General features: G+C 38.8%; 13 protein-coding genes across 21 annotated transcripts in view; 7 read left to right on the top strand and 6 right to left on the bottom strand.

Moving 5' to 3' along the window:
* Positions 1–7,153: 7,153 nt before the first annotated feature.
* On the top strand, positions 7,154–13,014 carry gpr45 (G protein-coupled receptor 45). Of its 3 annotated transcripts, XM_053627485.1 has the most exons (4): positions 7,154–7,963; positions 8,760–8,810; positions 9,967–10,103; positions 11,151–13,014. In XM_053627485.1, the coding sequence occupies exon 4, from the start codon at positions 11,255–11,257 to the stop codon at positions 12,371–12,373; it is 1,119 nt and encodes a 372-aa protein (XP_053483460.1). In that variant the 5' UTR covers positions 7,154–7,963; positions 8,760–8,810; positions 9,967–10,103; positions 11,151–11,254; the 3' UTR covers positions 12,374–13,014. The 3 variants fall into 3 exon arrangements, with proteins under 3 accessions (XP_053483460.1, XP_053483461.1, XP_053483459.1); XM_053627486.1 differs by lacking the exon at positions 8,760–8,810; XM_053627484.1 differs by having other exon boundaries at positions 7,154–8,810.
* A 1,501-nt stretch (positions 13,015–14,515) lies between these two features.
* c6h2orf49 (chromosome 6 C2orf49 homolog) lies at positions 14,516–18,825 on the top strand. The gene is made up of 4 exons (XM_053627490.1): positions 14,516–14,679; positions 16,198–16,355; positions 16,475–16,808; positions 18,426–18,825. The coding sequence occupies exons 1-4, from the start codon at positions 14,554–14,556 to the stop codon at positions 18,477–18,479; spliced, it is 672 nt and encodes a 223-aa protein (XP_053483465.1). The 5' UTR covers positions 14,516–14,553; the 3' UTR covers positions 18,480–18,825.
* A 1,201-nt stretch (positions 18,826–20,026) lies between these two features.
* Positions 20,027–24,201, bottom strand: fhl2a (four and a half LIM domains 2a). The gene is made up of 6 exons (XM_053627489.1): positions 23,989–24,201; positions 23,256–23,419; positions 22,763–22,937; positions 21,645–21,814; positions 20,804–20,990; positions 20,027–20,638 (listed from the first exon to the last, which is right to left on the bottom strand). The coding sequence occupies exons 2-6, from the start codon at positions 23,409–23,411 to the stop codon at positions 20,487–20,489; spliced, it is 840 nt and encodes a 279-aa protein (XP_053483464.1). The 5' UTR covers positions 23,412–23,419; positions 23,989–24,201; the 3' UTR covers positions 20,027–20,486.
* Positions 24,202–45,531: 21,330 nt separating this feature from the next.
* nck2a (NCK adaptor protein 2a) lies at positions 45,532–97,569 on the top strand. Its single transcript, XM_053627483.1, has 4 exons — positions 45,532–45,813; positions 87,988–88,229; positions 94,989–95,761; positions 96,058–97,569. The coding sequence occupies exons 2-4, from the start codon at positions 88,004–88,006 to the stop codon at positions 96,250–96,252; spliced, it is 1,194 nt and encodes a 397-aa protein (XP_053483458.1). The 5' UTR covers positions 45,532–45,813; positions 87,988–88,003; the 3' UTR covers positions 96,253–97,569.
* An 11,730-nt stretch (positions 97,570–109,299) lies between these two features.
* On the top strand, positions 109,300–113,197 carry ecrg4a (ECRG4 augurin precursor a). The gene is made up of 4 exons (XM_053627492.1): positions 109,300–109,504; positions 111,368–111,415; positions 111,623–111,786; positions 112,341–113,197. Exons 1-4 carry the CDS (start codon positions 109,432–109,434, stop codon positions 112,488–112,490), a joined length of 435 nt encoding a protein of 144 aa, XP_053483467.1. The 5' UTR covers positions 109,300–109,431; the 3' UTR covers positions 112,491–113,197.
* Positions 113,198–134,898: 21,701 nt separating this feature from the next.
* On the bottom strand, positions 134,899–151,088 carry pdxka (pyridoxal (pyridoxine, vitamin B6) kinase a). The gene is made up of 11 exons (XM_053627488.1): positions 150,490–151,088; positions 150,290–150,344; positions 147,525–147,629; positions 146,876–146,959; positions 145,795–145,829; positions 144,602–144,687; positions 142,203–142,248; positions 140,723–140,834; positions 137,924–138,060; positions 136,899–136,965; positions 134,899–136,748 (listed from the first exon to the last, which is right to left on the bottom strand). The coding sequence occupies exons 1-11, from the start codon at positions 150,568–150,570 to the stop codon at positions 136,636–136,638; spliced, it is 921 nt and encodes a 306-aa protein (XP_053483463.1). The 5' UTR covers positions 150,571–151,088; the 3' UTR covers positions 134,899–136,635.
* A 3,840-nt stretch (positions 151,089–154,928) lies between these two features.
* fgf9 (fibroblast growth factor 9) lies at positions 154,929–157,649 on the top strand. The gene is made up of 5 exons (XM_053626059.1): positions 154,929–155,148; positions 156,043–156,046; positions 156,621–156,743; positions 156,941–157,044; positions 157,322–157,649. The coding sequence occupies exons 1-5, from the start codon at positions 154,981–154,983 to the stop codon at positions 157,508–157,510; spliced, it is 588 nt and encodes a 195-aa protein (XP_053482034.1). The 5' UTR covers positions 154,929–154,980; the 3' UTR covers positions 157,511–157,649.
* Positions 157,650–160,906: 3,257 nt separating this feature from the next.
* Positions 160,907–175,272, top strand: tmprss3a (transmembrane serine protease 3a). Its single transcript, XM_053627482.1, has 12 exons — positions 160,907–160,940; positions 162,242–162,346; positions 162,874–162,987; positions 163,102–163,225; positions 164,410–164,538; positions 166,320–166,366; positions 167,380–167,545; positions 167,795–167,964; positions 168,132–168,227; positions 170,469–170,611; positions 171,069–171,221; positions 174,007–175,272. The coding sequence occupies exons 1-12, from the start codon at positions 160,907–160,909 to the stop codon at positions 174,049–174,051; spliced, it is 1,326 nt and encodes a 441-aa protein (XP_053483457.1). The 3' UTR covers positions 174,052–175,272.
* Positions 175,273–176,067: 795 nt separating this feature from the next.
* On the bottom strand, positions 176,068–189,804 carry pknox1.1 (pbx/knotted 1 homeobox 1.1). 4 transcript variants are annotated; one of them, XM_053627476.1, is made up of 11 exons: positions 189,743–189,804; positions 186,080–186,177; positions 184,805–184,926; positions 183,783–183,954; positions 182,038–182,208; positions 180,697–180,778; positions 179,982–180,079; positions 179,740–179,871; positions 179,580–179,656; positions 179,202–179,365; positions 176,068–177,848 (listed from the first exon to the last, which is right to left on the bottom strand). In XM_053627476.1, the coding sequence occupies exons 2-11, from the start codon at positions 186,131–186,133 to the stop codon at positions 177,658–177,660; spliced, it is 1,263 nt and encodes a 420-aa protein (XP_053483451.1). In that variant the 5' UTR covers positions 186,134–186,177; positions 189,743–189,804; the 3' UTR covers positions 176,068–177,657. The 4 variants fall into 4 exon arrangements, with proteins under 4 accessions (XP_053483451.1, XP_053483450.1, XP_053483452.1 ...); XM_053627475.1 differs by lacking the exon at positions 189,743–189,804 and adding an exon at positions 186,346–189,666; XM_053627477.1 differs by lacking the exon at positions 189,743–189,804 and adding an exon at positions 186,758–189,666.
* Positions 189,805–191,215: 1,411 nt separating this feature from the next.
* Positions 191,216–203,112, bottom strand: ndufv3 (NADH:ubiquinone oxidoreductase subunit V3). Of its 2 annotated transcripts, none has more exons than XM_053627473.1 (4): positions 203,016–203,112; positions 200,660–200,765; positions 198,416–199,585; positions 191,216–191,565 (listed from the first exon to the last, which is right to left on the bottom strand). In XM_053627473.1, exons 1-4 carry the CDS (start codon positions 203,058–203,060, stop codon positions 191,393–191,395), a joined length of 1,494 nt encoding a protein of 497 aa, XP_053483448.1. In that variant the 5' UTR covers positions 203,061–203,112; the 3' UTR covers positions 191,216–191,392. The 2 variants fall into 2 exon arrangements, with proteins under 2 accessions (XP_053483448.1, XP_053483449.1); XM_053627474.1 differs by having other exon boundaries at positions 200,666–200,765.
* Positions 203,113–203,377: 265 nt separating this feature from the next.
* On the bottom strand, positions 203,378–219,545 carry si:ch211-140m22.7 (uncharacterized protein LOC570370 homolog). The gene is made up of 7 exons (XM_053626058.1): positions 219,460–219,545; positions 219,060–219,128; positions 216,591–216,699; positions 211,978–213,777; positions 208,622–208,685; positions 208,165–208,289; positions 203,378–206,332 (listed from the first exon to the last, which is right to left on the bottom strand). Exons 2-7 carry the CDS (start codon positions 219,102–219,104, stop codon positions 206,301–206,303), a joined length of 2,175 nt encoding a protein of 724 aa, XP_053482033.1. The 5' UTR covers positions 219,105–219,128; positions 219,460–219,545; the 3' UTR covers positions 203,378–206,300.
* An 804-nt stretch (positions 219,546–220,349) lies between these two features.
* On the top strand, positions 220,350–228,205 carry wdr4 (WD repeat domain 4). Of its 2 annotated transcripts, none has more exons than XM_053627481.1 (11): positions 220,350–220,492; positions 221,077–221,142; positions 221,534–221,680; positions 221,776–221,932; positions 222,201–222,313; positions 222,622–222,682; positions 223,897–224,001; positions 224,370–224,440; positions 225,030–225,216; positions 225,522–225,591; positions 227,806–228,205. In XM_053627481.1, exons 1-11 carry the CDS (start codon positions 220,455–220,457, stop codon positions 228,018–228,020), a joined length of 1,230 nt encoding a protein of 409 aa, XP_053483456.1. In that variant the 5' UTR covers positions 220,350–220,454; the 3' UTR covers positions 228,021–228,205. The 2 variants fall into 2 exon arrangements, with proteins under 2 accessions (XP_053483456.1, XP_053483455.1); XM_053627480.1 differs by having other exon boundaries at positions 220,481–220,591.
* Positions 228,206–230,788: 2,583 nt separating this feature from the next.
* The window catches only part of pde9aa (phosphodiesterase 9aa), a 41,694-nt gene continuing 2,482 nt past the window's right edge, over positions 230,789–270,000 (bottom strand). The window contains exons 2-19 of one of the 2 annotated variants that reach the window (XM_053627471.1): positions 261,524–261,594; positions 261,323–261,400; positions 258,815–258,858; positions 256,601–256,655; positions 256,166–256,236; positions 246,260–246,344; positions 244,596–244,656; positions 242,763–242,837; positions 240,991–241,077; positions 239,339–239,443; positions 236,908–236,990; positions 236,548–236,704; positions 235,354–235,467; positions 234,994–235,098; positions 234,680–234,808; positions 234,458–234,553; positions 234,312–234,363; positions 230,789–232,975 (exon numbers count right to left, since the gene is read on the bottom strand). In XM_053627471.1, the coding sequence (XP_053483446.1) occupies positions 234,313–234,363; positions 234,458–234,553; positions 234,680–234,808; positions 234,994–235,098; positions 235,354–235,467; positions 236,548–236,704; positions 236,908–236,990; positions 239,339–239,443; positions 240,991–241,077; positions 242,763–242,837; positions 244,596–244,656; positions 246,260–246,344; positions 256,166–256,236; positions 256,601–256,655; positions 258,815–258,858; positions 261,323–261,400; positions 261,524–261,594 (1,467 nt within the window). In that variant the 3' untranslated portion in view covers positions 230,789–232,975; position 234,312. Of the gene's footprint in view, positions 232,976–234,311; positions 234,364–234,457; positions 234,554–234,679; positions 234,809–234,993; positions 235,099–235,353; positions 235,468–236,547; positions 236,705–236,907; positions 236,991–239,338; positions 239,444–240,990; positions 241,078–242,547; positions 242,623–242,762; positions 242,838–244,595; positions 244,657–246,259; positions 246,345–256,165; positions 256,237–256,600; positions 256,656–258,814; positions 258,859–261,322; positions 261,401–261,523; positions 261,595–270,000 lie in introns of both variants that reach the window. The other variant, XM_053627472.1, reaches the window with a different exon arrangement.

Genomic DNA, 270,000 nt, shown 5'->3' with positions numbered 1-270,000 from the left:
ACAAAAACAAAACGGCCAAGTTAAAACAAATCAACAAAATCCTTTTCCCAGACAAGAGGACACTTTTCAGTTTCTAGGCTATCATATCCCCTCATTTAAAAGGGACAAGTGCAAGAATTTCTGTTGTTTAAGCTGTTTGAAACGAGCCACACATTGCAAATCAGAGCAGCTTGGCGGTTGGAATAAAAGTAGTTAATTGGTGCAATACACCAAGGACATAATTATCTCTTTATATAACTGGCAGTCGTTTAATTGCTGGTAATTGTTCTCCAAACCTTGTGCAGAAGTGATGAAGACTAGATGGTTATTGTGCATCATGTGCTAATCCTGCTATTTAGGCTCTGCCATTAAAGTGATGGGATTAAAAAAAAAACTCCCAGTGGAAAAAAACAAAATGTATACGTGTATAGTACCCCCCCCCCCCCCATACACACACGAACACACACACACACACACACACACACACACACTGATATAAATGCTCAGTCATTTGGCATATTCATAGCAGTGCAGGGTTGCTGCTATCCTGTGTTCACTGTTAATTATTGCCACATTGTAAACCCAGACTTGGCGCTCCACAGGAAACAAACACTGATTAACCTGATTGTAGTTGCTGTGTCCAGTTGAAGTGTGTTGACAGCTAAACTGTTCCCACCTTCTAACCCCAATGCCCTCTGTGCCTTGTAAGGCAGATCAGTGTTAAATATGTAAATGCTAGATACCCACACTTCAGGATCATTCAGCTCTTTAGAGGCTTCAATATGGCATTAAATACGGCAGTACAGTACATATGATATCGCATATTACATAACAGATATTTAATGACCTTGTTAATTTCACTTAATTGAATTGCAACAGTGTGGATAATTGGAAGCAGATCCAGAACTCTGGTGTATGATTACATTTGGCGGTTTATGCGAAAGGAACACAGAGAGCACCGAGTAGTGAGTTTTGTTTCCTTATTAGTCAAGTATTGCACCTTGTTGAACTATTTGAAGCCAGAATGAGAGGAAAGGTCAAATCCACACCCTCTCATTGCAGGAATCTATGTTTATATTTGAATTAATTCTATCAAAAATATCTGTGCGTGTATGTATTTCAGCATTTAAAAAAAAGTTTTTTTTGCTTTAGCAAAAATTAAAAAGGGAGAGTAGTGGAAAGGAAAATTTATCGTGCATCTTCCCAACCTTTCATACTCATGTATTCTGAATTCCTCAAGATTAGGGAGAGAGATAAAATGGGTTATTCCCTCTTATTTATGTTGACTTTGTAACCAATATCAGGACCTGTTTTTGTTTTGGCATTTGTGGCAATTCAAGCTATTTTCAACTGTTCATTTCAAATGCCTGGCTAAATCATAAGCATTTTTTAAGCCCTTTTTCACAATGTTCTGTCTGTGTCTGGAGTTTATAGTTGAGTCCATAAGGGATAAATCACATTTAGGCATGAAGGTGGTGTTCAGTGCAATCTTATTATCCATGCCACTGACTGCTAAAGCTATTAGAAAATAAGAGTGTAGTGCTCAGTGAAGGGGATAACTAATCTTACTACCTCAGTGGTTCACAGCAGAAGCCTTTTAGTACTAGCAAAAAAAAGTGTTAGGCTTATATCTAAGTTGTAAACACATGGGTATCCAGTGTATGAATCCTGCAATTCTGTTACAGAGAGTATACTTTCATGGTTTTCTCATGATACTGATACAGTGTATGAGATACATGATTTATGAGATACATACTTACATGATATATCTTTACAGAGGGTTGAAGTTCTTTTAATTTCTTGACTTTTTCAATCAAACAACAAATTCAAATTCAGTGGGTATACAGTTACACTCTCAACATTTTAGGTTAGCAACTGTCCACTGTGTCCCCAGTCAAAACCCATTCAGAATTACATATATATAAGACAAGCTATCTGAGAAGGCAGAATGAGGTGTATTTCTTATCAGCAATATACGGTAGACCAGACAATATTAACACTTTCTCATATGTTGAAGTCAAGGTTTTCTTTCAAGCATCTACTCAAGGAGTATGTTAACCAGGTAACCATCCAGAGGCAACATTAAAGAAAAAAATAGAGCTTTTAAACAAATGAATCAGTGAACTAAATTTGTATTGAGAAGCAAGCTTTCAAGACAAGCAACGCACAGGACACACTTACCCGCTCTGCTTCTTTTTCACGCTAATCACATGGTTATAAGTCCTCCACCACTATACAACAGACATCTCAACTAAAAATTCATAATCAACCATCATAATCAATACAAGCATGTTTCTGACTAACAGAGTCGGTACTAGCAGGTCACTGGAATGGCACTGTTAGTGGGTTGGACTGTTGATGAGAACAGAAGGATCTTCCAAAACACTGGTGCTTTTAATCTTTATTTACATGGTGAAAGGCTGTACATGGCAGAGGTTTTACACAAGCACAAGCGATCCATTCCTTTATGCACATTTTTCTAGCAATGAAACTATAATTGTTTGATTGTTTGATTGCACGGCCCTCTGTCCTGAGGACCGTGGCGGAAAACCTGACCATAAAAAAGCACCGGTACCTGATAAAACCTCCATACAGTAAATGTTAAATAAACGTCTCCTTATTTACATTTTAATTTGTCAAATAGCAACACACACCTAAGATTATTCTGTTTTTTCCAGCATAATCTGGAACAAACTATAGAAATGATAACATATTTTAATTAGCATTAATGTCAGTGCCGGGCTGTTCGAGAAAATTAATGAAGACCTTTCGACCAATCAGATTCGAGAATTCAACAGCGTTGTGGAATAAAATAACGTTCTGTGACATTCAATAGCACACTTATTTCAGAGATCATGAACAAAAAGTACATTTATCCCAGTATTACATTTACATTTACTCATTTAGCAGACATTTTTATCCAAAGTGACTTACACATGAGGAAACACAAGCAAAGAATTACATATATCCAAAGTCTTATAATTTGCTTTGACACTTTATTCACTAATTAGATTAACTACTTAGACACACTAACTGCCAGACAATACTTTAGTGGCAGTTAAAGTATGCTTTCCTAGATAAAGAATTTTTATGGTACATTCCTATAGGAATATAGCCTTAACCTTCAGTAATTCATTAAAGTACAATAACATTTTCAGTGAAAAAGTAAACCCAGTTTTAAAAACAGATTTTTAAAGGTTTTTCAAGGTAGTGTAACAGAAAGGAATTTTTTTTTTTTTTTTTTTTGTGGCGTCAACATAAATACCAGTATATTTACTCTAGAAGAAATGTCCAACCTGGGCTCGCACTGCCAGTATCTGTTGAAGGGTGAATCAGAGTTCACAGGAATCAGCATGGATTCTGTTATCAGCCATTAATCATCCATTCATTTACAGATCAGAAATATCACTGCTAATTGATCTGGCCTGCTGATTTGTTTCAATTTCTTGTTACCGCCATACGTTTATTCCCTCCAAATACTGGCTGTTAATGAACAGATTCGTTAGGAGAAGGCGTGCCTAAATGAAAGTGACTCTAAGCATGGTGTTGCCAGATACATGATGGCAGGGAGAAAGATGAATGTTAGGCTATAATCAGCAGGTGGTATAATGGGCAGCTCAGTGTTGGACAAGCGGGTAGGAGAGTGAGAACCTGTCCATTCTACCAGTTCTCATGGCCAAGTTGTCAAATACTGGAGCAGGGTTAAGGTCAGAGGTATTCAGCATCACTCAGAACACATCGTAGCCTCTGGCAGACCAGTTACTGCAGGATTTTTTTTGTAGTCCATCCTTCCCACAGTTGTTCTTATTGTCCTTGTTCAGCATAATGGCAGAAACAAAATAAACATTTTGTCAGTGAACACAGGCAATGTTCCTGATCTTTTTTAAATGATAATTTGTCATTACAAACTGGAACATAAATGTTTTTTGTTTGTTTGTTTTTTACACAACATTAAATATTTGACCTTGAATAGTTACTATAAAGTTGAGTTTAATTGTAATATCATATTGCACATTTTGCATAGGAAAAATCTAAGAAGAAAAGGCTTAACAATTTGATTTCGGAGTGCGTGAGAACATTCTTTTACATACCAGCCAAATGTCTACAAAAAAAAAAGGCATCAATGTCCTGTAACAGTTGATACTAGACTCCAGAACATCTAAAGTTTTTTTTTGTTTGTTTGTTTGTTTTTAACATCTATATTCGAATTCGAATCTTCTTTCAAGATTCTTTATTGCCACACTACAGTGTTGGTGGTATTTGAGTCTGGTATTAATAAACATCATGCACAATTACACTGTAAATGATGCCACTGACAGACTGGAGGGGCATAACATTGATTGTAAGCTATAATTGTGTAAATCAAGGTGTGCAAATATAATAAATTGAGTGTGGAACATATTGCAAACATGCAGCAGTATGTTCTCTGGTGTCTAATGGATCGAATCCAGTCCAGAAGAAGCTCATTTTACTAAATTAAAATGTCTTTATCATTAGTACCAGAGGGAAAGGATTGAAATAGGAGGTGTGCTGGGTGAAAGGGGTCAGAGATTATCTTTGTGGGCCTTTTCCTCATGCACTGATTGAAGTAGTCATCTGATCATGTCAGAGGCCTTGCTCACACTCAGTTCAAGCTTCCTCTGTGGCTGTCTGTATTATTAAACAGTGATAGTGAAGGGAAGCTTTTTATGATTGTAGAACAGAACTGTATGAACAGCATTTCACTGGATTAACTGTATACAATTCTGAACAGAAGTTTATTAAGATTTGGTGTCAGGAAGCTCCAGATGTTGAAGAATTAGATAGAGTGATTTTATCCATATCCTCAACAGATCTGTCATCTCAGTAGGACAACTGCTGTGGTGGTATGCATAATTCTAGATGAGCACGAATGAGAGGGCCTCAGATGTGTGGGCAACAGGTCTGAATTCATTGTCACTTGATGTATGATACTTTTAGCTATTTTGAAAGCAGAATGATGATGGACTCGATGGGTCATAAAACACTGTGGAACTGATCACTGACTCAGTGAAGTTTAGATGTCTGGGAGGAATACCGACAGCACACCGGCAAGTGCAATTAAGTGCAATTATCTATGTCCTGTGTTGTAATGTATTCTGTAGTAACTACAGTGCTGCTTTCAAGGCCAGGGCTTGCTTGTGAAAGAGATTTTTATCTTAATGTAACTACCCTGGTTAAACAAGAAGGAGGAGGAGAAGAAGAAGAAGAAGAAGAAGAAGAAGAAGAAGAAGAAGTTTTCTAATCCTGCCACTCCCTCTGAAATGGTTGATTTGATATTGGACAAGGCAGAGTGGTGCATTATTTGAATGAATGAATGAATACTTATAATTCTTTACTAGTAAGTAACATTAGCCAAGTAGTTGAAAGGAACTCTTAGAATATGCAGATATTAATTAACATTAACCAAATAAATTTCAGTTTCAGTAGTTGTTATGATCATAGACTAAATATTAACTAGCTAATTCGATTCATCGATACATTTCAGCAAAAAAAAAAAAAAAACACACCAGCTAAATAACTAACATGTTTCCTTGTTTTTGTGTTGAGACTGTCTTGCTGATGAACTAATGGATTATGAGATATATGTATACCTACAGTTTATAAGCTGAGATAACTGAAATAGCCTATTATTCTCTTGGTAGTTCCCGAACTGTATGAGGTATAATTTATTGATGTTACATTGAATTGTTGTTACTGACAGCCAGAATTAAGAATTGGTCCACTTTTTCCCCACAAACCTCTTCAGACTCATATGTACCTGTAATTGTACCTTTTAACTGGTTATATCCACATTTTAACAATGTATGTGTTAACATAGGCTATACTGTATGTATTTGCTGTGTTGATTGAATCCAGTAGGACTCTTTATAAAAGTCATATATGAATTGGAGTAGGGCAGTCTGAAAACATATTCGGACTGATTCACAACTGCAGTTGTTCATATGATATAAAATGTTTATTTCAAATAGAACGGGTTGGTAATCTGACTAATCCTAGTCATTAGTTTAACTGTGCTGTTGATATTATAGTTATATTCCACTTTTCCAACTGTTTATATTCCCTATTAACCTATAAGCTTATCCAGGAACGGTATATTCACATTTCTACTTTTGGTCTTCACAAATGTATTAATTATTCCTAGTCATATTCACCCATAATGGAATAATAAAATCTAAAGTTAATTTGACAAAGTTTTATTCTGTTTGTTGGGAGTAATTGTACTACAGCAGAGGTGCCCAAACTTTTTCCTATGAAGGGCCAAAAATCAAACTTGATTGAGGGCCGTGGGCCAAAAGTAAACGTTGCATTATACCAAACTGTATTATATTAAAATTAAAGTTGCCATGTTGTGTCGTGATTAAGTATATCTCCTCTCTCTCTTTAACATTCTTCTGTATAGTCATTTCACAGGCTACAAAACAAGTTAAAAGGCTCTCATTCCTGGAAATTCCAGGATTACTTTTTTTGTCACTTCAAATACCTTCCGTATAAGTCATGTGTGCCAGCTTTTGTTTTACTGAATAAACAAATAAAAACTACTTGTTGGAACATTGTAATACTGTGTATTGCTCTGAGCTCACTACATAACCCATTTGGTGAAATGATGGTGGATGGTGGTTTCGTAAATTTCACATTATATATACTGAGAATGTACAGTATTGTATTGAAGCGTGCAAGAATTTTACTTTGACAACAGGGCCATCTTCTGGTCAGGAAGATAATGACAGCGTTTTATAGCATTAGTATATCCTAGTCAGACAGGGAGTAATAAACTGATAAGGCAGTCTCTGATTATATATATATATATATATATATATATATATATATATATATATATATATATATATATATATATATACAATTTATTTTATTTTATTTTTTATAATAAAATAAATAAAAAATAAAAACGAAACTAAAAAATAAATACATAAATCAATTGTGTCAAGTAGATAATCAATTAATGCACAGCACTGTATTTAAAGTTTTGCATCTTAAGCTTTTTGCCTCCATATAGCCCTTATTTACAAGCTTTTCACCACAAAACAGATAAAAAGCACATTTAAGCATTACTATCAGATTTTACTACAGCACAGGTAAGTTCAGGACATTTCAGCAACACCAAAGAAAGAACTTACAGTAATAGCATTGAAAGTAAACTGTAAGGTAATGAAAGTCCTGTAACATGATGTAGGATGTTCTTTAGTTTAGTTTGGGAGTTCAGACAGCACGGCACACTCTCTCAATAACATTTACAGCATTCATATTTAAGCTGTTAACCTGCACCCCATAATTAAAACATAAGCTCACTGTAAATCATTTGAGAGCGTGAGCATGGGGCTTGTGGGTGGGAGCTGTGTGTGTGTGTGTGTGTGTGTGTGAATCATACTGTGTGGGTCTTAGTGTGTCAGTGTGACGTCAGAGGGTACAAAGTGTACTGCTGACAGTTTCATGGACTGGATAGAGACTGAATGGTTTCCCTAGTGACAGTCATCAGGTGTGATGGCCAATGGTTCACGTTCCCCACTGCCATAACACGTGACATGCACTTGTTTATTCACATGTTAAGTGAACACTGGTGAGTAAACGCCCCACATTTGCCCTATGATGGGCCTGGGTTAAGCAGACTGACGGAAGATTTCTTTGGAAGTGCATCTTGATTTTGTCGAATCCAGAAAGCAGTTATAATAAAGCAAATGGTGCCAGGGTGTTAGACATTGCCTGCTACATAGGCGGTTCTTGACACCCCCCCCCTCAGAGCCTGCACTTTTATGGCTTGGGAGACTGGACAGGTGTAGACTGATGGAGCTCTGATTATGAGCAAATCATAAGAGAGAGAGAGCGCGCGCGCGCGAGAGAGAGAGAGAGAGAGGGAGAGAGATTTAGCTTTCTATAGTATAGCTTAACAGACAGGTGAGAATTAAAAGACGACGATCTACGTTCTTTTATATCGTTGGCAAAAGAGGTATTGTGTGTTTTATTTCTTTGCATAAGTGTCGTGTAATGTTAAACGCATATGCGCGTGCACGAGGCTAGTAAACCATGGCGATGTTTTCTATGGCGTTTCATATACTGGCTGTTTAGAGTAGAGCAGGATCCGTGCAGAATAATGCGTTGCATGGGTTCATTTTGAAACAAGATCTTTATCTCGTTTTTTGTTTGTTTGTTTTTTTGGGGTTTTTTTTTTTTTTTTGCATCATTTTGCCTTTCACGCAATTGAGAAACCATGTTTGTGTTTAACGCGCAGTCACGAGCCACTCCGATTAAAAGCGAGCGCGTGCACTTTAGACGTCGGGCTGAAATTAAATAATGCGCAATATAATCACAACATAATCTTGAATATGAAACGATAGAGAATGCATAGAGAATTTTAAGCTATGCTTTTACATGCCTTTATTTTTATTTTATTATTATTTTTTTTATTTTAGATGTTGTTTAGATGTTTAGTCCTGGTCAGTGAAATAAATAAATAGCGCAACAGGTGAGACATACAGCATGCTGGAGCTTAAATGTGCCAGAATTCAGTGAATGCATGCACATAGAAACGTGTTTAGCCCTGATGCAGTTATGCTGTGGGTCTTTACAGCCACACAGCCACACGTTATCTCTGGTATCTAAGCAATAAGTTGATAACGTGATGCAGCAACGATTTAAGTGGCTTTTCTGAATGGTGTTCAAGTGGACCCTATGTCTGTGTGTGCACACAAATGTTGCTGGAAATAATGTCCATCCATCCATTTTCTATACCACTTATCCTACAGGGTCACGTGGAACCTGGAGCCTATCCCAGGGAGCATCGTGCACAAGGAGGGGTACAGTCCATCCACAGGGTGCCAGTCCATCACAATGGACTGTCCATCACATACACATTCACACACCCATTCATACACTTTGGACACGCCAATCAGCCTACCATGCATGTCTTTGGACTGGGGGAGGAAACCGGAGTACCCGGAGGAAACATGCACTTCACACACTTCGCACACACAGGAATCCTGCCACGGCAGGAATCGAACCCCCTGGGAGTGTGAGGCGAACACGCTAACCACTAAGCCACCGTGCACCTGGAAATAATGTCATTGTATGATTAAGGTTATAATTACTGGATTGTTGTGAATGTCCAGGATCTCTGACTCTATGCTCATAGGTTAAACAAGAGTTGGCACCTTTATCTAGGTGGTAGAATAATTAACAGTGCATCTTAATACTGTGATGGATTTGGTCGGGTCAGGTGTTCTGTAGATCACTAAATATAACAAGGATGTACTGTCAGTATATCAATTTAAGATTGGGGCAAATGTATATCTAATCTAATGCAAAGCAGGTGTAGTAAAGAGATCAAAGTTGTTAAAGGGGAAATTGCAGGAGACTAACTAGAAATGTTTTTGCAAAAGTTTTTTTTTTTTTGCGTATTTGGACTATAAAGATCTACGTTCTAGACTATCACAAGTACAGGGATGTGATGGAGTGATAAACTGGAGCTTAAGTGTAATAAAATATAAAATACTTGTGTTAATCTGTAACCGATCTCTCAGGACAGCAAGGTGCTGCAGTCTCTGTGTTCAATATTATAACACCTTGACCTACTTTCAACTATTCTTGGAAAAATTAATTTCTAAATAGCCCTTGCATGCTACATTCGGTCCCGTCCAAGCTTCTGAAAGTGTATCCATTACCTTTCCGCTCCTTCCGTGAAGTGAAGTTACCTACACATCAGTAGAACTAATTGATAAAGAAGTGTTGGCAATGATCATGCATGTTACTGACCACATTGATCAGTTGTTGCAGCCCTCAAAACACTCTCATGATGGTTCTGTGCATTTGATGGGGGGGGTTTGTTTGTTTGCTGTAAAGATGGTTTAAGAGTTTCTGAATTCACTACAAGTAAACATGGAAATCTGAAGACACCAGACCTCACAGCCAAAAGGAAAATATTACATTAACTTCTGCTTATTTCTGTGTCCACAGGTCCCTGGATGCTTTAACTTGGAAGTGTTTGACTCTGTGTACACGACAGGAGGGTGTTGAATTCTGTTCAGTTTTTCCATAGCACTAAATGCCCTTCCTGTCCTCATAGTAACCATGACAACTGGACTATCAATTGGGTGAGTGTGCATAGAATTTATTTATTTTTTTATCTAATCTATGTCACAGTACTGTCTGTCTGTGTGTTTAGGCATGCACTACACCCTGGGATTCATACTAATCACTCAAGAGTAGTTGTAAGAATAGGATTTCTGGGTCGAATGTAAAAAATGTCGAATTTTGTTATGTTAAATATAGATCTGAATAATGTTTCAGCTCTATTTGGTAAGAACGGGGCTAACAGAACATTAGAAAGAGTCTTAAGTGATGGGTCTTGAGTGATGAGTTAACATTTTTTTTTACATTTTCCTTTTCTAATCAGTTAACTGAGTGCTTTAATTAAGCATCTACTTGTGCTATCTTGTTATTTTCTCCTAGATAAACATCAATCCTAATCTGCATGGTCTCTATTCTTGGGAATACTCATTTAGACCAGAAAAGATAAACTGTATTTAAAATTTCAGTGAGATATTATATTGTTCTCATTACAATAATTCAATGAACTGTTTCAGCAAGAACAGGTTTTACAATGAAATGATTCTAGCAGAAATAAATTAAGTAGAAGAAAAAAAATGAAAGGAAAGAGGCTACACATCTTCAAAAAGAGCCGCTCTGTTACAGCAACCTTCAGGGTTTGCAATTCAGTGCAGCTACGTTGTAAAGAGGTCATTTTTTCATACACTTTCTTAACCCTTGGCCACTGGGTGCGTATCAAATGCCAACCAATCAATGATCACAATGGACATTTTGTAATAACCATATTTATAATCTGCTGATAACAAAAACAAAACCCCAAAAACAACAACAACTCAGTCTAGTGTCAAAGAAACGCTATGAAAAGTCATCATGTCCATAGAAATTTTGTAGAAACTCTCTTTAGACCCATATCTAAACATAGAAAATCAGTATAAGCATAATAATAATAATAATAATAATAATCACACATAATAACGCATATAAATAACACTAATATCACAAAACAGAGAAAGATAGGACCTTATAATTGATATAAATGCAGAATTGTATTAATATACTGTACATATGCCTCATAATCTCTTTTGTTTTAGGTTATTTTAATTGTACATTGCCAAAAGGACTGATCAGTGGACCATGGCAAAGGATTAGAGCCAACTCTTCAAACATGGACTGATATATCTTGGTAGCATATGCTATGTCTGTATGTAATGCCAGCTCTCTGGAACAATGTGGACTGCTTGGACCAGCAGAGCCTGAGCTGCAGAAGGTTGAAATTAGTTTAATTCCTGTCGTGATTAGGGTGGCTTTGGCTGCCATCATGATCTTCATGATCACCATTGGTTTCTTGGGCAATTCAGTAGTGTGTTTGATCGTCTATCAGAAGCCAGCAATGCGATCAGCTATCAACCTGCTTCTAGCCACGCTAGCCTTCTCAGACATCATGCTCTCTCTGCTGTGTATGCCTTTCACCGCTGTGACTGTGGCCTCCACGGACTGGAGTTTCGGAGTAGGATTCTGCCGAGCCTCTGTCATGCTTTACTGGTTCTTTGTCCTGGAGGGTGTCTCCATCCTGCTCATCATCAGCGTGGATCGCTTTCTCATCATCGTGCAGAGGCAGGACAAGTTAACACCACATCGTGCCAAAGTTCTGATCGCAGCCTCATGGGCTTTGTCCTTCTGTGTGGCACTTCCATCAGTTGTAAGCTGGAGGGCTGGGATCATCGTGGAGCGGGTGCCCCAGTGTATCCTGGGATATAGTGACTCACTGGCAGAACGGGGTTACATGGTGCTGTTAGCAGTGGCAGTTTTCTTTGTTCCATTTAGTGTCATGCTGTACTCCTACATGTGCATTCTGAACACAGTGCGGAGAAATGCACTGCGCATTCACACCCATGTTGCTGAAGACTGCGCAGGGCTCAAGCTGGGTCTTACGGGTCTGCAGCGCCCCCCACAGGTCAACGTGGACATGAGCTTCAAAACCAGGGCCTTCACCACCATCCTGATCCTCTTTATTGGCTTCTCTGTGTGCTGGCTGCCTCATACAGTGGTGAGCCTATTGGCTGTTTTCAGTCGCCGCTTCTACTTCAGTCCAGCATTTTATCCAGTCAGCATAGGGGCTCTGTGGCTCAGTTACCTAAAGGCCGTATTTAACCCCGTCATCTACTGCTGGAGGATCCGCAAATTTCGTGAAGCCTGTTTAGATTTCATGCCCAAGACTTGCAGGCTCTACCCCAAGGTCCCGGGTCGAAGTCACAGGCGCATAAGACCCAGCAATATTTATATCTGTAGCACTGAGACCCAGTCTGCAGTTTAGCATTTGAATTTGGAAATTGAAATGCGGTTACACTTTAATTTATTCACAGTCCATCTGAAACATAAAACTTGCATTCCCTGACCAACACCTGCAAGCGATACAATGAGAATTTCAACACATTTTTTCAACAACACAGATACCAGTTATTGCATCCTTTACAGTTACTGGTGAGGATTATTTAATGTGTACATTTCAGCTGGAGGAAAAAGCACCCATACTATTTAGCAAATAAAACCCCATGTTGTAATTTGACCTAACACAGAAACACATCATGGACAAGCAAATTTTGTTAAATTATTTGTCACAGTTCATCAGTGCAATACAAGCAAAGGGAAGCCACCATTTTTTTGGGGTTTTTTCTGCTACATGCTACATGTTTAGAAAGAATCACAGCAATTTAAAACCATGGATATTGGCAAAGAAAGCAGCTGTTGTGAATTTTCTGAATTGAAATACTGCAATAAAATAATGCAATAATGCAAAAATGCCTCATGATTAAGCCTATATTGCAAAGGTTATACATGATGTCATGGTTCTCAAAGTGCAAGGGAATTACATGCAATTTCGATTTTTATAGAAAGCATGCTGGAACAGAAATAGGCAATGAGTACATAAAGATTCTTTCTTTCTTGGTGTCATCCCACCTCCCAAAAACACACTGGTAGGTGGATTGGCTACACTAAATTGCCCCGTGTGTGTGTGTGTGTGTGTGTGTGTTCGCATGTGTGCGTGCATAGCGCCCTGTATTGGACTGGCATCCCTTCTGGTAGATATTCCCACCTTTTGCCCAGTGTTCCTGGCTCTGATTCGACCTGAACACTGACCATGACAAAGAGGTTACTGAAGATGTATGAACTCTGCTAAAAGGTCAGTAAGTACTGAAATTACTGACAATCTTCAAGGTACTGAATGCCATCTGATTTCTATCTTAATTATTTTGATTTCCCCCTCTAATTAATGGCTGTCTGCATTAGAAAGGATACTGTTACTACCTATTCAGTGGTGCTTAAAAGTTTGTGAACCATTTAGAATGTTCTATATATCTGCATAAATATGGCCTAAACCATCATCAGATTTTCACACAGGTTCTAAAAGTAGACAAAGATAACCCAATTAAATAAATGAGACAAAAACATTCAAGCACCACTGTAATGTTATGTAAAATTGTCTAAAGTTCTGCTGTGTAATATTTATAAGTCTAAACATATGGTCAGATTCATAGGCTTGTGTTCTACTTTTGGTCTTATTGTCGCAGTTTAATCAGTAGGTGTTTAGGAACAAATTTAATTTAATATGCATCTGAATATAGCCTCCGACTGCAGTGTGTGTGTGTGTGTGTGTGTGTGTGTGTGTGTGTGTATATATATATATATATATATATATATATATATATATAAGCTGTGCCTGAAAGTTTGAATACCCCTGTAGAATCTGATAAATCTTAATACTGTTAACAAAATAAGATGGATCATAAAAATCCCATGTTGTTTTTTATTTAGTTCTGTCCTGAATAAGCTATTTCACATAACAGGTGTTTACATATAGTCCACAAGACACAATAATAGCTGAATTTATAAAAATGACCATGTTCAAAATTTTACATGCCCTTGATTATTAATACTGTGTTGTTACCTGGATGATCCACGACTGTGTTTATGTTTTGTGATAGTTGTAAATGAGTCCCTTGTTTGTCCTGAGCAGTTAAACTGCCCACTGTTCTTCAGAAAAATCCTCCAGGTCCTGCAGATTCTTTGCTTTTCCAGCATCTTCTGCATATTTGAGCCCTTTCTAACAGCAGCTATATGATGTTGAGATCCATCTTTTCACAGTGAGGACAACTGAGGGACTCGTACACGACTATTACATAAGGTGCAAACATTCACTGATGCTCAAGAAGGTAACACGATACATTAAGAGCCAGGGGGGTGTAAACTTTTGAACAGGATGATCAGTGTAAGTTGTTATTATTTTGTTTAAAGATCTTTTTTTTTTTCATTTAGTACTGCCCTTCGATAACATAGTTACATGTCTCCCAGAAGACAAAATACAAAGGGTTTTCCACCAGACCAGTCGGAGGCGCTCAGGTAATAGTTATTTAAAAAAAAAAAAAAAAAAAAAAAAAAAAAAAAAAAAAAAAGGAGGGGGAGGGGGGACACTTCCGTGTTTCTCCGGAAGTAGAAATGGCATCCTGCAGGAATAGACGGGACGAAAAAATGAGAAATTCTGATGGAGACGTCTCAGAAACAGACTTGTTGCTGCACCCCGAACTTCTGTCTCGGGATTTTCTCAAACTCGTCTTACACGAGGTTAGATAAAAGTGTACATGTCTCCTGTAGATCACTAACCAAGCTGTCGATTAGCCAAAGCTAAGCTCAGTTTGTTTATTTATTAAAAGCGATACTAGTAACCGACTTGGTTTAATAGTATTGCTCTTATGAAACGGTGCCAAAACAATGATTGTAAAAACCTAATGTTCTATAAATATTTTAGTTTATTGTTTATAAAAATTCGCACTAAATAACAATGATTCTTCTTCCGCCACGTAGTGTAGTAAATGAACAGTAAGATCTGGTTGCTAAGCAACTTAACGGGCAAGCATTAGGGCATAGCGTGGACACTACAGGCTTTAGAGGAACCGTTGTAATGGTTTAAAACGGGGCGCATTAATACATCATTCATTTATGGTGATGCGGTCACAGGTGTGAGCATAGCAAGGGTTTTACAACGACTTCGAACGCGGCTCAGCCAATCAGAGTTTAGAAGCCATTTTACATTAAAATGCTTGCGCTCCAATGCTGCCTTCAAGTTCTCCTCGGAAATTCATGCGTAACTAGTTCGGAAATGGTAATTACGACGTGTGTTCGGGTGGTTTTGGTTGAAAATAATAATAATAACGGAGGGCTTGCGAAAACGTCTATTGTTTTCTTTTTTTGTGCCAAAAGAACATAAAGAACTGAACTGTTAAGGTGGATAAATTAGCTTTTCACTGTGTTTTGTGTAATTGAGCTGCTGTACCGAGGGAATTTCTCCAGTGTGGGATAAATAAAGTTTATCTTATCGTCTACTGTAGATGTTACTTTCATTTTGGAGGCCACTGTTGCTTTATTGACACGGCCCCAATTAGGACAGTCGAGGCTCATGGAAAAATATTAGTTCCAGAGTTGTAATTATGAGTATTGGTGGTGGACTTGAAGGCAGCATAAATACGTTATTGTTTGTATAGGAGCACTTTATACTGGGATTCCTAATCTGGCTCTCTACATCAGTGCTTCTCAAACCTGTCCTGGAGGACCTCCAGCACTGCATATTTTCAATGTCTCCCTAATCTAACATCTGATTCAACTCATCAGCACGTTAGTACAGACTGCAAGACCTGAATAGGGTGTGTCAAATAAGACAGACATACAAAATGTGTCCTCCAGGACAGGTTTGAGAACCCTTGCTCAACATAAATTGATTTAAAACACTCAATGTGTTTGACATAGACATATACATTTGTGCAGTTGAAGTTTTTCCTGAGGAGATGTTTATTTAGCTTTTTTTTTTTGTTGGAAGGAGTCTCCAGTGTCAGCACTTTGTAACAGTCAGATGTAAGGGTGTAACGGTTGTTTTCTGACATGGGGAAGGTCTTCAGGACGGTATTGATTGATCTTGATATTCAGCACAAGATTGGTACATCATCACCGTTATATACGTTCCAGTGATTGTGATTGCAGGTTGCTAATGTTGGTTTGATTTTTATTTTAAAAAACATTTAAATACAATGTTTATTATACAAGACATTCAGTTAAGTGAATTACCACCTTCTGAAATTCCTTTTCCAGAAAAAGATAAAGACAGAAGACAGTGAAGACCCTGACCACCTCACAGAGTTGTATATCCAGCATGTTATCCCACTACCACAGCGAGAACTCCCCAATAACAGGTGGGGGAAAAGAGTGGAGAAAACAAATCCACGCAAGAGCCCGACCACTGCACACAGGTGACCAAATCCAGGAAGTTTGTCATGTTATTAATACTCATGTGAAACAGTGTATAAACCTTCCCTGTATTTCCTCTTAACACATGGCCTTTTTGTTTTGATCTTTTGTTTACAACCAGCTCGAGCGGAGATAGTGGCAGGAAGCGGCCCTTGATCGTGTTCGATGGCAGCTCCACCAAAACTGGCAGCATTAAGCTAAAGAGAGTGGATGATTTACCTCCTACAGATCGCTTAAAGTCCCCACCTTCCAGCATCAATATTAGTAACCCTATACGTAAACTTTCAGGGTCCTCCACAAACTCATCTTCCTCCTGGGCCTCAGCAGGAAGTGCCAGGAGTCCTACAGGAAACGGCAGCATGAATAGCTCCTCGGCTCCATCTTCATTACGGTCCGACTGCATGAGCACAAAGCTAAAGCGAGGAGCAACAAGCTCAGGAGTTCCTGAAAGCCCTGTGAGTACAGTCAGAACATCTCCACTAATGTGCTTTAGTTACAGTGCTCATTATAGCACTTTATAAACCGGTTCAACTAATCAGAACCTGGATACTTGCCTCACTGGCCATTTTATTAGGAACACTCTTCAATTATCCAATCAGCTAAACGTGGCAGCATGTTCTGTTAATGTTCACATACATTATTTATTTTTTGTATCACAATCTGAGGCTACAGTGAGCACAGACTGACTGGAAATGGACAGCTGAAGATTGGGAACACGTTGGTGGTCTGATTAATCTCAATTTGGAGATGGCTGGGTTGGAATTTTGCATCAACAGCATGAATCCCAATCTGCCTCGTCAACAGTCCAGGCTGGTGGTGTTGGTATAATCGAAGACAGCCCAACCCAGTATTAGTACAATGTTCCTAATAAAGTGGCCACTGTGTGTGTGTATATACATAACATATTACAGAGCCTTAATGAACAAACTCCGGGAAATAGACTGCTACTACAACGCTTGCAGTGCAGAGATTAAAGCTATAGTGTGTAGGATTTTTTCCCCCCCGGTATACTATGATGTTTCTGAGCTGCTGTGAGTCGTCCTATTCACCGTCAGCGCTGTCGTAAATTTGTACGCATGCATGATACACCAGCTCATTTACGTACGTCAAACGCCTGGCAGGAGCCACAACCAATCAGAAAATGGTTCATGAGAGTGTAAACGAAGTAAACAGGAATGAGAGCATGAAAGATATTATACTGAAAATGAAAAAAAAAAAAATCCAACGTTTTAGCCCTTTTCACGCTGAGCAGGTCAGGCATTTATTTGTTGTCTAATTTGGTAGAGAGATAGTAAACGAAAGCTGATTTCTCCCCGTTGTGGAATTTGCATCTTTACCCAGTTATAAAGTTGTTGAACTAGAGAACTCATGATGGAATCTTGGGGGGTTTCTCTTTTTATTTTAAACTCTGATGTATGAGGCCAGAGTGAGTCATACAGGATGTCTACTCATCCTCTCAGCCAGTGTGGAATTATATTTATTATTATTATGCGGTTTGTCTAGCATGCTAACCCTAACCTAATGTGGCTCATGTGTTCGAATAAAATACACATACTATATAATAGAATACGCAGAAAACGCAGCTAGTTAATGAAACAGTTAAAGCTCTGGGTTACTGATCAGAAGCTTGGGAGTTTATGCCGCAGTACTGCTTTTGTTGGGCCCTTGAGCAAGGCCTTTAACACTCTCTGCTCCAGGGGCACCGTATCATGGCTGACCGTCCGCTCTGGCATTAACTTCCTAACAAAAGAGAAGAATTTCACTCTGCCGTGATGTATATGTACCGAATAAAGGCTTCCCCTTCTTAAAATACACTCATCAGAAATGATCAGAGGTGACCGATTTCATCCTCTGCTCTGTATTTTAGATCGATAGACTTTGTTGACTAGCTTTTAACTGTTGACAGAGATGTGTGGAGACATAAGATGCTGATGGATAAATACAGTACAATTGTTTTTCCCCCATTCTTATCATGCTTCTGTAATATTCTCTTTGAATGTATACAGCCATGGCTGTGGGATGAATTTGTGTTTTTACTGTGTTATGATGAACGACTGTTTGCTTTCACATAGGAGCTCAAGTCACCTGAGGTGAAAAAGAAGATTCAGCATGTCACATGGCCATGATTTCTGTCAGCCTATCAGAAGTGCTAACAGGAAGAAGTGCCTTTCAGCGATATCTGACGGGTGTGTCTCGCTCTGCCATGTGTCCTGTGGCAGAAGAGGCCATAAAAGGGATCACGAGCTCGTGCATCTGAATTTGGATGTCCGCTGTTCCGCTGTCCCACACGCTTCCCGAGGTCCTCCTAGACGTGCCAAAAGAGTGTTAAAAGACTTTCCTCATGAGCATCTTTTGCCCGGTGTTTTATGTGCGGTTCTAAAAGACAACGAGAACGGCTTTCTCTTTGAAACACTGTAAAAAAAAAAAAAAAAATTGTCCTTTTGACTTGAATAAATAATGATCTGTTCTTTACATCGTTCTAATTATACTGTACAGCCCATCAAATTCATATCCATAACAACTCTCAAGCAAGTCTGCTTTCCCATTTCATTAAATTTTCTACACATTTTATGCTGGAATGTCAGTTTGGGCAGGAGATCTATGCTGCTCTGTTCAGAGATAGCGGTCATCAGTTCAGAAATAGACACCGTTGTGAATTCAGAGACAACACAAAGGTTGTGAATTCTCAGTTGAATGTGTGCACAAGGATTGAAATTAAATTTACCTTGACATGTGAATGCATTTGACATGCGTAAAAAAAAAAAAAATATTCCACCAAGTAGATTTTATTTGGTTTAGCTGGGAGATAAAAACGGCACATGGATTCTTTTCCTTATTTGTCAGTCCAGTGCTTCCCACATGGAACTCTAGAGGGCGCTTTCTCTTTAACTCGCTGAGGCAAGGAGTTGACTTTCTTTTTCTGCAATAAGTCACTATCACTAAGATGTTGGTGAGTCATGTGTTTTGGAAACTGTTTGTTTGTTTTTTTCAGAATGGGACACCAGAAAAATACTTAAAGGTTTTAATAAGTTTTATATTTTGATGTATACAGTACTGTGCAAAAGTTTTAGGCACCTTCTTCTTATTATTATTATTTTTTTTTTTTTTTAGTACAAACATTATTATAGATTTTTTTTTTATTTGATGACTTCTACATTATCGAGTCAGATCAAAAACATTTTAGCTTCCCAGACATTAGATTTCTAGCACAAAATCAAATGTTACAGAAAAGTGTTTGTATGTCAGTAAAGAAAGCAGCAGATTAAGTGATGAGACACTTTTCAGACAAAAAAAAAAAAAAACACAATGAAGGCTGCTGGGTTTTGCTGATAAAATAAGAAGCGAGTGCGACAGTCAAAGTCTCCAGAAGAACCGTGTCTGGTTCTGCGAGATGCTCAATAAAACTTCCAGCTCATTTCCTTATAAAACTGCAAAAATTGTACCGGAGACTACTTTTTTAAAAAAAATTCTCACCAAATATTGACTTTGTTTCATTTACTTCTGTTTACTGCACTTTACGGTATTATTTTAAAAATGTAAAAACATTAAATTTCATGATTTTTGAAGGCATCTTTGCTCTACAGCATTTCTTTGCATGAGCCTAAAACCTTCGCGCAGTACTGTACAATCTTTGATAAGGACAAGCATTATTGAGAAATCTTCACAGATATAATTCCAGGCAGAATCTTATTGCTCTTTATTTTATTTATTGCAATGTATTAGATGATCGTGGAAAACTAGGAACTCATAAAGGCGCACTATCAAGAGTTCATTTTAAATTGGTTAGTGTGTTAATATGCAACATAATCATAATCTTTATTTTTTAAAGTTCAAAAGCTAATATTTTTCTGGATTGTTATTACTCTTTATTCTGTAGCTCTTCTTTCTCATGCCGTAAAGGAAATAAACATGTAGGTAAAAATATATCTGGTGAAATTTTATCGTATTCACAACTCGAGTGCTGAAGCTGTTGTTGAGGATAAAGGATAAAGTTCATTTGCCTGTTCTAACATAATACACCTTTATAATCAGTGGTGCTAAAATCCATGGCTATGACTAGAGTTTATATAAGTGTATCAGGATTTCCCATGCTGCTATGCTTTAGTTTTTTGTTTCTCTACTTATATGAGTTCTTAGATGTCTTTGCCACACTCGGGGCACAGGATGTCATCTCTCTCAGTCAGGAAGCCTCGGCCCACGAGAGATACCGAGCACTTCTTGCAGTTGAAACAGTCGTTGTGCCACTGGCGCTCCTCAAACGAGATATACTTGCTCCCTCCAAGCCCTAAAACAAAGGCATTTGTGAACATCTGAACATTTTCACACCTGATCTTTTTTTTTTTTTTTTTTTTTTTTAACGTTGGTCAGTATTTATTCTAACAGATATGAAATTTCACATCTAATCTATTTGTCATTCCCTTGTGGTTGCAGAAAGCCGCTGCATGCGTACCACTGATTGGAGAAGTGCAGGAGGCACACTTCTTGGCGTACAGGTTACAGAAGCAGTTGAGGCAGTAGGCAAAGTCATCACGAGACGTGAAGCGCTGCCCAGAGAGCTGCTGCTTGCAGCCGGTGCACAGGAAGCAGTCCTTGTGCCACGGCTGGTCATGATAGGTCACGCCTCCAGTGGTGATGGGCTAGAGAGAAAAAAATTCCATTTGCATTCATGAGAATCTCAGTAAGCGTCCAACCTATTCTCTGCTTGTGCAAGATTGTAAATCAAAATGCTTATTTCAGACACACACTGTCATCACTGTTGCTTGGAGGTATTCCCAGAATTCACAGCTTTCGAGGTGTATTATCACCCGTACAGACAAGTGACAAATTTAAATGAAAAACCACCTTGAATCATGCTAATAAATGGTTGGGCCATTGTCAGAACTGCTCCTACAAGTCTCTGGAATGCCAATCTTCCAAAAGATATTTCCTCAATTACTGTTTTGATGATGATGATGATGATGGTGGTGGTGGTGGTGGAGAGAGCTAGCATCTCAGTTAAAAAAAAAAATCCCCCATAGATGTTCAATTGGGTTGAGATCTGGTGAGTGTGAAGCCCATATCATGTGATTTACATCACTTTATACTCATCAAACCATTCAGTCAACCTTCTTTCATTGTGGATGAGGACACTCCCATCAGGATAGAAATGTTTCATCATTGGATATACTGTAGATGATCATTGATTTGCATTGGATTCAAACCATAGCAGCAAAATTCCCCACGCCGTAAAGAACCCACCGTTTTTCTGGAGTAGATGTTTTACCAAATAACCATGTTTAAAAACAGACTACCTTCTTGCAGTGCACACACTGCATAGCAAACTGCTTCTCATAGCAGGGCACGCAATAGTTGTTGTTGTCCTTGGGGATGAAGCTCTTGGTACCAATGGGCTGCTGGCAGCGCTTGCAGGTGAAGCAGGTCTCATGCCAGCTGTTGCCCTTATGCTCCATCTTCCTGGAACCTGCGAAAGAGATACAGGTTCAGGAATGGATATGTGCTCATGTGTGTGCTTTTATACACGTTTATATATTCCAATGCATTCCCCGCTTGATGTGTGTTCATGTGATTCATGGTCAGCAGATTTTAAATGCAATATGGCAATATGTTTTTTTAATTATTGGAGAAGACTGTGAAGGCACTAGAGCACATTAAGCAATTTATCTTTTAAAGCATGAATAGTTTAGAAAGAAACCCTAACAATCCCCAGTGCCAAGTGCAATTGGTCATACACAGGGAGGACAAAGCTTCATTGCTGGATAGATTTTTAGGCCATGGATTTGAGATCCTTCTCCGAGTGAGTGGATTACTTTTAAGTACTAAAAAGAACTTCATGAAGCACCATCTTAATTAATACCAGCTTTATGGTATTCATGATCATTCTGAAGCTGTTTTGTTAACAGTGTCTACACTATTAGCGGAGAAGGTTTCCTTAAGAGCTCTTTTGACAGTTAAAGGTTCCAGAAGGTTTCCTAAATTAAATCTTCATCGAACCCTCTGTTTTATACACGATTCCACAAGCCAAGCCTTTTAAGTACTAACAGTGTACTAATAAGTCACGTTATCAACTGTTACTCTCATTACCCACTGTGGCAGGAGTTAAAGATCAGGATGTGATCTGTTGTGTATATTATCCAGCCAAATTTTTTTTTTTTCTCCCAGTGGCGAGAGGAGAGTGTAACGTGTTGTTTTAAAGTGATCTATTTATTTCTACAGAAGAACGGTTTTATACTCCCAAAGAGCTAGGCTGTTTGCCCAGTCTGGAAAACAGTCATTTATCAGACTGCAATAGAGAACATATTGTGAGGGTGTTCTTTTGGGGTGTCTGTATTTTCTGAAAGAGAAAAGTATTTGCTAAGTCAAAGTAAAGCCAGACCGTAGGCTGTGTTATTCCCACATCGAGTTCTCTCACCAGGCATGATGGTCTTCTTGCAGTCGTGACACTTGGAGGAATACTCATTGGAGTAGCACTCGGTACAGAGCAGCTGCTCGTCCTTGGTGGAGAACGGTTTGTCCACCAGCGAGCGCTTACACTGGAAGCAATGGAAACAGTCCTCATGCCAGTGGCGGTCCTTATATGACAAGTCCTGTAGATATTCAGTTACAGAAGAGTTTGTAGCGTTGGGAATTTCCCCCACAAGACACTGATGCAGTCAGTAATAGGCTAATTGAATGCATTGTGTTTGTCATTTATACAAAGAGATAGCATCATTAAACTTAAAAGGTTCTGTGTAGACTTAGCGTTACAAAATAGTGTTTCATTATCGAAGAAGGTTCTATGTAGAGCGATTTTGTTTTTTAGCAAGTGAAGAACCCTTAAGAGTGCAGTCTACAGCAATGTGCAGCTGTATGTACTGTACAGTACATTAGATCTCTAATTAAAGTGGATTTAGGCATTGAATTACCCTGCTGTTGCAACCTATAGGCTTCTTGCACTCCTCACAGGTGTTGGAGTACAGGCTCTCATAGCACTTTACACAGTAAGGGTTCTCCTCCCGCAGGACATACTTTTTCCCAAACAGGGACTCCTTACAGTAGTGACAGTCGTAGCGCTCCGTCATCGTTCGTCCTTCAGACAAATGAGAGAGAGAGAAGTCATGTGATCAACATATTCTGCCCCCTTTCCACCTCAATATCACACTATCACGGTCATGAGATTAGATAGTCACATAAGCATGGAGGTTTATTGGTCTGGCCATCAGTCCTATCTTAGATAGATTAGCCTGTGAGAAACCTCAATTCTTGTTTCCCACAAAAAAAATACAAATAAAACGTGGTGCTAAAACAGAACCATGCATACGTATGCGTACGCCATAATCCCAGCTACAGCTGTAAATGATCAGAATACACGATGTGCGTGTAGTCAAGTGGGCTGTTAATACCTAATCTGATCAAGGGTTCTGTTATTTTTGTATATCAGCTATCACTCTGTACGTGGATCATATGAAAAGGAAAACTTGCTAAACAGTTACAGTAAAATTTGCATTTCAAAATGGTCTGAAAGCACTAAAAATAGATCTTAAGTTCTGTTGAAAAACCTTTCCAATATAAGCTAATGCCACTGTTCACGTCGCAGGCAATGGCAGTGATAAAGTGAGTGATGGAGAATGTTGGCACACTGGAATAGCGGGTACTCACATCTGCAACTCTCTCGTTCCTGGCTGTGTTAAGCTCCTCTGCTTATCCCTGCCATGAGCCCTGTGACGCCATAACGCATCTCACACACTGCCAGCTGTCCTCACTGTCCTGCTGTGTGTGTGTGTGTGTGTGTGTGTGTGTGTGTGTCCAGTCTGTGACTCTCACACACATCCACCCTGCTCCTCTGTCCTCTGCTCTTTTACAGCATGAGGCTGACTGAAACCGTGTGCTGCCCGAGCTGCATTTCTCTACCAAATCCCCTTCCACAGTTTGACCATATAAGGCAGCAAATTGAGGAAAATGGGAGAAGTATGCCCTCTTACTTAAACGCCCTCTTTCAGTTTTCTTTTCTCATCGACAGTTTCTCTCGCTGCTCCTCCTCTCACTTTTTTTTTTTTTTTTTTTTTTTTTTTTAATTCTTTTCAATTTCTCACTTGGTATTTGTACTTTTTTCCCCCTGCTCTCCAAGCTTTTGGTCTTCTTCCAAGACATGATATCATTGTTTTTCTATTGGTCTGTTGCCTTTGTTTAATTAGAGTAGCATGCATGTCATTTTATCACATTTCCTTTCTCTCTAGCTACCTTCCTACACATTGAAATCTTTGGCTTAGAATTAATAAAGCCTGGGAAAAGTACTGAGCCAGGGATTATTCAAGACGCTCGTGTCTTTAAGTTTTGATGGAAACACATCAACTGAGATTCCAGTGTGATCTTTGTTTTCCTCTAGCCTGCTTTTTCCTTTGTATTTTTTCCTGTGTGTGTGTGTGATTTCATTTGCTCGATAAAATAAAAATTCCTCTAGTTCCATAAATAAAACATTACCCAGACCACGAATGCTGCTGTGCACTGTTTTGTAATGTTATACCGCTGTTAAAGTAGAGTTATGTCTTTGATCCTAGCTGTAACGTGATGCTGGTTTTAAACCTGATTTGGCAGAACTACATTAGAAGTTGAATTATTATACCATAAATGCCCAAACAATGTAATAATGTCTATTAATTGCTGTCATCCAGCAAGTTATCAAACCATAGGAGTCACTGCAGGCCAAAACAAAAAGTCCTTATATTTGTTACAACTGACGTATTACGAATGAGCACAATGTTGTTGTTGTTTTTTTTTTAATATTAAGGAGCAATTACAGTCCAGCATATCTTTTTTATCTCTGTCCTTTCATCATGATCCATCTATTCCCTGTAATCTCGAGGGATATCACGTTACCTAATTCCTCTTCAGTCTATTAAAAGGCACGTCTACTGGTCCTGACTGCTCTCCTCTCTTTTTCTGATTCTCTTTCATGAATCTCCATGTGACTCCTTTCTCCTTCTATCTGTGTGTTTTCACTTTGATTTGTCTAATGATTAACGGTCAATTTTTTTTTTTTTTAACAAAAATAAATCCGACGAAAACCAATCCAATAAGTAACCTCCTCAAAATGGCATCCTGAGAACGATACAATATCCCAAACATCTGCTTTTGAGTTATATCATGAGTGATGTAAATATTTCTATTAATATACAACATTTGGTCACCTAGTGATTGGCACTAGCATACTGACCCCAAGACCTTTTTGTCAGTTCATCTTTGGCACCATGTGTTCCCTTAATCTCCCAGCCTTTCACTATCTCTGGCTATGTTTAGTAACTTTGTGGCCATGGTCACAGAACCCTATCGCACAAAGGCAGAGCCCTGTGGTGGATGCTAAAAGCTTTCTGAGACGTTTAACGAGACAGGTGGGCAGCTCTCCCATGAGAATCAGACATGATCACAGCCCACTTATCCACTCCTCATATCTAGCCATATATTTAGCAAAGTGAGCCTTGTTTCTATAGCGTAGAGTGTCGCATACAATCCCAGTGACAGCCTGTTAACATTATAGCAGCCCACTGTCCAACTATGCACCTCATAATTACATGATATTATACATAGAACCAATTTTGATAGGGAAACCCTCTGCTGTAGAATCCTCAAAGAACTTTTAAGGGTTCCCCACAAGCTAGACGAGTCGGAAAATCTGTTTAGGGTTATAAATTTAAACTCCGTACATCCCACCCTGCCTAGGCCACACGCATAATAATTCAATGCGAGTTATTTCCATGACCAAATACCCTATAAAATCGTAGTTCCTTTTCGTTACAGATGTTATTGTACCATAGTCGAGAACACCCATTCTGTCCTGGACCTTCGCAAATAAATAAACGGGTATGTTTAGTGCATTCCAAATGCAATTCGATCTCAAGAAAGAATGAAGATGAGAGAAAGAAAAAAAAACACTGTTTGACTTAAAAAGGATAAGCAATTACATTGAGTAAATCATCTGGCTTTTAATGGCTTTACTTTTTATTAAATCTTACATCATTCCAAAATAGGGCAGAAAAAAAGCTGCTTCATTCAACCAGATGCTTCTCTGTGTAAGATTTACATGACACATGACGCATGTCAGTGGGATTTGTGTGTGTGTGTGTGTGTGTGTGTGTGTGTGTGTGTGTGTGTGTGCTAATATCTGCTGTGTTTTCCTTAAATACGTTTTTACTACACAGATGGAAAGGAGAGTAGTGGAGGTAATATGAGACTAATGACAGGAAGATGAATTTTCCAGAATGTTCTGATTCATATACCATGCTGGTCTATCTGATGATCATTCAACCTATTGCTCCTTTTGGCTTCTGGTTTCTATTTCATGTTAACGAGTTTCTTTTTTTTTTTTTTTTTTTTTTTTCTGTTTTGGAAAGTGGACTGTAATAAAGATCCTCTACTGGCAGAGTTAGTACTGGGTTAGGGAAAGAGAAAGTGAGAAGGAATATTATTCTTTTCACAGCTATCTTTGGTATTTGAGTAATCTTTCCAGTTAACCATAGTGTGTTAATCTTAGGGTTAGCAGAATACCTGTGTGAGGTGTAGTCCTTACCTTAGAGAATGAGCAGCCTTTCTGTGTGCTGAGTCTGGCTGGACTGAGCAGCGTGTCTGTGGTACCGTGCTCTAGGCGATCCTGATTGAATTACCCCACCTATGGGGCGGCTAATTGAGGTGGTGGAGTACGAACAGGCACTCTTTATCTAGACGAGCTATAAATATACCGTTCAGTATTACCACAGATAAAGCCCACTTGCACACCCTCGCACACACACACACACCCTCTTCAATCCTGTGTCCTTTTAAGGCCTATCATTGTAGTCTGGTTTGGGCATCCATGCCAGTAGTTGTTCCTTAATATATAATGTAATCATTCTACATTATATTCTGAACTTAGGAACAGTTGCTGATTATGTTCCTGTTTGTACTCACTTAAGTGTAATAACTCGTTTTAGCACATGAGTAGTGCTTTTTAGCAGCAAAGTACTGCAAATTCAATAAGGCAATGGCTGAAGCATGTAAATTGACTGCAGCACTTTTACTGTAAGCATTTTATGTAATACGAGTCCTGAAGAATGCAATAATAAATAACTACTGGCAAGTGAGGGTGATGGGCTGAAGAACAAGGACAGAAAGTTCGTCTTTTTTATGGAACATATTTATACAAATCAAGGGGAATGGCCTCTAGAATGTCTTGGGTCTGTCTTTACAGTCATTAGCGCTTTGATTTTAAGCAAATGTATACTCATGAAGATGCTGGAGAACAAACATCTGGCAAATGTTTATGGAATTCAACTCGAGAGAATTCATGTTCTCCACTGCTAATTATATTGTAATAAAATGTTCTCTCTTGTTATTTACTTGCATTTTTACCCAGTCTGGTGTATATTATTGCTTTACGAACTACTTAGTAGTGTGTTACCTCCTTGTCATTTGGAGATCATTTCTGGCATGTCTGATAAGAGATGGGTTCAGTGCTGACTGTTTTAGATCACTGTGTTAGACACACATGTATAATGTAGTATAGCGAGGCCTAGTGTTGGGTTTCTCTAGTGTAGGGAGTATAAAAGTTATTTAATGGAGGTGAAATGTCAAAAGGGCCTCACACATTTCATATAACTCCTTTTTTAACATTTAACCCTTTCAACTCTTATCCACATATCGTTAACTCTCACTGTCACCTCCTGTACATCACCAAAACTGTTTATCTCTGCCATTCTATCTCTCTCCACCTGACCCTCTGTCTCACCCTGTCCTTTTTTGAGAACTGTGTGAGGGATTCACTCCAGGCCAACTGCTGATAGGGTTTCTGGGACTACACCTTTCCATCTTTCATGACTCTCCTCATTTGCTGTATTCTATTCTCACCATCCCAATTACCTTCCTTCTCGTTTTTCCCCAACGAAGCAAGTGTACTACCCTGTGAATCCCTAATTCCCATACCATTTAAGAAACCGTGTTATTTCTGGCAGTGAAAGGCCTTTCTCCTTGGACATGAGCTGCAGACAAGCACATCTATTGGATTTCTATTGAAGCAGTGCTTGCTGATGCAAGAATAAGCAGTTCAGATCTGTCTCTTGGGAACAGTCCTAGCGTGTCTATGTGGAACCAGCAAATGGTACAAGGTTTCCTGGTGGAAGAAGAAGAAGAAGATGAAGTGATGAAAGATGGCATTTAGGATTATATGAGTCTGGGAAGTCTTTTCATCATCAAAGCAACAGATGGGCAAATGAAAGCGTGCAGTCGGTATGCCACTCACTTGTCAACTGAGGGCTTAATTTATTACCAGCCACCCAGTTTCATGTGGACAAGATGGATATATTCCATGCCTCCTCTCACTGAGGCCATACAGCTTGGCAACAATCAATTAACACTTATCCATGATCAGTAAGTTATGTTTTGGAGATGAAATTGGAATCTCCTCTCAAAATCCTCGTGAAACACCAGCGCAAGCTGCTTTTACAGATGTCCTTGTCCACTGGAAGGGTGTATTCAAGATGAAGAATGAAGGATCAAACACATGTACATATTGTTTCTATACTTATGCCTTGCATATATATTTACCCCTTGAACTTTTATACATTTTGTAGTTACAGCATGGAACTGAAATGGACTTATTTTGGATTACATGTCATGAATCTATACAAAATAGCCCATAACAAAACGAGGAAGCAAAAATAATTATACTGCTCATAATTATTCATAAATAAAATAAACAAACAAAAAAAAATGACTGCATAAATATTCACCCTTGCTCCTAATATTAGTTCTGTTCAACCAGTTGCCATCAGAAGTCACATAAGTAGTTGTATGGAGTTGAACTATGTGTAATTAAACCTGTATTACACCTGTTCCTGGAAGGAGCCAGAGAAAAAATGGAATTGGGACTACATCCAGTGACCAGGTTAAGAGATCATAATTCAGAGAAGGAATCTATTGGCTAAGGGTAACTCTGAAGGAGCTGGGGAGATCAACAGCTTAGATAGGAGAAGTCGATCACAAGAAAACCATAGCTCAGACACTCCAAAATGCTGGGCTGATTCAAACTATTTGGCCTTTGCACAAATCACCATGTTTGGCAGAAATTCAACACTGCTCATCGCACAGAGAAAACCATCCCCACAGTGAAGCATGGTGGTGGTAGCATCATTTTGAGTTACCATTGGCCTCTTCTCTGACTAATCTCCTCATTAATCAGTCACTGAGTTTTGATAGCTAGCTTAGTCTAGCCACAGCCACAGTCACAGTTGTGCCATATTATTTCCAAGATTTAATGGTACTCTGGAGGTTGTTCAAAGTTTGGACCATTTTTTAAATAAGGGAACCTCAATTGATACTTTTCCAGAACCTTGTTCTAAATTTGCATCGAAACCTCCTTCGTCTTCATGATGCAGTGCGTTTAGGTTTGTTCTCTAACAAACTCCGGGGCATTCCAGGAACCGGTGTATTTATATTGAGATCACATGATGCATTAATTACACTCTGGTGGACTCCACTGAACTAATTGTGTGACTTCTGATGGCAACTAGTCAAGTTTCACAGCAACAAGAGTAAATACGTATGCAATCACAACGTTTACTGATTTTATTTCTCAGTAATTTGGCAATCGATACCGATTTTCTCCCCACTTCATTCTTATGGGCTATTTTCTATAGATTCATATGGTCTAAATGAAGTCCATTTAAGGTTCAGGTTGTAACGCTACAAAATGTGGACAAGTTCAAGGGTCTTGAATTATGTAATTCACTATAATTTGCATGGATGTGTTTGCAGAACTTATCCTCTGTGTCCTACAGGAAGTGGCTTAATCCAGAGTTTATAATGTTTTCCAAATAATCAGAATAGAAACCTGAGGACTGAGGACTTCAGTTCTACAACTCAAAGATACACTCTACCCAAATATCTCACTCTTTCATGGACTGCTGTTTTGTGTTTACTGAGGTAACCATAGTCTGAGATAAGAAGTCATTTAAGGAGAGGGTAGTTTCAGCCTGACTGATCCCATGTGCAGTCATGAGGCAGGAAATTGAAGTCAGATGATATTTACTGTTTTCTTCTCCTTGTACTTCAGGCTAAGTTGTGTCATGTGCCCAGTGGGGGTGTAGGTCCTGTGGATGGTTGAGCTAATTTAATTCCCCCCAGCTTTCTCTTTTCCTCCTCCTCCTATGCCGGCTGATGTAGTTTTTGTTCATGCTCTCTCAAATCATCTGCCCACATATAAGGTTTCCCAGCCTCCCCACCCATACACCAAATGATTTGGTGCTCAATCTATCATATAGTACCCAAACTGCTCCCCATCAGTTCTCTTCACCGTGTCCCCTCTCGTCTCCTGAAACTCCCCTCAGCACAGATGAAACTATTTATAGAATCTCATTCCACAGTAAGGTTAAGGGAAGAGGAGGGCTTTCCTAACCAAGAGGTAGGGTTTCAAAAGAGTGTTCCAACATACACACACGCACACAAGCAAATCCTGCTGGGCTACAGCATAATGTGTACTGAACAATTGGAGCCTGAAAATAAACTTCTTGGAAAAAGAATCATAAGCTGTTGCTCGAAGGGTGCATCAAAAAGAAAAGAAAAATGCAAGTAACTATAAATGAGTCTGATTGAGTCCATATGTGAGAATTTTCATCATTGGCTCAGTTGTAAGCTACTATACTAAATTTCTGTTTCTTGTCAAATTAATAGAATTAATGCTACAATAGAGAATTAATTTGTGTATATTCTTGTTAATTGATATACACTTAAAATACAATACATGCTTGTATGGCATTATCCAGTCTGCCCTTTACTTCAATTCAATTCAGTTGTATAGCGATTTTAACAATAGATAGTGTCACAAAGCAGCCTTAGAGATACCCAGACACAGATTTAGATTAGCAAGCCAGAGGCAACACTGGAAGGGAAAATGTAGACCTGAGGAAGAAACCTTCAGAGGAACCAGACTCGAAATGGATCACATGGGACTACAAGTCATTACTCTCCTACCACTGTATACTATAAAGTCAAACACTACTAAGTATGTTGAAAGAATGCTCAGTATGTGGTATGAGGTATGAATAGGAGTCTTGGAATAAGCACAGAAAAGTCTATACTATTACATCAGCAATCCTTTCATAAGTTCTTCCTGTTCATTTTATATCCATATGATGCTTATGAGATAGAATATTGAATGCGTTGTTGTCTATTACCTATTACAATTCACTCTGTGTTTCCATAATGTGTTCTTCTGTTTGTATGAGAGTCACAGCAGCAAAGTCCTGAGTTATTTGAGCCTGTATGGCACACTAGGCCCTCTAAGCACAGTGGATATGGATTGCATGGTTGTTCTGGTTATTTTAAGGTGTTGTGGGGCGCACGTCTCTTTTTCCAGCCTCCGCTCTAGGCTTGTAGTGCTCTATACATGTCAGATGTTCCAGGTTGTCTCCTCTGACTGAATGACCGATCTTCCATGTCATCTCAATGGACAAAGAATCTCCCACCTGCCCTTATATCATATAATACTGATGTGATTCCCTGCACCAGTAGGGATTTTTTTTAAAAAAATAAATAAATAAAAGAAAAAGAAAGAATCCTAGCATTAGTTGTATGTATAGTGTATGTCTTTAGTGTGCAGCACATGGTACTTTACATGTAGTTTGTCTCACAGGAAAGTAAATACTCTGCCCTATTTTTTGGGAAATGATCTGACCTTCCATATTAATAGAGACAGTGAGATACCATTTCCCTGTCAGTGTTTATCCCACTAAATCAAGCAGTGTTGAGTTCAGGACAGCTGGGGATCAGCATTCAGAGACAGGGGGCAGGAATCAGGGACATACGTCTCTCCAGATTCTCAACTATGATTAGGGAATAGAGAATGAGATGGGGTGAGGGCCAATAGCTCCGAGTATCAGTATACTTCGTACCATTCCTGTACGATCCCTGTACCATTCCTACCATCCTCACAGATCAGTTTGGGTTGTATCTGAAGGTTGCTAATCCTAGGGTTTGGCAGCATTTAACTCTCATTATTCCATTGCAGGGCTTCAGGACTCATACTTCCCCAACGTTTCTACCAACGTGAAGACCGTTGCTAATATTGTCTCATTTTGAGATGCATGTGGGCTGTGGGAGTGTGATGCCAAAAATTCCTTTCAATAATGAACAATGTCTGCCAAACCACATGTGCCAATCCAGATTCATGTACAGAAGACTACATTTTTAGCTCTTCTTTTTCCGAGCAGACACACTACTGATCACTTACTGATGTAGCATCATTGTAATGGTATGAATAGTTCATGTGAGAGCCATGACATTACCTAGAAAATTATGAAGTCCACAAAATATTTTTTCACTTATACTGTTTTATTGCAGGGATTCAGTGTAATATTAAAACGTTTTCACACTTTTTTGTAGCTAGTTAACAATAACAAGAAAATATAAATCTGTACATGAAGCAGATTCCCACTCAGCCTAAAAACACAGCAGACATAGTCTAATAATTGTATAGTGCATAATTCTCTCGAACATATATTCCATTCTATTCTATTCTGACAGGGTTTTTGTAATTCTCTATACACAAAGCTTCTAGGAAAACAAAACAAAAATAAGACCTTACAATAGGCTACATACAATAGAATAGAATAGAATATGCATATATTACATATTCTATTCTATTGTATTTTATGTAGCTAAACATTCTTGTACAGCTGATGGTGAATATATTACGTCATAAGTGTCTTGTTTATAGAATAGAATAGAATAGAATACCCTAACACAAAGGACTTATGCCATAAATATCTTTTTAATAGAATAGAATAGAATAGTATACCCTAACACAAGGACTTATGTCATAAATGTCTTGTTTATAGAATAGAATAGAATAGAATAGAATAGAATAGTATACCCTAACACAAGGACTTATGTCATAAATGTCTTGTTTATAGAATAGAATAGGATAGGATAGAATAGAATAGAATAGAACAGAATACCCTAACACAAGGACTTATGTCATAAATGACTTTGTTTATAGAATAGAATAGAATAGAATAGAATAGAATAGTACACCCTAACACAAGGACTTATGTCATAAATGTCTTGTTTATAGAATAGAATAGAATAAAATAGAATAGAATAGTATACCCTAACACAAGAACTTATGTCATAAATGTCTTTGTTTATAGAATAGAATAGAATAGAATACCCTAACACAAGGACTTATGTCATAAATGTCTTTGTTTATATAATAGAATAGAATAGTATACCCTAACACAAGAACTTATGTCATAAATGTCTTTGTTTATAGAATAGAATAGAATAGAATACCCTAACACAAGGACTTATGTCATAAATGTCTTTGTTTATAGAATAGAATAGAATAGTATACCCTAACACAAGAACTTGTGTCATAAATGTCTTTGTTTATAGAATAGAATAGAATAGAATACTATACCCTAACACAAGGACTTATGTCATAAATGTCTTTGTTTATAGAATTGAATAGAATAGAACAGTATACCCTAACACAAGGACTTATGTCATAAATGTCTTTGTTTATAGAATAGAATAGAATAGAATAGAATAGAATACCCTAACACAAGAACTTATGTCATAAATGTCTTTGTTTATAGAATAGAATAGAATAGAATAGTATACCCTAACGCAAGAACTTATGTCATAAATGACTTTGTTTATAGAATAGAATAGAATAGAATAGAATAGAATAGAATAGTATACCCTAACAAAAGAATTTATGTCATAAATGTCTTTGTTTATAGAATAGAATAGAATAGAATAGAATAGTATACCCTAACAAAAGAATTTATGTCATAAATGTCTTTGTTTATAGAATAGAATAGAATAGAATACCCTAACACAAGGACTTATGTCATAAATGTCTTTGTTTATAGAATAGAATAGAATAGAATAGTATACCCTAACACAAGAACTTGTGTCATAAATGTCTTTGTTTATAGAATAGAATAGAATAGAATACTATACCCTAACACAAGGACTTATGTCATAAATGTCTTTGTTTATAGAATTGAATAGAATAGAACAGTATACCCTAACACAAGGACTTATGTCATAAATGTCTTTGTTTATAGAATAGAATAGAATAGAATAGAATAGAATACCCTAACACAAGAACTTATGTCATAAATGTCTTTGTTTATAGAATAGAATAGAATAGAATAGTATACCCTAACGCAAGAACTTATGTCATAAATGACTTTGTTTATAGAATAGAATAGAATAGAATAGAATAGAATAGAATAGTATACCCTAACAAAAGAATTTATGTCATAAATGTCTTTGTTTATAGAATAGAATAGAATAGAATAGAATAGTATACCCTAACACAAGGACTTATGTCATAAATGTCTTTGTTTATAGAATAGAATAGAATAGAATAGTATACCCTAACACAAGGACTTATGTCATAAATGTCTTTGTTTATAGAATAGAATAGAATAGAATAGAATAGTATACCCTAACACAAAGACTTATGTCATAAATGTCTTTGTTTATAGAATAGAATAGAATAGAATAGAATAGAATAGAATAGTATACCCTAACACAAGGACTTATGTCATAAATGTCTTGTTTATTGAATAGAATAGAATAGTATGCCCTAACACAAAGACTTGTCATAAATGCCTTGTTTATAGAATGGAACAGAATAATATACCCTAACACAAGGACTTATGTCATAAATGTCTTGTTTATTGAATAGAATAGAATAGTATGCCCTAACACAAAGACTTGTCATAAATGCCTTGTTTATAGAATGGAACAGAATAATATACCCTAACACAAGGACTTATGTCATAAATGTATTGTTAATAGAATAGAATAGAATAGAATAGTTTAGAATAGCCTAACACTTATGTAATAAATGTCTTGTTTTTTCCCTGCAAGCTTTGTTTCCAGAGAAGAATTATAGGTTATAATCAGAGACACATTGTATGGCCAATGGTTTGTGGACACCTGACCATCACATCCATGTGTGGCTTATCCCCAAACTCCTCAGCCACAAAGTTGGAAGCACACAATTGTCTAGACTGTATACTGTAGTATTACAATTTCTCTTCTCACTGGTACTAAACGGCCCAATCATGTTCCATCATGACAATACCCCTGTGCACAAAGCAAGCTCCATGAAGACATGCTTTGCCAAGTTTGGAGTGGAAGACCTCAAGTGACCTGCACCTCACAGAGCCCTGACCTCAACCCCACTGAACACAACTGGGATGAATTGGGACGGCGACTGTGTACCAGGCCTCCTCACCCAGCATCAGTGCTTGACCTCACTAATGCTCTTGTGGATCAATGGCCAAATCCCCACAGTCACATTCCACAGTCTAGTGTAAAGCCTCCCTAAAAAGTGGAAGTAAATCTATAATGGGGTGTTCAACAAGCACATATGGGTGTGATGGTCAGGTGTCCACATACTTTTAGCCACAGGTCTATGTATTGTTGGGATAAACCTGAAAAAAAGTTTATATTTTTTCTAAGAGTTCTCAGACTTGTACCATATACATAAAATTAGGCACAGTAAACTTAGTGTAATCAGTAAGTATGCTCATTAAGGTTAGCTGGCATGATGGCTGTTTGTGTGTGTGTGTTCAAAACCAAGTGAGATGTCAGACTTGAAGTTAGTGAATGCTTTCAATTTCACACAATGTATATTTGAGTTCTTATAGGTCTCTCTCTCTCTCTTTCTTCTCTCTCTCTCATTCTGACTGAAAACGGTTCAGTCAGAAAGGAAAGGATGATACCAGCGATGGCAGGAAGGAACAGATGTTGTCAAGTGGAATGACCTTGATAGTAAAATGACCCTGCTTGGTGAGCTGGTAATAAGTGTGGTGATGGGTCATTAGGAGAAAGCATTTCACACCTTCCTAGCATCCATGATATTTCTTTCCAGGCATAAGATTGTCTTACAGATAATTAATGGATGTAGACAGTCATGTGATGAGATGATAAAGGGCAGAATATTTTAATCATCCATTCCGCATTTGTAAGTCGCTTTGGATAAAAGCGTCTGCTAAATGAAAAATGTATTTATCAAACCGCTAATAATTGTGACTAATAATAAATGACTGTGTAATTACATCAAATCCTGATTAGTCTGGTAAATATAAAAAAAGGTATATCTATATGTTTGATCTCTTTCTCCTGAAGACAGTATTGCTAATGATGTCTGAATTGGAAGAGTTGGAAAAGAACTTTGGGAACAATTACACCTTCTTTTTTTATATATACAAAGACACTCAGTCATGCTTCTCATGTGACCCAAACTTGTTCAAATTCATATGATAGAATTCCACCATAAACCTAATACCCTTAAGGGCTGTTCAGGAACATCCCTCTGGGTAAAGGTTCTACCCAGATCCCTACAACAAAGAGTTTCTCTAGGAACTTTGGTTCCAAGTACAACCTTTTATGAAGCTAAGGACCTTTAATTATCAAATGAACCATAAAGAAACCTTTTGGCTAATAATGTATGCACATATGTGTCATATAGAGACTGATACCTACAAGTCATTTCTTCATTTAATATAAAATTGTTTGTGTGCAAGAACTGGAGTTAACTGACATTAAGTCAGATTTAGTTTCTTATTTAGATAAATATGCTAAATAAACCAGGATCATGGGGCTGGAAAAATGACTTTATGTAAAAAGAGGTGGACCACATATGAATGTTTATACTGTACATTGAAATGATAAAGAAACATTTACTGGGAAACATCTCACTTTGACAGTCATTGTTATCTGTTCTCCAGCTGACTGTGTTATGATTTGATTTAGTCTTTCTTTGCTTTCTACAATTGCTTTCAGTTGCTTTTGAACCCAGAGGTGTTGCTGAGGTCAATAGTAAAGCACCCCCTGTTGGTAAAAAAATCATCTTTGGAATGTAACTGCCATCCTTTGTTATAACTGTCACATGTATTTTCTATATCTTGAAAAGACTTATTTTCGTAGTGTTCTGTGTGTTTTGTCTAAATCTGTCGGCACCCGCACAAGCAGAAACCTGCCTACTATGCAATACTGTTATCAATTTGTATAAATACTCCTGTTCTAGACGAAATAAACGGGATGTCTCTGTGAACAGCAGTGTGTCAGTGTGTTCATTTTAGACCCCCCAGGCCTGAACGCTCTGTGGTAAACCACACTTTCTCGCTCATAGCACAGAACTAAGAGTTAAGTGAAATATCAAGCTGAAAGGGCTGACGGAGATCTGAAGACATAATCTGAGATTTGAAGATCTCTAACATACTACTACTACTACTATTATTATTATTATTATTATTATTATTATTAACAATAATAATAATAATAATAATAATAATAATAATAATAATAATTATTATTATTATTATTATTATATAGTACAGTAAGCTTTGAATTATATTATTTGTTAATATTTACTGTAATTATTCACTGTAAAAGTCAAATTGTAGGTTCATTAAACAAAACACCATCATAACCTTGTCGAGAACTGTGTGGATAAACATGTCATGAAACAGCAGAGGGAGCTAAAACTACAAGAATTCAGCTTGTAGTGCAGACATGCAAGGTATTGGCTGTATGACTCCTACATTATGGGGCTTTACTAAGGATACATGGGAATAAAAATGACACTTTTTTAAGATCAAATTTCTTCAAGGTATCCAGTGTGAAACAATGCTCCTCTATCTCTTTTGTTTTACTGGACTACTATATATTTCTGGTCTATCTTAATGCCTCAGGTTTGGGCATTGAATAATAGTGCTCAGCTGTGCACGGTCAAGGATGACTGACTCTGGTTTAACATAATGTTCTCTTTGTCTCCCATAGTCCTCTCCTTCCCAGCCATTTTATGTGCAGAATGGCCCTTAAGAGTGCTTTGAACCTTATCCCAAGACTAGTAAGCACAAAAGAATATATATATATATATATATATATATATAGTGATGCTTTTGTGAACCCTTTAGAATGTTCTATATATCTGCATACATGTGACCTAAACCATCAGATTTTCACACTAGTCCTAAACGTAGATAAAGAGAACCCAATTAAACATGAGACAAAAATATTATACTTGGTCATTTATTTATTGGGGAAAATTATCCCAGTATTACATATCTATGAGTGGCACACATTTGCTTTCATTGTCTGGTGTGACCCCCTTGTGCAGTAATAACTGTAACTAAACATTTCTGGTAACTGTTGATCAGTCCTGTACATCGGCTTGGAGGAATTTTATCCCGTTCCTCAGTACAGAACAGCTTAAACTCTGGGATGTTGGTGGGTTTCCTCACATGAACTGCTTGCTTCGGGTCTTTCCACAACATTTCTTTAACTGTTCTTAGTTAGAACGACTTGTGTGCTTAGCGTCGTTGTCTTCCTGCATGCCCCACTTTCTCTTGAGATTCAGTTCACAGACAGATGTCCTGATGTTTTCCTTTAGAATTCGCTGGTATAATTAGGAATTCAATTGTTCCATCAATGATGGCAAGTTGCTTAGAAGTTTGTGACCTCGGGGACTATTACACGTCTTGCTCTTGGCGTGATCTTTGTCGGCCCATCACTCCTGGGGAGGGTAACAGTGGTCTTAAATTTCCTCCATTTGTACACAATCTGTCTGACTGTGGATTGGTGGAGTCCAAACTCTTTAGAGATGGTTTTGTGATGGTTTTTCCAGCCTGATCCTGTTTCCAGGTCCTCAGAAATCGCCTTGCCATGATACACTTCCACAAACATGTTGTGAAGATGAGACTTTTATAGATCCCTATTCTTTAAATAAAACAGAGTGCTCACTCACACCCCACTGCTGGAAAACACCTGACTCTAAACACCTGACGCATCTTCTTCACCTAACTGCTAATACTACAGGTTCACATCCTTTTGCCACTCACAGATTTGTAATACTAGATCATTTTCCTCTATAAATAAATGGCCAGGTATAATATTTTTGTCTATATTTGTTGAATTGGCTTCTATTCGTCTACTTTTAGAAATTGTGTGAAAATCTGATGATGTTTTAGGCCATATTTATGCAGATATATACAAAATTCTAAAGGGTTCACAAACTTTTACGCACGACTGAACATATATTTGTAAGACAATGTTGCATCCTTTTCTGAGTTGCATTTAAATGGTTCTGAAGGAACCATTAAAATATTATCTGAACCGAAGTAGCCGGTTTGTACCAGTTTGCAAATAAACAAACCGGTGTATTTTAGGGAGCAGTTCATTTCGAGCTATTACCCACAACCCCATTTAATGAGCTCTAATTAAGAGGGATTTGCTTTTTCCAAATTCACAAAGGAGCTCATTAATCAGTTAACTCTGTGTCTGCCTTGGACTTCTATAATTACATTTATCTCACAGAGAAAACAAAAAAACTAATTAACCTCAATTATTCTATTTTCTTCCCACTAGAGAGATGGCATTCAAACCACTTCCTTTACTACAAATGTTCTACTATATCTTGGATATGGTCATCATCCTCTTTTGCAGTGGAGGAAGTATCTGTAATGTATAATGAAAGGGGAGAATTCATTGGACTTGAAGTAAATGTAATTGTAGTAATAGATGTTAGTGCATGGGGTGCCGTGGTGGCGCAGTAAGTAGTGTTGCTGCCTCATACTGGTAATGTGTTTCATTTAATTTAAAAGTTTGTCTTTCTTTTGTCTTTATTACAGCTGAAGGATTGCTCGGAACATATTAACTATCCGCATAGTAAAATCATCATGTGAATCAACAATGTTGGTCAAATGTGTGGGGTTTTTTTTTCGTCTTCAGGGTTGGAATGTCTGACTGGATATTGATACCATCTCCACATTCTCAAAAACACTCTCCACAATATCTTTACTTGTGGAATCCAGAATGCAGGTCAACTCCCCAGAGCTTTCAGTTGTCTTCCAGACTGCTCAGAACAGCCTGGCTCACAGCTGTGGAAGACTTTGTTTGGAGCACTTCACGAGTCACTGGAGATTTGTGGTCACAAGTTGTCTCTGGGAGACTTCCCACTGAACATGAGACCACGAGTCTGCAGATATCATCAGATCAACATTGCATATGAAATCAGATGGGTCTTCTGGTGAGCTTGATAAACATACAGTGACGAGAAAGCATTGATATGTTGATATTCAACATGAATTTAAGCCAGTGATCACTTTTAAATAATGATGCAACTTGCATAAAAATTAAAGTCACTGTTAAAACCATTTTAATTTTCCAGTTAACAGTTGGCAACGTGTCCACAAGGAGAGGTGAGGCAGAGCTCGAGCACATATAGCCATTAATGTTCATCTTCATAACTTTTGCCTAAGTCCTCATTCACATCTACATACATTTAAAATTCCATTGAGAAACCAACTTTTTGAGTTTATAAAATTTAAAAAGTTTAAATAAATTTTTTTTTAAAAGTTAAAAAATAAATAAATAGAAATGTTGCTATTAGACAGATATAAGCCAGTGTTCCATTGATTTGCTCACCTTTCCAGATGTTGCACGAGGATTTTGTTTTACAAAAAATTGAATTAAAGCAAATACATTTTCTCACACTAATGCAAAGTGTAAGTGCAGCTAGTGCATCTATGACATGCAGCACCATTTCCATGGTAAGATACAGTGGGGGGAAATAAGTAATGGACGTGTCAACATTTTTTTCAATATGTTCCAAAGGTCTTGGGAGAGCTCTTTGTTTTTACCCATCATGAGATGTTTCTTGTGTGACACCTTGGTAACGAAAAGCCTTTTTCTAGACCATCAATTTACTAACCCAGCTGATATTCATTTGCACAGATAGGGGGTATAATTACTTATGGATTTCAGCTGGTTCCTTGCCTTACCTTTTCTTGGAGAACTGCTTTTTCTTAGCGTGTTCAATACTTTTTTCCTGTGTCATTCCACTTTATTATACATAACTTTAATTATGGACTTTAATGTTGTGAATTCTTTATATTTCCGGATTTCTTGAGTTAATACTGATGTCCGGTGAAAATTTCATGTGAATAACCTCATTGGAAATATATTTACTGAAAAAAATGTTGACGCATCCAATACTTATTTCCCCCGCTGTATATTGCAAAGGAAGGGTGACAATGAACATTATAATATCTGGACATCAGAAATGCATGTGCACCACACTGACTTCGTTTCCCATGCAAAAGGTGAGAAAATGAATATGATGTCATTTCCCTTACCTGAAATTTTTTTGAGCTAGTTTCAGGTCTTTTGTGTGATTTTGAGATGTCGTTGGGCTGGAAATGTTGCCCGTTCCTGGCAACCCTGGTTAATGAGATTAGCTCTTCTGTGCACGCTTCCATGGCATAGAATGACAGCTACACTAAAAACTGACTAGATAGAAGCCTATAACATGAGTCAGGTTTGATAGCCTCTAGGCTTAATTTGTTTTTAAGGCGATGTCGAACGCTATCAGGATTCTATGAGAGTAGAGGAATAAGGACCATGAGGAGGAGATACTTCTCATAGAGCGGCATGTCATAGTAGGAGCTGGGTGTCCTCTGCTTATATCAAGGAGCACCAAGCATAGCACTGAACAGCTGCTCTAAGCATTAGATGGATGCTATATGGTCCATATAATAGCAAGAGACATGTATCAGACACAGCAAGGAACAATTTGCAGGCTCAGCATCGTTAAAGCCTACAACACTGATTCGCAAAATTGGGTGATATGATCTTGGGAAGAAAACCTTTATTAACTCTTTTAGCTCAAGTGACACCTAATGTTTTCAAAGACACATACTATAAGTCAACTTCACGTATAGGGAGGATCTTTCAGACACAAGAGAGAGATCCACACATGACTCCTGTATCATGGTGGATGGAGGCGCCTAGTCTGGGTCCAGCCTATGGGATCCTAGAGCTTGGACTCTAAGCATATGGGGCCTCGTTATCGTTTATAGTGCTGTGGAGCACTATGAAAAGGATAAGCGGTATAGAAAATGGATGGATGGATTTCTTTTATGACTTGATATTCATTCATGAAACACTCTGTCATCCTTAACAACCATCTCTAATTTTAAGAATTCTGTAAAACTTTCTCTCAGCGGTTTCATGAAGAAAAAAAAAAAAAAAGTTATACGTGCTAAGATAAGATTCTTTGTGAATACGGCCCGTGATCTCAACAGCCAGCTGAATGACAAATAAAACATCAAAGGCATCACTGTTCTCATCCTACCAATCATTAGACAGCCAGCTGGCATAATAATCTGTCCACATGAAAAAAAAAAAAGAAAAAAAAAAAAACAGAAGCTGTGATATCAACAAACAGAAACTTCTCACAATTAACAGCTCATCCCTCTGTACAGAGGGAATTGGAATGATAAATGATTGACGTATATATATTATTAAGATTTATGAACATCCCCACATCTTACAAGCATGCACTGAGTTTATAATGTAATGAACCACTATTCGAAATTTAAACGTAACTTTGATATTAAAATTCCCTCGTTATAGTTCTAGCCCACTAGCAGAAAACGTGGTTCTTGTTGACATTATTGAGGTGCCTTGAGCAGCCTTTAAATGTGTTACTTGTCATTGGGCTCTTATTTATTCTACAGCGTAGTCAGAGCAGTACAGCGTATGTCCTTCAGGTGATATTGAGTGACTGTAACCTAGCTACCATGCTGATTTCAGTCAATACCTCATATATTGCCTCCCTGTGCCTATCAACTCCTGTGCAGTTAAATCTATTTTCTTCACAGTATAAATGAGAGAAGAAATATCCTGCACTCTTTCCATTACGTTATAAATGAGGAGCTTCAGATAATTAAATGAGAGATTAACAAATATATCGGTTATTTCTAGACAACAGTATTATGAAAATATATGCAATATGGAATTGGACCATGAAGCCATAAAAGTATTAAAAGTAAAGTAATAAACAAATCTTTAATAACTGTGTGTAGTAGATAAACTACAGGGAAAAGCATAAAAACACACTGCAAGCAAGCAGGTGCTTCATTCAACGTACTCTCACCTGGGTTCATAGTAGAAGAACAGAGGAACGCACCCTTAAACACATACCATTAGCTACTAGCTGGCTAGCATGGTCTAAAACATCTTCACAACTTGGCAACATTAGCTATAAATATAAAATATACTGTAAATTGGGTGGCTATCAGTTGCTGGCCAGTTTATTAGAGAACAAAACTGTTACTTGTTCACAGCCATTTGCAATGACGTACCTGCAACTACATTTTTTTGTAATGAGGTATTTGCCATGACATATCTCCAATAACATATCTGTGGTGAAGCATCTGCAGTGATCGATTTGCTACAACGGATCTGTGATGATGCATCAGCGATGACGTATCTGGTCTCTGAGCTTGGTGTCCAGTCTTTAGGGCACTATGGTGTTGAACGCTGAGAATGCTGTTAGTACAACCCCAATTCCGAAAAAGTTGGGACGGTATGGAAAATGCTAATAAAAACAAAGAGGAGTGATTTGTAAATGTACTTTGACTTGTACTTAATTTAAAAAAAAAATAAATAAATGACTATAAAGACAAGGTATTTGATGTTTTACCTAATTACCTTGAAGGTAAACGGTTATTTTGGAATTGATATATGCAACAAGTTCCAAAAAAGTTGGGACAGGGGCAATTTAGGACTAATAGCGATGTGAAAACTGAAATAAGAAGGTGATGTGAAACAGGTGAGGAAATCGTTTAATCATAGTATATAAGGAGCCTCCAAAAAAAGGCCTAGTCCTTCAAGAGCAAGGATGGGTCGAGTATCACCGATCTGCCAACAGATGTGTCAGCGAATAATCCAACACTTTGAGAACAACATTCCCCAAAGACAAATCTGTAGGATTTTGGGCATTTCACCTTCTACAGTGCACAATATGATTAAAAGATTCAAGGAATCCGGTCAAATCTCGGTGCATAAAGGACAAGGCTGAAAACCCCTTCTGAATGCACGTGATCTCCGATCCCTCACACGTCACTGTCTTAAAAACCGTCATGAGTCTGTAATAGATATCCTGACATGGGCTCGGGAATACTTTGGTAAACCTTTGTCAGTCAGCACCATTCGCCGCTGCATCCACAGATGCAAGTTAAAGGTTTACAATGCAAAGCAGAAGCCATACATCAACACTGTCCAGAAGCACCGCCCACTTCTCTGGGCTCGGTCTCATCTGAGCTGGACAAGAGCACAGTGGAATCGTGTTTTGAGGTCCGACAAGTCAACATTTGAAGTAGTTTTTGGACAAAAAAGCTGTCGTGTTCTCCAGGCCAAAATGGAAAAGGACCATCCAAGCTGTTATCAGCGTCAGGTCCAAAAGCCAGCGTCCGTCATGGTATGGGGGGGCGTGTCAGTACCAGAGCATGGAGCTGTTGTGAAGGAAGTACATTAATGTCTTTGCAACCTAAGGTGCCTTAAGAGGTCCTCTCTGAGCCCCAGAATCCTCAGAAGTGGAAGTGAGGTCCCCTCCCTCCAGGACATTTACTCAACACAGTGCCTCAGATCATAAAAGACCCCAGCCACCCAAACCACAACCTGCTCACACTGCAGCCTTCTGGCAGATGATTGCGCATTGCGCAGCAATGACACATCTCACTCACACTCACATTCATCAACCATTTCATCCGGATCTGGGTTGTGGTAGATCCAGAGCCTATTCTGGGAACACTCGGGGTACTGTGGGACGACACCCTGGATAGGACAGCACAGCACAGCACAAAACAGTACAACAATAACCATACAGGACAATAAGATATAAGGTGTACGGTGGCTTAGTGTTAGTATGTTAGCATGGTAGGCATGTTTGCCTCACACTTCCAGGGTTATGGGTTTGATTCCCACCACTGCTCTGTGTGTGTTTTCCTGGTACTGCAGAGGTTTCCTCCACCAGGCTGATTAGAATGGGTGTGTGAATAGGGTGTGTGAATGTGTATGTGATTGTACCCTGCTATGGATTTGCACCCTGTCCAGGGTGTACCCCACCTTGTGCCCCATGCTCCCTGGGATAGGCTCCAGGTTCCCCGCGACCCTGTCGGATAAGCGGTATAGAAGATGGATGGATGGACAGTGCAGTGGAATAATAAGGTGCAAAGAGATATTATGTGACATTAAAGATAAGTTTCTAGATTGGGTTCTGATGAAAAACAATGAGAAACCCAGAAGGCACAGCTGTAATGGTTCATCTGAACTTGTTTGTATCAGTAGCAGCAGTAGCAGTGAATGCTGGAAGTATGTGGATGGATGGTTGTCCCAGCCGGCCCACACTGGGCGCGCGCCGCCCTCTTTGTAGCACAGCCCTGGTGACGTCACCGACGGAGAGTGTCGCGCGGAGGGAGCGAGCTCCTGCTTGGGCCCGCACACACACACACATACACAAACGCACGCGCGTTCACTGAGAACCTGTAAGAAACTGATACAAATCGGATAGACGCTACATTTCCCGGGCTGTTTTGAGTGTCTTCCCCTCGCCTCTGGACCCGAGCTGTCAGGAGTTGCTCCACGGTAAGCGCCGGCGGAACCGGACTGTAGTTTCAGGGCTGGTTATTAAAGTTGCTGCGCTGCTTTTAGAGGCGAGCCGTGGTGAATATGCTGCTCGGTGGCATTCGCTTTCTGTGTGTTTGGGCAAGTGAGAGGAAGACACGCGAGATTTCGGACACAGATCTAACGACATGTAGCCGCCGAAGTGTTTCTTTAGAGCGGATCACTTTCAGTCCTTTTTGTGGGTTTGTGCCGAATGAGCGCTGCACAATAGGACGCGTTTCATACAGCGCGGAGAAATGTGGCGTTTCCAAAGGATTGTCTGGTGTAAATAAAGTGACTTGAATGTTGTAGTGGGCTTTCTTGTGTGTAGCTTCAATAAGTCCTTACTGTTAACACACACACACACACACACACACACACACACACACACATTAGATCAGAAATCAACATGATTGTTGGCTGAGCGACAAGTAGCCTTTTGTCAGACACTGATTTGCTCTTCGCCAGTTTCCCTGTGTGAGAGAGTGTGAGCGAGTGAGTGAGCAAGTGTGTGTGTGTGTGTGTGTGTGTGAGCGAGTGAGTGAGCAAGTGTGTGTGTGTGTGTGTGCGCGAGCGAGTGAGCAAGTGTGTGTGTGTGTGTGCGCGAGCGAGTGAGCAAGTGTGTGTGTGCGCGAGCGAGTGAGTGAGCAAGTGTGTGTGAGTGAGCAAGTGTGTGTGAGCAAGTGTGTGTGTGTGTGCGCGCGCGAGTGAGTGAGTGAGTGAGCGTGTGTGAGTGAGCAAGTGTGTGTGTGTGAGTGAGTGAGCAAGTGTGTGTGTGTCTGTGTGTGTGTGAGTGAGCGAGCAAGTGTGTGTGTGTGTGAGAGAGTGAGCAAGTGTGTGACTGAGAGTGTGTGTGTGTGTCTGTGTGTGTGTGAACACGACGGACTAAAACGCTTTCCAGCTGCACTCTGCTCTCTGTTCAGGGAATAATGAACTGAACTAACCCATATCACTGTCTCTACCACATTTATCTGTTTGTTTGTTTTTGTTTTTGTTTGTTTTTGACAGCAGGTTCCTGCATATGGCAGTGTGAAGAGATTTCACTCGATATAACTCTGTCTATTAACCAGCTGTTAAGGACCTGAAACTTCAGCAGTGTGTTGTAGTTTACACATATAAACGAGTTTAAATAATCCTCTATAGAAAAACGAGCCATTTCCCCGGCTGAATCTTTACGTCTGATATATATATATATATACGGATCTTGTATGGTAGCACTACTTTTATTGTTCTCTGCTTGATATATCGCTTTGCTTGTATTTTTCTCATTTGTAAGTCGCTGTGGATAAAAGCGTCTGCTGAGTGAATAAATGTAAATGTGATATGCTGTGTAACTGTATGTGAGGTGATTTATTTTCTCTCTCCACCTGTTTGCATTAAGGCACACTGACTGACACGCTGTTGCTTCTGAAACTCTAGTGTCATTTAAAGACTTCTATGGATCAATGTTGATGATACGGAACTCACTATTTATCTATCTGCTTTTTTTTTTTTTCCCCTTTTCAAAGTCTGTCATTGAAATGATTTGGTATATTTACCTCCCAGAACTGTCTCACGCGATTCCGTCCCCAAACATCAGGCGTCCGTCTCCCGTCGCGAGACCACCTGAGGTTTGTGACAGCGTTTCGTCTGCGTGCTCGGAAACGAAGAGCCCCAGAGGCTTCCCTGGTTGCGACAACTTCCATTTGTATCGATACTTTACGCAGATTCCCAGAAAGTGACGATTTTGTTCTCTTGGATGGAAGCGTTGCTTTATTCGCGAAAGTTTTATGCGATATTTCAGTTTTCCGCACAAGATAAATTCGCAACTTGGTTGGAAACTTGGCTAGTGTGAACAGCAAAAACAAAAACAAAAAACAACCACACTGGATCTGGGAATTTCTGTCTGATTTTGGCTTGCTTTATTTGTAGTATTGAAATCTCATAGAGATCTGATATGTCCGGATTTACATTTACGGCATTTGGCAGACGCCCTTATCCCTAGTGACTTACGTTTATCTCATTTATACATCTAAGCAGTTGAGGGTTAAGCGCCTGCTCAAGGGCCCAACAGTTGTAGCTTGGCAGTGCTGGGGCTTGACCTCCTGACCTTCTGATCAGTAATCCAGAGCCTTTAACCTCTGAGCCACCACTGCCCCCACTGGGATACAGTTCACATCAGAATTCATGTGCCTTTAAAATAAATAATAAAATAAAATAAACGACATCATCGTGATTTCGCACTGGCGAGACTTAATCTTGGCCGAAGCTTCATTTTTGGACCTCGTAACTCCCATAAGACTGGCCTTGCACATGAAATTTTCACGTAACTGGTCGCATTAAAACCGCTAAAGACCCAGCACTTCCGTGAGCACGTAGTTAACTCCAAAAAAAAAAAAAAAAAAACCCACCTTACTGTGGATCTTACCTTTATTCTGCGCACTTTGCTTCTTCTAGAACTCAATTAAAGATCTTGTATAGTAGCATTACTTGTATTGTTCTATCTCTTTGCTTGTATTTCCTCATTTGTAAGTCGCTTTGGATAAAAGCATCCGCTAAATGAATAAATCTTAAATGTAAACGCATTAAAACGAGTTTCATGCAACTTGCACAGAGCGTTCCAACATTAACTGATTCGCAGAAAGAAAGCAACTTGTACGTGTCGCTTTATTGTGTAGGTTTACGTGGTTAGGGTCTTAATAATCCATGCTAGCTAGTTAATAAATGACCCGAGGCATTATTGTGCACCGAGTTGCTTCCCTGTTACTTTCGAAGCCTTCCTTTTCTCTCTCTTCCTCCCTTCACTAAACACACTCTCAGACTTCCTTGCATTATAGTAATTAAATTGTAAACCAGTTAGGATATCACCTGTCCGACTTCTGTGCTGTTAGCTGAGCTGAGCGAATCGAATCGCGCTCCACTTTGAAGGCGGTAATCCTGTATTCATAGGTTTATCCGGAAACTTCATTGGAGAGTTGATCGAGCTAACCTGCTTATCTCTTATCTATTTCAATGCTCTGTTCTTGTGGTAAGGGAGTTGCCTGGGATGTGTTTGGTTCACGTTTACCGTATCGTGATGTAGTATAGACTGGGCTTTTATGTAGCACAGTTTTACGCATGTTTTTTTTTGTTTTTTTTTGTCTGCAGTTGTCCGTTACGTTAGATTTTCTTGTACAGTCACTTTTGGTACAAACTCAGGACTGAGTTACAGCAGCAGTACAAAAATACACTGACTAATGCACGTGAGGTTTCCAGTACTCCCCTTAAAAGGGAACAGATTTCTATGATGCCGCTACGGGCCCGTTGCACAATGCTGCTATCCAAACATTGCTGAACAGGAATCATTTGTCTTTCTAAACTTATAGTAAGGAGTGTTTGAGCCATGTACAGTATAAAGATGCGTAGGCCCTGTTCACGAGTGCGTTTTCGTTTTAAAACGCATAACTGTTGCTACGGTTATGCCTGTCGTCTACACTACTCCGGCGTTTTTGACCCCCGAAAATGGAGACTTCTGGAAACGCCGAAGACCCCGTTTTAGTTTGAAAACTCCGGGCTCGCGTTTCAGTGTAAACGGACCAACACGAAGACTTTTGAAAAGAAGGTGTGGCTCCGCCCACATTCGCTCCCTGATTGGGTCTTCTGGATCATCGCGTGTCCTTGCCTGATTCGTCAAGCCCCTACCATATGACCATTGCGCTAACTTGATCGTATACACAACAACACGGAGACTGAACTGCAAGCTTTGCAGGCTTTGTCGTCATCCTTAGCAAACATTGTGCAGTTAAATTCTGTATTTTATAATACTGCAGCTGCATACATGCACGAGAGGCGAGCTATGATTAGAGAAATCGGAAACAAATCTCATTTTGAGCGGGGTAAGCCCTACATGGAACGCCGGTTTGTTGTGCCTGTCGGTGACTAGCAACCAACTTCCTGTTTACACTTGTATGCGCATGCCCAGTATGCATGAGCGGTCATGTGACCTGCGTATTCGGTCGTGTAGTGTGGGCAGAGATCGTTTCTGAAACACAGCGGAAACGCCAGCGTGGACGAGGATCGCATTAGTGTAAACAGGGCCTGGGAGTAAAAGCATATAGAGCGCTGCAGGGATGACGTATTTTTTTTTTTTTTTAGGCCAACCCGGAAGTTAGCATCACCCCGGTTCCCTCGATAATAATGCATAGGATTTTTCCATTGCCTTTTGGATTATTGCAGAAAATAAACTCCGTGACCAGCAAACGTTTATGATTCTTACACGTTTTGTCCTTCATGCTAATCTTCACGAATGAACACAATGAAACGTAGGAGTATTGAAGCCTAAATGCACTCGGCAGACTACGCCACGTCACCACAACTAAGCTGTACAGCACTGCGATTTGATCAAACACTCCAATTGGAAAATACTATAAATTGACAAATCTACACGTTGGGAAGTTTGAGTTTGCGCGTGTATAAACACAACGAGGCTGTAGTGGATGAGTTCTCCTGCTCGGTCTGATGACGTTTAACGTCCCCGACAACCTCTGTAGTCCCTTTTAGCCACTTGTTAGCAACCACCTTTTTCAAGACACGTAAAAGCTTTTAAAAGTATCGCAAGTGGTGTATTACTGATGTATTTTCTGTCGTGGAATAAAATGTGAAAATATCTTGAGCTTGTGGTAATCACAGACCTTATTTCAGGCATTTAACCAAAAACCCACCGACTTCGGCACGACGGAACCGGAAGTGCTAAAATCCTTTTCCGGGTTTTAGGACTGGTTTTTACAGCACTCTTAAGTGCCCAAGATTCCTGTGCGTTGGCCTATGAACCGGAACGGTGTACAAAAAGTTCTTTCACTTTAAGATTAGGTGCTATTCTTCTTCTTTTTTTTTTTTTTAAATCACAAAATTACCTGGTGAAAAAATATCAGGCCGTACTATTATTAACAACGCAATAACTGCTGATTGATTGCACATCAGTCATGTGCACATCTGACTGCTCTGTTCATCGGCTCTGAAAATATATATATAACTATAATATAATATGTGGGTAGTAAATATAAACAGACACGCATTTTGATTATAAAGTGCTTCTGTTCTTACTCAGCATTTACTCAGAACGCCAACCTCATAACATAAAGTATTATTGGCCTTATCTGTTCTAGCCGTAACAGCTCAGCCGGAGTGACGGATCGGATCAGATCAGATCAGATTCAGCTCACGAGTCCATCTCTGGCTATGGCAAAAACCAACATCGATATCTACTTAGTGTGTGGGGTTTAACGCAGTCAGGTGTTACATGTGGAAATAATAGACTTTTTCCACTTGTTTGTAGCTTCTTGTGATTGACTGACTTATTTATTTTTAATATCCTGCGCTCTGTATCAGACGTTTTGATAGCACTTGTCGTCCTCATCATTATTATTGTCGTGCATTTCTTTTTTGCTTGTTCAGGACTAGCTGGTGCTATGGAAATGGGTGCAACTGTTGTACGTCACGCTTAAGATACAAGTTACTTAACTCCTACACCTTGCGCTTAAGAAAATTAACGAGGACCGCTCTCGAGGTTAACGAGAGATTAACGAGGACCGCTCTCCCCGTTTTCTCTCTATCTGTTGAACAGGGTTTGATTAAATCGGCATTCTTTAAACAACACCAGCGACTGACGATATGCGGTCTGTTTGCTGTGAAATATCAGAGAAGTTTCTCTTTAAAACCTCTTCACAGAGCTGACGAGAGGAAGTTTTACTGAGGAGTTATTAAGGGAGTTAAGGGTTAAGTTGTGCTGGACTCCATTGCTGTGGATGAAGGAGTGTTTCGTGAATGAATGAATAGAGAGAGCGGGTGGCTGATACGGGTAACTCTTAAAGGAAATTCCAGAGCACAATGGCGTAAAAAATAAAACGAAAACGAAAGTGTTGCTGGTATCGTAAATGTTTCAGAGTAGGCGAGGTGACCGGACTTACAACTTCGCAATCGTTGACATATGACGCAATCGTTGACGCATTACACCAAAACTCAATCGTGCTGTAAATCACCGAAAGCAGCCTTTTAGGATTATTTGTAATTCAGTTTTAAGTAATACTTAATAATAATGTATAATGCCTATAATAATAATAATAATAATAATAATAATAATAATAATAATAATAATAAATAATAATAAATAATAATAATGCCTATACTAATAATAATAACAATAATGCCTATATTAATAATAATGCTAATAATAATAAGAATGCATATAATAATAATAATAATAATAATAATAATAATAATAACAATAATAATGCCTATAATAATAAGAATAATGCCTATACCAATAATAATAATGCCTATATTAATAATAATAATAGTAATAAGAGGAAGAAGAAGAAGAAGAATGCTAATAATAATAATGATAATATGCATATAATAAAAATAATAGTAAAAATTATAATACATACTATAAGAATACTACTACTACTAATAATAATGTGTATAAATAATAATAATAATAATAATAATAATAATAATGCATGATATAAGAATACTACTACTAATAATGTGTATAAATAATAATAATGTGTATAATAATAATAACACCTATAATAATAATAATAATAATAATAATAATAATAATAATAATAATAACAATAATAATGCCTATAATAATAAGAATAATGCCTATACCAATAATAATAATGCCTATATTAATAATAATAATAAGAAGAAGAAGAAGAAGAAGAATGCTAATAATAATAATGATAATATGCATATAATAAAAATAATAGTAAAAATAATAATACATACTATAAGAATACTACTACTACTAATAATAATGTGTATAAATATAATAATAATAATAATAATGCATGATAAGAATACTACTACTAATAATGTGTATAAATAATAATAATGTGTATAATAATAATAAAACCTATAATAATAATAATAATAATAATAATAATAATAATAATAATAATGGCTGTATACATCACAGAGATGAGTGTCTTCATGTTCAACATAGAACCAAGTTTTATGTTGAAAACATTTACATCATATTAATTCAAATTCTGTACTGATTATGGCAAACGAAGTTCGAATGCTTAAGTGACATAATAATAAGAAATTTAGCCGACAGCACTGACTGAACAAATCAGCGATTATTTCCTCGTCAGTGTTGGTGCAGACGGAGTGACGAGGCCACGCTGAGGTGATGAGACAGAGACTGATGTGGGTGATGCTGATAATCAAAGTGAAAACTTGCATCCATCCATCCATCCATTTTCACGACCGTTTATCTTACACAGGGTCACGGGGAAGCCTGGAGCCCATCCCAGGGAACTCGGGGCACAAGCCAGGGGGACACCCTGGACGTGGTGCCAACCCATCGTGGTGCACGATCACACACCCATTCACACGCTACGGATAATTTGGAAATGGCAGTCGGTCTACAAGTAATATCTTTGGACTGAGGGAGGAAACCCGAGTACCCGGAGGAAACCGTACTCGCACTAGGCCCAGTTGCTTTGTACCATGCCCAAGCACGATTGTCCCCCCCTTCCCCACATTGCACTCACATTGCACTTAACGTTCAAGCCTGAGCACGCTTAAGTTATCTTAAGACATACTTCTTTTAGGTTAGCTTTTACCTGACTATTGGTACGTATAATGCTTATTTTTTATGATTCGTGTCTATACGTGTTTTTTTTTTTTTTTAACGTAAAGCACCTTGAGAAACTTTTAAAGGCGCTATATAAAAAAAAGAAGATTTTTATTATTATGATGGCTTATTTGGAGTCGTTTAAGGCACGGTGACACACGGCTCTCTCACATGCCTTATAGATTTATCACGTACGCAGCTCAGCGATTTTCACTTTAATCATGATGCGCCTATCAGAAGATTTTTACGGGGGGAGGAGGAGGAGGGGGGGAGTCAAACGTGCTCAGGCACCGTATAGATCACCTCGTGGGAGTACACCCTGAGATATATGCAAATAAGGCACCGATTTAAGTTTTCCGAGTTCTATAGAAAATGTCAAAATTGACATGACACGTGGAGGGTTTTTCCCAGCCTGAGATATCCGGGGTTATTTCTGCAGATCCTCTGGCAGCAGGGAAAAGATTGCGTAATCTTTCCATGCACAGGAATGCTCAGTGTGTAAAAATGACTGGCATGGCAGAATCAAACCGGAGACCGCCAGCTCCCGACGTAAAGCGAATCCAGTGTGAATAGGGCTTTAGCGATTTAGGAAGTTTCTCATTCTTAGGACCTGCTTTTAGCGCTCAAATGCATGAATGTGAATTATTCTTACGCGGAAAAACAGGACATTTTAATTTTAGGATCAACACACGAACTATTTTAAAAGATCTTTCTCCTAAATAGCCCAGTTTGGACCCAGTGTGCTACTGACACTCCAGGGCTATAAATCGTGAGGTTCTCTCGTTTCCAGTACCAATGTTTATCTTTGTCATTACTGGTATTTCTTTCGTAACGTGATCAGAATAAGTGTCCGCGGTAAGGTCTTTAAGAATATCTCTGTTTAAAGACCACTGAAGAAGAAGAACGAGCACTGTGTTGTCCTTCTCTGTACAGCGTTAAACTTCCTCAGCTTGGCTAACATGCATTAGGAAGATTTCCCTTTTATAGTGAGTAGGACAGACCGACGTGATAAATCTGTCAAGGAAGATGTATCAAATGTGTGTGTCTTGAAATGGATATCATGGGCGGTATCCAGTTCCGATCGAAAAATCCGTTTAGCGGTAGCGCAAGCTCCTCTGCGGTGAGATGTGCAGGCTGGTATTAGCTTGCGTGTTCATTTCTGTTATTTTCTTACCTCCGTAGTCGTGTATTTACGATGCCGTATGCTGTTTGAAGCCTTTCTCCACCTCGCTAGAAAAGGCTTTGCAGCTTTTATTACATTTAAGAATATGAGTGATGATGTTCAGTGCATAATCAGTGAACCTCAGTGATTATGCAGTCAGTGAAACGCAGGAAGCGTGGAGAACGTTACCCGGAAGTGTTTGTGAAAGTAGCCCATGCTGCCTAATGTATTATTATTCTGTCTAATATCAATAAAATGAGAATCACGGTTTTGTTCCATATTGAAAACGGGGCGTCTGTGGATCAGGTGATAGCGCGGGGTGTCCACTAATCGTAGGGTTGGAGGTTCGATTCCCGGCCCACATGACTTCACATACTGAAGTGTCCTTGGGCAAGACACTGAACCCCAAGTTGCTCCCGATGGCAAGTTAGCGCCTTGCATGGAAGCTCTGCTACCATTGGTGTGTGTGTGTGAATGGGTGAATGAGACACAGTGTAAAGCGCTTTGGATAAAAGCGCTATATAAGTGCAGACCATTTACCAAATGCATTATTATTATTATTAGCTGTGTCACAATTATTCAGCTTATTATTTAGGAATATTATAACATTAATATTTGGAATCCTTTTTAAATAAACATCAGCGATATTTCGCTGAACGTTATGATCCTACATTCTTTCATTTGTATGAATCTGTGAATCAGAATATGACCGATCTGTACTCACATTAGTTAAATGAATCTTTTGAATACAGATAGATACCAGATGGAGGAATAGATAGATAGATAGTTAGATAATTTACATTCGATTGTGTTTACTTTCCAAATAAACCAGATCTCGCTGTTGGTCCATTTGGCTTTGCACACATACGTCCAGAACCTTTGAGTACCAGTCACCGCGTTTCAGACAAAGAGCTGCTCAGTGTTTTGACTTGCTTTGTGTGGGGTTCACCACTCCCCCGGCCGATCTCCTGAACTGTCTGCATTGTTTGGACTGGTTCAGCCCCATCCATGATCTACACGGTTAATCATTCTGAGGACAGGCACATTAACCGTGATCCTGAATAAATACAGCCTGGCGGAAACGGTTGCCTGAGATTCTGTCTGCTTTCACACCACTTATGTTTAGCGAGTGGTTCGGATTTGAGGATGGACCGTCAAAACCAAGAAATACCCAACTCGGGTAAAAATAAATAAATAAAAAGTTGAATTACCATGCCGCTTGAGACGTAATTCGTATGAAATTATAGAGTGTGTCTGCTGATAAGCGTATCCAACTGTGAATTTTGCAAGCCTAGTGTTTTGCGTGTCTCGCAGCTAGCTTACTCAAATCTCTCCATGACGAGATCCCTCAGCACCGTGACCTAAATATAATTTAACGTCTCTATAAATGGGCTTAATTACAGCGTTCGTAGACTTGGCCATGTCTTACACGGATACAGCCAAACCCCAGGTAGTTTGTGGTTCGGATTTTTTTTTTTTTTTTTGTAAATATATCGATGTATCACATGTTAGCAGTTAAATGTGCTTTTACATTGCCGCACGGGAGGACTGCTGAACAAATGCAATTGGTACATGCACATGAGCAGATCCTGAGCATTTCTGGTTTGTTTTGTTTTTAATAGATAAAATATATATGTAAAATAAAATGTAGATTACAGACTTTGGACTGTACTTGACCAGGCGAGATCGTATGGAACTGAAGGTCATCACGACTCCTTTAAAGTGACGTACACAGGATGTTTTAGAGGAGCGTATTGTATTTGAAATATGTCGGATATTTCTGGTTTGGAGTGGAAGATTACCTAATCTTACTCCCTGACCTGCCTGCGTGAAGTAAATTGTGATCGTTCTAAAATAGGCTTCATTAGTGAAAGAAAGCCCAGATTCATAATGCCTAGCTGAATGATAAACCGTCCCATTTAATAGAGCACACAAACGATGAAAGGTCATGGTGTGATCATTTTTTTCCTCAGTCCTTGAGCAGACATGCCGCTGACTCAAGCGAGGACCGAGGTTCAAGTTGAAGGAAATGTTTGAAAGAAATCATTTTCCACTTCAGCATGCTCTCGGTGCTATAGTAGCGTAGGGAAAGTACAGCGTCAGTGTTTTCTACATGGCTGCATATTTTCCAGGTAGCACTCAGCGACTCATTGCCTGATTTATGAGCCAGATTTACCGGTGATGTTACTAGTATTGTTCTTGTATTGTGAGTAATTGTGCAAATAATTGTCCCTCTATTCCTGATCTTGTGAGTGTATGCCTGGAAATGGTTGACTGTTAAAGGGATCTTTATTCCCAGTGCTTTGTTGTTCATCCACATCAGCAGAAACTAGGTTGCTTGGGAATTCTTGCTGGGGTCAGCCATGATACAGCGCCCCCTGGAGCAGAGAGGGTTAAGGGTCTTGCTCAAGGGCCAAACAGTAGTAGCTTGGCAGTACTGGGACTTGAACCCCCGACCTTCTGATCAGTAACCCAGAGCTTTAATGACCAAGCCACCACTGCCGCCTATATATAAATAATAATAATAATATTTTTTTTTTATCTGAAACGATTTTCAGTCTTTTTAAACGAACTTTACTCAGTCCTGTTCAAGTGGAAGTGAAAGGAAAACGATTACCCATGTTAATGACCTCACTGCTTTTGGTATTCACAATACAAATGGATTCTCAGCCTCTCTTTCTAGACATTTTACCCTTGATAAGCTCTCAGACTACTTGTTGCTCCCACCGCAACTTCTGAACAAATTACGGATCCCTGAATTATGGATCATGTCATGCCATGTTGCCGAAAAATACAGAGCGCCAAAAACAGAACTGAAGTGAAATACCAGAAATGTCTGGAAAAAGAAAGAAATTAGTAGAAGACATGTCAAACCCCACTCCTTCTTCATGTCATAGGCCTACTTGTGACACTCATTCAAGTGCTTAACGTAGGCAGAATACAGTTAATACACGACATATAGTACAATAGTAATACACACTCACTGTCTGCTTTATTAGGAGCACCTGTACACCTGCACGTTCATGGCAGCAGCACAGTGCAAAAATATCATGCAGATCCAGGCCAAGAGTTTCACTTAATGTTCGCGTTAAAACATCAGAATGGGGCAGATGCCATCTCTGTGACTTTACCCATGGCATGGATGTTGGTATCAGAAGTATTTTGAGTTGGAGTATTTCAGAAATTGCTCATCTCTTGGGAATTTCTCACACAACAGTCTCTAGAGTTTACACAGAATGGTGCGAGGAAAAAGAAAAAAAAAAAACATTGCATGAGCGACAGTTCTGTGGGTGGAAACGCCTTGTTGATAGGAGAGGTCAGAGAAAAATGGCCAGATTGGTTTGAGCTGCTAGGAAGGATATAATAACTCAAATAATCATCAAATAATTATCTTTCTTTACAACTGTGGTGAGCAGAAAAGCATCTCAGCATGCACAAAACATCAAACCAAGAGCATGGGCACAGACTCGCCCCAAACTGGATAGATCACCGGATCCTTTTCCAGTCTTCAACTGTCCCGTTTGGTGTGAAAACTCAAACGAGCCTTTCTGGCCCGTCCCAACAACCATGCCACGGTCAAAGTCACTGAGATCACATTTTCCCCCAATCTGATGTTTGATGTGAACATAAACTGGAAGCTCTTGACCTGTATCTGGATGATTTTATGCACTGTGCTGCTGCCACTTGATTTGCTGATCAGATAACTGCATAAACGAGCAGGTGTACAGGGGTTCCTAATAAAGTGGTCGTGAGTAAATAGTAATTATTCCTGTTCCTGCCTGCTAGTTATCTACTTCAGGTCTATAGCAGTCTACTGCTAGTTCAGTGCTTCTGTTAGACTTTCTGATACGTTGCCATGTCAGTATTTTTCCCCACATGGTTTTTTTTTTGTGCATTGACAGAAAACTGCAGATAGATATGGAGAGCAAGTCTCAAGTTCTTTTCCCTGCAAAGCGGATTTTGTTTTCTCTAGGTTTAGGGTTGAGTTAGGGTTAGGGTTGGGTTAGGGTTGGGCTTAAGGTTAGAGTTGGGTTTAGGGTTGGGTTGGATTTAGGGTTAGATCATCGATCTGAGGCCACTTCAAACCCCTTATACAGAGGTAGTAAGGGAGCTGTGTTGCAGGTTATTCGTTAAATATCATTTATTCATTGATTTGCATAAATATTATTAGTAATTAACTTCCTGATCCAGACATGCATTTGAATTGATAGATTTTAATGTTCAGTGCTTTACTTTAGACCGTGTTTATTCGTGCGATTGTATGGTGCTTGATTTCCTATTTGTCACTGAGGTGTGAATCACTAGGGAAATTACAAGTCATTTGGATTTCGATGTAGTGTGCCACAATTCTTTATGTATCCATCCATAATCTATATTCTCTATTGGCTTGGCTGTGTTATAATTGTAGTAGGCTGATGTTTTTCATCAGGACTGGCAGAATGAATGGCACTGTTTGGAGAGCTAAAAATCCACATTTCAGTTTTTCAGCTGTTTTTAGTCCATGGAGGCATGCCTCATAACCTTTTTTTTTTTTTTTTTTGATGGGAAGAAATTTAAATTTTAATGTCATACTTTATTTTCACGTATTACAGTTTGTATGACATTTCTAAATGATTTGGAAGCAATCATGAACAAAGCAGCGCTTTGAGTAAACCAGTTCACCGTGCTAATATAGGAGTACACAATACACTTCCTAGTGATGAGTTAACACCCGGAGTCCAGTTGGACTATATAAACACAGTTCAACACAGTGGGCGTTAAATAAGTAGATTTTGCTGTGTATTAATAGTAGTAGTACAGTGAGTATGTGTATTATAAACGGCCATTTGGGACCCTAATAGTGTGTAGTAGTAGTGGTAGTAGTGTAGTAGTAGTAGTAGTAGTAATAGTATTATTAGTAGTAGTAGTAATAGTATTATTAGTAGTAGTAATAATAGTAGTAGTAATAGTATTAGTAGTAGTAGTAGTAGTGATGGTATTATTAGTAGTAGTAGTGTAGTAGTAGTTGTAATAGTAGTAGTAGTAATAGTATTATTAGTAGTAGTAGTTGTAATAGTAGTAGTAGTAATAGTATTATTATTATTAGTAGTAGTGTAGTAGTAATGGTATTATTAGTAGTAGTAGTAGTGTTGTAGTTGTAGTAATAGTAGCTGTAGTAGTAATAGTAGTGTAGTAGTAGTAGTAGTAGTAATAGTCTTATTAGTAGTAGTAGTAGTGTTGTAGTAATAGTAGTAATAGTAGTGTAGTAGTAGTAGTAATAGTATTATTAGTAGTAGTAGTAGTAATAGTAGTAATATTATTATTGTTAGTAGTAGTAATAGTATTATTATTAGTAGTAGTAGTGTTGTAGTAGTAGTAATAGTAGTAGTGTAGTAGTAGTAGTAATAGTCTTATTAGTAGTAGTAGTAGTAGTGTTGTAGTAGTAGTAATAGTAGTAGTAGTAATAGTAGTAGTAGTAATAGTATTATTGTTAGTAGTAGTAGTAATAGTATTATTATTAGTAGTAACAGTAGCAGTAGTAGTGTAGTAGTAGTAGTAATAGTCTTATTAGTAGTAGTAGTAGTGTTGTAGTAGTAGTAATAGTAGCAGTAGTAGTGTAGTAGTAGTAGTAGTAGTAGTAGTAGTAATAGTAGTGTAGTAGTAGTAGTAATAGTCTTATTAGTAGTAGTGTTGTAGTAGTAGTAATAGTAGTAGTAGTAATAGTATTATTGTTAGTGGTAGTAGTAATAGTATTATTATTAGTAGTAGTAGTAATAGTATTAGTAGTAGTAATAGTATTATTATTATTATTAGTAGTAGTAATAGTATTAGTAGTAGTAATAGTATCATTATTGGTAGTAGTAATAGTAGTAGTAATAGTAATAGTAGTAATAGTATTAGTACTAGTAGTAATAGTATATAAGAAGCCACTTGGGATTCAGCCTACGTTGTCTGAATTATTTCAATTAGATGGCGGATTATTCCATCTTCAATTGTTAAATGTAGTTGCATTTCTGCAGCATTTGACTAGATGAACATTACTGTGGCTAAATAAATAAAATACTATTGCAATCATTAAAGAATTTTCTTTTCTTTTCATATTGACCTGCATCAGTGCACATCCTTATTAGTGACTTTTATATGTTGCTTAATGAAGTTTTATTCCCCCTCTTTCTTTAACTCCTACTTCAACTGTTCTACAGCTACACACCCTCATACACATACACTGCCATGTGGTTTTAAGTGAACAGTGTTTTCGTAAGCTGTGTTTTAACAGTATGTGGTAAGTGGAGCTCTCATACTACAGAAAACACCAGACAGTTACTTTTCCTTTACTACATAAAGTGACTTGGTCGTTAATTCATTCAGCTGTCATAAACACCTTAAAAGGGCTTATTATAGGGCAATTAAGGGTCTTTCACAGACTCGCACCCTCTCCAAACTGCATGGCTGGTTTTGAATTTCCTCTCTGAAATGCTTGGTAGATTTGGACTGTGTGGCATGAGTCAGGGGGATGAAATTCAACACCAGCCCACTGAGATGCAGAGCTGGCCAGACGGTAGGAGCTCTGTCTTTCTGCTTCATCTCCCCTGCTGATTCTACACCACCAAAAAACAAATAAATGCTAGATTCATACAAATATGGTGCGCTTAATCCCTACCTAAATCTGTAGATATGTGTATGTGTACACAGGCATGAGAGATTTTGTGAGTAAGCATGTGTTTAGCTCTTTATTGGGACCATGTAATTTGGAATAATAATAATTGTGAGAATTACATCACGTGCAAAGTAGAACAGGAAACGATAGGTAAATTAGGTGTTTGTGTATGTTAACTGTTCTATTTTGATACGTGATGGACACATTCTTCTGTAGACACTGGGCCAAATTTATCAAGGCTGATATGAGTAGACGTCGTAAAATTATTTATTTATTTTATTGATCCTTTATTTAAAGAGGAAGATCCCATTGAGATATCACAATCTCTTCTTCCAGGGAGACTCGGTCAAGACGGCAGCACATATCGCTTCACAGGAGCATTTGTATAAGAAATTGGCTTTTCGTGAACATCCCATAATTTCGTTCGTATCCTACTCATTAGATTTAAATTTACACATAAGACAGTCTGTACAGGATTTCATGGATTTTTTTTTCTGATTGTTGCGGCCAAAATGTAATTTAAACAGAGTTTTTAGTGTTGTGTTTTTTTTTTTTTTTTTTTGTCTGTGGAAATCTACTTGAATTGGCAAAATCATAATCACATGAAATTGTTTTAAATGGCCTTTCGCAGTGATGTTTGCTGGTAAATCAGACCTTTTAGCTGTACTCATGTTCGACGCACGTGAATCGTGATGCGTCTTGGCCCAAATGCGCCAAAAATCGTAAGCTTCTCGGAATATTCCGCCGAAAATCGTAAGCTTCTCGGAATATTCCGCGGAAAATCGTAAGCTTCTCGGAATATTCCGCCGAAAATCGTGAGCTTCTCGGAATATTCCGCCGAAAATCGTGAGCTTCTCGGAATATTCCGCCGAAAATCGTAAGCTTCTCGGAATATTCCGCCGAAAATCGTAAGCTTCTTGGAATATTCCGCCGAAAATCGTAAGCTTCTCGGAATATTCCGCCGAAAATTGTAAGCTTCTCGGAATATTGCGGAGTTTGCTCGATTTTTGCATTCATTTCTGCGATCGCAAACTCCTGGAGGGACTGATGAGAGGACTAACTAATGTAAACCTCGACTTAATCAACTTCGGATCATATAATTTGCCTTGATTTAATGCACTCTTATATACGGATTGTACTGCCAAGATTAAATCGCCAATTTATTTACAGTTACATCATTGAGCAAGCACCCTTATCCAGAGTGACTTATAGAAGTGCTTCGGCGTCCCTATTAAAAACACAATACTCACTCTAGTTCTGTAAGTCAGAGATTAAGAGTACCATTGAAGATTTTTTTGTGAAACCCAGCCGATTTATGTTATTAGAATTAATAATAATAAAAAAATTCAATAAAAAGGCAAGCAACGTATCATTTATTTAGGACCAAAGAAATGCCTACTGTTTTACAGGCAGTTTGTTAAACTATTGCTAAACTATATACCGTGATATGTATTGCATATCGTAGAAATGTCTTCACATATCGTGATATGATATTTTTGTCATATCGCCCAGCGCTAGGCACAGGTCACACTTACGATGGAAAGGATGTTTAAAAACTGTATGATAATTTCGAACGATGAAAGCCGGTTTGTAATTCGGTTCCGTTTGCTACTGTATGTTCTGTGACTGTACCATGGCTGTGCCGTACTTCAGACCCAGCACGTCGGCTGGGACACTTAATTTGGGCAATTTAAAAATAGCCGTTTCCCTGTGTAAGGTTCTTGGTGCTCATGATCACCTGGGTACAGGGCAGATCTTCCATTTTCATGTTCATTTTCATTTTGACCTCACTTAGTTCACACCTAATTCACCATTAGTTGTTATTTGTCTTTAGATTTTGACCTTTTCAGGTGCTCAGTATATTTGATTGGCATCGAAGTGAGTCAAAATAACGTCCACGTCTACCTTTCTGCCTTTTCTTTCACCGTTCAGTACGTTTTCTTGTTTCCAGCCCTCTGTGCGCTTGACCTCATACTATCGCTTGGGAACAAGCTTTCCTCTTTACCATGTGATCAACACACACATGCGAGTGTAAAGAAAATCAGCATGTCCTAAACTTCTGTAAAATTTTAGTTCAGTTTGGGTTAGGCGACTTTACTAAAAGATCGTTAAATGAGGCCCTCTGTTAGAAGTTTTCATGTTTGTATATACACAAATTTTTAGTGCCCGAGAAGAGGGGAAAAGGAAACGTAAGATGAGGTTGAAACTTTGAGCATTCCCTGCTACTAGCGTCAGTCAGCTCTGTTGGAAGGCCAAATCCTTTTCGTTTGATCGGACGGTTCATTCGCTGTAGTGTTTGTGTGCCAATCTTGTTACGAGACCTGATGTTCTGCTTTCTAGAGCCGAGTTATTACTAAGCAGACTGGAATAGTCTGCTGAACGTCTGACATGAGTAAAACGCACCGTAATTGTACTACTTGCAGTTTCTCTTCAGGTTTCTTGCTCAGGTAGGGAGTCATACAGGAGGAAGTGGAGGTACCGATTAGGTGTGTTTGCACAGTGAGACTGAAACATAATCTAATCTACCTGACTACCTTCCCTTTTAAAATAACCTTTGAACACGGGCGAGGTTATGATTACAAGATTACCGTCGCCGCACAACAGTTTCTAAGGAAACCACTCTATTACACCCTTGCAGTGGTTCTTCAGTGACACGATGCCACCGAAACTCACCTTTTTCTGACCCTGAGGACATGTGACCACCTTGTTTCGTACATTCTCCTTCTTAGTTATCATGTCCTCTACATATTTCGACCTCCTCTATTGTCTTCATACCGCTACCAAGGATTTTATTATGGCCTATCAGGTGTGTTATAATCTAGTGAATGTTATGATCTCATCTCAGTGATTCAAAGGTCTTGAGCTGCAATGTGCTGAATCAGTATTGCTGGCTCAGACCTAGACATGCTTAAGTCCTACCAATTATATGAAAAGAGCTAACTGTCAGCAACCAGCTAATGAGCATGTGCTTACTATTCCTTGCCTCTTATGACTGCTCATAGGGAGCTGTTGGAAACAGTGTGTGTGTGTTCTCCATATGGTGGAGTGTGTTGCGTAATAACTCCCTGTATTTTCTGCATGTTGTGGCCTTCCATGTCGCCTCCAGCCCACTCTCACTGTGTGTGTATGGTTGTGGGTGTATACATGCTGCACCTTGCACGTCTGCTGTTGCTTTCCAAATGGAAGATACGTAGAAGTGAGTAACAGGATCCTTCACTTACTCTTAGACTCGCAGTCCAAGACCCAACTGAGATATGAGTGGACTAATTAAGTCTGGTTAATATGAAGGTTGCAGACCAGTACCGACGTATCGGTGTGAGTGGAGGCCACACTGATAGTTAGTAGTGGGATTCGATGTTATTTTGATTTAAGATGACACAACCATTTGTCCTCCAGCTCAGGATGGAAATGGCGATGTGACTTGTTGTATTTCTGCAATGTTTTATCCTAGTATGACCGATCTTGCACACGGCTGGCCTCTTCTTCAGTACCTTTTATTCTGCTAAGTAAAACGAATCTGCAAATGTGTCCACACAATCACTTCATAAGCAGAGTTTGTCATCTTCAGATCTGCTAGCAATCTATAAATAATCTATAAATAATCTGCTTAGATTATTTATATCGTGCACAAGCTACAGTGCTGTGAAAAAGTGTTTGCCTCATCCTGATTTCTTCTGTTTTTGTGTACATCTCATACTAAATAGATTTAGATCTTCGAACGCAATACTACATGAAGCAACGGCAACCTGAGTAAACATACAGTACCGTTTTAATTTTTTTAATTGAAGCAAAAAAAATTATCCTATACCTATCCGCCATGTGAAAAACTAATTGCCCCCTTAAAATTAAAATCTGGTTGTGCCACCTGTAATAGCAATCACAGTAAAATTCCTAGTGATGAATTAACACCCAGAGTGTTTATACAGGCCAATTGGGCTAGACAAACACTGAAGGGTGTAAATTCAACACTCTGGGTGTTAAATCATCCATCCATCTATCTTCTATAGCGCTTAATCCTTTTCAGGGTCACGGGGAAACCTGGAGCCTATCCCAGGGAGCATCGGGCACAAGGCGGGGTACACCCTGGACAGGGTGCCAATCCATTGCAGGGCAGGTGTTAAATCAATACTGAGGATTTAGCAGCAATAACTGCAACCAAGCACCAAACTGGAAATCAGTCTTTCACTTACTTCTAGGACTAGGATTTACTCCTATGCTTTGGATCATTGTTTTGCTGCATAATCCAGTTGCACTTGACTTTCAATTTTACGGACTGAAGACCAAACATTCTCCTTTAGGATTTTCTGGTAGGGAACTCAATTCATGTTTTCCTCAATTATTGCAAGTTGCCCAGGCCCTGAAGTAGTAAAGCATCCCCACACCATCACACTTCCACCACCATGCTTGACCATAGGTATGATGTTCGTTTTGTGGAATTCTGTGATTGGTTTACGCCAGATGTAACGGGACCCCTCGTCCAAACTGTTCCACTTTCAACTCATCAGTCCACAGAACATTCTCCCAAAAGGTTTGAGGATCATCAAGGTGTGTTTTTGCAAAATTCAGATGAGCTTTAATGTTCTTCTGTGTTATCAGTGGTTTTCAACTCGCCACTTCCATGGAAGGCATTTTTACCCAGTGTCTTTCTGATAGTGGAGTCATGAACAGTGACCTTTATTGATGCAAGAGAGGCCTGTAGGTCCTTTGATGTTGCTTTTTTGTAACTTCCTGGATGACTGGTTGCTGTTCTCTTGGAGGAACTTTGAAAGGTCAGCCACTTCTGGGAAGGTTCACTACTGTGCCAAGGTTTTTTCCATTTGGAGATAACGGCTCTCACTGTGGTTCTTCAGAGTCCCAGAGCCTTTGAAATAGCTTTGTAACCCTTCCCAGACTGCTGTATTTCAATCACCTTCTTCCTCATTATTTCTGGATTTTCTTTCAACTTTGGCAGTGTGTTACTGGGTAAGACCTTTTAGCCAACTTCACGCTGTTGAAAAAATTCTGTTTAAGTGTAGATTTGATTGAACAGGGTTTGCAGTAATCAGGCCTGGTCATGTCTAGTCCAGCTGAACCCCATTATGAATGCAATTTCATATATTTGGGGAATTAGTAACTACGGGGGCGAGTACATTTTCACACAGGCCCAGTTGGTATTGGAGTACTGTTTTTCTGAGAGTTCACTGAATGTATTGTGACGTTTCATTGAAAATATGCCGTTAAAAATCTGATTATGGAGATCTGTTCAGCAGTGCAGAGAGGAAGAAAGAAGAGTGACTCGAGATTCAACTACAAATTATTTTAATATGTTACATTGGGGGAAAAAAAAACTCATTGTGTGATGCTTTTTTGAACAACCATTAAACACACTCTTTGGTGCAGAGGAGCAATAACAGCTCAGAGAAAGTGAATATTTTCTGTGTGTGAGCACAGTTCATTAATAAAGGAACGTTATTAGCTAAAAAAAACTAAAGTACGGCTTTTGTTTGAGAAGTCGCATTATATACTTATTTTAAAGCTGTGCATACGTATCTTCACAAGTGGCTTGTCTTTTTGCATTTTTGTACCAGAGATATTTATATCCGCTGTCATATGAATAGCCAACCTGGCATCCCGATATCAGAAAACAGCCGAAGGCACTGAGGCAGAGAGAGAGAGGTAAATAATATACATTTAGATCAATTCTGCAGATATCAATAGGTGGCCATTACAGCCATGTCTCAGATGGCAGCATGTTCTCGTCACTTTGAATTAAAACATGTAAATCCATGTCGTTCAATGATTTTATGTTCATCTATAGTAAGCGGTGTGGTACGGTCGTGTCAAAAGTGTCCTTATGTAAGAAAATTATACACACCTGGCTGCCAGGTTAACAGAAACAGCTCCTGAAAAGCATTACGTGACAAGGTTTTCATATCAGATGTTATTACAGACCCACACACCAGTGTACACACTTTCTTTCCCCATTAGCATGTAAAGGACAACATATGCTGATGAAGCTGCCAGTGTGCATTGGACAGGTGCCATGGCAGTCTTGCACTCAGGGTGTTTTAGCAGGTCTGCCTTGTGTTTATTAAGACATCCTTCACAGCTTTCATTCTCTCCTTGCTTACTTCCTTAAAGGGGACCTGTTATGCAAAATTCGCTTTTACACGGCATTTGAAAACACTCTATAATGGTAAAACAATCCACCCACTCCTTTTGTTTTTATCTATTCCCAATAAATTATAAACTGGGTCTCAAAATGAGTCGTTTTCATTTTCGCCCTAACGTGACGTCACGTTGGAACAAGCCCCGCCCAGGGACTTTGCCCTATTAGAATAGCTCCTCCCCTGAGTGAGCTGCACACAGTCCGTCATGTTCTCTGCACCGGAGCAGCTACAGTGGTGAGAAGAATGTCTCAGCTTTGTAAGTGTTTTAAGTGTTCTGTTGTTCGCCGTAAGAGCCACTGAAGACACAGTGGAGAAGTTTTATTTTTGAAGGAAACGTGCCCCAAAATATAGCTATGGATCTTTTTACACCAGACTGCTTCGTGAACGCCGGTCAATGCAAAGCAGGATTTGCTATAAACTTGATTCTCAAGCGTAGATCAGTACCAATGGTTCGTGATCCAGCTTCGTATCCAGAAGACGCAAGTATCGCACTTTATATTTTGTGAATGTTTGCAGATCGCTTTTCCGAATGAGCTTGTTAGCAGATTGCCATCTCTCTGATTGTATTCACGTGCTCGTGCTGTTTGTAAAGAATATGTCTCTTGTGTGGAATTACGACAAAACTGCAGTTTGTAATCTCTGCACCACGAAAGTTTTACACCGGACGCTGCAGCAGTGAAGTGGGAGTTTCGGCGTCGAGTCTAATTTAAATTTTTTGCCGTGCTGCTCGCGCTAAATTAAAGGGCCGGTACACTGTTGAAAGATTTAAATGAAAATGAGTTGACAAAAAACTATATATATTGCACAGAAAAATATATTTGTAGAGTAGTATATTTCATATCCAGTTAACGTTAATATATAAAAAAATGGATATTATATATTACCAGTTTGAGGTGAGTGAATGTGAGACTATCAGGAGGTTTTTTAGAATTCACTCACGTAATTCTGTTAATATGAATTAATAAGATTCCATAAGTAAAAAAAATCTTACTTTAATCTTCAGAATGTAGTTCATGTATTAATGTTAATTAGAGTAATGTGTTTTCTGTTGATGAGACCAGTTACTGTGAAACAACTTGTTGAAATGGAGAGAATAAAGTATTTATTTGCATTTCTTTCAGAATTATGGAATTAATTATTATTAATTTATAAGAAGGCATAAAAGGCAGAACTATCGGTATCAGTTATCGGTATCGGCCTATATCAATCTGAATAATCGGTTATCGGTATCGGCTGAGAAATTTTGTATCGGTGTGTGTGTGTATATATATATATATATATATATATATATATATATATATATATATATATATATATATATATATATATAAATTTTATGTTGTTTTACATATTTTTTTCAGTTGAATTATATTCAAGGAAATCCACTGTTAAAAAATACAATAAAACTTTTTTTTTTTAAAGTTCAATAAATGCATGATGCTTCCATAGTCGATGAGTAATCGTGTTTAATAATCGCGATCTCAATATTGACCAAAATAACCGTGATTATGATTTCTGCCATAATCGAGCAGCCCTACTTGAACAGAAGTACAGCGCTGCAGCACGTTTCAGTGAGCAAATAAATACCATTGTGTTTGCCAAAGCTGGGAAAGAAAACATCACCTCAGATGGTAATTATAGAATAGAGGCTCTCTCTGGATCTCTGTCTGTTGGGAATGGTTAAATGCTGACAACCCGAGGGCTGATGGAGTGGCGAGAACTCTTGCGTTACGTCTGTGTGAGTGACCTGACCCGAACCTGCTGTGCTGAGATCTTGGGCTGTTGCCAGCTCTGTCTGCTTGTTCTAAGTGAACCAGTGCCTCACAGCCACATGTATAAATCCATACACTACTACTACTCTGTGCTACCTTTTCGCCCTAATGTATACCTTCAGTAACAGTGAGACTTGGCCGGAGTTGAAAGCAGTTACTGGCTGCGGGGGACAATGATTAGTGCTTTGCCCTGAGCCTCCACCTTTTTGCTAAGCCTCATTCTCGCCTCTACCACACTGAAGCACAGACTTCTGTCATGACTGCTGTAATACAGACATTATTTGCACAGGAAATGGTATGGTCTTTGACCTCTCTATTTCCTGCACAAGCATGTGTTTGTCCATTTGGTCAAATGTCACATTCCATGGGGATTTGGCAACTAATGCGCATATTGTTCCAGTGCGAGTCCTCTGCTTTCACTCCCTTTGCCTTTCCTGTTCATCTTTCCATCTGATCTTTTAGAACTGATTTGGCTACATAACCACATACTCTTTATCATTGTAGAATTTGAATCCTGGGTGATTTTATACCAGAATATACACCATATGTCCAAAAGTTTGTGGACGACTGACCATCAGAAGGGCAAAAGCTCGCTTGATCTTGATTTTCAGGATGAATACAGACCGTGAAAGCGGGGCCTCACGATCCTTCTGGCTTTTTGGGTTTTAATTTAATTTAACCATATGTGGGGTTTTTTCCACAAATTGTTGCCAAAAACTCGGAAGCAAACAATTGTCTAGAATGTCTTTTGTATGCTGTAGCATTACAATTTCCCTTTAGTGGAATTAAGGGGCACAAATGACAATACCCCTGTGCACAAAGTCAGGTCTGTGAAGACATGGTTTGCCAAGGTTGGAGCGGAAGACCTCGAGAGTCCTGACCTCAAGCACACTGAACACCTTTGGGATGAACTGGAACACCAAATGGTACACCAGGCCTCCACGCCCGACATCTGTGCCCGATCTCACTAACGCTCTTGCGGCTGAACGGGCAAATCCTCACAGCCACGTTCCAAAATCTAGTGGAAAGCCTTTCCAGAAGAGCGGAGTTTATTATAACAGCAAAGCGGGACTAAATCTGGAATGGGATTCAGGAGTCCACATACGTTGGGCTATATAGTGTAGCTTAACCAATTTCACTTTGCTGCTGATTGAAATGATCGTTAAAGTCTACAGCAGATACTTGTGGCATCTTGGAGGCCACATTGACTCTGTAAGGACTCTGAGCTGGGGGTCTGAGTAACATACTTACATCCTTCCGCATATTGGTCAGTGCAGTCTTGTGAGCAGTCACATATTGGGGCAATGGTTAAATGCTCTGGATTACTGATCAGAAGGTCAAGAGGTCAAGCCCCAAGCACTGCCAAGCTACCACTGTTGGGTCCTTGAGCAAGGCGCTTAACCCTCAATTGCTCAGTTGTATAAATGAGATAAACGTAACTCGCTCTAGATAAGGGCGTCTGCCAAAATGCCGTAAATGTAAATATCGAGTTTTCTTGCATTGCGGGTTTATTAGGCAGTGGGGACGAGGGACGGACAGCTGCTTAACATAGCTGATACTCTGAGACTCTGAGGTGAGGTTGAAAGGAAAAAAAAAACACATACCAGTCTCTGAGTTTGGGAAAAGTACAAACCAGTCTCTACGTTTGGGGGGGAAAAGTTCATAATGCTGCCTCATTTCACGTGTGTGTCATTTTTCAAGTCAAATCAGTTCCATTTAAGAAGGAAGTAAAGGAGAATAGAGCAAATCAAGCATGGAAAGAAGGTTTCCAAGGGGAAACGAAAGCGACTCAAAGGTGTCACTTTCCAATTCTCATAAATCCCGCATATCCTCCCTTCCAGCTTCGACTGTGCTGCCATTGCTTAATAATGACATCATGTGCAGGAAGATAGAGATGGAAAACAAGATGGTGAATGCTGAATACATGCTGATCGGTGTGCGTGTGTGTGTGTGTGTGTGTGTGTGTTGGCAGGTGGGGTGGGAGGGGAGGGAGAATAAGAGAATGAGTGAGACCCTGTGGGATATAAAACTAGATAATATCTTGATGAAGTATATAGATGTGACGAGATGAGCTGAGAGGAGTGTTTTTCTGCTGCCTCAGCAGAAATGCAGCGCATTAACTCACATGTACAATCTGTGTGTTTGGACACGCTGCCAGACTGAACCCTGTAGGAGGCAAGAACACGATCTGCTTTGGATGCCTGGCTTCTGCAGCCTAATCCCCAGTTCAAAGCAGGGCGGTAACTAATTATGGTTACGTAGTTAAATAATATATGATCTGCCTTCTAAACGAAATATTATCTCGCATATATTCAGAATGTAAGCAAGCATTGATCAACACTCCTTGTACTTAATAAATCAAGCAAATGAATGTGCAGCTATTTCCTTTCTGCTTTAAGAGACAGATAAAACGGCTAATAAATAAATAAATGACCTATGGGATAACTGGTTAATTAATTGGGTACAGTGGTGCCTCGGTGGTTCTGCGCTACTGAGGTAACGTATTCAAATCCAGGCATCTAGCAAGCTCCTACTTCTGGGCCCTTTGAGTAAGAATGTTAACCTTCATCCCCTAAGCGCGATTGTACGTATCTGGGAGGTAGACAGACACACAACGCTGCTCTCACACACTGAAATGGCAGTATTTGACTGATTTCAATATCGCTATTAAATTACACGATATGATCAAAAGTATGTGGACACCTGACCAATTTCACCCACATGGGCCTGTTAAACATCCCTTTCCAGATTTAGCCCCTCTTTGCTGTTATAATAACCTCGATTCTACCGGGAAGGCTTTCCACTAGGTTTTTCAGAGCGTAGCTGTGGGGATTCGTTTATCCAGCCACAAGAACGTCAGTGAGGTCAGGCAGTGATGTCTGGCGAGAAGATCTGGTGTGCAGTCTGTGTTCCAGTTCATCCCAGAAGTGTTCAGTAGGGTTGAGGTTAGGGCTCTGTGCAGGCCACTCGAGTTCTTTCACACCAACATCAGCAAACCATGTCTTCATGGAGCTCGCTTTGTGCACAGGGGAATTGTCAAGCAAGAACCCAGTTTGGGCCGCTTAATTCTAGTGAAGGGAAATTGTAACGCTACAGCATACATTCTAGACCAGCGTTTCACTCACGGCACCTGTTGAAAATTAAAAAAAAATTAAAATTTGGCACCCTACACAAACACTAATGCTAGACAGCGTTCGCTACTTTCAATTCAATTTTATTTGTATAGCGCTTTTAACAATGGACACTGTCTCAAAGCAGCTTTACAGAAACATATAAACACAGGAGACAGATTTTAAGTGTGTGAATTTATCCCTATTGAGTGAGCCGGTGGCGATGGTGGTGAGGAAAAACTCCCTGAGATGATATGAGGAAGAAACCTTGAGAGGAACCAGCCTCAGAAGGGAAAAGTGAAAGTAAAAGAAAGTTCATTATGGTTTTTATATGAAGTCTGTTTGTTGAATTAGTCCACTGTTCACTAAAGGAGACCTGAGTGCAAAACTGCATGTGGTAATTGCAGTCCCAAGGCCATCGCAGCAACCGTAGTCCCAGCAACCACAGCGAGAATGTCCATGTGGAATTGAGGTCCAAAACCATTTCCATGGTACTACTTGAGGATGAAGTTGATGGTCCAGAAGCATCGGGAGCTTTTCTTTTAAGAAATCCGTCCATATTCTTTTGCACCACACATGCATCGTCACACGCTAATTATTAGGATAAAACACACGCACACATACGTTACGCATCCTGATGTTGACGTGCTGCTGACAGGTCAGCAAGGGGGGTCGAGGGGAGGGACTAATTTTTTAAATATATAATTTTATATCATTATTATTATTATTAATGTGTGTATGTGTCTGTCTTATTATTTCTGTATCTGTGTTATTATTTCAGATATCAGATATTTATCATATATATTAAATGTTTTATACACATTTTAGCACTTTAGAAATGTTTGAAGGATTTTTACACGGCACCCCTGCTCTCATCAGACGGCACCCCCTGTTGGGAAACACTGATCTAGACAATTCATGTGCTTACTTTGTGGTAACAGTTTGGGGATAACTCACATATGGGTGTGAAGGTAAAGTGTCCATATACATTTGGCCATAGTTTAATAAATTGGCAAATTCTTCATTACATTCAGTTTGAATCTAAAACTGAAATTCCAGGGGTCCTGTTGTGCCCTGAGCGTTGTTCCTATTAGTGCTATAGGTGTGTGTGTGTGTGTTGGCTGAGAATGCTCAAAGGGAATTATTCAGCACGCTGAGCAGAATGAGCTCGATGGAACAAACACAAGGTGAAGGGCACACTCAGTGTGAGACTGCCAATGTAGTGTGGGGTTTTTTGTCACTGTTCAACTTGCCTCTCGCAGACAGGGTATAATACATCCTGCATCCTGTCACTCTGACCACAGATATAGACTCAGTGGTTTATGTTGACATGCAGCGGTTTCTGTGTACGTAAATAAATAGCTTTTGTCATGTTTCCCTGCAGATCCGCAGTGGCCCGGTCAGTTTATTAAAGAAATGATGCACCTGTCTGTTTACTGCATTGGGTTACGCCTGGCACGCTCCAACGGGGATTTACTGTCTAAATCATAAACAAGAGAAACATGCAGGCATCCATATGGACCAAGTGGAAAATTTCCTCTCCTCAAAACTAGAGTCAAGACAGACTTGAGCAGATCTACATTTCTCCCCATGTTGTCTGACATGAGAAAGGGATATTATAAAGGAGAGAAAAGAACTAGGTACATACATCTCTCGCTTCAGGGGATTATCGTGGATGTCACGTGCCAGAATTTATTTGGGCCGCAGACTGTGTAGAGCGGTGTGCATCGTTTCGGCGTATAATGCATGCACGTTATCTTAAGGGAAATGTTGCTTTGTGATTGAATACAATTTGTGAAAACCCAGTTGAAATGCTTTCATACCTTATTTGGTGCACAAATAAAATAGAGATGTATCTTTTCAGATAAAATGACTCCCCCGGCCTCTCTCTTTGCAGTTGTTATTTTGTGTAAAATGCATAATCGATGTTGGTGTGGTAGTATTGGATGGAGAATGACATTTACTAAAGCAGGGCTGGGAGGCACTAATGTTGCGTGTGCTTCTCGTATCCCACAAGTGATCATGATCTGAGAGTGTTCTGTGCTGAAGATAGATGTCTTTAATCTTTCTAACTAGCTATGTGCAGAATTTTCCATTTTATTCTGATTGTCGATTCTAAATGAACTGTTTATCCGAGTTATGCAACCTCGACTTGGCAATCTGTTTACATTTACATGGACTTTAGATGGTATTCAGATCCATAAAATTATACTCTGGTGTTGAAGATCGGGTGCCAGTGATTAGAACCTGCTGAGGGAGTGCAGGTGGAACCGGTCTTATTTATACCCCTCTCATATCTAGTGTCTGGTGTTCCCTTTGTTATTGAGGTGTGTGGTGTCATCATGCCAAGATCTAAAGAGTTCTGTAAGGCCTTCTGAAAAAAGGTTATGGATGCCTATGAGTTTGGCAAAGGATTTAAAAAGATCTCAGAATTATTTGAAATGCATCATACCACTGTAAGGAAAATCATCTACAAGTGGCACAGATTTCAAACGACTGACGATTTGTCCCGGACTGCCTGTCCCAGCAATTTCAGCCCAATTCATCACAGGATCTGCTAGTACATCTCGCAGCTGTTGGTGTCAAAGTGCATGCTTCTACAATCGGAAAGAAATTGCAAAATTTGACCTGCATGGGAGGCGTGCCAGGAAAAAGCCTTTGCAAGTCTACAGTTTGCCAGTGAGCATATAGGCAAAGACCAGGCCTTTTGGAATAATGTTTTCTGGACAGACGAATCAAATATAGACATGTTTGGCCACAGTAACAGCAGACATGTTTAGCGCAGACTAAAGACAGCTTTTAGAAGAAGCACCTCATACCAACTGTGAAGTATGGTGGTGGTGGTGGTGGAAATGTTATGGTTTGGGGTTGCTTGGCTGCCTCAGGAACTGGACAGCTCTGCATCATATCAAAGAGTGCTTGAAGATAATGTAAGGCCATCTGTCCAAAAGTTGAAGTTGAATCTTTCAACATTATAATGATTAAGTTATGGAATGGCCTAGACCAAGCCTGGATTTGAATCCTATTGAAATGTTGTGGGGGATTTGAAACAGGCAGTACATGCAAGAAAACCCTCAAACGTCTTGCACCTGAAAGAATATTGCATGGAAGTGTGGTCAAAAATTCCAGCAAGCCGATGTCAGAGACTGGTGGACGGTTATGCAAAACACCTACAAGAAGTCATTTCTGCTAAAGAGGGCAATACTACCTTCTGAGGCCACGGGTGTACTTACTTTTTCCGCAGAATAATATCACACCTATTGATATTTCTGTTGAACAAATGATTTGAAAAAGCTAGCATAATTGCCCTTCTGGTTTTGCTCAAGTATATCAACTTCATTAACAGGCGCTGTTTCAAAGATGATCAAATGTTTGCTTGTCCAAATGTGTCAAAAAAGCCAACAATTTCCATGGGGTGTACTTATTTATTTCTTCCATATGACTGTATAAAAGAATTCAGGAAGTAACGGCAGTGTAGTTTAAGAATGATAGCGGATGTTTAAAAATTAAGCATTGCACATAGTTTCCTGAGGAGCAAGATGTTTCAGTCAGAAGTCCTTCATCAGCTTCTGAGGTGTAATTAAGCGCTTCTGAGGCTGTAGGAAGGGAAACCTTTTCTCCTCTGCTGTGGGTTCACTGCGTATGTATGTGTGTGTGTGTGTGTGTGTGTGTGTGTGTGTGTGGAGTCTATTGGACTGAACGTAGCCAGTGAAGATGCTTCTCTTCCTGTCTGTTCACCAGGCATTTTTACTTCTGTTTGAATTGTAGCACCATGCTGTTTGGATAACATCTCCCATGTATGAACACGTAGGAATGAAACAGAACCTGTTGCGTCATGTCCTATTCAGTTACCCTTTCATGTGAAAACCTGTTTACTCTCTGCCAGAACGTGTTTATTCACAGACACACACGCATTTATCTACGTTGTGAATGATGTGTGTCGACCCGGCCTTATGAAATGAATGCATGTCCTGCACGCGTTCTATGGAGGGAGTCCGAAGAACTCAAGTCATGTTGGGCAACCATTTGAGCCTTCAGGTGTTTCTATTCTTTTCTGATTGTGAGCCAGTTAGTTCTGATGTCTGCTTGCCTCATATCATCCGGCATAACATCCTGGGACTGAGGTCTATTCTGGGTCTGCCTGGGTTCCTGGGTGCTGACGTTCTGCTGTGCTAGAACAGTACATTTAGCCTCTCTGCTGTACGGCCTTGGGTTGGGTTCGTTAATGCTTTGTGAGGACATGCTTCAGATTTCACTGGATCACATGCAAGAGAGAGAATTTATTTCTCAGAGCTTAAAATGAAAAAAGAAGCAACAACTTGATGATGGAGATAGGTGCGGGACAAAGCAGGGGTCTCAGCAAGGAGGTGTAGAGTAAAGGGGGCCACAGAGGAAGTACAGGTTATAGGAAGATGAGTTAGAAAGCAAGGACAAGGGAGTGAAGATTTAATTAGAAGGTCAGTGGAGGTCAAAAGCTAGCTAGGTGAGCATGAGTAAGCTTCACGGGAGTTTGTCTTTTAGCATGCTCAGTGGTGTGATCCATCCATATTCTGTACCACTTATCCTAAACAGGGTCACGGGGACCTGGATCGTTAGGTATGGATGATGTTAATTATAATTCATTCTTTTTTTATGCCATCATTTATTTCATAATGAAGCTTTGAGTCATTCACATCTGTCAGAATGATCAGTCAAATTCAGTGGGTGGAATCTCAGTCATGACCCCCCTACTCCCTCCAGACCACTCTTCTTCCGTTTGTTGTGCTCTTTGTTCACATGAAATCATATTTTGCGGCAGTGAGCATCACGGTCTCAGTTTTTCCATTAGGGTGGATTTTGGATGGATGCCAGAGAGTAGGAGCAGCAGTGATGATGCGAATTTGTTACGTAACCACTTAAGGTGTGATGGACCGTCGACTTATCTTGCCATATTAATACTTTAGAAAAGTTCCACTGCAAATGGTTCAAATAAGATGCCAGTACTATGGAAATGAAGTTTTCAAATGTTTTCAGTATATTTATTTATTTTAATCATTAGGAAGAAAATTCTAGTCGATTACTGCACATTAATGAAGCATTTTCACCCTCTCTCAGTGATTAACTGAATATCCTTCTTTAACCCTAATGGGTATTTGTATATTAATGTTAGACAGAAGGCATATCCCTAGTCTTGAGTAATAAATAGTCAGCTACTCGAGGTCAGTAATAAGCATCAGATTAAGGCATTAAAGCCTGATCTAAGCTTAGGTTCTGCTTCCATCCGAACAGAACATTCTGATGCCTTCAGAGCAACTTCATATAGGGCGAAGCGTGCTGGCCATAAAACATCACCCTCCAGAACCGGAGCATCCGAACTGCCTGCTCCACTTTGCTGGTTATATGAATTGTAACAGTTTAATAGTGACGTGGAAGGCTAAACATCTCCTGCTTCCTTCACCGCTTCCTCGCTGTTCGAGGCGTGCATCTGTCTACAGTGCAGGATGTGAATGAACCTGAATTGTAGATTAAAAAGAAATCATCTTCTTTTACAAATAGGCTACTCTTGTAAATCTCTGAAAAAGGGATTCTTGAGTTCATTTTCTTTGAATTTTTATGACGTATGATAGACTTATGAAGTTATCTTGGCTGAGTACAGCGACACACATCCCCATTCAAATATGCTATTAAGAAAAAAAACAGTACTCGACTATAAATGCAGAGATGAAACACTAAAAATCAGCTGCAGCATGCATTAGAGAACGAAGACGTGTGGCAGTTTTTGTCCACGTTGTACAGGCGGAACTATATGTAGGGAGTATGATACAAACGGACACAGTTGCATACTGACAATGGAAAGATCTCGGAGCCTATCCCGGGGGAACTCTCAGGACCGAGTGCCGACCCATCACCGGGCACAACCTCACACGTTCACACACAACGGACAGGTTGGAAATGCTAGACAGTCTACAGCGCATGTCTTTGGACTGAGGGAGGAATCCAGAGTGCCCGGAGGAAACCCCCGAAGCACGGGGAGCGCACGCACACTCAATGCACGCAGGGCAGAGGCACAAATCAAACCCCTCAGTTTATTAATAATGGTATGAGAATGCTCTCACTTGCACAGGACTAATCACAAAATTGCCAGAAATATTAAATTTAGTGTACCCTGAATAAGCTTTTGTGTGCTTCTATAGGTGTTTTTTTTTTTTTTTTTTGTACCATGCATTTAAAACCTCAGTTCCATTAAAATCACACCAGATATTATCTTAATTAGGAATACATATATGTATCCAACAGTATTGTATTATTATTTTTTTTGTGTGTTTTATACAAGTTATTCATAGTACTTTGACTTGGTCTGTGTCTTTGTGGTTTGCTAGTGAGGTGTGTGTGTGTGTGTGTGTTGACGATGTCAGATTGAATGTCCTGACCCTAACTGCCGCTTGCCCCATACACTGCCATAGCAACACTGCAAACAATAGGCTGAGTGCTAGAAGGTGGATGAAGAAATGTTAAGGGTGAATATGCTAAGTAACATGAGAGAGTGGAGGTGGTGGACGTAATCAGACAACAATCCTGCCTTGTCCTGGCATGTGACTGACTGTGTACGTCAGAACTAATGATGGATGGTTGACTAAGTTCTTTTTCATTTACTGGACACGAATGTGCATGTAGGTGTGGGTGTGTGTATATACATACATATATATATATATATATATATATATATATATATATATATATATATATATATATATATATTATGTATGTATATATATATATATATATATATATATATATATATATATATATATATATATGTATGTCTGATGTTTTATAACTTTAAGAAATAAAATAGTAGCCCTGAAACTCATGTTCCTTTTGAGTAGATACTGGTAGATGGCCTATTTTATTGTTAATTAGACATGGCACAGATCTAATACCAGCAGAAAATGGCAGATCAGATATCGGAGAAAACAGATCAGATTGGAATTGGATTCGGAAAAGAAATGTATTTTTCAAACTTGAAATTTTTACATGTAAATAGACTTGACTGTTCTGTGTGAAAGTATTAGCTGATACTCGAGGTATAAATCAGTAAAAAAATCTTTTAAGCATAAAATAGAGAAAAGTTTTGCTTGTTTTTTTTTTTTTATGATGCCTTATGAAAATGGTCAACTGATTATATACTTAACTGATACATTGTGAACATTGTATTGTTTTCCACTACATAACAAAGAATAAAAGGCAGCTGAGCTCTACCCTAACCAACTGAGAAGGTTTTCCTCCAGAAACCGAAAGAATGTCAGTAAGTTTGGGCAGCGTGTTGGAAGCTTAAAATTTTAGAGGCCGAGATCCCGAGCTGATCTAGATTGTCCGTCACGGCTTTAAGACCCGTGTCGACAATAGAGATTTTGTTTGGCACAACAATAATGCATTCATTAGCCGAGTGGCTAGGATGAAAAAAAATCATGAAAGAATATCGCAAAGAGTATCGATGTTTGTTTAAAAAGAATGAGATGTAGTTAAAAGTCACTAAAAGGCATTAGGGGTGGTTAATCTTGAATGAATGTCATGTTGCGTGTGGACTGCAGAGGTGAATGCAGTGCTGTAATGCACAATGTAGCTCAACTGGTTGGCTAGTTTCACCACTTTTTTGTTTTTTTTTTTTTTTTTTTGTCTTGTGGTCTGCCTAAGATCAGATAGTTACGGGAATGGTTCTTTTGTACTAAATTATGAATCAACGACCTGCAGATCGTTTTACTGAATTCAGCATTCACACAGCCTCATAATGAACTGGGAAAGCTTTTGTGAATTAAGGACGTACCAGTATTACACATTTTTACTCTGAGTTTGACTGAAAAGTTTTTTCTCTTTCCTTTTTTTTTTTTTTAAATAAATACAACACCATATCATTAAACAAATGTCGTCTATCCATCCATCCATTTTCTATACCGCTTATCCTACAGGGTCATGGGGAAACCTGGAGACTATCCCAGGGAGCATGGGGCACAAGGCGGGGTACACCCTGGACAGGGTGCCAATCCATCGCAGGGCACACAATCACATACACATTCACACACCCATTCATACACTACGGACACTTTGGACACGCCAGTCAGCCTACCATGCATGTTTTTGGACTGGGGGAGGAAACCGGAGTACCCGGAGGAAAACCCGACAACACCTGGAGAACATGCACACTCTGCACACACAGGGCTGCAACGGGAATCGAACCCACAATCCTGGAGGTGTGACACGAACGTGCTAACTACTAAACCTCTGCTCGCTTGTACTGCGTTCAAACAGCATGCACAACTTGTTAGTCATTGCGTTTAAGAAATAATAAGTCAGACCATGCAGTCATACGAAAATATTCAATACCGGAGTGGTATCACACAATCTTTTTTTACACACACTCTATTTTCACATCACATGACCGTACTGGTCTTAACCCTGTGAGAAACCTTTTTTATTCAGTCAACACTCTGGAAGAACTTTTTTAACAAAGTCAAACCTAATGCAATTTTTTTAAAGGAGTTTTTTTTTTTAGTAAAAATAGATTTTAAAAACCTTATATAGAGTTCCCTTAGACATTTCTCACCATAGAAATAGCCATAGAAGCTGGCGTGGCGTTAACACACAAACAAACATTTTCACATCACAGCCAAATATTGCAATTAATAAACGACACGTCACACATTTTGAAGGTTTATAGTTAGATTTAATGTCCAGGACTGTCCGAGAGACAACTTAGTTCTTGCTATCTCATATGTCATAGCAATGATGAACAGTTTTCTCTCTGGGAAATTTTACAAAGCACTTACACATGAAACTGCTGCCAAAAATGTTACACAAACAGCTACCAACAAAAAAAAATGTATAAAACCTATAGCAAATTATTATGAGCACATTCATATTAACCTGTCCTTCATCTCACAGTCAGAACTACTGTCCGAGCCATGCTGTCAGACCAAAATAATGGACACCTTCTGACCAATCAGATTCGAGAATTCAACTGCACTGTGGTATAAACATTTTTATTGAACCTGAATGCGTTATAATGTGCACGCGTATGACTGACGATGAAACTTTCATATTATCATCCAAAATAATTCCATGATATTTATAGCATCTATACTGGATCTCAAATGCCATGATGTAAGGTCCTCAAACTTTTTGCAGACCCTGTTGTGATTGTGATTTATACCACTGTAACGGTAAAAAAAAAAAAAAACAAGGACCCATGGTGGTCCCTAGAACCCAGTTTGGGAACCACTAGTGTAAGGAATAAGTGTAAAATTCCCAGTAGTTGGTCTGTCCTATTACAATCATCCATTAACTTATTAATTAATGCTCCCATCAACTTATTAATAAACTGATGTGACAAATAATGTTACATTGCGTTTGTTTTCCAGGTGTGATTTAGCAATTAGCATCCTGATATCATTACCACTAGTCCAGTGTAAAGTATTGTCCAGGCCGATTCTAAAGGATGTTTCTTAGTAATCGAATGTCCGTGTGTGTCGGTTGTCACACCTCTTTAATACGGTAAGTTGCACTAGTTGTGTCACGCCAACCCTCGCTTCTTTGTGTGACTAAATCCGCCTCTTTATTAAACACTGTCGTAATTTATGAGGTAATCCGAGACATTCTGTGGGTGTGTTAGGCTCATTAGCTGGTAGAACAGCAATAGCAACAGGAAGTGCGAGATGCTGATTGAGACTGGTCATGAGGACCGTGTGCAGTGTCTCCGCTTTGTGAGAGTACAGACCTTAGTCCACTAACCTACTCACACTGAGCCAAATGGTGCTTTTCTTCTCTTCTCTATTAGCCTACTTCAGGAATGTTGTAGAATGAACAGTTGTCTTTAGTGTGGTGATGAATGGAGAAGAATGTGCTGGTTTTTCTAAGCACGGTGGAATTGAAGAGTGAATGGAATAACGAAAATAAAAGGAGAGGTCAGGGTCCTTTCCCAGTTTGGGTTCTTTTTCAGTTTGACCCAGATGGCAAACCCAAGGGATCTGCCAGTTTGTTCCTTTTCATTTCGTCTCTCGTGTCCTCGCTTTTTAATGGGCTTTGTGCATGAAGCTTGATAACTTGAGTGGGTGGAAAATGGTGATGCAGCCAAATGGGGACCCATTTTAATCCTCTTGAAGGGTTCATGCCAGGCAGTTTAGAGCAGTTTCTTTCCCTTGACCTTTTTATTGGCTTCGATAGCACTTTCATTGGTTCCGAAAAGGAGCGATGTTCACATGAAGACACAAAGCTTGGTTTTCATGACGTTCATAATGTTAATCCACTGTATTATTACCATATTTGTTAGACGTGATTGACGTCTGAGTTTAAAGCATCAGAAACTTTAACAAGCGCAGTCAGCACTAAGGATGTTGCACAGAGAGCTTGGTTAAATGTGCGTGTTGGGATTGCTGAACTCCAGCCTAGCGGAAGTATTATCTGTATTAAATGCTTTAATCCCTAGAGTGCAAGACAAAATATGGGACTGTTAAGTGCTGTCAGGTCATGGGAAACTGTCTGTGCCTGAGAGACCGAATCTCATCAAGTTCAAATTATGGCTTTTTCCATTTCCTTGACAAAAGACAGTTAATACAGATCTTTGGTCCGTGGCTTTGAAACGGCACTCTCGCATCTTACGTGTGAGTTTTCTAGTGAAAGCAGCTGCAAATTTGGATCTATTTCAAGTTCTCGTATTGACTTTTTAGCATCACAATTAGCATTGTTGTTAAAATCTAAAATATGTTTACAATCCAGCTCTACCTTCTAACCCATCTTGCATGTTTCTCGATGCTTTTAAGCTGACGTTAAGCCGAGGGAGATGGATCACTACCAAGTGGTTTTGAATGAATTTTCAGCTGTCAGGATTGATGTCCTTCTCTGTGGCCTAGGCATCACTTTTCTTAATGATCCTCATTATTAAGCAGGCGTACATATTTGAATGGGCATCCCCCCCCCACAATTAGTGGCATGAAGGCCATCTATCATTCAGCCATTTCCATGGAGACTTAAGTAGTGCTGTGAAGGAAAGGAGTGAGAAGGCCACAGAAATGATCCTTCTTTTCCACACATAGGGATGACACCGGAATCTAACAAGGCTAAAGGCTAGGGATAACAACTAGTACTACACATGCACAGCAGACATGTTACATTCATCCTTAATACACATGTCGTAGATAAATTCTCTCCCAATCACAACCCCACTCTTCTATCATTTTTACCTTCTTTTGTCATCTTTCCATAATTTTCTTTTTTGCACAGTCAGTGTTTACAGGTATAGGGTATATGGGTGAGATAACCCAAGCACAACCTACTTGCTTCCAACGTTGTTTACTGTTAGGTAGGGTCTAATATCTCTTGCATATTCCCATCCCAGTTGGAGCAGTGATTTCTTTAGCCTGGACTGAATCAGGCAGGAAATACTTTGGGGAGATTTTGCTCTGTGTTATTTTGTGTTTTTGTCTAGATCATTTTTTCAGTCCACCGCTGGTTTGCGCTCAGGGTCATAGCATCCAGGGAAGCTGAAGTTCTCCCACGCAGTAGATTTGAAACATGTTGAGAGTTGTATTCTCGGTTGTTGTACTCTGTCCCCGTGCCAAATCCAGTACAATCGCCCCAATCCACTCGCCACATATTGTAGCAGCTAGCTAAGAAGGAACAAGAGGCTTCTCTCTATTGCGTCTGCCTTTCTACTGTAGTAAAGGCAAAGTAGCTTTTTCTTTCTTTTTTTTTTTTCCAGAAGGACGGAGTAGGAGCAGGAGCGGAATTGTAGATTTGCGAGTTTTGAACTCGCAAGTACAGCGCCCTCCACTAATATTGGCGCCGTTCGTAAATATGAGCAAAGAAGGCTGTGAGAAATTGTCTATTGTTTAACTTTTTGATATTTTGTTAAAAAAAATCACATAAATTCTCTGTTCTCATGGATATCAAACAAAACATAGGTTTATCAAAAAAGAAAATCTTTGTTAAATATAGGTGTGCAACAATTATTGGCACCCTTTTAGTCAATACTTTGTGCTACCTCCCGCTCTGAGTCTTCTCTTATAATGCCTGATGAGGTTGGAGAATACATGGCAAGGGATCTGAGACCGTTCCTCCATACAGAATCTCTCCAGATCCTTCATTTATTTGAATCCCAATGATGCCACAGAAATAGGCATGGCCTACTTTCTCTCCACTGTCAATCATAGCAACATTAGCCAAACATGGGCATCTGTGACCTCGTGTGTGCCGAAGAGGGAAATTTCCTTTTAATGTATTACGCTGCCCTGTGACTCAGCATGAGCAGTTTGAAAAGATAAGTTTGGTCACATGTCATGTGTCAGCCTTCACCCTCCCCTGTATTTGGTAGCTGTTGTATGATAGAGAAGAGCTGGGTAGGAATTGGTGCGTGCCCAAATTAGGAAGAAATGGGAAAGAATCAGCAGTTTTAATTTTTTTTTTTTTTTTTTTTTTTTTTTTTTAAACATCTAATAATCCAACTTGTTACAGAGTCAAGTCAGATAGGTGTTGTTCTCTGATATCCAATCCAGGATTTTATGCTGATATAGATACTACATATCAGGTTAGTGCCATCTCTAGATACAGTGAAGTATAAATGTTTTGTTCAGCTCCATTTATCACAGATGTAGTTACCAGGCATTAATGTCATTCTGACTCCGCCCCCCGCCCCCCTTCTTCTGTGTAGTCTTGTCCATAGCTCTGTCACTCATTCAGGTCTGCTTTAAAGCTCAATTCAAGCACACAGTTAGTCACTGTCAAGTAATGTAATTATAATAAGAAAAAGAGATAATATACCAGCGCTTTCATAATTGAAATGTGGGTTAGCGATGCCCATTTTAATGAAAATGGGTACTAGGGGTAGTATTTGTAATTATGAACTGCACTCCCACTTGGAATGGCTCATAAGGGTTTCAGAATCTTTCCTTTTTTAATTTTTCGTGTGGGTGAGTGTGTGCATGAGGAAGCATGCGTGGCTGTGCAGGGGTGTAGGTGTGGGTGGTGGGCGTGTGTATGGCATGTAGATAGATTTCATTCTGAATTGCCATCATGTTTAATAAATAAAAAGCGAGAGAATTGGATGTGCATGAATTGGCCTGAATTTGCTCTCTGCCCTTCTGCATCTGAATTTCCTCATGTGTCATCTGGTAAGAGGCCACACGTTATGACTTGCGTTACTCTTTTGTAAAAGCCGGCACTGCGTGTATCCCAGCATTTATAAATAGATGCGTAGCCAAGCTTTCAGTATGATAGCCCTTGTCTTTGAACACACACACACTTAAACATGCTCACTGCCTCTCTAATGGCTGTTTTGACTGAGTAGCCATGCCTGAGGGTCTCTCGCAACAGGAGTGCAGGGTTTTAAGTGTGCTTGCCTGCAATACCATGAATCCTTAATCACTCAATTACTATGCAGTGCATATTCTGCCATGCAACAGTGCCATCTTATAACCCATGCAATACATTGGAGAAATGTCAGATTCATTAACCATTTTATTAATTTATAAACGCCTGCTGCAGCTTTACGTGGTTGCCTTCAGTAATGTTTTTAAACCCTCTGCTCATAATTTGACAGGCTCTGTAATTTTTTTAAAAAATAATATCGCTGTGTTAAGACATATGTACAGTATATTTAACGTCATGAACAGAATGGATTGTTACAAAGTTTTTCTAAATGGTACATTATCTTTTTCTTCTCTCTCTCTCACTCTCTCTCTCCCCCCGCCCAGAAATTTACTTGCATTTATCTTTTGGCTTTATTATGTACAAGTAACAGAAATTGCTGCTGCTGCTGTTTGTTTTTTTTTTGTCATTTCTGCCTTTGTCTATAGATAATCGTTATTATAATATTTGTGTACTCATTTGAGAGGGAGGAGAGGAGCTCATGTCATCCAAGGCTATATATAGGCTTTATTTCATACAGGAAATACAGTTGCAATCAAATTTATTCAACCCCCCCATTGCAAATCAGGTTTATTGTCAAAATTTGCCGACTTTCAGCTGTTTACAACGAACAAATCAAACAAAAGCAATTGAAATAGTTCAGCACGATGAATGCTTCAAGTGGTTTCCTCAAATTCAACTCAAAATGCAACTTATAATGACTTCTCCGTTCTCAAAATTATTCAACCCCTTCATGGAACGCATCTTTAGTACTTAGTAGAGCAGCGTGCTACATCCGCATTCTTTAAATCCCACCAGAGATTTTCGATGCGGTTGAAGTCAGGTGACTGTGATGGCCCTGGAGAATCTTCCAGGGCTTCCTCTGCAAGCAAGCCTTGGTGGAATTTGAGGTATGCTTGGGATCATTGTCCTGTTGGAAGGTCCGATGACGCACAAGCTTCAGCTTCCTCACAGACGGCATGACATTTTCTCCTAAGCTTTCCTGATACTTCAATGAATCCATCTTCCACATGCTGCAAAGCAGCTCCAGAGCACCACCGAGCCACCACCATGCTTGACTGTGGACAGAGTGTTCTTTCTTTATTCTTCTTCCTCCAGACATACCGCTGATCCATCGTTCCGAAAATGTCCAGTTTTACTCCAACGCTCCACAGAACAGAATCCCAAAACTTCTGTGGCTTATTTATATGATTTTGATCCGATTTTTCTTGTTCTTTTTGGTCAGTGGTGGTGTTCGTCTTGGAGTTCTGGCATGGAAACCTTCTGCGTTCAGTACACGCCTTAATGTGCTCACTGAAGTCTTGCTGCAGGTCTTTTGCAGTCACTCGGGTTTTTCACAACCTGCCTTCTCAGAAATCTGGTTGCAGCCGTTGATAGCTTCCTTTTTCTGCCCCGTCCAGGTGTTTCATGTATTTTCTGCTCCTAGCCAGTTCAGGTATTTCATGTGTTCCAGCTCAAGCACACCTGGTGCAACTAATAAAGCGCTTAATTGCATCAGGTGTGCTTGAGACTACACCTGTTTTGCATATTTGTGCTGTTGTGATGGATTCTATTCAGGGGGTTGAATCATTTTGAAACGGATCATTTTGAAGTCATTATAAGTTGCATTTTCAGTTGAATTTGGGGAGACCCCTTGAAGCATCCGTTGTGTTGAGCTATTTCAATTGCTTTTGTTTGATTTGTTCAAACGGCATACAGCTGAAGGTCTGTAAATTTTGAGAATAAACCTGATTTGCAGTGAGGGTCGAATCATTTTGATTGCAACTGTAACCATACAACAATATACGTGAAGAAAATGAAGGTAAGATTGAATGGTAACTGCAGTATAATAATGGATTGGCCAAGTACTATTGGAGAAAATGCACAAAGGAGGGCGATAATAAGTGTAGCATAAAATGGACATAGAAAGCCATGAGCTCTGAAACTGCATAGTAGACTTTAATCAACCTTAATCATTACTATGATTCAGACAAAAGACAGGCTTGATTATGTATGCTCTATTTAACACAGCTGTATCATCAGGTAGGCTAGAGACACAGATGGGCGGAGGGAGTGAGATCTGAGAGATGTTTTGGAAAAGCATGATGCTGTTTTTTTTTTCTTTCTTTTAATTATGTCTCTTTGAAGGAACTACGCATTATCTTTACCTGTCAAATCTGAAAATATTCCGAGCCAGTTTCTCTGTATGCACATGCACGGACATCCCAGGACATCACGACTGTGAGAAATATCACACTTATCACTGTTTGGGTTGTCGTATTGTTTCTCACGCAGTCCTTTTCTCTCCACCAACCTGCCCCCCCCCCCCCCCCCCCCCCCCGGCTTTAGTGGGACTCGATGAAAGATGACAGAGGAGGTGATTGTTATAGCCAAGTGGGACTACACGGCTCAGCAGGACCAGGAACTTGACATCCGGAAAAACGAGCGCTTGTGGCTCCTGGATGACTCGAAAACCTGGTGGAGAGTCCGCAATGCCTCCAACCGTACAGGCTACGTCCCGTCCAACTACGTCGAGCGTAAGAATAGCCTCAAGAAAGCCTCGCTTGTGAAGAACCTGAAAGATACTCTCGGTAAGTGACGGGGTGTAGTAACAGGATTTTTTTAAACAAACCTGCACAGTCTATAGCTGCAATCATTGTAACACTAGTTGCTTTTATTCTTTATATGAGAGAATTATGCCCATTTTACCAAAGTATATATTTGAACCTTTTAACACTGTCTAGCTCTTGTGTTAGACTTTCACAAGTTTTATTTTGAGGTGATGGGGTTTATTATTCCTGCATTTAATTTGACACATGCTCAGACTTGCGCTGTCACCAAGATTACAGATTTATTTATTTATTTATTTTCCGACCATGGAAAGGAGTGCTGGGCGCACGGGGGCTTAGTGGTTAGCACGTTCGCCTCACACCTCCAGGGTCGGGGGTTCGATTCCCACCGTGGCCCTGTGTGTGCGGAGTTTGCATGTTCTCCCCGTTCTGCGGGGGTTTCCTCCGGGTACTCCGGTTTCCTCCCCCATCCAAAGACATGCATGGTAGGCTGATTGGCGTGTCTAAAGTGTCCGTAGTGTATGAATGGGTGTGTGAGTGTGTATGTGATTGTGCCCTGTGATGGATTGGCACCCTGTCCAGGGTGTACCCCGCCTTGTGCCCGATGCTCCCTGGGATAGGCTCCAGGTTCCCCCGTGACCCTGAAAAGGATAAAGCAGTATAGAAGATGGATGGCTGGATGGAAAGGAGTGCTTTCTCAAAATGTATGCGCCATCATATAAGGCATTTAGAACGGAACTTATTGAATATGCATTATTCTTGATTCATCATTTTTTCAAAACTGGCTATAGTTCCTGGTGTATAAATAGATATGTAACTTCAGTGCACATTCAGTTCTCCTCTGCTAATGCAGTATTAACATTTTATCAAACAGCATTCTCATTTACATGTCCCTTGACGGATATCAAATACAAGGCAAAGAAATGTACAGATTTCTGAAAGAAACTTAGCTTCAAGGCACCCAGTTATGCAGCGCTTTCGATTGTATTATGAGCTTGTCCCATATATCGTCTGTGCGGTTTTATTCTTCCTGTCAACGGGCATTAATCGTCTTTGTTAATGAGACGTGAAGTATACAACCCCGAAAATGGCCGATAATCAGGCTTAATCGTTTCTAATGGGTGCAAATGAGAGTACATGCGAAAGAAAGCCCAGCTAAAGCAGTGGTATAGAATACATTCATAAGGTTAGCCGTACTTAGAATTATCCAGCATTCTACTGCGTGTTCACTAAAATTTTTGGGGGTATATGTCTACTCACGGTTAACAGTACAGCAGACTTTAGTTTCATACAGTTTCATTTTTATTTCACATTTAATTCAATTCAATTCTATTTGTATAGCGCTTTTAACAACGGTCACTGTCTCAAAGCAGCTTTACAGAAACATATAAACACAGGATACAGATTTTAAGTGTGTGAATTAATCCCTATTGAGCGGAAAAACTCCCTAAGATGATATGAGGAAGAAACCTTGAGAGGAACCAGGCTCAGAAGGGAACCCGTCGTCATCTGGGTAACAACGGATAGTGTGAAAGTAAAAGAAAGTTCATTATGGTTTTTATATGAAGCGTAAGACCACAGAATTTCACTGCACACTTTGCGTGATGTAATATTTGCTAGACTTTTCCTCCTGTGCTCCCACGATACCGATAGATAAAGCACCGTACAAACCAGCTTGACGTAATGATTTTTATCTTTTTGCTCTCTGACTGTCTGAAATGCAAGTGTGCTGCATATTGAACATAGACCCAGCATCCAGTGTGACCGGGTTTTTTTTTAAATTATTATTCATTTCTGTGTTTTTGTTTTACCTCTTCGTAGACTTTCTTGTATACCCCTGGTTTATTTTGAAGCGGTTGTTCATGCACGCTGTATATCTGTAGGTTTGCAAGCATGATTAACCCTGTTCTCTAATGAATGGAGGTTTTGTGTCGTGTTTCCCTCCTTGTGTAGGTGGAAAGCAAGCAGCACAGTGCCACTCTTTTTAGCTAGTTTTTGAAGCGGCCTCCTCACTCATACTCTCCACACCCTTGTTGTAAGCAGTCCTGTGTGCTGAAGCTGAGTGGTCAGTATGGGAACAGCCTCTCACAGCATTTTGGTTTAGGTGGAGGATGAATGTTAGAAGAGGGTGGGTCCAGTCTTTCTTAGGTAGTGCTATTCACTCTGAAATTGCTCATGAACTTCATGAGTCTCAACAAGCAGCATATGAGTCAAACTGTCAATAAAACATTTTCCTAATTGCAGAACTGGCCAGCGTGTAGAGGTCTAACCACCAGAAGCTGAGGTGACGGTGTTTGTTGGGCAGATTTCGCACCATGTTGTATGTGCTGTTTTGTAGTTTATAACACCTTAGGCATATTGGTTATGTTTTGTCTGTTTATCAACTGTCCTCATCAGTAAAATTCAATTAAAATATTCAAATGCATTCATTTTTTTTATTAAAGCATTTGCCAAGCTCTCTGTCTCTCTCTCTCTCTCTCTCTCTCTCCCTCTCTCTCTCTCTCTCTCTATAAGAATGTACTCGGTGATTTTGAGTTTTTCTGTAAGTGCTGATCGCCTACGATTTTCACGCACAACAGTCTCTAGAGTTTACTCAGAATGGTCCAGAAAAGAAAAACATCCAGTGAGCGGCAGTTCTGCGGATCGAAACACCTTGTTAAAGGAATAAGTCAACGGAGAATTGCCAGACTGGTTCGAGCTGACAGATAGGCTTCACTAATTGTGGTGAGCAGAAAAAACATCTCAGAATGCACAACATGTTGAACCTTGAAGGCGGATTGGCTACAACAGCAGAAGACCACGTCGGGTTCCGCTTCAGTCAACTAAGAACAGAAAGCTGAGGATGTAGTGGGCACGGGCTCACCAAAACTAGACAGATATAGACTGGAAAAATGCAGCCTGGTCTGACGAATCTCTATTTCTCCTGAGGCGCACAGATGGTGGGGTCAGAATTTGGCACCAAGAGCATGAATCCATGGACCCAACCTGCCTTGTGTAAACAGTCCAGGCTGGTGGAGGTGGTGTAATGCTGTGAGGAATGTTTTCTTGGCACACTTTGGTCTGTTAATACCAATCAATTATCACTTGAATGCCGCAGACTATTTGAATATTGTTCCTGACCATGTGCATCTCTTAATGCCCACAGTTTACCCATCTTCTAATGGCTACTTCCAGCATGATAATGCACCACGTCACAAAGCAAATATTGCTTCAATCATCTTGAACTGGTTTCATGAACATGAGGGTGAGTTCAGTGTTCATCAGTCACCGGATCTGAATCCAGTAGAACAGCTCTGGTATGTGATAAAACAGGAGATTCACAGCTTGAAAGAATCGCGTGATGCGATCACGTCAACATGGACCTGAATCTCAAAGGAATGTTTCCAACATCTTATGGAATCCATGCCACGAAGATTCGAGGCTGTTTTGAGAGCGAAGTGAGGTCCTACACAGTATTAGTATAGTGTTCCTAATAAAGTGCTCAATGAGTGTTCGTATTTTTGCTTTATTAATCATTTTATTTTCCCTCCAAACAACTCAAAATACCGTTGTGGTAAAATATGGGTGAAATGCTGACCCTCACTGAGAATGATTATGATCATTAAAAGAAATGTTTTTGTCAATTGGGTAATTGATTGGCTTTATATGATGGATTTCGTTACGCTAGTATGTGACAGTCATGATCAGTGTTCTGTATGGAGCGTAGGTATGCATTAGTATTGTGCATGTTAAAAAGTTTTGTTCACTTGCGGACTTATTTCTGTTGTCCTGCGCTCTTCCTCTGTTCTAGTCGCCAGTTACCTCCCTCTGCAGCTTTCAAAAGAAACTTTGCAGAACAGTTTCACATTATGTCACATCCAACTAGACAACCAACGCATATTCTTGCTTTCAAGGTCTTTTTTTTTTTTCTTTCCTCCCTCTTCTCTCCTACTCCTTTTCAGAAGTTCAGCTCACGTATTGAATGCACTTGGTGGGACGTGCTTCTATTTTCTGATTTCCCAAAAGCTTTTTGTTCTGTTTGTGTTGCTGCCTTCATTCCCTGTCAGCTGAAGCCTCAGAAGTGCACGCCGCTCCCCAGGAAACATATTCTCAGATCACTAAAAGAGGAAAAGTTTTGACTGGTACTTTGTTTGAACTGTATGCTGTTCTTTGTATACACAGGGCCATGTCCTCCCTCTGCAGGCTTCCGTCTGCCGTATGTCATGAGTGAGCTGGATCAATAAATGTCTGTTTTTAGACTTGAACAGTAACTGTACCACTCACAGCTTAATCCAAACCTACTAGACCTGTAGTTTTAGACTTTCTTTTGCCCGTGTCTCTTTTTGATATTCCCATGTTAGGAGGATGTTGGTTTTTTTTACACTTTAGTGCTAATACTAGATGATAATAATAATAATAATAATAATAATAATAATAATAATAAACTTTATTTTATAAAGCGCCTTTAAAGCAGCTTCTCAAAGCGCTGTACACAAAATAAGCAGTACACAGAAAAATAAAACATATAAAAGTTAATAAGAACAACAACGTTAATAATAATAATTATAAAATAATAATTAAAAAAAAGACATCAGCAGTCAAATGCAAGTTTAAAAAAAGTGTGTCTTAAGTAGAGCTTTAAAAAGCCCTGTCACCCATAGATTTTAGGCGGGTTTGTGGAACAGTTAACAAATTGCGCTGTGAGGAGCGTAGCCTGCGATTTGGGGTGTAAGGGATTAATAAACCAGATAAGTAATGCGGAGCCAAGCCATGTAGTGCCTTGTATGTCAACATCATGATCTTAAAATGGACACGGAACCTGACCGGGAGCCAGTGTAAGGACTCCAGAACAGGAGTAATATGTTCACATTTCCTGGTTCCCGTCAGGATCCTGGAGGCAGAGTTTTGAACATATTGCAGTTTGTTAATTGTGGATTTAGAAACTCCGGCTAAAACGGCGTTACAGTAATCCACCCGAGTGACAACAAATGAGTTTATCAGCTTTTCAGCCACAGAGAAGTTTAGCATTGGGTGCAGTCTTGCTATATTTCTGAGGTGAAAAAAGGATGCCTTCACAGTGCTCTGAACAAAAAAAATCAAATGTAAGGCTGGTATCGAAAATTACTCCAAGGTTCCTCATTTTACTTTGAATCTCTAGAACAGAGCCATCAACAAACAGAGACAGTGGAGTAGCTTTGAGAATTTGATGATGGGAGCCTATAAGCATAGCTTCGGTTTTCCCGCTGTTCAGGCACAGAAAGTTATTGTTCATCCATGTTTTTACCTCAGAAATGCAATCAGAAAGAAAACAAACATCAAGGTTTTCACCAGATTTTGAGTGAATGTAGATTTGGGTATTCGTCAGCATAAAAGTGATAGTGGAGTCCGAGCGATCGCAGCAGATGCCCAAGTGGAGATAGATAAATATTGAAGAGTAGAGGGCCTAAAAGTGAACCCTGAGGAACACCAGTGAGCACAGAGCTAGTGTCAGACCTGTAGCCACCCAGAGAAATAAACTGGGAACGGTCAGTAAAATAGGATTTAAACCAGTTTAAAACTGTCCCAGACACACCAAAAACACTTTCAAGGCAGGTAAGTAAAAGACCATGATAGATTTACTCTTCACATCATGTCTTGTCCTGAACTGTATGTTCAATCATTAACTTCATTCCAAATGTTCATGCTTCACATAATGATGCTGCCAGACTTTCTCTTCAGAAAGTTTACAGGTTATTGCTTACAGCTGATGTATACAGTAGGAATTAATTGGCATGTACACTGGGGGTGGGTGCACCGAAAGGGCAGATGTAGAAAGCCTCTCGGTTTGTGTGATGGTCTCCTGGAGAGTTGTTCCCTTGCGTCTACACCTCCGTTATTGTACGAGTCACCGCCTGTCAGATAGACTTTTCTTCCTGCTGCGAGGGCTTGACAAAATGAAGCCCTGACACACTCACTTCTACCCCGTCCACCCCGTGCTCTATTGGCTGGTGTGTGTAAACCAGTTCTGTCCCTTTTACTTTGGACGCTGGTTGATTGTGAGCGTCAGCAGGTCTCAGCTCACTCACTGTGCCTCACTACATTTACCATACAACAATGGCAGACTTAAGCATTTCTCCTAGACCCTCTATTACCAGAACAACACAAGCAGGAGAAATGGTATGTTTCCTGAGTATAGGAGATGTCTAATATGCCACTGTCTGACAACAGAATGTGTCCTACTTAGCACAGGTAATGTATCTGTCCTATTTGCAGGGATTTAAATAGACACAAGTATCTCTTCCGTAACTAATGATTCGCGTGCTCTTTCCCGTATCAGCCAGAGAACATGTGGACACTGTGGCCAACTTTGTTTCTTTATGCCCTTGTTAAGATTTTGATAAAGCTGCTAGTTTAAAGAGACCCAGCTTTGAACGTGGCACTTTCCTGCTCCCAACATCACCTAATCAACTAATCACTCCACTGTAAGGATGTTTACTAAAGATGCTGTAGCTGTGATTCAGCCTGCAGTCCTCGATTAGATCTATTAGATATGTGTTTGGCTAAATGACTATCAGCTCCCTGCTGCCCTTGGAGCCAGAGGAGGAATAAATATTTAATGTGTTAAAATATAACAAGATCCTCAGGGTTGTCTAATAGTTTATGTTGCATAATCCATCAGATGGACGATGCACAAAACAACTCGACAACAAATCATTGTAAGAAACTGAATGCTGATGGCACAGCAAGCTTACGCCATCCTACTAAATTATTTCTGTCCCCTTCATGTATGCCCACCCAACCCACACGTCTTGTGTCTTTCAGGTCTCGGCAAAACAAAAAGGAAGACAAGCGCACGTGATTCCTCTCCCACACCCAGCACAGATGCAGAGTACCCAACCAACGGGAGCGCAGAAGGCAGTGGAGTGGGTGGGGCAGAGCGGATCTACGATCTGAACATTCCGGCAGTGGTGAAGTTCTCCTACACAGCAGAGCGCGATGATGAGCTGAGTTTAGTTAAAGGAGACCGGGTGGTGGTGATGGAGAAGTGCAGTGACGGCTGGTGGAGGGGGAGCCACGACGGGCGTGTGGGCTGGTTTCCCTCCAATTATGTCCGCGAGGAGCCGGCCTATGCGGATACAAATGCAGGGGACACGTTGGGGGGCTTTCGCTCCCTAAGATCTGGGCAAGGGTTGGGACTTGTCAATGGCCGGCTGGCAGGTGCAGGGAGCAAAGTACTCCATGTGGTCCAGACTCTGTACCCTTTCAGCTCGGTTACTGACGAGGAGCTGAACTTTGAGAAGGGCGAGACCATGGAGGTGATGGAGAAGCCTGAGAATGACCCTGAGTGGTGGAGGTGTAGGAACAGCAAGGGTGTGATCGGCCTTGTGCCCAAGAACTATGTGGTGGTGCTGAATGAAGGGCCTGCTGGACGAGGCCCCGCCTCCCCGCCCATCAGCCACATGGGCCCTTCCCGTACAGGCAGGTTTGCAGGCAAGGAGTGGTACTACGGTAACGTGACACGGCACCAGGCAGAGTGCGTGCTCAACGAGCGAGGAGTTGAGGGAGACTTCCTTATAAGAGACAGCGAGTCCTCGGTGAGGATCAACGTTCCCTCTGTAACGAAACAGGAAGCACATAGAAAATCATTATACATACCATTGCTGATCTGATCTTTTCTTTTTCTAAAGTGTTTCGTCTCCAAGTAGAAGCACTAAAAAAAAAAAAAGATATATACTGTTTAGTGGTTTTCTTTAGCTGGCAGTAGAGTTTACTGCTGCCATCTTGTGGAGAAGTGTTTAAAATGCAGTTCAACCCTTTTATCTTAATACGGTTTGTTAAAACGCATCTCTCATCCTCTTTCTCTCTCTTTGTCCTGTTACCCCATTTACAGCCCAGTGATTTCTCCGTGTCTTTGAAGGCAGTGGGGAAGAATAAACACTTCAAGGTGCAGCTGCAGGATGGAGTGTACTTCATTGGCCAGCGGCGCTTCAGCGGTATGGACGAGCTGGTGGAGCACTACAAAAAAGCTCCCATCTTCACCAGTGAACAGGGAGACAAACTCTACCTGGTGAAACCTCTTGCCTGAACTTGGCTCTATCCTACTAGACTCGTTTTGCCTTTCGTTCACTATTTCTTTTGCCTTCTTCTTCTCTCTGCCTGCCTCCTCGCAGGACTTTAATCAAGCCTTGAGGCTGGATGGCAGGATCTTTTCATGAGCAAAAACAGAATATTTTGCTTCAGAGCCCTGTACTTTCTCGCCAGGCTCTGTCGAGGGGAAACTGGGTGTTCTTTTAAGAAGCATGTTAAACATTTTTTTTTTGTTTTTTTGTTTAAAGTTTGAATTCCAGCCTCTGAGGAAGGCCTAGAAATAAATATGGTCTGATTCACTGTGTGACCGTTGTTAGCACACCTTCTATATTTTTGGCGTACAGCTCTTCTGCTCTTACTGGCTTTGGTACAATAACATCTGCGTGTACATCCTATCTCACTCCAGCTTAGACCGTTTCAGATATTTCACTTTGTGCATTAATAAGAAGCAAATCAGGCTGCAGTAGGAAGGATTAGGTTTTTGGTCATAGCATGTGATGAGCAGCTAAGCACTGCTTTATGTATATGGTGTTTAGGGGGTAAAAAAAAAAAAAGCATGCAGTGCACAATGGGATGCAGCCCAGATTGTGTGTCCACCTAAAGAGCCAATATGCAGAGCGCATCAGCTTCTTTGCATGTCCGCCACTGCAACTGTATTCAGTTTAAATGTACTTCAGCACTGGACTGGGAGCTAAATACGACCTACTGCTAATCCGAACGGTGCGCTGTCTTATCCTCCTGAGACTGTTTCAGCCTTGAAGCCGATTTCAAATGCTGACTTCCATTCCTGCCAGCTCTCGATCTCACTGACTCAGTGCCCACAGTGTGAAACTTGGCTTCTCGGGTTCTTCCTGTACTCAGCTCAAATGTTTACCATGAATACAAGTCGCTCTTCAGGGTTTCTTTAGGTTCAGGGTGCTTAATAAAGGGGCTACATCTATCAGCCCTGATGAATCGAGGAAGAGGAGGGGCTAAGTATCTTTGAAGCCCAGCCAGGGGTTTGAATGTGTCTCCTTCTACAGCCAAATGTGCCACATATCTCTAGTATGGCTATGCTTAGTGCTCTTATCAACTCAGAGTTCCCTGACATGCACACATCATCTCTTCTCCCAATAATACTCACACTCGCCTAGTGGATTGTGAACACTAAGAGTAATAATACATGAAAGCGTTTTTGTTTTTTTTAAATTAAAGTCTTCACTTTTGCCACATCTGTCTGTTTACCAAGAAGAGTGTTGATTGAGGTTTTTTTAAAGATATGTCTGAATGTTATTGAGCAATGTTATTTAATTCTTCTTTCCACTATATGTACATATATAAATATACATATAAATCTAATATATATATATATATATATATATATATATATATATATATATATATGTGTGTGTGTGTGTGTGTGTGTGTGTGTGTATATATATATATATATATATATATATATATATATATATATATATATATATATATATAAATAAATATATAATGATAAGTTGCATATATGAATTTAGATCCAGCATTATGGTACTGTACTGAGGACAGTGTGGTGAGAATTAAAATATTTTTGTTCAATAAAAGTTTTGCAGAATAACAGAAGATGATTTCAGTGTGCTTTGACTTTCTGCCTTCTGTTTTAACTCCCATTTCTGACACAGTGGTACGCAGACAAGCGTGGTCCAGGTTAGGAAAATAGAGGAAGAAAATGAACTAAAATGCAGCAATTTTAACTTTTGTAAGATAAAATATCTTACAAAAGTTTGATGCTGGTGTCTGAGATTTTAGTGAGAATTACTTGAGAATTTCTTGTTGTAAACATTGCTGCACTTTAACCTCTTGTGTTCCTTTACATTGCCAAACCCCAAGACTTATTATATAGTGACGGCTTGAAAAAAATGCAAAATGATTAAACTCATATTACATTATAAGATTGCAGAATGGGAATGCATAGTCTTTAAACATACAGGGGCTGAATATAAAGACAGGACATTAAGGGGGCCTAATACAGAACCTTGTGGGGCAGCGTTTTGTGTGTTTTTAAGCCTCTGAGGGACCTCTCGACACTTTTCAAAAGTAAGATCTAAAACAGGTTCAGAAAATACTACCTGTCTGATAATTTGGTCTATTGCTTAATGTCGTTGAATTTAATGAGCTTAACCTGTTTACAGTTCTGTAAAATTTGACTAGGTTTCGTCTTCCCGGTTTTATTGACACCCAGATACTAACTTATCCACTAGAGATCATGTTTTGGCATTTTCCAGGCTTAGTACTGCATACAGATTAATGTAAATACACTCACTGAGCACTTTATTAGGAACACTATATTAATACTGGGTTGGACCTCCCTTTGCTCTCAAAAGCCTTGATTCTTCATGACATGGATTCCACAAGATGTTGGAAACATTCCTTTGGGATTCTGGTCCATGTTGACATGATCGCATCACACAATTCCTGCAGATTTTTCAGGTGCACGGTTATGCTGCAAATCTCCCGTTCTATCACGTCCCAAAGCTGTTCTGTTGGATTCAGATCCGGTGACTGGGAAGGCCACTGAAGCACACTGAACTCACTGTCATGTTCATGAAACCATTTTGAGACTTTTGCTTTGTGACATGGTGCATTATCATGCTGGAAGTAGCCATTAGAAGATGGATAAATTGTGGCCATGAAGGGATGCACATGGTCAGAAACAATACTCAAATAGTCTGTGGCATTCAAGCGATAATTGATTGGTATTAACAGACCAAAGTGTGCCAAGAAAACATTCCTCACAGCATTACACCACCTCCACCAGCCTGGACTGTTGACACAAGGAAGGATGAGTCCATGGATTCATGCTATTGGTGCCAAATTCTGACCCTATCATCTGACTCAGCAGAAATAGAGATTCACCAGACCAGAATGCGTTTTTCCAGTCTTCAACTTTGTGGTATTGGTGAGCCCGTGCCCACTACATCCTCAGCTTTCTGTTCTTAGCTGACTGAAGTGGAACCCGACGTGGTCTTCTGCTGGTGTAGCCCATCTGCCTCAAGGCTGTATGTGAGTTACTGTAGTCTTTCTGTCAGCTTGATCTAATCTGGCCATTCTGTGCTGTCTTCTTTCATCAACAAGCTGTTTCCGTCTATAGAACTGTAGCTCACTGGATGTTTTTTCCTTTATTGCACCATTCTGAGTAAACTGTAGAGACTGTTGTGCCTGAAAATCCCAGGAGATCAGCAGTTATAGAAATACCCAAACCAGCTCACCTGGGCCCAAATATCACGCCATGGTCAAAATCACTCCTGACCTTCTGATCAGTAACCCAGAGCCTTTAACCTCCGAGTAAAAGAAAGTACACCCTCCTTCAATTCTATGTTTTTGCAGGGCATAAATAATTGTGTGGTCCTCATCAACTTCTATAAACAAACAACCTCAGGTGACAACAACAAAAAAAATCACGACAGATTTCAATATGTAGTAATTTTTCCAAAAAAGTAAACCAACCAGGTGGGGGGGGGGGGGGGAAATAAGTACACCCTATAATTCAGTTTCCACCATGTAGAACCACCATTAGCAGCAATACCTTAAAGTAAATGTTTTCTGTAGGAGTGGATCATTCTCTCACATCATTTTCTTCTTTACAACATTGCTTCAGTTCATTGAGGAGTGAGGGCATTCGTTTATGCACAGCTCTCGTAAGATCCTACCAACGTATCTCAAAGGGGTTGAGGTCTGGACTTGACTTGGCCGTTCCAACACCTTGATTTTTTTTCTTCTTCTTTAGCTGTTCAGATGATGATGATGATGATGATGATGATATTCTTGACCTAATTTCAGCCCAGCTTCAGTTGCTGGACAGATGGCCTCACATTTGTCTGAAGAATACTCTGCTATGAAGTAGAGTTTCATTGTTTTCTCAGTGACTGCAAGTTTCCCAGGTCCTGTGGATGCAAAACACACGCAAATAATCACCGTCGGTGTACTTTTCTTTTTCCCATGACTGCATCCACAGAGTTCATTCTACCCAGTGGGACTCATTTTACTGGGTAGTAATGTTCTTGGATTATAACTGCATCTTCCACGTCATCATCAAAATATATAATAACCTTGCATATTTAGCTCTTGTGTTCTCTATTTTATTATTGGAGAAGTTATTGTCGGCAAATCCCTGCTACCGAGATCTGGAAAATTTGAGGATTATATTCATAGGAAGTTAATTCAGATACCATGTTTAATAAGGCCATAGTATGTTCTTGTTCTTTTCTATTTGGAAAATAAGATGTTCTTGCTGAAGTAAGCACCTGATGGTAGTTAATGAGAAATCGGAAGACGTTCATTTAATCATTAAGCTTAATATTCATTTCAGCACCTGCTCACAATGTTGAGAGATTAGTTTGAGGGAATACTGTAGAAGTGTTCACTGTTCCATGGGATGGATTTGGATAACGCATGTTACGTGTCTATGATGAAACACAAAAACGCTTAATAATTATTAATTATTTCTAGTATGTATAGTAATTTCGGTTATATTATTTTGGCCATAAATGTGCGATTCTGTGTTTCTTGGGGGTAGGTTAAGCATGCTTCATGTTCATTTTGCCAGTGTGTGTGTGTGTGTCACTATTACACACTGTGTCACTGCCTCTAGAAGAGAACCAACCAAACAAAAAACCTTTTTTTAAAAAAAAAAAAAAAGTATGAATCAGCCTAATGGTCCAATTTGAATATTTTCCGAAAGCACCATTATGAGCGGTGTTCACTAAACATTAGTCATGTCAGGAGAATCTGAATGCTTTCGATGGACGCACGGTCTACCTCATTGAAATGTGACTGAGGATGGCGCTGTACTGATGTCTTAATGGCTGTGTCCTTTTTACACCTCTGCTTGGAATGCTGTCTATAATGCTGTACATACACAGACAGCTTCTATTCACCTTTTCATCTCAATATTACCCTGAAATATGACAAGGATGTTGCAGGTTTTTTTTAAAAAAACTGATATTTCATTCCCTTCCTCTCAGCCTATCTAGGTTGGATCTCTTCCTTTATAAACAGAATATTTCATTGTAGGTCACATACTCATTCATGTATGGAACAAATAAAGCTTCATGTAGTGTACGTAACACATATTTAAAAAATATCTTTGTCAAAGAAATGTAGAGTGTCATCTAATATAATCAATATATTGCGGTAAGCGAGAATATATATGAAGCGTATTTAGACTGCTGCTGTAGTTCATGCTATTACCTAAATCAGCAAAATCAGTCCTGATGGAAGATGTCTATTAGTGGGGCTTTTGCAGTGCAAATCATTGTCACTGTACTTTTAGAGGACTGTAATTGTAGACAAATATCGTTAATACAAATAACATGCACTGAACATACAAACTTGTACATAAATGCAAATATGAGAAGAACTAAATTATGTGTCATGAATATACAGAAAATATTACATAATATTGAAGACGGGAGAAAATCAACATAGTTATTTATAGTCACATAATTAGTCACATAATTAGTTGAATGGAGTTGACCTGGATGCAAGTAAAGTGTCAATTAAACCTCTTCTGGGACGCCCCAGTGTTACAGAACATACCTGGAAGTTCTGTAAAAGTATCAATCAGGGTTTGGTTATATAAAATATATATATATGTGTGTGTGTGTGTGTGTGTGTGTGTGTGTGTAAGGTGGGCATTAATCCGAGAAGCAACCAAGAGGCCAAAGGTAAATCTGGAGATTTATTGGAAAGAGTTTGAGAGATCCAGCGCTCAGATTTTGCAAACTGTTTCCCTCCCCTTTCTTATTATGGACTATTTTGTATAGATTCATGGCATACAATCCCAGTAACGTCCATTTCAGGTTGCAACATTACAAAATGTGCCAATTCAAAAGGGGTGAATACTTATGCAAAGCACTGTGGTCATGTTGTATGTTAGTAGTAAGCTGCACAGTAATATTTGAATTATTATCAAGGATCACGACTTCTCATAGGCAGAGGTTTGGGTAAATTGTGAAGCTGTTTATCTGGGAAGATGTGCTTATTTGGGTTCCTCTCTATGTCTGTACTGTCAAAGTCTGTCTTTCAGTGCAGGACTCGCATGGGCATGTGGAGTCTGCTACTGGATTGGCACACAGTCCTGGGAAAAGCAAACAGGGCACTTTGACTGTGAGGTGCCATGCAGTGGCCTGTGGAGTAGAATGATACAACTAGCTTCTGTCTTTACCATCTGGGTTACTGTTAGAGGATCTCTCCAGTGTAGAGCTTGCTTAAGACCTGCACTGCTAGCATCTCCAGGTACGTCTGTTGCTCTATTCACTCTCATGTATAAGTGAGCCCCATTTTCTGGTTTCTGCTTGTTTTTCGTTTTTAAAAACGCGTTTTTGTGGATGTTATTGTTTATAGCCTATATTTTTTTATTTTTATAGACTGCATTTCCTGTTTGTTTCTGAATGACCTAAACGTGTGGCAGCTTGGGAAAACCCATCAATTCAGACATTTTACATGCATCATAATCACACCTAAAGCTGTAGCATTTTTAAAAATCTGGTTACTCTCAATTACATTTATAAAAAGATTACATTTATAACTGAATCTACTTATGGAAGGACATTACTGAAATATTGTAAAGAATTATCCATCCATCCATCCATTTCCATACTGCTTATCCTGCACAGGGTCACGGGGAAGCCTGGAGCCTGTCCCAGGGGACTTGGGGCAGAAGGGACACCCTGGACAGGGCTGTAAATAATTGTTTTTTTAGAATTAAAAGTCACTCGCGGAAATTAAACATGAGCCTCGTTGGTGTCTCTTCACGCCTCTGATCTAAGTGTAAGTGTAAGTGCTAAAATCAATGGGGAAATAATCACTGATTCATTTAGTCAGTTCTTTCCTGTTTACTTAGTTGCAAGGTTTTGGACATATTTAGGCAGGCGGACTTTTACTGCTGCATTTGTTAAACTGGCTTCCTACCCAGCATGATCTTTACAAACATGTACCCAAGGTATGGTTAGAAAGTAGCTTAAATAAAACATTTCCCTGTTTTGTTTATTTATTTCTTTTTATACACATATACCTAAAATGTGTTTTCTTAAAGTAGAGATGAAAACCTTGTTTTTTTGTCATGTTCGGCTCTTTGCCAGAATTCTGCCAAAGTGACATGCAGTGGTTATTTTCAGATCACCACAGAAATGTCTGCTCTTATTTTAAAACTTACATGGTCTTAGTTTTGGTGTTATGTGTGAAACACAGCCCTTCTCTTGCAGACAGGATTACAGCATGTCTCGTCTGTACGTCTCAGTGTTACTCTGCACCGTGATTCTGCTTCCTCTCTCCATAGCAGGTATCCTACCTGTAGATGTGGTCAAAAGTTTGTGGACACCTGACCATCACAGCCCTATTTTGTTCTTCCCCAAACCGTTGCCGCAAAGTCCGAAGCACACGATTGTATAGGATGTCTTTGTTTGCTGTAGCGTTACAATTTCCCTTCACTAGAACTCAGCAGCCCAAATATATTCCAGCATGACAATACACAAAACGAGGTCTGTTTAGAAGTTGGAGTGGAAGAACTCGAGTGGACCATGCCCTGACCTCAACGCAACTGATATCTTTGGGATGAATTGGAACACCGACTTCACGCCAGGCCTCAGTTCCTCACCCAACATCAGTGCCTGATCTCACCAATGCTCTTGTTTCTGAATGGACAAATCCCCACAGCTACGCTCCGAAATCTAGTAGAAAGTTTTCCCAGAAGAGTGGAGGTTATTATAACAGTAAAGAGGGACTACATCTGAAACGAGATGTTCAACAAACACATATCGGTGGGACTAGTCAGGTGTCCACAAACTTCTGGCAATATAGTAGATTTCATACTTTTAAAAAAAATCAAATTAAATGCATGTTCTGTTCCAGATATTGACGCATTTGCCATCTCAATGAAACCACACATGACATAGAGCTAATTCTTGTTAGATTCTGTGGAGCTGAAACTGGGATCTCTTTATCCAGACTATTGTTTAAAATCAGTCTGAGTTGGAGCCAGTGCTTCTCCATGCATCATGTGTTTGTGTTTGTGTATCAGTCTCTCACTCCGGATCTGAAAGTGGAGAGGGCTCTCTTGGTTCATCGGAAGGTAGGTACTATTTGAATGTGCTTATTTATTTATTTCGTTATTGAATGGTTGCATGCATATTATCCTCACAGCGCTCCACGCTGTAGATGTAGCTCTACACTCTGAGGTAAAACAAGCTTTTATGGTTCTCCTAACACAGATATTGTGGGTACAATGGAGCGTGAGGAGATGTACATCATGCCCTACTGGAACATGTGGTCTTCAGACTTCTACGGCTGGATGGAGGAGTTAAGAGCTCAGGGAGCTTATGATACATTGCTGGACTTGGCAAGAACCTACTGGGCTCACTTTCCTCTCACCAGCTATTTAGGTTATGACTCTATCACTTATCCAGGACTCTCAGAGGATGCTGACAACTGACAGTGTCTGGCTACGTGTTCTTCCAATTATTTTCCATGTGCTCCCCGGTACTGTAAACGCCTGAGTATAGTTTCTGTGAGTTTCACTTTATATAGTCTCTCTTGCTTTTCTTAACGATGCCAAACTCACAGACACCAATAAATCTCTTTCTTAGTTTGTTCACAGCTAATTGAGTCACATGAATATTTTGTGAAATATTGTGTTTTTGATTCTTGAACTCCAAGACACCCATTGGCACCCATCATAAAAATGAACAAAATGAAATGAGCATGCAATTAAATAAACTCTGCAGGTTTATTCTACTACAGTCGTATTTCTACAGCACAACATTTCAGACTCCATTGCTTTCCTTTATACGAAGCAGGGTTCAAATACGGAGAGTAAGCGATTGGTTGTATCTGAGGTTGTGTTTAGTCTTTAAGCTCTTTTGGGGTTGGAGATGTTGAGTCAGTGATCTTTGATGAACTCGCGGAGATTGAGTGACTCCTGCTTCTCTCCATCTCTCTTCCCTTAGCAAGTTGATGGAAGATGACAAGACATCTTACTACAATCTCCACCACCAAGTCACATTAAACAGAAACAAGACTCCAGTACCATAACTGAAAAACAAAACAGCTCGTAATTACAACCTATAAAATCAAATACACCACAATTAAGGCAGGGATAAATAATAAAGTAAAAAGCTCTTACCCATGGGGTCATGGTGGCTTAGTGTTTAGCACGTTTGCCTTGCATCCTCCACGGATGGGGCTTTGAAACCCGTCTCCACCCTGTGTGTGTGGAGTTTGCATGTTCTCCCTGTGCTTCAGGGGTTTCCTAAAAGTACTCCGGTTTCCTCCCCCAGTCCAAAGACATGTTTTGTCGGCTGATTGACATTTCCAAACTGGCCGAAGTTGTACCCTGTGAAAGGTTGGCATCCCGTCCAGTTCGCCTTGCACCCCACGTTCCCTGGGATAGCCTCCAGGCTCCCCCACGACCCCGTGCAGGATAAGTGGGATGGATGGATGGGCTCTTACCCAATTTTTCATGTTTAACCTATTCAAATATAATGTGGCAAAGGACAACAAAACAATTCAGGTTTTACAAACACCTAGCCAGTGAAACTCATGACTTTCTGTGGTAGAGAACTTTGTTTCATTCGGTATTGAGTTGGAGATTTTATAGCCACCATTTTCTGAAAGTCAAGTCAAGTCAAGTATAGTCATTCCTCTATACAGCTTGTACATACATTGGAATGAAAAGTTGTTACATGACTACATAAAGTGCAAATGTACAGCAGTGTGAGACGGCAGTAGGACGATAAATGCACAGGACATGGACCGTAAACTATTATGTAGTGTAGCAGAAAATAGGTATAGCAGCAGTATTGGCAGCAGAATGTCTCATGAGTTAAACCGTGCGTGATGCAGCTTTGTAAAGTGCTCTGTGTGCTGGTTTTGAGTAATACTAGGTTAGCTGAGCATTGGCAGGAAGCAAAGTGTTGAGTAATCTGACTCCCTCAGGGAAGAGACTGTTGCAGAGCCTGGTGGTGGCGGCTCAGATGCTTCTGTACCTTCTGCCAGATGGCAAGAGGGTGAGAAATCCACAGGATGGGAGAGAGGGGTCATCTGCAAGGCTGGTGGCTTCGCAAATGCAACCAAAGATTCTGCTGTACTTGCCCTTATCTCTCTAATTATGGTAGCTGACTGAAAAGAATACTATCTTTACTCAAGCTCATTGAATTACACAATTAATAACCAGTAAACAATTATTTAAGGATTGCACAAAGAAATCAATAAAAGGACATCTTTATATGAGGTTGACTCACTGGAGCATCCCCATACGTTCCCATCCAGTATCTCCTCAGGTGGTGTTTTGGTTATAATATAGAAAACTACTTCAATTATCTTCTTAAGCAGTGTAATTAAATGTTCAAGAGAACAAAAGCTCCTGTTTCACAGTGTGCTGTAGGAAGTCTGGCATTAAGGTAAATAACAGATCTTCAGTGTTTACGTCCTCCATGAATTGAAGCATTTGGTTAAATTCTATAGCGAATAATGACTAGTCTTTGTTAATGTCCTGAGGGCATAACATTAAATTAGGAAGTGCCTCAAAGCTTTAGTAGCATAGCATATCATCTTCAACCCAAGCGTTACCCTGTGATTCATCCATCCATTCATCCATCCATCTGCTACCGCTTACTCCTTTTCAGGGTCACGGGGAACCTGGGGCCTATCCCAGGAAGCATCGGGCACAAGGCAGGGTACACCCTGGACAGGGTGCCAATCCATCGCAGTACCCTGTGATTGTCATGTTTTATTTTATATTTCAGCTGATTTTGTTTCCTCTCAGCTGCTGGTTTGTCAGTAGTGTTAAACAGAGAGACTTGGTGATAACCTAAAATGCATGTTTTTTTGGTTTTTTGTTTTTCTGATCATGACTGTATTTAAATGCTCCCATGAAGAAAGAAAGACCCCCATCTATATGATTCATCAACACTATTAAAAATAAAAGCAAAAAAACTTCCTTCTTTATCCGAGAAAGTAAATAGCGTACAGCTGTATTATTGACACCTGTATGACCTGAGAATATGAGCTTTGATAATGTTTTGATGACGTGGATTTTTTTTTTTCCACAGAAGAAAAAAAAAAAGATTAGCTTATTTCCCCAAGCCAGTTCAGTTGTTAATGTACCGTCGCCTGTGCCCTTGACTGACCTGTGAGAGCACAGAGAACCAGTGAAGAACCCGTGCCCCTTCACAGGTAAACGCTACAGAGACTGCACGCCAAAAAATCGCTTCTCTAGAACTTCTCTTCAACTTGTGACAAACTAAATATCTGCTAAGATTAAAAAAATATATATATATACATAATACTCAGACATACGATGCTAATCTGATTATGAAAAGCAATATACAGTAAGTTCCAGTAGGTTCAATTAGTATTCTGATCAATTTCCAGAATCTTCTCAGATTCTTAGCTTTAAAATGTGATATTAAAAACAACATTATGTGTTATATGTTATGTTGCATGTTATATGTTAATTAAGAATAAGTGATGAGTTGCGTCCACTGTGCTGGGAGTATTCCAACACTGTACTCACTCATGCCATCGGGGGTGTCCAGACGTTTCTCACTGTCGGCTCGATGGAATACAAATTTGTAGTCATAGATCACAAATAAAATAAATAAATAAATAAACAAATAAATAAATAAAATAATACACCTGCTCAATTGCCTGATTAGGTGAGTTATAAATGAATAATGTAAATAAATATGTACAGATTTCATTTAAATCCTGAACTGAATAACGGCAAATAAATAAATAAATACAAATAATAATAATAATATTAAATAAAATAATTTTTGAGACACAGCCAAATTCTTGCACAAATAGACCTAGTATTTGGGACGGACCCCGTTTAAACATATACTCTAGTAAGATAAAAAATTAGACCTAATCTCAGTTAAAACTATGCTAAGAAATGATATTTGTTTATAATGTCACTGCAAAGCATTGCACTACAAATATTTCCCCTGTAGATAGAAATAAAGCACAAATACCACAGCACAGTAACATAATGCAGGGATGCTTACTGTAGCTACTTGTCAAAGCACATTTCTATTGCCTCGCTGATTTTACAATTATTTTAATATTGCAAAGCAATGTTGCTGTTGTTGTTGGTTTTTTTTTTTTTTTTTTTTTTTTTTTTTTTTTTTTTAAAGAAGTTAGAGTAAGAATTCCTGAAACAAGCTTAGTCATGGATAGGCAAATAAGATCAATCATTGGTCAAAAGTTCTCAAACTCTGACTGATTTAGAAAAAAAATGGCAATGAGCCATCTGAGAACTGAGATTTACTTCTTATTGATGACCTGAGCAAAATTATACAGTGTGACTACCTGAACAGAGCGAGAATTCCCATTCTCTATCACATGTACCCTTTCACTTGTTTGTTTATTTATTTATTTATTTTGGGTGCACACGTACACAAACATTGTAGCGCTAAGGTGTATCACCCGTAGTTACTATCTTTATCTGTATTTGGATTCAAACCCAAAGTGGGCATGTCTTAAGCAAAAAAAAAATAAATAAAAATTACACTGGTTTAAAATAAGAAAAGGATCAAACAAAAACACTCAAGTTCATTATTGGTCTCAACTAGAGATGTACACAGGACCGTTTAATTTTTTTAATTTTGCTAGAACAATAATGATATTTGTTGTTTGTACCTCCCCTGTGATATTTTCTGATGAATGTAGTTAGCTCTATTTTAGTAAACTAGTAGAAAATTTGCTGAGAAAAGGAAAGAGTCCTCGCAAATCGAATCCAGTGCCAAGAGAAATGTTAAAACAGTTTATGGGGCTCAAGTTTTTTCCTCCTCTTCCAGTTCAGATGTTGCAGCTGGAACAGCTGGAAATTTGCTTTGGTGAGAGAAAAACAACCGCTTCATTGTTTACCTGTTTGTGTGTCACATAGTGCTCATACACATAGTATCAAAGGATCAGTATCAGGTATCAGAAGATACCTCAACTTAGTCAAATATGGAAAACACACACACACACACACACACATCTTTCTTTTCTTTTGGTTTTGCAGTATTTCCCCCCCCCTCAGGCAGCTGAGCAAGTTTCCACTGGGAGTGTTTGCATAGTCGTTCCTCTCCCCCTCTCTTTTCCCTCCACTGCATCCGGACCCTCAGCAGTAAACGAGTGCAGACAGAGAAAAAGAAAGGCATCCATGATGATGTACCCAAAACTTTACCTACGGCTCTTTACTTTCCTGGCATTAATAGCTCTACTGGCTGTCTCAGGTAAATGCTTCCTCCAAATGCTTCCTTTCACAGACATCTGTTAAAACGTTCCTCTCTATCCATTAGCTATTACAAACATTACAAAAATGCATTTATCTGTATTCTGAGACAAGCTCAAACTGACTCACAGATATTCTGCTCTTTGTAAGACATGCATGAACAACGAAATGCAATGAAATGCATATTTGGTCCAAACTTACACTATTAGGAAGAATGCTTTCTCGAGGGTTCTTTGTTTAAGAAAAGCTTCTTGTTTAAGAAAAACTTCAAAGGCTGTGAAGTTTATCCATTAATGCATACTGAAGCTAATTACCAAAGGCTACAGCCCTTGCCAACCCTTGCAGCTTGCTAAGTGCTTATTGTCATATCTGTATCTTTCCCAGCCTGCTGTTGACTACAGCACAATTGTAATGCAACGTAACCGAAACGGTGTTTCTGACAAGAGTTAAAGTCCTCTTCCATTTCTCACTGCTCAGGAAAATGCCTTGGTGCCTGGAGGTGTGTTAACCTGTAGGTTTATTCTGCTGTGCTTGGTGCTGAATTATTAATATACTTTGTGCTTTTCCAACTGCCCTTTGAAGTCACCTGCATATCTTTTGTAAAGAGCAGGCAGTCAATCATGCAGGAAACTGCCTTATCGAAAGTCTTGGAGACAAATATTTGTATACACCTGGGTAACCGTGTATCCAGGAAGGATACAATGTAGTCGTATATTCCATGCATTATTTCACTGTTAACATACAATACAAGGCTATGCCTCAATGCTTTGACATAATTTTAGGTGAGATGGAGCTGATTAGGATCTCTGAATATTAAGTAACTTAATACTTCGAACATTTTATGGTCTTCAAAACAATTTTGGGAGGAAAGGATTTTCGATTGTTTTACTCTCTTGTAAATGTGTTGTTTTTTGCTGATGCTGATGCCAAGATCTTGTTTTATAGCAAATCATCAGAAATAAAGCTAACAGATTTCTGCAAAAAGGCAAAGTATAAGTGTAGACTGTGTTTCTATGATACACAGAACCTTTTTTTTTTTTTTTTTTTGGCAAGCTATAGTTCGAAGATTGAGAAAGGGTAAGGGAGATTATAGAGTGGATAATGTCTCTATATCAGAAATATGTGTTAAATACTTATTTCCCATTCAAAGGCTTTAAAAAAGAAGAAAAATTTCTCCTTTTTCCAATGCCCACATTGTCCGGGCTCATTTCAGGTCTTTTGTGTGTTTTTGGAAATGTTGCTGAAATCTGTCAGCCCTGGTTAACGATATTACCTTGAACACAGTTGAATAAAGATATGTCTCAAACCCACTCAAAATGAGCTGTTAGTCTATATATTAGACGACTCTGTGTTGGTGATTCTCCAACTGAATATTACAGGGTTACCCTCAAATTTAATGTCGTCTTGCTCCACCAAAATCTATGGTCACGAGCCACTGCTGGTGGAAGTTCAGTAATAATATATAGGGAGAAGGAAATCTGGGTAGACTTTTTGAAGAAGGGAAAGGAAAGAAGAGACTTTATAGGTTTCTGACAGCTCTGTGTATTTTAGAAAATGGCCATCACAAGCATAAAAAAATAATCTGAGACCAAGACGATTTTGAGATTACTTTACTCGAGTATTACACTACTATATAACTGTCGTTCAGGCTTTTTTGGGGGGCACCTGTAAACAATCTCTGCTAAATACCTCCATATGCCAGTAACTGTGTGTTTCACTGCGCAGGAATGTGCAGCGTGCGCATTTTATGGAAATGCAGTGCTCGTGAATAACGGAATAATTCAGTTGAGACTGTAAAGTAACCTTCTCACAACTTGTGTGAAGATGTAAAACCTATTCATATTTCATTCGTAAATGTTTCCAGATGTATCCAGCCAGAGCACTCTGCACAAAATTCTGAAGAAGAGAGAAGGTGCGTGAATATCCAATGTCATTCAATTTGTCTGCTGTTCATGAGCTCAACTTTTGCTCACTAACTGCTCTCAGCTCTCCCAGTTTTGATCTTTCAAACCTTTTCCTTAATACTTATATCAATTAAATTCCTTTTCATGGCTGTAATCTGACAATTTAGTCCATTTCCACGATTGTCCTGAACACTCTGCTCTCTGTTTCTCTCTAGTGGAGGGTGAGGTGAAGGTAGCAGCGGCTGTCGCAGTTCCTCCGTCTAAGGCCAAGCAGTTTTTGGCTTCTCTCCGAAGGCCTAAGAGGAACCTCTGGGACCGTAGCCGTCCTGATGTGCAACAGTGGATCCAGCAGTTCATGTATATGGGTTATGACGAGGCGGTGAGTTAAAAGTCTTAGTAACATTATGACTCCAAGAAGAATGTTCATGATGTCTATGAACATTGAGTGTTTATTTAAGTAATAATCATGAATTAATTTATGGAGGTCATAAAAATACACTCAGATGGCCTGATCGGCTGCATTCTGTGTGTATTTATGTGCAGTGAACAATAACTATTTGGAAATGTCAGTAAATGTTTTAGAGGAGGCTTGAACCTTAAATAAATGTCTCGGCTACACTACACTTTGAGGGTCTTGAGAAGGTTTTTGGTTGTCAAATGTGGGTTGGAATGATGGTTGCATTTACAGCACACATCCTACATCTTGAGCGGTTCGAGTGATTGGATTTGTTTTTCTTTCATTCCCATAAATTTGTCATTGCCTGTACCCACACACATCTCCCTTTTCAGCTACCATTAAGGGTGGGTGACTTCATACACGCGTCCGCTGAGACACATGCAGCTCAGTCACAGCATCTTTTCAAACTCGGTGACGTTCGTGTAACCCCAGAGAGAAGCTGAATGCCCTTGAGAAACGTTTTATTTTCCTTTCAGAGACTAGAGACTGACCTGGCTTACTGGATGGACCATGCGCGCTCCACAGATCAGGGACGGCAGCATCACTATGATGAGAACTCTCCCATGGGTCCTCGCTACTCCACCCATTACAGACATGGAGCGAACGTCAACTATGACTACTATTAGCTTTTCTTTCTCCTCAGGAATGACCTCATCAAGGCCAATAATGCAAGTAAATGCAATTCTGTGGATGAGCAGAGCCCCTTATGATACAGAAATTTCTCCACGCTACAGAATCCATGAGCTACAATAATATCTTTTTTTTTTTTTTCCACAGCAGAAAAATCAACTTATGCCGTATACCACAACATTACCTAATAAATAAATCCTTACAGGCAGATATGTCAAGAAATGAATCTTATGTTGTAACCAATATGATTTGAATAATGACATTTCTCATGGATGTCACCTTGTTGCAATTGTACCTAATGTGCAACATTCTGATTATCTTGGTCACCTGTAAAATAGAAATATAAAGTCAATACTAATAGCTATAATAGAGCTCATCTTCCCCTCAATAATCAAAAGCATGCTAGGATGCAAAACATTTAGTGTAACTTGTACATCATTTTTTATAAAACATTTCTTTTTTTCATGCTTAGCGTAACCTAAATGATACCACATAACGAAAAAGTAAATAAATCTAGCTTCTGCTCAGATGCCTGAACTTTAAAGTCCAAAGAACTGCATTTACTTCGCAGTGCAATGCTTTTATGTGTTTTCCGCTGTTGTTGTGTGTGCATGCTTTTCTGCCCAATGACCATTCAGTAGTCAGGTGATATTATGTGCAAAAAAAAACAACAAATAAACCTGGTTATCAGCCTTATGATCACTGAATCAAATTCATCATCATCATTTTTTCCATACTTCTTACCAAACACAAATGAAAGAATGTGAGCGTTAAAAATCAGAATACCGAACAATGTAAATATTTGATTAAAATAGCCCTTTTCACCTGAAATCTGAAACAGCACAAGAGTTCTCTTTGAAGTGTGACAATAGTGGCAGCAGTAGACTTGGCTCAAAATCACATTTAAAAAAAAAAAAGCTGAAACACGTTTCGAATAGTTTTCTCTTTTCTTCAGAATAGCGCCGGACGTACCACTGCAGCGCGTTTCACTGCGCTCCATAATAAATCTCAACACTGAAACAAAGATTTAAATAATAATCAATGATAAATAATTAACTAATTAAATAATAGGCAGTTGATAAATTCCAAAGACGTGGTATTTTATCGTGTGGTTTTTCTCTCTCTTTTTTTTTTTTCTTCACATGTTTGAAAAGCAAGCACAAAAGAGGCAGTTCTCACTAGAGTTGCTTTTCCGAAAACTGAGGGGAAAAAAGAATACCACGTTACCCGGTTTATTGGGGAAAACTACCTCAGTGTAAAATGGCTGCTAGAGGCCACATGGGCCCTGTCCCAGCCTCCCTTAGAGAAAGCGTGTTCTCTAGTCGTGTCTTGGTCTGCCTTTCTTCATACAGCCAGCCTTGGGTTTGGGAATATAGCTGGAAAATAGCTGGTGTGTGGTGGGAGTTCTGGTGCACGATGGCTGCCGTCTCATCATCCAGGTGGATGCTACACACTAGTGGTGGTTGAGGAGATTCCCCCTCCCCCCACCAATACTATGTAAAGCGCTTTGTGTGTCTAGAAAAGTGCTATATAAATGTAACGGTAACTAACTAACTATGTTGAAGTTCCAGCTCTGAATGGTTTTGTTCAGTCCCTCCTCCAATGGTACTTACAATAAAAAGCAGGGGGGGGGGGGGGGGTACGTGTCAGGTTGGAGAAACAGTATTGAGTATTGGGATTTAAATGCCAGAAAAGGTTTCTGCAGCTTCATAGGCTTTACAGTAGGCACAACAAACAGCAAATCTCTTTCTGCTCCCCTGACTCTCTGTATAAAAAAAAAAAAGAAGAAGTGAAAATTGCTTGTGTTGCAGATGTAGTTACCATAGTAACAGCAATGGTGAACATAGTGCATGACCAACAAGGACTACACACTACATAAAACTTTTGAATATAAATACCAAAAAAAAAAAAGTCTGACCAACTTTTCATGCATCATTTCAGCAAAAATATAAAAATAGAAATCTATCTATGGGGTGAAGAAGCTGAAGACCTTTTCATCTTGTGAAAATGATGTGTGTGTGCTCACCTCAAGCACACACACTGCTGTTTGTGCTGCAGCATTTGGTTGAAAACTTAATTTCTACAGGATGTACATGTTCACCCTTACGCTCTATGCACTTCCTCAGCTGCTCATGTTTTCGTGGATTTTGTTCGACATATTTCCTCAACATATTCCTATTGGATCCTGAATTTTCAGACAGCTTGTACTATCAAATAGTAGGACAGACCTACCATGCAGTGCTCCAATTGAGGGGTGTAAGACTAGTATTTGGCACAGTGTGGAAAGACTCAGAAGATGGAAGCAGTAAACCCCATACATCAATCATGCAATTGCTAGAACGTTTCACACAAGTCTATCATAGTCCTACATCCTTAAGTCTAAATTCAAGTCCAAAAAATGTTTTGGCAGTTAAGAGTGTGGTGTTTTGCTCACCACAGGCTCCCAGCCGAGCAGCATTTTTGCCTTGCGGATGTCTGGCCGCCATCTTCTGAGGGTCATCCTGTGCTTCTGGAAGAAACTGAATATGACTGCGGCTCACTGAAAGAGACAGAGTGAGGATTACAGAATCAGAGTTAGAACGATGATGGCATTTATGCAGTCACTCACAATAGCCGTCAGCAGGCATGAGTACGTGATCCTAGCTGTCTTTAATATAACTAGGTTTACTCACCAACCAGGCTTTTAATCATCTGAGCAAATTCCAATATGGTATGTTCCTCAGGGAAGAAAGCAGAGCAAACTTATAAAGAAATGACACGTGAGAGTGACAGCTCTGTAAATTATCGTCTGGTTCATGTGCTTAGTGTCGAGTGCTGACAAATTACACGGACAAATATAGAATGCTTTGAAATGGAAACTGCTGTCTGACATCGTCAGTGAAGTATTACATCATTAATGAGTGAATGAATTATTGAATTACAAATTGTCAGGAGGGGTTTTTTCTTTTTTTTCTTTTTTTTTTTTAAACAAACGCAATAAAGTCAAACAAAAAAAATATTCAATATACATTTATATTTATTCATTTAGCAGATGCTTTTATCCAAAGCGACTTACAGATGAGGAAATACAAACAATATAGCATACTTGATTACTTTTTTTGTCCAGTGTTCATCAATGCCAATGAGGATTGTGCATTAAATCTACACATGCTACATATCAAATACAAAAAAAAAAAAAAAAAAACATTTACGAAAAACTTTGACCATAAATACAACCAAAAAACGTCATTATTAGTAAAGCATTACATCATTAATTAAACAACTAATTAATTACTTGATTAACTAAGTAGACAATTAATTAAGTAGGTAAGTATTTGGAAAATTATTTCATACTTGAATTTTGAATATTCAAAAGCTGAAAATACTGAAAAATACTGAAAGTGATATTCAATATGCTTATGTGAACCACTGGTGGTTAGCACGTTTGCCTCACACCTCCAGGGTCGGGGGTTTGATTCCCACCGTGGCCCTGTGAGTGTGGAGTTTGCATGTTCTCCGTGTGCTGTGGGGTTTTCCTCCCCCAGTCCAAAGACATGCATGGTAGGCTGCTTGGCATGTCCAAACTGTGTGTATTTTCACTTAGGGGTGTACTCACTTTTGTTGCCAGCGGTTTAGACATTAATGGCTGTGTGTTGAGTTATTTTGAGGGGACAGTAAATTTACACTGTTATACAAGCTGTACACTCACTACTTTACATTGTAGCAAAGTGTCATTTCTTCAGTGTTGTCACGTGAAAAGATATAATCAAATATTTACAAAAATGTGAGGGGTGTACTCACTTTTGTGAGATACTGTACATTCATGTAATTACCCAATCAGCCAATCATGTGGCAGCAGTGCAATGCATAAAATCATGCACATACAGGCCAAGAGCTTCCGTTGTAGGACTACTACTACTATACTAGCTAGCAAACCAGTATTAGCCTTTCTTCATAGCTTATATACTCATACGGTATGTGTTTGAGATAGCCAGTGACATTAATGAGTCAGAACAAACAGCACATCAGAGTGCTAGTAACGCCACAGTGAACAAGTGAGCAAACATTGATCTTAAACTTTCTGATGGCTTACCTGACATACTGAAATGCTCTGGTCTGAGATCCTGAACCATACACCTAAAAAAAACAACAAAATGAGCAACCTACATTAAAATGACATTAACATGAATGAATGAATGAATGCCTTATATTGTCACTATACACATGTACAATGAAATTAAGAGCCACTCCTACATTAAGTAATTGCTATTACGGTATGTTCAATTGTGGTGAAACATAAAAAAATATATTTTTTGGCCACCAGTACAGTGTGTGTAGAAGCTCACTGTCAGGGGCTCCACCTGTAGAGCCTGCAGGATGAAGTTACTAACTGTCATATATCAAGAAGGTAACTCTGGACTTCAGTTCCCATCAGCCACTGCACTGTACTACAATATGTCACATGACCACCTGCACCTGAATCACGTTTCTGTTAACGAGCACGCTTATATACAGCCATTGTTTGCACTGCTGCCCTGTCTTACGTTTGTCTTAGACTTCCGTTGTCCATGTTACTGTGTTACCGTGTTACCTGTTAGTTTATGTGTAGTCTGTGCCACAGTGTTTTGCATCAGTCTTAGTATCTTTAGTCACTGTGGTATTGGTATACAGTGCCGGGAGGAGGGCAGTCAGGTAAATCATATTCGATATTGAAGAAGATCAGTGTACTGTTACCATTAAGTACTGCAAAGTACCCATGGATGTGGAAAAATTCATATTAACATAAGGTCAGGATATGTGGTGTATGTTTTGGTATATATGCATATCAGTGTTCACACTTGTGCGAGTTAAGAGGTAAAGTGGTATAAATGCATCTGAGATGTACTCTGATTATGACCTGATTAGATAAGGAGGTGGCAGGAGAACTTGAAATATGTGATGACAGTTTGCTTTTAAGAGACTAACCTGAGGTGACAAAGGGGGTTCACAGGTGACAAATCAACATGTTGTTTTATTGTTGCGGCTCCAGTACATGCCCTAGTTTAACAGAGGATTCAAAAGAAGGCAAGAAGGAATGAAAGAAGAGAGAAAGGCACAGTAATAGCAATACATAATACACTGTAATACTACTACTGGCATTATGCTTTTAGATCTCATTTAAAAAAAAAAAAAAAAGAAAAAAAAAAACATGGCCAAAAACAGTTAAGAATCCAAAAAAGGAGGGAAATGGTGATTTAAATGGACGAGTTGTGGATCTTTAAATAGCTGGGGATTTGATTAATTTCAGGAAATCATTAGGAAAATATTTAGACGAAAAATGACCATTCAGCTCTGTTCCTCACTCACAAACAGTGTAGACTGTCTCTGAACTCAGTTCTAAAAGTCAGCCAATAGAACTTTCCATCAAAGTTTCCTGCTTCCTGTTTCAACAAAGGTGTTCTAGCCACACGAATATGAAATGAATATAACAATGACTACAGATAAACTCTGGGTCTATTCTGTTATCTGTCGGTCTGAAAACGTTTCCATGACAGTCATGCAATTCTATGCATTTATGAAAGGCTGAGGGAAAGAATGTGATGGCATTACACGCCCAGCATGGCTCTGGCTGGGTAAAGTGACAAGATTCCAGATCCAAAGTCTGCGGCCAATCACCTTGAATATTCACATGCAAGGCTTTGAGCAAGACCAAGGTTGCCAAGAAAAAAAAATGATCTGGTGTATATATTTAATGTGATTTTGTCTTTCCTGTCTTTTTGTAGCCAAATCATAGTACAATATGTTTTTCTCTCAAGGCAAGACTGCACTGCAACTCTAAGGCTCCAACGCATATGAAACACTCAACTGAATTCTTCTTACAGCTCTGGCCAGATTGAAAAGCACCAGATAAACACTGTTATTAAATCAAGCAAAAAGAACCAATATAGTAAAGCAAAGCTACATGTATAGCAAAAAAAAAAACCTAACATAGAATTTGTAACCCTCCAGAGGAATAATGAATAGTCCGGGGGGCAGGAAGGGGGTTGTTTGGGAGCATTAGTATTTAGATATAGTCTTTCACAAATCACTTATCTAAGGTAGAAACTGTAGAACATGTATATGCAGGATTATAAGGTAACCAGCAGGCTCATTGTTTTTAGTTATGATGTAGACACTAGGAGAGTTCACATGCAGAAATGTAGCATTGTTTAGTTTACTTACTTTCTTCTATTCTAGGAAAAATGTGTTAGATACATCACAAGTTCGAATCCCGACGATGACGCAGCCCATTTGATTTGAGCTTACCACGACCGGCTCAAGCTGTTAGGCAGAGTTCTCTGATAAAGCCCGTAACTTTGCATGGGAATGACCACCGCATCTCCTTATTTGCAGACCCTGTGCTACCTATCCCATGTTTACTCCCCTATTCAATACATTCTTCAACTATGTGATGAATTAAGACCCCTGTCTGGTTATGACATCAACTGGACTAACTCAAACCTTATACCTATAAATACTCTGGCCAGATCATTACAAATACCTTCTTCAGTCATTGTCTGGATGAGCATCATTTCTAGAGTTCCTTGGCATTCAGTTGAGAAATCCCACAGACTCCAGGATTTACCCTGTACTGGTTTTAACCGAACAAATCTTTCGCTTAGATTTGGTCCTATTATTACTAGTACTCAGACGGAATAGTGGGTAGCTGATAAAATAATGTGAGAGTCTTATAAATTCCATTCATCCATGCCATTATGGAACTCATAGGAGTGTTCTAAAGCTCAGTTTTCTCAAAAGCTTCACTGAAATGAAGCAATAACAGAGTCTGAATAACACACATGGAAGTCATGAAGAAGAAGAAAAGCATGATGATAAAATTTTGTTTAAGATGTCAGAAGTACTTGGGCATTGTTATGCACTTTATTTGATTTTGATTGTCTTTACATGTGCAATGCTTAGAAGAATACTTTCATTCTTTAAGGGTACTCCCATACCCCCATAAAGCTCTGATGTTGATGCAAGAAGTAGTCGAGCACCCACGCGCTTCGCCAGACCTGAGGATAAAGAGAGACAAGAAAATCCAATCCTCTATTGTCAGCTGGATCAGTTGTGAGCTTATTGAAACTAAATTTAGCGATTCATGAGCCGCAAGAGCACCTAGCCCTGAATCAGTATAAATGTCAAGCAAGGCGCAGAAATAAAGCAGACATATGCACACACCTCTTCACTAAGCCCACTGGCAAAAGAAAATAGGAAGACTGATAAATACGAGATGTGTGGGGAAAAAAACACATGCAAGTTGCAAGTCGAATGCTAATAAGGAGGAGGCACCATGCCACCATGATCAAAATCAGATATGGATTAATAACTGATAATTCAGGTCTGTAGTGGACAGACTGGTTGTAAAGCACTCGCATAAGTTGCATCAATGGCATGATACACAAATTCTAACGTGCACCTATGATGATTTTTCAAATATGACCTTTCATGTAGTGTGTTATAGAGCTGTTTGTGAATGTAAAAAGTCTGCAACGTTTCAAAAATCAAAGCGCACGACAAACAGAGTTATTGACTCCCAAAAGAAGGAATCGATTCTGAACAGCTGAAATGATTCGTTAGTGATTCCAGACTTACTTCCTGTACTAACCTACGTAGGTTTGTAACAAAAAACCTCGCCTCTGCTCTTCATCGGCTGCTAGCGTACAGACGGAGTTGAAAGTCGTTACGGTAGTAGGCGTTTCCTTTTCCGACACGCGCTGACAACGGTAGACCAATCACAGCAGACTGGGACATCTGACCAATCAGAGCAGAGTATGCTCTCTGAAAGGAGAGAATCCTTTAGAGCGGATCGTAAACGAGATGTTTGTGACACAAGATCAGTGTTTTTTGATCTTGAATGCATGTAAATCTATTGTATGAGACCTTTAAAAAAAAATTAGGCACGTTTCAATACCATAATAGTTGCGCTTTAAAACAAATCAATGTTTTTGGTGATGTGACAATGGTATACCAATTTCTGGATTTACTAATATAAAAACAAGCATCAAGGCTGAGATTTGTTACAAATGAAAGAAAGCATCAGGCACATCCACTGGACAAACAAGATGGATAGCTGTTCACAACTGATATTTCCATGTGTCCTGAATGCATCATGAGCGCTATGATTGCATTATATATGTAATATTAAAACATGTAATTTTCTTAATGTCATTTCCATATGTCATTATTTCACCAAGATGCTAAAATTCTCTGGTATAATTACTCATATTGTTAGAAATAAAGAATAGCTTTGCGAATTAGTAGACCAATCCACATAAATAGTCAATATACAGTAGTACCATGCAGAGATCATGCTAAGAAATAAGAAATATATATAGAGACCAGTCCGTACAGGATTTTAGAAATGCTTCGTTTTGCTGCGGGTTTTTTCAATATTTGCGATGCAATTTGCGGAGTTATTTTGTGCTTTTTTTTTTCCCAGAAAGCTATTTGAATTGGCGAAATTGCAATTGTACAAAATTGTTTTGCGCGGTCTTTTGCAGTGATGTTTGTTGGTAAATGAGAACTTTTAGCTGTACTCATGTTTACCACTCGTGAATCGAAGAGGGCTTTGGCTGAACGCGTGTTGTGATGACGTCATATGACGCGTCTTGGCCCAAATCTGCAGAAAATCTGCAGAAATTTTCAAACATTGCAAGCTCCTCCGAATATTGCGGAGTTTTTTGGATTTTGTGTTCATTTCTGCGATCGCAAAATCCTGGTGGGGATTGGGAGACATGTTGTGGCAAGTATGTACCTTTTAATATAGAAAATTTTATTCATATATTGTATGCAATATGATCAGTTCGTGGACAAAAAAAAAAAATCAACCTGTCACATGCAAATGCGGTCTGAGTGATCCGATCACAAAATGATTTTGTACCCCTTCACATCTGTTCAGATGGATACGTAGTATAGGTACCCATGCCTAGAAACTCAGGGAAACAAACAAACAAAAATTCTGACATCATGAATACAAATACTATAAAACACATTGAGAAGAAAGAATTGAGCTGAAAGCAACAATGTCAGTTTTACTGATAGTACGCCACATAAACTTATGTCAAAGAACAACCACTGTCCAATTTTTTTGACTCTGCAGGTAAAATCCTTTGTTCAAAAATGAAAGTACAGTTTCATCAACATTTGTTATTTGAGTACAGTATGTAACGTTACTTTTACAAGACATTCGTTTCAAATGACATACTAATGTAGTATTATAGAGTTATTGACACCTGATTTTCACAAGAAAATTTGAGAGAAAACTATTTTCTTGTCAGGTTCCATGTGGAAATCTTTTGTATAATCTTTAACCCTTGTGTGTCCTTATGGACATTAAAATTAATGTCGTTGTTAATCCTTGACATATCAAAGACTGTAATAATCAAAGAAAAAAAATTCTGCTTAGCATTTACTATATGGAAAATAATTACTATTTTTCTTTTTTTCATTTAAAAAAAAAAAAACAAAACATCTGTGGCATTATGTAAACAAACCAGCATTTAAGGGTTACAATTCTGAAAATGAATGATGCTGATTTAAAAAATAAATAAATAAATAAAAATCGATGTCAGTGAAAGTGGGAAAAAATATTAACATATAATATTTTTATGACAGTTTTTGGACATGGACATTTTTGTGCTCTATGGACCTATGTGTAACTTTTTTTAATTGACGTACAAGAGTTCATCACTGTATATGATCTACAATGCAGGATCATGTTGTTTTCACAGACTTACAACTACTCATTAGTAATGTTATCTACATAGGCACGTCCATAAATCCCTCTGTGCAAAGAGTTTAAGCTCTCGTTAAAAAACCGAGATGATTTTCCTTTGAATTATTTCAGAAAGTGTAGGAGCACAGGAATACTCATCTTCAGTATAGAGTTGTTCCACTACATCATGGTCGATGAGCTCAAAGTTCTCATGACCAATCCAGCGCTCTATATTGCGCTTGCTTCCGATAAAAAGGTTATCGTCTACAGTCACCTCATGAACGTCCATCATCAGTTTATCAGTCAGGTGAGAGCCCACAAAGCCTGCTCCACTATTGATCTACAGCCAGAGAAAGTCTATTAAATGATTAATTCAAAACAGATGTTGCTTCTAAAGGCTGGCTTCCATCAGTAATCCTAGCATGTGACACTAATTATGTCTGAATGTCTTCCACCCATCCTTACATTTTATTAAGCGGCTCTACAGGTCGTTCAGACGTGTACTACTCACATGCTAAATTATCCACGTCGAATCAAATTATACTAATTTCCTCGCATCCCTGCCACTTCTCTTTGCCATGTCTATAGACTACAATTCAGCATCTGTTCACTTGACTCATTCATTTAGTGCACTACATTGCTGCAGAAGCAACAGAAATTTGACAACACTTCAATTACAACAGAGTACAAGCCCTCAGTATTGACCTGTTCTAATTCGATTTGTAGGAGAAAATGGCAAGCATACTTGCACTAAAGCCAAACATCACATTAACCTTTTCGTTTGGAGACTTCTTTCTACTGCATTTTTTTCCATTTCTGAGTGGCACATATGGCACATCATACAGACTGCCTTAATATTTGCATGACACTCCTGGGCTTCCAGTTTGGACTATAGTGAAAATAGCAAAAGAAAATTGTACAAGAATGTGTTGTATTCTTACCAAAATCCTCTTCTGAGCCTTCTCAGAGAGAAACTTCACCGGTGGATACTTTTGTGTTAAAACAACAAGCAAGATTTGAGAAACAACTGCTCCAATCTGAAAGCCTAATATGTAATACGAAAATGCCAACTGGTGAGCATCAGCAATGGTATTGAGCTATAAATCAGCATCTGCATGGACTCATCCATCATAGCTAGCTAACTAATGAATCCCACCTCATCCAGATTTCAACATGTCTGGAGATTAGTCAAGCCTTGTTTGCCAGTCTGCCATCACACGTCATTTATCATGCACGTGTCGAGAATCTCTGATGGGATGTTAAAGTTAAATTGGACTTCTGTACTTTACTGTTCAGAAACATGCCCTGATCCCTTGAAGCCTGTTAATCTGCAGGTTAGTCTGATGTGCTCTGTGATGAATTCTGAAACACTTTGTGCTTTTTCAAGTCCCTGTTGAAGCCACTTGCATATCTTCCTGTTGGTCATTTTAAACAGTGGGCTGTCAATCGTGTAAGTACCAGAAACCACACCATCCTTATTGAAAGTGAAGTATTATTATACACCTGAGCAACTGTGTCCAACAAGGTGCTATAAAACATGTCACCCTTTAGATATTCCATGCATCATTTCACTGGTAAGCACATACAAAACTTGCACTTGAAAGGATTTTGCCAGTAACAGGCAAGCATGTTAATCCTATTAATCCATTAGAAGCAGCAGAATATTTCCCAGGCTTGGCATATATCCCACACGTTGTGTTTACTCATTCAGTGTAAATGCAAGAAAACAACAAAATAACTGGGCAGGGGTAGCTCAACAATTAAGACATTGGGCTAATGTTCAGAAGGTCATGAGTTCAAACCCCAGCGCCACCAAACTGCCACTGTTGGGCCCTTGAGCAAGGCCCATAACTCTCAACTGCTCAGATGTATAAATGAGATAAATGTAAGTTGCTCTGGATAAGGGCATTTGTCAAAAGCCATAAAATGTAAAAAAATAATAATTGTTTTTATTGTCATTTCAACCATACACAGCTGGTACACAGTGTAACGAAACAACGTTCGTCCAGGACCACGGTGCTTCATAAAACAACGCACTAACCACACAGAACTAAATAAGATCTACACAAAGTGCACGTGCAGACGTGTGCTAACACCACAGGACAGTACAATACTGCTAAAACAAGATAGGCACAGTAAGTGACAGTGAAGTGCCAAAAGTATACAGTTTTAGTGTGGAAGTGTCTGACATAACAGGTAGTGCAGAAGATAGGTGCCAAGGAGCAACAATATAATTTAAAAATGGTATAAATGTGAACATAACATGCTATGACATAGTCTTCAGCAGATTAGCTCATACCAAATATGGACATGTTGACCTTACAATGTAAATGTAAGGACAACTGAACAGCAGAGCTTCCTACACTATGAAAAGGTTTCTAGGCACCACAGACTTGTGCCTAGGTCACCCTGGGTATGACGTCATGCTTAATTAAAAATACAGAAACCCTTAGTAAAGAACAAGTGTGTCTATTTGTGCCTCAGACCAGTTATTTCTTTATTTCTGCTGCACTGTGACCATACTCTAAGTTGTCCAAGCTGAAAAGCAGATAGAAAGCTCTGGATAGTGAAACGCACCGCATGTCAGTGTAGGCACTTAAACAATCAGCAGTGTTAGGAAGGTTACTTTGGAAATGTAATAGGTTACAGATTACAAGTTACCCTATTTAAAATGTAATAAGTAGTGTGAGTATTTCAATGACTTTCACACTTTCAAACGTTTAAACCAGGCAGGGTTAACGTTACAGTAGTACTCAACACTGATTACTGTCAGACTTCCAAAATCCTTCATTACTTGAATTAAGATGATGATAATTTAATTTAAAAGCACAGCCACCACAAAATCAGACTTTATACAGATTTAAAATGATAACAAGAAATCATACAATACATAGACAAATAAAGCATATACATTAACCCAAACAGGAAATAAAACAGTTATCATTAAGCATGTGTCCTAAACTCCTGAAACATCTGTGTGTCGTATTTCAGAGCAGTCAATGCAATTTGGGAAAGAAATCAATTGTGTGTGTGTGTGTGTGTGTGTGTGTGTGTGTGTGCATGTGTGTGTGCTCTTTATCTTCCAAAAATCAAACTGGACAGATAAAGTCACTAAGTGTCCACACCATACATCAGTCATCATGGGTTAGGTCACTGGGACAGTACTGTTTGTTGTATCGGAGCAGTAAGACCTGTTCCATGTGGTCATCACTCACTCTGTTTCGAGGTGAGGTCAGAAGATTGCCGCCATGACTAAGAAGACGCTCCACTGGAGCACTGGAGGGCAATGTGGTGTTGTACTTGATATGGGAACTATGGGAAATGCCTTAAGAGATGGCAGGTTGTTATCTGAATCTTCTTAGTACTTTCTGACTTCATCATGAATTGTGCTGTCAGATGATGATTTGGCATTAATAAACACACAAAAAAAGTTTTCCTCTGACTCGTCAGATTTAACAGAGTTGTCGTCATCTCTCACTGCAGCTGGACTCATGTCATCGCTCTTCTCAGGGCTAATCTAGCATAAGCAGAACTTTGCCAGGGTTGTGGTCACCATCTTTGCTTCATGGCTGGCTAACACTGAACCAAAGCACTCTTCTATGGCCTCACTGGTAGTAGTGACAATGTGTGCATTACTGTATAATACAACTGAGGCACCTTTTCAGACAGCTTTGTCTTCAGGCTAAGCAAAGTAGGGATTAGAAATCCAAGTAACATTTGCGTTCACCCTAGAGAATGTCAATGGCAACAGCTAGAAGCTTCAGACCCTCAAGGTACTCTATTAGGAATGCAGAGAACGTCAAGCTTATCGCAGATCTCCATCAGCTTTTCTTCTGGGAGCCCTGCAAGTTTTGTGATAGCCCTGAACTCTGAGTTCCATCTTAAGACTGATGGGACAGTCAAATGCATATTGGCAATCTCCCGAATCACTTCTGTGGTCAATGAAGACCTATGTGCTATGAGTATTTAGTCATGGCACTTCTGTATAGTTTACGTGATGGCCCATTTGATGCTGCTTTGTGAATCTCATTGGTGGCAATTAGATTTCATGTATGAGAAGCATAGCACTCATGCTGTGGAAGAAAAAAACTACTCTCCCTCTTCCTGTAGAAGACCACCGACGTCCAAAAATCTCACTCCATCACTGTAATCATCCGACTCATCTTCAGTTACACCAAACTCACAGAATGCCTTTACAAAATTACTTCCATTGTCAGTCACAGTGGATTTGACTTTGTTTTGAATCTGGTATTCTGCACGGATTTCATGTAGTTTTGCTGCAACTGCATCATAAGTGTGTCGACCTTTGAGACGTGTGCATGCCAATGCTGCAGAATGTCTCTACAGCTTGTCTTTGTCAAGCCAATGACACGGTTTTGTGCTGACCAAATGTCTGCTGTTGTGCAGACAGTGTCCACATTAATAAAATTGCAGATTATAGATTCCTTCATTGCAGCAAACTCTGTCAATGCGCTTCATAAGAGCTTTTCGACACATCACTTCCTTCCCGTCAAGAAAGTGAACTTTTAAGCCACTTGCGTAGAGGAGCTTGCCGATTCATCTTCCATCATATCAGATTGACTCGATGTTCTGTCTTGCATCAAAAGTTCTTGGATGTTTTCTCAATTGTGCCCTGTGATGGATTGGCATCCCGTCCAGGGTGTACCCCACCTTGTGCCCAATGTGCCCTGGGATAGGCTCCAGGTTCCCCACGACCCTGTAGGATAAGCGGTATACACGATGTATGGATGTTTCCTCTAATAAAGAGATAGTTATATTTAGTTATTTTTAAGAGAAAACACACAATTCTAGATAAATATACTGTAGTAAAAAAAAAAAAAAAAAAAAAATTCTCTTCTTACTGATATAAAAAATTTTTTTTTAAATCTGCATACTATTCTTTTTACCAGTGTGTGTGTGTGTGTGTGTGTGTGTGTGTGTGTGTGTGTGTGTGTGTGTGAAGAGAAAACATTATACCATATAAGGCCTAATGTGGATTTCTCACTAACAGAAGCAAGAATAGATTCTAATTTCATACCCACTGGCAACCCAAACTGACTCCCCCAGTGTAGTCATCACAACATGCATGGTACTGGGTTTGTTTGTTTTTTGTTTATTTGTGGGTTTTTTTTGTATGTTTAATTATTTATTTTTAGTTTTTTGGGTGGGTGTGTGTGTGGGGAGGGGTTATATTTCACCTAAAATATGGTTTAGACCAGGGGTTCCCAAACTTTTCCAGGGCAAGGCCCCCCAAATGGCATTAACATTTGACTGAGACCCCCCTTTTGTAAGATGTCTTTAAAACACATTAAAAATACAGACTTCTGAATAAATACTCCCATTTTTTTTATTAATAATTACATCTTATATCTTTACCTTACATTATATTAGGAATTGATTTTGTATGTGTGTGTGTGTGTGTGGTTGTCTGAGTGTGAGAATTTATTTTTCACACCAAATTGTTGAGGCCCCCGGGCGCCCCCTGGCGGCCCTCACTTCGAAAACCACTGGTTTAGACTCACTGACCAATCGTTGAGATTTGTCCACTAGGTGGCGCTTCAGGTTAACATTCATCATAGGACAAAAGTTTCCAACCCTTGAGAAAATACGTTTATATTTTTCGAAACAATATGAACCTGCAGCAGATTGTCTCATCATTCAATCATAAGTCACTTCTCAGTTGAAAATCACGCAGTAGTCTAAACACTGATTTTACAAAATACACTCAAAATTAAAATGGGTTAGTGGTAAAGTTGCTTTGGCCAGGGGAGTCTGTTGGTGCCCTGAATTTCACAACTCAATGGCCTCATGAGTTATTAATGTAGGTTATGCTACAATGCTGAAATAACTGTAATATTAGATCTGACATGGTTACCAACCTTATTCAAGGAGGAAAAACGTTAGCTATATATTTTCTGTCAAAGGGTTCATAAATAGAAGTGTGGCTGGTAAAGATGTCTGTAGCTAGCTAGCAGATTAGTTAATTTGTTATGAATGGAGATTAACATTGTTAAATAAACTACTGGACATACACCAAGCAATACAGAGCTAAAATACATCTTGAATACGCATTAGTAGCATGGTGTATAGCATTTTAATAGTTGGCAAACATATTTGGTGGCAACTCTCAGACAGGTTGTAGCCTAAAGCTTTCAGTGGCATGATGTAATTGGCAGATTTGGTGTGCTGAAAATTCAAACAAGAGAACCAATCAAAAGCATCAGAAAATCCTTACTAAACAGCCTTTAAATTGCAGGAGGCAAAGACAACAAATTAATATTTGTCATATCACACCAAACCAGTGACTACATTTCCCATCCTGCACTGCGGCCTACAAACATGGCTGCCATGGACCGCAATTCCCAGAACACTCACCTTCATTCTGATCACACACTCCTGCATCCAATTCACATCTGTTACGTAATGGAGGCATGGACGGATGCAAATGCAGACAAGAGGTTTATTAAAGAGAGGCAGGCAGACAAATCCAAAACATGAGACAATAGCATGGTCAAAAACAGGCAAAGGTCAGGCGATGGGCAAACGGGCATAAACCAGGAAAAACAGAACCGAAGAACGAGGACGAGAACAAGTTTTTAAAAAAGGAATAAAAAAACAAACACATGAACTCACGTAATACTTCGCGAACATTGAATGCTTTGAAAGTGGTGTGATTGAGCTGTAAATTGGATGCAGGAGTGCGTGATCAGAATGAAGGTGAGTGTTCTGGGAATTGTGGTCCATGGTGGCCATGTTTGTAGGCCGCAGTGCAGGATGGGAAATGTAGTCACTGGTTTGTTGTGATACGAAAATATTATTCAACATATCATTTTTATCAGTGCTCAGTTCAAAAGCCTGCATCTCTGATGGTATGGGGGTGCATTAGTGCCCATGGAATGGGCAGCTTACACATCTGACACCATCCACACTTGACACCATCAATGCTGAATGGTATGTACAGGTTTTAGAGCAACATATCTTTCCATCCAGATTCCATCGCATCTATATTTCTGAGAGACTCTACCTCCCTAAGATACTCTTTTTATACCCACTGTTACTCATGTTTCTGACTTGTTGCCAATTAACGTAATTAGTTGCAAAATGCTCCTCCAGCTGGTTCTTTTTAGTAACAATTACTTTTCCAGCCTTTTGTTGCCCCTTCCCAACTTTTTTGAGATGTGTTCTGGCCATGAAATTCAAAATTACCTTCTTTTTTCCCTTAAAATGGTACATTTCCTCAGTTTAAACATTTGATATGTTTTCTGTGTTCTATTGTGGATAACATATGGGTCGATGAGATTTGTAAACCATTGCATTCTGTTTTTATTTACATTTGACACAGCGTCCCAACTTTTTTGGAATTGGGGTTGTAAAACATGGCACCTTTTGTGGCAGACCATCCAATTTTTTGGTGAACAAAAGTACTGAAACAGATAGTCATGAAGTAAATAACCCTTACTATTTGGTTGCATACCCCTTGCTTCCAATGACTGCATCAAGCCTGTGATGCAGTGACATCACCAAACTGTTGCATTCTTCTTACGTGATGCTTTTCCAGGTTTGGACTGCAGCTTCTTTCAGCTGTTGTTTGTTTTGGGAGGTTTCTACCTTCAGTCTCCTCCTGAAATGCTGCTCAACGGGGTTTAAGGTCTAGTGATTGACTTGGCCAGTGTAAAACCTTCCACTTTTTCCCATAATGATGTTGTTATGCTGGCAGTTTTGTTGTTGGCAGTATGTTATGGATCACTGTCTTGCTGCAAGACGAAGTTCCTCACAATTAGAGTAGATGCATTTCTCTTTAAATTGGCGGACAAAATGTTTCTGTAGACCTCTGAATTAACTCTGCTGCTACCATCATGAGTTACATCATCAATAAAGATTAGTGAGCCTGTTCTAGAAGCAGCCATGCAAGCATAAGCCATGACACTACCTCCACCTTGCTTGACTGATGAGCTTGTATGTTTTGGATCCTGAGCAGATATTTTCCTTCTCCACACTTTGGCCTTTCCATCACTTTGGTAGAGGTTAATCTTGGTTCCAGAACTTTTGTGGCTCATCTCTGTATTTCTTTGCGAATTCCAATCTGGCTTTCTGATTCTTACTGCTCATGATTGGTTTGTATCTTGTGGTGTATTTCAACTCCGGAAGTCTTCAAATGGTGGATTGTGATACCTTCACCCCTGCCCAGTGGAGGTTGTCGGTGATGTCACTGACTGTTGTTTTTAGGTTTTTCTTCATCACACTCGCAGTGTTTGTCATCATGTTGCTGTTGTTTTTCTTTGGCTGACCTGTTCAGTGTCTTCTTTTTAATACACTAGTGTTTTCCTTCTATTTCGAGACATTCCAAATTGTTGTCTTGGCTGTGCCCAATGCTTGTGCTGATGGATTTTCCTTCTTTTCTCAGATTCAAAATGGCTTGCTTTTCTCCCATAGACAGCTCTCTGGTCTTTGTGTTGTTTTATCCTTTTTAACAACGAATGCAGTCTTCACACAGAGCTCAAACCAAGAATAGACATTCAGAGCTATTAACTGTTTCAGCGCTATTAATCGATCTAACAGGGCACACTTGGGCAATAAGAAACACCTGTCAGCCACATGCTGCAATATTTTTCATAATTTGAAAAATGGGTGTTTTCAAATAAAAGCCATGTCTTTAGTGTATAGCATAAACAAAAGAATTGCACTTGTCCTTCCAGTACTTTCAGAGGGGACTGTAGGTTTTTAAGGGATAAACTGATTTAAGATTCTCTATATGTGCTGTTTTGGGTTCAGCATATGTTGGTGTGGGATTTACGTGAACCTTTGGACAATGCAGATTAACGTCAAACTGGACCATTTTTGAGTTTTTCACACGGCTTTAACGTTTTATTTCAAACAGCATTTATCAGCTGGCAAAGATGTTCTAACAGCTTGACCAGCTCAGCCTTTGTTTTGGCGGTTAGTAACTGGTAAGCCCAAGCTGGATTTTTCAGCAGCATTGTTCATAGGGGAGACATGGATAAGTGATATAATGCTTTTATTTTATTTTCCTTACAGGACAAGGTGCCAGATAATAAAACAACTAATGTTTATAGTGGATCATTGCATGTAGATGGTGTTTTCTTATGTTCCTATATACAGGAGCAACTTGTGACCGTAGATTTTGGTGAGGGAGGATAACATTAATAATAGCTAAATTAAGTTGAGAAGCGATCACACTTGACTTATACTATAGGCTACTGTCTATTTTTTTTTTTTTTGAGTAACCTCATAATACGCTGTTGAGATTAAACAACATAGTCATTCAGCACGGTTGCATAGATATACCTTTGTTCAACTGTAATCGATAGAGCAGGTGTGCTTCACAGTGGCACATTGTGCAAGGCACACCCAGATATCATTAACCAAACTACAGCTCATATACCACACAAAAGACCTGATACTGCTACACATTTTTCTTCTTTTTTCTCAGCTGCTGTGTGGATTATAAGGTTACCAAGTTGTATATATATATATTTCTGGTGTACAGAGATTATCTACGTCCTATACATATCCCTTTCCCTCTCCCAGTCTTTGCAATATATCTTAAAATAGTAATACTTCTGTACATCATAGAATACTGCACTTACTTTTTGCCTTGTTTACATTTGTGATATTTAATTCAGACCATTTACTATAAAACAAGTTCTTGGCAGCGATGCTCCTCTCCACTGAAAATGTTTATAGTGTGAGAATGGAGCAGTGTGATTCCTGCCCCAGCGGGCTGCTATTGGTGCTTAACTCTATGGGAAATTGTGCAAAAGCTGATCGAATCAATGGAAATTTCAAAAAAAAAATTTCAAAGGGTCCGTAGTGTATGAATGAGTGTGTGAGTGTGTATGTGATTGTGCCCTGTGATGGATTGGCACCCTGTCCAGGGTGTACCCCGCCTTGTGCCCGATGCCCCCTGGGATTAGCTCCAGGTTCCCCGTGACCCTGAAAAGGATAAGCGATATAGAAGATGGATGGGATTATAATGTGCCAAAAGTTCACTCAGGTACTGTGGAGCAGGACCATTCAGTTTAATATTGATCATAATCAATATGAAGTTTGATTGTAAGCCAGTGCAGTGTGGATTAGATAAGGATGATGTGGTCATATTTTCTGGTTCTAGTAAGGACTCTTGCAGCTGCATTCTGGACTAACCGGCGCTTGTTTATGCTCCTACTGGAACATCCAGACAGTACGGCATTACAATAATCCAACCTAGAGGTAACAAAAGCATGAACTAATTTTTCTGCATCGTGTAGTGGCATTATATTTCTTATCTTAGCAATATTTCTGAGATGAAAAATACTATAGCAACTCTATCTACATGAGCATCAAATGAAAGACTGGAGTCAATAATCACACCAAGGTCTTTTACTGCTGCACATGATGAAACAGAAAGTCCATCCAGACTTACTATGCAATCAGAAAGCTTACTTCTAACTGCACGTGGACATTATGATACTATATGTATTTGTTTTCTAAATATTTTGTATACTACACCTGTATTTTATATGGAGATTATACAAACACTTAAACAAACTTAACCTTTAGCCTAAACAGCTTAATAGAATTACTTGGTTATTTCAGTGAAGGTCTTGCAACATTGATTCAGCTGGTTTGTTGCACATTATTTTGCAAACTGCATGTGTGTGCAGTGTGTGTGTGTGTGTGTGTGTGTGTGTGTGTGTGTGTGTGCGCGCAAGTGAGAAAAGCTAAGGTCCTCTCAAAACTAACATATTAATGACTTATTCTTTTGTGAAAAACATCTTTCATTTGTCGCAGCGTTTGTTAACTTACCATATTGCCACCGTATTATATACTGTATTGTTGATATATTGTGATTGATGTTATTCGAGTTTATTTTCTATATTAGAACTCAAATTTATTTCGTGTCTCCGCAGCGATATCGCAGTTGATCCGCAGAAAGCCTTTGCCAAAAGTATGCAAAACAAATGCAAATTTTGCAATGTGTTATTGATGCCATATCATGTGCTTTGTTTAGCAATCAAATTATATGAAAATTTTATCACCTGGCAGCTACAGGTGGGTGGCTATTCAGCCCTCTGTTGGATTCTATTGGTTCTCTGGTATTTGGTGTGTACTATATCAGACTGATCGAAACAGACTGGCAGTTGTGATGTGATAAGGCAAGGCGTGTTCGTCTGTATCCTCAGACACCTGCAGAGACCTGCTGTGGAGACTAGATTGAAAAATAATGTTCAGCAGTTCTGGATATATAAAAGGGGGAATAATTAGATATACTATGTTTAAATACACTACAGTGTAGTGTATTTAAACATTTTAGTGTAGTGACTACACTAAAAGTGTGGACACCTGTCCATCACACCTATATGTGCTTGTTAAACATTCCATTCCAGATTTAGCCCCCCTTTGCTGTGGCATTGTCATGCTGGAACAGGGTCGGGCCTCTTAGTTCCAGTAAAGGGAAATTGTAACGCTACAACATCCGGAGACATTCTAATCAAGTGTGTGCTTCCAACTTTCTGGCAACAGTTTGGTTAAGACCCACATATGGGTGTGATGGCCAGGTGTCCACAAACATTTGGCCATATATTGTATGAAAGGGGAATAATTACATAGGCTGTGTTTAAATATTTTACATCCTATAAGGCATAAAAGTATCTCAAGGCTAATAATCAATAATCAGTGTTCAGACTTGTAGTATATGGTAAGTTGTTATTGGTTAACTGTTTAAGGTGTATGTATAAACTTTTTTTTTTAGCATACATGTGCATTGAACAGTATGTAAAAAATAAATAAATACACCCTCTACGCACAGATTCCCAAACTTGGTCATGGAGTACCCTCTGTCCTGTGCATTTTAGTGTTTTACATGCTCCCAACGTATCTGATTAAATAACTAATTAGCTAATTACCCTTGCTGAGTTGAAGTGGGTGTGTTAGAGCAGGGAGAACATTAAAATGTGCAGGGCAGTGTTACGTAAAGGAGACGAAGACAGATGTATTCGATGTATGGAGCTGTGTAGCTATAGACTAGTCAGAGTGTCCATGCTGACCCCGTGCTCCTCCGAAAGCGTCTACAGTGAGCACGTGAGCATCAGAACTGGACCATGAAGAAATAGAAAATGGTGGTCTGGTTTGAGGAATCATGTGATGATTCTTTTACACATGATGTAAAAGAAAACATCTTGTGACCTTAAAGGATCTGCTGCTAACGTCTTGGTGCCAGATACCACAGCACACAAAGGTCTTTAGAGGTCTTGTGGAGTCCATGCCTCTATGGGTCAGAGCTGTGGGGACCTACCCAGTATTACACAAGTGGTTTTAATGTTATGGCTGTTCGGTGTATATTACCAATATATAGCTGCTGATGTGAGTAAGGTATATGAAAGGAAAAAAATACAACCTTCTGCTCAGTGTGTAGTTTCCACTTAAGACTAAAATAAGTGGCCCATCAGCTATCTAACGTTAGTGCTACAGTGCCCTCCAGAATTATTGGCACCCTTCATGAAAATATGCAAAAATTTATATATATAAAATGAATTTTACAAATTTCAGCAGGTAGATTTTCTGCGTGTTTTATCTATAAATAAATAAACTATAATGTCATGTAATGCCTGAGACAGAATGGCATAAAAAAAGTATATGTTCACACTAATCGTTATTCTTAACCACAGAGCTGGAGTAGAGCCTGCAGGAACCAGTTAAAATGATGAACCAATATTCAGGGTTCCTCGTGATACGCTGGACATTATAGTACAAGCATTAGTCTATCATAAATTATTTTATGCCTATTTCAAATCAGCATTGTACAGTTGAGTTATTTTTCTACTTTACATTTCTTCACCCGTATAAGTAAAAGGATCTTCATCTGAACCGCTGACCTCACAGGAATAACACTGTTCTTGACAAATACAACAGAATTATCTTATCGTGTAATCATCTTTATTTGCTGTACACAAGTCATCTGGTGGATCGACACAAACACAAACGAGGGGTAGACGGTTATAGACATGACAAAAAGTGGGTTTTTATTGCTCATTTTTACTGCTAGATTGTAAAGTGGACAGTTATTACTTGTACAAAGGTTCCTGTGATCATTTTATTTCATTATTTTAATACACTGCATTATATTTAGGTCCCAAAGTCCATGTGACGGAGTGAAGGGAGAAGCCAGGTTGTGCAGAGAGAGCGAGATCAAGGAGCGGCTGGAAGCACCAGTGGGAGAGCGAGACACACGCATGCGCATTTTGTGTTTGGATTAAGCTTGTGTTTTACATGGCTGACCCTGTGCTCTGACCCCAGCTTCCTGACAGGCTGGGGTATGCGAAGAAAACAGTTTCACTGTGCTCTACTGTAGATGTGACCAATAAAGACTCATTATCATTATTATGTTTGAGTTCTGTTGATGATTAAACTTTACGTTTAAGTCCAGCCAGTTCCTGCCTCCTCCTTGCCCAGCTTTGAAGTGTGTGACACTGGCGCTTCCAGCCGCTCCTTTATCTCTTTCTCTCTCCCCCACTGAGCCAAATCAGTGCCAGGTGTGCATTCTCACAACCTGGCTTCTCCCTCCTCTTCATCACCGACTACTTCACAAATCCCCATATGTGAACGTCAAATGCTCCATTAACAGTATTAAAAATAGGATAAATAAATGGTAAAGCGGATTATGTGACTACTAGATTGTGGACTAACCGCCACATTTTCGAGGCCAAGAACAGTGGAAACCAGATTCTGTAACGGTAATACTCTCCCAAACTATATTTTCTAAGTCATGCAGTATGCGGTAATGAAGCTTGCACACATTCCACAAGACCAATGACATTTCCCTAACTATTAAGCTAATATTATGTGAGAAACATTACATTATTCATGTTGAATGGGAAAATGCATCACTTGTGTGGAATACAGAAGTTATATGGATATCATTAGTCATTCTTGCACAATGAGATGACTGTAAATGTGTTCAGGTGCACTACTGATATAAGCAAATCATGTCCTATTCCAATCAGGAAGTGGTGTCTAACTACCATCTAGTTTATAATGAGGAAGTATTGCGAATATATTGTCGTCCTGTGCTAGTAATGTGGTGTTATTGAAATTAAAACCGTCCTTTTTAGCAGCATACATCTGCTCAGATGATTACAGTAAATCCTGATCAGGACGTCCTTCATTCACATTATTCTATTAGAATATTAAAAAACTGCTCCATCTTTATACAGTACTATATAAGTCGAACAAAAATGCCAGCCTGGTTTAGTTATTATTTGGTTAGTATGTGGATGACCTGTGATTTTACCTGTGCGTTTTAATCACAGTCATTCATTCACAGGTCTTTCCTGCTCTACACAATAATGTGGTTGTGTCCTCTGATGCGAGATTGCTTTCGCACGCGAGGGCTCCGGGGCAGTCTGGAAGAGGAAGGAAGTGAAGCCCTAGAGCACCACAGCATTGACCGTTACGGCAGGATCTTCAATGTCTGCTTTACTCTGCACCATTCTCAGCTCCAGCTGTGCAGGACTCGGTCTCCGGTCAGGACCAGCCACCTCTGAAGGAGAAAATGAGAGTTGTTTTAGTCGAGAGCTTGGCAAAAATACACTCGTATAATCCTCTGTTCCTGTCACACCAACCGTCTAAAGCCCAGTGCCTTTCTACTGCCGTATTATGCGAATATGTTGTTATGGGATTTTGTTCTTACCCGTGGCGTAGGTGATGGTCCTCTTAATGACATGCTGCATCACAGAAACCGTCTTCTCACAGGCTTTCTGTTAAAACACCACAAAAGATAATAATAATAATAATAACGTCTGTAGCTAAAACACAGCTATAGAGATCCAAATGAAGCGTTTCTGAAGCTCTTTGTCTACAGAGTGGCTTCTGTCTTCATCTTTTGCAGATCCGTAAGTGAAGTACTGGCGTCATGGAGACGTTACTGTAAATCTAGACTGGTCTTACAGATGATATTAGACATAGTGTCAACTGTAACACAAATATACACTCGCCCTCCACTTTAATAGGAACACCTGCTCATTCATGCAGTTATCCAAAATCAGCCAATCATGTGGCAGCAGTGCAATGTAAAAAATAATTCAGATACAGGTCAAGAGCTTCCATTAAATGTTCATGTCAAGCATCAGAATAGGGGAAAATATAGCTATAAAACACAGCTATAGCAGTGTTTAGCTTTAGCATGCTTGGAGGTGATCGGGAATGAGCATAGAATCACATTACACACTTGAAACTCTGGACTTAAAGCTAAAAAAAAGAAGCATGAATGCAGCTGCCTCTCTGACTTTCAGTGTGTGTGTGTGTGTGTGTGTGTGTAATTACTTCCTCAACATTATTCAAGCGCTATGTGCTATAAGACTCCCCAAGAGTTTACATGGCGTAACTGCAATCTATTGACACATAATAAATCATTTTAACCCCCACCATTCTTTACCATACCATGTATTATAAAAAGCATGTCAGTGAGCTAAAAATTGTAGCAGTGTAGAAACACTGTATTGGGTTTTAGTTTGGGCAAACTCTACTGTTAATTATCATTTTCCCCTCAGTTTCCCCAGGAAGCATAATTAAAGACATGAGAAGCACTCTCACTCATCACATCATCACGGACTATTATTATTTTTGAAGGCAGTGCATCAGGAAGAGCCAGCCATGACTATTTCTAATCAGCTAAAAATAATAATCAGAACATGTTGCGTTCAAGTTCAATCGTACTTTGAGGTCATTAGGGTGTCGGTGCGTCCACGCCAGCAGCATAGCAGCGAACAGATCCCCAGTGCCTACAAACACGGCATCTACTTTGGGAATGTCCAACCTGATACGCTGCTTCTCTTCACTGCCATCTGCTGTCACTGAAACATACATGAACACAAACACACATCAGAGTTTTCCATTGGCACCCTGGAAATATATACAAGGCCTTAGTGATCATGACGACTTAACGTTTTAACTGTTCCATGGCACCATTTACATCAGCAAAAGCCCCATCTGTGATTCATGCTTTCCAGACAGCATTTAAAACAGTCATTAGGAGTCATTTTTCAGAAACTGTAGCCTCTTGGAAATAAATACAGATTAAAGCAAATTCACTGCAGTGCATGGAGCTCTGTCAGTTTCTACATGGCTGACAGTTATCCTGCAGGTGTCCTTGGCTGAGAATTTCACATGTAACTGAAAGTTAAACTATCCATAACCGTATGCACCGAATGCTGCATGTGCACACATTAACCATACAGTACTTTACTAAAATACTCAATGCCACCTACTGCAATGGTGTCCACACACATACACAAATTATATAATTAGTCCACTATATAATTAGGCTTCTATTTAATGTTGCTTGAGTGTAAATAATGTTGCCTGACTGACAAACCGTTATAAATGAACATGAGTAAAAGCCGATATTTAACTGCTAACCACCTACATACACACCTGCATAAATAAATACAAATGCTCAAACAACCTACCCGGAATATTAAATGCCTTTCTCCAGAAACAAAGTATGAACAATACTGGTTAACCATAGTTTTTGGGATCCTGAGTGGAATACTCCTACAAAACACATTTTAAGGTTGGATCGGCGTAATTTTCCACTCTCTTTAAAGCATATCAAGTTAAGTACAAGTTTCACCACAACCGCATTTAATACAATTTACAAAACTTCCCAAACAGCCAGCGACTTGCCGTAAAAATCGGTACAAATCAAACTAAATTAAATCATGTCACAACCTTTTTCACCTTTATTGTGAAATTGCAACATAAAGAAAAAATCTAAAGTGACAATTTTAAATAAAATTAAAATTTTTTTTAAAAAAAGTGACAAACAACCAGAAATGTTTTAAGGGGAAAAAAGAGAAACAAAAAACTTCCAGTACCCAGCTTACACAAGTGTGCATGACCTTTTATAATTGGAAATGTGTGTTCAGAATCATCCAATCACATTCAAACTCATGTTAAATACTAATTAGCATACACCTGCCATCAGTTAAAGTGACTGATTACCCCAAATAAAGTACAGCTGTTCCTATAGGATTTTCTCGACATCTTTTTGGTAACATCCATTGTAACATTCCCACACCAGTGGCAGCAGAGCTGCCATGCAAGGTGCTGCCATCAGGAGCAACTTGGGGTTCAGTGTCCTGTACAAAGACACTTCAGCATGTGGAGACATGTGGGCTGGGAATCAAACCACCGACCCTACGATTAGTGGACAACTCACTCTACCAACTGAGCCACAGCCACATGTGACAATCTCCTGAAGTCTTCATATGTCTGGGCTATGAGGTAGGGTGGCAAGATGGAAGTGTTTTTAAACCCCCCCCCCCCCCAAAAAAAAAACAAATCTCCCAAAACCAATCACCAAAAGTTCACCTTCCCCACGGGGAAGCATGGTGGTGGCAGCATCATGTTTTAGGACTGCTTTTCTTCAGCTGGAACCGGGACTTTAATCAGGATGGAGGGAATAATGAATAGCTCCAAATACCAGTCAATTTTATTACAAACTCTTAAGGCTTCTGCTAAAAACACTCAAGATGAAGACAAATTTCACCTTTCAACAGGACAACCAGATTGAAATCCAATTGAAAATCTGTGGGGTGACCTGAAGAGAGCTGTACACAGGAAGTGCCCAGCCAATCGGACACAGTTAGAATGCTTTTACAAGGAAGAATGGCAAAAGGTCAAGATGTGCCAAAAAGACTGAATGCTGTGATGAAATCTAGAGGTGCTCCAACTTCGTATTAGCTTAGGGGTGTGTACAATTATGCAACCCATTTATTGTATATTTTTTATTTTTCCCCCTAAAATGATTCTTATTGTTTTTCACTTTAATTTATAGGTTGACATGATTTGTCTTAGTTACATTTTTCTTTTTTTTTTTTTACATCACAGAAACCTGCCATTTTAACAAGGGTGTGTAGACTTTATATCCACTGTAGTAGCAGAGAGGGAGACAAAGCGAGAACGAGAGTTGTTAGACATTGCTAGGGGATTTGGTTTGGGAAATACAGCTATACAACAAGCCATCAGTACAGGACAGTTCTTTAAAAGTGATGCTTCTTTTGGCAAACTCAACCGTTAATGATTTTTACCCTCGGCTTGCCAGACGGAGCTTCAAATCAAGGAAATGAAAGAAACGAGAAGCACCATCTCACTCAGCCTCATGGTCATGTGAAAGCTGCACCACAAATCGGGGTTGTCAACTGGCAGAGTGCAGTCCAGATGCAGAGCCAGAAAAGTATGTAACAGGACCAAACAAACCAAATACTGTAGCAGAGCGAATAAATTTATAAAACCAAAATTGACATAGTTCAGCAAAACTTTAGTTTTCTAAACATGAACCTGCTTGCTTCTGTAGATCCTCTCTTGTGGCTTGTTGAAGACAGTCTGTAAATTATTTAGCTAAAGGCAGCTCATCGGACAAGAGACTAAACACTGGGCTAGAGCCATTTTATCAGAAAGGGACGACAAATACCTAGACTATAAAAAGTTTATAAGAGGAACAGTAAGGTTCACCTGTGTTCTGGCTACCCAAGACCACTAGATACTGATCTCCCAGAGAAGAGAGCAGGTCTGAGCTGGTGATGACCACAGTGTCGGGACCCATAGCATGCAGCAGATCCATTGCCTAAATGAGAATGACAACAATACAACAAACCTCTTTCAGTCATCACTGCTTTAAAAAGATTATAGTCTGACTGATTATAGTCTAGTACTAACTCAGGGTTTCACAATCCCATTCTCGGGATCCACCTTCCTGCTTGTGTTACTCCCAGTACACTTGATCCAACTCCTTAAGGGCTTAATTATGAACAGATGAGCTGATGAGATGTGCCAGGAATTAGGAAACCTTGCATCTGTGCATGATTACGGTTCATTCTGAAGTGACACTGGGGACATTAAAAGGTGAAACGGCTGCTGTAATCAAAAAGATTGTCCTATGCTTATGAGAGGACTCTTATTTACAATATGCTCATACTGAATAACATTAACACATTTAATACCGTTTGCCCTTAATAGAATATAGTTCTGGAAGAGTAATGATTTATAATCCCATCACTGGGCGTCACCCAGAAGAGGATGGGTTCCCTTTTGAGTCGGGTTCCTCTCGAGGTTTCTTCCTCTTGCCATCTGAGGGAGATTTTCTTTCCCATAGTCACCTCTGGCTTGCTCGTTAGGAATGTAAATCTCCATCCAGGTTTCTGCAAAGCTGCTTTGTGAGAATGTCTATTGCTATACATGCTACATGAATTGAAGTGAAAATGACTTGAATTGAAATGCTCACAGCAGCCATCTAGTTAGTATCATTCCAAACTAGATAAGTAAGTAAGTAAATTGTATTTATAGAGCACATTTAAAACAATTCCCATTGAGCAAAATGCTGTACAAAAGTGCTATATAAATTTTTTTTTTAATGATTTTATTAAAAACAAAATGATGGACGTTTTGCTCCCAAGATGATGATCGCCATGGTAACTGGTGAATACACCCGTAACATGTTAATGTAACATTAATCTAGTAATGTCTTACGGACGTCTTTGCTGCCACGTACGTCTGTTCATTACTAAATACGGGTTTATATGCACATAGGATTGCTTCGGCTTTGAAAAGTGATAATGAAGTGCGTTTCAGATGGTTCACAAAAAAGTTGAATTCATCTGTATGGAACTTTCAATAAACTCCCTGAAACAACATGAAGAAACCTCGAGAAGAACCAAGCTCGAAAGGGAACCCGTTCTCTTCTGAGTGACACCAGAAAATGCGATTATACAAATTATTCCTCTACACCTGTGTAAATGTAACGAAGTCATGTTTGCCTAAGTGTTTTGAAATGATGTTCAGAAAGTCTGGTTTTCAGAGGAAGTAGGATGTAGTCATGATCCAAATCACAGTATGGAAGTATGCTTCTATGGTATTAATTGCATAACGAATTCTTGTAAGATTTAAATGTCGAGTTGCTTTGAAATGCTGCACATCAAAGAGTGTGGAGACCCACCTCAACTGCATCTTTTTCCGTACTGATCTTTCTTCCCGTCAGGAGCCTTTCAGGGGAGGGAAAAAAAATAAACAAACATTTATCTTCTTAAGAACATGCAACTGTAACCATGTTACATTTTCATGGCGGTGTCAAATTCACACTGGAATAATTACACTACAAAAAAATAAATAAAATATTACATATTTATTTTTTAAAATGTAATGTCACTAAATTAAATTTAAGTACCAATATTACACCAGAGGTACCATCTCTATCATTATCAACTGACATTTTTTTATTATTTATTTTTTTTAAATAAATGTAAAAAAAAACTGGCAAAAATGATCTGTATTGAATGGAGAGTCCAGGGGGCGTCATTTATAAAATGGTGCTTATGCACAAAAAAAACCTGCCACTCAGGAAACTGGGCACATACCGTATTTACTGAAGCTTTGACCCATGTGCAACATTTTCGAAATGTGGGAATATGTTGAGAATTACAGATAAATGCACAAATCACCGCTCTCACACATTTCACTACATATATGAAATTCCACAGCTCCATAATAACTGCATACTGGCTACTTGAATATGAGAAGCATTAACGCACAACAGGATTATTTTTATGAGTTTATTTATTTATTTAGACTGTTTAATTGGCCTGTTTCTATGTATTGGTTATTAAAAACTATTTAAACTATTTGCAGGCTACAATTTGTTTAATCATCTCTCCGAATGAAATAGTAACTCCTTATGGGTTGGTATTAACTGTGGGTGATTACATGCTCCAAACAGTGTTTTACAACTTTTACATATTCACAAAATGATCTAAACAGGCTAAAGAATGATGTATTGGCTGTGATACAGTGGCATTTTTGGGGCTGGTTAGAAGACCACGCAGTCGAGGAAGTGTTTTTAGAGATCACGAAGACTTCCTTGCCAACGATGATGACGGCCTAATAAAGCAATTTAAAATTTCAAAAGAGCTATTCTCTTGGAACTGTGTGTTGAGTTAGCTTCAGGTTTGGAGAGACTAACTTGCAGTACCTGTCCACTTACAGATCTTAACACTACCTGAATTCCTGGAAAACAGCTGCTTCCAGGGAAGAATTAGCTGATGGGTCAGGGAAATCATAAACATCATCATCATCATCATCATCATCATCATGCCAGCCGTATTGGTTGGTATAATTAAATTGACAAGTCAGTGCATCAGATTTCTACACATACGGCGTGAACAGGCGAATATCAAAGCACAATATGCAGAAGTAGCCAATCTGGTTTCCTAAATGCAATGGGAACAAATGACTGCACTCATACTGCACTGCACTGCTATAGTGGCGCCTAGTCAGAATCTGCACGCGTCAATCAAAAGGAATTTAAATCTATAGCCTAAATTAACAAGTCGTTGTAATTCCCTAACCCAGTACACCATTTTACAGCTCTACAAGTTGTACAGTGCACCACTGGCCTGCTTAAATGGTGATGGCGTTGTCTATACCAATCAGAAGAATTGTGCCGGATTGTGAGGGCTCTCCCTTCTCATCTCCTCTAACCAACAACCCAGTTAACCAATTCACATCTCTACCCACCAGATGAACGTAATCTTTACATGGTGAGACTTCAACACATCTTGCCTTGATTGGGAATACCTGAGACAAGTGTAAATGGTACACTTTTAACGATCACATTAGTATTTTGGACATGAACCCTTTATTTCTTTTAATTCATTAGTCAAGTTTTCAATAGCGATAATCCTCTGTGCTTCGCTTCGCATTCCCACAATGCTTTCTTTTTTTGTTTTGCTTTTTTCTCTGCCATCGCCAACACTCCCTCACTCAACAATGAACAGGACACCGTACATTTACATATGCATGTGGTCCATTTGCATTGACCATTTATGGATATTTGTGGGCGGTGTCCACACCTTTCAAAGCATTTTCACACATGCTGGGTAGTTAGACTTTTGCTGTGTCGTTTTGAAAGGCATTATTAAAAAAAAACAAAAAAAACAAAAAAACGATCAACAGACAGGATTGATCACAATTCACACAGAGCAGGGTTCTTCAATCTTATCCACAAAGGATCCATGCAGCTGCATTTAGTTCATGTAGGCCTTCATTCCACCCACCCCGTCACAACAGAGTCTACTTGAATTAATTTGTCGTCTTTAAATATATATAAATGACTGGATGAAAATCTGTTGCCAAACTGGCTCTTTGCAGAGAAGATTGAAAACCCCTGAAGTAAAATGTAAGCACTCACCATGACAGACGCCTTATTTATGTGTAAACATATCAAACGTCTATTGTGACCATAAACAACTTGGTGAGTCGTCGACAACTCTAAATTACACATTGTAGGCCCGGCATAAAAAAAAAAGCTCCGGAGTCAGAAACCCAGATAATTGCACTCACTCGGCCTCAAACTGGTTGGGCGTAATGATGTCGCATACTGGCACCACTTTATCCCTGTACACAGGCAGCAGGGCTTCTGGAACGTACTACAAACAGGACAGGAAACAAGATGTACGAATGCGCAGCAGGATGATAACTCCAGACTTGCACTAGTAAGTGTTTTTTTTTCCCCTCCTTTATTCCTACTAAAAATCGTTCATAAATCAATCAACTCATTATGTTCTCATATGTTTTTAATGCGTTTGATTCCTTTGTTCACATCTTAGCTCCTTTCTCTGAGGATATGAGAAACAGATGCACGAAAAAGAAAGAAAGGACAGAGGAATTTGCCATGCGAGATGTTTTCGCTCACAGAAGTGTCACTTTAAAGTGAGGTCACCTTTTAGTTACTCGCTGACCGGCTGGATCACGTGGCATAACAGATTTATCTGTGTATATACCCAACATGGTGCAGTTACACAGTAATGAACACAAATCAGAACATTACTGCACGCTTACATAGTGATGTTTTAGTCGGTGCTAGAGTCTATATGATGTCCTATTCAGGATGGATTCCTGCGTCATGGATTTCCGGGATAGATTCCAGATCCTCCACGATTTTGACCAGGATAAAGTGCTTACTGAAGATAAATGAATGAATGAAATATTCTGTATGGGGTTTTTTTTTTTTTTTTTCGAAAACGATACGAAAACAATCTTTTTACTGATTTTTCTTAATTACTTTATTAGTAACTAGTGCTTTTTATGATCATATTATTTACAAGAATTTGTTTTGGGAGAGGTGGAGCTTGCATTACACACTACAGTAAAAAGATGCTCAGTTAGGAAGCACCAGTGTTTACTTAATCTAGAAGCCTCCTTTCTTCACACATTTAGAGCAAATGAAAGATATTGTAAATTGTGAACAATTTTTCTCCAAAACTATTCCAGGTCAACTGGAATAGGAGGCTAAAATAATGCTGATCTGTGCAGCACTGTAGACCTCCTGGAGTGGAAGTGTGCGCTCCTGCTATAAACCAAGAGCATGTCTATAAACTTAAAAGACAGGATGTTTTGCAAAAATGAAAATACTATAAGTGAAAAACTGTGAATAACAAAATACAAACTATATCTATGTTTTTTTTTAAAAAAATTTTTTTTTAAAAAAAAGCTGATGGAGTCAAATTAATGAAAGGGCTCCTTAGGCTACTCACCATTGATCCATTATCTCCCATGACTGGATCACATACTGAAAAACAATAGAAACAGGTTTAAACAGGAACTCGCTCATCTCTCTGTAGCTTGGTCAGGTGCAGTGCACAAATACGAGTGAGCTCATCCTCGATACTACATCTCCAAGGTGTGTATACCAATAAAAATAAATAAATAAATAAATAAATAAATAAATAAATAAATAAAAGTATCTTTACTCCTATCAGTACTTGCATCAGAGTTTCAGTGTATGATTAATTCTGCCATAAACACATAACCAAGGATGTCAGAAACCTCGTTTCGGCACACGACCACGTGACCGATTTGGACCCTGTTGCGTTTAGAGAGTTGAACGAATCAGCAGTTTGTGTGAATAAGTAATAAAAGATTTTTTTTTTTTTTTTTTTTTAATTTATGGAACCAGCAAAGAAACTAGAGAGTGCTGAAGATTGGGGGAAAGCTCATATCAACAAATAATGTTTTCCATGTACAGGAATGTATTCATCTCACTGGCAAAATCAACAAGCACAATAAAACGCTCACGTTTTGCCGTTCAGATCAGCCCACATGAGCCTTGCCTAAAGAAATAATAGTAATGGACTAGGACTGGGGTAAATGTAAATGACCAAGTTTGTGCGCGTGTCAATTTACTATAAGTAAGTGTTACCTATTCTAGAGGTATACTATAAGAGAATTGTTTCTTTATAAGGCATTATTTCGTGTTACCATTTGCATTGCACTGTTTAAAAATTGACATCCTAATGCTTTTCAAAAGTACTGGAATGTACAATAGTTTATTATCTTGATTTCTGGTTTGACCACCAGATGCCACTAGAGTGCACCGGGTTGAAAAGCTCCTGGTCTCCAGTTGGGATGGAAGTGGCGCTGTTTCAGAAAGTTTAATTTTGCCCTCAATAATAATACAAATAAAATACACGAACACATGTGATACACGACCAAGCACAACAGTCTAAGTGGTTTCTTATGCGAGACACCAAAGGAAGAAAATAGTAAGAACTACGATGAGCCTCGTCTCATTTTGGGAAATGTTTTAAATCTGGGAAATTTTGTTTGGCCCCCTACCATAGACAAGCCTGGGGTTGACACTCTTCAGCTCCTGCACAATGTCCACCACCATCTCCAGGAAAGACACATCCCTGGAGTAACCTAATCATAAGAAGAGATTGTTAAAGAGACAAGAACTATTCTAACTAAACGATGTGATAAATCCGACAGTATTTACAGTCACCTTGACGTTTCTAGACAAAGTGTTCAAGCTTTATGGAAAAGTCTGAATGACCAAAAAAAAAAAAATCTATGATCTGCAACATCACGATCTCGTTCTCTGTGCTTTGCGTCACAGTTCCCATAGCAACAAGTCCCATGTGTTTTTGTTCTCCGCCCCCCCTTCCATTTTATTTACTAGATCCTTCTCTGATTGTGTTCACCTGTTCTATATTTCACTCATTAGTTTGTGCACTTAAACCCTGTGCGTTTTCCTGTACGCTTCTAAAGATCTGTTTATTCCGAGTCTTGTGGTTTGTTTATTCCATTATGTCTGGTTCTTGACTAATTTTCCAACAATATTCCCACGATTGCCCTCAATAAAGAAACTAAACTGTAGCGTTCTTTCCAGAAGTGGGTGTTTCAGTTTTTTTCCTCTACACAGTGTTTGAGTTACATATTCAAACAGCTGAGTGATGGTGTGTGTGCCAGTGAACCAATCATGTACCTGTAAGCACGTAGTCATAATGGTTGACTTTGTTGAGTTTAATCCCTTCGTAAAGGACGTGTAGCTCATCTGCAGTTAGCACTTGTCCTTTCCAGTGCTCGTAACCTAGCAAAACAAAGAGACAGAAGACAGTCAGCACAGCAGAGTTCTTCATGCCCAATGGCAGTGTGTACTCGCCAGCATCTAAATCCGACTCCGTATTTTGTTTTCATAAGCTAATCAAATCCAAAAGGAGAAAAGTCCCAGCTTACATAATTCCCAACCACATGTGTATGCCCCCTGGATATATCACCTCATGGGAGAAAAATGTGTTTTTAAAAAAATAATAAAGTAGACTGGTAGCCTATAAAAATGCATTTTCTACTATTTCTTAAATCAGTGAAAAAAACTTCTACACTAGTCCGGTAGAGCGACTTGTTCAGCATGCGTCGTTCTTAGGCACGCGTCATTTGCACACACGTACGAGAAGACTCAAGTGAATTTGTTAAACAAAAATGGACTTTTTATTCCCGAATTTACTTGCTCACAGAACATCCACAGAAAGAACTGGTGTCTATACCTCTTGCTTTACTCTGCTTAGATAATGAGCAATCTACTGCGTGACTCAAATAGAAAGCCAAAGAAGTCCAGTGATTGCGTGAACACAACTGGCATGAGCTTAGCTCTACATCAAACATTCCCAAGGATTAATCCTCTGCATGCAGTGAAAGCTCAGTCCATTCTTAACGGAATGAGAAATTAGATTCATGCAAAAAGCTTTTTAAACGTGACATATTTCCACAGCCCTCCTAATGCGTCTTTCAACAAAGTCTGTGCACTATATTAGCACAATGTATTTTACACTGTAAGGGAGCTACGTGTGTTTTAATAAGATCTGACACACTTTGAACTAGAATATGAACAAAGAAATATGCTATATTTTATTTATTTTAATATTTACTCAAAATAGTTCACATGTATTAATATTTATTTCGTTTTTTAAAAGTACAGTACACAGTTATTACTTTACTGACTTATTTTACGTTAACACTATGGTTATCGGCAGGTTCGATATATTCGATGATATTGGTCGACCTCTAATGAATACTTCAGGCATTTTGGGTATCCAGTCCCTATTTCCATGTAAAACAGATAAAAGTGCAGGAAGTGATGCATGAATGGGATTAAAACAATGGGATGCTAAGAGACGGCATTAAGAGCATAGAAACATCCTAGATACTCTGTGTCCCTGGCACATGGCCCAAAACTCCAAAAGACAGCAACAGAGAAATAAGCTGAAAGAAAATAGGAGGAGAGAAATACAGGGACGAGGAGGAGGAGAGAGGGTAAATGCGAACACAGTGTGGATATGAACAACACAAGAGATGTGAAAACAGACCCCTGCTGTGTTCCTGGGGGCCACAGAGCAGGGAGTTGGCACAGGCTATTCGACCACTAGCAGAACATTAGAGCTCAAACATCCCTTTTAAATCCTTGTGAGACACTGTAGAATGTAGAGACATTTCCTGCAGACTCACAATATCATTCAAGGACAATAAATAAATAGATAAATAAATAAATAAATAAATAAATAAATAAACAAACAAAAAAAAATACAGATTGTTAATATTCAGCTTTCATTACTTGCTTTCAGCTTAAAGGAACACAAAACAGATTGACCTCTGACTCATAAGCATGCAAAACTGACTTCAGATACATTTTGTAAGTCAGTTTTTTGTACATAAATGCTCATCTCTTATGTTAAACAGTAACATATCACTAGCCCGCATTTGGGCCACTGTTGTGGTTTGGCTAAAGTCCAAATGAAAACTGCATGTCTTTCAGAAAAATCACAGCGTCAGAGCCCTACTCAGAATTTCAGCCGAAACCCTCAGGTGTTTTCAGTTCATATCTAATAGACAATCAAATACTGTCGTCAAATACATGTTTTTGTACTTTTCATTATTACTGTGCATATGTCATAAAGTAGGTCAGGGCAGAATAGATTAAAATATTTCTTCATCGTAATCAATTTATTGTGTGCAATAAAAAATATTTTAAAAAGTTACTTATCTTGAGGGAAACAGTCTTATAATAAAATCTCAGTCTAATCTGACATCAATGAATCTATACACAAACACTTATTGATCAGTCCATAAACACTGTAAAACATTACCCAAATTGTGTATGTGTGTGGGAGTGTGTGAGAGAGAGTGAGTGTGTGAGACTGTGAGAGACTGTGAGAGAGTGTGTGAAAGAGAGCACACGAGTGTGTGAGAGTGTGTGAGAGAGTGAGTGTGTGAAAGAGAGAGTGTGAGACAGAGCGAGTGTGTGAAAGAGAGGGGGTGAGTGTGTAAAAGAGAGCGTGAGTGTGTAAAAGAGAGAGCGTGAGTGTGTGAAAGAGAGAGCGTGAGTGTGTGAAAGAGAGAGCGTGAGTGTGTGAAAGAGAGAGCGTGAGTGTGTGTGAGAGTGAGTGTGTGTGAGAGTGAGTGAGAGTGAGTGTGTGTGAGAGTGAGAGCGCAAGTGTGTGAGAGAGAGAACACGAGTGTGTGTGTGAGAGAGAGAGCGCGAGTGTGTGTGAGAGAGAGAGTGCGAGTGTGTGTGAGAGTGTGTGAGAGAGCACGTGTGTGAGAGTGAGAGCGTGTGAGAGAGAGCGCGAGTGTGTGAGTGTGAGAGAGAGAGCGCACGAGTATGTGAAAGAGAGAGCCTGAGTGTGTGAGAGAGAGAGTTAGTGTGTTATCTGAATTTGACTTTTGAATACACTGATTTAGAGCTGTGTTATTTACCTGTGTGATTGGAGAATTGTACTGAGTTTATAGAGTCCACTTCAAAGCCAAGCACCTGTAAAGAGGAACACACATGATTGCCTCTGCTCCACACACAAACACACATCCACGTGGACGTTCATAAACAAACAAGTTAGTATCTCTAGAGTCGCAAAACACTGCATTATCTTTCAACAGCGCTGCTACACAGACTTCTTTACCTGTAAAGGAAAGGTGGCTGACTTGTTTCCAACGTATCCCCTAACCACGTGACTCTGAATTGACAGCACTCGACAGTCCATGTTGAAGGAGGCTCAGCACTGATCAGTCCCGTTGGGCTCGCTGTAAAATAACTAGTCGCTGCTCGATACTCATTAAAAAGGAAGCAAGAAAGGAGTTGAAAAACTGTAGTGAAACTCTGAAACGTCTCTACTGCAAAATGCAAGTCCCTAAACTCTTTAAGGTGAGGTCTTCGCCTGCTTTTACCCAGGACTTCCACACACTTCGGTCAATATTTTACCGGATTTGCTGCTATGCCGGCGTCTTCAGCCAATCGCGACGAAGGGGCGGGACACCAACGCAACCTCTCAGCCAATCAGAGCACTCGAAATAAAAGGAATCCGTACATTCCGTGGTTTAGCAACCATGTATGACCGTTTCACTCCTCCGCTGGGAGTCGATTCCAAAATAAAAGAGTCGTTTTATTCAGAACACTAAAATGATTCGGATCTTTTACTCGTTGGCTCGATGAGGGAACATTTTTAGTGTGGAAACTTATTCATGGGCCTCCTTAATTTATTAATCCACCAATCTATAAATGAAATATAAAGGACTCGTTTGATTAATCACCATATTCTACTTTAAAGATAGTTTCCTGTCTAATTTGAGTTTATCAACAGTAACTAGGCATGGACTCATCTCAGACAAGTTTAAGACTGGAATACAGTTGGTTTGAAGTTAGAAAGTTACATACGACATTGTTAAACACGATTCTAACTTCAATAGCATTTGAAGCGAATGACTTACAGTCATTTAACCAACTGTACAGTGTTCATCTAGGTGTCAGCTATAATGCACAACTCTTATATTTTTGATATTTAATAAAATAAACTATTAAATCATATATAAAAATCGCCATGTATTTTATTACTGCATGGGCTCATACACAAAATATACCATAATTTAAAGCTCAATAGCATTTGAAGGGAATGATGTACGGTCACAAAACCAACTGTAAAGTGTTTGACTAGGTGTCAGGTATGACACACACCGTTTAGATTTCTGATATTTAACCCTACAATGCATGAACCAAAAAAACCTTCACGAATGCATAAAGGGAGTCAAAATGACCCATACTGGATTGTATGGTTTTCTTCAAAAAATAGATGTCCTATTAATGAAATAATTTATATATATATATGTGTGTGTGTGTGTGTGTGTGTGTGTGTGTGTATATATATATATATATATATATATATATATATATATATATATATATATATATATGAGGTGCCATGTTGAACTTCCAGTAACCAGTATGAGGGAGTGTGAGAGTGATGACACCAAATTTAACACACCTGCTCCCCATTCACACCTGAGACCTTGTAACAATAACAAGTCACATGACACCGGGGAGGGAAAATGGCTAATTGGGCCCAATTTGGACATTTTCACTTAGGGGTGTATTCACTTTTGTTGCCAGCGGTTTAGACATTAATGGCTGCGTGTTGAGTTATTTTGAGGGGACAGCAAATTTACACTGTTACACAAGCTGTACACTCACTACTTTACATTGTAGCAAAGTGTCATTTCTTCAGTGTTGTCACATGAAAAGATATAATCAAATATTTACAAAAATGTGAGGGGTGTACTCACTTCTGCGAGATGCTGTGTGTGTGTGTGTGTGTGTATGTATATATATATATATATATATATATATATATATATATATATATATATATATATATATATGTATATTATATATTCATACATATTTATATATATATATGAATACATGGAGGCACCTGAGCTCAATTTTGAGTGTCATGGCAAAGGCTGTGAATACTTATGTACATGTGCTTTTTTTTGTTTTTTATTTTTAATAAATTTGCAAAGATTTCAAACAAACTTCTTTCATGTTGTCATTATGGGGTATTGTTTGTAGAATTTTTAGGAAAATAATGAATTTAATCCAGTTTAGAATAAGGCTGTAACATGAAAAAAATGTGGAAAAAGTGAAGCGCTGTGAATACTTTCCGGATGCACTGTACGTCCCTGTGTAAATTGTAAAGTCCCTGTGTAAATTGTAAAAAGTGCACAAATAAGACATTAAAACAAGCACATTAATATACAGTATGAATTTACAGTCAGCACTATTGTCAGAGCCATAAAAAATTAATCAACACCTTCTGACCAGTCAGATCACAGATTACAAGAGCATTTTTTTGTTGTATAAAACTTTCTGTTAAAGTGTAGACAATATTCAATCTGTAGTGTACTGTGTTGCCTCGATTTGCACAACAATCACTAGCCTTAGATGTCATTTATAAAATTCAATAATAAAAAAAAAAACACTGCATGGCAATCTTAGAAGAGTTCAAACATCTGGCATAAGATCAAGTCCAGCAACCTAAAAGCAAGTCCACTCCTTGCAGCATGTAGGGAGTCTTTCCACTGTAATAACAACCACTCGAACCCTGCTACCTCTAACCCTGTTACATGAGTCATATCACTTTCCCTCATCATACTCCAAACATGATGTGCCTTCAAGAGGACAGGCAGCAAAATATTTTTGTTCTGTATTGTCATATACCTATGTTCATAAAAACAAAGAAAATGTCTGTACTTATCCATATTCACTGTAATCAGGCAACGTGGGATTCTGCAGTTAAATGCATCTTAGTCACACACACACACACAGACTCACACACTCGCACACACACACACACACACACACGCACACACAATTACTATCACTAATTTGTAACCTTTTGGTCTTTTTCCCAAAAAATATCCAAAATTGCAACCTGACCCTGGGTATGAGAAAAATGCGATAAATTGCATTTTATTTATATAGTTCCATCCATCCATCCATCTTCTATACCGCTTATCCTTTTCTTCAGGGGCGCGGGTTCGATTCCCACTGTGGCCCTGTGTGTGTAGAGTTTGCATGTTCTCCCTGTGCTGCGGGGGTTTCCTCCGGGTACTCCAGGTTCCTCCCCCAATCCAAAGACATGCATGGTAGGCTGATTGGCATGTCCAGTGTTTCCGTAGTGTATGAATGGGTGTGTGAATGTGTATGTGATTGTGCCCTGTGATGGATTGGCACCCTGTCCAGGGTGTACCCCGCATTGTGCCCCATGCTCCCTGGGATAGGCTCCAGGTTCCCCGTAACCCTGAAGGATAAGCGGTATAGAAATGACTGGATGTCAGCACATCAGGTAGCATTGCTGATTCTCATTTCCAGGTTCCCCAGTTCGATCCAAAGTTTGGGTTATTCTCTGTATGGAGTTTCTCCACTTTATTCCCACTCTCCAAAAACCTAAAGGTAGTTAGATTATCTATGCTAAACTGCCCCTAGGGGTGAATGTGTGTGTGTGCTTGGTGCCTTGTGATGGACTAGCATCCCATTCAAGGTGAATTATTAATAAGTAATAAGTAATGATTCGAAATAATAATAATAATAATAATAATAATAATAATAATAATAATAATAATAAAAATAATGTGGAGGGCACTGTAGTTTAGTGGTTAGCACCTTTGCCTCACACCTCCAGGTCCTCCGGTTTCCTCCCCCAGTCCAAAGACATGTGTTGTAGGCTGACTGGCATTTCCAAATTGTCCGTAGTGTGTGAATGTGTGTGTGATTGTGCCCTGCGTTGGGTTGGTACCCCGTCCAGGCTGTCCCCTGCCTCGTGCCCCGAGCTCCCTGGGAGAGGCTCCAGGCTCCTTGTGACCCTGTGTAGTACAAGCGGTACAGAAAGTGGATGGATAATAATAGTGTTATTTTTCAAAAAAAATTTAAGTGAAGATACATGTAACATACAATGCATAACACATCATTCCTTTTCCCATGGAAAGATATGGTATAGCATCTATGTTTTTCTGAGAACTGTGACAAAAGTCTGTATAACAATATTTGTGTAAATATGATAAGCATTTTCCGAGCAATAATTTCCTTAGCCACACATCTACAAGCCAGCCATTGTACATATGCAAACTAAATGCATTAGTTTTACAATGCAATATTAAAGTCTACTGCTGTTTACGTCAGTCCTACCTGTGAGTCAGTGTAGCTCTGGTCAGATATCACATCATGGTTTGTCTGTAAGAAAAGCTACTGGTACAGAGATACAGAGGTAGAGATAACAAAAGGGTTAGATGACAAAGGGTTTAGGATTGTCAGAGACGTAGAACGTCTATCTCTTGGCACACTTGTACAGTGCATCTGCTCTGAATGTACTCACGAGCACGAGTGTCATGGAGGAATCAGAGATCACAGTGAAGGGATATAAGGGAAGATAAAGTCTGAGAGAGTGAGACAGAGACGACGGCACGTTGACCCTGTTTATAGTGAGCAGAGGACATGTTATTCGCTATGGTTCAGTAGTGTGTCAAGCAAGTTCAAGAACTTTCTGGGCATTTGTAAAGAAGCATGGCATCCTGGCTCACCTGGACACTCTGTGAGTTTATATGGAATTGATCCTACTGTCATGGATTTACACTGGGCACTCGTGTGTGTGGCAGTGCTACTCAGTGTTTATGTGAGGTCTGAGAGGTCAGAGATGGACGCAAACCGGGATCAGGCAAGCCGACTCAGACACATGTGGCTGCTGTCAATCAAAGAATCAAACATGAGGCAGGACGGTAGGATTGGTTTGGTCTAAAATGAGAACTTTCGCATTGATCTGCATTGAAAATGCTTGTTGTCTTTTTTAGTACAGATGATGGACATTAGTAAAGTCAAATCTGGGAGACAGTACACAAGGTCCATCTGCATTACAGTGAGGGGGTCTAAGAAAGTGTAATTTGATCAGAATTACACGTCTAGTTATGTAACCGTGGTCTCAAGACAGATATTTTCCTTTGCACATTGGAAGACAGGAACAGAACTGTTCACAGTACAAATATCTGGTAAATATTTATACTGTGATACAATAATAGATTTTTTTTTTTAATTTGCTTTTCATTTAGGTATAATATCAAACCAATGAATGTTATTAAGAATGTGAAGAAAAGTATTAAGTTAACCATAGCTAACACTATATCAGTCCTTCTGTATTATTTTCAGATCATATCATATATTGTATTCTATTATAATATGTTTGATATTAATATATATATTACAGACATTGCAGCTGGTGTCGTTATACAGTTCTACAGAGAGACACTACATCTATTGTACACCTTTAATGAACTACTCAACATTTAAAATTAAGTAGCCGTGTCTCTTGCAAGGGAAAGAAGAGATTAGCCCGAAGCTTTGGTTGTGTGCTCTGAGATTACAAACACTGTGAGTCTAAAGCTGTAGGCAATCTTTTAATGTTCCTTTGCACCAGGCAAAACAGATGCTAGAAATGTGTGACGAAGATAGAGCGCTGATCTGTGCTACTGTAGCACAGAAACAAAGCTTCGCCATATGATATTTATTTGTCTTGTTCGGTCACATAATCATCAGAGACACAAGGACATGGGCATGACGTATTCCCCAAACCATACACTGATAGCAGGAGTGTGTCACGGATGAAACGAGTGTGTGGTGTGTCTTTGTATAGCTTTGTATTTGCCTACGGTGATAAGCAAATAAAGTCTTCAAAGAACCAAAAAATGATAATGCAGCTAATAATTAATGGAACCAGTATGCATGAACTCCTCTATTAGGTTTCATTGTTGTTAAGTCCTCACTTTAACATCAATTGTTTTTTTCCATTCATTTAGTTGCAGTCAAGTGGAGAAACCCTTTCAGAGACAACAAAGTAATACTGAGACTATAGATTGAGATTAAATAGATCAAAATGATCAGCTAAAATGAAAACAAATATAACCTGTAGCCAGTCATAGTTACTAAACGACCTCCTCATAAATAACAAGAAGGAACTTGTAATGAAATATGAGAAACTTACAACAGAATTATCATTAAAAACACACACACACACACACACACACACACACACACACACACACACACACACACATACCTTCACACTAAAACGGTCTATATATGACTAATAGCCGAGGGGGGGTTTGGGGGTTAATAATAACACTCTCTTTATCATGTCCAAAGTCATTTTACAGTTACAAAACACACTATCTACAAAGTTATTAACATATTAATCTTTAGCATTTTCAACAGATGTTTATTCCGTTGGAAAGGTCAAAACGTATCAGCTCCTGTATTGCCGTATTGGGATTGGTTATCATCTACAGATCCAGCCCAATGGGACTGTAAGGGGTGTGCATGAGCCGACTGAGCACAGTAAGTTTTATACATCTTATGTATGTAAGTGTGGAATTAAGTGGGTAAAAAAAAAAAAAAAAAAAGTTAGAATCCTTGGTGATAACTCGACAGTTCAAGGACATACATAGATACCAAAAATAATGGTGGAGATTGTGTTTTGGAGACTAGTGCTGTTGTCTTTCTTTCTTTACTCTCTGACATTTTTTTTCTGTCAGGTTGGTTGAAGGTGTTTGCAGTGAAGCCTGGAGTAGTGGGCATTCATGGCGTGAAGAGCAAACTGTATTTATGTATGAATAATGACGGAATTGCACAAGGAAAGGTGAGCTATATTTACATGATATTACACCACCACACTTCCTGTATAATGAAGGCAATTAAAAATGTTTTCTGTTAGGTTCCACTAGGGGTGGGTGATGTAGCAAAAAATATCATATTGAAATGGTCATTATCTTAATGAAACACAATAATGATTAATGAAATCACATTGTCATAACAATCCTACGTTTTAATTGATGATATTAATTCTACCGGCCTGTGCACGGATCCCTAATATAACAGTGTAACAACTCAACAATTGAAAACGTTCTCATTCACAGACAAAGTTCTCAGCAGACTGTCTATTTAAGGAGCACCTAGAGGAGAACCACTACACAACATATTCATCTGCGGCTCATCCAGGCCTATACCTGGCCCTGTCCCACCGAGGACATCTCAGGAGAGGTCACTCGGTGGGTCCGCACCATGCCAGCAGCCACTTCCTGCCACGCAAAGTCACAGTGAGCTAAACAACATCAGCAAATTAAGCATCAGCTATACCACTCCACATACACCACAGCTTTGGTTATGAAATTTCATGGACTGTTTGAACAGAAGAAATACTTCCTCCGCAGTAGCAAACAGATGTTCCTGTGAAATCCAACAGGCTGAATAAACCACTGTTTAAGCTGGATACAGTACATGCACTGTTGCAGGGTTCTTTGCAAAATTTCCTATTTAGGTTTATTGATGGATTGCTGGTATATGCTTGAAGTGTATACACCACCTAGTGTATCAATGTCCTAAGCGATTTAGGATATTCTGACAATGAAATTATTGAGAGAAATGAGACTTCTGGACAAGCCCATTCAGAAAAACTGCTACAATGGACAGAGAAATGACTATAATGGAAAGAAAACTGGCTGCAGTGGACAAAAGACTGTACATCTGCACAGAGCTTATAGATTAAGGGACTTTTAGATTTCACTGGGGTGGCACAGGGTTCAAGACAAGTAAGTGAAATGCAACCTTACTTTTATTTATAGCCTTATCTTATATATTAATACATTACATATATATATATATATATATATATATATATATATATATATATATATATATATATATACACCAAAATATGGTACATACAAACAAAGAAAAAAATAGTCCTCTTACTTGACATGGAGTTTTAAGAGGAAATAATAAGCAGCTTGGGACTTTGTATTAGACTCCAAATTCCCCCTTCACCTAAGATCAGGAACTCGGCAAGTCCAGGACATATACACACACACACGCACACAAACATACACAGATGTTTGGTGCCAAGAGACGGACTGGTGTCCCATCCAGGGTACATTCTCACCACATACCCAGTGTTTCAAGGATAGGCTCTAGGTCCACTACGACCCTGAGCAGGATAAAGCACTTAGTTACGATGAATGAATGTTAACTGTGAATGTAAATATAAACTTGGGACACTATTTATTTGTAGAGATTGTGCATGACTGCTGGTATTTAATGTGAATATTATGCATGTATTTATATATGCATACTTTTATAGCATGTAAATAAATGTGAATATAAATGGTTTATATGTAATGGTCCATGCTCCTTTTGAGGGATTACTCCAGCTTAATAACCATAAATACACGTGTATGAAAGAAGGATGAATAGAAGCTGACCTGAATAAGCCATGAAAGGCAATCAGGGTGCAGATAGAGACATTAACCACCCACCGCCTCTCCTGTAACAGGAGCTCAGACAACACAGCTGATCATTTATCCTCATACGGATCTGTGCGTTGCACAATTATTTCACAAACTTGTGCTCAATATCCCCAGATTCTCCAAGATCTTGTTTCTCTACTATTCTTCAGATGATAATAATGCCATTTTAGCAACTTTTTGGCTTTTGTCTATAGAGCCAGATTTCCAAGTCTGTTATGTGTATAAGGGTGATGCAATCAAATGGCTTCTAATAGTGGACTACACTCTTACAGCTGTTACAGCTGTCAGTGGTTCATCGGGTAGTCCAGAGTTCTTCATAAGGGAAACTGAAAAAAAGGACAGAATAACCCTTATGGATGTTAGATGGATCCGTACAGGTGATCCTGTGACTTTGCATCAAGATCAAAAATCATCTGCTACTCTTCTTTCCTTTATACAGTGCAGTATATGCTTCCATTGCTCTTGCACATTTCCCTCTCAGAAAAAAGAAATTGTACTAAACTGCATCTTTCCTTGTCACTGGGGTGGTACCCTTATCTTTTGTATTCTTAATATGCATCTTTCACATGGTACACACTATGGTACTTACTGAACATTTTTAAAAGTATACTAGGTAAAGGATGCATACTAAAAGTACAATAGGTGTACACTTGAGAATGCCATTTCAGAGACAATGTATGGTACAGTGTAGTATCCTTTTCTTTTTTTTTTTCAGAAAGTGTACCCATATTTCTTCTAATGTCTTCCCATCGCACAACCATCCCAGTACACTGGTCCTGTCTCGCTTATTTTCTCTACCGAAACATCCCAATGTCTTTTCGAAGGTACGCAGGTCCCTCTGTAACCTGATCATGTATCCAGAGAGATGATGAAGTCATCTGATCTCCTCTCAGAGCGACACAACTTTCCAGTACTCACCTGCTCAGGTATCCCACTATGCCTCAGAGCCAGAGAGAGAGAGAGAGAGAGAGAGAGAGAGAGAGAGAGAGAGAGAGAGAATATGCATTTATTTGGAAAGACAGAGTAGTGTATAGTGGTCAGGCGTGTGGATGAACAAAGCATGAGGATACTATAACATTTTTGGGTAAGTAAGACATATCTGTTATCTGAAAATAACAACAAATAGACTTTTACTCTTAGAAAAAAGGTTCCTTGAGCGTTTTTGGACAAGTAAGGTTTCATAGCTCTTGTTTGTGTGAAGAGCTATTATAAATTGTATTATAAATTCTTTATTGTAATATTTTGAGATACTGGGTTTTCCCATAATCGTCAAGATTAAAACAAAAAAAAGGCTTGGAATATTTCACTTTTTGTGTAATGAATCTAGAATATATGAAAGTTCCACTTTCTGAATTAAATGACGGGAAAAAATGAACTTTTCCACGATATTTAAAATTTTTGAGGTGCACCTGTGTATATGTTTTATATTAATCTCATAATAAGAAATATTATATACATCTGCCTATATTCAAGATATTTTTATTTGCTAAGATATAATGTTTGCACTATGATATCCCCCCCCCCCAACCCCCCCCAAATGTGTACTGTTTCATGACATCTTTTATCCTGGTGTATGTGATACAACAAACCATTAAAAATATTCCTCAGACTGTGCACAGATAAAAAGCTGAATAGTAATAAATACAGTAATACGTGTCCGTTCATTTGTCTGGCAGGTTTTTGTCTTTGTGTGGAATTGTTTCATCTAACCCAAAACATTCCTGTACTATCTTCAATCGCATTTAGTCCTAATGCCTTTGTGAAGGCCATGTGAAGGCACTCATGGCTGACCCAGAGGCGGAGTCCAGAGCCAAGCTTGAGGATGGAGTTGTAGAGGCTCCACTAACAGGTGGAGGAGAGAGTGGAGTCACACACGAACAGGTGAGAGCGTGGTCAAGCGTGACCATTCTTATCCAGTCTAGCTGAACTCCATCCAATCCATAGCCATGTCATCCTTTCCCTTTAAAATACAGATTATTTTAACAGGTTGCAGAGACGAAGCAAATGGAAAATGCTCAATTAGAGGTGGTGTCTGTTGGAGATCAGGATCTTCCAGCTTCCACTAATTCCCTTGAGATTCACAATGTCAGCATTTCAGCAGAAAACAGCGCCAATAACCCAGGCTCTGAGAATGCAGAGCAGCCAGACTGTCAGACAGAAACTACCAACAATGTCCAAGCACAATGTCCAAGTCCAGGAATGCCTGTAACTAAAGTCCAACCGTTTCTGTCAGGTAAGAAAAAAGCACAAGAAATCAAATGTTTTCAATTAGTCCATGGGGAAACTTGAATATCATGGAACAAAAGTAAGACAGTCCAAAATCATTTAATGTTCATGTTCGTTACCCGTCCTTTTGTATTCATACTCACATTAGAATGGACACTAAAACAAAGAAATGCTATTTTTCACACCTTAAGCTTGCTAAAAATGTTCCACTCTGACCCCAGTCTGAAAGGGAAATCTCTGTTTTCTACATAGACTGTTAAAGGTTCCCCCATAGGGCAAGATGAACACACACACACACACACACACACACGTTTGTCTTACTGTCCTTGTAAGGGCCTTCCGTTGATATTTATTCCAGTCTATTGACATAATTATTGTAGCTAATTAATACTCAGCCTACCCCTAACCCTAACCTTAACATCAGTAATGTTTAAAAATGTTTTAATAAACAGGAGTGTAAACCTCTGGCTTCCACATGATGCAGTACAATTTTGATTTATAAGGTAACAATGCGATATTCGACAGTACCACTGACTCTGTTTGAAACTACTGTATACAATTGCAATTCACAGGGTAACAATGTGATATTTGACAATCCCACTGAATCTGCTGTGATACTATCCAATTCAATTGAGTAGCCTCTGATTAATATGTGAGCAGCTTTGTTCAGAATCTGGGGTAGGCCTACTGTTAATTTGCAAAGGATGATGACATACAGAAGAACTATATTAAGTGTCAATGTTCCAGGCAAATCACATTGCTAACCTATGGACACGCCAGCTTAAATATCGTTCATCATTTTTACGTACCAATTGTCCGTCAATTACAGATACAGATCGTTTTATAATCAGTTCTAATCTCTAATAAAACATCAAATTTAAGTTGTAAATTGAAATTGAAAATGGCGTTATCATGACACTACTAATTCCTATCACTGTGGGGTCATGTGGTACTCACTAAGATTTAAAAACATCCTTCAAACCTCTGAAAATCTCAGTCATATAGTAAAACTAACAGTAAAATCATGTCTTGTGGTTACCAGTGTCCAATTCCTCGTTCAGATTTCTTTCAGTTAGTCTTGTATTTCTACCCTCAATGCTCTTTAAAAATGTTTTTGAGAGGTAGTTAAGGGTTCTGTGCTCTCTAAAGAGATTAGTCTTGGAACATTCTCTGATAGGAAAAACACACAGGTTTTAGATTGAACCTTTTTTTCTAGGAGTGCAGGAGAAGTGCATTGTACAATGTGTATTTTCATAGTAATGTATCTTTACCCTTTCTAATCTCCACCACTTTAAGGTGATGAAGCAGATGACAAAACGCTCAGAGGTCGTTTATTTGCACGAAGAATGGAGCTTTTAATTGGTGTCTGCGTGTTGCTCACTGTCACCTTTGTCCTTGGCATCGGTCTGGGAGGTTAGTGTGTGACTCCTCGGCCTGTCCAGCGGCACCTACTGGCCACTGCCGATGTGAATAATTAACAGCCATGATTATATTGCACAACCTGACGGCCACAGATCTAAAACTTCGAGATGACTGGAATCGTGGTTGAACAGTCTGATTAAACTCTGTGGTCTCAGATATCTGTTCTTCATTTGTAAGTCGCTTTTGATAAAAGCGTGTGCTAAATGAATAAAAGTAAACCTACCGTCTGACTAGTGATGTATGGATGGCAGTAAATAATGCGATAACTTTATCCTACATGATATCATTAGGCATTCATTGTGTCTTGTAATAGTCAGGCCTCGTTGTAGCTGCTCATTATTAAGACCATTCATCTATTGAAATGCTCATGTATGAATATATTATAAATGCGAGTCCTGGGATGATGTCTTTATGATTGCAGCAGCAGTTCTTAGAAGGTGTAAAGTTACAGTGTTCAGGTGAAACGATCTATCTATCATTTTACCTGAACATCGTCTCTACATTTTCTCCTATCGCAGTGGGCCTGAGCTGTAGAGGAAAGTTCCGGTGCAGCTCATCGCTCTGTGTCAGCATCTCTGCGCAGTGTGATGGACACGTGGACTGTGAACATGGCGAGGACGAGCTCAGCTGTGGTGCGTATAATGCTGCTCTCACGTGACTAATCAATATGCATTTCCGCAGCAAGACAGGTATACAAAAAGTTGGATGCTACACCTAAAACAACTCATTCCTACTCTGTTGTGTAGTGCGTGTGAGTGGGAAGAGTTCAGTGCTGCAGGTGTTAAGTGGAGGAGTCTGGAGCACTGTGTGTTCAGAAACGTGGGACTCTAATCTGGGTTTATCTGCCTGCAAACAGCTGGGATACTCCAGGTAAAAACGATAAGAAAAGCTCTACGTGAAGTTTTAGAGGTGCTATCTTTGGGGTACTATGTTGTGGTAGGGGTGCTCAATAAGAGAGCTTCCTCTGAATTCGCTAATTATCATGGTCCCACAAGCTAGTTCTTCTCTATTACACGACAACTAATCAAAAGCCAGTGTGAGCTTCCTTCAAGACAAAGGAAGTCACTGCATCTTTCCAAACTGCTGTTAATACTTTACAGGGCAGCTAAACACTCTGAGGAAAGCATTAACTATCCTCTGTCTCATTTACAGTACATGAGCTGACAAAAGCCCACAGTTGGTTAGTGTCACTTTGATTAACAGGGGAGAGAGTAACACCATCCCTCCAACCCAGAGAATGCTGCCAATGTACTCTCTTAGGCTCTGAGACACTATTGGAAGTTTGATGAATTACTTTATGAATGAAAGACTGACCAAAAGTAGAAAAGGATAAAGGCAATACGGTCATAATGACCTGGTTGTTGTATTTGGATTGAATCTTGATCAGATTTTACATTACATTTATACACTTGTAGTTAAATTGCAACGTTCATGACAATATTGCTATTACGTTCCAGTGGTGTTTTGCAGAAGATGGCTGCTGCAGAGCTTCCTAGAAAATCCTGATTTTTAATGCCGTTTCCAATCTCCAGAAAGAGACCAATAAGCAATTTTGTAATTCACCAACTAGATGTGTTTTCTTTCATTATTGTTTGTTGGGGATGGAGGACATGGACCATGTGCATTAGGATGTAATGTGTTAGGAGGGGTTCTGTTGTCCCATGTGGCTTGGAGAGAAACATATCTATTTCAATACACGTGAATAATATCAGAATTCTCAAAATAGTTGGCGTGATCTGCATTAATTGTGTGTTCAGTGAATTTACACCTGCAATTTTCCATGGATAATCCTTATCTGGATATCATCCTGGGTCAAGCCGGATACACAACTGGGTGTAAACAGGATCCTATGCTTTCCTTTTATAATGAAGCTGTCACGTTTCCCAAGCCTGATGAATTCTGAATTCTGTTCATGTTTTTACAGCACTGAGTTTCCACCAAAGAAATGTGACTCGGATTTTGTTGTGTTTGTCTTCAGTATCTTTTCGCTTAGAAACAATATTTCCACAAGAAGGCTAAACTGCTGTGTTACCTACCTTTCCTGCCTCTTTAAGTTATGTGGAGTCTGGTTCCCTCCCTCTCACCTCGATTGAACAAGACTTTCAGGATAATCTGGTGTCTATCAACGTGAGCCAGCTGAGTCACCTGCATCCAATCAAGATCCACAACACAACCAACCTGAGGTGTGAAACAGTACTGATTACACTCTGCACTGCTGTGTTGATGATGATGATGATGATGATGATGATGATGATCAGTTATTATTGATGGTATAATGCGATGAACAACCTTAAGTATGCACCTCCCTTGATCATTTCCGCATTTTGCCGTGTTACAACCTGGAACTGACTTAACTGGACTTAATTGGGAATCATTTTACAAACTATAGTGATTCCCCCTACTTCAATATTATGGAATGTTTTATGTAGTTTCACAATCTATAATTCCAATTAAGGCCATTTCAGTTCCAGTTCCAACACTACAAAATATGTACAAGTTCAAGGGGGAAGGGGGAATACTTACACAACAGTCTGTATAACAATAAAAAGAGAACAAAAGAGCTAGAATTAACATTACACTGTTATTAGACTGTAAAGAGTACCTCAGCACCATTTGGAGAGCTTCCTACCTCCTCCGCTTTGAAGAGTTCAGTGCTCTTTGCTTTCTCTGGGCTCACATTGCTTCAAGATGTAATTTAAAACGCAGCACTTTCTCTCTATATTAAAAATGCATTTTGGCAGCTTTCCATCACCACACACAAACACACACACACACACACACACGTCAAACCAAACGTTGGCACGAAACATTGCATTTTTATGTGTTTTTTTGTGTGATTAAGGCCAATTCTACTGATCCTTTGCTATTTATGATTTCAATGTACGAGGATTTTTTTCACAACGAACGATAGCATTAGTTCTACAATGCAAATCATGTGAGCATCAAAAGGTCGTTTGGCCATCATTTCTTATGTAGTTTTTGAGCCATTACTTCTTTTTATATCACAGCGCTGTCGAATTCTTGACTCTGATTGGTCAGAAAGTGTTGATTCATTTTCCCTAACGGCAGCTCTGGCTGCAAGACAAATCACAGGTTTAGATTAATGTGCTCATTCCAATCCAATATCGATTCTACAGCACGTTAGCAGCGAACTGATAAAGACTTGTATGAACGTGAACGTGCTGCAAAATCTTAGACTAATCAGTTTTTTTTTAAAAATAGGAAAACTTAGTTATTTAGCTAAGAAAAATATATAGTCATTAATATGATATAAAAGCGTTAAAGCTGTCTGTAAGGAGATGTTTAACGTTTATGGAAGGCGTCGTTAGTTATCCGGTTCATAAGTTCTCAGTCATGGGAAAGTCTTCAGGATGGAGGACTTTGCACTTTTCGGTTTCTCTGTAACATGACAAGCTACTTCAAACCTCAAAATGAAAACAATTAGTTTTATGAGCGAACAACTGTTTATGGCTGGTATAATGCAAGTCATAACAGGAACGTACTTGTTTCATGGATGTTCCACATCATTAAATGGAACTATAAACAGAAAAAAAGTATGACAAATGTTGACAATATGCTGTGATATAAGAGGATTTAACCTGCTGTTTTTGGAAATGAATCAGCTTTGGGGTGGTTATAGTAAATCTGCTTAACATCACAGCATCACCTCATCACACCAACCAGGCTATGATTATTTTCCTATAACATCACACCCCATCATGTTTTATTCTATGCTTAATAGGCTTATGTATGAATTAATAGTAGGATATATGCACTCTATATATATAGAGAGAGAGAGTATATGCTGATAATGACTGGACCTCTCGGCAGTCCTCATTCCACACCTTTCAATTAGTTTCACTGTAGTAACTGAATAATTTATAGTAGTTAATGGATGATATTCTAGAAAGTGAATAAGCTAAGGGTGTAAATCAACTCTCTAATTTTCTCTCTTTTTTTTTAGTAAAACTGAATGCAGATCAGGGAAGATCATAACTTTAAGGTGCTTGGGTAAGTTTATTTAAAATAAATAAATAAATAAAAACTATCTACCATTCAGGAGTGTTCTAATAAATAACACAAATTCATGGGAACCATGGGGAAACCAGAAAGTTCCTGAAGATGATATTACTATATTACTATAAGATGATATTACGCAATATAGTGTTTGCTATCATTTTAATTTTAAAGTCATGGAAAACCTGAGCCAACAGACCTCTGTGATGAATCTTGAATCAGAGTTGGCTGTAATAGCAGAGTTTAATAAAAATCAGAGTAAATCAGTTTACTGCTAAGGTATGTTCACTGTAGAATATTTAAGCAAATGTCCAATAATAAAGGGCAAAAAAAAAAAAAACCCAGGAAAAAAGGGGGCGCACAGGTACAAAAACCGCTCACACACAGAGAAAGCAAGTTAAAGATTCGAGGCTCGGAAATGCACAACCAGTAAACAGTGGCAAGACTTCGCAATGAATCCGAGATAAGTTAGTTTAAAAAGAGAAGCTTCAATAGTCATCGATAGCAGACAGCTGTGCAGGCAGTTCAGATCTGTGGTTGAGGTGGTCTCTTGTGGTTTGCAGGGGAACAAATGCAAGACATTAGCAGGTGTCTGCCATGATGTCATCGCAAGGAGTCATTGCTAGTGCTTTTCCAGTTGCAGTTAATAGGAGATAAAAGTTCAACAATCTAAAAAATACGCGATAATGCTCAGGCTTGTTTCACAGTTAGATCCTAAATACAAGAGCGTCTTTTCTCACGCACCATTTCCCAGTGAAGTATAATGACATATTAATGGGAAATCCAACGTAGACGTAGTGGAGACAGCAAACATTGGACTCAAACGTCCAGAATGCAACGTTGCATTATAACATCACTTTGCTGTGTAGTTGTTGTGGAACTCTGGATAAATATTTCTTCATTTTTGCAGTTAAAGTTTATTATTATTTAACTAGAGCATTGTCTCAGCCTGTGAGTGTGTGTGCGTGTGTGTGTGTGTGTGTGTGTGTGTGTGTGTGTGTGTATAGAGTGTGGCTCTCGGCCCCAGTACAGAGCACGTATAGTGGGGGGTAACCTGTCTCGAGAAGGCCAGTTTCCTTGGCAGGTGAGTCTTCAATTCCAGAATGAGCACCTGTGTGGAGGATCTATTATAGCAACACAGTGGATATTAACAGCTGCACACTGTGTGTATGGGTAAATGTGCACACACACACACACACACACACACACACACACGTCTTTCTATTCTTGTGAGGACCTTTAATTGAAATAATGATTACTGTAGCAATTAAATGTTATGCCTACACCTAAATCTAACCCTAATCTTAACTCCAGTAATTAAAAAGGAAATATTTTGGCTCTTTTACTATAGCTTTTTAAATATATAAAAAATAAAAAACGTCTTCCTGAGACTGTTTGTGTGTCCTGTTTTTTCTTTCTCAGCTTTGCATACCCCCCTGTGTGGACGGTGCTCGCTGGACTCACAGAACAACCAGCCACTAGGTCCAAGTATCTCACCGTGGAGAAAATTATTTATCATAGCCGCTACAGACCCAAAGGCCTGGACTATGATATCGCCCTGCTGAAACTGTCTCAGCCGCTTACCTTTACTGGTAATCTTTATTCAAACTGATCACTCTGGAGAAATGTCAAGACAGTTCTAACTGAATGATGTGTGCAGGATTTTTTCCTCATGGCTTCACTGTGGATGTGTATTCTGTTATTTGATGCTTATCGAAGGCTTGCCAATGTTTTCATAACTCCTTCTTTTCCTCTTCAGGCTACATTGAGCCTATCTGCCTGCCAAACTTTGGAGAGGAGTTTGAAGATGGGAAGATATGCTGGATCTCAGGATGGGGAGCCACAGAGGATGGAGGTGAGTCTGGGGACCCAGGATAATAAGTAAGTGTCTTAAGTGTCTTAAGTGTCTTAATTACTTTGTAACAGACAAATAATAAATTCTAAACAAAAACATGTTCGTCTAAAATACAGAAACTTGCACAAACAAAAAAGTCTATATATGTGGCTCTGCAAAAAAAAATGTGTTGTTATTAAAATCAAAACCAGTTGAAGACATAATGTTCAGATCTTTTTTTTTTCCTTTTTTTATTTCAGCTCAAACAAACAATCTCCAGTTTCATTTCTACTGAACATTTCTACTGAACATTTCTGCTGAACATTTCTACTGAACATTTCTGCTGAACATTTCTGCTGAACATTTCTACTGAACATTTCTGCTGAATATTTCTGCTGAACAATTCACATTCATAATGTTCAAATCTATCTTTTTTGTGGTTATCATATCACAGCAAACCAGTGACTACATTTCCCATCCTGCACTGCGGCCTACAAACATGGCCACCATGGAATGCAATTCCCAGTACACTCGCATTCATTCTAATCACGCCCACCTGCATCCAATTCACAGCACTCACAACCACAGTATAAAGAGACTGCTTGAACACAATGACTTTGCAAAGTATTGAGTGTTATCACCATACTAAGCGTTTATACCCTGTTCCTCATTTTGTTTCATGTTCATTTATCTTGCTTCTTGTTTCTCATTCTCGATTCTTGCCTTGCCCAGTTTATGCCTGTTTGCCAATCCCCTGGCCCATTGCCTGTTTCTTGACCTCGCCATTGTCTCATGTAAATAAACTCTAAATAAACTCTTACCTGCATTTGCATCCGTCCTAACCTCGATTACTTGGGATACGTGGCAGTGGTGTGATATTTTGAGCAGCAATTCAAATTGCTGTGCTGATATACAAAAGTACTGTGTGTCTAGAACCAGAGATGGGGTCATCTTTTTTCATATAGCTACCAGTCGCACTCTTGGTGTTCACGAGTATGTTTGGGGTTGTTTTTTTGCGCTCCCAAATGCACGTCTTACACATGTACACATTTCCAGTTTCTGCTTGGTTGGAATGAAAACCTGCATCCACACCGGCCTTTTCCGGATAAGATTGGACACCCCTCTGTTAGAGCATGAGATAGGGTCAGAGAAAATTCACTTGTGGGCCAGATATTTGATTACCCTGGTTATAGAGAAACAATAAGGTAATATATGCTCCAAAAATGTCCTTACTTCATCTAACATTAAAGCCACTGCTAGCTTGTCTTCTTCTGCTCACTATTTTTACTGATCTGTGACATAAAATTATTTATCTTTTGCCACATTCTATTTTTTGGATAATGGACACCCAGGCACACCAAAGAGTATGTATTTTTTCTCTTGTCTAATTACATATAAATCTGCCACATTATGCAATTTATCAATCTGGTTTTTAAATTTTTTTTTTAATGGTCAAAACTATTGTTTTGTATTGTTATGGTCACATGACCCAGTGCTTTGGAGTTAGGAGGTGTTAATATCACCAGTTTTTTTTTTTTTTTTTTTTTTTTTTTTTAAGAAAAAAAGTTTAGAAACGATGTAATCTGTTTGCCTTAAAGTCTAAAAACCATAATGAACCTTCTTTTACTTTCACACTATCCGTTGTGACCCAGATGAGGATGGGTTCCCTTCTGAGTCTGGTTCCTCTCAAGGTTTTTTCCTCATATCATCTTTGGGAGGTTTTCCTCACCACCGTCACCACCGGCTCGCTCAATAGAGATAAATTCGCTCACTTAAAATCTGTATCCCGTGTTTATATATTTCTGTAAAGCTGCTTTGAGACAATGTCCATCGTTAAACGTGCTATACAAATAAAATTGAATTGAATTGAAGCTCTGTGAATTTAAATTATTATAATTTATACGATCGATGTAAAATGCTGAACAACTTTAGTGATCTGAGTTAACTTGACAAACGTAGAAAAGTTTTGATAACCAGAAAATCAAAATCTTTTAATAAAACTGCCAGTGTAAAGGGGTTTTAATGGCGCAAAGTAGATCGTCGTGTCATAGAGCTCCTCCTGTTTTCAGGAATTGTTTTTTCCAGCTTGACATAAATGGCCTCTTCTTCACTCTGCCTTTTGAGCCAACAAATCCGAGTTAAATTGATTTGCACGATGCTGAAATGAGCTGTGGTGTCTAGCTTTTCTGCTCCTGCTATAACGTAATAAAGTAGAAGTAGCGAATCTGACCCATAATGCAATGCATTGTTTGTTGTGTCCAGGTGAAGCGAGTGTGTCTCTGCATTCTGCAAAGGTGCCGCTGATCTCCACCAAAGCCTGTAGTCAGCCTGAAGTCTATCAGGGCTACATCTCCCCCGGCATGATCTGTGCAGGATACCTAGAAGGAGGAACCGACTCCTGCCAGGCAATTTCAGCATTTATAGCTTCCTTAAAGACATTTATCTGGGGAAAAAAGAAAACATTATGTATACTGTGAACATGTTGTGATATCCTGTGCAATTCTGGATGTACACCTTCTTGATGTAGCATATGTTCAGTAATTACAATTACATCAATTGTTCTGATATATCATACACACAAAAAAAGAAAAAGAAACCATGCAAAGACTGTTTGGTTTGTCCTTCTGGGGGAATCACAAGAAACTATCATATTCTACAATAGTTGTGGTAAATGAGATTTTTTAAAAAGATAACAAATGTTCCATGTAAGTTTTTCTTCCTTAATCAAATTAAGCATCTCTAAATGGTTATGTTCTTCAGTATTCAGTAGAATGATTTTCATATTATTGTATAAATATTACAGTGTGAATGTTCTATGTTCTATGACCAAGCTGTGTTTTGTCCCTGGTAAATGTCGTATAGGGGGACAGCGGTGGTCCTCTGGCCTGTGAGGACTCATCTGTGTGGAAGCTGGTGGGAGCGACGAGTTGGGGTCAGGGCTGCGCCGAGAGAAACAAACCCGGAGTTTATACACGCATCACACAAGCTCTCACCTGGATTCATCAACAGATGGAGGTTAGTTCAGCGCTACTGCACGAGCAAGAATGATTAAGCATGCCAATATTCAGTATAACTGCACGACTGTGAATGTGATATTGCTTTTATACAGCAGTTCTATAAACAAGATATTAATATTAGCTAACATTTCAAACACAATATCGCTAAATGTTCTGGGTTTTTTTTTTTTTTTTTTGCTCCGCTAGTGGAAATAGATCCTGAAGAAGCCACACTCGTTTTATAGCACGTCGGCTAGCTAGCTGATGTTGATGTGTACATCAGAGCTCGACCGTTAGTGTATTTGACCTATATCGATAACTAAGTTGGGCGGTACCTACCGATAACCGATTAATCAACCAATAGTATTTACCATTGAAAGTAAAATATTGCTGAACTTTATTATAGAAATAACCAATACTGACTGTACCATGAAAATTTACTCGACTTTTTTAAAATGAAATAAATATATGAATATGCATATATATGAACTATTAATGAATATTAAAGTAAGTAAAAGATATACATCCAAACTGAAACGAAACGTAACGCGCTAAATAACATAAAAATAGAGACATCTCTGGTGTCCTTTCTTACTTTTCATCTTCATCTGACGAGCTTTCATATTTTATGTCAGAAGTTATATTTCTGAAAACTATCGTTTGCTGATGATAGCTGATGATTGCTAGGTCTACTGTGCTTCGAACTAGAAAGTGAAATTTGATATGGCGAACACAGACAAGCAAAGTGATACACACAGTGAAACGTCCCGGTGAGGTTATACTAAATATAAACACTCTTGGTACGCTGCTTGTCCAATCAGATTTGTGGACCGGAACTAACTGTTGAATAAATATATATAGATCACCACAGAGATCTGATGTGAGCCCATTATACAGAGTTAGAGGAGACTCAGGTGAAGCCACTGAGATGAAGGAAGACAAGTTGAGCAGTTGTTGTAACTTCCAGCATGGACTGCTTCAATTTCTTTTATATTCTCCGTGTAAGATTAAGTTCATTATACCACAGCTCTGTTGAGTTCTTGATTCTGATTGGTCAGAAGGTAGTGAGTAATGTTCTATAACAGCAGCCCTGAGAGTAGTTCCGACTACACGACAAATCACGTTTGAATTAATGCACACAATGTAAAACATTATTGTTTTTATATTAGCAACTTACACAGGGACTTGTATAGTGGACGCTCCACATAAACAGATAAAAAAAATAATAATAAAAAAACTTGTGTAATTGTTGATCTGGTGAAACATTCGGTGAGGTGACTTTTAGCCTTTATGGAAGGAGTCTCCAGTGTCAGTGTTTTGTAACAGTCAGAGGTACTGTAAAGCTGTAACTAGAACTGACATGGGAAAATCTTCAGGATGGCGGTCTTTAGGGTTTGCAGTTTACTGGTAACATGGCAAACTGCATTTTTGTCTTATTAACTTTAAGACAAAGTAAAAAAAATAGCTGCTATAATCTAAGTGATAACAGAAACTAACTTGTTTCATAAACATTCCATGACATGTAACTATAATGTAATAAAAAAATATAATGTGTCAGTCTTTAATAAATACATGTTAAAAACTGCAATTGTCTGGGAACTGTTGAGGAATAAAACATTTTGGGTTGTGCTGTTATAGAAAAATGATGAGTAGAAAAAAAAATAAAGAGTAGAAAAGCTTCAAAATAGCTGGCTTTTCTCCTATAGACAGCTCTCTGATCTTCATGTTGGTTTATCCTTTTTAAAAATAAATGCGGTCTTCACACGTGAAACTAAAGCCAAGAGTAGATATTCAGAGCTATTTATTGTTTAAACAGTCAATCTAACAGGACACACCTGGGTAACAAGAAGCACCTGTCAAGGATGGGTTTCAATATTTTTGCTCACCTACAAATTGGATGGTCTGATACAAAATGTGCTACAAAATGTCATTTAACACGTCTACATATTAATACCAGGAAATAAAATCTGAAATTCTAAACTCTCTTCTGATATTGAATTTTTGATCTCAAACCCAAACGTGTCCACAGCAAAAAAAAATCTATTCATTCATTAGCCTTGCCATGCCAATAGTTTTGGAGGGGACTGTATTTCGGATTTCGCTGCGTTTTTTTTTTTTTTTTTGCAACTGTTGCGGCCAAAAATATTAGATTTTTCTGCAGCTTTTTTCAAAAAAAATTTTTTTATAGAAAACAAAATTGCAGTTGCATGAAATTGTTTTGCACGGCCTTTTGCAGTGATGTTCCTTGGTAAATGAGACCTTTTAGCTGTGCTCATGTTCAACACACGTGAATTCGAAGAGGGCTTTGGCTAAATGCGCGTTGTGATGACGTCACACGCCGCGTCTTGGCCCAAATCTGTGGTAAATCTGTGGTCATTTTGAAAAATTGCCAGCTCCTCCAAATATTGCGGCGTTTCCTTGATTTCGCATTAATTTATGTGAAATCCTAGCGGGACTGATGTAACGTTCCTCATCTCTGAGAAGTGGAAAAATATGTGAAACAAAAACTTAAAGGTGTTGCTTAAAAGTGTTTCTGGAATTGTAATAATGACATAATTTCAACAATACTGCCGAAAATGCCGTGCAATGGATTCTGTCAGCTCTTCATTTAAAGCTTCTGTTTATGTTTTTCTGGCCCTGAAATGACCATCATCATCATAAGCACACAAAGCACAAAGAGTGCCATGGACATTCATTCAACTGGTTTCAATTTACACTTGTTAACTGCAATTCACCTCATAGGCAACAGAACACTACTGTACATAACAATAATAATAAATGACAATGTCTTTATTTCCTTGCAGAGAGAAGAAACACTGAACCCCTCTCCAATCAGCTCAGACAACTGACAAAGCCGACAAGATGATTTTAAATTTGAGGGGTTTTTTTTTTTTTTTTTTTTACATTAAATGAGTCCACAGTGCATTGGATTTTTCATCCTGCACAGCTCAGTTAAAGACATCATTATAAACAGTGTTATCGATGCTGGAATGCGCACCAGTCTGCTACAGGCTTCATAACCATGTATGGCTGAATGACTGTACACTGAAGGCAGAATTAGCCTCACTCTCTGAAGGCTTCTGATTATTTTTGTAGCCGTCAAAACAACCGAAAAGGTTCTAACCTACAAAAGGTTCACCCGAATTGAACAGATATACTACAGTGGAATTTTGCAATGTTTCATAGAATGCATTTTTTTTTTATATTCATAGCAAATCTTCTAGCAAATCAAATAAACTGTCACACTAATGACTCTAAACATCACGGTGTCCAATAGGCTCAATACATTGTGGTGTCTCAAGGGCACAAACTTTTCCCAGAGGCGCTAACACGTCATACTGAATTTCCATAAATGAAAAGATTATTCATGTAGTGTACTGAAAACATTTAGATTGTGCACATAAAATAATACTGAGTTTATTAGCGCTACTCCACTTGGTCAAGAAAACGGTTTATACCATAGCAATATTGAATTCTCGATTCTGATTGGTCAGAAAGTTTCATTTTCTAAGCTCTGACAGTAATGCCAGACAGTAGTAGAGGAGATGTTTATTTAGCATATTTGGAAGGAGTCTTCAATGTCAGCAACTATTCAGTTGCAGCTGTTAATAACTTTACAGTGCCCTCCACTAATTTTGACACCCTTTGTAAATGTGAGCAAAGAAGGCTGTGAAAAATCCTTTATTGTTTAACCTTTTGATCTTTTGTTTAAAAAAAAAAAATAACAAAAATTCTCTTTCTGACCCCAAGACTCAAATAACTTGTGCAATTCTCCAGCTGTGATCCTTGGAGATTTTTTGGCCACTCGAACCATCGAGTACTCAACAGTGTGCTGAGACAATATAGACACACGTCCAATTCCAGGTTGATTCATAACATTTCCAGTTGACTGGAACTTCATTATTGCCCTGATGGTGGAAATGGACATTTTCAATGCTTGTGCTATTTTCTTATAGACACGTCCCATTTTGTGAAACTCAACATCCTTTTGCCGCACATCACAGCTACATTCCTGGGTCTTACCCATTGTTATGTATAACTAAGGGAATTTGCCCTGTGTTTTACCTCATATTTATACCTTTATGAAACAGGAAGCCATGGTTGAATAATTTCCTGTTCCTAGTCACCCAGGGTTTATATTTAAAATATCAATGGGAATACACTTCAAATATATTTTTCTCATATGAATTCATAGGGGTGCCAATAATTGTTTAACAATGATTTTTTTTTTTTTTGATAAACCGGTGTTGTGTTTGCAGTTGTTTGATATTCATGAGAGTAGAGTATTTTTGTGAATTTTTTTAACGAAAGATCAAAAGGTTAAACAATAAAGACAATTTTTCACAGCCTTCTCTGCTCATTTTTACCAAGGGTGACAATATTAGTGATCTGCAAAATCTTTGTTAATATTTTTTTTTCTTAAATAAGCGAGATCATAAAAATGCATTTTGTTTTTTATTTAGTACAAAATAACAATTTACACAGACCATCCTGTTCAAAAGTTTACACCCCCCTGGCTCTTAATGTATCGTGTCGCCTTCTTGAGCATCAGTGAATGTTTGCACCTTTTGTAATAGTCCTGTACGAGTCCCTCGGTTGTCCTCAGTGTGAAAAGATGGATCTCAACATCATACAGCCGCTGTTGGAAAGGGGTCAAATATGAAGTAAAGAATGTGCAGGACCTGGAGGATTTTTCTGAAGAACAGTGGGCAGTTTAACTGCTCAGGACAAACAAGGGAACTCATTTAAAACGATCACAAAACATAAACACAGTCGTTGATCATCCAGGTAACGACACAGTATTAATAATCAAGCGTGTGTAAACTTTTGAACTGGTTCATTTGTGTAAATCCACTTATTATTGTGTCCGGTGGACTTTATGTAAATATCTGTTATGTGAAATAGCTTATTCAATGCACTTTTTATGATCACTCTTATTATTTTTAAATGATTTACATTTTGCAGATTCTGCAAGACCTCAACTGTATTTATTCTCAAATAATTCATTTATATTTTAGCCATTAATACAATGTATTCACTCTAAATTCCTCCCAAGGTGCCTCAGGGAGTTTCTCTTTGCCACTGCGGCCCCAGGCTTGCTCATTAGAGATGAACTTAAATTAAAATGCTAATTTTATATCCGGATTTCTTAAAAGCTGCTTTGTGACAATGTCCATTAATAAAAGCAGTGTATAAATAATAACTTAATTGAACTGAAAACGGTTCACGATCGTACATTCCCTCTTTCCACGCTGATTTTTTTCTTAAATGGTGTATGCTGTCACACAAAAGGGGTTTAACGATTAAAAAGCAAGCAGCACAGATCTGTTGAACACACCAATGATTTTAATGCTTAGAAGTAACATTTTGAGACAGTTTCATTAATTTCATCTGTAAACCCATGAGATCTAGATCAGCGGCTCTCTGCGTCGGTGCAGTGGACTGTGGGTCCTGTATATTTCTTGATCACTCATCATGTTGAAGATTTATTAATTAGCCAATTAGTTTATACAGGGAACTTTTTTCTTTTTCTATTTTTTTTTTTTTTTTTTTAAAGTGCAGTGAAATTGAAAACCACACATCTAAATATATCTTGAGGCTTGATACTAACTACTTTTACTGAGTAGAACGTAAATTCCCATGTTTACAGCTAACCCAGCTGAAACAGATAGAGCCACTCATCAGTTACTCAACAACGTATGTGCTTCGGTTAATTTTTTACAAAAGAACAATGTAAGGCATAGTTTTGTAGCTAACGTACGTATGCAAAACTTTTAAATTCTGTAAATTATTTTTTTTGTTTGTTTTCTTATAAAATGTTACAAAGCCCTGAAAACTGGGCGGCTAACTAGCATGGGGTTTTTTTTTTTCGTTTGTTTTTTTTTTGTACATAAATATTCCTTATAAAATGTAAAACAAAACAAGAAAAAAAAAAGAAATAAACATTTTGTTCTTAATATATAAAAATAAGCATCTCTCATTTTTACTCTCGTGACATGGTTGTGAGAGAGAATGAGGACAGCAGAGAAACACCAGCATGCAGTGGGAAAAACAAAACAAAACACAATCACACCATCATAAGCACAAACTCGCAACATTTTGGCATCCAGATGTGTTATCATAGAAATGCAAAGTGTGTAACAAATTCTAAATAACAAGAGTTTCAAAAACTTGGGGGACATTCAAACATTTTTCGGTTTCTTATTTTTGTCTGCTGTTTTGGAGTTTATCCAAAAAAAAAAAAAAAAAAAAAAAAAGTGCACTTACCTAGACATCTACGCAATAAAAACATCTCATAAATTAGCACACCTGTATGTAATATAATGCTCTACAACAACCGTGTGTGTACATTAAGGGGAGATCCTCTTGTAGTGCACGAGTATCCAAAGTTGCCAAAGTTAGCGTCATGTCAAGTCTTTTGTGTGTGTGTGTGTGTGTATATTAGTGTGAGACAGTCAGTTACTGGCATTGAGGCCCAGATCAGTCATGCTAGCTGAGGACAAGTGTGTGTCGCCCTCATCCTCGCTGTCGTCTGTTTCATCCTCGCTGTGATTACCCATCATGACTTGCTGCATGGCGAGTGTAGCTCCGTCTGAGGAGAGAGTTTGGTAGCCATCCATGCTCATCCCAACCGTAACTATATTAACTACAAACACAGAGAAGACAGACAGTACATTACAACAGAGTGTATAGCTAGAACAGGATACATAAAGCTTACTCATTTCTACAAGATACTTGCTAAAGAAAACTAATGAGTTTTTTCCTCATTTTATACTCTAGCAGCTGACATGAAACTGTATAAGGTCTGACGATTGCCAATTTACATCCCTGAGTGTTATACCGTTTTGTTCTTGACACAGATTTGCGGCGATGTTTCCCCATTTTCTCCCCAAATTGGCCTTGACCATTTCCCACCCACCAGCCAGGGAGAGTCAAGGCGATTATGTGCTTCCTCTGAGACAGGTGAAGCCAGCCAACCGCAATGGTGTAAACTGCTGCTCGTGCTGCATCGCAGGAGAGTGTAATACACTCGGAGGACATGCTATCCGCCCTCTTCCACATACATTATCTCTCAGACACCCACGATTGACTAGTGTCACTGTGACTGACAGGGTGGAGAGAGTATGCCATTCCTCCCACTCAGAAAGCATGGCCAATTTCGCTCCCCTGACTCCATGCTGCAGCTGCCTGTGGCGTCTGATTCGAACTTGCGAAATCCTGATGATAGGGAACAATTTTCGGTTGTGCTTGGATCAATAGATTAGGTTTAATGGACCACCCAAGGTTCAGAAACATCTCTCACAAGAGATGTTCACACTGCAAGTATGAAAAGTGAAAATACCCTGAGCTTGTACTAAACCAGGAGACAGTTTTCAAAAGATCTATATATACAGAGCGTGTCTTACTTAACCACTCCATAACCGTCAAACTGTAGCCACACTATATATAACCTTAACATGATGGGTAGACAATATATACTTTATTATATAATCACGAGACATGCCATCATTTTATAATTTTTTTTTTAAATATTATTATTGCTATATTGGCTTGTTAAACTTTTATCATTTGATCTAATTTATAACGATTTAACTGTCTATATCTTATCTAATGATATAACTATCTTATAGTTTAATTGCATTATCATTATTATAGTCTATTTCTATTTTTTAAACTGTTTTTTTCCCCTGTATCTGTTCTCATTAGGCAGCACTTCTGCAGCATCACACAGCTACACTTCTCTCTGCTGACGTGTTTCATCCGTCATGTCTGCTTTGAGATCACCACCTCTGAGAACAATACATGAAACCCAGCTTGTAGGATTTCAACAGAAGGAAGGACCCTGAATTAAAAATGCATTTAAAAAATATCGACTGCTCCCAAAAGAAACATATGGGGTATAACGGTATTACTGATTCCTGGCACATGTCACATGGGTAAAAATGTGAGTGTGGTTCCGTCACGGTTGCTGAAATCGGATTTTATTCACAGCCTGTACCTTCTTCCATGGTGAATTGTTGCTGGGACACAGAGGAAGCGATTGAATCGGGCCAGAAGCGCTGTAGAGGGCGGGCCTGTGGGGTCTTTTTCTTGGTTTTGGGCATCTCTGTGGCGCTGGCGTCTAGCATTGGCTGCAGGATCCGCCTCCGTGCATTAATGAACCTTTAGCGAAGGGGCAGAGATGATTTTCAAATCAAGTCAACAAAACAAAAAGCATGAAAGGAGAAAGCAAACAGACATCATGTACTGGATAAATCTGTGGGAATGTACTTGTTTTGGAGATATAGACAGATTGTTTTTATGTGTCTGTATCTGATCTTCTGCTCACAGAGAAATAAAATCAATAGTGTGTGTCCAGTAGGATGGTGTAACATACCAGTTGTTGACCTGTAGCAAAGTGAGATTGGTTTGATGAGCAATCTGTTTCTTCTCATCTTCAGTAGGATAAGGGTGCTGTGGGAGAAAATAACAGCTGTAAACCACGAGCTTGAAAAACATGAACAGGATTAACATCAGCGTCTTACTGACACACTCACCGCGATGTGCTGGAAGAGCCATGAGCGCATGACGTTGGTGGCCTGTTTGGGGAGAACGCCGCGCTTATTTTTAGACGAACTATCTTCGCTGGTGAAGAAACCGAAATCCTGATTCATCTGCAGCTGTAAATGCTTCGAGAAAAAGCACAGCAGGTCAGTGTGTCGATCTGGGAGTGTCTGAGATTCATGCTGTGTGCCTGCTTTGAAGCACTTTGTGTATGCTGTATACGTGAGGTCCACACCTGGGAGTTCTGAATGTGGATCTTGCTCGGTGAGATGGTCTGAGCCATGACATGGCCTTGGGGTGTGACTACTGTGACTGGCTGATACATTGCACCACCTTGAGAACCCACAACCCAAATCAAACATGAACAACAGAGAACAAAAAAAAAAACAACACACACACACACACCTAAGAGGAAATATCTTTCGGCAGGTTTTTCACAAAAACTCTATCCACTGTAGTCTGTGTTTGAAGACAAAAACGACATTTTACGTTAACTCCATAGCCGATGCAACACACAATCTGTGAGGATATCTGTATGCGTGTGTGTCCATGTTAAGCCTTGTGTGTGTATACGTGTGAGAGAGTTAGATAGCTGGACTTTTGTTACACGATTCACGTGCGTTGAACATGAGTACAGCTAAAAGGTCTCATTGACCAACAAACATCACTGTGAAAGACAATTTCGTGCAATTGCAATTTCACCAATTTAAAGAAAAAATTTAAAGCCAGAGCAAAATCAAGCATTTTTGTCTGCAAACAATAACAAACAAAAAAAAACACACAACTCTGTGAAATCCTAAATCCTAAATATCAACGTTTCCTTGTGTGTAATTCTTGTGTGTAATTCTTGTGTGTAAGTGTATGCTTGATGTGTGTAAACAGTGTGTGTGTGTGTGTGTGTGTGTGTGTGTGTGTGTGTAAGGGTTAGAGAAGCCTCTAAGAAATGGTACCTGAAAGCATTTGTGACTGACTGACTGCTGATATGTTGCCTTGTTGCATAGGTGAAGCAGGAACCACAGTGCCATGGATACCCTGTTATTAAAAAAAAATAAATAAATAAAATTAAACAATCAATCAAAAACAAAGAAAAACATAAAAACTAGTTAGCAGTAAAATGCACAGTAATGACAGTTACATTCATCGTGTCACATTGAAAGAAGTCCAAGGATTAACAATCAGTGCGTTTACATGGACAACAATAATCCGATACTAACCCGATTAAGACGATACTCATTAAGAAACTAGCATGTAAACAGATTACTGATCACCTTAATCTGACTAAAGTCATACTCAAAGTAAACACAAATGGAATTAAGACGTGTGGAGTATTCCTGTTTTAGTCGCATTATCGACGTGCGTTACAGACGTGTACACACCTTAATCACACTATTAACTTCGTGTGCGAGTTTTCACCACATTGTGCGACAGGACACGTACACACACGGCAGCGCTCAACCGTTTTACGGCAAACAAGAGAGCACGGCTGCGTCCAAAACCGCGTACTTACCTGCTACAGTATATAGTAGGTGAAATACGTGTGGGTAAGTACGCGGTTTGGGACGCAGCCCACGGCTTCAAACAGTCGTCTATTTGCACGTACAGCATGACAAATAATTAACCGCACTTGAAGCTTTCGTAAGATTCAAAATGAAACACCCAAAACTGTATACGGTCCCATAACGAAGACGAACTGTATGTCGATACGTGAAATTCTGGAGGGACGTCGGACGGCGTGGCGCGGGGACGTAATGACGTGTGCCGTTAATCGCTCTATGTTCTATAACATGTAAAACCTGAACATGAAAGGAGTATTCTAAACGCAACTCATGTAAACACCTTAATCAGGATAGTGTCTTATTCAGAATAAGGTCAATAATTTGATTACTGCTGTCCATGTAAACGCAGTAATTGTTGAAAATATTTAAACCGCTTCACTTTTTGCACGCTTTGATCAATTTCATGAATTCGTTGTCGGTGTTAAATATGATAACATATTGTTTGTGCTAAAAGTAACAAAAAATGAGTTGCAACACTACAGGTTGGAAAGCTTTAGGATGTTACTGACACATTAAAGATCTTTCTGAAGTCAGCATGATCAAAAATAAACGAAAGCATTTCTGCAGTGTTTCTGTTAGAAGCATTAATTCTGCCCCCACAAAAACTGCAAGTACATGGAGTACCATTGGTTCCTGTTAGTATCATTTCCAAACAAGTGCAAAAACCCCTCAACAACAGATCCTTTGGTACTGGGTTAACTGATAGAAATACAAAGGCGTCTACTCTGAGCTTACCTGGGTGTGCAGGTGAGAGTAGGGATCGTCTGTTTCTCCACTCAGCAGTGTCTCGCTGTTCATCTTGCTCATGAGGCAGGAGATGTAGCGGCTACAGAAGTCTTTACACAGGTCGTTGACCTTCTCCAACTCCAACAGGTGAATCCGGAGAACCTGAATGGCCTTCACCATCTGATCACACAGGCACAAGGTGTTACTGCAGCATCCTTACTGGCATCATACTTACTGTTAAGCATCATACTTACTGTTTCTCACATTTACACACCTATACTGCTGCCAAGGTCCTTGGATCTTTTCTACGAGTAAGATTGGGTGCAAATCTATCAGCTGCAATTAAGTTCTTTCGGGAATTTAAGAACAGGTAGGGCTCAGAGGTGGTGGGTGTGATACACTTTACTGGATGCTTTTACAATACATGAAATGTTGGAACACACACACACAAACACACACAGTGCCACAAAATGTAAATTATAATTCTCATTATAATTAATTAAATCTAAGGGCTGTTTTACAATATTTAACACATTAGTTAACGTGACGAAACTATGAATTTCAACATTTATACCCCAGGAGTAGGATTAACAACGTAACTAAGAGTTTTTGTTTTTTTTAATAATAAAACCAGTAATCCAACTCAGTTCATTCCACCAATGAGTATAATTAAACACCCAACTTAATTAAAATTTACGGTTGTTACTTGCCAAAATATAGAACTGAGGCTGATCTAAAGTCTAACAGTTGTAAGTCTCTCCAGACTCTCTTTTGCACTTTTGTGATCACGGAAATCGACACGAAATCAAGCGAACTCCGCAATACTCAGAGGAGCTTGCAATTTTTCTGAATTACTGCAGATTTGGGCCTAGATGCGTCATGTGACGTCATCACGACGCGCATTCAGCCAAAAAACCTCTTCGATTCACGTGCGTCGAACATGAGTACCGCTAAAAGGTCTCGTTGACCAACAAACATTGCTGCGAAAGACAATTTCGTGCAATTGCGATTTCGCCAATTCAAGAAGTTTTCCACAAAAAAAGCGCAAATTAAACTCTGCAAGTTGCATCGCACTATTTTTTTTTTTTTTTTTTTTTTTTTAAAAAGCCAGAGCAAAATCAAGCAATTTTGGCCCTGATTTAGACCGGAGTTCAGTTATCAACGTTTTAGGATCACGCTGAAATTGAATTTTGCTCAGTGAGGTGCATTATATTTAGTCATGGATTGAATAGTCAATGCAGGTAGATTTTTATTAACATTTGTTAAAAAGTTGTTAAGAAAACTTCAATTAACGCCTGTTAACTAACTCTGTTTATGATTTAATAATGCTGTAGTTTGTTAATGTTAACTAATGCAGAAAATAATGTCAGTTAAAGGAACCTTAATGTAATGTAAAGTGCTATCCAAAAACATATTTTACAAGGAAGGAAACAAATGGAAAGGAATATTTGGAATATTTTTTTTTATATTGTTGTAGAAGTACTGATGAGTTATTTCACTAATCTAATACAAGCGTATAGAGACAACTAACCCTGATAATATGATAACATCACATCTTTGTAGTTTCTGATAAAGCAGGTGAATCATATTGCAGAGACCTAAAAACAGGTCTTTTCAGATTGTGCTTTATAAAGCAGTTTGGTTCTGTAAAGGCACCAAATATTTATAATCATTATTTATTTTTTATAATATGTCACACATCAAGAATGAAAACATTTGAACGCATTTGGTACCACAGGGATTCTCATTCTCACCAGGCTATCTAGCTCAGAGTCTTCGCTGAAGAAAGCCTTGGTCTCTTTCTCTTGGCTGAGTACAAAATTCTGGATATCGATATCAAAGCTCTCTGACGTGATGCACTCTGAGCTCTGAGTAGACTGCTCACACTTCTCAAACAGAAGGGCTAGGAGAGGAAAGAGCGGATGCCTGCAGGCCGACAGGAAACAAAACACGAGGCATTGGAGGTGAACAAATATGAAAGAATGGATTCAGATGAATGTCAATGCAAATAGAGGCTGAACTGATCTGCTAGCATAAGGAAGGGTGCAGGCTGAAATTACGCAGCTCTACTCGATCATAAAATCTTTTTTATTTTAATATTATGATTTTTTAAATATTTTTTATAAAATATATTTGGAAAGTTGCTAAGGTTTGTCCAAAAAGTCACTAAAGGGGTCTGAAAAGTCGCTAGGTTGGCAACACTGGTCTGCACTGACAGCTAGATAAAAGGCAGACTAAACTCCGCCTCTCCCCGGCAAAAAGAAAATACAGAGGGAGAGGGAACGCGGGGTTTTTCATTTATACACATTCTATTTGAAAAGCAATAAAACACACCGAGTCCCCAAATGTCTGTTTTTTTCTTGAAAACAATTTGCGCCCCACCTTCTGATTTCTCCGCACCCCCCCAGGAGGGCGCGCCCCCCTGGTTGAGAACCACTGGGTTAAAAGATAAGAACCTTTTCCGATGGCTACCATTTCTCTCGTACTTTATCTCTCTGCAGTGTCTACCCCCTGACTGGAATTGCTCCCCCCTTCCCCATTTAGATTTACTATTTTTCTTTTGTCCTCTTCTTCAGTCAATAATGATTGGAGTGGGAGGGGTTGTTCTTTGTTTTTGTTTGCTGGTTGTATTAGGAATAGATGTAACACCATGTTGTTTATTAGATTTCTTAATTTGTCTACTGGCAGAAGAGGTCATTTGACTGGCAGTGTGTGGATACAAGGGACATTTATTAAGCACATTATGAAATCAGTAAGTGGTTATGTGGAAATTTACCTGTATATGGAAGCTTTATCTGTTTCCATGCGAGTGGATTCAGCAAGAGCATTGTTGCAGATTCTCCCCATTCCTGTGTCTGAAAAACTCTTCTCTGGATCACCGTCTGTCTGCTGGACCTCCTGCGTGTAAACCGACAGGTCACTGTAAACGCTGGACATAAAAACGGTCCAGAGTGTGTTCTCTGTGAGTAATAAAATCACTTGGGGCTGTGCTGCTACAGGAAAAATAATCAACGACAGGGTGGTGTGATGTGGCCCCGCTCTACCGCCTCAAAACCGATAACAACGTGTCCCGAAGTGTTTTATTATTTGCCAATAATTCCAATTTTTTATTTATTAAGAAAGTCACATTATGCATTTTATTTACACTTAACATTGTGTAACGTCCATGAAACAATTTAGTCCCTGTCCTTCCAATCAGAAGTATAAAGTCTTAACCACTGCCCTCAGTAGAATTCATTGAACAGACAAAGAAGTCCCTGGCTACAAAAAGTTTTGATTACAGACACTTCTTGAGTCAGTACAGACCCTTTCTGAGTCAGTACAGACACTTCTTGAGTCAGTACAGACCCTTTCTGAGTCAGTACAGACCCTTCTTGAGTCAGTACAGACCTTATATCAATATCAATTATGTTATAGCAGTGAGAAACTGTCTCTCCCTCATCAACCTGGATTTTTCTTGCTTTTAAATAATAGAAAGCCCTTCATTCTGAAAACTACCCTGTGTCAGCTTTACCTCTGACTGGAGTTACAAAACTCTGGCACTGGACACTCCTTCCACAAATGCTACATCAACACCATCTCAGAGAAATCCATACCACCACGATAATTATGCACGTTTTAAACCTGTCCCTGTGTACGTTACTATAAAGTTACTAGAGAAATGACAACTTATTAGAATGAGCGCATTAACATATACCCGTGATTAGCCGGCACTACTGTTAAAGCTGCTGTTACAGAAAATTAATCAACACCGGCTGAAAAATCTGAATCGAACTTTCAACAGCTCTGAGGTTCAGTCTAAACAACTCGGTGTACAAGGTTTCAGGTTTTATTACCTACGTGCGTAAACATTTTAACTTTATAAATATATAACTTCAATATAACTTTTAACACGTTAAACAAGACCTAGTTTTTGTGACCCGTGTTAAAACGGAGCAGTATGAAAGCAGTGTGCTTTACGGTACTGAGGTCAAACAAAAAGGTACAAAGTAAAGCAAGGACCCTGTCTTCATGTAATTGTTGCTTGTGAGTGTAGGCATGTCAGACGCACCTCTTGAACTCCCTCCTCGTACTTGTGCACTGACACAGGCTGGCCTGCCATCATGTTCACTGAAGCCACTGCCAACACTGATGCATTATATGGGCAGTCTGAAAAGTGTTGGAAAACAAATGCACATCTGTATTACAAAGTAATTATACATTTAATGACCATTTTCGCATTTAACAATTATATCGCCAAAGGTTCATGGACACCTGACAATCACACCCATATGTGATTCTTCCCCAAACTGTTGCCTCAAAGTCTGACACACACACCTGTAAAGAATGTCTTCGTATGCTGTGGCATTACAATTTCTCTTCACTGGAACTAAGAGGCCCAAACCTGTTCCAGCATGACGATGCCCTCGTGCACAAAGCGAGCTCCATGAAGACATGGTGTGCAAAGTTTGGAGTAGAAGACCTCGAGTGTCCTGCACAGAGCCCTGACCTCAACCCCACTGAACACCTTCTCACCTGACATCAGTGCTTGACTTACTAATGCTCTTGGAGCTAAATGAGCCTTCCTAGTGGAGATTATTATAATAGCAAAATGGGGCATACATCTGGAATGGGATGTACAAAAGAATGCATGTATTGGCGTGATGGTCAGGTGTCCACAAACTTTTGGCCATATAGTGTATTGGTGTAGTGTATACACATTTAAATAACAATTCATTCTTAAACACACTTAAGCAACCACTCCATCCTGATCTGGGTCGTGCCGGATCCAAGGCCCGATCCAGGATTACCAGGCATGAGGTGGAAGGACACCCTTGATGGGATGCCAGTCCCACACACACACACACACACACACACACACACACACACACACACACACACACACACACACACACAGGGGCAATTTACAGTTGACAATCCACCTACTGGCTTGTTTTTGGACAGTGGGAGGACACCAGGGACCCTGAAGGAAAACCATACTAACATGGGAAGAACATGCAAAACTCCATAGAGACAGTAACCCTGGAGCTGGGCAACCTGGCCAACACTACATTTACATTTATAGCATTTGGCAGATGCACTTACTCAGTGTTGAGGAAGCTACTTTGAAACTGTAGCTTTTCAAGCTACACATAGTTTGAAGTAGTTAAGCTACAGTCAAGCTAGCCTTTTAAAAAAGTCGTTAGCGACACTACACGTTACTAACAAAAAGTAGCTAACTACATTGAAGCTACTTAAATGGGCAACATTTCAGTATGTCATGATTGTGAATCATATTATGAATAACTGTGTATAATTTTGCATAAATAATTAATTAAACACAATTGTAAAATAATTCAGAACTATTATGAATTTATAACTGTGCACATTAGGCTACTTATCAATTTAACATAAACAGGTTCACCTCTATAGGAGTCCTTAAATTTGAGCTTGAACTCTTGGATGTTGTATTATAATCTTTAGTTTGCAAAGATTACATATAAAAGGTGTAAGATTTATTATTTGACTCCTTAAGTCACGTGAACGTCAACAAATAAGGCCACGTGTAACTGGAATTAAGTTAGTAGCATCCCTACTTTTAGTTAACTACTCCCCAACATTGCCCTTAACCAGGACACCTTACATTTATCTCATTTATCTAAGCAGTTGAGTGTTGAGGGCCTTGCTCAAGGGCCCAGCAGTGGTAGGTTTGCAGTGCTGGGATTTCAACTCTCGACCTTCCAATCAGAAGTATAAGGTCTTAACCTCTGACCTCAGTAGAATTCATTGTACATATAAAAAAAAAAAGTCCCTGGCTGCAAAAGTTTTGATTACAGACACTTCTTGAGTCAGTACAGACCCTTTCAGAGTCAGCACAGACCCTTTCAGAGTCAGCACAGAAACTTTCTGAGTCAGTACACACCCTTCTGGAGTCAGTACAGAAACTTTCTGAGTCAGTACACACCCTTCTGGAGTCAGTACAGAAACTTCTGGAGTCAGTACAGAAACTTCTGGAGTCAGTACAGAGACTTCTGGAGTCAGTACACACCCTTCTGGAGTCAGTACACACCCTTCTGGAGTCAGTTCACACCCTTCTGGAGTCAGTACAGAAACTTGGAGTCAGTATAGACCCTTCTGGAGTCAGTACAGAAACTTGGAGTCAGTATAGACCCTTCTGGAGTCAGTACAGAAACTTTCTGAGTCAGAACAGAAACTTTGAGTCAGAACAGACCTTTCTGAGTCACAGTAATGTATTAGAGCAGGGAAAACACTGAAATGTCTAATCAGGAGTAATCCAGCATCAGGAATTGTGAACTTGAATAGATTTTGGCCGATTTCATGATCCATGATCATTGCCAAGAAAGAAACACCCGTTTAACTACTCGAGAAGGTAAAATGCTAAAATCTTTATAACAGAAGGCAGTATAAAGTTTTACATCAAGTTTGCAACCACACAAACACAGCCATGCTCTTCATTCTTCCACAACTTTGTGTAGTGTCTTTCATGTACGCGTTCTCTCTCATGAGAAGTAGTTTTACAGTTATCACCTGCAGTCATGTTTTTAACGGTAAATACACTGGGGATTGCTTGTATGGTCTGCATACAGTTTAAAACCGTTTCGAGCAAATCTGCACGCATTACTTTAAAAGTTTATCGTTTAAAACACCAAAACACACCGAACGAGGCGCTGACGGAAGGAGAACGGGGAAATTAGCAGCGCTAGCTTTTTACCGCAAAAACAAATCAGGTCTAAACTTTAATTTGGCTTTTTTTTGGCGTAAAATTCAAGAGCATTAAAGTTCAACTTTTTAACACAAACGCTTTTAAATTTGTTCCGTGTAGCAAAATGCACATGAAGTAATAAATCAAAACGCAGCCATTACACCGCACTATAAACAAGCCGGGCCCACAGCTCCGCTAGCTCACTAATACTACACACAAAACTCAAATATTGACTTTTACAGCTTCACACACACACACACACACAGCACAAAATATAATAATGTATCTACCCAGACGGTTTATTTTTCCCTTAAAAGTACAAATTATAACAAAAACAAACCAAGCCGTTAAAGAAAAGTAGTTCCCCAGCTAGCAAGCTAGCTTTGCTCTATCTAGTACAATTTGCTAACAATGCTAAGACAGCTAATTATACATGAATACGCTCATGCAGTGCGTACAAATATACATGTAAAATATAGAAATAACGGTAATAACATAAGGTGCAACAAAATATTAATATACAAATATGAAGTGTTTATTTATATATATATATATATTTTTTAAATATATAAACATGACTAGAAACCCCCGACTCTTATTGTTTTAAAATGAATGCAAGATAAATTAAATCCACCAATCAGTGGAATAATAATAATAATAATAATAATAATAATAATAACTACTTTAAATAAAAACGCACTTCCATTCCCCTATACAGAGGGAGGAAGTGTGTGCTAAAGCTGGGCCCTGGCTCAGTCTCAGTCATCGGTCTTGTAATAAAATCCTCCTCTCATCAAAAAGCTCATATTTTATGATTTTCTTTCCTCAACATGGTTTTCGGGCGGCGCACTAAATTTATTTATTTATTTATTTATTTTTAACTCCCACAAACCCACACACAACCTCGCCCAAGTCCGTTAAAGTGCTCAGGCCGAGGCATTTTAGCGTGTTCCGCGCATTGTTTTGATTGATAGGTAAGAGGGAAAAGCAGAGTTTTGAGTGACAGCTTACCTGAGTGCCAATCTTCATCACACTGACAAGCGGCTGCAGCAATCGGGATCCACTGTGGCCGGTTTGCGTCATCACGTAAACGCACGCAAGCTGACTTCCACGTGAATATTCATGAAGGGGGCGGTAATCGGCGGCTATTGTTGTTGTGGTGCGTCATTGCGTAAAAGGCACGCAAGATGTTTCTTTATGAATATTCATGAGATAGGCGGAGATGTGACTTCAGAAACGCTTGCATGCCCTCTCGTCTAAGAGTAATAGTTCACAAAATGGGGTTTGGGGAACCAGTGTTTGTTTTTATTTTTTGTTACAGTGGTGGAAATCATTCAGGTATTATATTTCCTCACTGTCGTCTTAGAGTTATTAGTCTGTTTAACTGATCACTTGGGGTAATGTGAACCGCTCGCTTTCATTAAACATTATCCTGGTCAGGGTTGCTGTGGATCCAGAGCCCATCTTGGGAACACTGAGGACAAAGCAGGAAGACACCCTGAATGGGACAGCAGTCCATCCCAGGACACGGTGCACTCACACTAGGGACTGTTTAAAACAATCCACCTATTGGCATGCTTTTTAAGATGGTAGAAAACTGGAGAACCCGGAGGAAACCCACACAGATATGGGAAGATAATGCAGAGAAACTCCACAGAGAGAATAAACCGAGCTCACTATTGAACCAGGGACTCTGGAGTTGGAGTTCAATGAATCAATAACAAGTCAGCCTATGAATAATGTGTTCCATCATGAAAAAAAATAAAATAACACTATGGCTCAAATATTTGAATTGCTAGATTTTGGTTATAAAATAAGCAGGTCTGTATAATATATTTTACAGTTAAAGGGTCTGTGACTACAAAATGTTTGAGAACCCCTGTCACAACATTCCCACTGAATCACACTACATTCTTTGTTGGCTTTCCAAATTTCAATTTCACTTGTATTTGTCAATATACTGACTAGAGTCTTAATACATACCCATTCATAGTGTGAATAGTCTTTACAGAGAAAATACGGTGTCCCATTCACAACTCACATTAGGATCCAATGTACATGACCATTATTTATGCATTTAGTGCGGCTGAAAAATATTGGTTTCTACAAAACCAAAACTTACCCCCCCCTTCTTCATTTACACCCCTCATCAGGATCACTTAAAATACAAAATCTTCAGTTCTTCAAAACTCAATGACTTTTGCCTATCTCTAAACATTCAGATTTTTGACTAAACCTCTAAGCTCACACAGGTGGAGGAAATAATATTTACCCTCCATACATTCATGCCCTAAAAAAAAAAATCTGTTCACAAGAGAAAAACCAGTTCCATTTTACGCCGTCGTTAAAGTTCAGTTAGCTGCAATTTGTACATTTTCTGGACTACACTGGAAAGACAACTAATAAAGCAGACCGGTGACTTATTTTTCACTAAAACTAAAAGCACAGGATTCTCGGGTACATCGCCAACACTAACAAACTTGGTCATTTTGAAATAATTATTTAATTAATATACTTTAATTGAATTACAAGCATTTCAGCAGAAAGTTGCAATGTGGTCAACCATCTGATAGACAAATCAGCACTAAGCAAAAGGAGTAGGATGTTTAATTAATCACTATGGAGAACAGGAAGGAGATCACAGGCCCCCTGAGGGAGAGATCAGTGCCTGGGTGAGGGTCTTCCCGTAGAGGGCTGGGGCAGACGGTGCTTGGCCATCTCCACATCCATGTCCACGAATGTGTAAGTGTGGTAACTGTGATGTTGCAGGTTCTTGTATGTGGTGTTGTCGAATGGCTCGGGTTCGGGTTCAGGTGCTGGGGCTGCAGCAGCTTCTACAAAAGGCAAGACACAACAGACCGAAAGTAAGATATGCAAAACCGATACTGATAAAAACAACACAACCACACATAAATAATTCTCTTATTTAAAGAATTTACCATAGATGCTGATAAAACTCAACACATGAAATATTATACAACCATTTTGGTGCAGATTATATGCTCTTTATCCATCCTTTAATTTTTCTAAAAAATTTAGAGAAAATGTAAAACTATATATTTTTTTTACATGTCTATATATTACATGTCAACAAAGTATGATCCTTACAGGATTTGACCTCGAGCTTGTCAGAAACAAAATGTGTCCAACATTTGTCTTATCACTTTAACTACTTTTTACCTCGTGACTTGAAAGGAACGTTTGATGGGAATATTCACACTTCTACCAGCATTGTTTTACAGTAGTTACTTCTTACTCTTTTCCATGTCTTTCAACTGCCCCCCGCCCCCTTTGTCTCACACATCAAACTAAAAGGAGTGTGAACGGCCCCAGGCCTCTCGTCTGACCTACAGACAACTGCCAGCTTCATTCATTTTAGCTTAACTGAGTGATTTTAATTTCATTCTCATTTATATAAATCAGTTAAAACATGCTGTAGTGAATAAACAGGAAATGTAATTATATAAATATAATTTATATACATGCATTTCAGAGCTCTTTTTTTTTTACATTTTAACCACTAAAAATTTAATCTAATCCAAGCTAATGCATAGCTGTATGTGGGTTAAAAAGAGACATGGCCTTTGTGTAAATTCGGACATAAACATTAAGACTTTTAAGACAGAACAGAAGATCAGAATGAAAAGGCAATAGAAGGCGGCGTGGTCGGTGACGGGTGGGGCTGCAAGGATCACTTAGATCTGAAGGCATCGTATGACAATTAGACACAGGAAAAGAAAAGGTGAGAAATCAGCAAGAGGCGACTTCAACCAACACCATCCACTTGTGACGTCTGACACCGTGACAGTAATTAACATATTAACAGTGTTGACTGCAGTTACCCCCAAAAAAGTAACCCACTTCAGATTACTAATTACTACTTTAAAATTGTAATCTGATTACATTATTGCTTAGTAGTTATATCATACACTTTCTGTCAAACTGTCAATCAAATTGATTGATGATTTATAACCCTCTGTGTTCCCCTGACTGACAGTTCTGTAGGCGCACCTAATATATGACCAGGATTGGTGGGGGTTAGCCCCAAGTATTGTCGGAGTATAGGTGTCTGTGTGTGAGATAATGGGTGTGTTTCATAGGTTTGTTGATCAGAAAATGGATAGGACATGTTTTTGTTGAAAAGTTTGGTGTGAACCCTGCTTTTTACAGTTTTAACCCACACACAATGTATACATTTTGTGGTATAAGTGATTGTTTGGCACAGAACTGCCGCTAAATACATAAGATTTTGTCTATGGTTTGACATCCCATGTCCCCACTGGCTGACAGTCGAGTCGTGTAAATTTATGACCTCTAGTAACACTGTTTGATCTGAATGTGTGCTCTTTCCTGGCAGTTGTCTGTCTGTGCGAGATAGAGACGTGTTTTCTGGGGGGGGGGTTCTGAACAGAATGCTTACAAATGTGTTTATGTTAACGAGTTAAAGGGAGAGTCGTGCGTCTCAGTGCTTAAATAACAGTTAAGACGTTGTAGTTAAAACACAGAAGAAACTCTGCAACTATCTGTAACAGTGGCGGCTCCGAGAAATCCTAATTCCCCTAGAAGACTGCTGTGTATTTCACCAACAAGAGGACCTGTTGAAATGAGAGAGGACCCGACTTTTGCTCCAACGTATATATAATATAGCTCGGATCACCAGTATGTCTTTACCCACTCCTGATCTGGAGTCTATTATTACTTTGTATTGCCTTGTATGGGTTTATGGCAGTGAGCAGTCATATACACTATAAGCCAAAGGTATAGAAGCAGTCAAATTATTTTTTTAAAGGTTCCAAAATAATTTAACAGCTAAGGTCTATTTCATTTCATCAAATACATTTGATACACTTTCTTAAATCATCCAGATTCACCTAAACCATACTTACGCTTCAAAATCAAACAATACTTATCACAAAAAGTCATTTCAGAAACAAATAATCACTTAAATACCACAAAATGGATACATTGTGGTATCAATACCACAAAATGGATACATTGTGTGTGGGTTAAAACTGTAAAAAGCAGGGTTCACACCAAACTCTTTATTAAAAAAAAAAAAAAAAAAAAAAAAAACACACACATGTCCTAAGCATTTTCTGATCAACAAACCCATGAAACACCCATTATCTCTCTCTCACACACACACACACACACACACACACACACACACACACACACACACACACAACATCCAGTAGCACACACACCCACATACGCCTACATGCTTAGGGCTAACCCCCACCAATCCTGGTCATATATTAGGTGCGCCTATAGAACGGTCAGTCAGGGGAACACAGAGGGTCATAAAATCAATCAATTTGATTGACAGTTTGACAGAAAGTGTATGATATAACTACTCTGCATATAAAATCTAATCAGATTACGAATTACTTTACTTTCAAAACCTATTAAATCTACAAAACTACACTACAAAGTGAAACTCAGTTCTTTCAGTAATTTTAGTGCTCGTCAATGTATGACATTATTAGAAAAAGTCGGATTTATAATAAAACCTGCCTCGGGTGTTGTCACTGTTTGTACAACTACCAGACGGATAAAATATAAAACTTTTCTCACTAGGCTAGTTTGGTGTCGCTAGCCAAGTGGAGGCACAGCTAAGCTATCAGTGTATGGGTTTAGCTGCTACAGTGCCATGTAGAGTACATTATCTTTCCTTATGTTCTGCTTATATCATGTTCACGTAAACTGGAACTCATAGACGCTTACACACCTTGTTTTCCTGCTCAGAATGAGAGGATGCTACTGTTTCAGTTTCAACCCATTTACTGGTATAAAAAACAAAGGTTGGTGTATATCCATTTTTCCTCACACTGACTGTGAGCTAGCATTTTGCAGAATTGAGAGACTGTCAGCCAATAAGACACGAGTATTTCCACGTATTTTCCCTGTCTGATTGGTCTCGACTCCATTCACAGAAGATATAAAATTACAGGCGGTCTCCTTTTACTGACGATCAGTTACGTAGCAACGAACCGCTCCAAGTGGAGAATTATCCGGGGCTACGTGATGATAAACGTGGTTTATTTTAAAAATGCATTTTAATTAATATTGTTTTCTTAACAATAAATTTGTAATGCAAGTAACGTCATTTTATTGACATCAGTAACTGTAATCAAGTTACATCAATGTAAAATTTAATGCGTTACATTACTGCGTTATCAGAAAAAGTCATTAGATTACAGTAACGTGTTACTCTGTAACAGGTTACACCCAACTCTGCATATTAATAACATTACCTACAATTACCATTAACTGGCACACATTGCATTAAGAGCTTTACCATTAACGTGTTAAAAAAGAAACAATATATTAAATAAAAAAAATATAGCAAATACAGTAACCCAAATACTGTTGAGGGCAAAATTTGTATCATCCAGATTTAGAAAAGGAAATGCAAAGGTGAAATAATAATAATCGTGTCTGCATGCATGGAAAGAAAGACAATCTACGAAATCTAGCACTCGAAATATGTTGTTGCTGTAAATTAAATTTCCTTAGATCGCAGATTTATCGACTCTGGCCAAAAGGTGTTAATTAATTTTCAGTAACAGCACCTCTGATAGTAGTTCAGGCTGCATAAAATATACATTTTATGTTAATGTGCTTGTTAACTACCACACAGTTTAGCTTGGAGGACTGTCCACATACACTGATCTAAAAAGGTGTGTAAAGTTTTTGTGTTAGGAGATGTTTATTTAGCATTTTTGGAAGGAGTCTCCAGTGTCGTCACTTTCTAACAGTCAGAATCCTGTGGAGAACGCTGCTGTTTTTCTCCTGCCTTATCAACTTCGAGAGATGCCACATCACACCACACCCGTACTTGATTATCTTTCCTCTAACAGCACACCTTGACTAGTCCGAAGAGTATACAAATTTTTTTTACACTCAACTATATAACAAACAGCTGTCTGTGAAAATGTAAGAAAGAAAGAAATGCGACGGAAGAAATCACAGTGGAAGGTATGTTGAGTTATGTTTACGTTTAAGAGAACAGTCCTTTTACATTTTACGTCATTCCCAGGTAGATAAAAGTTCGGTATATTAACAATGTGTCTATTCACTGTATAATAAAACTGCGTAAAAAGCCTCTGATTACAAACTGCTACTCTAAAATGCAATGCTTAGCAGTGAAAGCGTCAAAGATGAGAAAGACCCCAGCTATGTAAGAGGACTATTAGACGTGAGGTAAGTTGTGTAAATAAAAGGTGCATAAAAAAAATCATCATCAAATAGCACTGGATAAGCAGGTACAGAGGGAAAATAGTATTGTGGGAGCAGGGGCGTGGTCGAGCTGTGGATGGAAAGGAGGCGGGTTAAAACCTGTGTCTTATTACTGCCAGTGTACTTATTTGTGTCTCTTTGTGCTTTCAGTAACCGCCATAACCAAAGAGAGAGAGAGTGGCTGAGTTGGCGGATTGTGCAACATACAGACACACACACGAACGCGGAGAAAGCGTGAATTTGAATGGGGCGAAAGACATAAGCTAGTGCCGGCTTCTTTTCAGTTTGTTTGTTTGTGTTCAGTTTTTGAAAGTGTGCTGAAAGCATGGTGGAAAAAATAAAACACGAGCCCAGAGCTCAGCTAAAATTTCACCTGTCTCCCTAGTCTTTCTCCACACCCTCACACACAAGGTTCTACAGTGGTGACGAAACCCAGGATTTGAGGAAGACTCCGACACCGCCGTGGAAGCCTCACCACTCAGTGAGATCATCAAGGCCCTCACCACCCTCCACCAAGTGCTCTTCGACCTGCACAACGAGCAGCAGCAGCTTTTTGAAGCCCTCGTGCAGGAGCAGGCCGAGAGCCAGAGGGCATTCCTGAAGCAATCTCTAGCTGTGTCCCCTGCCACACATGACGCTCACCAAGATGGCCTCCACGGACGATCTGGAGGCCTTCCTGGAGCTCTCCGAGCATGCTGCCGCTATGTGGGAATGGCCAGAAGAGGGATGGCAGCTGCCACCAAGCAGCTGCCATCACGGACACAGCTGGAGTATTCCAGAGTTAAAGGGCAGTCCTGCAGCGCATCAACCGGACACCTGAGGAGCTCTACAGCTACCCGAGGTTGGCTGCCCCTTATGCGCAGCAGCTGAAGGACTCCTGTCATAATCGAGCTGGCGGCACTTGAGCAATTTGTCGGTTGACTGCTGACAGGAACGGTGGAGTGGGTCCAGTTCAATTGGTCCACATCCCTGGACAAAGCCATTCAGCTAGTGGGGATCACATGATAGCAATCACTGGTCCAGGTATCTCCCTTTTCCCTCGCTCTCTCTCTCTCCCTCCTACTCCTCCCTGGTCCCAGCTCTCTGAAACCGAGGTGCAGGGGCCCCCAAACCCGATTTCTTCCCTGCTTCCCCCTTCGCCTCTGATGTCTCCCCTGACTCCCTCTTGCTCTACACAAGTAGAACCTTCCCCACCCTCCATGACCAGGGTAAAACCCGGGCAGGTTTGCAGGCGCAGCGAGAAAGCCGGGTATTTCCAAGATCAGCATTCCCTCATGGAATTGAGTCTGGAATTCGGATCGGCCACAGACCTCCCCCGAGTGAGCAGGAACGTACTACGTGTCAGTGAGTATACAAGGGAGAACACATCAGGCCTTGGTGGACTTGGGGTGTAACCAGACCACCGTTCATCAAAGCCTAATTCAATGCGGGGCATTGGGAAAAGCACGATTGGTGAGGGTGCGGTGTGTGCACGGAGATGTTCACGAGTATCTGCTGGTGCCAGTTACAGTGTGGAATGTGCACAGCGTTGGTTGGGGAAGCGGTGCCAGGGCCGTTGACATCAGCTCCGCATCAGGGGGACACCCTTTGCTGGGATTTCCCCTTAGAGCAGTCGCATGATGAGGCCCTGTGGCAGACTTTTAACCAAGTGAGAGTAATTAATGGTCAGCAAATCCAACCTACTGTTGCACTATCCCACCCATATTTTTTGATTATTAAGGATATATATAAGGTTATATAGAGTGATGTAGGACACTGAAACTAAGGAAAAGACAACCCAGTTGTTGGTACCAAAGAGCCATAGGGAATTTCTGTTCTGTGTGGCTCATCATAATCCCATGGCTGGGCATTTGGGTTAGGATAAAACGCTAAACTCATGGCCCGTTTCTATTGGCCAGATATTCACAGCAATGTTTGCAGGTGATGTGCTGCATGTTGCCCATACCAGTTACCTGAATACAAAAAAAAAAAAGGGGTGGTTCAGGATGAACTCAAGGCTATGCTCAAACATGCCCCTGCTGCCACAAGCCTGTGTGGATTTTAGCCCAAAACTAAGCACCATACAGAGAAAGGAAGACAAATCAGAACTTTCAAGAAGATTTTGAGGAGAAGATAATTTCTAAGACTTTTAGCACAACACTCATTCATTCACTCATTCAAACTGGACATGGGAACCCAGAGTCCTGAAAGGCAGACATGCTGGCATTAAAGAAGTGGAGCATCTGTCAGTTAATAACGGTGCATTCTCATTTGATATAGACTGAACTGGTATTGTAAAGCAAAGAGAACTTTAGCAGGTATGTTTGCGGGGTACGAGGAATATAAATACCAATTTGGGCCATTAGCAGGATGTTTGTATTTTCCAACTAATGAAAGACTAAAATGTGGTTAGAAGCCCACTCAGAGGAGTGAAAAGGATTTTAAGGGTGATGTAGTGTGTACCCTCTGGTGCAGCTGCTACTTCAGGTTCGGCTTGGACTTCTTCTGCGACAGTAATTACAGGAGCGGGGTCGACTATCTCTTCTGATGAGGCTGCTGCTGTGCTTGAAGAAGGCACTTGTTCAGATGTAGATTCACTCACAGCTTCGGCGACATCAGGTGCTCCTTCAGGTGCTCGTTTAATTGCTCCTTCGGGCGCTCGTTCAGGAACAAAAGGTTGTACACGTTCAGGAACAGCTTCCATCGTCTCTGGTGCAGCTTTGATTTCAACTTCGGGTTCAGGTGCCACTTCGGTAGTAGAATCAAGGACGACTTTTGGTGTGGGTTCAGCGGCTACGTCAGAGGCTCCTTCAGTGACAGGTTCAGGGATGGCACCGGAATCTTCTAAAGACTTCACCGCTACACCTGCATTTTTTTCTGGTATAACCTCTGCTTGAGCTTTAACGCTCTCAGCTCTGCATAAGACAGGAGCGGGGTCGACTATCTCTTCTGATGAGGCCGCTGCTGTGCTTGAAGAAGGCACTTGTTCAGATGTAGATTCACTCACAGCTTCGGCGACATCAGGTGCTCCTTTAGGTGCTCCTTTAGGTGCTCGTTTAATTGCTCCTTCAGGAACAAAAGGTTGTACACGTTCAGGAACAGCTGCGGTCTTCACGTCTGAAGCAGGCTTTTCACTCACAGCCGAGGGCATTTCTTCCTGTCTTTTATCTTCTGTCTGGACCACTGGTTCAATAATTTCATTCTTGTCTGGTTTTTCATCATCAGAATCCGAGTCAGAATCTGAATCACTGGAAGAGGACGAGGACGAGGAAGACGTAGCATCATCGTCTTTTGATGCGACTTCAGATTTCGGTGCCTTCACATCAGCACCAGTTGTACTTGTTGCATCTTTTTCAGTAGCTGTTTCTGTTTTTGGTGGAGCTTCTGCTGCTGCACCAACATCACAGCTTTCAGTTTGAACTTTGGCAGAATCATCAGCGACCGATTCAGCTTGTTTGGCATGAGCAGTAGTGACAGATTCTGCACTAGCGTCTGTCACGGGATCCCTGCTTTGCTCATATTCGCCTAGTGAAACACCTTGACTGAGAAATCCTGGAGCGGAAAGTCTAGTAGGGAAGGCAACAGTGGTCTTGTAGGCTAGCAGAGCAGCCCTCTCGTCAGAGGCCTCTAAGGCTGAGAAAACGGCAAATGGGATAAACATTGTGAGCGGTTAATGTTTGATACAAGCATGAAACCTTGACTCCAGGAACAGGTTTCATTCATGCTGCAGGAACTCCAGCAACATCCCTGAAAAGCCCAACGTCGTCAGCAAAAACAGATCTACCACCTCCTATTTACACCAATTGACACAACACATGCAGTCTGTAATCTCAAATATAGCACGGCCTTATTTTAAAGAAGCAGTTTGTAACTTTGAGCCCTCTGCTGCCTGTGAGGTGAACTGCAGTTGAAATGAAAAAGCAGACTGACCCCACCCTATCTGCTGAAACTACTTCTGCCTCATGAGTTGACTTTTATGAAAACGGAACAGAAGTGAGCACCTCTGTTCCAGCTGTGATCAGAACCTACATCCGGGCCAGAAAATGTTTTTAGAAGAAACCTAAAATGAAGAAACAAACCATATCTGCTGGATGGTATTATTGCAAATCACACTTTTTTCCTAATGAACCTTTGCAATGAAGTCATTACAAAATGTTTACACACACTTCTATAATTCACAAACTGCTCCTTTAAATTTCTTACTTCATCCCTATGGCAGCTCCTACATACAGTAATATGTGATTTGCAGTGAAATATCGCTTGCATGGGTGAGTGACCAGAAAATGTTACTGAAAATACATTATATTATGTCTTTTGTGCCATGAAAGTAAGTTCCATTTTGAACAAAAATTTAATTTATATATCCTTTTGCGCTATTAATCTAAGCGGAGCAGTCAAGTCACAAATTAACATGAAGCTAGCAACTATTTTGCTATTCATTGAGTAGATAACTTACATACCTTAAAATCAAAATATATAATTCCAACACATGAACTCTTTCTGCACACTAAACACAAATAAATATAATGGCTACATGGGCTTATGGCTTATAAATACACATGCAGGCCAAGCCAAAAAACGAAAACGTGTCTGTGTGTTGATATTAGGCAACTGAAGCACTGAATTAAAGATGACCATGTAAAAATATCTGCTACTGATTAACTGTTAATCAAGATAAAGCTGTGAATAGAGAAGTCATCGTCTTACTCTTACTTGAAGCTTTCTTTGCTGGTTTCTTGGGTGCCTCAGCTTTAGTGCAGAAAGCAGCAGTGAGTGGGGTTCTCAGAGAGCCCCAGCCATCCTGCTGGAGGCACTGAATAAAAGACAAAAATAATATTTATTCAGAGTTACTTTTTTTTTTTTTTTTTTTTTTTTTAAGGGTTTAAGGGTTTGTAGGAACAGTTTAGCCAGAAATAAAATGTAATAAGAACAATTCTCTTCTGTTCACTAATTTAGCCCAATGCAGGCTGCATACATAAGTCATCACAAACCAGCCTTAAACGACATTTTTTTAGCTCAGTATATAATGACAGGCGATAAATTAAAGCAAAAGTGTCTTATTGATCACCATAAGCCACCAGAACAGCTTGAATGCACCTTGTCATTGATTCTGCAGGTGTCTGAATCTGCATTGAAGTCATGAACGCCATTCTTCCAAAATATATTACTTCAGTTGGTGTTTTGATGATGGTATTGGAGCGCACTCTCTAACACAGGAGTATCCAATCTTATCCGGAAAGGGCCGGTGTGGGTGCAGGTTTTCATTCCAACCAAGCAGAAGCCACACCTGAGTCTATTGAAAGGCAAGCTCAACTGATTAAACAGGTGGAATCAGGTGTGGTTCTTGCTTGATTGGAATGAAAACCTGCACCCACACCGGCTCTTTCTGGATAAGATAGGACAATTCTGGATCATGTCACTCCTAATTCTCTCTAGAGGCCAGTTGTTCAGAAGTAATCCGATCGGATTTCGGCTATCGGATCTAATCTAATCTTGAAAATGTGTTGTTCAAAAGAAAAAAAAAAAAGGATTCTGAAATCAGTTTAGACCATGTAATCTAATCTTGGTTTTGATCTGGATCAAATCTTCAGTATGTGTTGTTCAAAACCTTTTAGTAGGATCGGGAAACCTGTGATCCAAAAAAAAATTAGGATTATCCTGATCCCAGCAGATGGGTGGATTCCGGGAGGATTTCAGGAACAAAATGTAATAAAACTTTAAAACTGGTCAAATAATACAACATTTGTATAATGTAGTATATCCATTTATATATATTTTGCACTTGATTTGTTTAACCATTACACTGATAAAGTATACATTAGGCTACTAATTAAGCCTTTCAGTGCAGTAAAGTAAAAAAGATTTTGTCCCCATAAATAATCCCCAAACAGCTACCAATATCAAACAAAAATAATACATTTAATTTTAACGGTCATTTGTCACTGTACATTAATCACAATGTCAATTATCAGAGACGAACCGGTCAAAAGTAGTTCCAACAACTGCATCACTTATTGCTCCCCACACATGAAGAACTCTGAAAGTTCTTATTTCGTTAATTATCGGACATTTCGTCTTTTCATGATTTAAAAGATGTGTTCAAAACATCCACAATGCATTTGTGAATAATGTAGATTTGTTTGTTTGTATGTATTTGTTGTGAGTCAGATGACTGCTCGGATTGTTAAAAAAAAAAAAATGGTAAAAGGAAGGGGATGTTTGTATTGTTTTATTGTGCTGTTTTCTGTATCTTCAAATAAACACACTTAAAGCGACCCCATGCATTCGGCCTGTTGTTCTTTACATAGCTAGTAGCCTACATTGTGATATGTAGTCTGATGTAGAGCACTGGTAATCATGGAAAGTTTGTATCTGGATCAGGGTAATCCAATCCAATGTTGTTTTGAAAAACCGACACAAATGTAAAATATATTAATTAATTAACCCTGGATAATAAAACATGGGATTTTCAAATCCGGATCATTCTGATCCAGATTAAACTCTCTGAACAACTGGGCCTAGGTGTTATATTGGGTTGAGATGTTTGTAATGATTTAGACAGACAGACAGACAGACAGATAGTTTAATCCCAGAGGGAAATTCACACACTGGCACTGTGATTTGACACACACAGGCATTTAACAGATCCTGTTAAATAAACAAAAGTTTATTTAAACTTTATTTAATTTATTTTTTTTTTATTTAATTTATTTTATTTAAATTAAAAACAGAGCTTCATTATTATTTTTCATAATCGTCGATGCAACAGCTACAGTTTAGGCATTTTTCCCTGTGGGAGGTAAGAAGTAATTTGTACACAAAACAGCTGAATATATTTAAACAAACTTGTTTATGAACAGTTTTGGTGTGTTTATGCTACAGTAAATCCCCTAACGCATTATGTAAGTCGCGATATGAGGTTAAATAAGGACGGGTTGCAGCTGACATTTAATTTTATTTCAAGTTTGAATAAAACACAACCGAAAAAAGTTGTAGATAAAAACCGTCGTTTCAAATGGTGTATTTTTTTTCACACTTAGATCTATCCGTTTATTAATTTTACCTTCAATGCTCCGAGTCGTCCTAGCCTAAGCAGGGAGGTCGCCATCTTTGTGCTCCTCTTATTATTGTACGTGCAGAAAAACGAACTTCATGTGAAGCGTTCCGGAAATCAAAAAGATCATTTATTTCTTACTTCAGACGATGTTGTTGTTGTTGTTTTTTTTTTTCTATCGTCACCCCAAATCGAATGGTTTTACCAATATCACAAGGGTTAATACTGTTAAGAAAATCCAAATACGTTTACAAATGTCACTATAAGAAACAGAATATTTGAATGTACACTCGGTGCCCACCATATATTCTATATATTATAGCTGCACTAAAGGTACAGTTTATTAAACAAAAGTGCCATGCAGGTGCACTTTGTACACATTTACAGACTGTAGTCAGTTCCAAATTCACAATTCACAAGTGAATCAAGTACAAAATGCCTTACTGTCATATTGAGAAACAGTTGCTCACCTAAAATATCCAGCTAACACTTGTCCTGTGGTCAGAAACGTACACCAATTAAGGGTTAAAAGAAGATTTACTAGTACTGTGCATGGGGGAAATGAGCTATCCATCCATCTTCTATTGCTTACTCCTTTTCAGTGTCACGGGGAACCTGGAGCCTATCCCACGGAGCATCGGGCACAAGGCAGGGTACACCCTGGACAGGATGCCATTCATACACTATGGACACTTTAGACATGCCTACCTACTATGCCTGTCTTTGGACTGGGGGAGGAAACCGGAGTACCCAGAGTACTCCCCGCAGCACAGGGAGAACATGCAAACTCCACACACACATGGCCCCAGCAGGACTCGAACCCACAGACCCTGGAGGCATGAGGCGAACATGCTAACCACTAAGCCACCGTGCACCCCGGAAATGAGCTAGTCTCTAACTATACAATAACTAACTGAAAAATCCAGCTTGGTCTGACCAGCTACCAAGCTGCCAAAACACAGGCCAAGCTGGTCAAATTGGTAGACCATCTTTATCAACTATTAAGTGCTGGAAGAGAGGAAAATCTCCTGAAGTACTGGTACTAATACAACATTGTAGACAAGTTACTTTAAGACAAGTATGCCAATGCAAGGTAATTATACATTTTCAAATATTTATTGGTAATAAGGAAGCTGGAAAATAACTTGCCAGCTGGCAAAGATGATATATCAGCTTGACCAGTTCAGCCTGTGTTTTGACAGCTGGTAGCTTGTCAGACCAAGCCATATTTTTCAGCAGAAGGTATGTGTAATAAAAGGAAAAGTCCACCCTAAACCACATGAAATTTGTATCGAGATGTTTGTGTTTACTGATTCTGGTGCTAATTAGTTGGTTGGTGCTGTATTTTCATTATCCCCATGCAAATTAGTGGTTATGTGCCTGGCTGAGGTCATAAGGGGACATTGTAAACACAGTTACAGTGGTGTTCTAGTTATCCCCAACATAGGAATAATGGTCAAGTTTCACTTTAATCTCAGAAAAACAAAAGTGCAAGGGCTTCTTTTCTCACCTATAATTTTCCAGTGATGTTCGAAATCATATTATTGAGAAATCAAATGTTGACAGCATTGACTGCAATGCAGCTATACGACCCAGTTGCACTGGTTATGTTGCGTTCAGCTAGAGGTCACATCTCATAATTCCCTCCAACCTCCAACCAGGAAAAGCCAAAGATAGCCGAAGATGTCTCCTCAACTTAAAATTCCTACTTGTCAACTTAGGGTAGTTTTCTCAACATCGACTTCATTCCCTTTTTATAGTGTGACATAAAATTAACGTTGCTCTGCACAGAATCAGAAATATACAAAGTAGCACTTCTTACTTTTACGAGTTATACTGTATATACAAGTATTTGCTTTAGATCAATCAACATACATTGTTAAATCTATAAACGTTGAATATACAGTTTGAAGAGGAAAATATACATCACTCTTCAGTTAAGTGGCTTGCTTGTTGCTAATAAAAGACAAACACGGAGGTGTTCATGTTATTTTTTACACTTTGCATGTTGAACTCCCGAAGGATGAAAACAATTTCATCCAGACCTGCAAATTATTACTTACAAGGAAAGTCGGATTAGGCATAAACCTACTGCACTATCAGCAGGTAGTCGAATGGCATTGTGGGTAATGTATGAAACCAAAGTGAAAATAGAACATGTTTATGTAAGACGTTTAAACTAAAAGTCAACTCAGACTTTCACTACAAAATAAATCTTGGACACCACTGAAGATAATTATAGGAATTTATATGAAAGTATTTCAAGGTGGATTTTACCTTTAAGTGGCACTCATTAACGCACTCATACCAGAACAATGCACACACTATTTCAGTGTCACTTCTGTGGGCCACCAATCAAATAATATCTGCTCGGTTGTGGTCCCCTTTCACTGATGGAAAAGGTAAAGTGTGTGCCCATATTGTTGCAACAGATGGGTTACAGTCAGTAATTGAATATTCCCACAAAGTCATGTATATGGTCGATGTACTGTATCTGAAACAACGAACACTGAATAGATTATTTATTTGTAATAGAAGTGTATAAGCTAGGTGTACATACTAAAGTGGGCACTAAGTGTATTGTATTCTAGGTCTATTGCTTTCAATTCTATTCACAAATGAAATGGTGGCTCAGTGGTTCTGGGTTACTGAGCAGAAGGTTGGGGTTCAATCCTACCACTGCCAAGCTGCCATTGTTGGGCCCTTGAGCAAGGCCCTTAATCGTTTCTTCTCTAGGGGTGCTGTATCATGGCTGACCCTGTGCTCTGACCCCAAACTTGGGATATGCAAAGAAAATATTTTCATTGTGCTGTAATGTGTATATATGACAAATAAAGGCTCCTTCTTAATATGAAGCAAATCTGAAGAGCTAACCATTTCAATGCAGCGAAGGATCTATAGGAGGTTTGAAGTAAATCAAATTATTATTACACTAGGTAATGACAGTGGAGTAAGAAAACTTAAGAGTAAAGATCCACAACCAGGTCAGACACACAGAAAAAACAACACACACATGAACATATCTATTCAATTCTTTCTCTACTCATAGAAACCAAGCAAAAATGCAGAAAATGTAAATACAGTATGTAAATGCATAGAATTTTTTCATAGCTATTAAATAAACGTCCTCCCAACCTGTAATTCAATACATGTACAGATACATGCTTGTCATCCAAATGTTGAAAAGGCTTCACAGTCTCATAAAAATATACGTCAAAAAAAGAGCAACCAAGATCATCGTATTTGTCCAAGGCTCAGGCTCAGGCACAAGATGTTATGGTGTGAAAAGGTTGTTTATTTGGTAGACACTTCATCCAGCTTTGGTTCTGTAATAAAAAGAAAGTCATTTTAATTAAAGCCTTCCTTGACAGACACTGGGCTAAGGCTTACTATTAAATTTAGAAACAGCTCATCACACTTCATCAGTAGCTTTACGTTCATATATATTTTATGCTGATCCTAATAGAAATATACAACCAATATGATTGTATCATATAGTAAGGACATAAAAAGGTCCTTGAGGTTAAAGGCTAGAGCCACTTTAAAAGGTTAAATGTTCAAGTCACTTTAAAAGGGTAAAGGCTATGTAAAGTTGTACGTAAATGAAATAAAAATTAGTCACCAACTGCAATGCAGCTTTTGTATTATGTAATTTAAAAGTGAACATTTTACATGGATCATAGTGATCAGCAGTGTTGGATAGTAATGAAGTACCTGCATTTCATTACTGTACTTAAGTACTTTTTTCAAGTACAAATGAAGACTTTATACTTTTGCTCGATTACATTTCAAAGCAAAAATCCTTCTTTTACTCTTTATCCTACTCTTATTTATCACTCTGAAGTCGGAAAATATTTGATTGGCTAAAATATCTGAGTATAATATATATGAATGTACTTTCAAATTGAAGCAAACCATTGAAGCAAACCACACAGTAGTGTGCTCTTAAATGTGCAAAAAATTTTGGGGGGGGGGGTGGTTTGGAGGACAAACAACAACACAGTACTCATCTATAAATACAGAGCTACAAAGCATATATTTCTGACAGCCCTCTTCTTTCTCGGATGCATGTGGCAGCTAATTTTGAGAATTTTCCATCTAAAAATGAGCACTTTGTTTTCTTTTGTTTTTTAGTAGCACATTGCAGCAGGAATACATGTCACTGGATGCCACCGTCATCCTTATAGAACTAAATTTACAACAGTAGCCTACTTGAATGAGAAGATTGTTTATTTGAAATCCACGATTTCATAATTGACAGGTTCATTCACGTCCTGCTTTGGACAAGTATAATCTTGTTTTGTTCTGCAGTCAGAGAGGTCTCTAGAAACTGATCATTTACATAATAAGACTAAAATAAGTCAGCACTTAAGTACAAAAAAAAAAACATTTCTACTTTTATTCGAGTAGCACGTGACCAAAGGTATCTCCTCTTTTTACACAAGTACAGGATCTCTGTATTTTGTCCACCACTGATGATCAGTAACACGATCCCACATCAGCTTAAGTGAAGATTTAACGCATAACATGATCATTAAAATGGCTGCCGACATTTGCTCCTAGTTTTAAAATGTCATGTCTCCACATCCCAGCTGTGACTCAAGTCTGCCTTTGCAAAGCTTTGTTTCAAATAAAAATACAGACACAACATATACGAACAATTCACACACAGAAAATGGCAACAATACAAGTTTGTATTTAGGGAATAAAATTTTTTTTTTTTAAAAACCATTATGGTTATAATTTCATACGTTATATTCATACTATTATAAGAGTTATAATACAAGTGCTAGGTTTGCGTGTGCTTAAACATTTAGCTTTTGTCACTAGTTTACTCGCATGGTTGATCAGACTGTATGAGCTCATTCAAGCAAGAACATAGTTTTAATAAAAGCTGCATGAATGGGATGAGCAATAAGCTCGGGGCTATTGAGGCTAAAACTTATGTAAGGTTCACCCATTATTAGGTCCATCTACTTGTTGAAAGGGGAGAAATTCTGGTGAAGTAAACACCACACTAACAGAAATTTATTCATACGCTGTCTACACAAACCATATGATCCCAAGATCAATATTATTTGTGAGTGTCCATTTGCACATGACCAATACCAATACAGCAAAGCTCAGTAATGGTAATTATAATAAACCTTTGACCCACCAGGGAAATTAAACTCTGGGAATGATTCCAGGTCTCCACCACCATATAACCTTTGTAGTTTGGCGATTTCCTCGGCCAGGGCCTTGTGGTATTCAGGACCTGCGTCAACTAGACCACCAGTTCCCCTGGTGATACAGAAGGAAACAGTTTTTTATATTTTTTATATTATATATATATATATATATATATATATATATATATATATATATATATATATATATATATATATATATATATATTTTATACACACACACACACACGCATACACACACACACACACACACACACACACACACACACACACACTGACTGAACAATCACCACCAACAGTGGTGAAAAGTTCATTTACAGTTATTTTAATTCACACAATGCTATAATGAGTTCATATGATTAAAATGCCCCATACTGTGTCAAGGCAAGCGTTGGAGATAGTGTCATCAGGATGAGAAACACTTACATGCTCATTGAGGAGTAGCTGCGAATTGAATCCAAGAAGAGTTTCTGAATAGGGTCCAAACCAGCTAACAACCAAAGAAAAAAATAGCAATTATCACATATTCTTACATACACAAGGCATGTCTTGCATATACATACTGTATATCTTATATACACATTATGATATATGGTCATGCCTTTGAATTTCAAAACAAACTTAGTGAAGACTTTAGGCCTGATTTCCCCAAAAGCCAATATAGTTCTCATATATATATAAAATTTAACATAATACAGACATTAACTTTTCAAGATTTTTCTCCAGATTTCTTTCTATTTTTTGCTTCATTTTAAAAGATTATTGATTGTATCGTAAAAAGTTTCATTTGCAATAGGGAGCCTGCTTTATTGCAGAAAATAAGGGGGAAAAAAAAATCAATGGACTTTGAACCTTGGTGCCCTGGTATATATTATTTTTACAGAACATCCATACTTTTTCAAAAATTTCTATACTTTTGCGCAGTGCGAGAATGGAATGGGAGAACATTTAAAGCCCACACTTTCCATGCTTTAACAACATAGCCAACCACTTTACAGTGATATATATATATATATATGTTCTGTGCTATTGGCTGGAAGATTGAGTGCATCAGAGACTGTAAAGCCTTTGAGCAAGGATGTTATATACAGTGGAGCTTGAAAGTTTGTGAATCCTTTAGAATTTTCTATATATCTATATAAATATGACCTAAAACAACATCAGATGCAGATATATAAAAAATTCTAAAGGGTTCACAAATTTTCAAGCACCACCGTATGTTTGGTTTGTATTGGTTTGTATGAAGAGATTTTCACGCTTTTTGGGAAGTGCAGCCAGCTAATGTTCGACTTTAACACAACCTGCATTCCACAAACGGCAACCACGGTCCACGATTATGATCAGCACCTTGGGAAAGTGTGTGTGTGTGTGTTTGTACATATACCACATATAACACCATGCAGATGGAACAAGGATAAATTATTCATTACTGAGATCATGCACAACTCCCCAGAAAGACCAGTAAGTCACAGAGTGTCAAAGAGTGAGAAAGAAGAAAGAGGACCAGTCTATTCTAAAGATCATTCTAATACCAAAACCTCCATATTAAATATTTTTGTTCTAGCATCCAACAAGATGATATAACCAATATGCAACACTTAGCAAACACATGAATTCACTGACATCTTAATCTTAACATTAGCTTTGAAAAGAAAGGGAGGAAAAAAAAGAGAAAAGTTCAGTTTTACAGTACCATTTTTTTTTTTTAAAAACGTTGGTAATAATGAATGAAAGGCCACTTAGCTTCACGTTACACATACAAAACAACAATGTGTGCACTTGTCAATGTGAACAATAATTTACGACGGCATTTGGAAAGAAACATGTAGAACATAAGGGGCAAGGAAAGGACAGAAAAAGTTAGGAAGGTTTTAAGAGGACCACATGTCATTAAGCAAAATGAAAGAGAAACAAAACTCAATTAAAAAGCACATAAGTGCAAGATTTGATAGAAGTCAGTGATCAAAGATGGATGCAGTGCGGATTCATGCATTGTAACCAAAGACTGAATGCAACCTTGTAGTGAGAAATAGTGAGTTTCAAGCAAATATCAATAATGTAAAAGTACACATGCATGATGGAAACACTGCACGAGGAGAATGTGGACTGGGACTGACTAGATACTGTATGTTCACCACCCAAGCCAGAAAAATGTTAGAAAAATGTCTGCTAGCAGAAACTAGGATTGTTAGTGTGTCACGGTTTCACAGTTAATCACAGTGAACGATGAGATGGTTACCTCTCCACTGATTGTTTGAATATACTGATTAAAACACATTCCCATCTTTTTTTTCCCTGATCAGCACGTCACTTTTCATCACTTTTTCCTCACAGCCACTCTCATCTTATAAAGACAACATGATAAATACTGACAGCATTTATCAAGCTGGATAAGAATGGATTTTTATTTATTTTTTTAAATAAAATTGTTCATAGAAGCATCGACACAAAAAAATTGGTATTCATGAAAATCCCATAATTGCAGAAAAACATTAATATCCTACTCATGCCCCTGAGGGTGTGTAAATTTATGCTGTTAAATAACATTTATTTTTAATCGGTATAGAGGTGTCAAAATATCGTTCACTTCTACCTCTGAGAAAGTTTGTTTTTGGCATTTACTCCTCATTTCAGCTGTGTACGCTTTGCGTTTTTTGCAATTTTGTGGGCGTCACGAAATGCAAATCAGCTGTACTGTGCACACAGGTGATTGGCTTTCATCAACATACGTATGAGAGCGCGAATAAAATCCAAACCTTTTGTAAATCCGGAGGAAACGTTTAGTCCGATTTGGCTTACGCAAACATTTACTGAAAGATTGATGAATGAGGCCCAATGTAAAAGATTTTATGGAAATGTAATTATTCTCAATAAATATCTTTTGGTAAAGATTACTTTACATTCTGTTGGCCTTTTCTTCAGTATAAAGACACCTCAGGACGTGCGCTTTTGTCTCGTCTCCCACCGAAATCAAAACAAAACCGAGTTTTAAATCCAGAATGATCAAATGCACTTGTCTTAGAAAGTTTAAAAACACTTGTCTTGTAACCGAACTTGTGTAAAGCCTACATACAACCCATGTTACAGTCATGTGACCCATCAAAGCTCAAGTGCAACTTGAGGAGCCACACGCACTACAACGAGACATCCTCTTCCAACATTACTGAACAGACATATGTCTGGAAATCTTATTCTGTAGAAAAGAAAGAACAACAATTAAGGTATTTGATATTTTTCTTTCGATTTTGTTACATATACAAAGACGTGCAAAGAGACTTTTGTACAAAGATTTCATGATAAATATTTCCTTTTGTTTCACTTTTTAAATGGTCAATTAATACTGTGGTACCATGAAACTGTGAGATTTTTAGACTAGGATATCATACCGTAACAATGAGACCATAAAACCACTATTACAAAGGGTCAGACCCTTCATGTTCAATTACAGCACACAAATTTTAAAAGTGATCTTCAAGCCTTGGGTAGAAGTTGGCTGCTGTCCATGTTAGAACATAGATTGTGAGCACATCCCAATTTGAGTGGTTTAAGTCTACATGGTTGCAGTGACGCTTCTGAACGGTGGTAGAACTGGTAAGACACACCTAAAAGTTTTACGTAACGACAAGCATTTTTGTTTTTCAAATGTGGATATCTAAGGTTAACCACTTTCAAGTTTTGTGTAGCAGTGCCTTAAATGAAGCAAAATATGCCTATTCGTTTATTACAGAATCCAATAAGTATATAGAGAAGTAGTTAAGGGAGGTGGTGTTGGTGGTGTATACCGTCAGGCGCTTCCACTTCGACGGGAGCTTCTGCTGCATCTGTGATCACAGTGGCAATGTCATCATGCTTTTCTGCAGGGGCAGCTTCACTGACAACTTCAGAATCAGCTTCTGCAACAACTTCAGCTATGGTTTCAGCAATCGCTTCCACTACTTCAGCAACAGCTTCGACAGGGACAGTTTCTGCAATGACTTCAGTTACTGCTTCAGCAGCAGCTTCTAGGACAGTCTCAACAGATTCTGTAACTGGGGAAGCATCAGGTTCTAGAGAATGTGCAGCTTTAGCTGCAAATTCTGTGGGGGTTGCTTCAGCCGTTATCTCTGGGGCAACTTCTGTGGAGCCTGCTTCTGGGGCAACTTCTATAGGGGCTTCTTCAGTCATAACTTCTGGGCCAATGTCTGTAAGGGTTGCTTCTGCCATAACTTCAGGAGCAATTTCAGTGGGGGCTGCTTCAGCTGTAACTTCTGGGATAACGTCTGTTTGGGCTGCTTCAACTGCAGACTCGGGGACAACTGCAGTGGTGGTTGTTTCAGCTGTAACTTCTGTTGTAGCTTCAGGGGAAACTGCAGCGGTGGTTGCTTCAGGTGTAACTTCTGTTGTAGCTTCTGGGGCAACTGCAGCGGTGGTTGCTTCAGGTATAACTTCTGGGGCAACTTCTGCAGGGGCTGCTTCAACTGCAGCTTCTGGGGTAACTTTTGCAGTGGTCGGTTCAGCCATAACTCCTGCAGCAACCCCTGTAGGGGCTGCTTCGAATGCAGCTTCTGGGGTTACTTTTGCAGTGGTTGGTTCAGCCATAACTCCTGCAGCAACCTCTATAGGGGCTGCTTCATTTGCAGACTCTGGGGCAACTGCAATGGTGATTGTTTCAGGTGTAACTTCTGGGGCAACTTCTGCAGGGGATGCTTCATCTGCAGCTTCTGGAGTAGCTTCTGGGGCAACTGCAGTGGTGGTTGCTTCAGGTGTACCTTCTGCAGGGGCTGCTTCAACTGCAGCTTCAGGGGTAGCTTCTGGGGCAACTGCAGTGGTGGTTGCTTCAGGTATAACTTCTGGGGCAACTTCTGCAGGGGCTGCTTCAACTGCAGCTTCTGGGGTAACTTTTGCAGTGGTTGATTCAGCTGTAACTCCTGCAGCAACCCCTGTAGGGGCTGCTTCAACTGTAACTTCTGGAGCAATTTCTGCAGGAGCTGCTTGAACCATGACTTCTGCAGGGACTGCTCCAAGGACAGGGGAAGCTTCAGTAACAGGGCAAACTGCTTCTGCAACGGGTATGGCTTCAGCTGTGGAAGCAATGTCCGGGGCTTCTGCCACAGGTGCAGTTTCAGCTACAGGGGCAGCAGCTTCAGCAGTGGGTGCAACTTCAATAATGCATGCAGCAGGGGCAGATGTTTCAGCACTTGGTAAATTTTCTGCTGCAGATACAGTTTCACTCACAATTTCAGTAACAGCGGGAGCGACTTCTGTTGCAGCTTCAGCAACAGGCACAGCTTCGGCTGTGACCTCTGAAACTGATGCTGCAGCTTCTACAGCAGGTCGAGCAGCAGCAACTTCAACGATAGGTGTGGTTTCCACTGCAACCGGACCGTCCTCTGCAACAGGCGAAGTTTCACTTGGTGCAGGGGCAGCAGTTGGAGCTGCTGCAGCTTGTTTAGGAATGGCTGCAGCAGTTGCAGACACAGCTCCCACAGCGGTGGTAGCAGCTGCAGCAGCAACAGGTGTTACAACCTCCTTGGGAACTCCTGGGTAGGATTTGTGTTGGATAAGTTTTTCTATATCAAAGTACGTTTTTGATGTGGACTTTTCTGTGACAGAAAAGAAGGAGGGCAAACATATACAGATTTATTGAATATCTTCATGCCTTGCACTGTCTGGATATGACCAATGAAAACCACTAGACAAGCAACCTATTGAGTATTTTCAACAAAAAGTGATTAAATAAAGTGTTGGTGCAATTTATTTTAACAATACAGGAGGGATACATTATGTAAGAGGTGTCAATGTTTGCCATGAGTGTTTTTGTCATGGTGACCAAGCTTGATTTAAAACACATACACACAAAAAAAAAAAACAACCCTATGCGTCAACTTGTAACTTGCTCTCCATACTCAGCCAACTCCAGCTCTGACAAGGCAGAATAAGTATGAAATAATCTTCATGTTTTTCAATCTGGGTCTGTTTGGACCAAGAGTTCAGTAATCTTGGTCAAGATTACTGAACTATTCAACTGTTTTCAATCCTGGTGTATAAAAACTCCAGTGGCCAGTAACTTTATGTGCAGACCTGGCACTGGGTAGCAAGTAATGGTATTGGTGGAAATGCCTATGTCAAGTTTAACAAAAGGTAATAAAATGCACATCAAAATGCATTCATCTAGAAAACAACCAATCAATCAGATTTGCATTTGAACTATTCAGTATACTCTATAATCACACATTTTTAACTGAAAAGTTTACACCTGAACTGCTGATTAGTGTGGAGCAAGATAAATTTAATAATGAATAAAACATAACAAGACATGCTAATATATATAAAAAAAAAATCAATCAATGACAGGGCGGCGTGGCAACCTGAAGCAAAGTTACTCTTACCACCCTAAAAGAGATTTAGCTACAGCAGCAAGTCCTGAAGTGTTTTATTCTTCTTATGCCACAGCAATTTAATTAAAAACCAAAAATTAAATTTTTATTTATATATATATATATATATATATATATAATTACACACACACACTTTTATATGTAATGTGATGGAACATTAAAAAAAAATCATATTGCAACTGATTCTTGTTAACTGATGGGAAATCTGAAATTCTGGAAAGACAGAAATTCGTTATAGACTACAACACGGGCAATGGACAAAATATCAATTACTGAAAACAACGGAATGTGTATTATAATATATAAGACAAAATTTCTCAATTAAAAAAATTAGAATAAAATGAATGGTCATAAGGGGGGTAATAGTCATATCAAAAGTGTGATACCAGCATTATTCAGCAAGGATGATACATTCACACGTGTGATATTCTTGTAATTACTGCAGATTTTGATCTATGATAAATATACATAGGCTTGATCTTACATTGCTCTCAAAAACACTGAATACCATAGGAATGAGGTCTTGACCTTATCCTGTCCTCCATGGACCTTTATTTAGGTCTTAAAAAATATAAAATTATAAAATAAATAAACACTGTCAAGCTACAGACTTTTTTGAAGAGCTTTTTTCAATGAGTGACTGATCTGAATGAATAAACCAGATTTGTCCTGCATTACCATTTCTCTCTTTATTCAAATGTTCATTATCAGCTGTTCAGAGAAAAGATTTCAATATTCTTAGTCCTGGTGTTGGTTATAGATCATTCTGGTGATGTCAGATGGACATGCAAAGGCTTTCCATTCTTAGGAACACAAAACGCAACCTAATACTATATGAGCTATTCACAGGAGCTGCCCATGACTGGTATGTGGACATGGTATGGCATTTTAAATGATCGCCATACTGTAGGACACATATACAAATCTATTTTTGGCATTGTACAACATGAGTCCCTGAATAAGGCCCATGCATTATGTTCCTATTGTGAGAAATAATACTGCCTTTGTTTTCTTAAACTCTTTATGAAAAATGATCTCCCGGAACATGTTTTGCAATAATTTTATGTAATTATACGAATCAAATTCTACTCACAATCTTTAAAGAAATGTGCCACTATAACGCAATTCCCATTATTGTAAAATGGTTTATGTGAGATAAACATACTCGTCTGACACGACAGTTCAGTGAAACCACTTTAAACTACATTCCCTTAAAAGCCTTTAATCAATTAGTGGCCTAAAACAGGTCTTTAGCACATCTTCATTTCTTTTCTCTATATACATATTCCATTTCTTGCCCGTAATGAATGTTTCCTCAAGCAACATGGTTGTACGTGTTTGAACTTATGAAGCGATTCCATCTCCCAAACTACGCTAGACGATACAAACCTAAATCATTTCGATTAATTGCTATTTTATTTGCCAGGTCAATTAAAAATGCTGGTACCACCCTTTGAATATACCGTTAACATGTACACTATATGGCCAAAATATATGGACACCTGATCATCACAACCATTTGTGGTTCTTCCCCAAACTGTTGCCACAAAGCTAGAAGCACATAATTGTACATAATGTCTTTGCATGCTGTGGCATTACAGTTTCACATCACTGGAATTAAGAGGTCCAAAGCTGTTCCAGCATGACACTGTACCTGTGCACAAATTGAGATACATAAGCACATGGTTTGTCATGGTTGGAGTGGAAGAACTCGAGTGGCATGGACAGATCCCGGACCTAAACCCCACTGAAAACCTCCTTCCCCAACCTCAGTGCCTGGCCTCATTAATGCTCTTGTGGCTGAAAGGGCAAATCCCCACAGCCACAAACCGAAATCTAGTGGAAAACCTTCCCAGAAGAAGAGTGGAGGTTATATTAACAGCACAGGGAGACTAAATTTGTCAACAAGCACATGTGACAGTCAGGTGTCCACAAACTTTTGACCTTAGTGTATGTGTGATCAAACTTTTTGTAAGCTGAAGACATAAAGAATAAAACATTGAATTCTTTGTACTTACCTTTGTTGGATTTTTTGGACTTTTTGGACTTTTTGCCCTCTCCAGATTTTGAACTGAGAGCAACTGCTGGGGCTTTCTGTAATGCACTCAGGCTCTCTGCCTGCAGGGCCTAATAAAAGAAAGGAAATTAACCACTGTACTGTATTCCAGTTCATAACTCCGCACATTTTGTTGTTTTTGGTCTGTATTCAAGCACGTCGGATTTTAAATGAAATAATGTCACTGAGAAACGTTTGCATCTCCTTGATTTTTGGGTGGGAAAAGGGGCAAATGTACCTTTACTTTATTCCAAGAACTTAAAGCTAAAAAGGACACAATCCCACTGTTTCCATTTTATTTTAAACAATACTGATAACAGATCGCTGATACTGGATTACACCCATATTGACATTCACCCGCTCGCTACAAGCTTCTGTCACCAAATGATGTGAAACATTAGAGGGGTGATAACACAAGTTATGCAATGCAATCAGGTGTATTGTGTTGGTCAATATAACATATTGATGTCATATTAGACCTGGTCTGATGCACATCCAGTGTTTCAAGACAGTATATTGTCCCTCAATCTGGTATCAGATTGGTGTGTCTCTACTGATAATTGCACATGGATGTATTCTACAACAAGACAAACATCCCAACAAAACAACAGATTGAAAAGAACCACAAGGGGAAAAAAAAGGTTTTGGTATCAACACCTGGTCTATGATGCCGTGTGTCTGCGTCAGGGCTAATACTGGTGTAAAATGGGATTCTCCGTTCCAATTCACTGAACTATTTTAAGCCATGAAAGTGTGTCGGTGGTGCAGACTGACACAACAGGCTTGAACAGAGGACAAAGCTCGTCTTAAAAGACGCTGCCATGTCCTCTCTGATGTTTTGTAGAGGTTTGCTGACATAAGCCTCAGTTACTGTGAGGATGTCAAGATCAGATCAGTATCGCTAATGTGTCCTTCCTCTGTTAGAAAATGAAAGGTTCTTCAGGGGCTCTCTCTCTCTCTCTCTCTCTCTCCTAAAACTGCTTACCTTTCAAGTAAACCCACTTAAGAAAAATCCCGGACGTGTATAAGTATTCACCCCCTTGAATACAACCTGGAACTAAATTAGACTTAATTGTGGATTTTGTCAAAAATAGCCCATAATACTGAAGTCAGGGGAGAAATGAAAGTTGCAGAAGTATTCGTCCTGTATGCTGCTGTGGCGTAGTGATGAGTTACCATCAGTACTCACATAATTAGTGCAATTAAAGTGCTGTGAAGAGATATTTAAATCAGATGTTTTGGGGGGGTCGAGAGAGATTTTGAACTGTGATTATATCACTATTAATATCTTCACATACATTGTTGACTATTTTATCACCTACAATAATAAGGAAATATACTGTACATGCAAAATACACACTACATATTTGGCTGAAATAAACTTATTTACTAATTTAGTCCCAAGTGCGTGCACTAAACCGTATAAACACATTTCACAGTACACCATGAGTGAAATTGACATGAAGCTGAGGAACATGCGGTCACCTGATCTGTGCTTGTACATTATGTACCAGCTATATAGCACAGCATGTTCCTATAGGACTCAAGCAATGACGTAAACTGCTTAATGCATTTCCAGGCCAAAAAAATATAGCAACCTGAGTGTTCGAGACACATAGCAAACATTACTGTCCCTTGTGTCCACAGTGCTATTCAGAGAGTTACATAATGATGCCTCCCAGCGTTATGAATGAACACAACGTTCCTGCTATTAATTACACAACACAACGTTCCTGCTATTATGGATCAATATAGACTAGAGTGAATGTATAGCTGATAGAAATAGAAACAGTTCTTTAGATAATAAAACTTACAGATGTAAGTCATGGGGTGGGGAAACATACTCCTTTTTACATTAAAAATACATATTAAGATCTGATTTTTAAAAAAATACAATACATCTCAGTTCAAGCCAGTTATAATCAAATATAAAGAGCTTAAACTGTTTTTTCCTCAACAAGATTAGTCCAAGTTTAAGAGGTAAGTTATGATCAATTTGATTTAGTCATTCATTTAGGCTACTTTGCTACTTATTACCCTGCTGGAAAAAAAAAAAAAAAACAATAGAAACCCTCCTAGAATTTGTAATGGTTATAATGGGAATTGTATTGGTTTTAATGGAAACGGTAATGGTGCCTGTGGGTCTCGACTGGTAATTTGTTGGCTTCTATTGGTGGCATGTTATGTCTAGTGGATACCATTAAGGACCAATAATGGTAATGGTTTTAACGGTTAGCTGGTGGTTTGTAATGGAAACATTTCTGTTATGATTTCCATTGTTTTTTTGTTTTTGTTTTTTTTTTTTCCCAGCAGGGTATTTTGTTAGAACAAATTATGCTGTACTATCCCATGCACTTATTGGTGCTTATTGTTGTATAGTGTTCAGATTAATTGCAACAACAATAATAAAAATAATAAACAATTTTGTTACCTTTAGAGATCCCAGTCGTCCAAATCTGAGCAAGGAAGCCGCCATGTTTGCGCACTTTAAACTCTCTTCCTGGGGAAAATAAACCGTACTGTTGTATCCTTCTTTACCAGTGAAACTTGAATAACATTAAACTTGTTCAACTTCTTGTTAAATTCGCAGCTGCAGTGGGTTTGTGTCCAATTAGTGGAAGTCCCGTCATTACTCCCCATTCCAGAGAACAGGATTCTGCAGATTAATAGTTAAATATATTCTGTATATATATATAATCTTTTAAAAGGCATGCATTTAACCCCTATCATAAAGTGAGTGGACTGCATGATCACAACCTGTACTTTCTTCTGTGTATGCTTTGTTATACAACTGCTCTTGTGAAGTTTAGTCTAGAGGAAGAAGTATTTACCTTGCAAAATGAGGAAGGAAAAAAAACAGATCAAAGCTTCAGCTAAAAAGCCCTTTAACAAAAGTCTTTTTTAAATGTTACGGTTAAATTCAGAGTAAAAAATGAAGCTCAAAAATTCCCAGTGCCTGGAGTGCACAAACTGAGTAAACGCCTCCCATTTACTCCACCCATCTCCCTTCATTTTACTCTTTCGTTCTCTTTCTTTCATTCTTTTTTATTATTTATGCAAGACTGATCATGCAATTCATTAATAATCAATGATCAATGATCTACACTGAATACTGACAATCCGCTTTTTATTTTAATTTTATTTTATTTATGTAGGTGTTTATTCTAGGACATTAAATACAACCCCGAGGATGAGGTGCACGGTTGCCAGTTCTGTATTACAAGAGCATATTTCAAAATACTACGCATTGGTACACATTACAAATGTAGTGATGTTTTAAAACGCACTAACTATACATTTGATACCAAGGACTTAATCTGGTCTCATATGCTGTAAACTCCCAACAGCCAATCAAAGCCATCCGCTGGGTTTTTTGAGGTCCTGGCAACCGAGCGACGTGTAATGTTTTCTTCAGTGCGTTTTCGACAAAACCACGCCCATTCTTACATTCCGCTGCGCTCTGATTGGTCGGTGGCTCATTAGTTTCTTTATTTACTCAGCCGTTCAAAAAAAATGTTGATAAAAACAGTGTGTATTTTTAGAACATGTATCAAAGTAAAATAAAGCGGTATATCCCATTGTAACTTTTCTCTGCAAAGGTTTCAATATGTCTTCTCCGTTTGACCATTCAGTAGTATTCAGTTCTGTTCTGAAAAAATACCATTTTTGTCATATTTCTTACTAGTTACATTGTTTGTGTGTTCGTCAGTGTGAGTTTACATAAAGAAACAAATATTAATGGCTGCACAGACTCCAATTTATATTAGAGACGTGATGGTGACCATAGCGACAACGGACCAATCACAGCGCAAGTCAGGCCACTCATATGGATGACGTGTTAATCATGCGACCGGATTTTCCCACGTGAGTAGTAGCTATCATGGCTGCTGTGGTCTGTGCGAGAGAATGGCTGGTGATGAGCAGCTCGCATTGTTTAATAGCTGTGAATATCAGAGAGAACAGGTCTGAAGTTTCATGTTTTATTTCATTTTACACCCTGTCCCTGTATGATTCATCCGCGTTAGAGTAAATACACAGTGTAGATAGAGTCTCGGTTGGAAGTGTATAAAGGAGAGTAAAATCTGCTCGTACAAGTGGGAAATGTATTGATTTCATCTTCTTACTGGTGATGATTATGACTGATTTCACCAATTGGCAGAAATAATAGCAGTTCTTTGTTGGTCATAGGTCCATTTGTTTTACTCTACTTAACCATATTGAACTCCACATAGAAACAACTATTGAACAATGTTTTTTTTTTTTAAATTAAGATTTAATTAAATAATCAGCTGATCAGAGCTGAATCAGATGTTTCAGGTCAGGGATCAAAGCCTCAAGCAGAAAACATGATGTCAATGTTGTGCCTATTTTCTTATAGATTAAATAGTGCCTACTGGATTATTTTGACTATCAAATATATAATGGAGATTTTATGGTTTTTAATCAAGGGAACCGTTCCTTTTTGACTGCACCAAAGCAGAGCAGAAACCAAAGGAGGCTGAAACTGACAAAAGGTAACTAACCATGCTTGTGTCTCCAATATACTTGTGTTGAGGTGTCAATACTTTTGAACTCTGCTCTAAGATGTAACTGTAACTTTTAACATCCAATCATTTAATTTCCCCTCGTTTACATGATTAAATAATGTAATGTTAAAAAAAATTAAACAGATCCTTTTTCATTGCTGGCAAATGCACAGCAATACAACATATCATGAAAATATCTGTAAGCATCACAATATTTCTGCCATATCACCTAGCTTTATTTTCTATTTCCAGGGAATTTAATTAAATTTTACATCCTTGAAATGATCCTGATTGGAAAATTGTATAACTAGCAACGAGAACTTGAACTGATTTAGCTGAATAGAGTTGATGCTCATGTTTGGTGCTTTGACCTTTACAGCGATGGTGGAGGTTCTCAGGAGAAAGGAAGTGACCAGATTATCGCTCTCGCCTTGTCAGCATCAGGACATTACGCTGCTCTGACGGATGACAACAAAAGACTGGTTCTGTTTCGCACCCAACCATCATGGCAGTGCATCAGCACAAGGTATCTGCAGCAGTTCTGTAATCATGTGATGATTCATGAGTCATGTGACCAGAGGATTTGGTTTAAGAGTGAATATTGATGCTTGTGCTGTTCAGATGGGTGGTACGCAGGTGTACGTCTCTGGTGTTCAGTCAGGCCGAGGATGAGCTGTTTGTGGCAGATAAATCTGGAGATGTATATTCATTCTCTGTTCTGGAGCCACAGAAACCGAGTGAGCTGAAGCTGGGTCATCTCTCCATGCTACTGGGCATTGTAAGTGTTTGTTTTTTTTAAGGCTTTTTAAAAAAAAAAAATAGTGTATTAAAACAGAGACGCATTCATACTCTAAAGAGCTGCCTTCCTGCAAAGTTTAGTTCCATACGGGATCGAATACATCTGGCTTTACAATTCTAATTTTTTAGAATAGGAAAGTCTGGCACTTTAATTGTAAAAAGCAGTGATTGTAGTGCATCCAAAATTATCCTGAGGATATCATCTGTGTTATTTGCTTTAATGTCCTACATTCTTTTCTTTTCTTCAGACTCTGTCTCCAGATGACAAGTACATCATCACCGCAGACAGAGATGAGAAGATCAGAGTGAGCCTTTGCAGATCCCCATACAACATTCAGGCCTTCTGTCTGGGACACACAGAGTAAGCACTTCTTTTTTTTTTTCTTCTTCTTCTTTTAAATGTGTTTTCAGTGTCTTTCAGTTTTGCTTTATGTAGATATTATGCCAGTAGATCAAAAATATAATCCACTCAGACCTGTTTGTTTTTTTGTTGTTGTTTTTTAAATCCGTGGAATATATGGTATGATAACTTGGAGCTAATTGTTAAAGTGCTGGAGGAAAAAAAAAAGCACCAAAAAATACACTAATGCACAAGGTTTTTTTTGTTTTGTTTTGTTTTTTGTCCCCTCCCAACCCCCCCCCCCCTTCTCACCCCCCTTTCTCTTACAGGTTTGTCAGTGCCCTGTGTGTTCCAGCTGGGCATCCTGAATGGCTCCTCTCTGGCTCAGGGGTAGGAATCAATTATTTGTTTAAATAAATGATTGAGGGAATGTCACTGGGAATTAAAGCACCGTCTTTTTTCATGTTTAGAAACTGTGCTTTCTAAGAATTAAGCCAAAAACAGCGTAATAATTCAGTTTTTACCCTTGCAGCCTTATAGCTCCAGGGAATCTGGTTCAGTCCTGAGCTTAGGTTACTGTCTGTGTTTCCTCCGGGTTATTTCAAAAGCATGTTCTTATGTGGATTGGCTAAGATAAATTGCCGGTATGTGTGAACGAGTGTGTGAATGTGTGTGCATGGTGCCCCCTGATGTACTGGGCATCCCCTATACACTGTAGAGTGTATTCCCAAATCACACCCAGTGTTCCCAGTGTAGGCTCTGAAACCACTTCCAATCAGACCAGGATAAAGCAATTGAATTGAAAGATTGAAGAATGAATTAACAACCTAAACTGGCCATTTTGATATGAAGAGAACGTAAAAGACTAAAGTTATATAAAACAGATATACTTGTAGTCGAATGTATTTGAACACCTGGAGTTTGTCTTATGACATGCTAATCAGCATTACGTTTAAGTTGATCAATTCCTCCAGGATTTTTTCGACTTTGCGATTGCAGAAATTAACGCCAAATCGAGCAAACCCTACGATATTTGGAGACGCTTGCAATTTTTAAAAATCGCCACAAAATTACCACATTTGCTGCAGATCTGGGCCAAGACGTGTCAAGTGACCTCATCGCAACGCGCATTCAGCCAAAAGCTTTTTCGATTTACGTGTGTCGAATGTGATTACAGCTAAAAGGTCTCCTTTACCAACAAACATCACTGTGAAAGACCGTACAAAACAATTTCACGCAATTGCAATTTCGCCAATTCATGTATCTTTCCGCAAAAAAAAAGCGCAGAAAAACTCAGCAAACTGCATCACAAATTTTGGGGAAAAAAGTCACAGCAAAATCGAGCATTTTTGGCCACAAACAATCACAAAAAATGGGCAGACACCCTTATCTCTTGCGACTTACTTACATTTATCTCATTTATATTTATAACTGAGCAGTGGCAGCTTGGCAGTTTGGGGATTTGAACTCACAACCTTCCAATCAGAAATCCAACAAGAGCCACAGTCAAACAATAATCCAGAAAAAAAAAAGAAATTCTTAAGCAATTGTTCTACCAAAGGTCAATATTGACATTTTTATTTATTTATCTTTTGCATTGGCAGGACGGCACAGTGAAACTTTGGCATTATGAGTCCGGCCGGCGGTTACAGAGCATCGACCTGCAGCAGCGTGGAGTTTCACAGAGCTCTGATACAGACACTGAAAAGGTCAAAATAACATCAGCTAATGACACTGCTGCTTTTTATGGTGATCAACTGCAGCATTACTGTCTCAATAATAATAGTTTAATAACGTGTTAAATGCCTCAATTATAATATTGGCAATTAAAAAATTTTTGCCAACTATGTATAGAACTTGGAAGCTGGCAAAATTATTCAAATAGGAATTTTGTCTATTAATATTAAAAACACATGCCATTCTTCTTTGGTTATTTATTTATTTATTTATTTATTTATTTATTTATGGCAGAATTTTAAGCATGCTCATAATCACATTTATCAAGGAGAGGGTCCAAAATATCATTTCTATCAAAGAAACATGTTCCAATATGACTTATTCCTGTTGTGATCTATAGCCACAGAGGTTTGCTGTGAGTCGGATCATCAGCTCGCCGGACGGACATCATGTCGCTGTGCAGTGTGAAAGGTGTGTGTGTGTCTCTTTACTCTGTCCAGTACAGAGCATATAGGAGCATCATGCAAAAACGAAATGTGTATTCTAACCATATACACAAATATGAACACAACTGTATTTATTTGAACAAAAATCTAATCGTGTAAGCAAATCAGATTTTTGCTGACAAATCAGAATTTAATCTGACAGTGGGGGACCACTGGGTCTGTCACTCAGTAATCAGATTACTTCTAATAACATTGCTTTTAGTCTAATAAAATCTTTAAGTAGTGAGGTGGTAATGCATTTCTGTTTGTTAAAAGTCAATATTTACACATTAAAAAAAAAAATATATATATATATATATATATATATATATATATATATCTCTGTGTACATTTCCTGTATAACTGGATTATTTTAATCTCGAGTGCTTCTGGATCCCTTGAAATCTGACAAAATGCCTTTGGTTTTTTGATATCGTAATCTGACTGCTTGCTTAACATTAACATCATCGTTAGTGTAATAATCAGTGATGACAGATTAACCAGATTTGGTGTGCATCTCTTAACTGTAGTAATGTTTTGTTTTTCTTTTCTTTTTTGTGTCTATTTCATTAAAGTTTTCCCTCCATTCAGCTCTTTGCAGTAGAGGAAGGATCAGATGGGCGTTTGACACCGACTGAGACACTGGCTCTGCCTCAAAATCCCTGGGATATGACCTTTGACCCTCAAGGACGACTCTGGGTCTTACTGGAGAACAAGGACACAAATGTACTTCTGTATACATACAAAGATGAGCGTTGGCAGGTACGTATCTGTATACGCACACACACACACGGTTTTCACACCGAAAACCAGTAAGCCAGATTTCCAGTCATGGAAAAAATATCATGTTTGATGTTTATTTCCGATGTTGTTAATGGAAATGTAAGTCACATTGATAAATGGGACAATATTTAACAATAGGTTGTTGTTGTTGAGTATGTTTGAGTATTCTCCTCAAAACAGTGGGAATCCTGACATGTAACTTCTGAAATTGGCTTGCTTACAGCATTCTTTTTGTCCGTGTGTGTGTGTGTGTGTGTGTGTGTGTGTGTGTGTGTGTGTTGCAGAGTGAGTCAGAAAGCCCTGATCTGCAGAGAGTATCAGAAACACTTCACAGCCAGTGGGAGCTCTTCAAAGGTGAAGTTCACTAAACTGCCATGAATCATTTTTCAGTCCGTACAGGCTTTAAAAATTTTGTTTTTTAAGATTGTTGCAGCTAAAAATGCTCAATTTTGCTGCATCTTTTAAAAAAATGTACAATGCATTTTTTTTTTTTTTTTTGTGCTTGCTGATTAATTTATTTATTTTTATACCTACTTGAATTGGCGAAATTGCAATTGTACGAAATTGTTTGTATGGAAAATGAGACCTTTCTAGCTGTACTCGTGTTCGACGCACGTGAACCGAAGAGGGTTGTGGCTGAATGCACGTTGTGGTGACGTCACATGACTCGTCTTGGCCCGAATCTGCAGAACATTTGCTGTAATTTAAAAAAAATTTGCAAGCTCCTCCGAACATTGCAGGGTTTGCTTGATTTTGAGTTCATTTGTCATCGCAGAATCCTGAAGGGGCTGATTTTTATTGTTCTATGTAAAATGTTGTCCTATAACGGCACGCCCCATTGTCTTTACTCTTTATTTTAAACATTAGTTGACATGAACAAACCATGAACGTCGGCATTAATACACTAGCAGTAATATTACCAAACACAAACTTGTCTTAACTGATGTTTTTTTTTAATTTTTATACCAAACAAGCAAAATATCGAACACCTATATTAACAGAGTAAAATTAAAACCCAAATTAAATGACCGATATGGACGTGTTTATTAACGTGTTTGAGTTTGTTGCAAAATTCAGAACTGAGGCTTAAAAGTCCATTTCCTTCATTAAACCTGGAGACCAGACTTCAGTAAGTTTCTGTACACAAACGCTGTCATTTCCTAAATGATATGGATTTCTTGTGTGTCATGGATTGCATAAATATTCGACATCAATTAACACGTGCTAATTGCTACATATGTTGTTGCTATAATGGAATGATTTGGGGTTCAATTAATGCTGAATGTCATGGATTGTTTGTCACGATCACTTTTAAACTTACAAAGCAAGAAAAAAGAGTTTCACTGGCTGTAAATGAAATCGTTGGTCAATCAAGACCATCTCTACACCAGTCAACTAGTTCTGACTGCGATAGTGATTGACGTATAAACGGATTAACTTCATGAAAACTCTTTTAGAGCGTGGAGGAAATATCTCCCACGAAGCAGATACAGCTTTTCAAAACTTACTTCCATCTTTTTACGATACATCACACGTGACCGCTGTAAAAGGCGAGTATAAATCTGGATACGATAGATGTATACCACAGCACTGTTGTATTACCGATGGGTCGGAAGGTATTGATTCATTTTCTATAGAAGTAGCTCTGCAGTAGTTAGAGCGGCAGTAGTTCTGGCTGCAAGACGAAGCACAGATTTATAATAATGTTTAAGTTCTGATTGAAGTTAGCGTTTTTGTAGTAACGGCATTCGTAGGGGATCGTATAACGGACGCTCCGCATAAACGGATTCAAAAACATGACCAATTGCTGATTTTTCTATGAGATGTTTATTTAGGATTTTTGGAAGGAGTCTCCAGCATAAGTTCTTTTTAACAGTCCGAGGTAAAACTGTAACTTTACTCTTTCACACGCTGGGAAAGTGTTCAGGACGGAGGAGTTTGCTGTTTGTCTGTGCCATGACACAGACATCACACTTTTTTTTTAATCTTCTGAACTTATGTTTGTTTTATTAAAGTAAGAGATGCTGGTGAGGGAACGACTGTTTATAGCTGCTGGGATGTGGTGTTATGGGAAAATAACAAACTTCAGGGTGGTAAGACCATTTTGTAACTCGATTTTGTGTTGGGATGCGTCACACTACTCCCTCGTTTGATGTTGTTGTGATTATGATGATGATGATGATGGGTGGGGGGGTAGTGGTAGCTTGACGGTTAAGGCTCTGGGTTACTGGTCAGAAGGTCGGGGGTTCAAGCCCTAGCGCTGCCACTGTTGGGCCCTTGAGCAAGGCCCTTAACCCTCTCTGCTCCAGGGGCGCCGTATCATGGCTGACCCTGCGCTCTGACCCCAACTTCCTGACATGCTGGGGTATGTGAAGAAAAAAGAATTTCGCTATGCTGTAATGTATATGTGACAAATGAAGACTCATTATTTTTCTGTAGCAGAACAACCCACGTTATTTATTCCTTAAATTTCAACGGTTTTATTTTAGCAAGTGTCTTCATCTCTCCCTGATTTGACTTTAGTTTCAAAATCTCTTCTTTTGTTTCTCGTCTCCTTTTCCTTCTCAGCCTCCATCGGTGTGGAGAGTCGGTTCCATCACCTCTACAAGGTGAGCTTCGACAACATGGCATCGTATTTACAGAAGAAAAAGGAACGACTGCAGCAGCAGAATCGGCAGGGAGGAAAGAAAAGAGCAGCACGGCAGTCGAACGGGGCAACAAAGAAAAGCAAGACGGAGAATACAAGCGGAGCCGTTTCTGAGAAACGCAGCTCGGAGAGCTAGAACTCGCGAGAGACGCAGCAGATTGAGGTTTTTATTTGATGTTTTGCTGGACATTCCTCTCCATTCCAATTTCATCCTGTGTTTCACATTTGCATATTATATTTTTGGAAATGCACAAAATTTGAAAGATTGAAAAATTAATTTTAAAATAAATGCTTGGGGTTTTTTTTGTTTTGTTTCCTGTACGACTGTGTGCAAAATATTTTTCGCCCTAAAGCTGAATTCAACGTCACTCGAGCACGATCTCTTAATATTTTCTTCTCTTTTTTTTTTTTTTTTAACCAACAATGCAGACTGCGACTGTATAAAATGTACATAAAAATGTCATCACTAAAACTCTTTGAGATCATTGGTTTATATAACATTTAAATTTTAAGTTGAGGAATAAAGTGGCGTATTACAGGTTTTCCAGCAGGTGGAGCTATTTGAAAAGCTACTCATTCAGTTTCAGCTTCATCATGTGATGGTTATAGTTTACTCTTCTCTTCTTTTTTTTTTAAACCTAGTATTATACACTGGCAGCCTGCTGAACAGACTGAGTGTGCAACTGTTATAAAACAGACCACAAGAGCTGGATGATATAACCATATTTTCATTGTGGCGCCTACACGCTTGATTAAAACGCTCACTTCACACTCACCACTTGTGAAATTTCAGTATGCAGTGACTTACACAACAAATGTGTCATGGTAGCTGTTATCCTGTAACATCATTCCTACCATTTGAAATGCTGATTCATTGGTTGTTAGAGATCTTAACAGCTAAAATTTCAACGCAATAATTCTTCTGAGGTATGTTTGTAAGAGAGTGAGGCAGGGTTGTGGTTGTCTAGACCCTTGATATTGGTTTTGTCTCATTCCGAAGCCCATTTTTATCTAGATCATAATATAATTCATCAGTCTGGAATATGGTTTAAAGGTAAAGATGATTATGCCCCAAATCAAAGACATGTATATACATTTTAAAATGATCACTCATTAATAAGTTTTAAAAACAGAAATAGAAAGGTTTTGCTCCCATTGCAGAGTTGCCAACTCTGATCTCCGGTCTAGCCGTGGCATTTATCATTTCGACCCTTTTGCTGTGCCGATACAGGAGACACCTGAAATCTATGATTTTCTGCTTTCTGAACTAAAGCAGCAGTCAGACCAAATGCAAATTAAATTCAACCATCAGGAAAGCCAATTCACTGAAGGGGAAAGGACATGCTTCTTTGCATCTGAGGGTTCTTTCACTTTGAGCTGATTTTAACTTGGTAAACTTTGACTTGTGAATTTGCAAGCCTTATTTTTCTGAGCCAACAGAAAAATTAAGGGAGGATTATGATGTCTTTGGTTGGGTAAAAAAGGGTATGAGTTGCTTATTAAGTATTGGGTACCCTGGATATTTAATTGCTGTATTCTTGGTATTGCTTGATGCACATGTGGGGGTGGGGGTGGGGGTGGAGGAGGCTATCTTGTCCACCAACATATTTTTTGATTGGGACTTTTTTTTTTCTTTCTTCTATCTCCATGCTGGGATTCTCTTGTTAGCAATGTTGGCAGCTCTATTGTAGCTCTGCCTGCTGGTGCTTCTTCATGCCAGCAATGTTGACATCCTCGTCTATGATACAGTTCAGATTTGTAAATCTTTAAGTACTTTGAGTACTTAAGTACTTTCATATGAGCCCAAGACAAAAAGGAGGTATGGGCCTTTTCCGTGATCTCGATCAGCAGTGGATCTTGGGCGTTTCTTGGTCTCGACTGAGCTGGTCTTGATTAAAACACTGGTAAACATTGCAAAAATGACATCTTAGCAAGTGGAAATACCTTGAACATAGTCAAATTTTACTAGTATATCTTATTATAAGATTACAATAAACCAAATAAGACCATTAAACCTTCTGTACTGATTTCAAGCTTGAAATAGTCTAGTTCTATTGACACGATTTTGCTCATTTTAAGCATTTATTTCTAGAAAGCACAATTCTCAGCCAATAGAATAAGAAAACTACAAGCTTGAAATAAGTAATAATGTCCAGAAATAGGTTTAATGATCTTATATTTGGTTTATTGTAAGCTTATTAGTAATGCACCGAAAGGAAAATTCAAAGAAACTTCAGGATGCACTTGGCCGAAAACCCATTTTAAAATAGTTTTTTTGTATAATTCTATTAATATTAAGCTTTTTAATTCATTTCATGACTTTAATGAATCTGAATTGAGAAACTGCAAACCAATAAAATGATCACACCTTTATTGAAAGTAACACACCAAAACAAAAACAATATTAAATATAGCTGCAAGCAGCAATACCGGGGTTGAGCCAATTATCGGCACCATGAGCAGCAAAAGAAGCTTTGTGACATGTTTTTGGTTAGAGTCCGTTGATATGAGGAGTTAGAAAATGTAAACTTTCAATCATAAAAACTATTTATTTTTTAAAAAATTCTAAAAATAGCTGCTACTTAGAAATTTTGTCCAGTATGTGGTGCTGTTCTGAAACCGCTCAGGTAGCATCTGGACATGATGGTTATCATGCGGGAAAGCGTTCAAGAGTTAAAAGCAAAAAAAGACGTTTTTGCTATCTCCTGGCCGGTTGGGTGCCAAAACTCTGTAGGTAACCTCAGGGCCTAATGGTGATGACATGTACCAAGTTTCATCGCAATCCCTCAAAGTGTTGCGGAGAGACAGCCTCATGTTCAGTTTTGCGTGTTCATCAAATTCATTTAAGTGCCATTTGAAAATGGTATGGTTTATCAAAATTCTGTGAATAGCTTTGTTGTATGTGTATCTAGATGATGCAGGCCAATTTTCAAGTTCAAAAAAGTATGTTTTCAAAATATTTAAAAAATAGCAGACAGGAAGTTTGGTCGACCATGACATAATTGGTATCATTGTTCTTGGCATGAACCACGGAATCTATGAAGACCTGTCTCATGACAGTCGGCAGAAGGAGTCAATAGCTATTAGCATTTTTAGAAATAGCATTATAATACTGTGCTGAAACTTTTTGAGTCCCTTCAGCGCATTGTCCCAAAGACACATACAGAGTTTCATAATGATACGCCAGGTCATTAGTAAAATACAGCATTTTATGTCTAAATTTAAAATGGCAGATATTGAAAATGGCCGACCTGGGAAATTTTCATATCGTTGGACTCGGAATGCCCCACTGAATCCAATGAGATCAATTTGATGATTCCAAGTTTCATCACAATACCTCAAAGTGTATACCCTCATGTCTATTTTGGCGTGCTCACATCGAATTCATTGACGTGCTATTCAAAAACTGTATGGTTTATCAAAAAAAGTTTTTAGCGTAAGTGTCTCTAGATGATGCACGCCAATTTTCGTGCAAATCGGACAGACGGCCTAGGACGAGTTCGAAAAAGTAGGTTTTTCAGAAAATTCAAACGAATCGTCTTGAGCCAGGGAATCAGAGGAAAAAAGAATTTTGTTTTTAGGACTCACAGTTCAAAAGTTATTAACATAAACGCGAGTGCAATTTTGGACAGTTGGTGGCGCTAGATGGATTAAGTTAGAGACTCCAAATCTGCTGTATTAACACATCATCCTGTCCTGTATCTGTGTACCAAATTTCAAAACTTTCCCGCAAGCGGTCCTATGGGCTGCCGTAGACTTCCCGAGCAGACGAAGAAAAAGAAAACTAACGAAAACCATAGGGGTCTTCAGCCCTTCGGGGCTTGAACCCTAAATATATTATTCTTCATTAAGTTCTGTAACAATCAAATTTAACAGATTTTTTGGTCCAATTATCCAAATAATGTAAAGTTCTAGAAATCTATTATGACATGCAAAACAGCGGTCAAGTAATGAAGTAGGCCTCTATTCTGTTTATGTAAACGTGTTTCCACATTAATTAAAGATTATTGTAAAAAAAAACAGCAGCGATACAACTAAAACCAAGCTCAAACTGTAAAACACAGATGTAGCCTCAAGTCAAGAACAAAGTTATGCAGGTCTACACGAATTTTAATGTAATTTGACTGCTTTCTATTTAAACAAAAGTGTCAGGTTTCTCTTCAAGAACGAAAGTTGCCCAGCTTTCTGGTGTTAGAGACGGTTCCTCTTCTCATCAAGAACATGAGATGCTGTACTGAATAGTCTCTCACTCTCTGTGCTGGTGCTTGGGGTGGATAAATACCTGCGTGAAATACGTGTAAGGAATGGAAAGCGTAGCTGCGCTTGCTGTGGCGCTGCTGTGGATCGGGGCGCTTTCCTGTAGAATCTCGTCAAGCATGTCAGAAAGCGAGGGAGTTTGCACCTCAACACTGCGTCGATCCTTCAGCAGATGCATTCATGACCTCCAGCTCTGCCTGGATCATTTCCCGTGCACGCTGCTTTTTCTCCGCGTCAAAGCGATGCTCTTTAAATCGAGGATTCAGTAATGTTGCAATGCAACGATAAGTGCCGAGCACTGAGGGGCGTGGCGGGGCGGCATATATTTTCGCCCTATTTTCTCTTTCGGCCAAAAACCAAAAATTTTCAGCGGCCTAAATTGCGTTGCATCCCTAAATCTTATAATAAAAAATACTATTTAAATTTGACTATATTCAAGGTATTTTCACTTGCAAAGATGACATTTTTTGCAGTGAAGCATTTAAAGAACTAGCAAATGCCACAAACAGCCACAAAGTTCACCCTAAAGTATCATGCGACAAAAAAAAAGTATACTTAAAACTTTTTATTTTTGTAATAAAGGACAAAAGTGACTAAAAATCTGTACAACCCGAATAATATATCTTATATATATATATAAAACCAAATAAAAACAAGGCAAATAGAGAATAATAGCTATGGAATAATGTCAGGTGTCTTGTGTGTGCGCTGATTAAAATTCACATTCCCTGAAAGAGGCTTTGGATTGTCTGGGAAGATTTCCAACATGTCACTCTACATTCATCAGCTTTCCAATTTACAGGATCCAGATTCAGATTCAGCGGATTATCCCGACTGAAAAAAGAAAAATGCACAAATATTCATATAGAAAGGAAGGAAAACAATGAATGACATGGTGCTGTGATGCAAAGTTGTCTTAATAATAATAATAATAATAATAATGATGATAATAATAAATTCCTTAGATTTACAGAGCACTCAAAGCGCATTACATTGTATAGGGGGAAATCTCTTCCACCACCACTAGTGTGTAGCATCCACCTGGATAATGCGACGGCAGCCGTAGTGCACCAGAACACCCACCACACGCCACTATTAGTGGAGATGAATTGGCTATTAATTGTAGCCAATTCAGAGATGGGGATTATTAGAGGGCCGTGATAGAGAAGGGCCAATGGGGGAATTTCACCAGGACACCGGGGTTATACCCCTACTCTTTACAAGAAGTGTCCTAAGATTTTTAATGACCACAGAGAGTCAGGACCTCGGGTTTAATGTCTCATTAGAAAGACCGTGCTGTTTCTACACTACAGTGTCCCCGTCACTATACTGGGGCATTATGACCCACACAGACCACAGGGTGAGCGCCCCCTGCTATCCTCACTAATACCACTTCCAGCAGCAACCTTACTTTTCCCCAGGAGGTCTCCCATCCAGGTATTGGCCAGGCTCAACCCTTCTTAGCTTCAGTGGGAAACCAGGTGAGAACTGCAGGGTGATATGGCTTGGGCCCAATTAGGATTTGTTTCCCATATAAACACATCCCAAAGTATTTTGTTCCTCTTATACAACAGAATATTTTTTTATTAATTAAAAAAGTTACACGTTGTACGTTTTGTTGTTTAACGTTTGTGGAACAACTTTTACGTCCTTATTCTTCTTGAAATATTCTGTTCAAACTCAACTGGCCAACTCCCCCCCATCTTTTTTTTTTTTTTGACAAGTTTGTCATCTTCGATTCAGATCTGGAAACCAAGACGCTTCCTGCTTTTGGTTCTTTCAAAACATTTTTCATACTTTGGTTTGATTTTTTTCTCTGTTGATTCTGCCTAATTTGACATCATTTAGAAAGTTCAGTGTAAATGCTTGTGACCATTTTCTCCAGATGTATCGGTGATTATTTTTGTATTTTTTTCAGCACCTTGAATTTTTTTTTATACTTATAGGTAAAAATTGTAAAATAGACGGATATTTCCCTTTTTCCCCATTCAGAAACCAAGGAGGATGCAAACTTTTGCACTCGGCTGTAAATACTACTTCTTGTCTAAACCCATGACATGAACTGTTAGAAATATTCATCAATGAGGTTCCAATATGGATTTACTGAGATTAGTACGTCATTGGTAGCGTTTAAGGGCTGTAAAGTTTAACACTGCTGCTGTACACTCACCTCATTTCTTTTTCCCTCCCATGGTGAGGTTCTCACTCTTCTTTTTCTGGACCTGTAAGGAAAGAATGAAGATGAGCGACAGATATCAAAAGAGGAAACTATCAAAAGATTTATTGAGAAAAATAGAGCATTTCTGAAGGCCAGACCTCATTCATGGCATCGTCAATCTGTTTGAGTTCTTCATATCTGTCTCGTGATTCTCTGAGTGGCTGAACCATCACCTCCTCGATCTGAGGAAACAGCTGGAACACACAGATGAAGAGAGCATCATTATGCACTGAGATCGATCAGATAAAGCGATCGATGTGTTTAATAAGAGTAATCGGTACAAGACCTCATCATAAACATCACCCTGATCATCTTCTCACCTTCATCACTGTCTCGAACATGGGAATGAGGACGAACTTAATGAAGCCGATCTGAGCCGTGGGCTTAGTGACCTTTTCTCTGTCCATGAAGGGAGCGACGGGTAAGCCTTCCACCTTCTCCCTGTCACTCTGCATTAGGGTTTTTGATTTTTTTTAGAGAGAAAAGAGTGTCTTCAGTTTTCTCCACCAAACAAGATTTTTGAATAATCTGAATAATAAGAATAATGCCCACTAAGAAAATTAAAAAGTGACAAATCAAACACTACAGCTTCTTAATGAATAGATGATGAATATTTTTTTTACAGTTCCATCACCTGCATGAAGTACTCCTCAAGCAAACAGTCCACCCACGGCTCGGCCACCTCCATCGGCCGAACCTCGTTGGAGATGTCACAGCACTTAATCAGCACCATCTTCAACTAACAGGCACAGAAACCACTGACAGTCATTATCCAACTGGGATTGTACATGTTTATTCATTCATTCATCTTCAGGAAGAACTTCATCCTGCTCAGGATGGCAGTAGAGCTAAAGTCTGTCCCAGGAACACTGGACCTGAGCTGGGAATACACCCTGGACCGAACACCAGTCCATCACACAACACTATGCGCACCCATAAACATCTGTGCTATTATTACAAGCTGTCAAAGAGAAAGTATAAATTCACTGCTCACACAGGTGACATGCTCCTCATTGGTGAAGTCAAAGGTCTCCACCTTCTGTTTGAAGGAGTCGAGGATCTCGCCATGCCGAGCCATGTCTGTAGCTAGTATCAGAGTGATGGTGCCCTGTTAAAGAACGTAGAACGCACAAAATGATGGAGTGACCAAAGGATTGTCCTGTTATGACATCAGAAAGCCACAAAGCAACAAGTAAAAATTTATTTATTACATAAAGCTGAGTGCAAAGTGTTCCATATCATTAGGACAAGACATTTTTGTGTTAGGGTTGTTACAGATGTTCCTTCATTATCACATATAAAAAAAATACTAAAATGGTTGAACAGTGTATGTCAACATAGTAGTAATGAAAAAGTCAAAATGATAGATCGGTGGCTAAACTCGTCAGACAATTTGTTCATATTTTTGGTTTTTAATCTTTTGGTATGTTTCTTCTTTAATGCAATAATACACACACATCCAAAATGACTGGCTAGACAAAAAAAAAATGTATTCCTGGACTTCTGAATGACAACGTATTAGGTCCAAGTTCGTGTTATTTATAAGCCGGCTTATTTTTGAGCTATTGAGACTTGCATTAAATCCATTCAATTCAAGTGACCAGTCAAAACAGGCGAATAACTACCAGAACTTAATAATAAAGCAGAGCTGTGATGCTGTTACTAGAGTAAATTCCTCTGACCAATCGTATGTTGTGTGTTGTTTACTGTCTCAGATTCGATTCCTACTTGTGTTTAGTTCTCATATCTGCCATACAAAAAAAATTACCAAAAGAAATTTTTTTTTCTTTTTCTGGGTTTAATTACTCTTTTGAAATAGATTGTAAACAAAGATGCACAGTGATTTGTATAAATTAAACAGCAAGCTGTACATTTTTTTTTAGCTTTTCTTATTGGAACTGAAAAACTGGACAGGCAACAACATATCCATAACAGACAACCCTGAAGCAACGTGTCACTTATTAGTGTAAATACAGGGTTAAAAAAGTGATTGTTTTTGGATGGATTGAAGTTTTCAAATCCTCCAGTAATCATTCTCTGACACCATCGACCTGGGACAAAACACCATCACCACCTGTAGTGCCTATTTCTATTAACAGTAATCAGGCTATGACTGATCCAAAGTGCTACCCACATGAAGTTATTTGTGAATATTTGCATTATCCTCTTACTACACACTCAAACACACCTGACGGATCTGTTTAAAGGCTTCAGCATCAAAGTTGGAGAAGATGTTACAGTCTGGCTGAGAGAAGATCTGAAAGGCTACGGCACAGTGGTGGTTCTCCAGAGGAGAAATATCATTATACCTCACTGCCAGCTCTGTCCGTGCATTTATCTGATACCTGAGAGAGAGAGAGAGAGAGAGAATGAATGAGAATGAGAGATAATTAGATACAGAAAGAAATTGGCTATATATTACTCATTCATTCATCTTTGGTGACTGATTTATCCTTGTCAGGGTTGCAGTGACTATATTAATAAGTAAATAATATAGAATAATAATATTGATATTAATTCATCCATGTGTTAATGGGTATTATCTTACGTGTTGTTGTATCCAGGATGATCTAGATCATGACACACAGCTGCAGTCATGAGGATCAGAATATCCACCTGTGTAAACTTTTCCTGCGAAAACACACACAGTTTGCTGTGGGATTCCTAATATTATGGTCACTGGTTCATCCCTATGTCCTACAACTGAAAATGACAAACCTGAAGAAAATATACTGGAAGTGCAGTATGATACCTATAGCAATTTATTTATTGTCATATCTCATTTAAGTTGCAGATACTACAATAGGTCAGCGTTTGTAATGTTATAAAATCCTGGAACGAAGTAACATCACATCACAAATAAACAAGGCATCGGACCCTCAGACAACTCTGACAGAATTTTATTATTGTTATTATTGTTGATTGAGTAAGTCTTTAAGTCTTGATCACTGTAATTTGGGGGTGGGGGGGGGGGACGGGACGGACTAAACTACACTGTAGTTCCTTTTACATAAATTATAAATGCGATATTAAACAATGGTTTTCAACCACAGAGAAACCCATGGTAGTATTATTATAAAAGTAAAAACAACCAGTAAGAGTATAACAACCAGATACAGTAAGATGCCAGCAAAAAATTAAATAAATAAATAAAATGGGTTAAACCCAAAATGGCAAAATATTAAGCTTTTAATGGTTTTAACAACAAATCATTGGTCAGGAAATTAGCAAGAATTAAACAAATAGATAAATTAAACTTAGTATGGGAGCTTTTCCATTTGATTTCTTTAAATGTTTAAGCCTAGCGGGTAAATATGCAGACAGCTTTTTATTTTTATTTTCCATCCATCTGTCCATTTTCTATAACGCTTATCCTTCAGGGTCACGGGGAACCTGGAGCCTATCCCAGGGAGCATGGGGCACAAGTCGGGGTACACCCTGGACAGGATGCCATTCCATCGCAGAGCACAGTCACATACACATTCTAACACCCATTTATACACTACGGACACTTTAGACACGCCAATCAGCCTACCATGCATGTCTTTGGACTGGGGGAGGAAACCGGAGTACCCAGAGGAAACCCCCACAGCACGGGGAGAACATGCAAACTCCGCATACACGGGAATCGAACCCCCGACCCTGGAGGTGTGAGGCTAACCACTAAGCCACTGTGCGCCCTTATTTTTATTTTATTTTATTATTTATTTTATTTTATTTTATTTTGTACACCCAGGCATGTATTAGCTTGAATTTTACATCAACCCTGGGTCGCAGGGTGCATGTGTTTAATTCTTGCTAATGTTCTGACCAACAATTTGTTGTTAAGACCATTAAAAATTTAATCATTTTGCCATTTTGGACCTGGCTCATTTTTTGCCCGCGAGTGTAGTTCAATTTCATATACTGTAGGTGAACAATTATTTATCTATGGAAATACAAAATGCAAATATGAGTGTGTGAGGGGGGCAATTTGAACATTCCCCAGTTCTTGTGAACAGGAGGAAGCAATTTTCTGTCCAGTGGCTGCACTCATTATAGACTGGATAATTAAGAAGAAACCCTCTAAATAGATTTCCATGGCAACTGAAGTGCAAAGAGGAAAATGAGAGGCTAAAGAGCATCTCTAAATCTCTTTCACCTTTTCATACGTCCTCTCTGCCCTCCCTTCCCTTCTTCTCACACTCCTCCTTTCGTTTTCCTTCCTTTCTGTCCGGCTTAGAATATAGGATTTATCCTTTGTAGGTATTTTAGGTTAGTTTACTCCCCTACCTATTTCTTGTTCTTAACATACTATTGTCTTAGTATGTTACAATTGTCTGTATGTGTTATATCTTTTCCTCTTCTTAACGCTGCGTCAGTCATTCTTTTGTCATGTCAGAAATTATACTCTGTGTATTTCCTCTACTCCTGTTCATGATAGAAGAGCTTGGAAGAAGACAGAACTAGTGCAATGTGAAAGCTCTACCATCATCATCTATCTACTATACATATCGCTGCCTGTTATATTATTTACTCATCATGATGGGTTTTAAATGAATGGTTCCTGATGTTACTCATTATGAACATCAATCTAAAACAGATTGAGGGTAAAAGTTTGCACCCCCATGGTTTTGTAAATGGATGAAATGAAAATGTAATTGTTCTAAATAAATAATAATAATTAAAAAACATTACAATTTACCAAACAGGAAAATAGCCTGAAAATAAACTGTCATGACCCTCTAGATTTGCCGATCTGAACGGAAGAAGTCCCATGCACGACATCTGGAGTTAAAGCTTAAATGTGCACTATGTAATCATTTCTGTTACTTGTACTAATGAAGGAAAATCTGTGAAACCAAATACATTAAATGTCTTGTTGCTATGAATTCGATTCATTCGTCTTGAATTTGTAAAAAAATTTTGTAACTCCGGGATGCAAACTTTTTGTGAGTGTATGTAGGAGAAGAGGATGCAGGCTATGGGAAGAGTTTTACCTGTAGGCTGCAGAGGTAGATCATGCTGTACATCATCTGTGTGACGCAGAAACAGTGGCGGAAGTTGTGGAATGGGTTGTTCCTGTAGTTGTCATGAATGCAGAGCTACAAAACCAAAAAGAGAAGAAAAAAAAAAAAAAGAGGATACAGAAAGAATTGTCATGTTTGAGCACGTACATACCGACGCGACACACTGATGTGTGTGGACAGATTCAACCTAGTCTACACTGAAGAGTTATACTATTAATTAAATTTGCATTGGACCCTTAAGCTCAGTAGTAGCCAAACAACGAGGCACATGACTTGCTGTAGCACTTCCTTCATTGCTCCACACCATCTGTACAAACTGTATTATATGTACCACGTACAGGTACAATGTGCAAATTACTGTATCATCGCACAATGCTAATATCACACTGTATTATACTGCACAGGTATATAATCCTGCACAGGTCTCTCATGTGTACTGTACATACTGTAGATAATATTCATTTATACATCTATTTCATTATACTTCCTCCTTAGCATATATTTATTCATTCCTTCATTGTGGTCAGGGATCCGGCATCTCTACTGGGAAAGCGGCAATGCATCCACTTTATTAGGAACACCTTTACACCTGATCGTTCATGCAATTAACTAATCGGCCTATCATATGGCATCAGAACAATGCTGAAAATCATGCAGATACAGGTCAAGAGCTTAAGGCCAAGAGAGGTCCGAGGAGAATCTCCTGACTGGTTTGAGCGAACATGAAGGGTACGGTAACTCAAATAAGCCCTCTTTACAACCGTGGTGAGCAGAAAAGTATCTCAGAACACGCAACATGTCAAATCTTGAGGTAGATGGGCTACAATAACAAAAGACCACATCGGGATCCACTCCTGTCAGACAAGAACAAGAATCTGAGGTACAGTTGGCACAGGCTCATGAGGTTTGATGATGTTTTTCAAATCTTTAACCTTCCAGTTTTAGTGAGCATGCATAAATAAGCAGATCTACAGGTGGTCCTAATATTTTTTTATTTTTTTCAGTGAGTGGCTTTTGACCCTTCGAGAGAGAGAGAGAGTTGACATCAGAGAGCTGCCAGTGACCTTGTCCGTGAACAGACCGAAGACAGTAAAAGCGTTGTGAAGGTCTTTTGGGTTTGTTTTTTTTAAAGAACTTGAATTTGCTAAAACAAAACAATTGTGTAATTTTGATGTGTTACATAAAGCAGAGTTGTTTAGCATATATTATTTATCCTTTTGGGGTACTTTAGGTTAGTTTATTTCCTTATCTATTTCTTGTTCTTCTCTGCATATCTATAAATAGTCCAGTATTCTATTAGTACGTTACAATTCCCTGTACTGTATGTGTAACATACAGGGCAAATAAAACCGACACTGGTTCTCAAAGAAATGTATGTAGGCAATCAAATATTCCAGTATACATAAATACACACACACACACACAATGTAAATAATTTATACAACAGAATGTTTGGTGTCAAGTTATGGCCCTATGTGTTGGCTTGTACCATGTACACTTGTACTTAATGTATGTGAATAAAGTTAAATCAACTTGATAAAATTCAGATTTTTAAGAATTTAATAAAGATTATTTTATAGCATTTTATCAGTGTTGCATAGCAGTCCAGGAGCTTTCCTTACCAGCCATCTCTTCAGCGTAATAGGGTTGATGTTGAAGTCTGTGACCAAACCCAGATCATGATACATGTGCTCAAGACAACTGAGCATCTGGAAAACACATACAGTATCGGATTAGCAGGTCATCTCATCTATAGAAGCACCAATGCTACCTGAGGTAGAAATATACAGTTTATAGGCAATATGGTTGGTTACCTAGTCTTAGGTCATAAAAACCTTCACATGGCTTAAAGCTTTCTAATTAATACGAGACATGACTAATTAAACCTCCAACAGTCTACTCATCCCTTTGGTGGATCTTTTTTAGTACGTAGTGTGTCTTGTTGTTAAATGTGTTGCGCCTTTTCAACCACAGAATATTATTGACATAGGACAGTGCTGTTGAATTCACCAATGATGTTGAATTTCACAAAGAAATACATCCAATTGTAGTGTAATATATATTATTTTTTTTGAGTGGCTTTTGACACTCAAGACAAAGAGCTGACGTCAGAGAGCTGCCAGTGACCTTGTCCGTGAACAGACCAATGACAGTAGAAGAACTGCGAAGGTCTTTTGGTTTTGTTTTCTTGAAAGGACTTGAATTTGTCAAGACAAGTGCTAAAAAGTCAAAAGCATCGCTCTCATGTCCTCATTCCTATCACCAGGTTCCTAACTACCCTGGTTCCTAACTACCCTGGTTTTATACAGATAAAACACTTTGGGATGCCCCCATCATGTTTTAATTCTTAGGGAAATATGGAATAAGATGAAATAATTTTCCTGGTAAGACCAAAAAAAAATATTTCATAAATGAAAATTTCAATTCAATTCCATTTGATTTGTATAGCTCGTTTAACAATGGAAGTTGTCACAAAGCAGCTTTACAGAAATATATACATTCCAGATATAAATTTTACATTTCTAAATTTATCCTTAATGGTCAAGCAAGAGGCGATTGTGGTAAGGAAAAACTCCCTGAGATGCTATGAGGAAGAAATCTTGAGAGGAACCAGACTCAATAGGGAACCCAAATTAAGTAAATAAATAATTTCCCTTCAATGACTGTATACTGTATACAGTAGCCAAAAAGTGCAATTGTGTAATCAGGAAATTGTGAGCTTATGACCAACTTGTGAATATAAGCCTCAGAGTTAATTCTGAATTCATTATAGTTTTAACATGAAGTCTATTTTGATGAAGTTATCAACTGTTCAACGATGGAGACTTGAGTGCAAAACTATTCATCCTTGATCATCTTTATGGTTTCTGAGTGGTAACATCCACAGTAATCTCATTGATCTTTAAGCTGTTTAAGGTCCCATCCCCAGCGGCAAGTGGTTTTCAGATGATGATATCATCACATTTAAAATCAAAAGTGGATTCAGGTAGAATTTTTACATATTCTTTCATGAGGAGTTTCCAAATATATCCTGTATATAGCACTTCTTAAGTTGGGTATTTAATAAATTACCTTTATTCTTCTTTTAAGTGAAATGGCAAATATTTATCAACTAATGTATATAATGAATGTTTACATATTAGACAACAAGAAATGTTTTATGGCCTCCTTGGCCTCACCTCATTAGGTTCCCACTGCCACACATCGAAGATCGGCTGTCTCAAAGCGTCTATCGTCTCTTTGGACAGGTGATACTACACGCAGACCAATGTACAATCCAGACAAACATGGACACACATACGGGACCACACATACAAACACACAGGAAGAAAACGAAGGCCAACAGGAGACAAGAGAGGAGAAAGACAGACAGCAGAGCATTAGTGAATCTTACCTCATTGGATTCCCACAGCCAGACATCGAAGGCGGGTTTTCTGAGGGCATCTATGGTCTGCTGCGAGAGCATGTACTGCAGGCAGACAGAGCTCCCAGTTAACCCTCTGCTCCTAACGCCTGGCTGGGGCCACCATTGATACCTGATACACTGAACCTGATACACACCTGCTATCCCGATTACTACTGTGTTCATGTCATGTCAGAATTACAACAATTTGGAAAGCTCCAAATTGATAGTGTTTGATGTTAGGTTACAACACTACTGGAAGAGCTTCCTCAGATAAAGTATTTAGGAGTATAATGTCAGGAATTAGGGATGGTCCAGTGGTCCAATAGGAGTTTCATTGTATCTGTGTGTTTTCTTTCCTTCCACACCACAGAAGCATACCGATAGACAGACTGGCTACTCTAAATTGATTGTAAGTGTGATTAAGTGTGTGAACAATGCCCAGAGATGGACTGGTATCATATAAGATGGACATATATATATATATATATATATATATATATAAATCTAACCTTGGAACAGGTGTAAGGGAATCATGAATGTTTAGTGAAGTGAGAAATGTTGGAAATGATTTATTTTTGAGGAACAATCTCGATCTAATCTAATCTAATCAGAGGCCAAATTCTTGATCAAACTAATGAGGCACTTGTAGCGCACCATATATTTATATTTTAACACTAGTTAACACCTGCACTGTGGATGAATCTCGTAAACCTATGGGCTTGACTAGTTTACCCTCCAAGATCACCTGACTTAGATAAAGCACTCATTAAGAGTTGCGGTAGCATCTGAGAGTGAGCAGTTCCATACAGATTTAGCTTTCTTTATTTAATTACTATTCTATATAATTTGGCTTGATCTGTGGCTACAATAGTATATAAACTGTAAAGAAATGTAAGAAATATCACATGACTAGCAGTGTAATAAACTCCTGGGTACAAAGTATCCTGCATCTTTTCATATTTTTCTGGTGAACTGCCGATTCGTCTCATAAGAGACCCATCAAGACGCATCTCATCAGCTGATTACGTCTACAGGATTAGTGTACTCATAAAATAAAAATGTTAAAGACGCAATAATGAATGTCCTATTCATTATTGAAAGTGTTGTGGATACAGTGGTGCTTGAAAGTTTAGAGTTTTCTAGATTCCAGCATAAATATGATCTAACACATTATATTATACTATACAGTATAAAAATATTTTTGTATACAGACAAAAATATTATACTATACAGTCAGACACCATCTGTCTGAATGTGGATTGGTGTCCAAACTCTTTAGAGATGGTTTTGTAAAAGTTTCCAGCCTGATGAGCATCAACAACTCTTTTTTCTGAGATCCTCAGAAATCTCTGTTGTTCATGCCGTGATACACTTCCACAAACATGTGCTGTGAAGATCAGACTCTGATAGATCCCTGTTCTTTAAATAAAACAGGACACTCACTCACACCTGATTGTCATCCCAATGATTGAAAACACCTAACTCTAAGTGCACCTTCAAATTAACTGCAAATCCTAGAGGTTCACATACTTTTGCCACTCACAGATATATAATACTGGATCTTTTTCCTCAATTAATAAATGACCAAGTATAATATTTTTGGTCTCATTTGTTTAATCGGGTTCTTTTTGTCTACTTTTAGGACTTCTAAAGAAAATCTGATGATGTTTTAGGTCATAATGTAGAAAATTCTAAAGGGTTCACAAACTTTCAAGCACCACTGTAGGTCAAATAACACAGACAACCGACTACAAATCCATTATTATTTAAGAACATAAATTCACTACTAGAATAGCACATATAACAGGTCTGTAGTTTTACCTTTGGGTAAGAAGGCACATCTCTGCGAGGAGTCAGCTTCTTGTTGTCATCCAGGAAACTGCTGCAAAAGACAGACAATGCACTCTACTGAGAACACTGAGGCGACTGAACCTTATGTGGTTTAATAAGGTATAATATACCACAGCGTGGTTAAATTCCCAATTCTGATTGGTACAGTAGTGCAGACTGTAAGGAAAAACAATATATAGTATATAATAATATACTATTGTAACAAGGACTTGTTACACAGTGCCTTTTTGGCAAACACTCCACATAAACAGATTTTTAAACATCTAAATGTCTTTTTTTTTCTCTCTCTCACTAAGCCCGACTAATGAGAATGTTCAGGTACGAGAACAGATGAGTATGTGTTCATTAGTCAGCTCATCAAGACGCCAAAAGGGATAATGCAGTTCTCCTGAATTGGTTCCCTTATTAAGAGCCAGCTAAGCACAAATCTAATCCTCTGCTCACTACTGACGGCTAGCCTGCAACTACCATTGAACTAATTGGTATGAATTGAATGGGATCATTGCACCAATCCTGTTTGGGATGATAATTATTATGTCTCTCTGCACCCCATCTGACTTGCTGTGATAGCACAAGACCAATGATTCGTTGGGTGTTTGGGGAATACCATGTCCTTTAATTGCTTTCTCCTTTTTAGGATCTCCACATTTGTTTTTTGTGCCTCATAATCCCTAAAGGGTTTACGTTTTGTATATTTAGCCTAGTCCTTTAATCCTTAATGTTATATATTTTGTCCTTACTGATGAAATCTTGCAGCGATTATTGCACTTATGCCTCCTTGGACTTCTTTTTAAAGTTCAGCAGGAGTTTGATCAACCAAAAGCTTACGTAACTGGCAAGCACTCTGGTGGTGTGAATTACTATAAATTGTTTTATCTCGCAGTAGAACACTACAGTGTGGCAACTGGTCAATGGGACAATTCTTAATCATTACCCCTTTTGTTCTGCAATCCTGAACCCTTAAACGAGTCAGCTGTAACAGGATGATTTGTTTAGTTGCCACTGTCAACATAAAAGACCTTTCTTGCCCAGCAAGAACCATCCTCTAATTGATCCTCATATATCACTTAAGTTTAGGTTAGGTTCAACTTGATTGTCATTGTCAGAGTACAAGTACAGAGGCAATGAAATGCAGTTAGCATCCAACCAGTTGTGCAAATAGTAATAAGTTAAATTAAATAAATAAGGTTATATAAGATAAGAGTGTTCAGGTAAAGGTAAACAGAATGATGCATACCAGTGATGCAAATGGCAATTAGGTGAAATGCAATAAATAGGAATTGGGGTACAATAGGCTGAGATAGAGGTAAACATACAGTGGATTACAGTAAATGTAGATGTGCAAATAGCAATAAATTGCAAATAATAGTCTGATATAAACAACTGTAGTATGACAGAGAATTGCAGTAATGTGCAAGTACTTACAAATAATTGAAGATGATAGTGCTAATGTATGATACAGTATAGTATGGTATTTAATGCTAATGTTAAGTTGTTAAGTGGAGGCTGGTAGTTAATGCTTAGTAGCGGAGTTCAGCATTAGTACAGCTGAAGGGAAAAAGCTGTAATGTTTCTTAAGCATGTTTCAGTACAGGCTGAGATGTTGATTTGTTGTAAGGTGGGCAGAGACAGACCTGTTGTTCCTGGAGGCCATCTCCTCCCTTAGCTTCTTAATGTCACTGCGACATTTCTCAATCTCCACCACCTTCATCCCTTCCACTGAAAAGAAAGGCAGAGAAAATGTAAGAAGGAGAGGGTGTCGGGGGAGTGGGGGGGGAAGGGTATTATTTAACCCTTTCCTACATAGTTGTCACTACAGAGGACAGCTATTCAAAAAGGATTTCAATAGAATAACTGCATAATGGCCACTAGAGTGGACACTAATTCTTCGTTCGAACGCATGCAGTCCACTGGAGTGGACACTTCAATAACTTTTTGAAAAATGTATGTAAAAGTAAAATGAAGGTAAAAAAAAAAATGTTTATGCCTAAAGAAGAGTAAAAACACACAGAGGAAAAAAAAAAAATCCTTGATCAGGATTTCCTAATTCATGAATGAAAAGGTTAAAAACAAAAAAGGAGACCGAAAATGTGAATGATGAGAATCAAAGCAAGAATGAGCTGAACACACATACACACACAGGTAAGCAAAGGGCATCATGGTTAAGCTATTGAAGCTTCCTGTAACTATTGGCTTTACAGCTCCTGATTTTTCCTGGCATTCAGCCAGCTTGCAGCAGAACGGGTCATTCACCTGGAGCACATGAGCCAGATACGCTGCATCATTACACCGGATGACATCCATCGCCAAACCATCACCATTACTGGGTGTTCTCTATCCTGCTCTGTTTATTTGGAGGCAGTCACAGTCATTTATTTATGATCGTCTAAGCATCTTTTTCACGTCCTGGTCTGATTAGTGCTTTTTCGCTATTTTCCGATTAGCATTGTTGCCTGGGAAACCCTTGACATGGTGAAATTTTGATTTTGAATTAATTCTAGTTCTAAAAACTACAGGCTTTTACCCTCAAAAGTGAAAAAGAAGGAAACTTTAAAGATTCCAAATGAGGTGCACGAGCACCGGGTATCTGATTACAAACCAAACTGATCCGTTTCGCTACGGAACAAAGCTATCCAACAACATGATCAAGGCATGACATTTACCATGTGAGTAAAACACACTTAACTAGCAAGGTTTTTAGACATCTGTAGACAGAAATGACTTTTTGCTGCATTTGTTACATACTATGGCATTTGCCAGACACCGTAATCCAGAGCGACTTACAGTTCTCATTTCTTCAACTGAGTAGTTAAGGGTTAAGGGCCTTGCTCAAGGGCCCAACAGTGGCAGCCTGAACCCCAGCCTTCTGATCAGTCACCCAAAGCCTTTAACCACTGAGCCACTGCTACTGTTATTAAATCGCCAAAACATAGTTATATAATAACCTAAATAAAAACATTTCCATAGCATTTAGGTGAAATATATTTATGTTTTCTAAAAGGTGAGTTGTGTATTACTGATAAAGGAAAAACCTATTTTTGACCAGATTTTTCGTATTTTTGGCTTTTTACCAGACTACCAGAGTGGCATCAAAAGAGACATTTGCACATTTACTGTATGTTTAAGGCACATGATGCACAACATTTCCTCCCTCGGACACAGTTGATGATACATGCATACTTTACTATCTTTTATAACGGTCAAAAGTCAGCCATGCTTCTTAACTCAGCCTGTGATACTTGGGCAGATTATCAGGACTCGCTCATGGAGTCAAATAAGGTTAAAAATAAGGTTAAAAATATTCACTATATAACTACTGCTGCTGTTCTGACTAGTTGAATCAAACTTGCTACCTGATTGGTTGTGTAGCATCGCTACTTATTGGATAGTTCAAATGCAAGAAAAAAATGTGCAGCTGTAGAAAGGACTTTACATCAGCAGGAGTGACGTGCACTTGTATCAATACTCTTACACCTTTCATAGACTTTTACACATTTGCACAATAAAAAATGATTTCTGTGAAACAATTTCTCGCAGACAATACTTCATTCAGAACTCTTTTTTACACATAAAGTTTTTCAACATGTTCTATTTCTTTGGATTTGTATGTATAAATGCAAAATAGTATTATATATTATATAATACAATAACTTTTTGTAACCTTTCTTTAAAAATATGCAAATGAGGCAATTTATAATTAAAATATGTCCTTTTTCATATTACAAAAATACATTTTTTCACACCATTGTTCAGGCATTGCTCAGTTTATCAAAAATAGTTCATTGATAACGTGTCTGACAAATGAATATTTTGCATAATTTTATGGATAGAGTGCCACTTAAAGTTGAAACTACTCAAGATTTCCAGAAAAATCCCAATGTTTGAGTCTGGGAAATTCTGTCTGCTGGCTGAAGTAACCAACCGAATCCCAGTAATGGGTACTTAATTAATTTAAGCTAAAAGTACACAATTAAAATGCCAATTATTGGCAATTTAGTTTTTACATATTGTGGAAGTCTGAACATTATAGATTAAAATGTCCAACGCTGTAAAAATTAGATCCAAAATCACCATTTTGCTTCTTTAAACAAGAGTCTCCCTCATCATTTCCTGTTCAAAATCATGTCCTTTACAGCTGATGTTTAGTTATTTTTATCAGTGTATCTATACATATGATAACCCACTGAGAGCAAAGTCTCATTTTGAATGCAGCCATGTTTCATAAAAATAAGCACCAGTATACATATAAAAACTAACACAATAAGCACCAACAAACACCACAGAGTTCCTGAGTGTGAAAGAGAACAAAATTAGTGAAGAAAATGAGAGTCAACAGAATGTCTCCAATGGACAAGGTCTAACCATGTTCTATCCTTCACCCGGCCTGATGGAGAACACGCATACATACATACATTCATACACTGATCAGCCATAACATTAAAACCACTCGCCGGTGACGTGGATTAGATTGATTATCTCGTTACAGTGACACCTGTCATGGACTGGGATATAAAAGGCAACAAGCGAACAGTCAGTTCTCGAAGTTGATGTGTTGGAATCAGGAAAAACTGGCAAGTGTAAGGAGCTGAGCAACTTTGACAAGGCCCAAACTATGATGGCTACACAACTGGGTCAGAGCATCTCCAAAATGGCAGGTCTTGAGGGGTACTCCCAGTATACAGTGGTCCAAGGAAGGCAAAGTGATGAACCGGAAACATAATTTACCCATCATGAGATGTTTCTTGTGTGACACCTTAGTAACAAAAAGCCTTTTTATAGACCATCAATTTACTAACCCAGCTGACATTCATTTGCACAGATGGTTCCTTGCCTTACCTTTCCTTGGAGAACTGCTTTTTCTTAGCGTGTTCTATACTTTTTTCCTGTGTCATTCCACTTTATTACACATAACTTTAATTATGGACTTTAATGTTGTGAATTCTTTATATTTCCGGATTTCTTGAGTTAATACTGATGTCCGATGAAAATTTCCTGTAAATAACCTCATTGGAAATATATTTACTGAAACGAATGCTGACGTGTCCAGTACTTATTTCCCCCACTGTATATGTGTGTATGTGTGTGTGTGTGTGTGTGTGTGTGTGTGTGGGTGTGTGCGTGTAGCTTGGTTTGTTTTGTTTCCACAGAATTGGATGAGGGAGGACTGAAACATCAGTCACATGTCATACTGTCACACTGATTTAAATATTTATTGATAAATCATATTACACTAATACCAACGAATTAATCCTTGATTGTGATTGGTCAGAATGTGTTGATTAATTTTATATAACAGCAACTCAGACAGTAATGCCGGTTACAAGACAAATAACAGATTTATGTTTTGATGCGCTTATTCTAATGTTATTTCTATAGTTAGGGATGCAATAATGAAAGTCAACAGTTAAATAAAAATGAATCAGGTATCTTGTTTTTAGAATTGCTTATGGTTTATTATCAGATATTTATGGTAAATAGTCAAATAAATAAGGTTATTTAAGTAGTACCTTAATATAAAGCATTGGCACATACTGTAGTTTTGTTTTTTTTGTTTTTTTTAAATCACAGCTCACGAATAGCCAGGGTTTTTGATAGCATCATGCTAGGTGTAATTACAGTGCGTTATTTATTCAGAGCAGCAAGACATATTGTAAATGAGACTTTTCCTGCTACAAAATATGCTCAGTCTGACCTTTTTGAAGGTCTCACTACACAGTTCTATGTATTCTGTGCTCCATCACAATCTTTTTAACCCCATAATTCATCAAAACTTTAATGAGCCAAGTCATTTTACAGCAGAAAATAACTGCATAGTGCTAATGAATCAATTCCTCTCCAGAGAACTATGAAAACTGAGTATGCACTGCCTTTTAAGCTGAGATGCATTTAACAACAACAGGCAGTGAGGGTTCTATTGATAGTTAAGGGTTCATCGTTTCCTAAAGGGATTCCACATAAAACCTAAAAAGATTACTAGACCTAAAAACCCTTAATGGTTGTAGATTTAATCTTTTCCCTCTAAGAGTGTATAGTAACACTATAGAGGTAAGCTGGGATGACAAAAAAAAGAGCAAAAAACTGGGCCAAAATTAAAAATAAATATAGATTTTTGTATTTTTTTTAAATTTTTTTTACTATTTTGAGCAGCATGTATGTAGTTCAATATTCAGAATTTCTATTACAATCAAAAATAAATGGGCCAAAGTTATTTTTGTCACAAAAGTGTTGCAGATCAAGTGTTGCAGGACCAAATTCAACTGCCTGTTAGTTAAAACTGAATGGAACAACACTAACATGCCTAGATGATGATGATAATAATAATAATAATAATAATAATAATAATAATAATAATAATAATATCTCACTAACGACTGGCCACTGTCAACAAAAAACATCTTTGTGAAATACCGGTAGCTAGACGGTAGCTAGTGTCACTAAATTGCACCATCTAGTGTCGGGCATAGGAAATCCACCTCTGACGAAGCATGGATAAAAATGAATCTGGGCTGATCTTCTCAATCTGTTGCCACTGTGATTCCTGCCAGGAACAGTGGATGGAAAATGCATGAATAAATTACTTATTGATAATGATCAATAACTCCATAAGTGTCCCAGCCTTATTATAAAACTTTGCTACAGGGTCAATATAACAGTTGATGTTTGACCAAACCAAAGACAAACCAAAAGGAGCATCTCCACATCATATAGCACAGTACCAGAAGAATACAACCTGAAGAGGAACGAATGTTTACAGGCATTAAATCCAAGATAATGTGCTCTCTTTGTGTTAAACATTATCAAGAGAACTCAAAACTCAAGCTGGTACAAAATCTACACTGCCAAGAGCATGACACCTGAGCAGCTGTAGCTTTGATTAACTGTTATAATAAATCTCGAGAATATGGAACAGTAAATAATCTGTCATTATCTCTATCTCTTTATCTCTTCAGCTCATTATCAGGTCCAGTGTGTGTATGTAGACAACACGTTGCTATCACCACATCTCCGATCCTGTTTCATAACCCAGTCACATGCAAGACTATGCCAACTTCCTCTCTTCACCCTTTATTTAAACATTATATTACACACATATATTATACACACTATAAATATTATATTTAATATATAAATATAATATTCATCAGAGCAAAGGGTGGGTTTTTACTGTCATTCCTCTATATAAAGTGTTACATTAGGTGCATGTATATCACAGTAGGTAGTAGTTGCAGATCAAATGGCCGGTTTTACAGCTTCTCAGAAAGAAAGAAACAAACCACAGCTGTGTGACTGACAGTCATGCAAAGCTGATTATATGTAACCGTTACGATGCATGATAACCGGTGCAAGCTAATGCACGAAAGCTTCTAATATCCTTTTCTTATTGTGGTACGAGTATGTTTGTAGTGGTATACGTAGGCCTTTAAAACCATCATTTCTGAATTATTTTGCTCAACATTAACACCAATAATTGGCATTATTTATCACAGTAATTTAGCAAAAGTACGAAACCACATTTTTTATTCTAAATCAAAAATACAAAACGCCATTTTCTTTTCATTCTACTAGGGATGTCACGAGAACCAATACTTCGGTACCAAATCGGTACCAACATTCTTAAAACGTGACGGTACTTGTTTTTCTGCAGTAGTGTTAGTACCGTTTGTAACGAAAATACCAAAAGTACTGAGGTTGCGATTCTTCCGGACCTGATGGGGGCAGCAAATACGTGCAAGTGTTTTAGTCGGTCCACAAGTGGTGAATAAGAAGAGGAACGCCTACAAGCACACGGGAAAAGCTACTCCCTCTATCTCTCCCTCCCCCCCCCCACACCCCCTCTCTGCCAGTATCAGCCGGAGGAGGATGTCCTCCAGGAGAGTTGTTTTATTTTATTTTTTAAAATTTTATTCTTATACCACACCGTGGTATCGACTTTGGTATCGAGTATTGTGTACTTTTGGTGGTATCGGTACCGACTACTAGATTTTTGGTATCGTGACATCCCCACATTCTACATTATAAGCTTACACAGAGAAGCCGGTTCATTAGGTACACCTACATTGTGTCTACAGTCATGGGACATTTTATTGGTTAAAACAACCATTTAAGTAACTTTAGATGTAAAACTACTGATTGTACTCCATCTATTGCGTATGTCCACACCACTTCTTCCTTGAACATCAGGGACCACCATTTTGTTATTTCGGTCTTCATTTTTCAGTGAAACAGAAATGGGAGTGTGTGTGTCGCACTGCTATGAGTGTATCGGTTACATCAGCTTTACTCTGATTTTTGCACACGGTGCTCACTTACTGAACACTTGAGTGTCTTAGAGATTAAAGCCCATCATTTAATAAACACACAGTAATCAAAGCACTGTGGATAGCTGGTAATATTGGATTGGTGGACTCGACTCAGTTTCTCAACTCAGCACTGACATATACACTGCATGGCCAAAGGTTTGTTGACACCTGACCATCACAGCCATATGTGCTTGTTGAACAACCCATTCCAGATTTAGTCCCTACTTTGTTGTTATATTAACTTCAACTCTTCTGAGAAGGCTTTCCAGTAGCATTTGGAGCATGGCTGGCAGGCTCACTCAGCCACAAGCACATTAATGAGGTCAGGCACTGAAGTTCGGGGAGCAGGCCTCAACATTTCGGTTCATCCCAACGGTGCTCGGTGAGGTTGATGTAAGGGCCACTTGAGTTCTTCACACCAACCTTGGCAAACCATGTCTTCTTAGACATCACTTTATGTTTTGTCATGCTGGAACAGGTTTGGGCCTCTTAGTTCAAGTGAAGAGAAATTGTATTGCTACTAATTTCAAAAGACATCAATCCCAGAATCTTGGGAACACTGGGTGTGAGGTAGGTCTTCACCCTGGATGGGATAAATGTTTACACCTGAAGCAATTTAGCATAACCAATTCACCTACTGGAATGTTTTTGGGAGGTGGGAGGAAACCAGAGAACCGGGATGGAACCCAAGCAAACATGGGGAAAACATGCACAGATACTTCACGCACAGTAATCCAAGCTCAGGATTAAACCTGAGACCCTGGAGCTGTGATAATGCTACTAGAAACCTGAACAAACAAATTTTGCACACACCTTATTTAGGTGTGTAATTGCAAATGTACTTTGTTTAATGTCTGCTCCGTGTTAATATTTTTACTGGACATTGTGTCCAACAATTTTTGAGTTTATGAGACACTTTAAATTTTTAACGGTCAAAAAACCGGTATTTACCGGCTAACGGAAACTCTGCAGTGAACATTTCTCAATTCACGTAGATCCGTTTCTTACTTGGATTTTCTAATTCTGGAGATTTTAATTTGAGTCCATTTCTTGAAGTTCAACCAAAAATATTAATACAGAAGGTTCAAACGTTTGATGGGAAGTATATATAATGCAGTACCTTTAGCTAAGCTCATCTTGTCTTTCTTCTACTTGCTGCAGGTGATATAAGCAGTCATTTTTCTTTTTCTTTATTGTATTCCAATGTTGATTATGTTCAAACCAGCACAGAATTATTCACACTTCCTATTTAGCATAGTGTCATTTATGGCAATTACAACACCTTAATCACACATCAGTAAACCTTATTCAAATTAATCTTCCGCCTTAAATTTTCTAGGTTTACGTGACTATTTTACAAGCCAATCAGTCAAACCCTCTAGTAAATCAACATGAATCGATATTGTGAACCCATATAAACTCTTTTTAAAGTGCAATATAACAGTTTCAATCTAGGTGGCACTATAAGGATAACTCATAATTGTCATATTACTGTAATCAGGAGTGACCCATTATTAGCCATGCACAAGCTGAAGCTGATCAAACCAAACATCAACCTATGTCCACTTCCGGGTTTGGCATGGTGTCTCATGCAAATCAATTTGCAGCCATTATGTTCTCATTTGAGATATCCACTATTCCTTGGCAATTTATAATCACATATATCTGAAGTTTATTCCAACCAACTTTAAAGGAAATCCAGTAAAATCTCTAGGAGGAGTATGAAAGCATTTCTGAAAAATATGGAAAAATGCACGAATTCCAAAATTGGGCGACTTTCTGTTGGGCGGAGTCAAAACAAAGTTAAAAATTTGTACAATGATGGCATTCATGCTCATGCGAAATTTCATGACTGTCAAACCAACTGTCTCCTTACCATTTAAAGACTTGAATCTGATTTAGTGTTGTGTGTCAAGCAAATCTATTTCCCACCATTACATCCTCATTTAAGATATCCACTATTCCTTTGCAATTTATAATCACATATGTCTGGAGTTTATAATAATTAAATTTCAAGTAAATCCGATTATCTTTGTAGAAGGAGTACGAAAGAGTTTCTTAAAATTATATGAAGAAACATGAAACTTTCAAAATGGCTGACTTCCTGTTGGGTGGAGCTAATACAAGCCAATGGGAAATATGTCTGACATGATGTGGACAACGTCTCCACCACAATTCATAAATATCAGACAAACTATGTGGCAACCACAAAATTAAAATAATTCAGAAATGTTAGGGGGCGCTATGAAGCTAACTGTCCAAAGCCTAAAAGAAATGACCAAAGAATTATGAAATGTGGGCAAAGTGTGATGAGTATGGCAAATTTCCCTGACTGTTCGTGCAGTACAAGGGTGTCAAATTTGCGTTCAAATACTAGGTGGCGCTATGGAGCTCAGGAGGCACTACATTAAACTGCAATATCAAGTGAAAAGTTAACAGAAATAGAAATGTAAAGTTTCATGCCAATTTTCGGCCACTGAAAAGTTTCATGTTTCCAATTTTCAGCCCCTGAAAGCCTCTCAAAACACAGTGGGAATGTTTGAAATCTCCACATTCCAGCCAGCATAACCGACTTCCTGTTGGGCGGGGTCAGATACAACCAAGTGAACCTTGTCTGTACATGATGAGTGCAACGACCATACCAAATCTTGTGCTTCTCTGAGAAAATCCATCAAGTTCCATTCCGGCGTTCGGGGGCGCTATGGAGCCGCTAAACCACGGCCAAGCCTATTTACTACATCATATTTTAATTTTCACCAGGTATGATCCGTATGACGAATTTCATTCATTTTTAAGCATCACAAATGCCTCAAAAATGAGTGAAATCTGTAAATAAAATAATAATAATAAACACACCGAAAACAATAGGGCTTTGCACCTTCGCCTCCGGTGCTCAGGCCCTAATAATAAACGGAGCAGATCCAACAGGACCTCACACCATAGGTGCTCGGGCCCTAAATACTATTAATTGTGCTTCCACAGTGTGCAGTGTTGTTCTTTTATTCATCAGAGCAAAGGGTGGGTTTTTACTGTCATTCCTATATAGCTTGTATACATTGGAACGAAATTTCCATAGTTCAACACATAACAGTACACAAGGCTACATAAAGTACAAATACACAAAAGTGTGAGAGGAGTGCAGAACAAGAAATACACAGAACAATAAGATTGTTCTGTGAATTACTACATCGATCGCAATATGATCGTTAAATATGATAACAATCAAACATTATGACTTACATTCCACTCTTTTCTCCAACATGGCCAAGCGGTTCGTCACTTCAGACTTCAGCTCATTTATCTTAAAAGCCCTGAATAAAAAAAGTTAACAAAGACACAGAGATGTGAGGTAGAACCAACCCGTTAAAATCCATGCAAGGCAACACATAAAACAGCACGCAACAGCAGTAGAGCCGTAACGATAATAAACTTTAAAAAAAATACATGTGGAAGGCAGAATGATAAAACATACTTAATTGGATTAAATGTAATTTATGAGAGGGAAAAGATTCAAAGAGGGAAAATTCCTCAGCTGAAACAGACTATTTCCTGATTGATATGAAGAGGATAGATAGTAAGCTCTATAGTGCACCGAGCATGCAGGCGCAATGCACTGTTAAATATTAGCAGTGAGAAAGCACAGGGAATCGAGAGAGAGAACAAGAGAGTAAGTACCTGGAGAACTGCTCCGCTACCTGAGTCAATACATTCTGAAAAAGTTCTTCTTTATCTACAAAAGGACACAACAGCAAACACAGTCACCTGCTGTCAGAAAAACACACAACGTGGCCCGTCCGGAGCAGACAAGGCATTATAGTTCCTCGTCAGAAAGCATCAGAGTGTGTACGACGCCATCGGGGCAAACATGAAGCATTACGCAGGCAGAGGAGATGGAGAGTTAATGGAAGCGGCATGTAACCAGGCAGGAAAAAGGCGAAGGGACAGGAGGACAGACAGACACTTTCTCTTCTACCTCACCTTATCATGTACTACAGATAATCTCTCCTGGGTGTTAAATGGTGGCTCACAAGTTCAGTTCCCACACACACACACACACACACACACACACACACACACAAAGAATACACATCAAGACACATACACAAAAATCTCATTTCTGATTGGCCATAGAGACACAGTGGACAAAGTTCACTTGTGTGGACCAATAAAACACAGAAAGAGACGGACGCAGGTGATGGGTAAACTTTTCCTATTGGTTGCTTTCCGGTGTACAATGTGTTTCTTCTCTATAGATAAAGAAAACGTTAGGTTAAGGGTCACACAGTCCCTCAAGAATCATTCACTCAAACATAACTGAAATATTGTGGATTGTCTACACTGAAACCAAGCATTAGGTTCATATGCAGTGAGACATAATGTTTTACATGAAACCTGTTTAAGCACACTAAGAAGAGCACATACGGGTAAGAGATCTCTGAAAATTCCTGCTTCCATTAAGTCTCTGTGTGTTTCCATGATGATATGAGTACATGATATGAGGTTTAGATTTAATGAGGTTTAGAGGTAAGGTTAATGCCGTTCATGTTCGTGAGGTCAGGCTTAGTGTTAATGAGGTTCCAATGAGGATTAGTGAGGCTAGGGTTAGTGAGATTAGCGTTAAGGTTATCGAGGTTAGTTCTATGGTTAGGCATAGCTCAATTCAACTACAATAATTCACAAGTCAACAGAAATACCACACAAAGACAGTAATACAAGCATGTGTGTGTGTGTGTGTGTGTGTGTGCGCACACTGTGTAAATGTTATTAATGTCAGACATTTTTCAGAATTGGTTTAAAGTTCTACGTAAATGTACCAGTGATAAGCGCCAGATCAAATAAACGTGCAGCCCATAACCACTCGGTAGGAAAGTTTTTACAGGATAATAAACACCCTTCCTCTTCTGATTGCACGCACATCTATAAGTTTGTAAAGATTTAGGACTACAAAACCAACTTTTGCAGCATGAGAGCCCTTATAGATTACTAATATAAACTGAATATAAATATCAAGTATATTAGGCGAATATATGTACCACCACAATTTATTCATTGTACTTATTTGAGTTACTTTAATTCCTGAACTTTCTGTCAGTCCATCTCAAGTGGTCCAATGATTGTAAAGTTGGTTGCTGGAGCTTTTATCGTTTTCATAATATGGTTTGAGTGATTACCTCTGTGTGCTGTATTGGCATTGCAAAACTTTTATTTTATTTGGTTTTATTTGGTTTAACTATGACGGCCAGCTATGTGTCGTGGCACACAACAAATTTTGGTTCTATAGCTGTTTATGGAAACCTCAATATTTTGGGTCAGGATGGTCCTAGCTCCTTGGAACAGATTCTTGCTCCTTAGACTTAGAACTTAAGTTCAAATGTAATGCTCAAGATTGCTCACAGTTCCACTTTTAGGGTCAGTTTATAATGGAAAGGGTTCGAGTCTCAGTCTAAATTTTAGGGGGTACCTAGGTAAGTATAGTGTGCATGCAGAACATTTTAGGTTTGAGACTTTTCCTCTTTATTTATTTGTTTTGTAATGGGGGCGAGAAGGTGCCGTTTTTTTTAAAAATTCCCCTCAATTTCAGGTTGAATATCTCTTGTGGGTGATCAGATACAAACCTTACATTTTCACAGAATTAAGTCCTCTATAGTGGCATTCTGCTGTAAAAATTTGAGTTTGAGATTCTCCTGGTTACAAAGTTAGGGCTAGTAGAAATCTGGGGAAAAGCCTACTTCATTTATGCGTTTTGGTGCCAGTTGGTGTGTTTGTGAACGTGTGTTGTATGGTGGTGCATTTTACAAAGACTGATATACTCTAACAATCAGGCGTGTGTGTGTGTGTGTGTGTGTGTGTGTGTGTAGACATATAGAAATACATTAGTATAAAACTCACCAGCCAGCTGCCCTCCAGTGAGGGGAACCACCTTGTATGGCGACCTTTTAAAAAAAACAAAAACAAGGGGAAACACAATGTGGTTACAAAGCAACTGGTGTCACGCCAAAAGACGCCCCCTCTCTGTGAGCCTCTAATTTGCAAGTGCTCTTATTATCTGCAGTATGACTGCCCTGATTGGCTTCTGTCTCAGCCCTAGGTAGTGATTAGTGTTGATTGCATCTACTGTTGCTGTCGGCCTCAGGGACACTCTCTTGATGATTCATGGCTGTTACATGTGGATGAGCCCCTTCCTCATTCCTTTATGTGGATGACTGACTGATAATATCTGTTATGTAAACAGAGTCTTTTTGAACATGACCTTCAGATTGGATGAAAATCTCATGAGAAGGAGTTGTTTATGAGCACAATATGTTCTAAAGGCATGCATTTGGACATGTTTCATACAGGTTATGAGTAATCGAAGGTATTTGTGTGTGTGTGTGTGTGTGTGTGTGTGTGTGTTGGAGAATTATAGCTGTATCTATGAACTATCACACACAATCTAGACAGGTCTCTCCTGGAAGCAGTAAATAATTCAATTTTATTTGCATAGCGCGTTTAACAATGGACGTTGTCTCAAAGCAGCTTTACAGAAATATATAAACACAGGATAGAGATTTTAAGTGTGTGAATTTATCCCTATCGGGCGAGCCGGTGGCGACGGTGGCGAGGAAAAACTCCCTAAGATGATATGAGGAAGAAACCTTGAGAGGAACCAGACTCAGAAGGGAACCCGTCCTCATCTGGGTAACAACGGATAGTGTGAAAGTAAAGAGTGTGAAAGCAAAAGTAAATAATTGTGCTGTAAAGGACGGTTCTTTAAAACTTCCCCAAACTCATTCAGCTTCTAGAAGAGTCCTCAAGTGCGTCCTTGCCTTTCATCTGTTGTTAAATAACATGTTAAATGAATTAAGGGCAATTTGAATTAGAAATCCCATAGTAAAGAACATTCTGTGTATTTGATAAGTCTAGGCTAGAAACTCAAAACCCATCACGTTTAACCCTGTGACTCGCGTAACGGAAAAATGCAGCAAGTGTCAGAAAAGAAACCTTGTAAAAAATGAGATTGTTGCGTTAGATGTGTTCACGCATTTTGAAATGGTTAAATGCACGATTCAGTATCGAAAATCAGAACAAAAAAATGGCACCCCAATCATGGAATCCTCCCTATGGACTTAAAGACACGCCCCTGTATACCACTCAAAGACACACGTTCTTCAGACTATTCTCTTTTATTTTACTAGACCTTATCTTTTCTTCTGTCTAGCCTGATGTTTCATATAGTTGGTCTGTGAGAGATGCAGCTAGATGTTAATGCGTTTATTTGCAGGAACATTAACACAAGCAGTTCTATAATGTTACTTTTGCCTGAGAGGGAATGTAATTGATGGTCTAGGAACACGGGGAAAAAATTCCTAGGACAATATTTTGTTTACAAAGCGTTGCATGAATGTTATTTCTGTAACATAAGCCTAAGTCTCTGAACAGACAGGGTAAAGCTGGTTTAACTCTAACGAGTCTTTTTTTATTGGTCACATATACATTACAGCACAGTGAAATTCTTTTCTTCGCATGCCCCAGCATGTCAGGAAGTTGGGGTCAGCCATGATACAGCGCCCCCTGGAGCAGAGAGGGTTAAGGGCCTTGCTCAAGGGCCCAACAGTGGTAGCTTGGCAGTGCTGGGGCTTGAACCCCTGAACTTCTGATCAGTACCCCAGCGCTTTAACCACCAAGCCACCACTCGCCCCCAACTCTGTGCGATTTCAGCATTTTATTTTTTACGATTATTACGTGTCACACTGTACGAGATGATCCCAATAAGAATCGTACGATAACGTGTTCTTCATGTCAGATTAAATGATGAAGATAGTTACTACGTTCTGCCATTCTGGGTGCACAGTGACACTCCACAGGTTTGTATCTCTTCAAAATGGAAAGCATAAAAATTGTTTCACACTGTCATAATAGTACAACAAGGAACTCGATGAAAAGAGTTTTTGCATTCTAGTTACCTACACACCTAGAAGCTGTAACTCATCCTCTATTTATTTCCATGTCGTGTCCTGTCGTGATATAACTGTGATAAGACATTATAGAGGCATCCTCTGCTGCCATAATTCAACAAACTGCTCTTCTTTTAAATCCAATATCCTTTGTTAACGTTTCGCCATTGCCGCCGTTGTGTTTGTAGACGGCTCGTGTTTTGTGTAATCATATGCCGTTCTCCTATTGGTAGATTTTAGATGAATGTCGTTACATCTTTATGATGTAAGATGGTGTCTGTGACCGCAATATTCAAGCCAAATACCGGACACTGTAAACCCGGCTTTAAAGACGTCTTCTGGCTTCAGGGTGTCTTTTTTTTTTTCATTTGAAGTACACGATACTTCACTGGTTTACTACACAGCTATACTGGATTAAGTATGGGAATGCAGCGTAAGAGTGAGAGGGGTCGGGAGTGATTACCTCTCCAAGTTGCTTGGCATGGTGGGGTCGATGGAGACCATAGCTCCAGTTGAGTCCAGGAGGGAAATGGATGTATTCCTGTCAAAAGCAGATGCACACGCTAAATATAGGCACACTTCAACTAAAAAGGTTAGACAAGCACACACAAACACACACACACACACACAAATTGTCACACACACACACATACACACACGTTACCTGGGCAACCCCATGGCTGTGCAAAAGAGGTCCTTGATATCACAGGGACTACAGAACCGGCTGAAAACCACCTATTAGAAGCAAAAAGAGTTTGGGCAAACCAATCCAATTTTCAACAACTTAGTTCTTCACAAATAAAACCACTTCTCCCTAAGCCATCGCATCATTCTAGAAAAATGTCCCATTACGTCACCGCTTTTATTAAGAACCTTCCGGAAAAGATCTAAAGCTTATACAACACAGCCTTGAAGCTGAAATCAGCAAGAAGGCATCAGGTTCAATGTTTTCAAGGTTTTTTTTTTTTGTAACGCACACACAAAAGCAGGTTCCACCGTACAAGGAAATTCTACGTAATGTCTCCATCCTGCACTTCATTAAATGACTTTGGATAAATAATGGCAAACCCGGACCTTACGAAGGTTTCTAACACACCAGATAAACCCATGAAAGCCTGAGTGGAATCAGGTAAGTTAAATGAAGCGAACCATGACATGCTTTTAAGCGGAATGTAGATTATACAGACACTGAAATAAACATGTTAAATGACACATAGATATCAGTTGTGCTGTGTGTGAGTTATAACCATCCACAAATAAGCATCTGGAACAATCATGAGGATGTTATAAGCCTACTAGTAATCCCAAGAAGGTACACATCATGTTCTTTTATCCGTATTCATGAAAAATGCAACATCTGATACCATGTGACATTATAGAATGTGGCATAACATGTGCCAAGTGTGTGCTGTCACACAAATGAACAGATGACATGAAACAATAACAATCTGGATGTATTTATTGATTTTCAAACAATGCTAGATGAGTGCCTATAACAGCGCTTAGCCAGTGACCATCAGTGATTTTGATGCAATGAAGACAATGATATATACTTTATTTACAGATATACAGAAGCTCTTTTACAAAAACGAACCAAAATCCACTCTTCTACACTGTAACCCTACTCCGTTCAAGGTAAATAATGTAGCCAGCTAATGCACTTCATTCAGAGTTAAACGCACCAATGTTATAAAGAACGAACCGAGTGACCTAAGTGCATGAGCATGCATGTGTGTGTTTTTCATGGCCACTGTTTACAATGTACCATTGTGTACCGCAATGCTTAATACTATGTAGGATATTCATTTTGCATATGTATCATTATCAATATCAGTAATACAATATGAGTATTGGTATTGATGAGGAACAAAAAAACTGTACTCTGGGGGAAAAAATGGCATTGATGCACCGCTAGGCCCAAGAATTAGTATCAGTTCAGCCATTAAACTGTAGATTAATGTACCAAAGAACATTAGGAATGCTTAATAACTAGATGCTTTTACAGCCCCAATTCCAAAAAAGCTGTGTGAAAGGTCAATAAAAAATAAAAACAGAACGCAATGATTTGCAATTATCATCAACCCATATGTTATTCACAACCGAACATAGAAAACATAGCAAATGTTTAAACTGAGGAAATGTACCATTGTAAGGAAAAAATAAGTTAATTTTGAATTTGATGGCCGCAACTCGTCTCAAAAAAGTTGGGACGGGGCAACAAAGGCTGGAAAAGTAAGTGTTACTGAAAAGAAACAGCTGGAGGAACATTTCACAACTAATTAGGTTAATTAGCAGCAGGTCAGTAACATGATTGAGTATAAAAAGAGTATCTTAGAGAGGCAGAGTCTCAGAAATATAGATGCGATGAAATACGGATGGAAGCATGTATTGCTCTAAAACCTATATATATATCTTGCACCATTGATGACGTCTTTCCAGACGTGCAAGCTGCCCATTCCATAGACACTAATGCACCCCCATACCATCAGAGATGCAGGCTTTTGAACTGAGTGCTGATAAAAATGATAAGGATGGTCCCTCCTCTTTAGTCCTCTTTAGTTTAGAGGACGCAGCGTCCGTGGTTTCCAAAAAGAATTTCACATTTCGATTCGTCTGACCACAGAACAGTTTTCCACTTTGCCTCGGTCCATTTTAAATGACCTTTGGCCCAGAGAAGACGGCGGCGTTTCTGGATCATGTTCACATATGGATTCTTCTTTGCAGGATTGAGCTTTAACCAGAATTTGTGTATGGCAAAGCGAACTGTGTTCACAGATAATGAGTTCTGGAAGTGTTTCTGAACCCATGCAGTGATTTCCATTACAGAATCATGTCTGTTTTTAATGCAGTGCCGCCTGAGGGCCCGAAGATCACGGGCATGCAGTATTGATTTTAACCCTTGTCCCTTGCACACAGAGATTTCTCGATTCTCGGAATCTTTTGACGATATTATGTACTGTAGATGACGAGATATTCATAGTCTTCGCAATTTTACATTGAGGAACATTATTCTGAAATTGTTCCACAAATTGTCGATGCAGTTTTTCGCAGATTGGTGAACCTCTGCTCATCTTTACTTCTGAGAGACTCTGCCTCTCTAAGACACTCTTTTTATACCCAATCATGTTACTGATCTGTTGCCAATTAACCTCCAGCTGTTTCTTTTTAGTAACACTTACTTTTCCAGCCTTTTGTTGTCACCGTCCCAACTTTCTTGAGACTTGTTGCAGCCATCAAATGTACAATTACCTTATTTTTTCCTTAAAATGGTACGTTTACTCAGTTTAAACGTTTGCAAATCCTTGCATTCTGTTTTTATGTACATTTTACACAGCGTCTCAACATTTTTGGAATTGAGGTTGTAAACCCAGATTAAAACCACACTTTTTATACTCACCTGCCTATTCTACCTTGTTCATTTTTGTGCTTGAAAACTAGGAAGAACTAAAAAGCTGAGTGTGTCCTGAGACAAAGGACAGAATGTAATATATCACCAATATATTAAAATATATTAAAATATGCAAAATATAAGATATACACAGGCAAACTCCGACATAGACTTGGACCTTACAGGGTTAAAATGACAACGTCATGGCTAGGCATCCCAGAGGACACGGTTGGCCATCTGTCATAATTGATTTCCACTGAGAAGGACGGATATCAGAGTCTCTATAATCAAACCCAGTTCGTTTGTAGAAAGCTCGTGTTTTCTGCACTCAAGACTCAAAACAGTAATAAAAAGTATAGACTGGTGCTATATATATTTAGGATAATTTAATGCAAAGTTACTGTTGCTAGGCAGCATGTACAGTATAACCTATCAGGAAACATCACATTAATATTTAAAGCAGTGTCTGGGCATTTTTAGGAAATGGTTTACTCAATACAAGAAAAAAATAATCATTTACAGCAGGGAGTAGGGGTGGACAAGTGTCTGGTTAGCCTTAGTCAAATGGTATAAAGTCAATTATGTTGAAAAAAAAAAACACCAAAAAAAAACCCCTTACATTTAAACATTTTATTTTATGACTTTTTATTTTCTAGGTGTGCAGTGAGCAGACTCAATTTCCATGAAATGAAGAAATGCTAACATGAATGCTCACAATAAAATTGAACATTGATCTAAACAGCAAATAAAATGTTCATTATTTGTGTGACACACAACACAAGTCTTAAATTATAATCGGACACACGGTATCTTTTAAATCCTTCATGCTGGATTCCAAATGAGAGATCTGAATTGATCTCTTCTCTTCTGATTCACACTCAAAGCTGAGTGCTCTCAACCAATGAGCTATCGGTCATTTTTATACCGCGCCCTGAGACCCAATCAGATTGAAGCGTATGCATTTGATGGCACAGACTGGCACGACAAAGCAACAAAAGCAGGTGCCAAACATAAGTAGCACTGCGACTGACAAAGAGAGAGAGAGAGTAAGACAAGGAGACAAGCGCTGAGAGCGAGTGAATGACAGGTTTACATAAGCGACTGTTAATCAATAAGGAAGATCAATACAGAGCATTAAACCTCAGAAGAATTATAGGCATGTGCTTTATTTTATTGTTCCTCTCTCTCTCTCTCTCTCTCTCTTCCTACACCTTGAACACAATCAATGAATTTGTGAGCTTCATGAAACCTGTCAGGCAGTAAAATAATAATAACAATAAAACGGTGACATGAATTAGAATTGAACCAAAAATTTTTTCCAAGAATAATCCAGACAGCAGATTGTATAGAAAGACGATACTCATTTGTGACCCCTATTTGCAATTAAACATCATTAAAAATTAAGGTTTTCATTTGACTGAGCCACGTAATAAATCGAAAGAGCCACTGAGAAGAGATGCTTCGTGACATGATGCTTTTCTGACAAGGGCTGAAAAATACCATATCGCGATACGGACAGTCTTTTCTCCAATAAATAATATGTATCAATAAGCTATTTGTTACTGTAAGTAACAATGGAATCGGTAAGTGTTATAAAAAAATACCCACAATATTGCAAAATTGATCATATTTGTTAATAAAATCATAATACCTAGCCCTAATTCAGCTCGTTTGTGGGCTTAACAGCAATCTCCACTGACGAGAGAGAGAGAGAGAGAGAGAGAGAGAGAGAGAGAGCTACCATGGATCCCACTATCAGAGGGAGGGAGTGTATATGAGTGTGTGGTGTGTATGTTTGTGTGAGTGTCAGGACGGAGAGCTCTTGACGCAGCAGGTGGGTTAGACAGAATGAACTGCAGTGATTGACAGTTGACAGCGCACAGCACAGCTCCAGCTCCTACAGTTCAAAAATCACACAAACTAAACAGACATTTCTAAACAGGAAAAGTACATGTTCAAGATCCGCACACATACATCAGCTCATCTGAAATCTCAAAACAGTCTCAAACTACAAATACAGACTCTCAACCACAGCTTATAGGAGTACTCCAGCATGATGTAACCGAAACTCTGTTTACTCTGTCTGTAACACACGTGTGATTACCACGGTCAAGCATTTCAACACGTTTCCCTGCACTGAAAAACAAACAGAAAACCTGCTTATTGAAATGCTCGATTATTATTGAAGTCTAAGGGCGGTTGTGAATTCTCTTAGTAAATATTCTAAATATGTGACTATATATAATATCATATATTTAGAACTGCCGTTCAAGTATTGCATAGGTCTTAGGATGCGATGAAGCTAAAAATTGAAAAGTAATTCAGTAATATAGACATTTACATTTTCCCAGAGGTTTTATTGTATCCACGCATCATAAGACCAACACGACTTACATAACTACAAGTTCTTCCACCTGAAGATTAAATTCATGTTCTATAAAAATGCATTTCAGTGATATAAAATGATGTATTTATTAACACCACAACTACTGCCCGTAGACTTCCGCTATATTTTGCGTAAAAAGGTTTTTCTCAGTGTAATGTAATGTATCAGAATTCCTGTTTGTGATAACTGTATATGCTACAGATGGGGCAGAAAGAGATTTTGGTAATATACCACCCACCACTCCGCCCATAATGAAAAAATAAGCATCAGTTAATCAGTCCAGCGTCCTGGACTTACTGCTCATAGACATTCAAACACCAAAAGTTTTCACTTCTGCTTTGTAGTGAATCTGCTCTAGAGGTTCGATTAATAGTGAATCTATGAGAGAAGAGCGTTTGAGATGTAAACCACACGGGCTTTGATAGCGGCAGTATCTGTGTTATCACGTCGCACTCACGCGTAAACGATGTACAGGTGTGTCAGCTTGAGAGTGTGTGCACCTGTGTATGAGTGTGTGAGAGTTCTGAGTCCTATTGTCTTTCAATCAGCCGAGCACATTTCTATGCTGATTGCTTTGCCCTATTTGGAGCAAAGCCGAGTTGCACATGGAGGCACATTTAACTACAGAGACATACAGTACAGGAAGAACCAAATAAAGTAATGGAATATTCTAGCATTTTGAAAAACCTAATGTGTAAGCTATCTAACTTATCTGTATTGTAGCGAAACAAATATCTTATGATGATCCGATGATTTTAGCGGATATTATAAGTGCTGTATGATGCCTTATATAGCTATATTGCGACATCACACACAGGAGATCACTTTCCACGAAGTTTCAGTTCATAACGTTATTTATACAACACTGCTGGTAACAACTTACACAGGGGTACAGTGTAAAACCTTGTTATTTAAAATTATTGAAGGAGTCTCCAGTGTCAGTGCATCGTAACAGTCAGAGGTAAAGCTGTAAATTTGAACTGCAAAGTCTTCAGGACAGAGGACTTTCGGCAAGCTTCTCAATAACACGACAAGCTGCATTTTTTCCCTCTCATTAACTTCAAGAGAGAAATAAACAACTGTTTATAGCTGTTAATATTCAGTTCAATTTAGTTTTATTTGCATAGCACTTTTAACAATGGACATTGTCCCAAAGCAGCTTTACAGAAATATATAACTTCAGGATATAGATTTTAAACGTATGAATTTATCCCTAATGAGGAAGCCAGAGGCGACCGTGGCCTTGAGAAACCTCGAGAGGATCCAGACTTAAAAGGGAACCCGTCCTCATCTGGGTGATACCGGATAGTACGATTATAAAGAAATCCCTTCTAAAACTGCGTGCTACGTGGTTAAAGAGTGCAGTTGTGTAAGCAGTAAATTCATTACAGTTTTTATAGGAAGTCTGTTTTGTTGAACTTATCCACTCTTCACTGATGGAGACTTGAGTGCAAAACTGTGCGTGGCAATTGTAATCCTAAACCATCACAGCATAACTGTTCATATGAATTGAGGTCCAAAGCCATCTTTATGGTTTTTAAAACGGTACCATCCTCAGTAATCTCAACGATCTTTGGGCTGCGTCTTGTGGGAATATAAGTGATATCAGGAACTAACTTGGTTCTCAGACGTTCCACGTCATTAAATGTAACTGTAAATGGATAATAACTATGTGTCATTCTTTAATTAAAAATAAATTGCAGTTCAAAGGTAATAAAATGCTAGATGTTATTGGAAACAGTAAGTCTGCTTTATGTTGCGTCATATCACTTCATCATTGATTATTTTCCTACAACAGTATGACCCATAGTGGTTTATTCCTCACATCCTGACACACATCCCGAGTCAACACTGGAATGGTTAGAGCAGGAGAGTAGATACACTCCAGGACCAGGGCTGGGAATAACTGATTGACCAAATACTAACCAAGTGGGAAATGTTTAAGGACTTATTTTAGCCAAGGTATTACCTTGGATTTTGTTAATTCATTGAAAATTAACCGTAAGTTTTGTTGGTCAGCTGTATTGAATTTTTTTTTTTTTTTTTTTTTTTAGGAAATCCAAAACATTTCAAGTGTACATGGATCTCTTATAACAACAAATGCACAAATGATATTATTTCATCACCCGTCTAACCAGTTTTAACGGATGGGCTTGTAATCACAATTATATAAAGTATTCGTGAGTAACACAGTATTCTGAATTTGTTTAAAAGGTTACTTTAGTATTAAAGATGCCATGAATTCTTTGGGGGTGGGGGGTGGGGGTGGGGGGAAGGGTGGAGCAGGTGGTCAGTGAGCTCCAGAGTGAAAACAAGGACAGTGGAAAATGCAAATCGCTGAGCTGTGTATAATTCGACTCCTTATCATTTTCACGGAGAAACAAACATACAGCGCGCAGACTATTGATGCCCAGAGGGGGAACCGAACCATTTGGTTACGTCCTATTTTTCTATTCGTATAGATTCCGATGAAAGAAATATGAAGATTTGAATAAAGTAGAAATGACCTGATAAGGCCTAGAAAACATGTAACAAATACGTTAAATTAATATGAACCATACAATACTCTGGTATCAATTCCCACCCCCAGACTAGAAGAATGGTTGAGTCCAGGAGATTGCAGTCACTAAATGAGAAAGCATTACCTCATTTCCGTATATCTAAGTGGCCGTAATACAGAGTGCCCTGTTTGCTTGTGTGTGAGATGACAGAGAGATGAAATTAAATGGACACAATATACATAAAGTGTCTTTCTTTCAGCTGTTTTTAGAGGTGCATTGGATACTTAGAGCTCCTCTTGTGTATTTTAATCACTCACTCAGTGAACTGTAGGAGGAATTGTAGGTGGCAGCAATGACAAACTTAAAAAAAAAAAATTCTTTGGTAGATCCTACCCAATTCATTTACATAAATATTACTGCGTGTCAGATGGAATCCAGAGCACACAAGGATGTAATTTTCATTTGATTCGAGAATCGTTTAGACTCATTATGCTCACAGTGCACAAAAGAAATGTTCTACATGAAAGCAGTAATGGAAAAAAAAAAACTCTACAAAACAAACTCAATAATGCTGTCCTAATCCTGATAATAACCCAATTCAACAGTGTTCATAAAGCTCTAATTGTCTCTGATGTCTAACCACCAGCCATAAACCGAAACTTTACGAGATGACTGGGAGTATTAAAAAGCAGAGATCAGTAAAGAATGACTCGATTTACCGTACAGACTAAAGTAGGTTTTCTATATAACCTTATATAGACACAGCAGAAAAGGATATTTCCAACCTACAGTACATACATACGGTATACAGGAGACGATGTTACATGTCAAATCTGAATAATAAAGCTGATTATACTCCATTCATC

Source organism: Ictalurus furcatus, chromosome 6 (genome assembly GCF_023375685.1).
Source record: "Ictalurus furcatus strain D&B chromosome 6, Billie_1.0, whole genome shotgun sequence".
Taxonomy (NCBI): domain Eukaryota; kingdom Metazoa; phylum Chordata; class Actinopteri; order Siluriformes; family Ictaluridae; genus Ictalurus; species Ictalurus furcatus.
Note: the sequence above shows the minus strand (reverse complement) of the source record. Positions and strands in the feature narration are given on the sequence as shown.

Bases quoted from the DNA above. Each gene is read 5' to 3' on its own strand.
- gpr45 (XM_053627486.1), top strand. From the start codon at position 11,255: ATGTCTGTATGTAATGCCAGCTCTCTGGAACAATGTGGACTGCTTGGA.
- c6h2orf49 (XM_053627490.1), top strand. From the start codon at position 14,554: ATGGCATCCTGCAGGAATAGACGGGACGAAAAAATGAGAAATTCTGAT. The intron at 14,680-16,197 runs GTTAGATAAAAG...TTCCTTTTCCAG, and splicing joins TCAAACTCGTCTTACACGAG to AAAAAGATAAAGACAGAAGA. The intron at 16,356-16,474 runs GTGACCAAATCC...GTTTACAACCAG, and splicing joins AGCCCGACCACTGCACACAG to CTCGAGCGGAGATAGTGGCA.
- fhl2a (XM_053627489.1), bottom strand. From the start codon at position 23,411: ATGACGGAGCGCTACGACTGTCACTACTGTAAGGAGTCCCTGTTTGGG. The intron at 21,815-22,762 runs GTGAGAGAACTC...TCTCTTTCGCAG, and splicing joins CAAGAAGACCATCATGCCTG to GTTCCAGGAAGATGGAGCAT. The intron at 20,639-20,803 runs GTACGCATGCAG...CCTTTGTTTTAG, and splicing joins CTGCACTTCTCCAATCAGTG to GGCTTGGAGGGAGCAAGTAT.
- nck2a (XM_053627483.1), top strand. From the start codon at position 88,004: ATGACAGAGGAGGTGATTGTTATAGCCAAGTGGGACTACACGGCTCAG. The intron at 88,230-94,988 runs GTAAGTGACGGG...TGTGTCTTTCAG, and splicing joins GAACCTGAAAGATACTCTCG to GTCTCGGCAAAACAAAAAGG. The intron at 95,762-96,057 runs GTGAGGATCAAC...CCCCATTTACAG, and splicing joins TAAGAGACAGCGAGTCCTCG to CCCAGTGATTTCTCCGTGTC.
- ecrg4a (XM_053627492.1), top strand. From the start codon at position 109,432: ATGATGATGTACCCAAAACTTTACCTACGGCTCTTTACTTTCCTGGCA. The intron at 109,505-111,367 runs GTAAATGCTTCC...AAATGTTTCCAG, and splicing joins AGCTCTACTGGCTGTCTCAG to ATGTATCCAGCCAGAGCACT. The intron at 111,787-112,340 runs GTGAGTTAAAAG...TTTTCCTTTCAG, and splicing joins ATATGGGTTATGACGAGGCG to AGACTAGAGACTGACCTGGC.
- pdxka (XM_053627488.1), bottom strand. From the start codon at position 150,570: ATGGACTGTCGAGTGCTGTCAATTCAGAGTCACGTGGTTAGGGGATAC. The intron at 140,835-142,202 runs GTGGGTCTCCAC...ATTCTCATTTAG, and splicing joins CGGAAAAAGATGCAGTTGAG to GCAATGGATCTGCTGCATGC. The intron at 136,749-136,898 runs GTAAGAACAAAA...TTTCTCCTTCAG, and splicing joins GACCATCACCTACGCCACGG to AGGTGGCTGGTCCTGACCGG.
- fgf9 (XM_053626059.1), top strand. From the start codon at position 154,981: ATGGATTTACACTGGGCACTCGTGTGTGTGGCAGTGCTACTCAGTGTT. The intron at 156,744-156,940 runs GTAAGTTTTATA...TTTTTCTGTCAG, and splicing joins GCATGAGCCGACTGAGCACA to GTTGGTTGAAGGTGTTTGCA. The intron at 157,045-157,321 runs GTGAGCTATATT...TCTCATTCACAG, and splicing joins ACGGAATTGCACAAGGAAAG to ACAAAGTTCTCAGCAGACTG.
- tmprss3a (XM_053627482.1), top strand. From the start codon at position 160,907: ATGCCTGTAACTAAAGTCCAACCGTTTCTGTCAG. The intron at 162,988-163,101 runs GTGCGTATAATG...TCTGTTGTGTAG, and splicing joins CGAGGACGAGCTCAGCTGTG to TGCGTGTGAGTGGGAAGAGT. The intron at 167,546-167,794 runs GTAAATGTGCAC...TTTCTTTCTCAG, and splicing joins GCTGCACACTGTGTGTATGG to CTTTGCATACCCCCCTGTGT.
- pknox1.1 (XM_053627475.1), bottom strand. From the start codon at position 186,376: ATGCCACAGCATACGAAGACATTCTTTACAG. The intron at 184,927-186,079 runs GTGCGTCTGACA...GTTTACACGCAG, and splicing joins ACGAGGAGGGAGTTCAAGAG to GAGGTCCAGCAGACAGACGG. The intron at 180,080-180,696 runs GTACCATTTCTT...TGGGTTCTCAAG, and splicing joins TCAGTCACAAATGCTTTCAG to GTGGTGCAATGTATCAGCCA.
- ndufv3 (XM_053627473.1), bottom strand. From the start codon at position 203,060: ATGGCGACCTCCCTGCTTAGGCTAGGACGACTCGGAGCATTGAAG. The intron at 199,586-200,659 runs GTAAGACGATGA...CCGTTTTCTCAG, and splicing joins AAAGAAAGCTTCAAGTAAGA to CCTTAGAGGCCTCTGACGAG. The intron at 191,566-198,415 runs GTACACACTACA...TGCCTTTTGTAG, and splicing joins AGTAGCAGCTGCACCAGAGG to AAGCTGCTGCAGCCCCAGCA.
- si:ch211-140m22.7 (XM_053626058.1), bottom strand. From the start codon at position 219,104: ATGGCGGCTTCCTTGCTCAGATTTGGACGACTGGGATCTCTAAAG. The intron at 216,700-219,059 runs GTAACAAAATTG...TTCTTTTATTAG, and splicing joins GACGACTGGGATCTCTAAAG to GCCCTGCAGGCAGAGAGCCT. The intron at 213,778-216,590 runs GTAAGTACAAAG...TTTCTGTCACAG, and splicing joins GTCCAAAAAATCCAACAAAG to AAAAGTCCACATCAAAAACG.
- wdr4 (XM_053627480.1), top strand. From the start codon at position 220,509: ATGGCTGCTGTGGTCTGTGCGAGAGAATGGCTGGTGATGAGCAGCTCG. The intron at 221,143-221,533 runs GTAACTAACCAT...TGACCTTTACAG, and splicing joins GAGGCTGAAACTGACAAAAG to CGATGGTGGAGGTTCTCAGG. The intron at 222,314-222,621 runs GTAAGCACTTCT...TTTCTCTTACAG, and splicing joins TTCTGTCTGGGACACACAGA to GTTTGTCAGTGCCCTGTGTG.